This window comes from Buteo buteo, chromosome Z (genome assembly GCF_964188355.1).
Source record: "Buteo buteo chromosome Z, bButBut1.hap1.1, whole genome shotgun sequence".
In the NCBI taxonomy this organism is placed as follows: domain Eukaryota; kingdom Metazoa; phylum Chordata; class Aves; order Accipitriformes; family Accipitridae; genus Buteo; species Buteo buteo.
The window spans coordinates 54858890-55147247 of NC_134204.1; the positions used below are offsets into that span (position 1 = coordinate 54858890).

Genomic DNA, 288358 nt, shown 5'->3' on the forward strand with positions numbered 1-288358 from the left:
GTGGGCTCTGATCTATAGGAGAACCCATGCTTGTGGTGCCATTAAGACAGATGATGTCGATCTGTCCCCTTCCACTACCTTCCTCCACTAGATCTCCAGCCACACACATTGGCCAAAGTAAGTTGCTGGAGTCTGTGCCCAGCCCCTGCCAATTCTTGTAAAGTATCCCTTGGATCCTAGAGATCTGCTGGTTTTATTCAATTCAAATGTGGCTTTCTAAAGAGAAGAAAGAAAGGATCTTTGGCAGTCTCTTTTTGCCAGGTTACCTCAGTGCACAATGCTTCTTTCCATGTGTTTGAATGTTTTATATCCAGAAGAGACCCTTGGTGAGGTACCTGCAAATCCTCAGGCTGCATTAAGTGCAGCTGTATGGCTTGAGGCCCATAGCCTTGATACAAAGATTGCCTTTGCAATGTTCATGTTGCATTCCAAAAATGCATTCCCTGCAGGAAATGCAGGGAGGATGCAGGAAATGCAAAAAGGATTCCTGTCATGGCACCAGGTGATATGGTAGTTGTGTGTCATCATAAGCCTGCAGTATTTGTTTTCTTTGGAAATCAAAGCCATTATTTAAGCAAGTCCATCATTAAACCAGTTATTTTAGCACATTTCCATTATGGGAAGTTGAAGGGTTTTGCATTGTTCTCTTGGCTGTTGTTAACCTCCAGTGCAAATCCGTCTGCCTCCCATAGGTGTGTCTAAAGAACTGCTGCATGAGGTGTTCTTTGGAAAAGCTGAACCTTTATATTTTACCTACAGAAAACAGTGATCTTCTGTTGGTATCAAGGGATCTGCTAACATGTTGACAAATACTGACTTGCAAAAAGAGGCTAAAATCTCCCATCCAACTCAGATAATCCCCTCATATTAAAATTCAAAATGTGAGTCACTTTTATTAATCTGAGGTCACTGATTGAAAGGTGTTCCCCATTCAAGCAGGAGGGAGGAGGGACAAACCTGAGTGCCTGGGAATATCATTCTCTTCTTTTTCCACTCAGTTCCAACAACTCAAGCTCAGGCAGCCTGGGGAAATTCAGGCCCTCCTTGGGGGCTCAGTTCAGCAAAGCTTGCTCCTGAGATACCTGGGCTGACTGGCTATTTTGTGGCCACTTCGGGTATGGTAAATGCACTGGACATGACGCTTCAGCACTGTGCTTGACCAGCATCTAAAAATGTGAATGTGAATCTGAGATATTTGGGTCCCAGTTTTATAAAGCAGTTGTGTGCCTGCCTAATTTCATGTATGTGACTATCTTCAGTAAGACTGAACCATGTGTTTAGTAGGGACTGAGAGGCGCCAAGCTGAAAGACATCTGGTTTATTGCCATGCAAAGAGCAGCCTTTTCATATTGACTGTAACACTCACTTGCATCTGTGGTTTGATCATGTCATTTAACTTCTCTTCCTCGGTTGTTTCATCTGAGAAGTCAGATTGCTAGGGTTTGCCTTTTTGACAAGTGATGTAGGAGGATTAATTCATGAGTGTGCGCCCTGGACTTCAGAGAAGTCTGTCAGTATGAAAAACTATAATTAAGAATTGTTTGCGCTGCATTTGAAAACATTTGCACAACAGCCTCATCCTGAGCACAGCTGACTGTTTGCCACTACTGCTCAAAGCAGTAAAGGTTGAACATGCTCAGCAGGATCAGAATCAGACTAAAAATTTACTTTTAAGACAGCCATTGGAAATCCAAAGTTTGCAAAGAACTTAAAGCTTTTAGAACCAAGGGAGACTCCAAAGGCCAAAGCAGTCAGTGATAGCTTTCCACCGACTCCAGCAGGCTTTGAACCGAGCTTGTATCTCCCACAGCTGTCTCAGATAGTTATCACTTCATCACCTCTTCATCTTCTGCTTCTTTCAGAAAACAGGAATCCAGCAAGCTCTTCAAGCCTGGGGATGAGTCTTTCTGACATCAAGGAAAGGGTAGAAAACAGCATGTTGCTTCTGCACCAGCTATCAAAAATCTAGCATCCTAATTTAAAAATAAAAATGGAAAAGAATTGTCAAGAATCAGAACACATAATTGTGGGAGTGAGCAGCTTTTTCCCTTGGGCTGAATTTGGACTTGGATTTGATCTTGAGATAGCTATAGAGTTGTCAAACTGGTTTGATGGAGTTGTAAAAAGTCAGTATGATGTTGAAGGAAAAAAACCCACAAGCTTTTGGAAATAGAATAAAGAAGGATTTTTTGATTTGAGGGAGTCAGGAGCAGCACATCTGTTTCACCTGTAGACGCTGGATCCACATGGAGATGGTGGGTGATAGGGATTGGGAAATGACGGGCAATGCCCACCAATGCCCTCCGTTGTTCAGATAAAACCAGTTTTGCAGGTGATTGGATCACATGCTGTTGTCCATTTCCTGCCTTCTGCACTCCTGCTGAGGATTTCCTGGAAATAAGGGGAAGAAAAGAGATAGATACTGTACAGCCTGCTAGCCTGGCTTTTAGTACAGTTATCTAGGGTGCGGAGGAAGATGTATGGAAATGGTAAAAACTAATGCTGAGGGCTATAACACAGGAGCAGGGAGGAGCTGTTTTATCCAGTTGTTGATGGAAAAGTAAGGCTGAGGTAAAGGGTGGGGGGAGCAAAGGTGATACCAGCAATTCATTTGGGGGGAAAATGTAGAAAAAAAGCTCAAGTGGAAAATGATGCTTCTCGGCTAGAACATTCTGTCTGCAGAGGGTGGGCCTGGCTAGATGTGGCATTTGGCACAACTTCCCAATGGTGGACAGGAATGAGAGTGGGGGGGGTGGGAACTTCCTACTGCTTCAAGTGATGTTGAATGTTGAGTCTCTGTGCCCATCTCACTGACAAAGGGTTGATCCCTGGCCAGGGACAGGGTGGGAATGAACAATTAGCTGGGGAAGGAGCAATAATAGGAAGATAAAGGATTGCTGGGGAGGTAGGGAGCACAAGGCTGGGGACGTACGGCAGTGGGGCTGGGACCCTTCCCCGAGGGAGCAGCAGCGGTATATAGCAGGAGGGCAGGGGGATTGAGAGCTCCTGTGTTGGGGTCTGGGTTTGAGTGCTGTAGGAGGCCAGGGCTGTAAGGAGCAGGAGGTGGGGCTGGTTGTGAGGGAGAGGATGGAAATTTAGATGATGCATGCTGAGGTTGACATTTAGGGAGGGGGGAGAAAGAGAGGAAGAGTTTGAAAGGAGGTCTGGGGTCCTGCTTTGGAGAGGAGCAGGAAACTGTAGGAGATTTACACAAGAAGAGAAGACAGGAGTCTTTCCCTGGCACCCCGTTTTCTACCCACAGCTTCAGTGGGTAATGCCAATGTCATCTGATGCAAAGCTATGCCTTCCTTCTCACTCTGTCCTCCCAAGTACCTTGGGGCTCTTGCTCCCCTAGGACTTTCCATCTCTTCAGATAACTCTTCAATGCTGATGTTAGCCCAGGAGGCTGTGCAGCCACGTTGTGCAGCAGGCTGCCCGAGGAAACCAGCTACAGAAGGAAAAAAAGGCATGCACCCCCACACCTGGTGATAGAGCCCTCCACACTGCAAACTGTGGCTGTTTCCATGGTGCTGCACCATGAGACTGGCTGTCTCTGGTGTCACGCTCCAGCTGGACACATGATACCTCAGGCTTGAGTCTTTTTCAGCTTTGGCTCCCCTTCTCTGTTGTGGGAATGAACGGCGTCTTCCTTTGTTTAGAAAATCTGCTAAAAGACCTGCCAGCAGAGACCTTCCACTTCCGAGCAAAGTCATATTGATCCATTCACATTGGCTGGGCTTACTCTGTCCCAGTGAAGCATGCTTAATTATTGCCACTTAACCTTCCACCCATCATTTGTGAGCTGGGCAGGGATATGGATGCACCTGGCCACTTCCAGCTGTTTGTTGTCGACACCCATTACAGCTTTGTTTAAGCAGAGGAAGCAGATCTTGTTAGTACTTTTCTTGTCAGTGATGTTGATTCCCTTTTTGGCTGCAGCATTTCAGGCAGTGGCTGCTGTATGAATGTGCCAGAGTTGCAGGCCATAATGATCTTATTTTGGAGAGGACAGAGGGGTGATGTGGCTTATGTTTGCCTGACTCTGAAGGCTGCTTGTTTCATGTCAGTGCAGCCATAGTTGTAGCTGCAGCAGTCATCCTCTGACTTGAGTTTTCCAGATACTGGTAGTGCTGTAAAAAGCTGCTACCAAAAAAAAAAAAGGCCATTGAATAAATGTTCCCTTCCCCTCACCTCTCACTGGCTTGGTATCTGGTGTGCAGTCTCAGTCCAGTCTGAACCAACTGTAGCAGGAGAAAGAAGGCACACATGAAGAGGGGAAAACCATACAGGGGGACTTTACAGGAGGATGCCAGTGTCTAAGGAAGCCAAAATCACAAAGCCACAGTATCTTGGCTTGAACTGTATGCTTCCCTTGACCATAGTATACCATACAGTTGCAGTATTTGGCATCTCCTTTTGGAGGTCAAGACCAGAATGATTTTTGTGAGACTGGCTAAGGTTTCCCTAGAAAGGAATACCATTCTGTAGAGTCACATATGTTATTCAGGAGGGGAAAAGACCACCTGGAGCTTTTCTGTTCTGCTCAAATACAGTGTGCTCCCCTCACCTGTAACCATGCTTAGGCAAAGGTTTTGCAGACATTTTGAGATGGCCTTTGATTAATTAATCTGATTCAACAAAGCACTGTTGACTTGATGAACATATGGCTGCGTGCTTCAGTCTGAGAGAGGAAGGTCTCTCTTTCCTTACATTCTTCCTTTGCTTTTCTGCTAGGCACTGTATCCTCTGGGACAGAGCTGAGGAGCTGTGTGTGTCAGGTTGACTTGCAGAGCTGATGGTGCTAGTGTGATGCATGCTCTGTGCTAGAAGGCAGTGAAAAACCCTCATACCTTCCCAAAGGCCAGATCTCCCCTTGCCATATGGATGACACTGCAAATAAACTGACCTGTGACTCTCTTCTTTACCCTTTATGTGGCAAGGTGGGAAAGGCAAGAAGTCTTGGTGATTTGATCCCCAGAAACCTCCCTCGTTAGCACAGATCCAGCTGTAGAAACAACACTGAGCTCCTGGGAACTGGCTGAAATTTGCTTTTCCCTGCCTCCACTGTTGGCATTCCCATTGCTGGAGCATCCTGGGCTCCTAGACCTGGCTTCTTGCTTCTGTGTCACAAACAGGATGGAGGGCTTTCTCCCACCCAGAGGGATGGCCGGGTTGTACCCTTAGTGCTGGGGAGCAGCAGGAGCAGAACTCAGTAGGACTTGGCAGCCCAGGAGTAACCAACTATTTCTCTGTCACTTCTGGAGGTGCTTGGGAAGAACATGGCCAACCTCACCCTGGCTGGGACCCTTCCTTGGGTTCTTCACTCTGGAGAGCATTTAGTGTGGCCCTTAGGTGGCACAATGAATGCTGCATGGCATTGCCACTTTTGGAGGGAGTCAGCAAGGAAAAGATTTAATGACCTGTCCCTGCTGTGGGCTCATCAGTCCCGTACAAACTACCAGAAGCTGTGGCTGTTTGCTGGGGAGGAAATGGTGCCCTTGGCTGTCACTGGTGGCCTGCTCAGAAGGTACAGACCCACTGCAGATGGGCTGATTTCAGGACCCTGCAGCCCTTTGCTAAAGAGAAGGCCAAAAAGAGAAATTTGCTAGAGATGGGGCAAAGGTTAAGATTAAGAGAGGAGGTGAGAGCAGAGACCCAGGGGGTAGCCATAAACTTGCCAAAGCTGGGACATTCAGCAGGGTTTTCTGTGTCCTTCAGTTTGGCTTGGTCTAATAAGGAGATTTCTAAAGACTCACCCAGCAGGGGAGGTACATGTGCTGTGAAGTCCCTGTTTTTCAGAGATAAATGTCAAATTGGAAATCCCCAAAGCCTGATGGGTGGAATAACAAGCCTCTGAGATTTCCCATCAAATGCTCTAATTTTGGCCAGTTACAGGGCTCCCCAGGCAAGGAATGTCAGTCATTTCCTTTTGTCCCAAGGAACATGTCAGATGGAGGAGGGAGTGAAGTGAAATCTCTGGAGACAAGAGATGGAGGGTCTGGAAAAATTATGTTTCCTGGAGTCCTGGGCATGGCAAGACTCTAGAGAATTGTCAATGGGGGAAGGAGAAAGACAAGAGTCAGTTAACGCCTAAAAGGGAAGTTTCCGAGAGCTTTGGGTGCCAGCCTGACAACCTGCGAGGAAAGAGCCACGTGAAGAATGATGATACTGGCATGGCTTGCAGCATACGCTTCCTCACAGCCATGCCAGCTAACTAGCCCATGTATGCACTAACCCATTCCCTGACGTGGCTGTCACCCTGGGCATTACTATAAAGATTTATTAGTGCTATCTGGCTCTTCTTAAGAAATAATAGAAAGGTTACCCTCTTTACACATGCCCAGTTGTTTCCTAGTCTTCACCTTACCTCCAAATCAGCTGTTCTGCTTGTGCTGTTACAGCTACTTTTCCACCCTTAATTCAGAAAGAATGGGTTGTGATGGTGACTCTCTTTTTCTGAGTAAAACAAGGGGGGAAAAAAAGTTTTCCCAGCTCTGTTCCGAAAAATCCAGATACACAGAGGAAAATCCAATAAATTATTAACTCAGTCTTTCCATTTGCAGATCATGGTGTTTCTGGTTGGGTTTTTTTATTATTATAATTTTTTTTTTTTTTTTTTTTTACTGCTAGCTGCCTTCTCCCTCATGAAAAGAGAGAATCTCTATTTGATTTGAGATGCAATGTCCTGAGCCTTTTTCTGGCAAGTACCTGGATGATGGCTTACATGTGGTTTTGTGCCTTTTGAATGAGGAGAAATAAATTGGAAGTGAGCTTCCTGTACTCCTCTCATCTCCCTGTGAGAGAATAATGAGCAAGAGAGCACCTTTATAGGCAGAAGATTACAGAGTTTATGCACTGGTTATGCTTTACAGATGACTGATTGCGATACACTCTTTTTTTTTCTGAGTGGGTGGGGTGGTGAGACAAGGTATTTTCAGGTATGAATTTTTGATCCAGATGATTAATGTTTGTTTTAGGAAGTGGTGGGAAGAGGCTGGTGTGAGCTGCCTGAACAGGCACTGACACAGCAATGCCATGAAGCTCAATCCCTGCTTCCACCCAGATGCTGCCCTGCTCGTGAGGGAAAGCACCCTGTTGTCCCACATTGTGACCAGAGGCAGGTATGATCCATGTGATATGGTCAGAAAAATGGGTTTTGTTTGCTGCCCTGCTCGCACTCTGGTGATCAAGTGTGGGGCTGCTTGATGGAGACACCTCGGCAGCCCCTTGACACCGCATGACTGACCCATTTTCCTGTTTCTTGACCTCCTGTTTTCCATCCAAGACTCCTTGCAAACAGTTAAGCAATCCACCATAATTACTTTTTTGCCTTGCATCCCAATTTTGCTACATGGCATACCCAAACACAGTATTTTCAATACTGTTACCTAGACAATCTCAGCTGAAAGGACTACCAGAGCACCACTGGCCTTGCAAGGCTCCGACTCCCCAGAATAACCCCAGGAACTGCCTGTGCAGTTTGGCCACTTCTCACACAACTCCCCCTTAACCAAGCTGTGAGATCCAGCCATCCCTTGTGGTGCTTTCACCCTATCTGCTGTGGCCAGCAGTTTCTGATGTCGCCTCTGGTTTCTTGTGTCCCGTTCACCTAGCTGAAGCTGAGGCCAGCACCCAGGCCACAGCCTGCCTGGTGTTGGCTCCCTGCTCCCCATCACTGCCCTTGGCTGGAGGATTTGCAGCAGCTTAGCCACTGACCCAGGCTGGGCTCCCTGCGGAGTTGACTGACTGCCGTCTTCACAGAGGCTGACTGCTGGGTGCCTCCCTCCGTCTTTTTTTTTTTTAGTCTAGGTTGGGCTGTGTCAAAATACATGCTGTATACTTGAACTTAAATTCTTAGGCAATTCAGAGTGCTCTGTAGCTGTGACAAGCCCTCATAACTACTTAGCAAGCCACCAGTCTTTCTGTCAGCTTTTGCTGCAAACTTTTTTTGATATAACTAACTGGAAACTTAAATCAAGCCTTTGGACAAAAAATACAGATTTCCTTCAGAAATGCACTAAACCCACCCCATTTCTTTGCTGATTGCCTGTTCACAGAAATGTTTTGGGATTTAACGCAACCCTTGTGCGATGGTGTGAGAAATACCACCTTCCCTTGTGCAAATCTCAGGATGGGTGGTGCCAACCCCCACCACTCTCCTTTGGAGTGAAGCAAACCAACAGCTAGATGCCAGCGTGGCAGAGGCTTGCAGGATCATCCTCCCCTAGGCTAGAAAGTGCTCTCCTCTCCCAGTCCTGCAGCACAGAGCATATTCCCAGCAGCCTAAATGTCTGGGTGACTCAGGCCAGATGCCTGGATCAGAGAGAAAAGGTTAAATTCTTCTCAACTCAATGCACATAGGGGAAAAAAACCCAAATTGGAGTGCAGCGGCTGCAGCTGCCACCTGGGTGCCAAGGGCCGGGTGATGGGCAGCTGCATTGCAAGGCGCAGCACCAGCCCTCCCCTCAAACCCAGCTTTTGCTACCAGCTGCGTCCTGGCCCACAGCGGCATTACCTCAGCCCTGCTGGGGAGGAGGGAGGCAGAGCACATCACGTCCTCAGAGACCCAGGCGCTGGGTGGTTTCTTTTTCCGCTGCGTTAGCCAGCTGAGATGTGGCACAGATGGGGAATCTGCAGCCTGTGCCCCCGCACTGGCTCCCAGGACCTCGGAGGCGCCTGAAGCAGATGGGACAAAACCCTGCCGGGGCCCAAACATGCTTGGCATTGCGGCTGTGGCTGGGGGAGAGGGGCAAAGCCCTCCAGCACATCACCCTGCCCCGATGTGGCATTGCGCTCCATGGTGCATGTTGGCCACGGACGGATGGGCACAGGGCTGCATCACATGGACATGCTGCTCCTGTGGGTGCCAGGGTCAGCGCTGGCACACAGGGCAGGGGCAGACGAGGCGATGCCTGCAGGCCCCCGCAGGGACCTTTTCGGGACCCGTGCCAGCCATTTTGGGGAATGGAAACCCAGCTTTTCATCCAACTGTTCCCAGAGGACAGAAATGACTGGATTGGAGGGCTGCTGAGCAGGGCTAGGAGACAGATCCTGTGCTGCTCCTGAGATATGTGGTGAGCACAGCCTGTGGTGCTGCGGAGCTGAAGGGAGACATGGGATGGGGAAAGAGGAAGTTGCAGGGAAAGAGCAGGATGCCTTCTCAGATCCAGGGTACACCAGGCTTGAGGCACACAGATGATGGAGGCAGTGCAGTCTCCTGGAGGGTGGCATGGGTGGAAAGCAGGAGCCGCACTGCTCAGGTAAGTATGGAGCTGGAGGTGGTGAGAAAGAGGGGGTTTGGGTTAGGAGGAGCAGCGGGAGCTCTGTGTGCCGCAGCCCTATCAGGAGGAGCACGGGGAGATGCTGCTGGATGGAGCCTGCAGACGAGCAGCAAGAGCCCAGGGATGGTGCTGCCACCCCTGTCTTACTGCCAAACAGGGAAGGCTCCAGGCTAGGGTGCACCATGCTTTATGCCTGGACTTACATTTATCCTGCCAGAAATTGATTTTTTAAATTTTTTTATTTTTTTTTTATGCTGGAGAACTGAAAGGCTGAGGTTGCCGTGTGCTGGCAGGGACCGTGGCTCTGGCGGTGAGCCTAGAGGCCGATGGGGAGCAAGGCAGTGCTATGCTTTCTCCTCGGCTGCAGAGATGCTGCTGTGGCCGGGTGTGGTACACTTATGTCAGTGACTTCATGGTGATGCACTTCTACCACCAGCACAGTCCAAAGCCTTTCGTAACACCAAAGCATCTGAAAGAACCTTGCCTTCCACCTAACATGCAGCTTTGTTTTCCAGTGCAGGGGAAGAGGCACACATCAAGTGTTTAGCGAGTCCTGGCCCCTGCTCCAGGCTGCTCCAGAAAGCCTATCCTCAATATTGGTGTGTTAAAAAAAAATAAAAGCTTTCAGCTGCTACTGAACAAAATGCAAGTATGCTGAAACTACAGAAACTAACATCCTTCTTTCTCCAGTCTGTCAGCTGCTCGTGTAGCTAACTCCTGTAAGTGGGCCCATGACATTTGGGGCTATTTTCTGAAGCGCAGCTTCTGCTGGGGAAACCCCGCTTTTATTAAAAAGGACAACTTGCAGAGTTCCTGGTTAGAGAAATCCTAACAACGTGACTGCGTGCTCAGAAACCTGACGATGCAAGGGAACTTCCAGTGAACTGTGGGAAAGAAAAAAAAAGGAAAATCAGTTTTGGATGTTCAGCTGGGGATACTCCAAAGGCATCTGTGCTTTCTTGCTTTTTGAAGTCGGGCTGCGAAGGAAAGCCCCAGGGCTGGAAAAGGCTTTTGGGTTGGGTTTTGGGCTTTGTTTTTTTGTTTGTTTGTTTGTTTTTTTGGGTGTTTTTTCTTCCAGCAGCTGGGAGCCGCACTGAAGGGATTTAGGAGCGAGCAGAGCACGGCATATCCTGGCCCCCGCGGGCTTTGGACGTGTCCCTCCCCAGCGCCGTTGCTGTCGGCGCGCGGTCTGCGTTGTGTTTTTCACTCTGTTGCGTTGCTAATCCTGCAATAATACCTCTTTTTTTTTTTTTTTTTTTTTTTTTTTTTAATCTTTTTGAGGAGCACGTGGTGTACTCCGTTCCCCACCCCTCCACCGCGCCGCCAACCCTCCGGGGCGGCCCCCCCGCCCCCCCGGACCGAGCCCCGCCCCGCCGGGCCCGGCCCCGCCGCCCGGCCCGCGCCCGCGCCCGCGCCCGCTCCCGCGCCCGCGCCCGCCGCGCCCACCGTGCTGGGGCCGCCCGCCGCCGCGCTGCCCGGCTCCGCAGCCGGCGCTGCGGGCCGGCAGGGCGCCTCGGCCCGGCCCGGCCCGGCCCGGCTCGGCCCGGCCTCGCGGGAGGGCGGCTGCGATCCGCCGCGGCCGGCGATGGGAGATGGAAGGAGCCGGTGGTGCGGTAAGGGGCGGCGTGTGCCCGTGCGGGTGCGGGGGGTGCGCTCAGCCGGGGCACTTTTTCCCTTTCGTTTACTTTTTCCCTTTCGTTTACTTTTTCCCTTTCGTTTACTTTTTCCTTTTTTTTTTGTTCCTTTTTTCTTTTTCTTTTTTATCTTTTTCCTTTCCTTTTCCTTTCCTTTTCCTTTCCTTTTCCTTTCCTTTTCCTTTCCTTTTCCTTTCCTTTTCCTTTCCTTTTCCTTTCCTTTTCCTTTCCTTTTCCTTTCCTTTTCCTTTTCCTTTTCCTTTTCCTTTTTTCCCTTGTTCCTTATTTTCATTTCCTTTTTGCTTTTCCCTTTTCCTTTTTGCTTTTCCCTTTTCCTTTTTGCTTTTCCCCTTTCTTCCTTTATTTCTTCCTTTTTCTTTTTTCCTTTTTCCTTTTTGATTTGCTTTTCCTTTTCTTTTTTTTCTCCTCCCTTTTTTTCTTCTTCTTTTCACACTACCCTAAGGCAAAAAGCTCGGAGCCCACTTCTGCACTTATTACTGCTAGATCCCCAGAGTCACCAACCGCACCAGGGAGGCTGCACTGGGACCTCCACCCCAGAGCTGGGACCCCCAACCTGCATCCTGTACAGTTGGTTTTGCTTCTGTCTTAAGATAACTTGTCTGTGTAACCAATCAGCACTGTTGCTGCAGTGACAAGCTCTCTTAATTATATCACATTCTCGAATTGAATGAGATGTTGTGAGAAAGCCAGCATCTTTGGCTGAGTAGTGGCATTGTGGATTCTGGGGAGGAGTGGGGTTGAGATGAATTCACCAAAGATGTAAAGTTTTAGAACATTAAATGCACGCAGGGACACTCCTGTGCAATTGTGATGTTATCTTCATCCTCGCTACCGAGGACAGGAGCTACGCTTCTCAGTGGGAACATAAACATAGTTGTAATGAGCTTGAACTTCATGCAAACTCACTGAAGATGCTAACTTCCCGTATAGACACAGTATTTCCGTGCCATAAACAACAATTACCTGGCTCCCACAGGGTGCCAGTTAGTACATTGTCAGGCAGAGCAGTTCTTTGCGTTATTGAAGGAATTTGGGTGTGTAATACGCAACTGCAATTACTACTGCTTTTGCAGCTTCAGTCAGGCTTTAATTCTGTCTGTGCATGGGGCCATTAAAACAGAGAGAAAGTCAAATGCAATATTTCTAATGAAACTGGTGGTTGCACACCCAGTGTTTGAAGCAATTGTAATAGGCTGCTGAGAATCATCAAGCCTTTCTGGTTTAGCTAGTAGAAGGAAACCTCTTTCTACTCCAAATGCTTTTTCATCAGTCATATCCTTAGCTGATGTGTTTTCAGCAGATGTTACCAGTTTAATGCTAGCCATGAATCTGACCTAGCTCTGTTGATTTACACAGAGTGAGAGTTTGGCTACAGAGATGTTGGGTTTGGGGTGTGCCTTTGGTGGGAGAAGAGGTGAGGTTAAACCATGTGGGAGTCCCTGTGCAAATGCTCCCCTTCAATTACAGCCTTGGTTCACTGCAGAAAAGAGTATAAGAAAATCCTTTGTGGTAGTGGTGGTGTGAAAAACAATTCCAAGAAACTTAGGCGCTGCTCTCTTCAAAACTCAATGCAACAAAAAAATTAGGTCTTCTTGATACATAAAATTCTTGCACAGCTTACCTGTGTTAAAGGGGTCCTCTTGTGCTACTGGTGCTTGAGCAGATTATCTGATTTACTATTGCTATTTCTGTGCCATCAAATTGAGAAGGGAAAGAGCAGTGAAGATCCTAATGCATACACTAGTGGTGGTTTTTTTCAGCAATTCAGTGAATTTCTTCACTGTTGTCAAGCTGCATAGCTGAAAGACCTGGATGTCATTCAGAGTATTCCCCCTCCCCCACCCCAACCCCGACAGTCCTTTCTATTCTTGCCCATCTTACCAGGAAAGTTTGGCATTTGGTTTTGCAGCTTTGATTTAAAGAGATGGTTTGGGGTTTGATTCCTGTGGGATGAAGAGGCAGTCTGTCTGCGGGAGTACTGTGGACCAGTGCCACAGAGCATCTCTGCAGTTGAGTGGTTGTCTCCATGGGTGTGCTCTAAGGCAAGTGCTGGGACCTTCAGCGTCGGGGCTGGTGGTCGAGGCAGCAGAAGTGACACCCTGCACATGGCTGTCAGCGCAGAGGAAGGACGCTTTGGCCATGGCTGATAAACTGTCCTTGCGCATGCAGCAGAATTGCTTGCTTGAAACGATCCCTGCTCCATGGAGAGGTGGGCTGGCAGACCTGGTGATTTTTTCTGAGGCGTTGCATGTGTTTCTTTTTGGAGTTCCTCTGTTCAGTTGCAACGGTCCTGAGAGAGAGCAAGAACCTGGGGTACTGCTGGGTGCTGGTTTAAAGATAATTAGAGGTAGCACAATGTAGTGGCTTAGGGAAGAGAGCCCAAGGGAGGGGGTAGCATCTGGAGAGTAAGATTAGGTGGGTCCCCAGGGTACCAGAGAGCCATCTGCCAGGCTGCTGTGCTCCAGCTGAGGCTGGGCAAACCTGTGAACTGCTGCCAAGACTGAAAGGTTGGGGCAGTCAGCTACCAGCCAGAGTACCCCGCTCCACGTCAGCTCTGCGACGTGGGCAGTGGGGATCCCTGGGGTGCAGCAGCTGGTAGAGTTGGTTGGTGCAAGGTTCATGGGCTCGGCCAGAAGAGGTGGGAGTGATGTCCTTGGGCTCAGCGATGCGTGCCACCCATTCTCCTTGAAGGGATGTTTCCTCGCAGCTGGTTCCTGATGGAAAGCTGGCTTCTGGCAGAGCAGGAATTTCACAGTCTAGCTCTCCCACCCAGACCCGCTCCATGGCCTGGGGGGTTTGTCACATCCTGGTGGGTTGTAAGATTGTGTGTGGGTCCTTCCCTTTTGGAGTTTGGCTGAGAGGGGGTATGTGTGATAGAGAGCTCCTCTGGATCGTCACCATGTGGAGAAGTGGGGCCATCAATGGACAAATTTAGCTCTTGAGCAATTTGTGTCTTAAGCATCTGAATCTCTTTCTGAAGGGATTCGTCTCCTCTGGCACCCATTGTAACAGAGGCTGTTTCCACTCCTTTTTTTCTGTTTTCACAGAGATGAAGTTGGGGGGGTGTAGAAATTGGATGCTTCCATGGGATGAAAAAGCTACTTGAGACCAGCTCTAAGTGTCTGCCCGACACTTCAGTGCTGCTCTGAGCGTGCTGTTCCTCTCAGGAATGGCACTGTTTGAAGTACGCTTCTGCAGTATGTTTCCAAGTGCTTTTTCTGAGCCCAGCCACTCCTTGCTCTGAGATGCCTCTTGCTGTTGTGGCAGCGCCTGTTAGAGACCACAGGCTCCTGGGGTGGTAATGCATCCGAGCATTTATTCTCTGCGTTACAGAGATGAGTAAGGTGGGTTGTGGATGGGGCTTAAAAGCAGGGTGGGGTGAGGGCACCCGCAGCTCTGGGTGCGGGCTAGGTTGCTACCGGTTGAATCAGAGTCAGAGCAGTTCAGAATTGCTCCTGAATTGACTGTACTTCCTGGATGCTGGAAGCAAACAAACCTGCCGGGGCACCGTATCAAGCTGTCAGGGATCAAACTGTCCATCAGAGCGGGACCTCTGCACTTCCACCTCCACTGAGTGCCTTGGCCACCAGCTCTGGCTGCAGGAAGTGCGTGGCGTTTGCCATGTCTTGCTTTGCTAACTGTACGAAAAGACCTTCAGTGCCGTGACTGCTGGGGTAGCCTGAGGAGACCAGGCTGGAGCTGGCTTGTGAGGATGGGCTGCCAAGGCAGAAGCACACTGGTCACTGTCACGCTTGCCGAGGGCTTCATGTCACAGCCACGGCAATTTTTTTGACTCCTGGTGAAAGGACTGAATAAGAGGGCATCATCTTGAGTCTGTGATACAGTAGTTTGGGAGCAGTAAGAAGATGACCCAAATGGCACAGATTACACGGTGCAAGCCTCCCTTTCTGCAGAAGCGATGAATGGGGCTTGCTTCCTCTTCTTGGCGTGTGGCACAGTGGAAGAGGTGGCTTATCTCCAAAGTGTACTCATTAATTTTTACAACAGTTTTCAAACAGGAAGTGTCATTGGGGTAATAACTGCATCTCCCAGGCTGAACAAATGCCAAGTATGATGGCAAGATGCACTTAAGCCTGGCACATGGCTGCATTTCAGTGTTAATGGAAGAACCTTTACTGGGAAAGCCTTTTTCTCAAAAGAAAACAAATTCTAGTACCAGCAATTTCTAGTTTTCATCAGCTTTCTTGTCTGTGGACTCGCTGTGGCCTAATGAGGAAGAAAGAAGTATTAACTTTTTCACCAGTGGGACACTAGTGCCAGCTGGCCTACATTGTGCTGCCCTTGGGGGGATGTATCACCTTTGGTGTCTTCTGCCTTCATGCCATGGCTGAAGCTGCCTTGGTGGCTCCTGGCCATTCATGGGGCCACCGGTGCCTGAGCATGCTGGTGCTGGCACTTCTGAACTCGCACTTTCTTAGCAAGTGAACAGGCTGCTCTTGCAACAACATCTTTTCAGTCCCCCAGCACTTGCACAGCAGGAGGCTTACATAAAATTTGTTGGTGTGACTTCTTGCTTCTGCCTCAATTGTGCCAGGGAGAAGATGGCTCAGATCAAACTTCCATCAAATTTCTGATCCGAAAAACTTCTGTTAAATCTTGTTAAGATTCAGAGAGAACAATTTAGGTGAAGGCTGTAAAACTAATTTAAATATGTGATAGGAAATAATCATGCAGGGTCAATAAGCTACGTCTAAGTTAGAGGGACATATATACCCCTTTTTGCATGCGATGTTGCTGTGTTGTAGCTCTACAGTTTGCCCTTGCCACAGAGGAAATGCAGGTTTTTACACCTTTGCAAATGTAAATTCTTCCAGTTGCTCTTGTTTAGAGTGGTTTGGGGGTTGGGTGTGGGATTTTTTTCTTGTTTGTTTTACTGTTCACTGAAATTGGGGTGCAAAGAGTATTTTAATCACTTTGGGATACTATCTTAAACCATGTTTGTAATATTGCTTTGAAAAAGGAAGATAAGCTCTCCTGATATCCCGTCCTTCTTTACTTCCATCCGTAAAAACAGCCCTTATTTAGCTGGACATAGAGAATGTACAGAACATGGGAAAGGATGTGCCTTGCAAGTTCTCAAGGCTCAGCAGGTGTTGGCTTGGGTTTTGGAAACAATTTAGTTGCTTAAAGATACAGAGGTAATTTTTGCTAGGCTCATGAGGCACTTAGGAATATCCAAATTTTAGCTTCCATGGAGTTGAAATCCATGTGGGGCGGACCTGTAGCCTGCCTAAACATTGTTCCACTGTCTGAGATACCTAAAGATGATGGAAGTGTACTACCTGCTGAAAAGAAGCAGTCTGTCAGTTTGCTAAATATACTCGGAACAGACTGAAGAAAAAAGTAAATGCAAAATGTCTAGCACGTGCACCACTGAATTCTCTGAATAAAAGATGCTGTCTTTGTGCAATTTTTCTTAAATCAGGCCCCCATCCCAATGCTGTTTGTCACAACTGAGGAAAAATACTTGCACTTGGGCTTTATTAAAAGTTTTGGGTCTTTTTTGCTATCCTTAATGTTTTATATTTAAGACCGTGGTGGTTCATACAGTGAGCTGAAGCCTACCTCTCGATGGGCTTGCTTTGATTCTTGCACATACCTTAGAAATAATGCATAGATATCCAGAGGTCCATACAGCACACATCAGAAATCACTGACTTGGCAAATACAAAATGCTGAGTGACCTTTAATGGTAAAGTGTAATCATACAGACTTTGAATTAATATGCTGTTCACATTCACGCAGTTACAGCTCAGACAGTGTCAGCCTTTGCATAATAAAAAGCACTTAATTCAATATAACAGCTGACTGCTTCCTAACAACTTCAACCAAACAACGAAGCAAATGTTTCTTTAAGGGGAGAAAAACTCAAGTGCAGGTGTAAAACAAGATGACCAGACTGAAAACAAATTTTACCTGCAAGTACTTGATACTGCTGCTAAGGCATCCCTTTTTTGTCACCGTTCCCATGCCTTTTTCTAAGCAGCAACTCTTATGCTTCATTTCTGAATTGAGCCTCTCATCAGACACTGAACTTTTGTGAAGTCAGCCTTTGAGCGGGGAGAGCAGCTCCGATGGTATCTGTGCCCTTTCAGTTGTGCTCTCTCCAGCCTGACTGCTTCCTGGGAGGCTGCTCCCGGTGAACACATCCCACGGCGCTAGGAGCGGCGCTGGGAGCTGCACAGGAAACCTGCAGTGCCCCGGTGCCTTTTGGTGAATCCCTGGTGTGAAGGTGTGGGGTGCATTGTGGTGAGGACTGAAGATTGGAGCTGGCTGGACGGTACCGAGCCTGCGGTCTGGCCGGTCCAGGGCCATGCCAAAGCCCGGTGAGCAGGTAAGAGTGGCTGGCTGCACTGGTTTGGACCCAAGGTCACTTTAGCCCAGGAGTACATAGGTGGTTGTGGATGTCAGCAGATGCCTGGGAAGAGTTCAGCTTGGAGCTTCATGAGAAGGATGCGATTTCTATGTGTGTTGTGGATTTGTATCCCTGGAGCTTGTTCACCCTCCTTTTCAGCTCCCATAGGATTTTGGTTTCCATGACATTGCTTTGCAGGGAGGTCTGTGGCTTTGACTACAAACTGTGTGAGGAACCATCTCCTGTTTGGTGTGATGCTGACTCTTAATACCTTCTTTTGATGTCCTCTGGCTGCTGTGTTAAAAGAGGTGGTGAATCATGGATTGCTTTTTGCCTTTTTCAGACTCCTTATGACTGCATGCATCTCTGCCACGTGTCTCTCCGCTGCCTCTTTCCTTCAGCTGAGAAGTCCTAGCTGACTTGGGTTACCCCTTTCTATAATGCAAACTTCTCTGCTGGACAATGGCTATAGGCAATGCCCTCGTGCAAGCCCTTTCTTTCCTCCCCCACCTTCTGGCTCTCTACACATCTCCCTGCAACTCCTGATAGGAATTAGTTTAAAACCTGAGCTGAGATTTGTTCTCTTCCAAAACCTTTACTAGTGTTAACTTCTGGCAGCTCCAGCTGAGATTCAACCAGGCAATACTCCTGTTCTTTTGAGTCTTACTATATTTTACTAATGCTTTAATTTAAGAATTGCAAACACCTATATTAGCATGTGGGGGTGTGTGTGTGAGGAAAAGACAAAGGTGCTGTATGAGGTCACATGGAGGTAAAAACTACAAGCCTTGCTAGCAGTCTTTTTATGAGCACCAGCACTCTCTCTGCTCTCTCTTGTGCTGTCAGTGCACTAGCTTTCACCAGTTAGCAAGTTTAGCTCCTGCTTTCTGCATTTCATCCTGTTACTTAGGAAGGTGACTTAAGAAAGGCTCAACAGAAATAGTCTTTTCAGAACAATTAGTACAACCTGTTGAAAGCAGTGAGGCTTGCTAAGCTCACGCCCACACAGGAGTGACAACAGTGCTTGAAAATAAGGGCTGACCACTAGTTGTGCCAGGCTGTTGCGGGGGCTGTCCGTCTGTGATAGCAGAGGCAGAACTCTGAATTCGTGATTCTGTAAAAACTTGACCATGGCATTGACGCTTGATTCACATGGTCCTTTTGCTCTGCTGGGAACTTCCTGGACAAGGTTGTAAATCTGTGGAAAACTTATATCCATCATTCCTGCCTTTCTTTTATTATTTTTTTTTTAAGCTGGCTCCATTACCAGTTACTGTATTTCTGTCAGTCTTTGGAGAAACTCCTGGGGTGCGGAAGACAAGATGAAGATAGATGTTTAAACTCCTCCTGAGAGCATAAACTGACTGCATCAGGGTATATGATAGGCTGCTGCAAGGCATTTGGCATTTTTTGCTGCTAGAGATGTTGGTGAAGCAATGAGAATAGAACAAGCGCAGCCTGGGATTAGAAGTGGTCCAGGTGTGGCTGTGAAGTCCTCCATAGCTGGCTGTCCTTTTACAGGCATCCTGCAGAGGCTTTTTCCTGCTTCCTTGTGGTCATGCTGACGGCTCTGTTGCGGCCGCTGCGGCATCTCCCCAGTAGCCTCCGTGAAACCACCAGAAAACACTGTGCCACCAGTGCAGAGGCTGTCACCCGCTGTCAGGGAGCTGGCACCCATCCGCTGTGCGGCCAAGGGGGAAGGCAGTCAGCTCTGGGAAAAGGAGCTGTGCACGTGCAAGAGTGTGCAGAACTGGGGCTCTCCTGAGGCTGCCTCACGGTATGGCTTAGCTCTGGAGAGACCCCCACCCCAACTAGCCAGTTCCCTCCAGGTTTTCCAGTAAGCCTAGGAGAATTGGAGTAACATTTCTTTCTGCGGGTAGAGTGGCTGGGTTCTATTAAGATAGCTTCCAGGGGTCCCCCTGAGGATGCTTTGACCTCTCTGTCCTGGCTCACAGCCCTTCATGAAAGGTCCTTAAACCCCTTCCTGCTGATGTTTTCCTTTAGCATGACTGGTCTCCTGCTGTCCAGCATTTTGGCTGACTCTTGCTCCCTGAAGGCTCAAGCTTGGGCACCCATCCCATTCTGCTTTTTCCCAAGCACCATTTTCCCAGGTCTCGTGCGAGGAGTCAGTCTGTCTAACAGCATCTGTCCTCTCAGGGGGTCTGAGAAACTACAGACTGACATTTGCCAGTTAATTATCTGCTCTTTCGAACGCTTCCTCTGTATTAGACGTTTTCAAAGAAAACACGGGACCTCAAGTGTGAATGCCTCAGGAGGCATGGGTTCACACCGGCTGTTTGTGCTCAGACTGACCCAGTCCTTGTCTCAGCAGCTGTGGACAGTGTCATCTCCTTCCACTGAGACCCACAGGGAGGGAGCCCAGCTCTCCTGTTCGCTCAGCTGCAAATGGTGGTGAGAGAACAAGACTTTGATATTCCTCAATGAAGGAAACAGTATGTCCCAAAATAGGCTCCAACCAGAACCTCAGTTAAATTCAAAAGAGGATGCTTTGGTGCTTTCCTTCCATGGAGAAAGGAGAAGCGTTTTCTTCAGGCTTGGATGACTTACCATGCCTATCTAAAAATCACTGGGATTTTGGGAGGGCAGTTTGAGGGGACCTTATGACTGGAGTTGAAATCAAATTCATCCAGAGCGAGACACTGTGCTTCAGGAAAGGCTGCAGCCAACTCTCATCAGAGGCCTGCCTAAAGCCGCCTCTCAGGGCTGAAGTGTGGCAATGGTTTCTCCTTGCAGCTGCTGACTCTCTGCTCCAGTTTGCACATTCAGAGAGCAGAGCGGAGCAGAGGCAGTATGCATGCTTCATGCCGGGCTGACTTACCTGTCCTTAGCAGCTCCTGCTGGAGGAGCAGCATCCCTGAGGTCTTAGCATCCTACTGCTGTTCAGTTCAGTGCTGAGACAGGGATTCAGCAGCTTTGCTTCCCGTGCTAACTTGAAGCCACCAGGAGAGCTGTGGGCACATCCTAAACAATCTCTGCTCCCTCAGCAAGGGACAAAAGCCCAGTGATGTGGGACCTCTGTTGACCCATGCCAATGCCTTGTGCGAGCTCAACAGAAACTGGTCCAGTGTGTTGGCAGGAGCTCTGAGGGGTGAGGACTGCCATGTCCAAGCTAATGCAGTCTGATGAATGTTATACAAAATTCACCTGAGAGGCAAATGCAGCCTCCTCACCTCCTGACCAAGAACCATGACCCAGAGAAGTAGGCTTGATCAAACATGTTCAAACAGGCAGAAGGCACTGCAAGAGTGGTGAACGAGTGGGCAGGAACTCACTGCCACTCTGCCCAGAGTATAATTGGACTAAAGAACAGTGTGTGTGTGGCTCATGAGAAATGTATGTACAGCTGGCCTGATTTAAGGGGATTGATGCTCTGAGCAAGCGTCACTGTCTCCGGCAGTGACAAACACCAGATGCATCAAAGGTGGTAGCTAAAGCCCTCTGAGGGAAGCAATTATGAAATGAGCTGACCCGGATGCAGATTTCTTTGCCCTTGAGCTGAAGGAGAAGGCTTAAGCAGGAGTTTTATATCCTTTCCAATCTTGCTTGTATTTAATCTTTTGCTAATGCAGCTTGGAAAGCACCCTGAACATTTCTCCAGCCTTTCTCTGAGCTCTCGGGTTCAAGGCATGATGACTTCTGCAAGTTTTGGGTGAGTGGCAGATTGAAAGAAGAAAAGGAGAGCACATGTTCTCTCTCGATTTTCTGTTTTCTGGGATTTTTTTTCTGTTTTTTTTCTGTCTCTAAGGAAGGACAACAGTAAAGCAATAGTCTTAAAAGTCAGCTCTGACCTCATAGCATCCTCATTCTCTCCCCCTCTTTCTTTCTCTTTTTAATATCTCTTGTTTGGATGAAATATGATAAATTTATCCTTAAGCCTGGATCTGGAGGCTCTGAACTGCTTTACCTTTACACATCTTTATAGTGCTCTGACAACCTAAGTAGATGTTAGGTTCAGCTGTTCCCATGCACAAGCCAGCATCTGTAATTCTCATCAGCGATGCTGAGCACTTCTGAAAATCAAGTTATCCCTTTCAGATGCCAAGACAAAGGTCTTGCAGTCTCCACTTAGGCACCTAACTCTGATAAATGCTGCCCTGTATACTGAAAAACCATTAATTTAACAAATAATTTCTGCCTATTGTTGGATGATGCAGAGGGTGCTGTGAACCAGACTCTTCTTCATTGCTTTACGGTAATGTACAGGCAAATATAGACCCTTGGAAGATGGGTTTGCTGGCAGGGAAGCTCAGTGCAGCAGATGTTTGTGAAGCCTCAGAGAGCAGGGCTGAGGGATGGAGATGCTGTGTCCCAGAGGTGTGTAGATCAGAAATTCCTGACTGCTCAGGAACTGGACTGCTCTGTCCATTTTATTTTCCTTTTCATTCATGTGTGAGTGGGATTTGGCACCAGCTAGTTTAGCCGTCCCATCCCTTTGCATCCATCTGGGTAGGCTGAATTTTTGTTTGGCTCTGTAAGCTACTCCTGTCCAGGCTATTGCAGACTGAGAGCCTCCTCCTGTGTGCTCTGGGTCCAGCTGTTCCTTTTCTAGCCCTTCCTGCCCCCCCACCTTCCTGCAAATGAATGCAGCCCTGTAAAAGCAGGGGAGACATGGAGGCTTCTTCCAAGCTCATTTCATCATGCTTGTGATGATAGTCATCTTTGTGCTAGAAAGCCCTTCATCTGTTTTGTCACATTTTTCCCAAAGTATTTGGTAGGCTACTGTTAGCAGGTTCATTGAAGTACCTGATGAAGCCCTAGTGATGAATAGTTGGAGCAGTGAATGGTAAATAAATATATCCAAGACCCCTGCCTTAAGATCTACTGCGCACTTACATCAGAGGTGTGTTGGACTAAATCCTGCAGAACTGGTGCAATGCAGAAAGGTGGCACAAGATATGGGGGTAAAAGGCCAGGAAAACCTGGAGCAAAACAGTTCTAGGGCATGGGGCAAGATAGTTATTTGCCAATATGCTCTTGGAAGAAAATGTAATTGTTGGGAGAGCTGGCCTTGGAGGAATGTATGGATTTGTAATTCCATCCATCTCTGATTAAAGAGCCTTGACTGTGTGTTCCTGTGAATTATGTGTCTCCTGTACTTTGAATTTCTGTTTGTAGCTGACGCTTACCCTAAGGTATTTGGTGGAAGTGCATAAAAATTATTGTTGTCCTGGGGGGCAAAATGCTCCATCTGGCTTCTTTCTTTTAAAGAGCATTTTTGTAAGCTAAGGACTTTGCCAATATGAACCGTGCAAGGACTTGCTATGCCGTAACAATTGGCTGCCTCAAACATAGGATATGTATGTAAAGGTTACTGAAGAATTTGTAGAGTTAATGATTTATTTCATCTGTCACTTCAGACAGAAGAATTATAAGCTCCATCTTGCCCAGCTAGGAGGAAACTTAATGCCGACTGCAGACAGTTTTTGCACTAGTTTATTGCTGGTGTGTGCTTTATCTTGGAGATTTGATTTGTTCCCACCTGTTCTGAAAACTAATTTTAATCTTAGTCCTGCAGCCTTTCTCTTCTCTGAGAAACTGGACCTTCACTGTGTCTAGCTGCTTCTTATGAGTAGGAAGCAGTGGGAAGGTGCTGGTGGCACTAGGCCTGGGTGGCATTGGGATGCTTGATCCGTCCATCCATCCATCCACCCCCAGGTGCTCCCCTGCTAGCTGGGTAGACCACCCTGTGCCTCCTCCCCACCTCCTGGCCACAGAGGCAGGTTTGACATGTCGGTATTGTCATAAGAACAGGTTGGGCTATTGTCCTGATCTAGATGGAGGTCGTCAGGTGTGGGCTGCCCAACAGGGACCCTCAGATATCACTCACCACACGTTTGCATACCTTATTATCCTTTTTCCCATTTTTGAACATCCTTGTTGTAGCCCTTGCTCCTCCCTTTCTCCACCCCAGTCTTCTCCCAAAGAAATAGCCTGCCCCATTTATGGTTTTCCCATGGGTCCCAGTTCTGCAACATCCATACTCAAATTTGCTATTTCTGATACTATTCCCTAGGCATTTTTAACCCTAACTGGTGTTACTGAGATGGTTGCCCAGTGCTGCTGGCCTTGCAGTGAGCAAGCCAGCTAAAGATGTGAGGGGTTGGGTGCTCTGACATCACTGCTTAATACTGAAATGCTTGGGTTTGAAGACAGAGAGGTGAGCTCTTCAAAAGCACTCTTGAGTTGTCCCATGTCTGCTCTGGCTGATCTTGGTGGTGTTAAGAGTTAAATGAACACTTTGAAAATCCTACCTGACAGCCCACCTGAAGGGATTTCATGTACCTGCTGCTGTTTTTTCACCAAAAGGTAGATAAGCTTTGTTTATTTTGACTCTACAGGCAGAAGCACTTGTGTGGGATAATGATGTATCAGCTCATGCCCAGACTGTTGCCAAGGCCAAATATGAATTTTTATTTGGCTTGGAAGAAGAGAAGCGTTCAGAAATGGGTAAGTGCTATTTATTACTATTGGGATTACTATTGGCAGGGGGGGAGGGAATAATAATCTCTTAAGCCACTCAGGAAAGTTTTGCAGAAGCTGCTCCCTAATGACCCCACAAGGGCTCGCTCACTGTGCTACACTGCCCTTTGCCGGACCACAGTGCAAGTACCAGACCACACAAGCCTGCCGGTTTGGCCCCAGAAAATGACAGCAGTTCCCTCTCTTATGCCCCCCGCCCCCGCTTTCTCTTTGGCTCACCTGGGCCACCTCGATGTGACAGTGGGGACTCATGTGCTGGAGACATGTTGGCGGAGGGAATCCCAGCACTTCTCTGCAGCGGAGTTGTTCCAGCCACACATTCTGCAATTGCACATGCTGAAACACAGCCATCTCTGCCTGGAGGTTCTTCCAGGAATGCCCTTCGTGGTCTGCATGCTGCTCTTCCCACAGCTAGAGGTAGATAAGATTTTAATTTAGATACTTGAGGTGGTATCCTAACTGCTCCGTCCTCTGTAGTTAGTAATTCAAGAAATCCAGGTGCAGTATCTAATGCTATGCTAAGGATCAGCCTTGTTTCTGTTCTGTTCTTAGAATACAAAGCGTTTTCTACCTTTTCACAGCCCAAGCTTAGAAGAAAAGAAATGTCGTTACTATACCTATTTCTCTTGCCTCATTGTAATTATCAACAATCTCTGCCCTCTTTGCAAAAGTATTTCCTCAGGCTGTTCTCTTTGCACCTTGATCCTTTCTAATTGCAAACTTTCTGGAATGTCGCTTTTAATTAAAGAAGACTCCCTTCTTGCCAGAGAAGGGCAGCACTTCCGTACAGAAACAAGCTGTGTAGGCTCCTCCACTTCAGTGAGGAAAGGGGGGAAAAAAAAAAGGAAAAAAAAAAAAGCAGAACTGAAGTCTGGAAAGTGAGTAAACAGTTTCTCCTTGGATTTTCTAAAGTTTGGTCTTCCATTTGGGAAATCCTAATTGCAGAGTGGAGGGGGAAAAAAACCCAAACAACGAAAGTGTCCTCATTTAGGAATTTTAAAAACTTTCACAAATTACCACAAAGTGTGTATCAGATTATTACATGAATCATGATGACCTCATTTCTTGTTTGAAGAGACACAGTGTGAGAGCACTGTCAGCAGGCATTAGTACATTTCCGGAGATTGGCATTAAATAAAGTATGCTGCGTCTAATAAATCCAAGTGAATCTATTGTTATTACTAACCAAAACAATTATCAAATGTGATGGGTATTCTGAGCTGACTGAGTACTAAGCCCTCAAATAAAGGGTGGCAAAGAATAAGCCAGATACATTGGTTTATGTGTGTACTTTTCTGTATTTTTCCTGTGCTGCTTCTTGCCTTGTTTCTGAATCTGCTTCTGTTCCTTTATTAATCAGAAACTACCATTAGGGGCTAACAATTAGTGAAATGGGAGTGACTTCAAAGGAGCGTTTCCATATATTTAATGGTGGTTAACATATAACATTTGTGAATTGCACCTGAAAACTGGGTGACCTTGTGCCTACCCAGACTGGCTTCATGCTGCCCCAGACAAATGCATACTCTTCCTCCTCCTCCTCCAGGAAGATGTTTGACCGTGGATAGATGAGAGTGGTGCTGCCCCTTCTATTTTTTTTTCTTCAAGTGAACAGATTTTAACTGCTTATTAACTGGAGATGAATGAGGACAGGGTGACTGAGGGCACCGTAGTACAAACCCAGGGCTCTGTGCACCAAATCCTGGCTTCCTTTGATTTGACATATGTTGAGTATGTCGTGACATACATTTTGCAGGGAAGCAGCTATGCCTGAAAGTCTTTCTGTCATTCTGTGTGTTAGATGGGGAGGGAAAAAATGCCACCAAAAATCCAAACCAACCTGCTTCTTTCTAAAGTTGCCTTTAAAAGAAAGAAGACATGGCTTTCATGGGTCAAAGTATGAAAGATTTCAAGCAAACGACTGATGGGGGCAGGGCCAGGAGAAGTACTGGTTTTTAAACTTGATCAAGAGAACAGCTTGTCACTGTGGGCAGTAAAGCTGAACTTTAATTTATCTAACCCAAAGCAGTTCACCCGTGCCTTGGCTGGCCTCAGAAACTGAGAATGTAACACGTAAGCTGCTGAACGGCTTAATTACTTCTGCCTCCCAGTTTATCCTTTCCCTTTCAGCCACAATCATATTACTGAAGCCCTGCTGGATACTGTTGAGGGTATAAATTTTTTAATTGGGTATTAAAATACTTGCATTGGACAAGCCAATTCATGAAGAAGGAAGAATAATTGGGGCCGACTCTAGGAAACACTTCTGTTTGCCTAGATGGGAGATGGCTGAATTTGTTAATAAGCTGCTGTGCTGATTTTTACCTTCCAGGTTGAAGCTTTTGGTCATTTTTCACAGGTGAGAGGAGGGGGAAAAAAGGTTAGATGCCTGTAGAAGAGGTGTTTCATCGATGATATTCAAATGCTAATAAAGCTGCCACATTAAAAACAGTTCCTCCTCATTTCTCTCCTTTGCTGCCCTCAGTCTGGTTTTATCTGGGATATTTGTGATCCCTGATGTACTCATGTGCTCTCATCTTTACTGTGTAATGCCTTGTCTGGCTCCTCTCCTCTCCTCTCCTCTCCTCTCCTCTCCTCTCCTCTCCTCTCCTCTCCTCTCCTCTCCTCTCCTCTCCTCTCCTCTCCTCTCCTCTCCTCTCCTCTGTTCTCCTCTGTTCTCCTCTGTTCTCCTCTCCTCTGTTCTCCTCTGTTCTCCTCTCCTGTTCTCCTCTCTCCTCTCCATTGCCCATCCTCCCACCCTGGATGCATCACTCGGAGCAGAAGCAGGTCCAGGCCCCTGGGACCGTCATCACATCGCGGGAGGGCTCGGGGCTGTACATCTCCCTGCAGACTCCTGCTTGTGGGGCTGCTTCTTGCTGCCATGGGAGTGGGGAGGATGCACCACGCATGGCCACGTGTCCCTGTGCCTCCTGACCACCTTCCTCGGTGAAAACCCCAGCCTCCTGCCTTCCAGCAAAAGAAAATGTTTAAAAACTGAATTTGGCTGGGTTGCACAAGACGTCTTCTCAGCCTTGTTGACATAAAAGGTGCTTGTTTTATATGGAAACATACCCTCCTCTGGAACTGGCTGTGGAAACAGTGATCTCTATTGAGCAGCCTTATCTTGAGGCTTGGGCACTCTACAGAGTACTGATTTTTATGACTTTGCAGTTAATATGTTTAAATACCAAAAAGAAAGAAGAAGTCCTAACAACATGACTTAGTCCTAACAAGTGCTTCCTTGGGGAAAAAAGAGGGGGATCCTACAAAATAATTGCTTGAGTAAACATGAAAGTCAAGGACCCCATAATTCCTGTTATATGAGAATATAAATCCAAGACAGTTGTTAGGAGGAAAATAGCTTCTTAAGACTCATAAACAGTCTTTGATGCTTCTAGGAGAAAGCTTTCACACACACACACACCCCTGGTGTAACAGAGGGTTTAATCTTACCCTTCACAAAAAAGCCCTGTACCAAGAGTCCCCGTGTTGCTGTGCAAATCTGGTCTATCCCAACAGCTGCTGGAAGAAGCTTGTTTTTGAATTCTTGGTGAAACGAATAGCTTTTTGGAAAGCCTGTCACTTGCTGTTTTGTGTACAGTGAGGTGTCATGAGGCAACTGAGCTCCTCTAACAGCTTGCTTCTGCCAAAAGAGATGGTCCCAGCCACTCGCTGCAGCAGACTGTCTCATGCTAGTTCTTGTGCTCATCTGTTTTCTTAGCAAGCTCAAGCCAGCAAAACCAGTAACAAACCCAAAACAATGCCCAAAAAACAATTCTAAAAAAGGTTTACTTTCTCCTGGCAGTGTGCGCTGAATCACCTCTGCAAGGGGTCAAACAGTGCCAGAGCTGACACATGAAAGAAAATGAAATGCATACTTTAATCCATGCAACCTACTCATTACTGAACCTGAATCATGGAAATGATTGCTTTTGCTGTAGAATTGCTTTACCTTGTTTCAGGAGCAAAGGAAGCACACAATGGCTCCTTTTTTTGTAGAAGCAAAGCCTTTTCTGGTCCTATGATGCTGATTTAAACAGCGGTAAGAAAATTACTCCAGTAACTTTCTGTAAAATGGGTATCACTAACTTACTAGGCTGTCCTCTTCTGCCTCACTTGCTTCCTCTGTGTCACTTCAAGCCATCCGTGTCCAGCTCTGCTGCATCCTCCTTGCAGTGCATGGATGTGGCACCTTCCTGATCCTCACTCCAAAAACTGCCCTTAGACCACAGTCACTCACACATTGCATCACTCTCATGCTAGATCAGATCACTGACTGTAGTCTTGCCCAGTGCTTCAACTGCATCCCTTTCCATTTCGATGCACCACCCTTTGTCATGTTTTCATCTCTTGGTCTTCCCATCTCCAGGCAATCCTGAAAGTCTGGGCTCCCTGATCTGGTATCTTCCTCTGCAGCTCTGCTTTCCTGAAAAGGTACAATTCCCTGCATTTTCTGAGGGCTGAAGGATTGCCCGATTTTCACATTCATGTTGTGTAATTACAGGGGACAGAGCCTGTGAGGGTAGGTATGTCCGATGTGCATTTAAGAGTATGTATGTCCTGCAACATTTATCAGGGACACATGCAAGACTGGAATCTGGAAAGCTCAGACCTGTGGTGCCCCCACACACTTAATTAAAATTCCATCATCCTGTTGTGCATACTTGACTCTGTCAGGGTTTTTTTTTGTTGTTGTTGTTTCTAGTGTCCCACTGCATTTTCTGACACTGAAGACCTGCAGAAGTTTTTAAACAGTAGTGTGTAATCAATATAATAAATACGTTTTCTCATAGGTATCCCTGATGTTTGGAATTGCTGGTTGGCAATGATGCAAAGAGAAGGTTAACTTTTTAAATCTAAGTCTCCAGAGGTACTGTATTAAAAGGTACTTTTCCGGTTGAGTTTGTGCACTCTAAGAAGTGATTACCTCTCTGGCACCAGCACATTGGCAGGCTGTGCCGAGTGTGCCTCTTTCACTCCAATGCAGAGTAAACCAGGTGATTTTAAACTACTGCTTGGATGCTCTGAAGAGCAGCAATCTCCTACAGTGCTGTCAGAAGAGAACATCTGACTGTTCATCTGGACAAATTAATGCTGGTGAAGAAGGACAGGTTGCACTGTGCTCTGCATCTCAGCTGCATGATGTGGACCTGTCTTTGCTGTCTCTACCTTTGAATTTCTGAGTTCCGCTTCCCGGGGCTGGCAAAGGCTGGGGTGTGCTCTGGAGCTGTCAGGCGTGGCATGATGGATGTCTGGGTTTCCAGTCCAAGGGAAGGGAAAACTAAAGGGGTGTGAGGCACTATGCTAGGTCCCTTGCTCTGCAGGAGGAAACTGGATGTCTTGGGACCTGTACTTGGAAGCTGGATAGTTGAAGTTATCATCAGCTGCAGGGAGGAGATGACCACATCCTTGACTTGGTAAACAACAGAGCTGTTTGAAGGCCAGGGGTTTAGTACAAATAATCATTAAAACATGGGCTGTTTGTTTATTGTTTTTTAAAGGTGCAGAGTTAAGCACTCAGAAGTTAGGAAATGCCAGAGTTAAGGCAGTAATTACCTCCCTGTCTGTGGGCTGTCGGCCGAAGCTGAGAGCCATGCTGATGTGAGCGCACAAATATTTTGGGGGCCTGGTGGTGCTGGCAGCCCGTCGGTGGTGTCTGGCCGCTTCAGATGCTCTGAGCACACGTGGCACAGGCTGAGCTTGGCTGAAGCTGGCAGGGCTCAGAAACACTTCCCGGAGGCGGTCAGGCCCTTCTCTTCAGTCGGGCAGACGGAAAATGACGCATCCAGGTCAGTGGGCACAAGAGGAGAGGCTCAGTCAGCGGACTTGGCTGGCTGTAGGCAGGTACGGCTGGGCACAGCTGCACTTTTGCTTGTTGTCGCCATGGGTTGCTCTCCTTGGCTTCAGCCCCGTCACCTGGTGAGATAGGCAGCACACCAACACAAGCCCTCCATCGTGCTGTAGCCTTGATTCATCTCTGAAGCTTTGTGAAGGAAAAGATGCATGTTATCCTGCTGCTGGAGATGGCTTGATAATAAACATGGAGAAGGCGTTTAATTAAAATTATGTGGGTAGATGCAGTTCAGGCCTGGTATTGCACTGAAAAAGTGTAACAGGGTACAGCAAGTGTTTTTCCTCTTAGCAGTTCACCACTTTAATAAGTGCCTTCTGCTCTAGACCCCCGTGTTGTTTACTTAACTCTGTCCAGCTTCCTGAGGAAGGGAATCTCATTCACTGTGCGAGCTTGCTGAAAAGTTACTGTGCCATGTCCAGCTGCGCCTTTAGCAGCAAATACTGGGAGCCCAGGAGAGACACATGTCCCTCTGTGCCCTATTTCTATTTTAGCTGGGTGCGTAACTTGATATCCAGCTCCTGTGGTGCTTTGAGGACTGCTTAGCAAGCTTTCTCTTAGCCTGGCTAATTGGTCCCGAACCCTGAAATGCAGTAAAGGACATCCTTTCCTGCGGATCTGCCTAGTTTCTTCAGCGGCTGCTGGAAAAATCCAGAGTTTCTGAGATCTGTGAGTAGTAGCGTGGGTTTTCTTAAGCCATTGTTGCTTGCTAAAAATCTGGTGATATGTTTTTATCTGAAGAGATCTTTCTATTTGAAGGGCTTCTGGAGGGTTTTAGAAAGATTCTTTAAAAATACAGTATTTTAAATACGTAACATTAAGTACAAGCGGATTCAGAGAGGCTGTAAAGTCTTTGTAGACGCTGCAAGTGTCAAAGCAGCTGTGGGCTGTCACTGCTCCAGAAGTTTGCTCTTTCAGCTGAAGGCTCTTTGAGAGCTTTTAGAATAATTCTTGCTATCACTGTGTGTGATATCACTTCAAAAATCACCTGTTAGCCGCTTCCTTTCTAAGTCACAGCGGTGGAAAACTGGAAAATTTCAGATTCTTTTTGGATCTGTCTTTTGAATTTGGGGTTTAAGACTTTCCCAAATACAAGTCTTAAACCAAAACTTGAGATTTGCACAGCCATGTTATTCCAGGCAGTGGGGCTTTAAAGAAGAAAAAGTGCATTAAATATAGCAAGACTCACCCACGCTTTTACATCAGGATAAAGAGTCCAGCTACTCCCTTTGTATTCCCTTCTGTTCCTGCTCATGCTAGCAGCTGTTTCGCTCTACTCTTCTGCTTTCCAGGGTAATGACTCTTGGGACCGAGCTATCTCACTGACCATCTGTGGCCCATGCAGCAATTTGTAGTGGATAATCCCTCACACTAAACTCTCCCAGCACATGCTGCATGTTAATTTTGGACTTCGTCCTGTTCTGAGCTCACTGTAGGCCTGTGAGCTGCTGCGGCAAGGTGCCATCCTTCCCGCAGCCCAGGGAAAGGTGTGGGATTCCCTGGAGGACTCTTCATTCAGCGTGGTGGGGGTTACGCAAGTGCCCCCAAACCCTGTCTACCACTGGGAAATAGTTAAAATCTGTGGGGAAAAAAAATATGCAACCAAGTCACAGTATTGCTTACCTAAGGTTTTCCATCAAGAACAGGGTTAGAAGGTTTGTCATTGTAAAAAAAAAAAAAACCCACATGCTCTCAAACAGGCACACAGTGACCTGGGTATTTTGCATGCTCTTTTGGTCATTGCTTTCTTAACAGGCAGGATTTACATTCTTACCTGGCAGCTTTTCTCAGTCTCTGTTTTTCAAGCCGTGATATCTTGGGCATCACATCACCACCTGACTCCAGGTGCTGGGACTTGGCTAGCAGAGAGATTGTGATGAATTTACCTAGTGTGGGCATGGCTGTCCTGTGGCAGACTGAAGGTTCACTTAACACAGCCTCTGGCTGCCCCAGACCCCCAGAATTTAGGGAATTATGCAAGACCAGCAGTGAGCAGTACTTCTCTGATAACTTCTTCCACTGTGCAGCAAGCCGTGGGTGTGGGATTTCCTGAGCAACACACTGCCCCTGGGTACTTGCAGGGGGATTATTTTCTTCCCTGAATGGGTCAGTTTAACTTCTGGGTAACCCTGAGCCGCTGGCTGCCATACCACTGCCTGACTGTGCGTGCATTGTGAGTGCAAGGTGCATGCTGCCTGTGCACACTACTGGGTCTGTGTCAGACTTCCCACTGACAGCAGCAGGGGACCCCCACCGATCGCCTCTTTTTGGGACGAAGGATCTCAGCCAATGCGGTCACCACTTCTACGTAGGTGCTGCCATGTCTGTGGTGCCCTCCACCTTCCCTGCGTGTTTGCTAAGACAGCAGAGGCATTTAACCAGGGCTTATGTTCTAGGCAACTCACCCCTACCTCTTCCCTCTGCTCCCCCAGCCCCGTGCTCTGCCTTCACTCAGCTTCCCCGTTTCCACCAACCTGTTGTTCTTGAATAATGCCAGTGTAACTTTGCAGGGATGAAGGCCTGTCTCCGCTTCCCCCCGCAAGCAAATTGCCCAAAAGCCAGGAGTGGCTGCAAGCTGCAGAAAGCCTTGCGCCCAACCTGGTGTGGACATTTCAGTCCAGTTACAAAAGCATGGTGCTTGCATTATGCTAATCCCCTGGTTTTGGCTAACGAAGGACCTCCGCCGGCCAGGCAGGACCTATTATGGCATGGAGAATGACATCATTTGGAAAACACCGCTGCGCAAGGCTGCCAGTGATTGTGCAGCATCCCTCCCCTCTCACAGGGGGAGGCCGCTCCATCTCGGCATGCGCAGGCACTGCTTTATAAATCGGAATAGTTTTAGTACCACAGAAGTTGTAACTCAAGGGAGCGCAGGATGCTGAGACATGTGACCCACCTCTCTCTCTGGCAGGCTGCAATAACGATACAATGCCATAATCCTGCGATACGTTCATTAAGCTCTGTCACCTAGCGATTCATTTCCTCTTAACACATGCATTGTTTTTACTTGGCCTAATTTGCCATTTACAAATAATGGCAAGAAATGCCGGTACCAAGAAAGTGTAACTGGTGTCACGCTGCATGCAGGCTCACCCACGTGCTGCTTGTGATCGGCACAAGGAGCTGCAGAGACATATAATCCAAGTTGACTGGGCTGCTTTGTGAAACCTTCCAGCTCAGTAATGCCAAAAGCCCGTCAGGTGCCCCGCGCTCTGAAACCAGCACACGACTCTCAGCATCGCCATTCTTCCCATTTCTTCCCTTACAGACGCGGTTATAATAAACGGCAGCTAAGCACAGACGTCTCCCTGGCATACTGTCAGGCAGCCTTGCTGGAGGAAATTTTTTTTCTCCCCTGCAAGCTGCCAAGGTGGACTCCTTAGCTCCTACGATAGACTGAATGAGACTGCAGTTCCCCCATCAGTTTCATAATACTCAGAAAGCATCCATTTACATCATTGTGTGCAGTGCAGGGCAGCAGCTGCCAGGAAATTTGAAACTATTTTGATTCCAGTTGACTAGAACAGCAGCAATTGAATTAGCTGGTATCGCTATAGATAAACTGATGATCTGTGCATTTTATTTCTTTGACCAATGGGTAACTGCTGGAGCTACAGTAACCTCTGTGAGTAAGGAGACTGTTCAAGCAACTATATCTAATTTGTTGAGCTAGCTAATATATATATATATATATATACTGTATAGAGAGAGACACTCACACCATTCTTTTGTAAAATGTACCTGTAAACAAAATGTCTGTCTATGCTTGTAATTTGTGTTTTGCTTCCTAGAATTTCCTTTTATTATGCTGTAGACAAGCTTGCTTGACATGGAATGGTTATTTACCTATGCAATATCATATCTATGCCTGATTTAAGTCATGAATTCTTTCAACGTCTAGTCATCAGAAAGGCTGCCAACTGCTTTTAGGTTATATTTGCCCGGTCTCAGTTTTCTAGCCACTCACTCCCTTTCTATTTTAGCTTTTTCTCTCTCAGTTTAATTCTTTTTTTTCCCTTTTTTTTCTTTCTTTTGCTTTGTTGAAAGAAGCCACCTTCAATGCAAAGTAGAAATTGGTGTTACCTGTGAGTGTGTGTCCTTTCTTTGTTTGTTTGGTGACGGGTATTTTTTTTCTCTGCTCGTCTTCAGTGCGGTCCTTAAATTTTGTTGTTGCCTTTCTAGCCTTGTTTGTAATGCAGTCATATTGGGGGATGGGGTTGGACAGGATATGCCAGTAGCTGCAGCAAGACATGATGCTGTGGTGGTGGATGGGAATCAGGGAGGAGTTTCCCTTAAAGAGCTCAAGCTCCTGTAAGCTCTGGTACCTGAAATAGCTCTCTGAGCAAAGGGAAGGGCTTTGCACCTTTTAAGGGTGGGGGGCAATTGGTGGTGGTTGGCAGTCATGTGCATGGTAGTACCTAACATAATGGGGACAGACTGCTGCTTTGGTGCCATATGTGAATTTTTTGTAATTGGGCAGTGAATTAGGCAACGTTCCTGCAGGATGCTGTGAAGGTGAGAATCCCACTGACTTGTGCTCGCATACGGTAGCAGCAGCAGTCCTTCCAGAGCAGGGCTGCTGGCACCTCACTATAGAAAAGGCCTTAAATTCCCACCGTGAAAGTGCTCCTCTCTTGCCCAGGTGAAATACAGCTTGCAAGTATGGCAGAGAGGAGTACCTGTGTGCACACTCCCTCTGCCTGCATGTCTCTGTGCCCATATATGCATGCATGTGCTCTGTACGTGTACCTCTTCTGGAGTCTGCTGGGCCTGCCAGAGGGTAAAGTTTGCTTGGGATGAAGTTCAGGAGAAGTAAATCAGAAACTTGCTCAGGACTGCTTACTGCTGCCAGCAGCGGCCTTTGGTGGCAGATGGGGACGCGCAGCAGTGTATTTAGCATGCACCGCCAGAAATAAGGCCGCCTGTGTTTCCCTCGTGTTGGTTCAGAAGCTAAGATAGCAATTAGCACAGACGAGCCTGGCCCCTTGGCAGGGTCTGTGTGTGGTTCCTTGTCAGTGCTTGGCCTCCAGCGCATGTTGGCTGCATCCCAGACCCATGGGGGGCCGGGGGGGTGATGCTCCGGGCTTCCTTCCAACGAGGCGGGTTGCATGGGTGGGAGGGAAGCGTGGGGGGTCCCAGCTCCTGGGGCACTATGCATTGCCTTCCTTTGGGATGTGGCTGGAGCGTGCAGCCCAGGCAGCGGGGTGGCCAAGTGCTGCCCCATGGTGCTGGGGGCATGAGGCGATCCCAGCTGGGGCACCTGCCACTTGCAGGTCTGCCAGCTGAGAGTTGCTGTAGGTGGACCTCTGTCCATGGAGAAGGGTTCATGGCAGTTCTTCTCTCTTGAAAAATCCCATCTCTGGATGTGTGCTGAGAGACCAGCCACTGCATTAGAGCAGACCAGGGCTGAGGGGTGGAAAGCCGAGACCTTTTGCTGGCTTGGGCTGGTCCTGGTGCAGGTGTAGGGACATTGCAGCCACACAGCATTGTTCGCATCTGTGAGTCCATGCTGGTGAAAATGTGTCCTAATGGCAACCTGGCGCCTGTGCCATGAAGTGGGTGGGCTTGGGATGCACTCAAGGACTGCATGGCTGAACAGTGTGCAAAGGGGGCTGTTTGTCTGGGGCTTTGGGCACTTAGAAAAAGCACCATGCCTGGAAATGCTTACATGGAGAGAGGGACCTCGCTCTCTTCCTTACACTCTCCCAGTGCACCTGCACCTGTGTGTTGGAAACCCTGCCATGGCGGCAGACTGGTGATGCAGAAGTGGACAGGGCATCTATACTCCTCACAGCTCCCTGGGACCTTGCAGGAGTGAAAAGATCCCTGCTTTGTGCAGTCGCTGTCCTCAACCACATCATCCAGGTGAAGCCTGACCCACTGAAGTTTTATTATGGAGTAATTAAATCAATACCATGGAGGTATCTGGAGAACCTACAGGCAAAGAGACTGTGGTTTGGCATGGTCCGAGTCTGTCACTTTGATCCTGCACCATGCACAAGGTGCAGTGTTTAGCCTGCGGCTAGATATGCTGGATAGTGAGCTGGCAGGTGTCACAAATTCCTAGCAGATAGATAGCCATTAGTGGAGTGCTGAGCTCGCGTGAAATTATTTTCCCTTTCACCTTGAACTCAGCCTATCATTAACCACAGTTACATGGCTTCCTCCTCAGAAATGGCTTGTGGCCAGCCTGCTCGGAGCGGAGATGGGGATCGGTTTGCAGCACAGCACCTAGAGATGCAGCTCGAGCAGGGCAAAGCATCCAAATGCAAGTTGGTGTCTGGTTTCAGAGCTGTCACCCCTGACATTTTTCATAGTAGGTGTTTGGATTCGCCCCCCTTGTTTGTTTTAAAGCACTTTTATACTCCAGGCCAGTTTTTTCCAGAAGGGTGCAGCAAATGCAGCTGTTGCTGGTTTGTTTTTTGGTGTTTTTTGTTTTCGTTTTTTTTTTAAAAGCTCGGTTCCTCCTCGGGCCGTAGTATAAGGTGGCCAAGTATCTGCCATTGTGTCATCCATGAGGTCCCTCTGAGGACAGCTGGTTCTCTGTTACCCCACAACAATGGGAGCCACTGGGTGCTTGGCACTTGGAAAATGGGACCATCTGTTTTTGCTCTTGCTTTGTTTACATCAGTTGGAAAAGCAGCACCATGAGGGGAGGGGTAGCAAGCTTTCTGTGCAGCGGTGAATTTTCTGCAACAGAAAATGTGAACTGCTCGGTATATGTACATCACTGCAACACGACCTTCAGTTACCCTAGTTGTTAGAGGAAGAGGGTAGTGCTGGCAGAAAGTTGAATTGCTCATTAATTGCTTTGTAATTTACCTAATTGGTTTTGTCAAGGCTGTGGAATATACAGGGTGTGGCTGATTAACTTCCCAGTGTTTCATCTTTACAAGTGAAAATGACCTAAAAACATTTCTTTTAAATAAAACCAACATGTATGGTGCATGCTGTGGATGGATGTCAGACCTCTGAATATCTGTTTTCTTCAGCCTTTGCGTCTGGCCTGTGGCCTCAGACTGTTCATGGGCCACTGGGACCCTTTCTGAAGTGTAGTAGACTTTTCTGACATTCCTTCCTCAGTAGTGCATGCTCCCAAAGTAGGGCTGCCCAAAAACTTGTATGTAAAAGGACCGGCTCTGGATAACTGCAGTGTGAGACCGTGCAGAAGTGAGTTAAACCGAATGGTATTTTCCCTGCAGGGGAGAGAGGGCTGGAAAGGGAGGTCAGGCTTTTTGCTTATGCACGTGGTAGATAAACCCACACTCTCTTTTCTTCTGTGCAGGTAGTGGCCATGCAAGCAGCACTTTGGTCCCTCATACCATCATCAATGAATTTCCAGAGTATGGCACTGTAGAGCCAAGTGGAGATGCGCTGAGGGCTTCATCGCCATGCCAGGCAGAGCCTGTGACACACAGTCCAGAAAGACGGGACAGTCACCACCGGGTACCTGGCAGGTCTCTTCCTCAGTGTGCGGCTCCTGCAGACAATTTGAGACCTGATGCTGGGGCAGCACAGCTGCACGCCCGAGAAGAAGGTTTGCAACCTGCTGGTGACCTGCCAGAGATTATGAAAATCTCTCGACGGCTGGAAACAACAAAGGTGCAAGAGAGAGCAAATACTTCTCTTGACTCAGAGACTCAAATGGAAAAAAAGAGTGTTACTGGCAGCCAAAATGTGCAGGCAGCCAGAGAACCAGTTCCAGCAGGCCAAGAAAAACCCTCAGACATGCCTCTTCCATCTGAACGAACAGCTGAGGAAAAAATGCATTTGATCGTAGAGAAAGATCTGGCTGCAATATGGACTGGAGAAAAGCAGTCCGAGTCCTTGCAAGCCATCAGTAATAAAGCTGAGGAGGTCCATGCAGCACAGGAGACAAGCTGTCATAGACCATCTGTGACAAACCTGGAAGCAGCCAGCAGAGTGGAGGGGTGGGCGCATTTTGAGGAGTTTTCAGCGTACAGTCAAGGCAAAATGCAAATGGGTCCTGAGAGAAGGCTCTCTAAAGAGGCAGCTGTGAGCAAACACGTAGAATTTCAAGGGGTGGAGATTTTATGGCTGCAAAAAGCCGAGGAGCAGAGAAGAAAGAAGCACTCACTGCTGGAGACTGTGTCTGTAGAGAAGAAGGCATCCCCCAAAACGTCCAGCCACCCTGCACCACTGATGGTCTCCCCAGGCTTGGTCTCCTCGCAAGACAGCACTTGGAGTGAGGTCTGTGAGGACCTGAGGCTGGGACCCGCTGCCTCTGGAGCCACTCCTCTGGTGCTGCTTGATGAAAGCGGGGAGGATGAAGTTTTTGTGAAGGACAAGAAGAGCCACAGTGAGGAAGAGATGGCTGTGCTAGCGAGAGGCCAGGGCAGGTGAGATGGTGCTTGGCGGGGTGCAGGGGGCAGGCGGGGTTACTCTCATTCCAAGCACGTGGCTTGTGCCTACCCCTTAGGAGCTAATGACAAACAGTGAATGTTTGTCTGCTGCTTGTGGCATGGTGGCAGTCGTAGCGGTTCATGCCTGGTGGTGGCTAGTGTGTGAAGTTGGGACTGAACCCTGTCCACAGCACCTTGCTGAAGTTTGAAGTCCATCTCAGGTTTGGAAACATAAAGGTGTCTCTTGTTTGCAGAGTAATGGCTGTGTGACGAAGCATCTGTAGCAGGTGTAGTTGGGATCCAGGCATGGCATGTAATGAAATATAGGCAGCATGCAGGCCTGGCTGTGTGTGCCTGGCCAGATTTTCTGGTTTCGGGCAGAGTTCGTGGAAGAATGTTGCAAGCACCTCTGAGCGGTTTGATAATAAAGACTTCTTACCCAGGGCCCTGTAGGTTATATGAGGGTAAATGCTGTGATGTGCTTTCTGTATTATCTATCTATCTATCTGTCTATCTATCTGTGTTTATATAAGTTTAGCTATATATATTGCAAAAATTGTCTGCTGCTTTTTACAAGACCATCACGATTTGTTCACTTTTCTTTCCTGATGCACATCTGTAACAAAGCAAATGGTCCCACTGGTGCGCTCTGAGCAAACTGCTCTGACCTGGCAGGGTGTTCGCTGTTGACACAGCAGGATCTCAGCAAGGGAGGCACTACTGCCTCTGCACCTTGGGATCCATGGAGTTTTGCTTTGGCTAGCACGTGGGATTGCTTGGGCAGGCATCCCTGATGCCGAAGTCCCGCAGCATTTGGTGCAGCAGAGAAGAAAACTCTCCACAGGGGGATGCTACACATTCCCCTGTGCATCTGCAAGCAGGCTGAGTCTTCCCTCTCTGTACAGATCTGGTTCTCCCAGCTCCTGGTTTTTAATTGCATTTGCTTCTCTTTGCATTTTGGAGGCATTCCCTCCAGCCTTTCGCCAAAGACCCCAGCTCTGGGACTGCAGAGCCAGCAAACTGTCCTCCAGAGGCAGAGGGCCCATCTGGGTGCACATCTCAGACGTTTGCAGCCTCTGGCATGGCAGTGGTGCTAGCGGAGACCTTACGCATTTGTGAGTGCTCCTCTCCTTTGCACAGAAGCAGCTGATGCTAACTGTTAGGCAATATTAGGCTTTCCCCCCGCCCCCCTCTTTTATGCAGAAGATTGTTTCTTTTTATGTCCCCAGAGAGAGAGATGGTGCCAGTCATGAGCAGAAGTTGTGCATGGAGAAACTAACATTTTACCCACAGTGTCCTCTCCTGCACGAAGCCACGTTGACCTTTCTGTTCGCAAAGGTGGAAGGCAAGGAGGTTTACCCAGAGGTCTAAACCTTGCCCCCAAGCTGAAATGAGCTGTTTCTGATTAATTTCCAGGATGATGGAGGAGGGGGAAGCAGCCATGGGAGGATATGAAGATGTCCTTGGGCAGAGGCACTCTGACGTCTCCACTGATCTGTACAGCTCACAGTTTGAAAACATCCTAGACAATGCATCTTTATACTACAGCGCGGAGTCGCTGGAGACATTGTACTCGGAGCCCGATAGCTACTTCAGCTTTGAGATGCCACTCACTCCCATGATCCAGCAGCGCATGAAGGAGGGCAGCCAGTTTTTAGATCGGACATCGGCCTCGGGGCAGCCAGATGTCCTGCAGCTTCCCCCTGATGGGGCGATGAAGGGCTGCAGTGAAGGCATCGCCAATGGCTTAAGGGATGCAAGAGAAACACTCTTCAGAGGAGATGTCACGGAAGTCCCTTGTTTGGAAAGGTAAAAGCAGTGGGTGAGCTTTCTGTGTGCCTGTTGATTTTTTCCCTGATGTCTGTTTACTTCAGTGGACTGTCGCAGAGTGTAGTTTTGCCTCTTTCAACACTGCATGTTTTCTACATGGAATAATTTCCAGTGTAACAGAGTGAGCTGCAGGAGAGGAGAGAGCCGTCCAAACCCTCCGTTCATTAGAAAAGTGCAAATTTACTTTACAGAAGTTTTGTAGGTGATACTTGTGTTGATAAAAGGCTGGCCGGTATTGTCACATCTCTGGAACCTGTCCCTGGAGGGGTTAGTTACTGGTTACAGATGAGCCTTGTTCAGCTCCAGTTATACCTGAATTTGTTAGCAGCAATTTTAGGAACAATAACACCCTGTACACACGGATGAGTTGTCCAAATGCAGTTTGTGATTTGGATTTTAAAGGTGTGTCTTGGGGCATAGCTTTTCCTGTCTTGAGGTCAGCGGGAGTTTTGCTGGTTACTTCAGCTGGGACGAGGTTTTGCTCCCACCACATGCACAGGATGAGAGACTGTTAGCTGTTTCTTTCGTTTGTGCACTAGTTACTGATTGAGAGAGAAGGGAGCATGGCAAAAATGTTAATAATTTCCGTTTAGGTAAAGGGAGCGATAAGAAAACCTATTAAGAGAAGAGACATGTGAGAAGCAAAAACTAGGCCAAGTGGTCAGAAAATACTGTGTAATTGTGGAAACTCACTCTATGAGCAAACTTTCCTCATTGTGTGTTGTCAGAGAGGGTGGGGAGAGTGAAAGGCAGCGACGGTGAAGTGAGGGGCGGAGCCTAAAGCAGCAATCTGCAGAGGGGTGAGGGACCTTGTGAGCAACAAAGATGCATGGGTTCTTCATCCTCCAGGGACAGGACATTATCTAAGAGTCCTTAGACTATTGCCTTAGATGGGACTAGGCTAGTCTGGGAGTCAGTGGTGGGAGGTCTTTTATTGGTTTTACTTCTTTTGTGCCAGTGTGAAAGAAGTCCTTTGAGCAGAAGTAGTTTTGCTAACTTCATGGATTAAGCTACAGTTTGCCCTTAAAAGAACAGGCAGAAGGACTTAGCACTTTAGAATGTTTTTTCATCAATCCTACTGGAAAAAAAGGTTTTTAAATCTTGTAGGACCCTGAGCTGCTTGGTGCCAATAGGCAATAAGTGACTGCTAATCTGCTACAATCAGTACAGAGCCAGAAACTGAGGCTAGTCCTGACACTTGCAGCGCCTTACTTGTACTGAAACCAGAGATTGCTGTGAGACTGGACAGCGGAGGACAAGCAGCACACACAGACCCTGATTCTGTTACCCTGTAGTTGCAGCATCTGGTATCTAAAAAGGAAGGCCCACATCGGCTCATCAAGACAGAGGTTATCACAAAGACAAGGTGTTCTTAGTTAATGCTTAAGAGACACATTAGGTGCCCGCCTAGTGTGGATTTCATTAGGAATTAAGTTAATTTTAGTTTAAATTTGCAGCCATAGTGATAAACCAACAGAGGATTTTTAAATTCTTCTTTTTCCCCCCCTTAATAAAAAAAGAAGAAAGAAGTGTCCTCAACAGCAGGTTTGTTAGGAAGCTCTGCTGTTGTAGTCTGCAGGGCTCTGTTAGGGACGAGCCCAGAGGGCTCGCTCTCTTAAGGTAGGTGCTGATAAAGAGTGGAGCTGCAGCAGTACAGCCAGCCACAGATGTGCCCAACAGGGTAATCCTCCGGACAATAACCTTATTAAACAACCCCTCCACCCCCGGTATTCCAATGTCATGTTGGATTGCACCAGGGTACGGGTGACTGACAGATCGTGTGTCCTGTACTGTTGGAGCCAGCGACGAATCACGGTGTTACAGCATGTGGGTGAGGAGCACCGCGTGCATGCCGGGGGCTGCATGGGATTTATTGGGAGACGGGTCAAGACGGTGTGTCACTGTGATGCTCAGGTGAAGCAGAAAGAGCCGCCTGAGCCGTGGGTACTATTTCTAAGAGTTGTCAGGCGTGGCTGTGTAGCCTGAAGCAATCCCGGACTTGTTTTTTCAATCGAAAGGCCACATGTGGGACAATACGTGCGTGGCCGCCACCGCGGCACCTTTGTACCTTCTGTCCCGAGGCCTTTTTTCCAGCGGTGCCGCGACCCCGCAGTAGTTCCCACGCGTAGCGCCTGCCTGGCGCTGCAGAGCATCAAGGGGCACCCGCTGAAGCGGTCCGGCTCTCCGGAGGACGAGGTAGGGAAGGCAAGCCCACCCCGCCCCGCCAGGTCCGGGCAGCGCTCCGCGGCCCTGCGCGGCGCAGCCACCGGAGCGCCCGGAGCTGGCCGGCAGCGCAGCTTGCCTGCGGTATATCGCAGAGCCGCCGGAGGTCCCTCTGCCCTCTGCGGAGCTGCCGGCTCTCCCCGCAGGCAGGGGCTCCCGCCGCTGCCTCTGCCCACCCTGCGGCGGGCAGTCACCCGAGGGCGGCGGGGGCAGGCGGCAGGGAGGGCGGGCGGCTGCCTGGAGGACCCCATCCTGCAGGGATAGAGGCCGGGGGGGGGGGGGGGGGGTGCGTGTGTGTGTCTCAGCGTCCGAGTAGTGGCAACCGCAAAGCGAAGCGGGGCCGTTTGGGAGGCGGGGAGCTTGGGAGCAAAGCTCTGCAACGCTGTAGGGCGGCTCAACAAGAGCGTTAACCCCCCCCCCCCAAGCTCTTACCAGAAACCGCGCTGCCAACCCAAGCGAACAAAAACCGAAACCAAAACCGAAACCCCAGCGGCTCCCCGTGCCGTGGTGTTTCCGCGACATCAAAACGCGTGGGAAAGCGCGTGGGGTGAGAGCACGCTTCCGAGTACCAGCGCCAGTTTATGGGGGAACAGTGTGAAATCCTGGCCGTTCTTCAGGGTCCGGTGCAGAAGGGGAGGGTGGATGTGTGAGCAAAAAGTTAATGGTTTACACCTGGAAATTGAAAGCCGCGTGCCAATTAGGAAAGGAGGAGCAGGTGCTCGCCACGGCCATGCCCTCCTGATAGCAGGTGGCTGAGCACCACAGCACTTCTCGCAGCTCTCTGGAGGGATCCTGCGCATAACTGACACACGGACCCTAGATGGCGTGAGGTTTTAATGGATGATGGCAAGGAAACCTAGTCTGGTAATGAATAAGCGGGAGGGTAACATCCTTCTCCGCTGTTAGGAAATCGCTGGCTCTGGGAGGGGTCAGCTCTGGTATGTGAAGGCCAGTCACATGCCTTCAGAATTGAAAAAAAAAAGGGGGGGGGAGGAAAAAAAAATTATTAAAGGCTTGTGGGCTGCAAGTTCCTATGGGCTCCTGGGTGTCTGGATGTTTCGTCCCTGCTGTCCTCCCTACCAGCTGCTGGCCGTGGTCAAATGCAGTAAGTCCTGGCAAGAGCCATGCAGCGTGCCTGCTCTGACGGCCACCCGCCGTGCTTCCTTAGGGCAGGGGGGTGTCAGCTGGCCCCTGGGTTTTCCTGCAGGACAGGTTGGCTTGCTTTTGCAAATAGTCCTTTCCTAGCACAGCTTAGGTGCCCTTTGTGTCTGGCAAGTGGAGGAGGGATTCATGGGAGAGAAGGGTATGCAGTTTGCTTTCCTTTGGGAACGGTTGCAGCTCTTGGTGTCTTTAGGGTGGCTTAGTCTCTTTCCTAGGTATGTAATGATCATTCTTCTGGGGGAAAAACAAATTTCTGCAGCTGACGTAGCCTTAAGTTTCCCCAGGTGGGGGTGGGAGAACTGGGGGAGAAGGGGGAGTGTGTGAGGTTTCAGAGCTGAGGGACAGCCTCGCTGTGTATCAGGGCACCATGGGGTTCCTGTGAAACATGCTGAGCCACAGGTTGACAGTGTAAGGAAGCTTTGCAGTGGCAATAAAGATACTGCATTTGGGCTGTGTTTGGTGCACCCCAGCTACTGCACTCCTCTTTTATCGTGCCAGTTGGTTGTGTTCTGACAGAGCAAGGCTCAGCCTTGGTACATGGGAGTTTAGTCTTACTCGCAGAGGCAATAAGGAAGGCTGTTTGCAAGGTGCTAACCAGACATTGAGCCTGAGTTTGCATTACCTGAACTAGGTGTAATCATTTACACCATATCAGAGTGGGAGGAAGGGGACGTATTTCCAAAGCAGTAAGATTTCCCCCAGGTATAAGTGAGTTATCTTTGCTACATATACAGTGAGCGGCAGAGCATCAGTGCGTCTAAAAGTGAAGTACGAGTTCTCTTGGTAATGATCTCCATCGTTCTTTTCTACTTTCAGACTTTAAAGACAGAATTTCTTTTAATCTTTCTTTTTTCTGCATTCTTTATAGCAGACTTCACATTCCCTTTTCCCTTGTACGCTGCAGTCAGAACAAGAAATTAAAAAAAAAACCAAAAAACTTCTGGCATTTCGTTTCCAGAGTTGTCTCGGAAGGTGTGGTCTCTGTTGGTAGGACATCGCCCAAGATTTTTCTAAATCCAGACAGAAAGGAGAAAAATCTGTATTGCAGTTCCTAATCCTCAAAAATGCTGAATATTTGCCACCTGCCATCATCTTCAAAGAATTGCTGGTGCTCAGCAAATTCTGCAAGTCCTGTTATCTTTTTTTTTTTTTCCTCCTAGAGATACAAATGCAAATTTAGTCACAAATGTATTCTTTTGTAATTTGAGGGGGGAAGAAAACAAACTCCCTAAAGCAATCTAGTGCTTCTCAGAATAAATGTACAAGAACGTAGACTGCAGTTCCCAATGACTGCCAGGTTACTTTTAATGATTTGAGCCTCTCGTAGTAGTTCCCATAGTTGTTTTCTTTCTTCTGTGTATGGGTTATTTCCAGCAATTTCTTAGTTGGGACTCTGCTTATTCCTTCTTTGAGACAATAAACTTTGTTGGCAGATAAACCCAGTTTTGTTCCCTTCCTCCAGTTTGATTCAAGTCTCCTCTCAGTTTATCAGTATCTTGCATGCCAGTTATACTTCTGGTTTTCAGTTTGCACTTCGGTATTTTTGTCCAACGTAGCTTGTATTTGATTTTCAATGTGGATGTGAGAGTCAGTACTTACAGATCTAACACATAACTTTTATTCATTCATTTTATTAGTCTGTCTAACAGCAGTCTGGCAGAACTTTTTTCTGCTTTGATGACTCACCTTGCGACCTGGTTGAATTTTTTCATTGAGCCTGAAATTTGCCAAGATTCCTGTGTTCCTAAGTGGATGTTTTTTGGCCTTTGGACACACCTCAGCTTGTGACAAACTCTGGGACCTAGGAGAGCTAGGGCTGTCAGAAGATGGTACTTCGTATTTGCTGCTATCCATATGCCCAGGATAAGGAAAGTTACTCAGAGGAATGCCACTGGTTGTTGTCCTAGAACAGTGAATGCGTCAAATGCATCTGCAGCTGGTGAGCAAGCAAACACGTGCTGGAGCCCATTTGCCTGCACATGGGCTACTGCACCTGTCGGTTGTCGAGCCACTAGTAAGCACAATATGCTGACACAGGTATATTAAGCCCAGGTAAAGATGTAGCGGCACAATCCACAGGGGTAAATTTCTGAAACCGGTGGCATTTTGGCAGCTGAGGATTTGCACCTTTATAGCACAGCTTAGTAACTTCAAAAATATTAAGCCACACTGATTACCTTGGTATTCCCTGCAGGAAGGTGGCATCACTTTATCAAGGCTCTGGAAGTATAGCATGGGAGTGTGCCTTGGCACTGGCTAATGAGGTGCTTGCAACACCAGTTTAGCAGGAGTATGTAAAACTGCTTCTACTTCCTAAATAAACTGTTGTTTTAGGGAAAAAAGATCTGCTGACTTCTTGCCTCTTCAGTTCCCAGCCTCCTCTGAAAATAAACCAAACAAAAATCCAGGAGCTGACAGAGACAGAAAAGAAAATGAAAATAAAGAAAAAAAGAAAGTGGAGCAGCTGATCAGTTCACTGCACAAAGCACCTCAGTATAAAGCTGTCAGCAGCTCAGCTTCTAAGCTGGCATCTGTTGGCATATCTCCATTAAAGTCAAAGCCATTTAGGTCAGGAAGCCTTCATTCACTGAAACCGAAGCGTCTCTGCCAGCTCCCAGTTGGTCCCAAAGTGCAGCCTGCTGTCTCATCCATTAGCCATGACTGGCTGCCAGTCAAGCCCCTTTCCATGTTATTGCTGGTTAACGCTCTTCTTCCTCCGTCCGTCTGTCTGTTGGGATAGAGAGAGGCAGAGCCTGGTTGCTGTCAGGTCGGCGTAGAGGCATGTATAGCTTTGGATGTGATACGGGAGCACTGGTGGAGAAGAACAGGGCATGTAATGTACAGACTCCTTGCTAGCACAGCTGGGTGAGCTGTGGGTTGGTTAGTGCTTGTTTTCCCTTTATTGTGGAAGTCTGTCTTTTATTATTATTAACTGTTCTTTTTGAGGACAGGCGGTTCATTTTGCTGCATGGTTAAACGTAAAGCTCCTCTGCAGTACTACTGCCAGTGCTGAAACGCTCCATCTGCACATCTGCAGGGAAGCCTTAACCAAAAGGTGTAAACACCTGTGTTTTTATGGGTCTGTTCTGCTCCCTGCCAGAGAGGACCACCTGGACCAGTTGCCCCATTAGTACATGCTCCCTGGGCCAGTCTCCAAACAGTTAATCTGAGCCCAGGGAAGTACTCTGCTGGCTTCCCAGTTTTTCTCCTGTCCTGGACGACCCTGCAGGAGCCTCATGGGGAAACACCATGGTGCTGAGCACAGGGACGGCTCCTGGCACCCGCAGCACATGGGGGGTGGGTGGGCTCAGGGAAGAGAGCCCAAGGGCTCACGAAACACTTTGTCGCTGAGTGTTTTCTGAGCAAGGTCACAGGTGTGCATTGCATTCTTTGGGTCTGTTTTTTGCTCGTGTCTGGGGGCAGGTGTGCCAGATCCTGAGCGTGGGACTATCCTGATGTATCCAAGAGACTGGTCTACATGTCAGTGCATCTGTTAGAAATATCCATTGCAGCGGGAGCGCTTGGACACGCTCTGTGGTGAGGGCCAGGTTTCCACTTTCTAGGCATGGGAGCATTAATGTGGTGAGAGTCCCTTTGCAATCGCTAACCCCCACCACAGCGATGTAAGGAGCCTGAGGTCGAAAGGCAATCAGACCTGAAGTATTTTTAGCAAAACATTTGTACTTCAGGTGGCAACGGGCCAGTGTATCTGTGTAATGAGGGACACACTGTCTCTCGGAAGGGCTGCAGTCCTGTCCCTGTGTGTGGCGGCACTTCTTGTCCTAATGCTGTGATCCCGTAACGATAGCATTTGCGTTTGCTGTAATGCAAGCCTACCAGAAGTGGCATTTTCTGAGCACTTCAGCTGTTAGCTCCCTACTTACAATCAGTGGGAATTCTTTTAATAAAAGAAAAAAGGCAGATAATTACAGGGAGCAAGAGGTTATTTTTAAGCAGCAGCATGCATTTCACCCCCTGAAATTGACTTTGTATATGCATTTTATTGATAACCAATAGCAGATTACAGGGCTTGTTTGTTTATTTTTTACTTTGCTCCTCCCTGTGTGACGTGACAAGGCTGAGGTACTTTTCAATGGATCCTTGGTGGGCACTCTGTGTTGTAGAAACCATCCTCCCTTCATGTGTCCTGGTTGATGCTGAGCTCTTGAGACACCCACTGAATCGAGTTGCAGAAAGTGCAGCTGTGTCAGTCCTCAAAGAGGGATCTACTTCAAAGCGTATCTTTGAAGAGAATCCATACGTAGGACTTCAAAGCTGATTAAACCATTCGGAGTAAAATAGCACAGTGAGTCATCTGCTAGGAAAGGGCATTATTTTTATTATTTTTCTCCCCTTCCTACAGTTGTATCTTGGAAGAGCCCTTGAGCTGGAGGTAACTGGCAAGGTAAATTACTGCTTGACGTGATTTTGTGCTCACTTGCTCCCGGCCTGAAGAAGCCGGTTCAGAGCAAAGCTGCAGCAGAGCCGTTCCCAGCCCGTCTGTGTGGTCGGTCATTTGGAGCAGGAACTGACTCATCACGTCCCACTGCTGCTGGGATTTCTTCGCTTTCTCCAGTGGGGCTACTCCTTTCAGAGCCAGGCTGTTCAAGCATGGCTTTTCAGTTCCCTTGAAACAAAATTCAGCCTGTGCCACCGATCATTTCTGATCGGCTCTGAAATGTGGAAGGGTATCACTGGCTGAGCATCCACGTCTCTCCGAAGGGATTCGTTCCTGCAGGGCAAGACTTTTCCCAGAGGGAAGCCTGCTCCCCCTCTGCACTCCAGGCTGGTGTCAGGGGCATCCGAATGCTTCTGCCTTTCTCATGTCCCTGCCATGCTGCGAGGTGAGAGCTGCTACTGAGGGGCTGTTGGATTAGAAACAGAGCATGCTCTTCACAGCTAGAGCTGATGATTATGGTTGAGGGGATGGTGTCCTGCGTTTCGGAACCCAGAGGAGAAGGCTTGGAGTGAAGGCACTTAAAACAACAGGGCCGCCACAGTTCTGCAGTGTGATTCTCAGCCCCACCGTGGCTCCCTGGTGGATGCTGTACCCCTGCTGAAAACAACATTTGTTCTGGCCCTAGCTTCAGCATGCCAGAATGCCTCTCCACCCTTCCTTATTTTTAATCGTTGCTGCGTTTTGCTCTGGTAGAGTTTGCTGGCAAATGCTTGACTTAGCCTGCCTTGAAGTAAAGCTGATGTTAAAGGTGTGCAGATTTACTTGAGAGAAAAAGTTGGTATTCCTCCTGTTTCCTCCTCCTGTTTTTCCAAAAAGACCTGGGAAGGTCCCAGCCCTGTCTCATCCAAGCTTCCCCTGAAATCAGTGCATCCAGTGAACTCCCTTGGACGTGCATGCTGGATGGATTAGTGTTCCTCAGGGAAGGGCCCCATGTGCATCCAGGGGAGACTGTGTGCCACAGGGTGTATGCAATGCTTCGGTCTGGCAAGAGCTGCAGGCAGTGGCAAGCTGGGATCGCGGATGTGGCTGGGCTGAGTTGTCACACCCTGCTATTCAGTGTCAAATCCGAACATCTTCTCCTTGTTAGCAGCTGAGGCAGTTGTTCCGTGCTGGATCTGAGCTGTTCTCCTATAAAGCAAAATGCTAACATGCTTTTCTTCCATGGGACAAAACAGAGAATTTTTTTCCTTGTGGATTTGCTAAAAAATGAATAGCATCCCAAGGTTTAAGTCACCTGAAACTGCAGGTATTCATGCTGAGGTTTCCAGTTGCAGCCTAGTAGACTGGGAGAGTGGACCACTGAGATGTGAGGTGCCTGTATCCTTACCATTATGTTACTGGCCTTGCTCATTTTTTGTCTGGAAGTTGCAGCCACTCCCCAACTGTATGTTGCTATGGAGGGTTACAGTTTTGGTGAAACCCAGGATGGGTTGGGGAGGGGAATAAGTGAATCTAGAATATTCTTAAACAGGTCAGGTGTGCCAAGTGCTGAGCATGACACAATTGAGATAACTTGGCATTGGGAGCTAAATCACTGTAGACCTGGTTGATAATGGAATAAGTGAAGGAGATAGTATAAAATGTTTCAGACTCTGCCTAGCTGTTACGGTGTGTTATGGAAAACCAGCTTTACAGATGTTACAGTCTGCCCACGTTTCATCCATGAGCGTGGAGGGACGGCTGCTGCTGTTAAGTATTGAATTTACCATAGCAGCTGTTTTATCAAGTTGCTGTAATTTCTGCTGGATGTGGTGGTCACAGCCTCTGTGCATTTACTGTGAACTGGGGATGCTTTGGCAGAAGGAAGGAGAATGTGTCAGGAGTGCATTGCTGGGGACAGAAATAAGAAGGTCTAAGGACCTGGTTTCTGACCACAGCTCATACACTGTGAGACCAAAGGGGTCTAGCTTTTTGTAGCTTCTGTTTTCTGTGTTTTCTGATAGCAGAGATTAATGTAAGAGTCTCTGGATGAAAATCAGCAGCTGTTGCTGCACAGGCAATTACCAGTAGTATCATTACAGTCCCTTTTGGCCTTGAATCCAGGATTAGGGGGAATATAATCTACTACATTTTCAGCCCACTTCTGTCAGTGGAGGTTTCTCATTTTTATGTGATAAAGAGTAAAGCTGCATGAGAAGTCTATGTCCAGTCTTGCTCTGCATCACAAAGCCCTTTCTTGGCTTTGTTTAGCTGGTAATGCTGCTGTGGACTCTTTGTGTATAGAAACTGTAGATTGCAGAAGATAGACCTATTTGCAGCCTTGGTTGCTCCTAGCCCTTGATTAGAGTTCATTATAAGCACTTCACAGAGGGAGGCAAGCATTAGCATCTGTGTTCAGCAGCTGGGGAAACTGAGACATGAAAGGAAGATGATGCACCCAGAGAGACTTGGAGGTAAGAAGAAATGTCAGCCTTTCCCCTGAGTAACACTCCCCCTGTCCTGGACCCTGCTGAAATGACCTGTCCAGAAGGCAGCTTGCAGTAGTCCTGCACAGGGCATCTGCATTTCCTAAGCCTTCAGTGGCATGGGCACCAAGTCCTCTCACCACCTAAAAGACCCGAGAACTGAAGTCTCCCTTTAATGTTAACAATCTGGCATTTTCCCTGAACAAGAGGCTTATGTTACAGACAACCTATGTTGTTGAATTGATTGCCTCCTTGTACTTAATAAGTAATAAGCTAATCAACTGTCGGAATAAGTGAAGGAAGCATCCCTTATTCTTTGACTTGATACATGTATAGAGACCCGCCATCAGAATGAAGTTTTAAATCAGGGAGGTTTGAAGCTAAGGTTTCTTATGCAGCCCCGTTGGCTAGTTTTGGCAAGCAGGGGAAAGAGCATGCTTTCCTTCTTGCTGGGTGTTCCTCCTTCATATCCCAGGCACTGCTCCGAGAGGCAAAACAGAAGCTGGGAGCTGCCGTACTGTTTATTTCACAAAGTGGCAGATGCTGTCACTTCCTTTCTTTCTAAACTTACGGTGGTTTGCGGTAACGTTGACTCTCATAGTGCACTGGTTCCTAGCAGGGTGCAGATGTTTCTTGTCAGCTTTGGCCATCTTTCAGGGCTATAAATATTGCCTTTAATGAAGAGCAGTGGTGAAACAGGGTTGTGATTTATGAATGAGGCTCTGCAAGTTGGCATGGCTTTCGAAGCATTTGTACATGGAAGGCTCCATAGGTGTGTTAGCTCACCTGGTTATCCTTTGCTCTTGTAAATTGTTAGAGCTGGGAGTTTGAAACCAGTTGTGCCTAATTTGAGTGGACAAGGCGTTGCTTGGGGCGTGTCAGAGGACTCTGGAATTTGCTTTCTTCACAAGTTTGGAGTAGACCAAATTTAGAGAATTTCAGACACTGACTAGTGCTTTTGGAAAAGGCTGAGAAGGCAATTCCCACAAAAACAGTATCAGGAGGGGCTTTTTTTATTTTCTAGAGTAGCTGGTGGTCAGTGATGTTAACGCTGTTGAAATTGTATTGACAGTGTTAACTCCCTACTAGAGCACCTAGACTGAGCCCCTTTTGTTGTAGCACTTTATTATTTACACTGAAATAAATGCAAAATCAAATCCCCAGCACGTGTAGGAACAGGTTAGATGTCTGTTTTCCCCAGATACTTGATAAAAAAAGTTGTACCCACAGTGTGGATGTGTGATACTTTTGAGGTTCTTGCAGCACTAGGAGGATGGAAACAGAGTTGAAGCGGGCAAGTCTCCTTCCTGCAGGAGCACTGCGCACCTCCTTCTCTTAAACCATGCATGGGAAAAGAGGTAGGGCACAGGTGATGATTTGTGTGGAAGGAGGCATACAAAATAGCAAAGATTTTTATTTTAAGCGCACAGTATATGAAAATCTCATCTTTAAAGGGTTAATAAGTGGACATTTCAGTAAATGGCTAGATAATTGTCACTGGAGCACAGCAATGGGTTGTTCTAACTGTGGCTTGCCAAGCCTGAAAATTACAGTGGTGTATGAAGCTGTGGTATGTTGAAGTGTTGTGTTTAAAATCATCTTTAACTCATTCCACTCATATCTGCCCTGCGCATGACCCCTGCTGATCATTCATCAGCCCTGTGTAAACGAGGATTTAGTGGAAAGAATTTCTGTATAGGTTGGGTTTTTTTTTAATAGAAATGCTGTCACATACACACACAGACACAGAGCTGAGGTTTTGCAAGAATTTTCATGCTGGTGTCAGAGAAAAGCTTTTCCGAAGTTAAAAGCCTGCCTGTGTGCAGGGGTGTGTATGTGGGGGTGCGCTTTCTGGTATGGAGAGCTCTTGCCTCTTTGAGGGGAGAGGCAAAGCAGGCACACAGCTCAGCCCAAGCTTTCCTACTGTAGTAGATGTGGGAGGAATCTATAAATGCATGATTTATGTAAAGTGCCCTGGGATTGCCATGCTGAACATCCTGACTTTGAGCAGCCAGTGAGGGAAATTATTGCCACCACGAGGGAGCTGGAGGAAAGCAAGCAGTTTTCCAGGCTGGCCTGGGTGGCTTGTGTCTCTCTCCCGTTCCCCAAACTGGGTTCCTTGCTCTGAGTCCTGCTTTTTCTAGCGGTGCCTCCCAATGGATGCCTGCTGCTCATGGGTGGCACGGAAGCCGCTCAGACTTCTTGCCGATGTTATTTTAGATTTGGGGAGTCATATTGTTTCCAGGACAACTGGGGAAGAATGAGGAAGGGACTTGTGCTGACTCAGCTTGGAGCTACTGAACACCCTGGCTTGCTCGCTGCATTTTCCCCTGGAAGATGGCTAATGGCCTACTTTTACAGGGACCCCTTCAAGCTAAGCAAGTGATTTGATTAAAAAATAGAAGTGCAAGAAGCAAATGAGGAGCCCATGTTGTCATGTGCAGTTATAGGCTGATAACAGCAAACAGCTCTCTGTGAAGTGAGCACAAGTTGTGGACACTTGGCATGCTCAGAAAGTGAGTGCAGGGCAGAATGTGTTTCTGGGCTGGAAAGCCCATATTTGGGTCTCCATGTTTAACTCAGTTGTGCTTTAAGCCCGGCCAGCAACTCAGCACCACACATCTGCTCGGTCACTCCCCCACCTCCCAGTGGGAAGAGAAGAGAATAAAAAAAAAAAAAAAAAGTAAAACTTGTAGGTTGAGATAAGAACAATTTAATAACTAAAGTAAAATAAAATACAATAATAATAATAATAATTTTAATGAAAAGGAATATAATTTTAAAAAAACCAACAACAACCAACCAAAAAAAACCCAAGAAAAGACAAGTGATGCACAATGCAATTGCTTACCACCTGCTGACCGATGCTCGAGCAGCGATCTGCCTCTCCCAGCCAACTCACCCCAGTTTATATACTGAGGATGATGTTCTGTGGTATGGAATATCCCTTTGGCTAGTTCAGGTCAGCTGTCCTAGCCATGCTCCCTCCCAGCTTCTTGTACACCTGCTTGCTGGCAGAGCATGGCACACTGAAAAATCCTTAACTTAGGATAAGCACTACTTAGCAACACCTAAAACATCGGTATGTTATCAACATTATTCTCACACTAAATGCAAAACACACTGTACCAGCTACTAAGAAGAGAATTAACTCTGTCCCAACCAAAACCAGGAGAAACTCTCTTAACCTCTGATGACTCCTAAATAAATGTCCCTGTTCTACACAGCTCCTTCAATTAAGTAGAATTTGCTATATTGTGTAATCTTGCCTCTGTACCATTAATTGCCTTCTATTCTAAGAGGAATTAAATTCTTCTTGAAACTGTAATGTCATCTTATTTTTGTTCTTCCCATATTCTTTCTGTCTCATAGCAATGCTGAACTGCAGAATATGGTGTTAGACTCTGCTGCTGCCATGGGGAGCAATGAACTTCAGGAGAAAGATGTTGCTGGAGCCCTTGGCCACGATCTCAGCAACGGCAGCAGCAGCAATTTAGAAGCAGCCAGGCGCCTGGCTAAGCGCCTCTACCATCTGGACAGATTCAAACGCTCTGATGTGGCAAAGCATTTGGGTAAAAAGTACGTGCTGGTATGAGGCCTTTGGCCACGTTGTTCTTCTTGCTGGTTCTGGAGGGGTTCACTCTTGAATGATAATCTTTACTTATTTATTTGTTTGTTTAAAGCAACGAATTCAGCAAGCTTGTGGCCGAAGAATACCTTAAATTTTTTGACTTCACAGGCATGACGCTGGACTACTCGCTTAGGTACGTGGCTGTTTGCAGACCCTATGTTCTTGTTTTAGTAATGGTACTGTTTGCTGTGTTGTCCTGATTGAAGCGGTTGCTCTGTGGGGGCTTAAGAGGGTAAAGCAAGGGATGTGACTGGTTTTTGGGACAGAGCTTTTCTCTTCTGTTTGGCTTGGCGTGCTGCTGTACTCGAGAGTGCTACTGGAGCAGTGGCATTTCCTGGAGAGGGAAATCTTTGGGTGGACCTGCTTAGAGATGGTCCTTGATGCAGAGGAGATAAGAGAAAAATGACTGGTCACTTGGTAAACAAGAGACTTGTAGTCTGCCAGGTGCTGCTGGGGAGTGAAGGTGTTGCTCACAGCTGAGCCGTGGAGACTTTTTGTCTGATGCCTTTTGGAGCTTGCTCTGCCTGGCCGCAGTGCACAAAGCCAGGGCCAGGGTTTGATGTGGCTCGGCAGCCCTCCTCACCATGTCCCTCTGAGGCACCCAAAAATGTGCAGAACAGCAAAAGCTTCCATGTGGAAAATGCCATGGAGTTTGGTTGCTGCCAGCGTGGGTGTTTGAAAACCCAGCCCTTCAATTTTCCTTCCTTTTTACACTGGAATTAGGCCTCGGCAATGTTTGTTTTCAGCATATTTTTTTTTTTAGGAGGCAAAACACCAAGTTTGTGTAGCAGTGGACTGTTAGCACAATTGCTGGGGTTCTGGTATTTGAAGGGGTTTAAAGCAAGTTTAAATCATCTGGCTGAGGTTACTCAAGTGGGTTATTGTGTTTTTTTCTAACAATACAAACCCAGGAGGTCTGGCAGGCACTTGCCAGTCCCCTTGCAAATATATTTCCGGGGGGGTTGACTCCAGGAGACTGTGACAGACCCCAAAGAAAGCCCAGAGTCCTGCCTGCTGAAGGTGGTGAAAACAAAATGTGCCTGCGGGAGAGTGAACTGACTGCTCCTGCAGCAGTGGAAGCAGAGCTGAGCTGGAGCGCCCACCCGGCACAGGGCGGGAGCAGCCGGGGCGGTGGGAGGTCTGCTGCTCCTTCCGGGTTTTAGTAGCCCTGAAGCATGATGCTAAATATACCCCTCTTTTAAATTGTGAAATCCAACACCTAATTGCTTTGTGGCACATATTTAGGAGGTCTCTGCTCCCGGTAGATCTCCTGTTAATATTAATAGTTGTGACCTTCTCTAAAATATGCCCTGGCTCATGTGGGACTTAGACACGCCAGGGGTTTGCTGAGATTTCAGGAGAAGTTGCAGCGACTGCTGGCTGCATGCCCTGAGCAGGGGCCGGGGACAGAGCATCCTCCCGAAGCCTGGGGGAGCCAAGGTGTGCTGCCTCAGGCTCGCAGAGGGCGAGAGGTAACCACCCTGTTGCTGCTGGCTTGTTGACAAGCTGTGGTTTGTAACCATTTTGGAGCCCGTGGCGGCAGCCCGGACGCACGCTATCCCCAGGCTGTCGGGAGGCCGATGTGCAGTGCGTATCACCATCGGTTGTTCCTTCATTGTCCTGCTCTGCTTCCACACCCTGGCCCGTGCATCTCGCATCCTCTGCAGGATCGCAGGAGGGGAGGAGGTGGGACCGCTGCTCCAGCCCCTCTGAGAGTCCATCCTGGCCCTCCTGGTGGGCAGAAACTCACCTCTCCGAGGCAGCTTCCAGGGGGGGTAAAGGCACTGAAGAAGAGGAGAGGGTGTAGGCCAGTGGTGCCTGGCATGGGCAGGGGGTGTTACTGGAAAGAGCCCGAGCTGGAGGAGGAGGAAAGATGGCTAGTTGTCAAAACATCCAATGGGGGCATGAGGAAGGAAAGGAAGAGAAACCCTGCAAAGACTCAGTTGTATCTGCTTGTGAATTGGATTATTTGCAATATATTACCTATGAAATGAAGTTATTACCAGGCAGATCACACTCTGTATGCGTGCGAGATCGCTGCAAATACAGCCTGTCTCTGACCTTACATCAAAGAGAAAAAATTTACTTTTATTCGTCCAGACTAGATAGATGTGAATGTTCCAGCAACATATTCCATGCCTCTCAGACCTGGTGTTAGTTTCAGTCTCATGGGGTATTTAAAAATTGTCTATTAGGCACTCATTTTGCATGGCGTCTTGCTTCAGACCCAGAAGGTTTGTGTTTTCAGGCTTTTCTTAGAAGCATCCTGACAAATGAGCGTAGGCTGATACTGCTGAGGTCATCTTTTGGCTCCAGGATGTGGGGATTTTGGGAAGTGCAGAAGTTCTTTGGCTGTGAGGCGAGTTTTCCTAGCAGGAAGAATAGCGGCGTGGTTGAGAGACGGTGTGGTTAAGTGTCAGAGGAAGAGTGGAATATGCATGCGTGTCCCACCTCTTTGCACAGGCTCGCTATCTGTGTCTAGCGAGCATGCCCAGGTGTGCACCAGCCCTGTGCCTTTGAATGTCATGAGCAGGAACCCAGGAAGGCCAGGTTGCTCCTTCCGCTGTTGAAGCTTGGTGGGAGATGTTATGACTCTTCTGACTTCTTCCCCAGATGTGTTCTGCAGGTCAGGTAGTCACGCTGCCCTCTGCAAGGCAACCTTTGTGGTCCTGGGCTGTTCTGATGAGTGACCATCCAGAATGAGGACCACACATTTGGTGTGGGCTCTGAGTCTGCAGTGCATCTGCTTACTTCACTGCCTGGAGTAGCTTCTCTGATTTGGATGGGAGTACTAATGGGAATACTAAAAGTTAAAAGGTGCAGGGGTGGCAGACAATTAGAAAAGGACAGAGAACACTCTAGATGTCTGTCATGCATAAACAACACCTGCTCCAGTTCCTTTCCCAAAGAAAAGAAAAATATTAAAAATAAGAACAACTCTTTCAAATGGTGTAATTGCTTATTAGTTTGTATATTCCATGGCTGAGACCAGTGGTAAATTAACTCCTACTTCATTTACTATAATGTTGGGATTAACTGCACATGGGATAAAAACCCATTTTCCTGGAAAGGCCAAATATCTGGTGTGTGCTTATGTACTTCTTGCTGTGAATTGTGCTTTGCTCTGTGTGCTGTGTGAGGCAAAAAGAGATTTATGACTTTAATTTCACCTTTTTCACTCCTTTTAGGAGTTTCTTTAAAGCTTTTTCACTTATTGGAGAAACTCAGGAACGAGAGAGAGTTTTAATCCACTTCTCCAGCAGATACTACCAGTGCAACCCAAACACCATTTCTTCTCAAGGTAACTTTATTTCTGATATGAAGGTCTTTGGTTGTCTCCTTCATCCTTCATTCTCGCCTTCAATAGCACGTATGGTGCGTGCCTGGGGAAGGTGTGTAATTGCCGTGCCACGCTTGAGTGTGCCTGTGGTGAGCATTGAAACCCTCCACATTCTCCACATGTAATCATGGTAAGGCAGTGAAAAATCTGTATTCATCCCCTGTCAGGAAAGGTGCTTAGGCCTCCTCAGTGTAAATCCTCAGCTGTAGCATCTCCAGATTTGAATGTCCTCATTTGTGGTTTCTGGTCTCGCTGACTTCCACCATGTGTGGGTACCTGTATGCTAGCTACACGCATGTGGGTGAAGATAGGTCCCATCTTCAGTGGAAGAGAAGCTGTTAGCTTTCCATGCTCCATTCAGTGCTTGCGTCTCTGCATGCACTGGCAGCAGGCATGCCAGTTCTTGCCAGTTGTGGGGGTGAATTTTGGGTGCTGTATCCAGAACCTGGCATGGTTTCATTGCAACTAGCTGACATCAGCCAGAGTGCTGCCTCCTTGCCAATGTTTTCAGTCATTTTGGAAATGGATGGGGGAAACAAACAAGCACACAGATCAAACCTGAGAAAGTTGGCATTGGAGAAGAGGACGAAGTGTCCGCTGGTGTAGCTGCTGTGTTCAGCCAGCTATGCTGGTAGAGGCATGCGGCCCTGACTGCAGTGCGGGCTGATCACACGCTGAGAAAGGGAGGAGGGCGAGAAAGAAAATAAGCACGGGCTAAGCTGTGCTGTTAGTCTCAAGTGTAAGCGAGAAGGAGCTGCTACACTTGGAGGTACTGCCACACTTCCTTGCCCCTTGCTTTGTGACTGGTCCCCGTTGCAGTGAGGTGATGTTTGTCCACTTTGCATCGGTCAGCTTTACTGGCTGGCATGCCGGGGAGGGGAATAGCAGTAAGACAGGATCTGCTCTCATCCCATCTCTGTCCTTTGTAATGCCTTTCTTGTTTCGAGACACCACAGGCCGTCAGGCAGAGTAGGTGTGTCACATCCAGACTGAAATAATGACTTGCATATTGATGTGGCAGCCTTACTCTAGTCCAGGGTGCAGCAGGGACATTACCACTTCTGAGCCTGAGTAAGCATTTAGATTAAAGTGAATCCTGCAGTCTTTGCCCAGGATTCTACATAATTTTGATGCTGTATTTCTGCTGTCAGTAGTCAAGTGCTACACTGCAGAAATATGGTGGTTGTTCCTTTCGATGGAAATCCAGGATTGCATTTGCCTTTCTCTTTTCCTCTTTCCCTTTTCCATCATCTGGATGCATTTGCAGTTTGCAAATGAGAGGACAGGTTACTCTAAAGAAATGCGTAGACCTGAACTGGAGCGCCACAGCCCCAGATTCAAGCTGCTTCAGACTTACTACTGCTAGCGATAGTAGTTCTTCTCTCATGTCATGCTCAGCTACGGTTCGGCCACATTGCTTGGGTGCTAGGGCCTATATGAACATCGTAAGAAAGTGTGGTCCTTTCCTTGGGGAACATCTTTCTGTGATGGCTTCATCTCACACAGATTCAAGCCTGTGATAGTCATGCTGAGTGTGAGATATATGTATCCTCATCCCCATTCCTCTTCCTTCACAGCACAGAGGGACCTGTCCGTAGTCATTATCTGGTCTCAGCTACAATGGTTTTTATGTACATCTCCTTACAGTGTGTGCAAGTCTGATAAATGACTCCGTGTCTTTATGACACCCCTGTGAGAGAAGGGAAGGTAGCACCGTGTGTTTATGAACAAGAGAATGGAGAAGGTATTTTTCCTAATGTGTTCCTAATGTTTGGAAACTGGCTAGAGGCATTTGGATTTTCAGAGGTGATAAATGGCACCATGGGCACTGTCACCTTTGTCTGGATTTGTGCATAGCCAATACACTTTGGGTATTAAAAGAGGTGCCTGGAAAATGAGGACTATGAAATTGGTGTCCTCTTTTGCAAATGATAGTCTACCTTGACTTTCACAAGTCTGCCACAGTTACTCCAGGGATGGAGCTAGGGATATAATCTGTCTCTTCTGGTTCATTGTTGAGGGCCTTTGCTACAGGACTGTAGCGTTCGCTACATATCAAGGTGCCATGCTTAGATCACTGGTCGGCCCGGACCAGGGAAAGAGACAGATAACACACACAGTGTGAGCGCCAACTTCCGCCTTTTATTGCGCAGTTAATTCCTTTTATACTAACAAGGGGAGGTGGGGTTACAGGTACATCACAAGGCTGTGACTAACCCTCTAACTTTCCGTGACATCGCGAGATCTTCCGAACGTCGAACCCTACACAGGACCACCTTAGAAATTGCTGGAGCACTTTCTACCCAATATGGAGCCAAGGCAGCATAAATAGCTGACTGAAGTTCTCCAAAATTCAGTCTAATTGAGCCCTGAATGAGGAGGGGGCCAGAGGAGGGGGAAAATAGGATACCGTGTTGTATCCACTCTGCATGGAAGAATGGGTGTATTTTACTCTTGCCTTTCTGAAATAAATGAAGAAGAGGGAGCTGATTCAGGCTGTGGTATTGGTATTAGCAAGCAACGGGTGACAGCGTGGTTTCCTGTCTAGTTTGTCTCATCCATGGGTGCTGCAAGATAGTTCTGACAATCATTAAAAGATGAAAGAAAGGCTGTTCTGGCTTGGCAGCTGTAGGATGACCTCACTGTTCATTTATTTAATTATGTGTATTTCTTGATAAAACAGATTCTTATTAAGGAAGCAGACTCAATTCAGCTATGAGGCTCAGTTTCAGCTGTTCTTAAAGGTCCAGTCATGGGTCTGCATGTGACTCTGCTTATGTCTCCTTCTGCAGATGGAGTTCACTGTCTCACGTGTGCCATGATGCTGCTGAACACAGACCTGCATGGCCACGTGAGTATGCACAGCTTTGTGTAGACTGCTCCCATTGACTCTGTGCTTGGAGGGGGTGGTCTTCTGGTAGCACAGTCCCCTTGCTGGTGGCCTTCTCCTAAAGCAACCCTGCAGAGAGCAAACAGTGAGAAGGCTGCAATCCCAGGCTGTTGTCGTGGGCAGGGCTTTCTGGCATGCCCAGGTCAGTCATATGTAAGCTGGCATTGTGCCTGGCATTGCCATAATGTGTGAGGATGCTCCTTGTCCTCAGGGCCCTGTCTACCTGGTGTGCTTCCCATCCTTCACTGGTTACAGCAGGTGGCCCTGGCCAGGAAGCTGTGGTTGGGATTGGCTTCCCCTTTCCAGGACGTAAAACCATTTGGGAAGGCAAAAGAAAGAAGGGAGGTGAAGAGTTGCTGGGAAGGTCACAAGGGGAAGGTGATGTCTGCAGGCATCCAATTGCAGGGGGCAGATCTGATGGAACCAGAGTTCTGGTCAGCCAGGTTAATGACAGGTGTGCCCAGGGCCAAGAGAGCAGAGGGGGGATGTGGACATCCTGAGTGGGAGCCCTGTGTTCCCCCACTGCACACCTCTCCCTGCTGCCTGCCCGGTGGAAATAATATGCCAGTTTGAGTCCTCTTAGTCACACTGGTACAGGGTGCCAGCAGCCCTAGGACATGTATTTCAGCACCCATGGTGCAATGTGCCTGCTGTGCATGGTATTGCCATGCTAACGGAAGGCTTCCTCCATCCTGGAGTCAGGATGGAGAGGGGAAAACACAGGGAGCATGGCATGGTAGCATGCAGGAGCAGTGGCTTCAGCCAGGTGGCTTTAGGGCTTCTCTCTGGCTGAGACCCTGCACTGCCAAGGTGGTGGGTTGGGCAGCAGGAGATAGAGGCACCCTGGGTCTGTCTCCAAGGGCTGCTTGGCCCCTGTGGGTGCAGCTCTGCAGTGGGTGCAGGTAATGAAGCTGAGGCTTGTGTGTGCTTCCCCAGGGGTTTTGACGCCCACATCCCATTAACTGAATGCCTTTGTCTGAAAATTGTAGAAGTGGGGGGGAAGGGAGTTGCTAAGAATTTTTTTCCCTGAAGGCTGAGCCTTCCCTGACAGGGTGAGCCGAGGTACAGGAACGTGCCCCACTGTGCCTCTTGGCATACACCGCTTTTCTTGAGCACACCTGAGACTGCCTGCACAGGTATCCTGCTCCCCAGAGCGATGAGCAGCCCAGGGCACCTGCTCTCCAGCCTGCCTCGCATTGCAGTCCAGGGAGGAGATTAAATGGTTGTACATAAGCCTGACAGCATTTCCCAGGGCTCCCTGTGATGCTTTAGTGGGCCCTACTGCCTTCATTAGGTACTGGAATAAACGATCTGTCTCTGACCCATCATCGATGATGATGATTTGCAGCTGAAGCTAGGATGACTCTGGCTGTTGCAGTGTGTAACTTTGGAGGCTTATCCTGCTGGCAGTCATTAGTGTGGTGTTATGTGTACACAGCTGTAATGTTTGCCAGACTCCTGCATGTGTCTTTTCTCTGTCTATCCCTCTCTCCCTGATTTCCTGTAATTTTGGTCTTCCTCTTATCGCTTTACGTTTTTCCACGTAGGTGGTAAGTTGGGCATTTTTGACTTGGAATGCAGCCCCTTGCAGATATACACCACTTGCCTGTTTCCTAGCAAAGATAATGCTCTGACCCATCCTTACTATGGTTCTGCTAGAACAGGAAGCAAATGAGTCACAGGGCTTGTCTACACTGAGCTCCATTTGTTGCTGACATACTGATCATAAGTGTGGACACTTTTATTTCACAATAAGCTCAACTGCTTGTAGGGCTGTAGTGCAGCTGCTCTGCCTTCAGTTCACAGTTTCCCTTAACTCTTGTAGACAAACTCTGACTTATCCCTTTATTTATTGCAGTCTTGCCACATTTCATTCTCTTTTTAACTAAGTCATTTTTGCTAGCTGTGTCTTGGAGATGCATGCTTGCTTCTCTGCAGGGACATCATCACCCAGACTGTGATGCTAGAGACTTTTAAGGTATATGCAAGGCACATCTTATGGAACCTGCGTGGCACTGTGTGGAGATGTTAGCTTTGGTCCTGGAGCAAAACAGCCATTCCTCTGCAATGCCACTTACCTCAGTGGATGAAATGAGCCACACTGCTGTTGGTTTTGGTCAGCATGGGGAAGCTGCAAACTGCTGTGTGGAGGAAACAAACAGAAGCAGGCTGAAGTCTGTCTCGGGGAGGAAGGAAAGCATTTGCAGGTTTCCTAGAACATCTCCAGCCTGCACCCAAAGACTGCAGTTATGAGCTATGTTCTGGAAGCTTAGCAACCAGAGAGCCAGGGTTACAGCCAGACCGTGTTGTCAGGAGCCTTCCTGATGTGGGAAGCAGTGTGTTGTTCCAGTGTTCCTGCCTGCCTTCTTTCTGCTGGTCTGTGCTGGCCACAGGTTGCAGAATCTTCCTTTGTGGCTAGCTGAGGCTGACAGTCAAAGTCTGCAGGTTTTCCATCTCTCCCTGATCATACACTATGGAAGGGAAGTAGAGGATGTGCAGTCCAAGCTGTCATGTAACTGTAACATCGAATGACCTGTATTACCGACTGGTGTGCTTCTTTGGGCTCCACTCCTGTGTTAACTTGGGCTCTTGCTCCTAACCCAAGTCACTGTCTGCACATAAAGCTCTTCCACTGTATTTCTGCAGCCAAGGCATACCTTGACTGCGGAGAAGTCATCTTCACCCCCTTCTCCTGACTGGCAGCAATGGCATGCCCAAATGTACCGTGGTCATCACGGGGCCCTGTTTTCCCTCTACCTTTACCATGTTTCACAGCTCATCCCAGGCTGCTTCCCTTTCCTCAGAACTCTCTGGGTTCCTTTTTCACCAACTCAGTGTTGTCATTGCTGCCCACTCATAAGGCTTGCTGCATGCCAAGCGTGGGACTTCTAGCACTCGGGGCATGCAGGGGACTGAATACCTTCTCTGAGGGGTGATGGAGACGTGGAGACTGTGGATCCAAGACCAGTTCAGGGCAGCCTCAAGCCTTCAAATGGAGCAGTTAGGATCCTACATGAACATAGCCATTCCTTTCCTGTTTGTGGCTCAGTTGGGCAACTTTCAGTCTGAGAATTAGAGAGAAAGAGAGAAAAGAGAGCAATCCTATGGAAATGTCAAGACAGCCTCAGCCTGTGAATCAGAAAAGATAATGGCTGCTCCTGGGCATCTTACTCAAACTCAGGGCAGTTGCAAATGGAAGAGAACATTGGAAATCATAAGAGAAAGGTCTGGAAAGGGCCTCAGTCAGCTGTTTGCTTATGCCCCACATCCGGCTCAAGCAGAGCTTTTGCATCAGAGGCTGGTAGAGCCTCTGGAGACATGGGGGTGTAAGGCACCATGTGGATACCAGGGAGATTTATCATCATCATCTTCATTACCCACCAGTATTTAGCTGTTTTTCTTTTTGGATGGGTATGTGGGACTTGGGGTCCAAATGCACCTTCCCTTTTCTAACTATATTCACACAAGTATGCTTGTCTCTGAGTAATTTTGGGAATGCCTTCTTAGTGCTGCCTGCCTTTGGCTTAAATGAGAGTGGGGAGATGCAATTAATCGGGTGTTGCTTATTTATGTCATTTTCCAAAGCAGCATGAATATGAAGCTGTGTTTCTCTGCCATCCCTTCCAGAACATTGGGAAAAAGATGACCTGCCAAGAGTTCATTGCTAACCTCCAGGGGATGAACGATGGCAAAGACTTCCCGAAAGGGCTGTTGAAGGTAAGGAATGATCTGCAGAACATGGGTTTCATTTTTAGTGAGAGGTGGTTCAAAACAGAATGCACTGCTTGCATTTTCTGAATCTTAATTGTCAAATACAAGAAGTGATGGGCACCTTTCTCCTCCCAGAACATATATTATATATATGTGGTGTTTATTCTGTTGTTTTCCCTCTTGCCTTCACTTGATTGTGATTGAGACTCTGGGTAGCGTGGAGAGGTGAGATTGAACTCCAGCAGGACCAGCTCCAGAGCTGTGTGTCTTGTAAGTTCATACAGTCATGCTGTCCCAGAGTGCTGTCTGCTGATTAAAGCGGACAGAAGCAGCCAGTTGGTTCTGACTATTGAGTACCTAAGGGCTAATCTTGAGCTCTGTGTATCTGAAAGGTGTGTGTGTTTTTTCATCAAAGGTGCTTTGGGGTTTTCACATTAGAGCAGGAGATGTAATTTCAGATTAGAATGTGTTGTCTGGCACAGGCTGCTTTGCTTCAGGTTTTGTTCATTAAGTTTGTGCCAGGAGTTAAATGTGAAGAACAGGGAAAGAGGCTGAGCAGGACGAATCTTCTTTCATTGTCAATAATAATGAGACTGTTTCATTTCTCTTTTGTCTGATTGCTGGCATGAAACAGCCGTCTGTTTGAATGAAGAGAGGAGCACATATACTAGAGTTCATAATATTCTTTTTTGATAATGGAAATAAAAATGAGTGGTTGCTGCATCTGAGAGCTGACCCAAAGCCTACCGAAGTAAATCAAAAGAATTACCATCTCTTTGGTGGGTTTTGTGTCAGGCCTGTTGTGAGATGTGTATGTACCTGCATAGTTAACAAGTGGCAGACTTTGTTTTCTAGTATTGGTAGGTTCTTCAGTTTCTCCAGCCTCTTCGGAGAGCTTCTTGTTGGGTCCTCCTGCCTTGGTTCTTACTAAGGAGTTAGGAATATAAGCTCAAGCCCCATGTTTTTAGATTTAATGTCTTTATTTTTTAATACAGGGTATTAAATGGATAGCGAGTATTCATCTGTCAGGAGCAGTGCTTAATTTTTTTTTTTTTTCCCAAGGAATCTCATTTCTCAGTCTCCCATAGAGAGTTGTGTTGAGATTAATTTGAAGGCTAATTACAGCCCTTATTGAATAAATAGGTCTCCAGACTCTGTTTAAATAACCTTCTGAGTGTACTGACGAGAGACTTCCACTGGTGCTCACCTGCTGTTTATTTTTCTGCTGACAGAATTACGCGGTTGGGGCTGTATCTTGGTGTTTAGTGCTGACCTGCTAATGCTAAGGGTGCCTGGCTTTTCGCCAGCCCACCCAAAGCAAGGACGAGGACTCAGGATTTTTTGGATGTAGCAGGATGGAAGAAACCCAGTGCTGGTGTCCTGCCTTGTTTGAGGCTTTCCGCCCTTTTCTGCGTGCTGCCCTGACATCTTGGGGACAGAGGTGGCATGCAGCCTTGGTCTCTCATCTGGCTTGTCTGAAGATTTGCCGATGATCTGCCCCTTGTTGTTTTATCAGTGGAGGGGAGTGGAGCAACTGGCAGTAATTGTGCATTTCAGTAGCTACATCACTGTGTCTGCAGCAGCCACACTGCCACTATTTACGCGATTACAAAGACTTAGCAGAAATTAAATTTGCATTAGTCTCAATAAATTAAATTCAGAGCCCTGTTTCAGCACAGCACCGAAGTGCATATGGCTTGCTGGTGCATTAGCAGTGCTAGTTAAGGAGCATCGATTGGTGAGGCTGCAAGCCATCTCCCCGCGTCCTTCCCGATGAGCCAGGGAGAGGAAGGACCGTTTCCACGGGGTGGCAGTGTGTCCCCGTGGGATTGAGGTCCTGGGCACCCACCGGTGAGGGATGCAGAGCCATGGGGAAGCAGGTGGGCTTTTCTGCCTCTCCAGTCTTTCTTCGTTCCCCTTGTGGCTCTGCTGCAGCCCTGTGTGAAGCTCTGCCAAGCCCTGGAGCACAGCTGAGTGGTGCTGGAGGGGAAAGAAGAGGGGGGAGACCTTAGCAAGTGCTTATTTGCAGGTAGTGTTCACCCAGGGCTTGGGCAGCTCTCTGTAGCATTTACCATGGTCCCAGTTCACAGAGTCAGGGGTGCAAATACTGCCTGGGCTATCCAGGATGATCAGCTGACAGGCAGAAATCAAACCTCAGTCCCATCACCCTTAGTGCTACTGAGCGCAGAGTGCGGCCCTGAGTGTTTCTTTTGCCTGGATAGGAAGATAGCCCTTCAAGGGGCAGACATCAACATGTGAGGAGGGACATTTCTAGCTTCTGTGTGATCAGCCTCAGAAAATGTCCGACTGAGATCTGATTGCACCTTTCTCTCCAATCCCGTGAGGGAGCCATCTCTTTGTTAATTTTTTTTCCCAACAATAGGGACACTTTGGTAAACACCAGAAGGCCTTCAGGACATGGTTCTTGGTGTGTCACTGACAGTGCTTTCAGAACAGAGATTTTACTGTGGCTAGAGATGGAAATGAGAAATGCTAATATGAACTTGCTCACCTTGTATCTTTCTGTCCATTAATACTGAAAAAAGTTTTGCTTTTGTACACCCATCTGCACAAAGATTCATCTCTTTTTCTTCTTCCTCATTGCTTTTGTCAGATCTGAGGTTGCTTTTAAAGTTGGGACCCATAAAGGCAAATACACCAAACTGTGATTAAAAGCATAGTTCTCCCCATGGGATCTGCTTGCAGTATTCATATATTCAGTACTTTGCCAGGAAGGCAGATATATGTACCTTCCCTTTTATTCCATCTTAGCTCCAGTTCGACTGTCTGTCACACATCTCATTAATCTGCCATCACCTGCTAGTAAAGACTAGACATGGAGACAGTAGCCTGATTTCCAGTTATGTACTGTCAGTGCATGCTGACCTGAGAGTGCTAGTTTGTACTTACTGCAGAGTTCTGTATGCCTTCAAACTGGGGCAAATTCCTTGTAAATTAGAACCAGCATCCCAAGCTGTGTTTCTCTTCTCTGGTGTAAATCAGGAGCATCTATCTCTGTGGGTCTGGCTGGTGTAGAAGGTGAGTCAGGTCTGTTAAATCCAGGCGGTTTAAGGCTATTGAAAGCGAAAATCTTCAAAAGCAAGAAAACTTTTTGAAACTCCCGTCCTTTGACTCTGAGCTGTCACACTCCAAGCACACAAATAATTTTATATTGTATCAAGCTGTGATCAGGCAAGGTGATCCTGAATTTCAGCCTTGATCTTATACTTCCCTGTAGCAAAGGTCCCTTTTTCCTGGTGAGTTCAAGCCCTGGAAGGAGTGCTAAATACCAGGAGCTGTGACAGCCCATGTCCCAGTCAGTGCAGTGGTACTCTGCTATGGATGGGCTCAGTGCTCGCTCCTAAGGCTGATGGTGAATCACACATTTACCACCATTTACAGGTGGGGACAAGTGAGAGGTTTACTGAGAGAGACAAAGAGACCCAGCTGCAGTGCTCATCTCCTCAGAGCAGATGTACCTGACATCCTGGATTAGCTGCCACAGACGCTTCTGCGGACAATGAGGGAAGCTGGAGGAGAGGTGCAGTACTACCATGACTGAGAGCAAGCAGAACATCAGAAACGGTTAAAACAACTAAGTCCAACCTGTGGGTTGTTAGCCTAAGAGAATCACGACCAGACCATTGTTCATTTATTCCTGTAGAAAGGGAGGCCATGGCTAGGGTTCCCCTACTTGGAAGGGAAACAAAATCAGTCTGGGGCAATGTCAGGAACCTCATGACTACAGTGTAGGAGCAGTTTATCTGTAGGCTGGTTCCTTCCTCCTCTGCTCACACCAGCTTTAATCTGGTACAGTGATACCATCTTCACTGATGATACTCTGGGTTTACATTATGTGACCATAGCTTTCTTCAAAGCTGGGGTTCACAAGATTGTCTGCAATGAGAAGAGGAGGAGATTGGCTTGGGAAGAGCCTAATTTTGGCCATGCACACTTGCTTCATTTCCTACAGGTGGTGTGGTCCCCACAAATAAAGTGCTAATATAGTGCTGGCCACTGTGTCTTCCTCTTGTCACCTTGTGGCAAGGCATGTGCGACTCCGCTCCAGCAAGGTGGCAGTGATGAGACCTTTCTTATGCGAGGAGGCAAAATGCCTGCCCCAGCCCACAGAGAGCCTGCAAGGAGTCACCTCTGAGGAAATGGATCCCTGCTTTTGTTAGGCAGCATCCTGGGAAGTGTACTCTGTCGTTAGGCTGTATGCTAAGTACCACCTGCCTGTATTGTCCTGCATAAGTAAATGTCCTCTGCATCTGCAATGTCCAAGGTACTTCATTCCTGGAGTCAAGGGCATCACCCAACCTCTGGTGTGGGCTAACTCTGGTGGCTGTGCTACCCCATGACATGAACACTGGATGTGACAGGGTTGTACCTGGCTGTGTGTGTCTTCGGGTAGGAGGTGGTAGCTCTTTGCTGACCCGTGGTGCTGGCAGGGATCCTCTCTGTCATGCCGAGGGACCTGGGATGCTCTATGGCGTCTTTGCTAGAGCCATCCTGGCAGGGGCTGCTGGTGGAGATAAGATACCAGTCCTGTGTAAAAGGTCTGCTTTTTCTCAAAGGCTGTTTTTTGGCTAGGCCTTATCTCCTGGAGAAGCACTGTAATGAAGTGACCAAATTAAGTGGGAGTTGCTGGACTCTTCTGAAGAACCAGTCCTCCTTAATTTCCTAAATGATGTGAATTCTTGATCAGGATTGCTGGGATATGCAATTTCCTATAGAAGCTGCAAGGTAGGGTTTATCTTATTTTGCTGTCAGTTCCCTGCACTTTAATTAAGGATTTTTTTAAATTTTTTTTTTTTTTTGCCACTGTCTTTCTGCCTCCTCTCCCCTCCTCCCCCCCCGCCCCCCAAGCCCTCCAAAGCAAACACTCAATTTAAAGAGAATTACTGGCATCTTGCTTCATCCTTTCCAGTAATTTCAGGTGTTTAGTGGAGAGAAGGGAGTGAGCATCAGGTGGTTAACTCCTTCCCTACCCAGCCCCCCCCCCCATTTACGCAGAGGAAATCACACTAATCAGACTGCTGTGTACACCCTAATTGCTGTCATCCTGCAGTCTCCGCATTTCTTCCATTTCAAGGGCGAGGCTCTTCGGCAAGGAGTTCCCACTTTCCTGCTACTGCTGAATGGAGCCGGGAGCCTGATGAATTTGGGGAGCTGGGAGCATGTGGCAGCATGCCAGAAGGGCCCCAGGAGGACAACGGTGACTGCTGGAGCACCCTGCTGGAGCACCCTGCGGCTGTCAGTAGAGGAGTGGGGTGGAGGGGTCTCTGCTCCACTAAAGAAGTCAGAGCTCTGCTCAGTTAGAGAGCTTGCCTCCTTGTTTCTCCTCCAAAATGAAATTTTTCCTGTTAAAAATATTTCAGTTGGGATAATGTTTCTGGGCAGCCATTTTTTATCTGTTTGAAATGAAAGATCTGTTATTGAAGGCCCCTTTCAGCTGCTAGGAGACAACAGAGTCTAATCTGGCAGTATAAAAGTCAGGGAACGCAGGATAAAACCATTAATCCTTGTCTTAAACGGTTGTTTGCGAAAGCATACTTTCCTTTCGCTCTCTGAAGAGCCACAGAGCCATAGTGACTGAAGGGAACACCCGGCTTGTCTTCGCTCCCCTCCCTCCTCAGCAAGGACCTTCCTTCTGTGATAGCCTTTGTTTCCTTTGGCTTGTGATTTTTTTGGATGTTGTCATTTGTCCTGTGTAAGAGTAATAACCAGTTAAAGCATGCCTGTGCAGAACTGTGAATTAAACCAGGTTATGATGGTGCATGCGTTGCTTTGGGTCTCATGAATAATGGAGATCCTGACACCCCCCTGCCCCTTCCAAATGCAAATGTATTTTCTTTTTGCGCTCCAGGAGCTTGCTTCAATGCATATAAAGAGAAAAATCTGAAATCTATGCACTTCTCTCAAGTCAAATAAGCCCAGGTATTGTGTGAAGGAAAGCAACATAAGATAACAGCCAAAGCCTAATGCTCTCCACCAACTCTCTGTCCCTGAGCAGGGCAAGCAGAACTTTAGAAAGGCTTAAAACATAAAATTTTTTAATGGTGATCCAGGAATAAGGATTCCTCTGTGTGGTCTAGGGATGGTACTAGGGATTGCTTATCTTGCTAGGAAGCAGGCATTTCAGGATGGGCCTGTTTCTGCTTTCATGATCTGCATTTCTTTGAATTATTTTTGCTCCTCCAACCTTTCATCTCTGCTTTCCAATTGTTATTCAGAAGATCTCACCTAGCCCACCAGGCTTTTGTGTCGGCAAGGAGTGAAACCCAAGGAGAGTCAGCTAAGAATTTCCATTACTACTAGCTGCAATTACGTGGCTCAATACCAGGCTCCTAATGAATGTTTGGGGGGTTAATTTTCATCTGTGGGGGGTTAATTTTCATCTGTGGAGGCAAGATCTCTGTAGTGTCTTGTCCAGGTTGATCAGGCAAGTGAATCATTTGATGTTTAGCTCCTCCAGCCTGTTAGATAGCCAAGGCTGTCAGTTGTCCCCTGGTTTAACTGAAATGCTTAACAGCTCCCGAGGATGAATGTCACTGTTCAGAGCTTCCCATTTCTTGTGCTGTCACTGTGGAGGATACAGACGGGTAGTCTCCAGGAATGATGCGCTCTGCCACTTTAAAGGAGGGATTGGGGCTCTTTTTGAGCTGGGAAATCTCTAATACAATGTCACACATACATTTTTGTCCCTGTGACATATTACTCCCACCTCCATGTAGGTAGAAAACAAATTCTGGAAAACATTCTTTGATCTTCCACCCACTGATCTGCTTGAAATTTAAGTTCTGTACTGCAACTCAAGGGAAGGAGGAGTAGGAATATAATTTATACCATATTTTTAAAAAAACAAAAAACCAAAAAACAAAACCGAAACACAACAGAGAAGAGGAGAAAACATTACTTCCACCAGTTTTAATTATTGCTATATAAATCTTTGGTATTCCTTTCTTCTGTTTGTCACAACACTTTTCAAATGACATTGGACTATTCTCTCTGACCCAGTTACACTGTTTTCTTTCAAGCAAGAGCGCTACGTTGCTCCTTAAATTTTGATTTATTTTTTTTTTGTCCTCCTTTCTTGTGATATTAAATGGAACATTTTGTTTCCTTCCGAGGTCATGCTTCCTCGGGTGATGAAGTATTCGTAAGATCCTGGTACAAATAGGGGGCAAATCCAAGCCACCTATTTTTTGCCTTGCTGACAGATAGGTTCTGGCAGGAGTCATGAGGGTTAGGAAAGATTTTTTCTGCTTTTGGGGCAAGACAGCTGGACATCACTCCACAGGTACATGCATTTGTGGAGGAAAGGGATGTCAAAGGTTACGCATATTTTTGCCCCTGGAGCTGCTCCTTCCATGGTGCACTGCTTGCAAGTGCAGGCGGCACCCACGTGAAACCCATGTGGTTCTCAGAATGGCCTCAATTCCCTTTACCCCCCCTTTCTCTCTCCCCTTCACCCCCCCGTTTTCCCCTTTTCCCACCCTTTCCCCCCCTTTTTTCCCTCCTTTTCCCCCCCATTTTTCCCCCTTCTCCCCCTTTTCCCCCTTCAACCCATTCCCTTCCCCCCATTTCACTAACCTTTTTTTCACCCCTTTCCCCCACCCCCCTTCCCCCCTTTTGCCCTTTCTCATCCTCTTTTTCCTTTCCCCCCTTTTGCTTTTCCTCTTTTCCTTTTTGTTGTTATTGTGTTTGCTGTCTGAATCAGAGGGAAGCATTGAAGGGGTGGTTGGGTTTTTTATGCACATCTCTGGGGGAGTGCTGGGTGGTGAGGGGTTTATTTTGGTGTTGTTGACTCGAAGTGTGTTCACTGCAGGGACAGAGGCAGGAGTTGTTTGCAGGTGATCTGAGAGAGTTGGTACGTTATGCACCAGTGCTTGGTTCACCTCCCTGTGGGTTTCTGTCGCAGCTATGCAGAATTTTAGGGTTTTGGTGCTTTTATGGATTTGTTCAAGGTGCTGCTGTTTTCTGTAGCTACATTTGGCAGCTTTAACTTAAGGAACTTGGTGGTCTGTGTTAGTTGGTGCCTACTATATGGCTCACTTAATTTCTGTCAGCTCTGTTGACAATAGATGATAGTTCATAAAAGGAGGAATGCAAGAGGAGAAACTTTTTCCCGTGGAGACTATAGTGCTTTGCCAGGAAACACAACAGCTAGTCTGTAACCCAGAGCTGTTTTCAGATATGCTGCGAGGGAAATGGGGATGGGTAATGGCATCTTTTCACTTGCACTGCTCATCAGGATAAGGGGGCATGGTTTCTTTGCATCCATCAAAGAGCTTGTTTTCATTAAACCTGTGGTCTCCCACCATTCTCAGCAGGGCACTTAGGAGTGGTTTCTTTTGTCTCAGGATGCAGCGTGGATCCCAGAGAAGTACAGTGATACCAGGGTTGATTCAGTCTTCCACCAGCCAGTATGGTTCTGTCACTCTGTTCACTTTTAGAGGCTTACTGATGTAAACAGTCAGTAGTAATGACTTGTGTCTGTGACCACAAGCCAGCTGGACGTGCTTTTAGCCTGCTTCTCCTGTAAAGTAAAACATACAGACTTCAGTTGCCCTCATGGGATCATAGGAGCAATACTTTTGTTTTCCTGGTGCTATGAGTTGATGTGCTTTGCTTCATGGTTGAAGTGGCCTAAGAGCACGTGCCTATGCAGCTACAATAGCCTAGTTGACAGGGGATAGCTTTCTGGGCTGTAGTAATTTGACCGCTTCCCATTGTAAGGATTACTTTCCATATTGTAATAGAAATCGGAGTCATCCCCAGGGATTCCTTCAGAGCCTACAGCACAGATGTATGTACTACAATATAAACCATGAGAAAATGAAAGATTCTTTCTCAAGGACATCAACACATGTTTTTTGCTGGTAAATTCAGATTGGGATAAAACACAGCATCTCTGTAAATGTCTGGTAATAATGTACTCTAGTTGGTGGAGAGTAGGAGTCTCTCATGGGGAAAGCTAGGTTGATAATTTTGAAATTTTCTGTCAATATCCGTCATTCTCCCACCATAGCTGTTGTTGCCCTGTTAGGGTTCCTGTTGACCTGATTGCTTACGCATGAAGAAATGAAGTGGTTGCTCTCGTATTTCTGCTCTTTACAGGGATGGCAGTTGGAGACATTTAGATTTAATCTTGATTGTCAGCTCCCCCTGGTCAGCAAACCTCAGAAGTCATTATCTTAATATCACAAGAATGTCAGTTCAATAATGTTACTGTTGATCAGTTGTTGAGCTCTAGTTCTGTAGTCATCGTGTATGAGTAGCTTATCCAGAACAATTATCTTTCCCCTCCCTGTCTGTTTTGAGGAGAAGAAAAAAAGGATGAAGGAAGAAGGAAAGCAATCTTTTGAAAGATTTAATGTTGTTTATTTAACAAACAATATGTAATAGCAGCATTAAAGAGTGCCGCTTTTCGGTGCTACACAAATATGTTACTGGCTCTCGAGAGTATATTTTAGGTAATTCACATGTGTGCGTTTATGTATTTTGTTGGCTTTTGTTGTTGGTATTTTTGTCACTGGGATCAGGCCTAACTGATGCTAATGGATTCTTGTGGCTTTGTGTGAGGACACTGGAGTTCTTCAAACACGATAATGTGGTTCTTGGGTTTGGTCCCTAAAAGCCAGTATTGAATTTCGCTTTGAATTCCACAGCTTTTCTTCTTGTGTTGTTAATTTGCTGAATGACATTAGGAGGACCAAGCAAGGACTGAGTACGTTTGGCCTCCCAGGGAAGCTTGACCAGCGGGGGGAAGAGACAGGAGGGAGCTTATTGCACAGTAAGTTGGAAGAACTGCCTGTTTCCTCTATGGGTGATGTAGTCTGCCATAATGCCTGTGACAGGTGAAAAGCTTTTGGGTGGCTTTAAAAGGGTGAGATGGGAGCAATAGTAGAGACTCTGGTTTTCCCCTCCTGCATCTGTTTTGGCCTGAAGTTTCAAATTCTCCTGCTGGTTTATGGTTTGCTCTGTAGAGGTGCTGGTAGGGAAGGTCCATAAATAGGGTCACCATCCTTTTGGTCATCCCAGTGGTGTCACTGGGCTGTTAATACTAAATATTGAATGAGTATCTGCATTCTGCCCCTTTCCCACCATCTCTTTGCTGACCCCTGATCAAGGGGAAGATCATGGCTTCCTGACACACATGGAGGGTCCCCTGGGTGTGGACAGCTTTGATTTTTCTAGTATTGTACAGCCATTTCAGCCCTTCTTTAAAAAATACCTTCTATCCCTCTATTTATGTTAACAACCCATTTCTCCCTCAGAAATCCCTGTTGCTCAGTTACAGACAGAAATCAATCCTGTGTGCATGCTAATTTCTAAAATGATGGGAGTTCTCTAATGTTGAGGAGTGGTCTTTCCCTAGAAGACGATGGTTGCTGTGTACACAGGGCTACTGGCTCAGTCAGGAGTACAAGATTGTATTGTCACTTGCAGATGAAAATCATGGGCAACTGATGAAATCTGAGCTGAACCCCTGAGCTGGAGGCATTTAAGGCTTCAAAAGCATGATCTCAGGAGGTTCTCTCTTTTGGAGAGTATGAGCTGAGGAGTGTTTTCCATACTCTGCTGGAAAAATAAAGTAAAATTGAACAAGATGCAGCCTGTCACCCTTTCGGACTGCTGCTTGATTCCGGCTGAACCAGACCCGTTCCCTCGTGAATTAAGGCTCCTGTCCTGCCTGAGGATCTGCTAACCTCAGCTCAAATGATGCTAGGTGGAGAACTGCTGCACTTAGGCAGCAGCGGTTGTGCTGTGCTGTGGGCAACAGAAGAGAAACGTTGCTGTGATTCAGTCTAGCTTGTGTTTAATAATGAAATTGCTCTGTGTAGTTCACATTGGCCTAGGTCTGAGTGTGATATTTAGGGAATATAATTATTTCAGATGTGTTCAGGGTGGTTGGGGAGGTGGCCTTATAAATCCAAGAGCAAGTATAATCTAGGCAGGGGGCTGCTAGGATAGGGAGTGATTTGTGGCCATTTATGTAGCACCTGTTGGGACCTGCTGCTTAGCTCATCTGGAGCTGTTTGATTGCAGTGAAAATTTCCTCTAAGAAGAGATTTTCTTTGAAAAGCTTTTCCGCTAGCAGTGGATAATTTCAGGTGGGTTAAGTAACATAAAACCTTTTCTGGGAAGTGGCATAAGTAACTTAGAGCATGCAGTTGCTTGTTGCCAGAGAAAAAGTGTCCTCTGTTCCTTCAGGTGCCCCCTGGTAATGACAGGTTTGTGTAAAAAGGCTAGAGCACACCTGGGATTTGATCTTGAAGTGTGAGGTAGGGGTGGGCTTGCTAGACCTGACTGTTGTGGAAATGAAAATGCATTTTGCTTGTTTGCTGAGTGGGAAGTAGTCTGTACCTCAAGGCAGGGCAGAGGCAGAGGCGGGATCTGTGGGGAATCAAAAGTTTCTGACTCCAGGGATGGTTTTTAAATGGATATTTAGGTTCCTTGTTCCCTGTTCACTGACTGTTGTCCTTCATCACGGTCCGCAACTGCTGCAGTCTGTGGGAGGGATTTGCACCTGTAACATCCTTGCGGGTAACATGAGCGCAGGGTGACTGCTGACCAAAGGGCTGCTGCATACTGGGGAGGCAGGAGTGTCTTTTACGAGTGAAAACGCTCCTAGGACCGTAACGTGGCTGTCCGGCTGTTTGCCCACTAAAGACGTAAATCCCTGATTGCAAGAGGCTGGGAGGGTGTAACCAGGGGAAAAGCCCACTCAATTAATCTGCTTCGTATCTGCTCCTGGGTGCTGTCATGCAGGTTGACGTAGGGTGAGCAAACTCTTGCTCTGCCTTAGTGTGGCTCGGCTGACGCTGAACTCGGGTGTGAATGGGGGCTGGAGGCCCTTCACCCAGCTTTCAGCTGCCCAACGCATTTCAGCGCGGGACGTTCACATCGGCGGGCCAGGGCAGCGACCCCTCGTCCCTGGCCGCGTGCGCCGACCCTGTGCGTGGTGGTGGGAGGGGGTGGGACGAGGGGCTCTGGTGTCCTCCCAGACCGCAACCCAGCTGCTGCCAGCCTCGTCCTGCCCGGAGGGCTGGCGGCACGGGGCAGTCGTTGGAGCCGGTGTTGGCCTCGCGGCGGCGAGGTGCCTGTGCCGCGCAGCCTTCCAGCGACTCGCGCTCCCTCCGCTCACAAGCTCTCTGCCCCTTGTGAGTTCGGGACGATGTCCCCGTTGTCCTCTTCTGCCTGGGCGCTTGCACGAGCTGCTCCACCTGCCCCGGCGTGTGCCGGCAGCTGCCACAGCCCTCTGCCGAGCAGAGATCTCCCTCTCCCATCAGAGCAGGTTGCCATGGCAATGCACGAGTCTGCTGGGGAGCCAGAAATGATGGTGCTTTTGCAACATTGAGGTAAACATCTCTCTTTTTCCCTTATATAGCACATCCACCCCTATAAGAGCGCTGGCTGCCATTGGTGCTGGCCTCCCCTCGCCCCCCCTGCGTGGGGGAGAGCGGCTCCGGCCACCGGCAGTGTGCTTCGCCTCCGGCACGCGTGGGCCCGTGGCAGTGGCCCTCCCGTGGGCGGTGTGGGCTTCCCGCAGGGGAGGAACAGGGTGCCGCTCGCTGGGGAGCGGCATCACTCGTGGGGTCAGCTGCTGGAGCCTGCGGTTTGCTCGCAGCGGGGGGTACAGCTGCAGCTCTCCTGAATGCCGAGGGGGCTGATGGGTCCCCAGCTGCTTGCTCACAGTGCTGCCATGGGTTCGCACTGGTCCCCTTGGGAAAGTCATCTCTTTTCCCCTCAGCGCCTCTTAGAGCGTGAAAGTGGTCTTGCTCTCCCTTGCCCCCTGGGAAGGCCCCCCAAGGACTCTGGCTAACAAGTGCAAGCGCTTAAGAGTTGTGGAAATTCGCTGGGGCATCTCGCTGGGGCTTGCCAGAACTTTGTTATGGTGCGGTGGACTTTCACTTGTTTCTCCAGTGCTTTGCGTATCCATCGGTATTTCTTAAATCCAGAAGCCTGTAGCTGGCAAGCGACTGAAGACTTTTTACGGTGTCCTTTGTTACTGCAGGCAGTAATGAGCATGGCAGGCTGTTGCAGGCAGGGAAGTGTGGCCGTGTGAACTGAAGATGAATCTCTTGCTTGATCTGCTGGCATTTGTTCCAGCGTCTTTCTCTCCACCTCTCTCCCTGTCGCTGTTAGTGTGTGTATGAAGGGGGAGTTGATGCTGGAGAGGGGAGTGGAGCAGGGGAGGAGTTTCTATCAGCCTCTTCTTTTTCTCCCCCCCCCCCCCCCCCCCCCCCAGTGACGTGAGCAATGCCTGGAACAATCAGGCTGGCTCCAAACAGTTTGCCTGAAGATGCTGGAGAAAACAGCCTAGTGTGCTTTAAGCAAACACTGATTGCTTGAGCCTGGGCTCTCCAGACGTAACCTTTTCCAATTCCTCTGCCAGGGATTGGGAAGTGCCATTAACTTTCTTCTTCCCCATCCCTTACGCTCACTTTTGGAAATGATTGGAGTTAACAGTGTTCAGAGCACCAGCAAAGTCCGGGTGAGAGCCACAGGTTCAGTGAAATACTCCCGAGAAGAATCTCTCTGGCGGCAGTCCCATCGGTCAAAATCTATGAAAATCTCCAACTCCTCTGAGTTTTCTACTAAAGAAAGCAAGGTAAATAACTAAATATTCATAGTGTTTCTCTTGGCTAGAAGTGGAGGTCGTGGTGTTGAAAAGGTTACGCTTTGCAGAAATCAAGGGCTCTGGATGATCTGCAGTGATGACAGAATTGCTGTCAGGTCAGAAAAAAAATCTCTAGGTTTGAGGAGAAACTTGAAGGTGAAAAAGGTCTGGTGTGTGATAGTGATCAGGTCTTAGAGGAATGCCCTGTCACTGAGCTTGGTGCAATAGTAAACAGTGAAAACTTGCTAGTCAGAATGCTAATCGGAGCTCTGCTCTCAGCAAATATGCCGGAGTTGGCAAGTGATATCCTTGTGATTATCTGTTTAATGGGAATGGTTTTCTGTAGAAAAATAGTTTTTGCTCCTTCTCTACAGATCTGTGGTTTGGTAGGTGTGGGTGCTAGGTAAAAATATCATCTCACTTGCATGCATGATTAACTCTACTGCTGTCAAGTATTTATTAGGAAGGCATCACTTTTGTGTTTATAGGAATACATCAGTGTATTGTAGTGGTTGGTAGCACAGGCTATGCCCAGCTGCTACGGTGGCTGTGTGCAGCATCTCCTTGCCCAGCCCAGCCCAGTTGTTCGGTTCCTAGGCAAACAACCCCCACTCCATGCAGTATCTCTTATTTCCTCATTCCGTGCACCCACTCAATAACTGAGAGGCACCCGGGAACTGCTGGCAAGAGCTTTAATAGCCGTCTCCCTCCCAAAGGTGCTTCCTGTCTCCGAGGGTTGGATGAACTTTATGCAGTGACTGAATATGCTTCTAATTTCATTCCTGCTGCACATTGATTCTGCCTTGGGATTAGAAGATATAACCATTTGCAAAAGTGTGTTGAATGAGGGGGAGATATTTTAGAGCATCAGCCAAAGGCATTTAACGATGTCTTGTGTCCGTGTGCATGCTAACAAGCAGGCACATGCATGGATCTTCCTGTACTGTCCCTTCCCTAAATCTATTATCTCTCCTGAGAGAAACCTCCTCTGCTATGGTGAAAAGATCCCAGTGCTGCACAGTAGTACCTAGCAGATCACTCTCTGCCAGCTTACAGATTGTATGGTATTTCAGAGCCTCAGCTGCAGAGGTTTAATCACAGAGTAACACAAATAGAAATAAATGAAGTATTTTATTCAGTCCGATTTCAGAAGCATCCGTTTCGAGGGCCTTATTGACCATAACTAAGAAATAGTGTACTGCTAAGGTTGTGGCAGAGAAATAGCATGACCGTTGTTCTTGGGCTGTTGCTGGTGCGGTGTCTGCTACTCCAGCAAACACCAAAGTAAAGGCTGCATCTTGCAGGTGCTCTGGGCCCCTGCTCTTGTGATCACTTTCACCCTAGGTGTGGGAATAGTTGCGTGGTATTCAGTGCGAGGATGTATGTACGAAAAGTCTCTGCATATGGCAGAAACTCAGGTCTTGTGACATTGGGTGAATCAATCTCTGTACCTCTGTTCCCTCTCCCAGGCTTTGTGTCCATTGTGTGTGTATGCATGGTGTAATGTCCTCAGGGCAGGGACTTGCTCCCAGGAATGGTGTCTGACACAGTTAGTTAGCTACTGCAGTAAAGAATGCTCTGTGTTCATCCCTCTGTGGGATTCACATTTCTGCCTCCTGAGTGCTGTAGGTTGTTGTGTGATATATACCCACTTCTTCTGCCTAGCTTAGTAAGTTGGGAAGCATACTGCAGCTTTGTTTTTGTTTGTAGTGTTGTTTACTGTCTTCTTACAAAGGTATTTGTATCTGTGGAGCATCTGAGACACGTAAAAGCTGTGTTACAGGGGCCTGAGAAGATCCCTGCATGCCCATCAGTGATGCCTGCCCAGTTGACGAGATGACAAGCAGCTCTGCCACTGATTAGTCCTGTGGTTTTGGCCAGCCCTGTTCTTTCCATATGTCTGTTCCCCCTTCTCTTCTTTGTCTGCCTATCTATTTTGCTTAGAGGTCACTGATTTAGAGAACTGATTTATATTTGAGCTTTAGCTCTTCTGTACTATTGTGTTGGTGGAAGAGACCTGGAAGTTGTTGTCAATGTGTAGCGTGGCAAAGAAGGTCTTTTTATTGGTGTGAGCCTTTGTATGTGTGTATATCAACTCTCATGAAATGTCCTCAGTTCTAGGCTGGGCTTTCTGGACAGTGGTGCCATGCAGATCCCCTCAAGTCTTGATTTGTAGACTTGTTCTATTCCATGTTTCTGTGGCTGTGTTTCCCCCTTTGTGTCTGGACTGCCTTGTATTTTATCTGCTCCCCATACAAAGTAATTACAATGCTCAAGACCTGTTTCTGTGACTGCTTCAGCTGACTTCGGGCAGAAGACAGATTTAACCCATTTGTGCCTGAGAAACATACTCCTCTGATACTTGGCACTTAAGTGACTCAGCCTATTTTGCTGAGCTAGAGAGTATTATATATCCTCATGCTCTAGCCAGTATGAACAAAGCACCAACATGGTGCCTGCATATGAGATCTGCTGGTGTCAAAGAAGCTAGGTGCCCAAGGACATATCTCCTTGAAAAACATCAGGTAGTGCTTCTGTGCACACGTGTATACGCACATGCACCTGTACATATACAGGCTCCACTAGGTGATGCATGTCGTGTGTGTATTATAGGCAGGTGTCACAGCCTCAGGCCAGAAGGAGAACCTGCGAAAGGGATACTGTGAACTGTTGTACCATTGTTCTCTGGAGAGTGGGCTCAAACCCAGGCTGCATGCAAGGTGAGTGAGAGGACCTTAAGATTGTCTGTGACCCAGCATGATCAGCAGTCTCTCCTCCTGACAGACTCTGTTTTCTTGCAGCCATGGACTGAATTGCAGAGTGCCAGTGCCTGTCCTGCCTGCAAATGCACAGGGCCAGTATAACAATTTCTGAAATAGGCTGTGTAGGTGCTCCGCTATCAAGAAACACTTCTCTAGCCTTTTCTCTGTTCACCCATAATAATTCAGTATGCTACCTTTACCAGTAACACTGATGAAACACTCCAGCAAGTAAAGAACAAATCTTTTCTAGCAACCCCCATGTATCAATTTTACAGAGGATGTGATTCTTGTGTGGCATTAATTTCTTGGCTTTCAGGAGCACCAGCTAACCATCTTCTCTGTTTTATGATGATTTATCTGGCACAATCTTTCCTTCCTTTTTTCTTTCTTTCCCTCCCCCCCTTCTCCATACAAACCAGATTTTTAACAGAGGAGTTTCTCTTAGCAATGTTCTCCTCCAGTTGGTGACGCACTTGAAATTCCCTGGGTGAAATGATCTCCTTTCCTTTCCCCTAAAACATTCCTATGAACCCTATCTCCACCCACACCAAAACAACATTCATCGGTTCCATATGCTGCTGAACAGCTCTGTGCTGTTTTATGAATAATGTATGCCGGCTTGTTAGAAGAACGTTTGTTGTACAAACCAGTGGAATTTGAAATTGAGAGCGATATCAGCAGACGTGCCATGCTGTGCACTAACCGACAGGCTTCTTGGGGTAATGCTCTGGCATCGTTGCTGCATCCTTGTTAGAAGGGGGAAAATGCGTGAGACATAGGGGGCATGTGGTCTTTGACCCTGGCAAGGAGCTACAGGCACTCGGTGATGAGAGCCCTTATCCTCGTGTCACCAAGTGTTACAGATCTGTGCATCAGGACAGGAGAAAATGTCAAGATCTGGATTTAGGGTGAGAGTGACAAATACAAGATGGTGAAGTGGTGTAGATCTGTATGCAAGCAACAGTTTTGGGGGAAGGTCAACCTTCAGGTAATCATCTAAACAGCAAACTGGGAGTGGTATATAGCAATGTGTCACACCCTATCCAAACCTGGCAGAAGGTAATGACATAGAGACACACTATGGTCCAAAGGATGGGCACATTAACACCTATCAGGACTGCATGCAGACACCTGCAATGTCTGGTATCTGTTGCGTCTGTAACCTGTTTTACTTTTGTAGGGTTCTGCTACTTTTGCTGTTTTTTCTTCCTCCAATAAATCACATATGGTGGGAGCTGCAGCTGGTGCCTGGCTGGCTGCTGTGGTCCTGGGGGCAGAGCCAATGGATTGGTGCTGAGTGACTGGGGGAGATGCTGAACTTGTGACTGAGCACTTCTGACTGCAAAGTCTGAGCATGTCTTTGCCCAGAGGTCTGACTGGGGCTTCCTTGGCTGCCTGGGATCAACCATGCCACTATCAGCTGGAGGTGACGAAGAAACGTCCAGAGGCAGGGCTTCTTCTGACGGTGGCTGCAGGGGAGAGTGTCAGGGTCCTGGGTCAGAGACCACAACTGCATCCCTGTCCTGGGGGCTGCAAAAACAACTCAGGGTATCTCCTGTAATGGTCAGATGGTCATTCCCCCAATTACTCCAGAAGTCAGGGTTGTATTGGGTATGAGCAGAGAGCCTGGAAAACAAAAACTGGAGAAGACAGTCTGGGTCATCCCTGCTGGTGCTCTGAACTCAGTTTTGGTTTTGCCTTTTTACCTGCTCACAGCAGGCATTTCTGGCTCGTCTTTTGTGCACGGAGCAGGTATAAGAAATATTGGTGGTGTATTCCTTTACTTCTTGGCAGGCTTTTCTGGATGGGCTAGTGTGTAGAGAAAGTCAGTAGTCCGCTTCAAGAGCTAGCCCTATGTTGCCTTTCGAGGGAAGGGCTCGCAGATGCTCCAGGACCTCTTCAACACCTTGGCACCCTGCTGGCCGGGCTTAGGGGACTCTGTGCCTACTTGTTACATAGATGATTTACTGAGATGAGTATCTGGGTAATTGGTTACGTCTTTGTCCCTGTGTGCACACCTGGTTGTGCCTTTCTTTTGTTCACTGCTTCTGCATGCAGAGGCTGACTCACAGCACAGCCAGCAGCCGGCAGGTGCCGAGAACAGCCTGTTTAAATGGGTCCAATGGTTTGTGCATGTGACAAGGTTTTGAGGGAGGTGAGGATGGTGAGTGACATTTTTATCTTGGCAGCTTTGTAAAATAAACAGGAGTTTTCAGAAGCTTTCCCTGCATGCATAGTTTTGCTTCTCTTTCCAATTGGAATAAAAGTACCGACTGGTGAGAGCTTGTGAAAATCTGGATTTTTAGTTGACCTGCTTACCAAAGGGAAAATGGGGATGGAATTCAGCAGCTTCTTAAGAGTTACAGGCTTCCACTTGAAAAAGAAAGTGTAAGTTTCTTGCCTAGTTCTTGAACAAATACAAACAAATCCCACAAACACATAACAGATCCCATTGTCTTTTTTATGCTGCCGTCTGCTAAGGGTCAAATTGGAGTTGTAGGAAACAGCATTGGAGTTGAAACAAGGAAGGTGTCTAGGATGTTGCATGCTATTCTGTTTTATGCAGCAGTTAATTTCTTTTATTCTTCCTTCAAAACTGCATTTGTTTCTCCAGGGAGCTTAGAGCAGTGCTGGGTCTCAGGTGTGGTGGGCCCAGAGATCAGCAATTCTCAGAAGGGGGAAAGCTGTGAGGAGTAGGTTTTTGCTGTCTGGGTAATAGAGCTTACGAGTTGAAGCAGTGAAGTCAGACATTGCCAAGTAGTCAGTAGCTGGGGGTTTGGATGCTGCCTACAGTAGCCTTGGGTGCCAAAAGAGAGAGAAAGTCTCTCCCCTTTCCAAGTGGTATCGGTCCAGCTTGGAAGATAAGACCTGTGCAGTATTCGTTCTGGCATTCCCTGCTGTGGTCCAGCCTCCATCTTTCTGGCTTAGATAGCAAATTTGCCAAGCACTTCCCAGGCTAGCAGGTGAGAAGCTGTAGTTGTTGTCAAATTGTAAGAGTGCTTTAAATCAGAGCTCCCCCCCCCCCCCCCCCGAGAGAAAACGTGAGTTAATAAAACCTGTCCTTGCAACTAGTTAAATATGGTGAAAGTCATGTCCCCGCCATAATCTCTGATCAGCTTTGTTGCAATTTAGTGAACCATTTAACTGCTTGTCTCCAAGTTTGTTTGATTTAATCATGCTCTGGAGAAATGTGTGCTGAAAAGAGCTGCTGTTTGAATCAGGGCCTTGGGAAACAACCATGAAATAAATGATACAGCAGCAGCAGCTGTACACTGTACAGGGCTGTACACGTCTGCGACTGGCTGCAAAACATGGGAGGAGGAAATTTTTCTTCTCCAGATCATGTGAAAGCCTGGTAGACATCAGGAAAATGTTAAAGCATAAATTGCCTTGGAGAAGGAACGTAAAGCAGCTCTAAAAGGCTGGTGAGTCTGGCGGCGAGGGCGCAGCCTGGCAGCAGTCTCTGCCAAAGAGGTGGGTTGGAGGTCAGGCACGAGAACTCATGTACCTCCATTCTTTGGGAGGTCTACTCACTGAGGCCTCACTGAACATGCCCTGTACACAGCTGCCGGGGCTGTGGATACTCTCTAGGGTTTTCTTTCATTTTTGTAAATAGCAGAGACTTTCTGAGAGGCTATATTTGATGCTCTATGGGGGACACTGTGTCCTTCGTCAGATGTATGCCATGTGACTGGGTTGGTGTCTGTTATGGTGTCTGTTACTCCCTAAAGAAGGAAGATGGAGTCTGGCTCATTAGTAAAGGTCGGGAGGAACACATGTCATTTTCCACAAGGCAAAAGCCTGGGGCATTTGTTGTTCCAGCACCAATCTGGAGTGCTGCTTTTGTGTGTCCTCCTCTTTGGCTGTGGTGATCCCTAGAGACTTCCTTATCAGCAAAATCCCATAAAAAGCAGTACTGCCCAGGGCAGGTGTTAATTTTCAGAGGTCGTGACCCAGTCTTAGAGGCATTTGAGCCAGAGAGCAGCAAAAGGCGTTTCTGATACCCTAGGCCATGTTTTTGCAACGTTTCAAAAGCTCATCCAGCCAGCTGGGGAAAAAAAAGCTGTTTCTGAGAAAAATGGGGAGGCAACTGGGGAAAAAACACAGCTTCTTTGCCTTATATTTGGAAGTACCTTTCTGGCTCAAAATGTAAGACAATATTTTAACGATAGCAAGAAAAGGACAAGTCAAAGAATAAGAGGGGGGCTTTGGCCAAATCATTAGAAACATAGTGGCTTCTAATACAAAATATTGGGTGACCCCAAGGAATCAGTGTCAGCATCAGCTTGTGCAGAAAAAATGGAGGTGCATCTAATTCTGCTGGACTGCTGGCTGCATGGTAGGAGAAATGTTAGCTCTTTCTTTTGCTTTCTTCCTGCATGGTGGTCTTAAAATCTCTTCATAGCTCTCACCTGAAAATTAAGCAAAGTGCCTACAAACTGCCAGCAATGCTCTTTCCTTCACCTTTCGCCATTTGCCTTTGGATCAGAGCTCCTTCAATAAGTTTGGGAAAGATAGGATATATGGAAATACACAGTGAAAACTCCAGAGTTGGAAATATTTCATCATATTGCTGTGAGTAGCACAGTAAACGCCTGTTAGCAGTGGGGACCTCTCTCTGCTAGATTAGTATAAGTAGGACGTGGGACAATTTTCTCCTGGAGGTTGTATCTGTTATGTTGCTCTGAGAAACCTGCTTTTATGGTACACTGTGACTAAAAGTTGCTGCATGTATAGCATCAGTGTGAGGCGAGTTGTACCAGTATGTTTGACCTGCTTGTGTATGGTTCAGCTGAGCCAGATTTTCACAGAGCTGAATATTAAGGATCTTCAAATAGACCATGCAAGATTCAGAAAGGAGCCAGTGGATCACAGGATGAGCAGTGGGATATGCTCGTGTGATTCTCATTGCAAGTTCATCTGTGGCATATTCACAAGACTAGTTTCAACTCTAGTTTTCCAAATTATTTTTGTTTTGGGTCAGAGTTAAAGCTATTTAAATGCTAATGTTTCTGTTAGGTTTGTCATAGCTATTATAGTATGTGATTTTCAGGCTTGTTCATACTTGGATGTGCTACTTTTTGGTACTCATGTGCATCAACAGTTCTACACGTTAACATATTTTGAGGCTGTGTAGGAGTTATGTGCCAGAGGGAGTAAATCTAGCTATGTATATAAGGTAAATTACAAATGTGGATTATAAGTGCGAGAAGCAGGGACATTCCATACCAAAATACTTCACTTGAGTCAAGTGGCCTATTTGAAGAACTCCATTAGCTTGTAGTAATAGCAGGCATTTATCCATTGTATGCATCAGCTACTGGAGCGCTGAAATCAGACACAGTTACCCAAGTGATGCACCTAAAGAGTTCCATCCCAACTGTCTAATATCTACTCGGGGTTAAGTCAACCTCCAGACCCTTTTCTTTGCAGGCTGGTATCAACAACAGAATTGTGACCTTTGGTGTCAAACCTGGCATCTTTCCTATGAATTGAAAGAGTAACGATGTTAGCAGCAGGCAGCAGTCCAAGACGTTGATCTTCAAGCATGAAAGCTACGAAAGCTGCCTATCATTTATTTTCTGTTTTGCACTTAGAAACGGAACATGTTTATGTTTGGGTGTGTGACTGGAAAGCATTCAGGTGTCTGTGAGGCTCAGGGGCTTTGGACAGCTGTTCTGGCATAGTTTTACGGGTAAAGCCCGTATGGTACAATCTTGGCCCCATTAAAGTCAGTGACAAAAAAATCTCACTGACTATCAGGAATTAAATTGGACCTTGAATTTCAAGGCTGTAGTCTCATGGTTTCTGCAAAATTATCAGGGTTATTTTTAAAAATCCCAAACTATAAAACCCAAAAACCTGCTTGAGAAAATGACTGTAATCTGAAGCCCTGCATTCTGATATTTTTTCCTTAGATGAGATTTCTGCTCAAGACTTTTGTGTTACCATGAGCAGATACAGTACTTCCTTGATCAGAGACAGCTCGCTTGCTGATATTAGTTAGGTAATTTTCCTCATCATATTAATGTATGTGTAGCAGGGGTCAAACAATAATCCCATCTCATTTCTCTCCCTTTGCAGGCTCTCTACAATTCAATCAAGAATGAGAAGCTGGAATGGGCTGTGTAAGTATACTGCACAGAAATTAAGAGTTTAAAAATAGTACCTGTGTAGTAATCTGTTTATACGTCCTGTGTCACCATCTGAGTGGGCTCCAAAGCCTGCAGAAGGTAGCCAGTGTATGTAATGAGTTTGCTTTTTTATGAATGAACAACCTGGCAATACAGCCTCATCTGTTTCTCCAGCAAGGGGAGTTGTTAATGATGGGAGCCAACTGCATTTGTAAGGAAAGAGGACATTTCGTTTAGTAGGAAACTTCAGCCTGAAAAGAGAGAAATTAAATCCTCTGATGTTATATGACTGCATAAATAAAACAGAAGTTGACTTCTTCCTTTATCTTTCAGTACATTGTGTCAGAACCACTGAATAGAAACACACGTCTTGGATTGAGTTTCCTGCTGTTGGTTTATTGTCTTGGTTTGTCTCCTGATTAACTATGGATAACTTGACAACAACCTAATATGAAAGATGATAAATTGGACAAAGTCTGATATCCCCCCATCCTTAGCTGCTTTCGACAGGCTAACACTTGTTAACTACAGAGATACTGCAGACAAGAAAAAGCTTCAATTTCTGATCTTGTTAAATTGATATTTCTCTATGCTCTAGGTGTGCTCTAGGTATGCCAGCAAAAAGTAGAAGGGTCTGCTTTAGATTTTGCCACTTGCACAACAGTGGGGTTTGGTGTAAAATAAAAGAATTATGTCTTTTATCTATTTTGGCTGTACAAGATGTTTACCTGCTTGGATTTACATATCTGAAACCTCACCTTCTTGAGAACAATGTATGTCTGGGATGCATGCTCCTGTAACTTTTGTGCTAGAAGTCCTAACAACTGCATAGATCTTGCAGGTCCATTGGCTTCTGATCTTCCTTGGTTTAAGTTCATCATCTGCAAATGAATTTCTTGTCAGGGTCTGCAACCTCCCTTACAAGGGCTGCTGGTCCCAACTGGGATTGCAGCCCCTGTTCAGACGTGTGTTAGATAATGTCAGAGTAGTGAGGAAGGTATGCTGCTAAGGGGAATCACCAAGAAGTGCCATCTCTGATGAGCTTCATAAAAAGCGCAGTGGGAGATGTTTTCCCAGACTGTAGTTTGGACCTGGAATCTTACTTGTCACAACACCTGAGCTGTTTGGAAGATACTCTCTCACAGGTACTTTAGACCCAGCAGAGTCCTTTATGTGACTTTCTCGATGTCAGAATTTTCTTCTAGCTCTTGCCAAGAGACCATACTGTATCTAATATGCTTGGGCAGCCTCCAGGTGGGAACTGGCTTATGCCTGGCTCTGCTCCCATAAGCTTCAGTCGAGGTGATTTATGCGATAGCTTGCTCCTGTATAGGTAGTAACTGCTTTGGCATTTACATAGTCCAGTCCATGTCTCTTGCTAATTAATTATTTGGGGAAGAATTACAAGCAGGCTGGAGGAGGGAGAAATCAGAATCCTTCTTAAATAAGGCTTTGGGATGTGGGTGTAAAGCCACCTTCTCCGAGCAGAATGCTCACAGGTGCCAATTGTCCATTCCAATCTGAAACTCAGACAGGTAGCTGGGACTGATGTGGCAATTACTTTCCATGCTGAGAAACAAAGCTCATTCTGGGCATAGTCAAAGAGGTTGTGCCTTTACCTTTAGGGCTGACAGTGCTGGCTGGAAGACGGAGTGTGAACATGTCTCTCCTCACTTTCACAGAGATGTATGATTGGTGTAATCACCCCAAGGAGCCTCGGGACTGCCTGAGCTGGAGGGAGGAGACACATCACTCTGTTGCTCTGCTGTTGTGATCTGCAGAGAAGGATGGATAGGAAGGGAACGTGGTCAGTTTTGCTGTGATGGGACTGACAAAGATCCTCTCTCCTTTCTAAAGAGCGTGTCTTTGCTTCCCTGATGCATTTGGCAGGGGAAGAAGTGGGAGGTAAGGCAAAGGTGGAAATAGGGCTGCAAAACCCAGCATAAGCTCCCTCACGATGCTGGCATGTTGAAGGAATGCCTTTCCTCGAGCCATAATCCCTTTGAGGATCTAAGACTCTCTCTTATGAGCTAAGCAACAGTTTAAGAGCTGCTCTGGCAGTACATTATTTGGTGGATTAATGACTGGCAGGCAGTAAGTCCATAGGCAGGGGAGGGTAACAGCGATGCATAAGATGGGGGAAGACTGCTAGATGATTCTTATCTTACTAGTTCTGCGCTAGGTGTGTCATCATCCTAAATGGTTTGCTGTCCATTTCCAATAGAATTATAGTCTGATCCAAAGCCCACAGAATGAAGAGGCTACTATTCACTCCAATTTTGTAGTCAAGAGAAGTGGTACCTTAATCAGCAGATGTGCTCCAGAGACTTTTGGTAGGAGTACTCATTTATCCTTTATGAACAGGGAAGCATGAGTACGGCTCTGGAAGGGAGAATTGCATTACAGTTCTTTTTCTGCTTTAGTTCCAGGTTCAAGTTCTTCAAAAGGTTAAAAGTGAATCACATACTATGATCTGTAAAATAAACAGATCTGGCATGGAATTTACCCTGAACTGGTGAATGTGGGATCCTGAATGCGCACTCCTACTCCACGCTGCATCCCCCCCCCCCCCAATTTTTTTGTTACTTTTCATAATAGAACTGCCAGAAAACATTCTGCTGTTTACTTGGCTTGCCATTTACTGTGCTTGCCATTTCCACTTGCCTGTCTTTGTGTTCAGTGTCCTGGGAGAAAAGAGAAAAGCAGTACGGGAAACCTAACAATCAGAAATAAGATTATTCTGTCTTTTGTCCCATTCCATATTTCCTCTCTACTCCTTACAGTTCTAGATCTCTCCTGTCTCTTGGACTGTGGATCTTTTCTTTGAACAGCAAGCAAAGCACTAAGTAGTGATTGGACCTCACTGAAGTCATTGGCAGAAGTTGCTACTGACTGCAGTGAAGCCATGTACTGTTTCATCCAGTTAGTCCGATGCATTCCGTTTTCAGTGTGCTGAGGTCACTGGAACCACCCCAGGAGTACATGTAGCCCTGATAATTGTGTCATTATTTCTCATACTGCTTAAATTTTCCTGAGGGATTTGATATTTCGTGAGATTTTTTTCATACTTGAATGGTAAACTTGTTCTTTAATGCTGGCATCACCTGTGAGATGAAATGAATTCAAGATACTGTGAACATGAGCGGTGAGATTTGTTTAGTCAGGAAAGGGAGCACTGAGGAGAGGGACTCGAGTGTGGTTTTTTCAGTGTGTAAAGGCTGTCGCAGAGGAGAAGGGTGTGAATTATTCTTCACACCCATTGTGGATGGGCTTAAATTTGAAACAAGGGAAGTTTGGGTTCAACATTAAAAAAAGCTTTCTAGCAGTAAGCCTTTTAAACCAGGGCATAGGTTTGCCTGGACAAGCTATGAAAGTGCTTTCACTAGAGGTTTTTGTGAACTGGTTATTCTGTCCAGAATGGGTTAGGAAGAGTGGATCCAGCATTAGAGGTAAAGAGATGGATTAGCTGGCCTCTTAACATCCCTCCAGTCCCAGATTTTGTAGAAGTTTCTCATCCTTTGGCTTTTGCACTGATCATCGTGAGCTTTAAACTGAAAAAAAAATCAATTTGATTTCAAAGGCACCAGAGCTAAATGTGTTTTATTTGCATGATGTCTACATGGAAATGTGGTGGTGAACGTTATTGTTCTCCATTGTTTGTAATATTATATTTGCTTCCTATTGAAGGTGATAGAGATAATAAAATAATCATCTTAAAATAGAACGGTGATCTAGAATTAACACACGAAACCCCAAACCCCTGCCTACAAAATTGCAAAAACCGAACAGCTGCATTTGAGCCAGTCGTATCCTGAAAGCTTTCTCTCAGCAGGACAGTGTAGTTTGCAGGAGGATCATTTGTTTTTTGACTAGCTGATGATAAAATATTCTTTCCAAAGAAGTTTAGACATGGATGTAGTATATTCTTTTTTGTTTTTCTGGACTGCACTGAAAAATCATCTCTTTCCAGCAAAACTAAAATAGGTCTTTGAGGCAGTGGTGGTGGGAAAGGGTCGCTGCCAATTCCTTTCTGTGTTTCGTGCAGCAAACTGCGACACTGAGGCTGGGATGGTTATATAGATGTCTGTGCTGAAGCTCACCTTTTTCTGGGTCAAACCGAGAAATCTCTCCCTATTATAATTAACTCTTCATATCCCAAGTTCTAAGATATTTCGTGTTTGCAACTTCATGATTGGTTTTAGAGAGGGGTGAGGTGGTAATCGCCAGGCTCTCCTTTCTCCTCTCCTCCCTTTGGGAAAGATTTCTCTCCACTGGTTTCTCAGGTCAATTTCCTAATACAGATGCTACCAGTTCCACAGATTCATGTAATTATATGGTACAAATCTGAATATTTTTTTTAAAATGCCAATTTTTTAAATGGATAAACTCAGCCTTTTGCCATGTCATGTAAGTTTTCTATTTGAACAAATGCAGAGACAAAGCAGACTTTTAAAAATGAAGGGCTTGACCCTGTCTTTCCAGCTTAGTGAGTTCGAAGTTTTCCAAGGCAGAACCTCAAATCAGACCATAAAGCATACAGAAATGTTCTTGTTACTGAGAGAATTGAATGGTGGTTTTCTTCCAGAAGACAAAAATGGGACTTTCTTGGATAGGGTCTTTTTGGGGAGAGGCAAAAATGTATTTCTTGACCAAAATGGCAACATCTGCATGTTCTTTAAATCTGTGTGCTTAAGAATAAGAGGCAAACTCTTTCTGGTTGTCAGTGATCACGCACTTGGGAAGGAGAACATTGCTGTTTCAATGCTGTGTGTTCAAGTGATAGAGTGAGCAGATCCTGGCTTCGGCGTGCTGGTGTCATGGGCAGCCAGTACCCTGGTTACTGCTTTAGCTGCAGGTCCTTTTCCAAAGAGACAAGCTAAGGGAGGTGGAATTGAAGCTCCTTGTTTTGGGAAACCTTGCAAATATCATGTGCCGTAAGCAGAGTCTTGGAGAAACTCTACAGGTGATAGGCTTTTCCTGTCACCAGTACACTGCAGAGCAGAGATACTAGTAAGTCCCACATTCTGTGGATGGAAAGTGGGACCTACAAGAGGGTTCACAGCCATCAGCCCCTTTCAGTCATCAGAGAGGGGTCACCAGAGGAATTGCTTCCAGACCCAGCACCAGGAATGATGTCCCTCTGCTGATCAAAGACAGAAAATCTCTTAAGACTTCTGCAAAGCTAAGTGGACCCTCATGACGATGTTTTGCTCCTGAAAGTTGTGTTGGCACCAATGTGGGTTTTTTTCCCCAAGGGAACAAGAATTGTGCTATTTCCTGTACCAAATGGAAAGGAGAGGCACTGAGCCTGCCCCTGACAAGGATCTAAGCTCTGCCTGTGTGACCATAGATCCATACCTGCACAGAGACACCACCTGCTGACTCTTACCCCTACATCACTGGAGGCCCTTCACGCTCTAGATGTGACAGGACTTGAATCATCTGTGAGGGCCATCTGAGGATGAAGAAGTAGTTGCATCCCCCACAGGCTAGAGTTTCAAACAAAGATCGGTTTTCAAGTGTACGCATCCAGAGGCCAGCTGAATTTTCTGCAGCTCTTCCTTCTTGCAACTGTACCCCAAAGGCTGGTGAGGAGTAAGATCATATTGTTACATCCTTGATAAAGCCCATCCAGGACCTATCTATTCAGCCAACTTTGGAGGTACATAAGCAAAGGCTAATACCTAAACTGTTTTGCTACTTTGAAACTCCTCCTAATCGTCCTACTTTCTTCTTATGCTTGACCACTAAAGCAACGTGAAGTATTTGAAGAAGTGAGTCCCAGATCCCCTGGTTTTATTTCTACTGGTATTTCATATTCAAGATCAGAGGGAGATAGAGGCTCCTTTTAGTTCTATTTTCTCAGCTGTTCATCCATTTCTGGTTCTCTGTAATGAGTCCCCCTTGCTTCTCTGATTCCCTTCATTGCATCTTACAGACTGGCTTGTGCATCTTGACCTCGTGCGTATTGTCACAGCCCTCAGCTGTCACAAGTGCCTGAGGCTTCTGAGTCTTGAGGTTGTCCCATTTTCAATGACAGATTAAAGGTCCATTTAAAGGTTTGTTCAATGCTACCAGCAGTCATGACAGCAGATGCCATTTTGTCCTTGTGTGCCCTGTCAGCATTTGTCTTTTGAAGAATTCCTGTTTGATCGGTGCCCCAGGGATGCTGCGTTTGAGAGCACTGGCCCCAGCACTAGTAGTGCCCAGGATCCCCAGGATTACTTGTCACAAAACCTGTGGCTGCTTGGATAATGGCACTGGTACATTCCCACAGGACAGTTGATCAGTATAAGATAATTCGCTCTCATAGCTCCAAAGGAGGTAGCTTATTCCAAAAAAATGCTAAGCCATTTACTGCAGTAGGTCTCTGCTGACAAGGAGAAATCCGCTGTATCCTTGGCTGAGATCCCAGAATTCACAAGGCACTTCTATGTGACAAATCAGCCTCAGTGCTTGTGCCCTATGAGAGATTTTAGTCTGGATTAGGTACCAGTCTTGTGTTGAGAATTTGCTCTTGGAATGGACACATATCTAAGAAACACATGTCATACAATGGTCCAGACTTGCCAGCAGCTAGTCAGTGCATTAGACGCAGGAATGGTGGTGACAATCAAAATTGTTAGAAATTCCTACACTTTTTTCAATTGGGAGAGGGCTTCAACCAAAGCATGCATGAAGAAATCCTTATTGCTTTGACCAGCAAAAAGTTTTTTGCACATCTCTCCGTTATGGAGTGGGAAAACACATATCAATAGGCTGAAAAGTGCAAGTACTGCTCTCCCTTGCAGGAATCAGGTCTTCAGGTAAAAGTTTTGTTCCTCTTAATCAGGACACCTTGCAAGAGACCGTGAATCATAGAATCATTTAGGTTGGAAAAGACCTTCAAGATCATTGAGTCCAACCGTCAGCCATGCCCGCTAAACCATGTTCTGAAGTGCCTTGTCTATGTGCTTTTTGAATACCTCCAGGGATGGTGACTCAACCACTTCCCTGGGCAGCCTGTTCCAATGTCTGACAACCCTTTCAGTAAAGAAATTTTTTCTAATATCCCATCTAAACCTCCCTTGCCGCAACTTGAGGCCATTTCCTTTCGTCCTAAGGTATGGTGAAGGTATGGTGCACCGCCTTGGCTATATCTCTCCAACTAAATCAAATGTCTGGCACCTTTGTGTGACTCTCAGGCCTAATACCAATGTGTAGCATCTGTATCCATACTGTTCAAAAGTCTTAACCTCCAAAAGAAGATGGTTGCCTCTATACTGCCTGTTCAGGTGTACAAACTTGATTGTGCTGATTCCTAAATGGTGTCTGGAATTTTTTTTGGGGGTGTGCTGGGCTAAGACCACCAAGCACGAAGTAATATGAGGTGATCAAAGTCAAATGCCTGGGAACATTCCCTGGCACTGCTGAGTTTGCTAATACAGCCTCCCTGTCTCTGGATTTGGTTTCCTTGTTGTCAAACCACTCTATTATCCTTGTATCTCCTCAGACTAAGTTATTCCCCAGAAGACCATTTCAGCAGAGATCAGGATAACACGGACTGTCATTCTGGCCTCCAGTTCTTGGAGGACATTTCTTTGGATGGTCATTCCCATAATCAGACATGGTTGCAGCGTGCCTCAAAAGGAGCTTTTGGACTGACATATGCCTTGCTAGTCCTCATCTGATACAAGCCTTTGAACGTATGCATGTGATTGGAAGGTCTGCCTGATATTCTGGGTCCAGTGAGATGCAGCAGCTTGAAGCCTACCCCTCCTACTGGCCATCATTACACTTGCGATAATGATTTTTTTTTTTAATCAGTTGCTGGTCTTAGGAGAATCATTGCTACCATGGCTTTCCAATGACAGCCTTCATCCTCCCTGACACACCTTTCCCAGTCACCTGGAGGGGAATGTGTGGGGACTTCAAAGGACACAGGGCTGCTCTGTAGTCTGACACTAGCTGTGGTTCCTCCAGATACACCATCCACACAGAGTCAGTGGCCTGTTTTTCTCTGAAAATCATTGTCCTACTCTTGTGATGGACACATTTTGTTTTCTAGGTTGGCTGGTCCCTTTTGCCTTTGGCTGTGACAAGCAAAAAGGCATTTATTAGTCAGGCAGTGCTTGTGACTTGCTGAAATGGGTTGCATTGTTGTCCCCAAGAGCTGTGTTGAATACATTGCACTAATAAGTAACATTTTGAGGAGCATTTTGTTTCTAAAATACAGATAACATAATTCACCTAATGTAGTTTTTATTTTTAAATTACTACTTCTATGCTAGTCTGTGGAGGAAAATAAAGAAAAGGAGGTAGAGTCTGTGTTTCATATGCTAAGTTAAGGGGTAAGCCACAGTGATCTGTAGTAATCTAATTCTTTTCATATATACGTGAACTCATGAGGAAATTGGAAATTTTTCAGGGGAGCCCAGCAGGCAAATAGTTCCCATTGTAGCACTCAAATAAATGGAATTAAAAATAGGTGAAGTTGGAGGACACGGAACACTTGAAATTCTGCCTTTTGAAATTGTAAAAAGGAAACAGGCTTTCCGGCTCCTATGTCCTGTGCTGGTGAAGTAGGTGAACTGAAGCTTTGTTATAATCCAACTATGTTTTGGTATATGTCTAGGTTTCTCTCTAAATAGAGCCCCCTATAAAGATAGAGGTATGCTTTGACAAGGAGTGTGCAAGAGTTACTGAAATGAAACTTGCTGGTCAGTCCCTTGTTCATGCTTGGTTTTCACTACTTTTTAAGGGATGAAGAAGAGAAAAAAAAGTCTCACTCAGATGGTACAGATGAAAAGGATAATGGGAGCCAGACAAAGGCTGTCAGTCGAATTGGCAACTCAAATAACCCATTCCTGGACATCCCTCATGACCCTAATGCTGCTGTGTATAAAACTGGATTTCTGGCTCGGAAAATCCATGCGGATATGGATGGAAAGAAAAGTGAGTATCTTTCACTCTTAACATCTCATTTTCTTGTTACCTCTGCGTAATGCCACTTATGATGAGCCCATGTGCTTCTCAAGGCAAATAGTGCTGCTTCATTAGGGGAAATTGCAGCAATAACAAACAACGTAGCAATTGGATTAACACACTCTCACTGTTAGGCCAGGATTTACAACATTCAGTCCCATTTGCAGCAGCTCTAATGCATAAGCATAATGAGTAATGTGACACAGCAAAACCATGTGAATCTTTTGTGCTAAAAGAAAATGAATCTCATGGTTTACAGAAGAGAAAACAATTTCAAGTGAATTACAGTAGCTGTTCCATAGTAGTTTGGTAATTCTCCTTTTGCTTATGTGACACGAGATTGTTTCAAATCTCCCCTCCGCTCTGAGTCTGTCTTTAAAGAAAAGCTGTTCTTTATCTCTTCTTGTAAGATGCTGTAACTGTTCCCTTCCCTACTTTCCCAGCCTTGGGTCACATACCCAGTGAAGTTCAGCAGCTTTTGGTAACAGCCAGATTTATGACATGCAGTTCCTCCCTGCCCCCTTTTTTAAATAATCCTGCTGTGTCCCTTACTTAAATTATCCTCTTTCCTTCTTGTCCTACTTCCATTTGTGGTGCACTAATTATTGAAGGCCTCTGATTCGCATATGTATGTTTTGTTGTTTTGATATCTTCATTTGTTTGTTTTCTATTGATCTTGGAAACAGCAGAGGCTACTCAGAGCATCTGTATTTTCCCCAATCATTGTTGATAATCACCTACTCATGGTTCACAATGTTGGGCTGAATCCTGAAGGCAGTCTGACTTTGTGGTGGGTTTCCAGTAACTGCAACTCTCTCTTAGCTGGGCTAAGCATTTTGGTGTTTGCATGTTTTGCTAGTATATTTTAGAAGGTACAACTGGAGGTCAGTGTTTTCAAGCTGGAGACTGACAGCTGGACAACTAAATCCAAACAGAGGTGTCGAAATCAAACTGCCCTCATTCTTTGTGATGACTGGACTCTCTGAATAGGTTCCTCTTATTAAACTTCTGTTTATTTAACCTTAATAAGTAATTGTATCTAGTTGCTTTATTAAATTATTTTTCTAATTATAAGTAATCAGAATTGCTCATTATTCAGCACACTGGATGCTGGCATTTTGGGGATAATCCTTTTATGAGTAAGGTAATTAGGGCTGTGTTTTCCTAAGTTCCTGTACATCTTAGAGGTCTGTCTCTCATTGGCATGCAGCTGTTGAAAAAGTTACATTCTGACTTTCCAGGTTCGAATAAAATGAAACTCAATTTTTAAAGTTAGTTAGACCTTTTCATATTTCATTTCCTAATGGAGTTATTGCAGAGCATAGATCAGCTTGTGTGGGATTGCTAATGAAATTATGTGCTAGCATGCTATATGTATTTTCTCAGGAAAGGAGTGCTGCGGGCTAAAGCACTTAGGCAGTCTAGAGGAGAAGGATATAACAGGGGCCGATGCCTGGAAGCTGAACCGAACAAATGCCAATTAGAAATAAGGCCTGTCATGTGAGATGAGAATGATTAACCTCTGGAGCAAGGGACTAGTAACCTCTTCACCATCACTTGCTGTCTTCAGATCAGAATGGGATGCCTTTCTAAGGGTGGTGCTTTAGTCATGCACGGGTTATTAATTTCAGTGTAGAGGCAAGTGGATGCTGGTCAGTAGTGCCTGCTTGGTGGAGAGTGAGCTTAGATGCAGACTTCTTGTCTCTGGCACTGTGACCATACAGCCTGTGCCTTCTCTCCCTCTATTGCAGCTGAATTTCAAACTGCAGCCTTCATACTGAATCCCCCTTTTTTCTTTTTCTTTTTTTTTTTGTTTTTTTTTTTTTTTGTTTTTCCCCCACTTCTTGTTTATAGGAATTTGTGGGCTGGATACGTTGTCTCTGTTACATTCTCCAACCTCTAACTGACTTCAGGTTTCTTGAGGCGTGGTTTTGTTTTTTCTTTTACTTAGGACTTTGTTTGGCTACCCTCTCCTTTCTCTTCTTTGGCTTCCCCTGCAGCTGCAGGAAGAGAGGAAGGGACCAAGAAGCCATCTGACCACTCAGTGCCAACTCGGGTGTGCAGCAGCAGCAAGGGGGAAGGATGCTCTTGAGAGGCACTGATTTCTGAGCAGTGCCCTGTTGGTCCTGAGCAGTGCCTGCCAGCCTGCTATGGCATGGAGAAAGGGTGTTTCCTTCTGAAAACTGGCACACTGCAGAGCTCAGACCTAACTGTGTAGGGGCAGTGTCCACCTACCTGCAAGAGCACAAAGACTAGATCTTTCTGGCCTGCTTTCTGCATTGCTGCTGTTCCCTTCTGATCCAGTCCAGGGCTGTCATCAGGGTTGTTTTATTACTCTCTCACGCAGCAGGTATGTGCCGGCACTGTGCTGAGTTGCATTGTCCTTTGAAAAGGAGAGTACAAAGGAGTTTTAACACAGGACTAATGTAGCTCTCCTGTTGCCTAGATAAAGTGTAAAAATGGATCCAAGTTAAATGGGTTTTCATTTGTTTTCTTTGCAGCTCCCCGGGGAAAGCGAGGCTGGAAAACCTTTTATGCTGTGCTGAAGGGAACAGTCCTGTACTTACAGAAGGTATGGGAAATCACTGTCTTTTGGAAGCTAATTAATGAGGGATAAAGCAGCAGGCATCCTCTCTGCTCTCACAGCCCACCTTCAGGCTCTTTTCCCTCTGACACACAGTGCAGCTCCTCTCTCTGCCTCCCCACCCTGTTTACACACACACTCAGGCATGAATCCTTTCATTGACACCCTCCCCCTTTTTCACACTTTCAAGTCAGTTCCATTGTCCCCATCCACATGTGCACCCTATCAATTCCACTTTATACCATTGCTGTCACTCACAGCTGAAAAAATAGCCAGCTTCACTAGCGAGGGCAGCATCATCTCTGTTATCTTGCACGCATTCCTCTAGGCTGCTTTTAACATTGCATTTCGTACGTATGACTTCCCCTCCTGTAAGTGTGTCCTCCTTCCCCATCTTTTCATAGTATACTTTTCTGCAATGCCTGCAAGACCAGCTGCAAAACAGTTGAACAGCAGCTTGGCCTTGGTAGGAATCTGCAGCTTCTGCTCCACAGCAAAATTGAAGGATAAAAGGATACTTTTTTTTTTTTTTCCCCAAAGCAAGATGAGACGCTGGTTTCTAACAAACTTTGCTCTCTGACAGCAAGAAGTCTAAAAAAAAAAATGTCAGCTGAAACCCGTCAAGTCTTTTGGCGCAAGCTTAAATATATTATAGTACAGTTTTAACTATACTCTTGTTACATGGAATGCAGCATATGAATAAGAACTGTCAAAATCAAATAAATGGTAGCAGCTAAGTAGATTGTTATGGCTTTTTGTCCCCCAGCATAGGTGAAATATTCATGAAATAGGTGGTTTTTACCCAGACTGCCCTATATTCTAGAATTATATTCTTTGGAAAGCCTTTTCACATTTCCACTGTGTTTTGCAACTATCAGGAGTGCAAGTTCAAGTGCATACTGCTGTTTCCTCCTTCCCTGCTGTGGCCTTCCGAAGCTGTTGATTTCATTGGAGCCAGTCTGGATAGTCTCTGAGAAGAGAGAGAGTGAGTGGTTTGGATCAAATTCTTACAGCATGAGGTTTACAAGGTAGATGCTCTGGGTGCAGTACCTTTTTAAAAGGGCTGAAATCCTGGAACAGACAAAACAGTCTGCAGTCAGGATGGAAGATTTGGGCTGAACGTTGGATGTGATGTGCTCAAAGCCAGTGAAAGAGCCTAAAACCAAGTCTGCTGAATCTCAGCTGAGCCTTCCCTCTGGTCCTCTTGCTGGTGGCAGGTTCAGATTTTACTGAAGTGGCCTTCATGGCATGCTTGTACTTGCCCTTTCCTGGGTGAAATGGACTCACTTGCTTTGATTTCTGAAATAAGTCATCTTCAGTGCTCACCTGAAAAGACTGCATGGTTCCCTGAGAAGTAAGACGGCTCTGTGTCCATGACACATTAGTTAATTTCTTATTTGATGCTTGAGGGGGGATTAGTAAGCTTTCGAGGGGAAGAAATTGAGATGCTGTCTATTTTAGAGTCTTAATTAAATACTTTTGTGAGTATCACTGGCATACTAGTTTAAAATGCTTTCTGTTTGACAAAATGTGGAGATGCTGATATAGCATGCAAATTTTCTACAGAATGGTGCTCTCTCCACTCTCACTCTCCATCCTTTGGAGAGCAAGAGAGTAATTTCACATCTAGCTGACTGCATCTTTGCAGAATCAAGTGCATTGCTGGAGTTCTTGTTCTTACTTGTTTGTTATTTGTGTGTCTTGCACTTGTCACAGCACTTGAATTCAGTGATTACAGGGGGGTTACTCTGCAAAGCCGCACTTTCCCACTTGGTCCTGAAGACACTTGCACTGAAGCCATCTTACTGTAGCACAGTGACAAGCAAGGCTTTTACTTTATGCCGTAAAAGGTTGACAGAGAGGCCTGATGGGAGTTGACTCATTCTCAGAGTGATGGGGTGGCTGTGAGCCTCCCTGGGGTGCCTCTGGCCCCTGCTCAGCCACAGTGACTCATGCTGCTGCTGTGAAACATCCTCTGGTTTCTCTTCAGCTCCAGAAGGTCCATCAGGGCTTTGCTTCAGCCCTGAAATAAACTTTGCTCTGTTAGGGATGTGGTATCATAGAAGTTGAAGATGCCAGGGTTTTAAAATACACAACTAGACCAAGCTGTTATTGTAAAAGTTGCTGAGCTTTTGTTTCCTTTTACAATATACCAGGAGACTGAAATTATCCTAATTTCAGAAAGTTTAGGAGCATTTTAAAGCAGCTTGATTTCTTTGTAGAAATGCATAGCTCTGGCAGTAGTCATGGGCAAAGGATTTCCTTGCCTCTCTTTGCCTTCTCTCCTGATTATGGAGTGCTATCGAGCAGGGTGCATTCACGTATGCATACACACATTTTCCCTCTTTCTCTCATTATCTGTATATTATCTATATATCTGCACAGGTAATATCTGTGATGGTGGTTTCATTGCACTGAGTGCTATTTAAGCAGGGGAGAGAGAAATCCCAGTGTTCTAGGTGCTGTATACACACAAACACAGGTACAAACCCCGGCACTATTGCTTTCTATGTTTATCTGTAACTCAGCTGTTCCCTCAAGACACTACTGTAATATAAATATTAACTGTTTGTAGCAGCTGTGATTCCCCCAGTGGGCAGTGTGATCCCAATTCTGCTGTCATTCTGTTTGCATACCAGTCCAGTTCTCCTTGTTTTGCTGTCAAAGTGCACATATGAGAGTAGTTTGTAAATGGTGGTCACTTGAGATTTACTGGGAAGTTTATCGGGGCAGTCTTGTCTCTGTGCCCATGTTTTTTGGTGGGTTTTTTTTTTCCCATTGGAACTGTTCCAATGCTAATTCCTGTGCTGCATATTGCTTTATTTTTAAATGAGTGATTTAAGAGAGATAGTTTCTGAATTAGTGAGCACAGAGGCCACCGGAGGGGCTCAGTGAAAGTGTTCACAATGAGCCAACTACACATGCCAGCACAGTATTATATAAAATGAGAGGTTTGACATGTTTGGGATATTGGCCCTGTCTCTCAGCATCCTCAGGCCAAGGTTAATTTCCTGCCCTCTGTTCACAGCAAGAGGAAATTGCAAAGTAGGAGCTTGACAGAATGTCTGTTCACTAGACTGACGTGGGATGTGATGTGCGTACAGAAGAGAGGTTGATAAGGAGAGGACATAAGGCAGACCTTGCTTCCTTGCTAGAAATTGCTTCTGGGCAAGCAGTGCAGGACATGGACCTTTGTGTTTTGTTCTGACTCTTCTGTGGGGTTTGCAACACCTTTGCTCTTTGATGTGGCATTTTATTATCTTGCAGTCTTTCAGGTATTTTTATATAACTTTTCTCAAATGCCTTTCCTCTATTAAAATGTAAAAAAAAAAAAAAAGAGGGGCCAGAATGATATAAAGTGTTTTGTGATGAGACTTTCTGAAAGAGAATTTTGCAGCCATCACATGCAACTGAGTGGAGATACCCACCTACAGTACATTGACTGATAAAAAGCCAAATGCCATTCTCTGGACTATCAAAAATGGATTTAGAAACATGCTGACTCTGGGTCAGCAGGATGTGGGAAAGTCATTCTCCAGGAGTCTGAGAAAGATGAATTCAGCATGTTGTTGCGTTGTGTGCATCACTCACATCAGCCTTCAGTTGATAGAGAGGTCACAGTTCCTTTTTGGCTCCTCATATATTTCTTGTCACTGTCTTGGTCTAACTTTAGTGAGCTGCCTTCCATTTCAGCTCAATCTCCATGCTGACACCAGCATATCAGAGCACGTGCTGTCCTTGATGGCATGGGAGATACGGATGTTCCTGCTGCCCTAGCATTCCCTGCCAGCTGAAAAGAGTTGGAGGCCTTAGAGGAGGAATTTTGACAGCACATTCGTGTCCTTCCAGCCTTCTCTGCGGCTGGCCAACGACATGGAGACATTTCCGGTATGCTGATCAGTGCCTTTGGGGAAGCTGGCAGAGCCCCAGCTGTCAAGGTAGATTGCAGCCATCTGATCCAGTGGGATTAGCAGGGATTATCGTGAATGCTCTCTGTCAGTAAGGAGGGGTTCTCAGCCAGGACTGCTTCTGAGACTGCCCAAATGTGGAGTTTTTCTGGAACAGGTTTAGACACCAGAGTGGGTTGTGGACGTTGGATGCATCTCACAGAGGTAGCTAGGAGGCAACAGGCAAGGCGATAGCTGACACTATATCTAGGCGGTAACTTGAGGAAAGCCAGAATATCATGTTTCTGAGGTCACTCTAAATTCATTTCCTGGCCCTGAATTTTTCCCAGTCTTCCTGGACAGTGGAGCCTGTCATTTCCCCCAAACTACCATCAAATAAATCAGCTTTTGAACCTGTGAAGGAAGGGACTTGACCTGGGGGCTTGCTTCCTTCATCTTCAAGATGGGGCTGGGCCAGACGTTGGATAGCCTCCTCCAGTTTTTGTCCTTCGGCTAGGGACTTTCTTAGATCTTCTCTGAGGAAGGTTTAGTGAGCGCCCTTAGTCGGAGTAGCCAGAGTCTATCATGATATGGAGATCCCTCCAAAGCTTGCTGGGACTCAAGCTATGAGAGAGGAAGGACACAGCTTCACTCACTACCAGACTTTGAAAACTCCTTATGTCACAAATGTTTAGGTTGAAGACTACCCTGTGGTCACCTGTGCAGCAGTGCTCTGCCTTTCTGCTAGGCCTGCCAGATCTGTGGTGGATTATGCCCTTGTCTGGCCCCAAGTGGAGGTAGTGCTGTGACAGTATTGCTGGTTAGCTGCATCTTGAGCTGGTTAGCTGTGTCTTGAGTAGCAAGTTCTGGGCCTGCACTAGCTGGACGTCTGTGAGGAAGGATGAGGTGTGGCAGAGAAGCAGGACACTTTGTCCTCCGTGCTGGGAGGTGGTCACCACAGCTGGTGACTCCCCATCCCTTGAAACTAATTCTGGAGAGCGCCACCCAAACCCAGCCTGGCCGAGGGCACAGATGCCTTCGGCAGTAGTGTAGTTGCTTCTGGCTGCAACCCTGGCGTGTGTGCTGCCAGATAAGCCCTATAAACCAATTCATGCATGCTAACCAGCTCTTCTCCAGGGTGGGTGCCTCTCTAAGTGTTTAAGCTAGTGCTGTCCCTCCACATGCTCTGCATCCTGCACTCTGTTGCCTGCTAAACCCCATCTTGTGTTCAAGTGGAGGGATCAATAGTTATCATGCCTGCAGGGAATTATTCCTCTGTTTTGCAGCTGTCACACCCCTTCCCTCGGTGGGTGTTTCAGATGAGACTGATTTCTGTGATGTACGAAGGGGGAGAAATTGAGTCAATTGCAGACTCCTTTGGCCTCTCTTTCAGAAACACTTGCATTGCTGGCAAGTGACTTTTCTTTGAAAAAGCTCCTGGCTTTCCCAAGCTATTTATAGTCAGGTGGACTTTAAACTGAACTCGTGGCTACACCATGATTGTGTCCTCATCCAGCTTCTATCACTCAGGAGATCAAAGACTGCTCCTAGGCTGACACTTGCAACACAGAGGAGTTTGACTCCCTTCTTTTGTCGTTTGGTGTTAGGAGTGGTACTGTTGTTGTGTCAAAAACCTGGACGGTGCTGTGCTTGCCATTTGCAGATGCTGAGCAGAGAGATTTAAAGGAGGTTGCTATATTTGCTCTGTGGAGACTGATAAGAAGGCTTCTCTAATGTGTGAGGGCCTACCTAGGAGGACATAAAAAGGTAGTTGTTTGAGAAAAATAAAAATCGAGCAGTGGAGGCTGAGAACCCAAGCAGGAACCAGTGGAGGTAGGGAGCTAGCCATGAAGGATTCCTGAAATGAAGACAAATAGTCCACAGTTGTTGTGATAGTCAAATACTCCCTGTTTACTCTGTTTCCTGTCAAGCAGGTAGTGGAACTACTTCTCTCCCTTGCAAAGAGATCAGAAAAGAGAAAGAAAGAGAAAGGAAAAGATGTTAAAGGTGGTAGAAACCACATGTGCTCAAGTCAGGTTGTATGCAGTTCATCTACTTTAATGCTATCCATGACTATGGAACAAGGTTTTTCCCTAGGCTGATGTCGTGGTTTAACCCCAGCCAGCAACAAGCACCACACAGCTGCTGGCTCACTCCCCCCCCCCAACCCCAGTGGGATGGGGGAAAAAATCGGGAAGCATAGTAAAACTTGTGGGTTGAGATAAGAATGGTTTAATAGAACAGAAAAGAAGAAACGAATAGTGATAATGATAACACTAATAAAATGACAACAGTAGTAATAAAAGGATTGGAATGTACAAATGATGCGCAGTGCAATTGCTCACCACCCACTGATTGACACCCAGCTAGTCCCTGAGTGGCGATTCCCCGCCCCACTCCCCCCAGTTTATATACTAGATGTGACATCACATGGTATGGAATACCCTGTTGGCCAGTTTGGGTCAGCTGCCCTGGCTGTGTCCTGTGCCAACTTCTTGTTCCCCTCCAGCTTTCTCGCTGGCTGGGCTTGAGAAGCTGAAAAACCCTTGACTTTAGTCTAAACACTACTTAGCAACAACTGAAAACATCAGTGTGTTACCAACATTCTTCACATACTGAACTCAAAACATAGTACTGTACCAGCTACTAGGAAGACAATTAACTCTATCCCAGCTGAAACCGGGACAGTTGAGGAAGAAGGAGTAGCACATGGAGAAATTGGATGCCGTTTTTCTTGTTAACTCCTGCAGGATGAATACAAGCCAGAAAAGGCTTTGTCGGAGGAAGATCTGAAGAATGCCGTTAGTGTGCATCATGCGCTGGCATCCAAGGCAACAGACTATGAGAAGAAACCCAATGTCCTCAAGCTTAAAACAGCAGATTGGAGGGTCCTGCTTTTCCAAGCCCAGTAAGTGCTCTCTTCTGATTTGTGCCAATTGTGGAAAAAAAAGTAGTGCTGAAGGAGGGGTAAATTCATGCCTGGACAGGTTGAAGCAGAGGCTTAAGAGTTTCAATCTATTTATTTGATCAGAAATAAGATTAAGTAGTGATTTGATTAGAGTGCACAAAGTAGTTCATGAGAAAGAAACATCAGGTTTTAAGAGGCTTTTTAATCTAGCTGAGAAACGCATAACAAGATGCAGCAGCTGGAAGCTGAAGATGCAGGAAATTCAATTTGGAAACAAGGCACAAACTTTTAACAGTCAGGGTGATTAATCATTGAAACAAATGACCAAAGGCAGTCTTGGATTGTCTGTCTCCTGATGTCATCAGGTCCTAGGCGGATGTCTTTCTAGAAGATACGCTTTGGTCAGAAACAAAGTTACTACTTAATACAAGAATAATTTGATTAAGTTCTTTAGGCTGTGATATCCAGACAGAACAGATGACCTGCCTTTTGCTTCTGACATTAAAAACCTGTGCATCAGTCTTGTGCATGAGCCTTTTTCTACTGAGATCCATGTAGAAACCTCCTAGAGATCTGTGGTGTCCAGCACAGCTGAGACCTTAGGACATATGTCTGAATCAGAGCATTGGTTGGCTCTGTTGCCTGTCATTTGAATTGGATTAGGAAAAGATGCATGCTAGGGTGAGTTACAGACCTAATCATGAGCCAGCCTGTGACTGAGACACCTGACACTAATCACTTGCAAAGGTAGACCAGAAGACTGAGCAGACTCTTAAGACTTGTCCAGTTCTGGTTATTCTTGCTTTTAAAATGCCATTGAAGGGGTGGAAAAGAGGTAGAGGAGGCTGAGTCAGCAGGTGCTTAATATGTGTTTCTTCCCCAGGACCCAAGAAGAAATGCAGACTTGGATCAATAAGATTAACTGTGTGGCTGCTGTCTTCTCTGCACCGCCATTTCCAGCAGCAATTGGCTCTCAGAAGAAGTTCAGTCGCCCGCTCCTGCCAGCCACCACAACGAAGCTATCTCAGGTGAGCTGTTTTTATATAGAGGATAAATGATGGCGATTTCTCTGGCTGGCTGGAAAGTGGACAGTGGTCCTTCGCATTGTTTTGTGGCTGTCGCCACTAGCATTCCTAGGAGAAGGAGGCTTGCACAGTAAATCTCTGCTCATTTCCTGATGCAAGATTTGAAGTGGGGGGAGAGAAGGAGTGGACTTGAATATAATTGGTTTATATTTTTGAAGAAAAGAAATAATCACCAGTGTTCCTAGTACCAGATACAGAATTTTCATCCCATGGTTATGTCTCTGCAAAGGACACTTCAAATACTGATTGGTGTTTTTTTGAATTTGAGTGTTTATTGCCACTCATTTAAGACGAAATCGACATACTCCTGGTCTTTGGCTGATTGGGGTGCTAAAAGGCGAAGGCTGATACATCAATGATATTTCTCCCACAATACTTTTCCAGACTCCAACCCTTATGAGCTCAGGGATTTCCTGTTTAATGTATATTTATAAACTGTCTCTTAACATGAATGTCTTTGGTCTCCCCTTGTGATCACATAAGCTTTTCCACAACATCCTGTGGCAGGGACTTTCACAGCTCTATTACTTCTTGCACGAAAAGCCACATACTTCTGCTTGTTTCAGACTGGCTGTGTCTGATGCTTGTGCCCATAGCTCTGTTTACTCTGGGAGCTGTGATGCATGCCTGCAATTCCTCCTGCACTGGCAGGAACACAACATTGATTGCGTTGATCAGGTTGACAGAGTGGCAGAGGTGATAGATCCCAATGCTGGGTGTATACTTTGAGTAACCTCCTGTAGATTTTGAAGTCATCTGCCCATGCTGGATGGCTTCTTAAATGTATTTTTTGGCCATCTTCATAGCTTAGCAACACTCCTTAGAAACCAGTATCTCATAATCTGCATTTCTCTAAGGGGGGGTAGGGGGTGGTTTTATGTCACCCCTGTTACTTCGCTCTCCATGGCAGTAGCCTTTCTTCTTACAGTGTGGTGACTGACTTCCCATCTTCTATTCTAGGTTAAAGTTTAAAACATGTCTCATACAGAATAATATTAACTTGTCTCATCCTTGTGGTTTTACCTTTTACTCGTGCATACCTTTTTTAAAGTACTGTATGGGGCTTCAATAATTTACCCCCAGTCAACAAAAAAAGCTTTTTTACTCATTGTTGTTCTGTGTGATTGTTCCATTTAGCACGTTGTTTCCTGGCCTCACTGTTTCCTTTTAATCTGGAAAGGAAAAAAATAGAACACAGCCCTGTGGTTTGTGTCTGAAAGAAGGGGAGACACGAAAAGAGGGATAAGATAAGCTGTTTTAGCTAAAGGCAGAAGAATGTTAAGTGTTCAAAGCAGATAAATTCAAAGGCAAGCAGAAACATGTCTGCTTTTATCTGTCAGTGTGGAAAAGCTGCCAGCAGGCTGCTTCTCATTTGGCAGACAAAAAAATACGAATTGTCAAATCCCTGTGGTTGCTGTTTAGGATTTTGTGGGCTGAATCATGATGGACAGTACTTCTTCAAAGGGCCTGTTCCTGGTCAGGCAGAAGTCAGGATGCAGTGAGAACCTAACACGGGTGAGGGAAAGAGGTTGGACATGACAGGTTGTGCAAGATCATTGCACCAAGTTTGCTTTCAAAAGCAGATCAGTGTCTGATCTTGGTTAGTCCAACCAAAGAGGGATGTGACAAAGCTATATATAAGGGAACAACCAGTCTAGAAAAGATCTGCTAGGGCTTTTTTTTCTTTTTTTTCTGAGAATGTGCATGCACACACAAAAGCTCCAAAGGGCTGCTGCCCTGGAAATTACAAGTGCCAAATTAGTAGCTGCTCAAAGACCTGCTGGCATCAGGCTGTAGAACTCACTGCAACAGGATGTCACTGGGACCAGAGATTCAGCACTATGTAAAGAGTGATTGGGCACTAATAGAGAGAGCAGGCAGATCCAGCGTAGTTACTAACAGCAACAAGAATTTTTGGCAGCCAATAGCGAGTGGTTCAAGCCCTACCATGTATAGGCGGAGGCAAATTATCCCACGTTTCTTTCTTCGGTTCTCTTGCAAAAAAGTTGAAACGCAAGATGAGCTGGAGCTCAACTATGATCCTCTGTACAAGTTTTCCCCTTTCTGCTCTCTTCTGCAGCTCCAGCTCAGTGAGCTGGGAGGCTCGTCCCTGGTGTGAGTCACAGTGCAGTGCAGGCAAGTCCAAGCTAGGCTTGAAGCTGCAAGCTGCACAGCCACACCATTGGGGGACGACTACTGGCAGCTGTCCCCTCCTCTGAGGCTAGGTACATACACGGGAGCTGAGCTGGGTACTACCTGCTGTTACGACTCTGGCTAAGTCACTGAGATCTGCATGTTCATGCCTATATTTTGGACTTACCTAATTCAAACATATTTTCAGATCCAAGCCTAGAAATGGCCAGAAGGCCATGCTGCAGGAGCTGGAAACCTTCTGAGCTGAGGGAAGGGTAGCTGACAGATGGACTGGAGGAAGTGAGTGGGCCTGGGATTATGATAAAGGAAATTGCCTAGAAAGGGGGAGTAGCAGCTCCTCACTTTATCCAACTGCACAGTGGGATAAAAGCTGGTAGCAGCTTAGCAAAACGAGATACCTTTGGGGGATTGGACAGCCCTTCCTCTTCTGGATGCGTTGTATTGTTCTGAACAAATGGAAACCGCAGACCAGAGAGCGTTTGGTAGTGCAGAAATGGAAGGAAAAGCCCTGACTCCGTGTCCTTTCTGTCCTAGAAGGAACTACTTTCACATTGCGAAGACCTGAGGCAGGGTCTTCGCCTGTCTGATTCTGCCCTTGGTCTGACTACATACACAACAGCCTTAATTTATTTGCTAAAAAATGTATTAAAGCAGAAGTGTCATGTTGTCAGTAAAGCTCTGCAGCAAGCTGCTTCTGTTGCTCTCAGCAGGGCGAGGGATGACAGGTTTGCTATCCTTCCCGGTGGCATCTGCAAGCTGCTGAGTTTTTCTGCAAACTTAGCCACTTTTCTTGGGTGCCTTTGAGAGCACTGTTGGGGACAGAGCTCTGGGATAACAGACCTTATCAATCTAATTAAAATTAGAAAAGGAAAGAAGGAGAGAAAGAAAAAGAAACTACTTGGTGCTATTGTACAGACATCTCTCTATTTTCCTTTGCTTATCGAATATTTTAGATAAATAATTCAGTCACTTAAGTGCCTAATGTATTTCTGAAGGATGAACAGCTGAAGTCCCATGAAGCTAAGTTGAAGCAGATCTCCACTGAGCTTGCTGAGCATCGTTCCTATCCTCCTGACAAGAAGCTCAAAGGCAAGGAAGTAGATGATTACAAACTGAAGGACCACTATCTGGAGTTTGAGGTATGTATGGGAAACTTTATTACTTTTACTTTACTGCGAATGGAGAAGCTGGTCTTATACTTGGGGTACAGTCCTAAAGTTCTGCATTTTTCACCTTACTTAACCAAGGAGTATGTTCTTGTTAGACAGGTCTGTCACAGCAATCCCAGAAGCTGGGATGTGGCTCCTCTTTTTGATGAGGATTTCCTCTAACCTTAGCCATGAATTTAGCTCCTCATCTGTAAAATGGAGGGTAAAAATGTGACCCTCCATCCTTGCCTGATATATCTATTTGAAGAGATGGTAAGGCCTTCAAAGCAGGAGCTGTCTCGTATTGTAATACTATGTGTTGCCTAGTGTGTTGGCACCTCAATCTTTACGGAATGACTGCATTCTGCAGTAATGCAGATCATGATAATTGTCTTCCATTGTATGTTCTGAAGGAACTGCTCTTCTAAAATTGTTGTCATAGGCATGCCTCATCAGAGCCATCTGTGTTGTGTACCAGTGAGCTGGATGTCAGGACAAGCAGGAAAAGGGTAGAATTAAAGATCACAGGATTGAGTGATGCAACTTAGGCAGCTGTGTTAGGAGATTGTTCTGAGTATCTGACAGCGTGTTTTATCCATCATGGTGTCTGCCAGATTTGTAGGGCTGTGTGGGAGGGGATTGGCAACGCAGCAGGTGCCCGGTGTTTTTCATGGCTTCACCTTTGAGCTTTTTCCCCCAGAACTGTGAGTCAATGTTGCCTTGGCTCTGAAAGGATCCTACTCTAGATAGCCACTGCCTGGCAAGAAAATCCATAGTCTGTAGAAGAGAAAGAGCAGATAAGACAAAAGTCGGAGACACCACAAGAGGAGATGCTGTAGGCAATGCAAGCCTCCACAACTGTAAGCCCCCCGTCATGTGTTATATAAGTTTCTTTTGGAGGAGCTCTTTTTACTCCTGGGCTTGACTGGTTGTGTACTTTTGCTTCTGCAGAAGGTTGTAACTGCTGTGTTGGCTTTAACTTTGCTGTAGCTCTGGGCTGCATTGCATACGGTGAGCTTGAGATGCCTTGCATAGATGTTTTGATACTGTTTTGTACAGGCAACACAGTTGGCCAGTTTGTTCTTCCACATCCCTCACACCTGAAATGATCTGACCAACAATCAAACAAGGAAGTGGTGGACAGGGCTGGCAAGCAAAGAGTACACAATAACGTGGACAGGAGAGACTACATTATCAATAAAACAGGGCTAAAGTGAGGTAATGGGATAGCTTACATGACTGGAGTGCTGTCATGAGTGAATACAGACTTTTTAGAAAGGACAGACAGGGATGGCAAGGAGGGGGAGTCACCCTTTATGTGAGTGAGTAGCAGGCACATATGAAACTTTGTCTAAGGAAGGGTGATGAGCCAGCGGAGGGCTTGTGGGTCAGGATTAGCGGGCACACCAAGATGGGTATTGTTGTGGTGGCTGTCTGCTAGGCCTTTTTCAAAAAACTGGAAGAAACTTCGTGTTTGCAGGCTCTGGTCCTCATGGGGGAACTTCAGCCACCCCTATATCTGCTGGAGGGACAACACAGCAGGGCACAAGCAATCCAGCACATTCTGGAGTGCATTGACAACAACTTCCTAACACAGGTGACCGAGGAGCAGACAAGGAGAGGCACTTTTCCTGGACCTCTCACTTAGAAAGTAGGAAGAACTGGTTGGGGATATGAAGGTCAGGGTCAACCATGACAACAGAGATGATGAGATGTTGGACTTCATAATCCTGAAAGGCAGGGTCAAAGTAAAAAGTAGGATCATAACCCTAGACTTCAGGAGAGCTGACTTTTGCCTGTTCAGGGAACTGCTTGGAAGAATCCCATTAGATATGGCCTTGGGGGCAAGAGGGCTTTGGGAGAGCTGGTCACTTTTCAAGGATCACCTCCTTTAAGCTCAGAAATGGTTCACCCTGACAAGCAAGAAACCAAGCAAAGATGGCTGAAGGCCTTCATGGATGAACAAGTTGCTCCTGGCAAAACTCCACCATAAAAAGGAAGTGTGCAGGAGGTAGAAGCAGTGGCAGGTGACACAGGAGGAATAGAGATACTGTCCAAGCATGTAGGATTGCATTTAAGAAAGCCAAAGCCCATGTGGAGTTGAATCTGGCAAAAGGTGTGAAGCGCAAGAAGAAAGGTTTCTACAGGTATGTTAAGAACAGGACAGCTAGGGAGAATATGGGCCCTAGGTGGGGCCCATAATGGGGCAGGGGACCTGGTTACAAAGAACAGGGAAAGGCCAGGGTATGCAATGTCGTCTTTGTCTGGGTCTCTGCTGGTAAGACTAGCCTTCAGCAGCCACAAATACATAAACCCAGTGGGAAAATCTGGAGCAAGGAAAACTTACCCTTGGTGAAGGATGATAAAGTTAGGGAATACCTAAACTGGTCATACACAGGTCTGCAAGATCTGATGGGATGCACCCATGAGTGCTGAGGGAGCTGGATGATGTCAGTGCAAGGCCACTCTCGATTACCTTTTGAAAGGTCATGGTGGTCAGGGGAGGTCCCTGAGGACTGGTGGAAAGCAAACATCATTCCTATCTTCAAGAAAGGCAAGGAGGAAGGTCCAGAGAACTACAGGCTGGTCAGTTGCTTCTCTGTCCATGGGAAGGTGATGGACCAAATTCTCCTGGAAATCACTTCCAAACACTTTAAGACAAGGTGATTGTGAGTACTCAACATGGCTTTACGATGAGGAAATCATGCTTGACCAACATGAGCCTTTCACAATGAGACGTCTGGTGTGATGGATGAGGGGAGAGCAGTGGATGTTGTTTGTTCTTGACTTTAACAAGAATTTTGACATTGTCTCCTCTAACATCCTTGTAGACAAGCTGATAAAGTGTGATGGACTAGGAAATGGACAGTAAGGTGGTTTGGAAACTGGCTAAACAGTCAAGATTAGAGAGTTGTGATCGATGGCACACTGTCAGTTTTGAACACAGCACTCGCATGTACAGAGCAAGCCACACACTTTCATGCTGTAAGGGGAGTGTTGTGCAACTTGGAAGAGCAAAGAGTTTCTTGGCTTTGGGTCCTTGACACAAAGTTTATTTTCTATCACTTCTAGAAGTGTGGTGAGTGAGGATGAAATGTAGGCTGGAGTGTTAGATGATTTTAGAAAGATTGATGGAGAAGGAGATCATTGTGGGTTTTTTCTGTTTTCTGTCAATTTTATCATGGTGAGAAATATTCCTTAGCTACCTCAGTACAAACCAGAACCAGTACAGCCCAGGAAACAAAAGATGCCTTCTTCCCTAGTGAGAGCCTTGAACAGCAATCAAACCGTGCAGTTCAGGTATGTGATCAACACTGCAGGAATGCCTGTCTAGGCAGAAAAGCAGTGGCACCAACTTCAGTTGCGTGTGAAAGCTGGTGATTCAAGGTGCTGCTGTGCAATGCTGTGTTACCTTCACACTTATTTTGCAGGTCATGTTGAACTATCAATAGGCAGTAAAAAAAAAAAAAAAAGGTGAGCTATATGAAAATCCTGAATGGAAACTTTCCTCTGGTTTTGGAGTTTCCTCACCTTCCCTTCAGAACAAAGTCCGGTCAGGGTCAGGCAGGAGGTGGTGACAGACTTTGCTGCATGGGGTCAAAGCAAAAGGGCAAGAGGCAGGCAGGGCAGTCTTTTGAACTTGGCTCTTTCAGGCTGAGACTGCAGACCAGACCTTGCATCTGTGTACAAAGGGCCATACTGATACATCTCCAGAAGCACACCAAAAGGGCCTGCAAGTCCCAATGGAAGCAATGTAGTCCCATTAGGAGCAAAGAAGCCAGATTCCTTTTCTGTAGGCCCTTGCGATTCCTTTTTGTTCACCCACCGGCATTCCTTTCATTCTTGTTCCTGATGAAAGACAAGTGAGATGGTGTTTCCTGCTGAGGGGAGGTGAACCAGGAGATGCCTGGTACTTGTTCAAGGATGCAGCCAGGGGTGTTTCTTCTTGCTGGTATCTTTGCTTGTAGACACTAAGGAAGGAACATTTCTCTTTGCTTGCTGTCTGAGGAAGTACAGCTCCAGATGATGGTTGCTCCTTGCAGCAAATTTATGGTTTGAGAGAGATCTTTTGAGTGCTGTCAGGTGAGAAGTGAAGCCAGAAATTTGATGGGTGGCTACCTCATCTCCTCATTATGTGCAGTCAGTCTTCAGAGATAATGTTGCAGAAGCTTTTGAATGGTTTTAAGTTAGTGGTTTTACTTTCTTGACAGAATTTTCCAGATTAATTTCCTTTAAGGAAAAATTACCACCAGCTTTAATACCTACCTTTAAATGTCAGATCACTGAAAGAGCAAGTTTGTTGCAACTGAAATCAAAATAGAAACTTCCAACGGCATTGCTTAATTGCGATAGGAATCATGGGCCCACAAATCCAGGGCAAAATGGCCATTGGCAGACATGCAGCGCAGAAGCTGGTCCTGGATATCCATTCTGATTGCTGGGTCTTGTGACCCTGGTGGGGTTTACTGGACCAACAAAACACCAAAGTCTGTATGGCAATGAAGGCCCTCTCTCCCATCATGAATATTATGCTGATCCCAGGCTTAGAGCACTGGCTTGCCTCCTTTTTTGCAGAGGTGTCCCGTTCATTGTGTGATGAATCATTCATCTGTCTGGTGCATCATCAGGGTTCTGCTTGCTGTTTCTCCATTTCCTTTTTTTATTGAACGACACATCTTACCTGCTTCATGTGTTTGTCTCTCACGTTGTGGAGCTGGAGCTCCAGATATGGAATTGATAAGAATGCTTTTTTGTTTAATTTTTGGGTGCGTTCTTTTATGATCCTCCTCTATGAGGTTTTGTTTATTCAAAGGACTCTTTGGAAACCCAGTCACGTTCCCTCCTTTTTTTTTCCTTTATATTCCACACTTCAAAACAGTTACCCAACTTTTTGACTTCCTGGCCTTGAATTAAGTGTTGTTACCAGAACTTTATTATTTTATTATATATTGGAAGAACTTTTCTTAAACACCTTTTCCTCTGTCAGGAACATAATAGTTTGGCAGCTGTTTTGCCACTTGGAAATATAAATTAACGATCAGTGCAGATGTCTAAGTCCTCCTTCCCTGGCTCCCAGCTGACTGAGATCACTTTAATTACAAAGCTTGCACCATGTCTTTAGTGGATATGTCAGGGGCAGGTTATTAAACAAATCCCAGGAGGTGGGTTGCTCTGTTCTCAGGTTCTCCTGCCCCAGCTTCTGGTTTTGAGGGCCTGCAGGGATCTTCTGTTACCTGTACCCTCATTTTGCTGTTTGCTGAGATGTTCTGTGCAGAAAGACATACTTGTGGCACACAGAGTGAAATCTTCCTGTTGGAGAGGGAAAGCTCTGCTCCAGACAAGTAACAGAAAAAGCAGGCATGGGGCATAGTAAAGTGAACTTTTTCCAGTTGGAAAATACAAGTGTCTGGATAGAGAGCAACCTTCTTCATTCACCATGAGTGGCCCTGTCAGGGGAACATGCTGTGCTGCTGTCATAGTTCTCATCTGTTCCTTTTTGTTAAGGTCTGGCCTTGCAGAGCATCCTCTCACAGGCTCAGTGGTGGCCAAGCTGGTACAGTCTGAGCTTAGCAGGACCCTGCTTTGGTTTCTCCCTTGTGGGCTGAAGCAATGAAAGCAATACCTGCTGGCGGGAGTACAGGGTCACAGGGGAGAGCTGTAGCCAACCAGAGCAGGATTTTTGTTGTCCCTTAGTTTGCTGCACTTTATTTCCCTGCCTGTGTGGGGCACATATCTCAATATGTGTGAGCACAGAATATGACTCAGCGTGACAAAGGTCAGCAAGCTTTCACCTGGTGGTGTTACCTGGAAATCACCATGCGCTCCGACTAGCTGGGAGCTACTGTTCAGCAGAGCACCAGGATTTGTGTGTTGCAAACTGAGTGCCTCTAATTGCACAGCACCCCTGGGCTCAGCCTGCCTGAAATCCTTTTTATACAGTGTAATTTATGTTAGCCACCATTGTTCATGTCCACATCAGGCACCATTGTTCGCATCCATATGAGGTTCCTGGCTTTCAAGGCCAGCAGAAACGATTAAGTTACCCAGACTCAAGCGATTCTGCAGAATTTCTTCCAGACTGATTTGGGCCTTTCTTTTCATTTCTCAGAAAAATCGCTATGAGATTTACGTTGGCCTCCTGAAAGAGGGGGTGAAGGAGCTGCTGAGTGGAGGAGAGAATGATGCGCCAGGACTGAAGAAATCCCACTCGAGTCCCTCATTGAATCAGGAGTCTCCAGTTAGTGCCAAGGTGAAACGCAATGTCTCGGAGAGGAAAGACTACAGGCCAGAAACACCCAGCATTAAGCAGAAGGTCACTTAGGGTGGAAATGACAGCTGGGGGAGCAGCCGTGCAGCAAAGTACCGGTGGTCAAAATTTTTTCATTTAATAACCTGTCATTCACAAAAAATAAGTGCATCTGCCTGAATGGGGTGTTAGTGACATTTTCTATTGTATATTTTGCTGTTTCTGTGCAGATTGTGGGAGATGTCTTTGCTCCTGCTTTGCTTTGCTTTGTTAATTTATCATTTAGCAATTGAAGCATCGGGACTTTTTTGTGTTGTTCTGTTTCTAAAGGAGCTGGGGGAGGGGTAGAGCGCTGTGACATATTTACTGTCTCTTCCCCATTTATCTCCTCCCATCGGCACGTGGCTTTCATCTCTCAAGTCACTTGTCACTTTATTTATGTGGTGGGTGGGAAAAGTAACTGGACAAATGCTGCAGTGCTGAGAATGCAGGCTGTAGCTGTGAGAAAAGCTGTGCAAACAGGCAGCTGCAGAAGGCTGGTTAGAGCCTAAGGTGCTGGGAACACTGGTTTCCTGACAATGCAGAGCATGTTGGTACTGGTACTTAGCAGCAGGTGCTACAGTAAATAGTCACTGTTGCTTATTGTTATTGCATTGACTCTGGACCCATGAGTGCGAAGGAATGAAACCTGGAAACCGCTGGCAATGCTGGGATGACAGCATTGGAATAATTTGTTTGCTTCCTTCCAAGCAAAGAGTATTCTCCTGAGTTAGCAGGCTGGGGAGTATCCAAACCCGTGCTGTCTCTGCAGTCAGGGAGATTAGGCATTACCCAGTTGGAATGACTACCTAGGCTTTAAATTTATTTGCGGAGGAGGCTGCTGTAGATGTCAGCCTTTAGTATTGTAATTTAAAGACAAAGGGCCTCTGTGTAGTTTTTAACTATACGCTCTCACTTAGCTGCTATGTAGAGCCTTATGATGTATCGTGCCCTGATACTCCCCCTTCCAGGAGTTTCCTTGTTGGTGTTCACAGATGGGTGTTTGCAATTTCTCTGCTAGTGACAAAGCACTTTGCCTTTTCTCTTCAGGAAGAGATTCTTCTCAGCTCTCCATTTTCCTGCTTTAGCTCACATATAGGTGGAAGAGGCTGGTGCAGACTGGAGAAGGGGACAGACGTGTCCTCACTGTGCGCCAGGGTTTGGTGCTGTCCTGGCTACTCCATGTCTGGAGGCCAGCACAGGGCAGCCTCAGCTGTGGCAGATCTTACCCTCCACGCACAGGGAATCAGCCTGCCTTGCAGCTCCTGTGTACCCTGTGCCAGGCTTTCAGAGTGGAGCGCAAGACAGGGACAGACCACCACGAGTAGAGCTTTCCGTACCTGAAAGCCTCCTGTTTGTGCCACAGGCCCTCAGGGTGGCCAGCCGTCTTCAGGTACAGGGAGTAGAAAGATGATGTAGTAATCATTTTCTTGCTTCCTAGCCCCTCTTGCCGGGCAGCATCATGGCTCTGCAGAGAGTGCTGGCTCACCTGTTACTTAACACCCTGGGTTTTATCTCAGGTTTGATTCTGGCCTGCTGGGTGAGCTCCGACTGGTCTCTCCCATTTTGCCTCACCCTTCCTTCCTCTATGTGGAGGACACCCAAACTAGCCTTTCCTGCAGAGCACCTTGGGAGAGAATGTTGAAGGCCAGTTGAAAATTGTTTGTTGCTGTTATTTTTGTTGTGCCTGGCACAGGGCAGCCTTCCTGGTGGATGTGATTCTTAATGCATAAAGAAACATCAAGATCAATGCAAGGGCTGTTTAGAAATGCGCTGGTGTTTCTAGCCCAAGTAGTCCAAGGGCCACACATCAAAAAAATTACGACCTGAGTGGGTTTGTGCTCTGCCAGACTTCCCAAAGGGTCCAAGTCAATTAAGCTAACTTATTGAACTGCCAGTTTAGTGGGCAGGTCAGGGAGTGATCGAAGAGAGAAGGACGTTAACAGGCGCTGCATGACTTGCCTCCCCCACTGAGGACCACAATGCAACAGCTTTCCCGGTGGTGTGCTCACCATTGGCTGTAACAAAGATGTTGCGCTCTCAGATGCCGGGAGGTGTTGGAGCAAATTGATCCTTGCAGCTGCAGCCCAGCAGCAAAACCAGATGGGACTGTTTCTGTGTGTGATATTGGGACATGCACACATCTGGCATGTGTGACCACTCTGTGCTAGAAGCCAGGAGGTTGGCCCCCACCCCTGGCAATGTCAGTAAAAACTGCAGAGTCCTGAATAGAAACTGTCAGTGCTTCCCCAAGTGCTGGGGCTTTAGAAGTTGTGCATGCTTACTACAATGGAGCAAACGTTCAGTCCTCTTCCTGAAGAAGCACGATGCCTTCTTCTGCTGGAGCCAAAGTGATGTGGTGCAGCATAGTGGGTTAGGAGATTCAGTGTAGACAGGTGCACGATAGTGCTCATTGGGAGAGATTGTTTGAATTAAGCAAGTGTGGTACATCAACAGCTCATGGACGGGAAACAAAGCCAGGAGATACCTGCAGCTGTTCATCGTGCTCTGGTGGTTTAAAACAAACAAGCAGAAGAGAAAGTAGAAGAAATTCATTTGGGGAATGCTGAATGCACATCTGAGAAGAAAACTTGCCCTGTTTTAGATAATGGTGTTAGGAAGCATGCAGCAGAAACAAAAAAAATGTGCAGATTTGTAAGTGGGCCCTGCTTGACCATCAAGGCAGGGTTGTCTAAGTGAGCTTTTTGAAGGCAGGCTGGAACATGCCCAGCAAACCTCTTGTGATTGTGGAGTTCAGTGCTTTAAAAGGCAAAGAGGTGGCATTTAACTTTTTTTCCCTGGCTTTTAAAATATTCTGGTTGCTGTAGACTGCAGTTAAATTCCTGAGCTCAGAATGAAATTATTCCTGTAAAATGCATTTCCCAGCTTTGACACAGAAACTGGATAATTCCTCTTCAAAGTCATTGCAGAGGAGATGATTTGAAGCAATACGAAAAGTCAAAAAGTGAACTGCAAAAATGATAATTATTTTTTCATTATTTATTCTGTATTTCCATTTATACTTTTAAACAGTTTAGGGTATATTTTTTTAAGTCTCATCTGGGCTTAGCAAACTCAGTTTTTCACTACGTTTTTTAGTCATTAAACATTTGTTGAGCTTGGAGCACTCTTGGTCAGAGTCAGATTGCTGAGGCGTGCAGATTAGTTTACTGAGAATTTGTCAGGTTCTGCTCAAGTTTTAATTAACACAGTTTTGGTCCATTGCTTTATAAATTCTAGGCATCCCAGGCACCCATGTGAAAATACACATTTTGGAGGCCAAGAGAGAAAGGTGATCCTGTTGTGAATGACTAAGGCTCTTGGACTCTCTTGGGAATAGGATCATCTGCTGAGCAGTACTGTAATTTGCTTTTTTCTCCCCCCTGATGCTATTGTAAAGGGTGGGTGCAGATTCTCAGGAGGTCTCAGCGTGCATATTCTTGGGTGGCACCACTGAGAGTCTGGCCAGATAGCTTTGCATGGTACCCGGTACCCTGCCTTTCTTTGCTGAAATACTTGCCTTTCACAGAGATCAGTGCTTGACCTCTGTGACTCAGGAGCTCTTGTTGCAATATGTAAAGATATCCTGCTGGTTTCCAGCACTCCTCTGGGATCCACCATGCAGCTGAACTCTGTATCAGTGGAGGAGCCTGCAGCTTTCTGGGGGTGCTCAGTGTGAGCAGGAGTTACTGGCAAACCACTGTGAGCGTGTGTGCGTGCAAGCCAGCCTTTGCGTTGGCGATGCAGGGAGGTGTCATTCTTCCCTGCCATCCTCCCTGCTGCAGGCATGCAGCCATCGTTCAGGCAAAGCCTCTGCCTGCGTGTTGAGAGGGGGGGATGCAGGGAAGGGAGCAGGATGGGGACAAAAGGCTCCTTGTATCCCCCCCCCTCCAGATGCATAGAGAGGTCCTGGAGGGACCCATCCTGCTCTGAAGCATTGCTGGTTGCTAACCCTCCAGGGGCTGGACCATCTCTTCTCTCTGGCTGAGGGAGGAGAGGCAGGAGAGGACCTCGCTGGGTCTGCACCTGGCAGCAGAGAGGCGAGGGAGAAGGACAAAATTGCCTTCCCCTCTTCCCACTCAGCAACCAAAGCAGGTGAGATACTCTCCCAAAGCCAAAACTGCACTGTCCTCTGTGAGTCAGCAGGATGCAGGGGTCTGGTTGAGATGCTTGTCGTGCAGCAGTGGCTGTGAAAGAGAATCTCTGGGCTGGCTGTGTTTGTGTGCGTCTTGCAGATAAGTCACGCATGGACCAGTGAACATGACTACAGCTTTTAAATACAGTATTTATGTTGTGTCTTTAATTGACGTAGAGAGATAAGTCAGCCAGCTGAGTGATTAATGCAGCGGAGCTGTGGGGGAATGCCATTCAGCTGTGACGCCAACTCAGACAGTTTTTCATCTGTAGCCAGCCACTTGTAAATGGTTACCAGAAGCTTTCTAAGGGCTTGTAACAGCTCATCCCTTAAGCACTTTCCCTCTGATCCCACCTGCTCCCAGGGTGTGGTTTGTCCATGTTTGGGGGCTCGTGTGGAGAGCGGTGCTCAGCACAGCCCTGCTTTGAGCAGGAGTTTGGACTAGCAGACCTCCAGAGACTGGAATTGTTCAGTGACTTTTCACAGCTCCAGTGCCTTCTGGTAACAAGGCTGGCTGTTCTGACTTGAAACAGCCAATGTTTTTGCCTTTCCCCGGTGGGGGAGTGAGGTTCTTGCTTGATTAGAGCAGCCCCTTCAGTGAAGAGGTGGTTGTGGCAGTGGAGAAAGTCCAAGGTGGCAGGGTTATCACTGGGCATCTGGAGGCATTACATGGCAATGTTCTCCTTGAAAGCAGGGGAGGCTTTTCTCTGCACACGGTGTACCACTTACCGTGTCTGCATTCTCCATCCCTAAATCAATTTTGGCCTTCTTGCAGTTAGTCTGACAGCTCCTCCTCCTTTTCTGTCAAGCTGCTCCTGTCTGTCATCTTAGCACCTCAGCTGCTTCTGTATAACAGGTCTCTTTTCTTCCATGCTTGCAGAAATCCAGAAAATTTGACTGTCCCGTCTTGCCTTGAGAAAACCTGCTCTGAAGCAGTGCTGTGTTGAATGGATAACCCTGTGAACAGCTTTTTCATTCTGCTCGTTGGTAGCCTGTGTTTCCAGCCACAGTTATAGCTGGGAGGTGTGAAATGGAGTTTCAGACTGCTGTAACCCCTGGTGTTATGCTGCAGGGACGCAAGGACCCCCTAGTCTCCTTTCTGAAAGTCGCAGAGGTAGAGGCAAGCCATGCTGTGGGGAAACTGAAAGACTGTTTTGCAAGGAGTTGCATACTTCCCAAATCAGGCCATAAATTTTCCAACCTTTTGGGGAGCTGTGGGAAAAAAAAAAAAAAAAAAAGCCTTTTTTCAGTCGGTGTCCCCCAAGCACGGAGAGGTGGTATCCAGGTTCTTGGAAACACCGGCTGCTTTTGTAGAGGCATAGGCAGTGTACACACCTTATCTAAAGCAATCTTACAGCTTGCTGCTTGTTTAAACTTTCCCCAGTGTTGCTCTCCCCAGGCTCTGGGACATTAACGAAGTACACATTTTCCCCAGAGTGTGACCAGAGCTCCCCAGTGTGTGTTCCCAGCATCTGATATCTAGGCTGCCTAGAGGGGTGAGCCAAATAAGCTATCTCACAAATTTCTTTGAAAGAGCTGGTCTCCAGCTTGTGCTTTTTAGAGGATATTTTTAGTGCATATAGAAGCAGTATGCCTCCTCTCCTCTCCTCTCTCCCAGAGCTGTCCCAGCAGCATAGGTGTAGTATAGTGAGCTGCTTCACCATATGAGACCTGAACATTTGCTCCAGCAAGAATAGGCTTTGTCAGCATCCAGAGAAATGGTACCACCTAAGCTGAGCACCAGTGCACAGGCAACAATACTGTAGGAGGATAAGCAGAAAGCCAGTGCCACCTCCCCTGGCTGGTCACCTGCTGGGGACTGTGTGCTCGAGCACTGCCCTCAGTCAGTGGTGAGGGTAATTAGAAATGCTGGCTTCCTTTTTGTCGTGGTTTAACCCCAGCTAGCAACTAAGCACCACGCAGCTGCTCACTCACTCCCCCCCACCCAGTGGGATGGGGGAGAAAATCAGGAAAAGAAGTAAAACTCCTGGGTTGAGATAAGAATGGTTTAATAGAACAGAAAAGAAGAAACTAATAATGATAATGATAACACTAATAAAATGACAGCAGTAGTAATAAAAGGTTTGAAATGTACAAATGATGCGCAGGGCAATTGCTCACCACCCGCCGACCGACACCCAGCCAGTCCCCAAGCAGCGAATCCCTGCCCCCCCCTTCCCAGTTCCTAAACTAGATTGGACGTCCCATGGTATGGAATACACTGTTGGCCAGTTTGGGTCAGGTGCCCTGGCTGGGCATGAGAAGCTGAAAAATCCTTGACTATAGTCTAAATACTACTGAGCAACAACTGAAAACATCAGTGTGTTATCAACATTCTTCACATACTGAACACAAAACATAGCACTGTACCAGCTACTAGGAAGACAGTTAACTCTATCCCAGCTGAAACCAGGACACTTTTCCATCTACACTGTGCTTCTTGAGGAATTGTCCATACCACCTGCTGCTTTTCTCCCTTGTGATAGCAGCACCCTCATGCAGGGGTGCCACAGTCCTGTTGTTAGGAGGCCGGTTTAAATAAGAGTAAGGAGGGTGGGTCCTGGGAAATGTGTCCAGATCCTATCTGGGACTATTTGCTCTCCTGTTGGCACCATCCAGTTGAACAGTGAAAGGAGGCAGGCTCAGCCCTGCCTGAGAGAAGGTACCTTACTTGTTCATTTTATTAGCTGCATTGAAGCTGTATTTTAATTATTTATTAGAGCACTTCCCTTAGCAAATGCAAGCAACGGCTTTCCCCAAGGCCGCACTGATGACCTGACTTTGCTCCTGTGGTCAGGAGGAGCAAATTTAGCCCAGCCCAAAGCATTGTCTGTCCTCACTTTGAACAATGAAATACTCTGTAAAAATTATAAATGTTTAAACAATGAGGGAGCTCCCATGGCATCTGCTGTTAAATGTGTGCCAGGAATGAGTTGGGGTACAGACCAGAGGTTTATTTGGACTGAGAAAAAGTACATCACTTAGCAATGCAAGGATCAAAAGTGCTACAGACTAGGAGGGCAGGATTTTTCTCTGACATAAACCATTGTAATTAGGAGCCACTCTACAGCAGTGGTCTTGTATGTAACTCACCTGAATGAGACCAGCACAACAAGATACTTTTTATCTAAGCAGGCAAGGTTTCAGCTTTACCTTGGGCCAAGTGAATATCCTGGTGTAACCACAGAGCAGCTAGCCAAGCTGTCGTGGAGGCTTGTTTGACACAAAATTCTCTGACTCCCCTGAGCCTCTTGCTGGGAGAAGGAAGATTGATGATATCCAGTCTGTGTCACTGCACAGGGCAAACTCTGTTGGTAATATAAGTCTTAAATCACTTACACACTTATGAAAACCTCATGCTCAGCGCTGTCAAATAAAGACTGTAGGATGAGAACTGGGGTGGATTGTGTGGGTTTTTTTTAATTTGTACATATTCATGACAACTATGTCCTCTTACTCAAGGCTGAGATTATAACTTGGCTGAAAGAACAGAGTTTTTTGGCAGTTTGAAAACTTTAAAATCACTACTCTTTGCGTGAGGTACAATCTGAGGCTTACTTGGTGAACATGTTTAAGTGATGCCTATAGATGTGTGTATGTATTTCATAGGTATAGTATGGCTTCTGTGGCTCGGCACTCCAAAGCCTGGTGTTCTTTTCTGAGGCTTATTTTGGTCAAAGTACTTCAGCAGCTGCAAACTTTGTTAGGATGCTTGTTGTTCTAGTTGTTCTCAAATTAGGTTAAACAATCGTCAGAGCTTTCGCAGATTTAGGGTATCCCTTGAGCTGCCTTGATCTCCATGTGTTGTCCACCAGGGGCTGCCTGTTGCTCTGCATGTTGAAAGCAAAGGCGTATATTTGAGAGTCTAAGCAAGGATTACTGGGTGGCATTTTCTGCTAGCTTAACACTGGGCTAACTCTGTCCCTGTTGATGTCAGCCGATGCCTGCACCAGGAGCATCTGTGCTGACTTCTTCTGAAAATCACACTCTGGGGATCTAATACACAGCTTTACTTCTGAAAATGTTGACCTCACTCTGTGAAAATTCAGCAAGGGGACATCATGTCGAAAAGTGTCCAAGCAGGACAGGTGCCTGTGATGTCTCCTGCAGATACAGCTGTACAACAGTAGTGAGGGTTTCTTTCTGCAACTGTACAGATTTCCAGAAGAATGTCTGGCTCATCAGCAGGGAAAAGAGCAGCAGGGCTGAAATGTCTCTCTCGGGCATCTTGTAGACCTCCCAGAGGTTTCCCTTGTGAGGTTTAAACAACCTTTAAAAAAGTTGCTGGTTGAAGTAAAAATACATAAGGAAACCCAGTGGGTTTTCCTATTGTGCTCTAGTCAGGGCAACACTAGCATTATCTGCATTTTCCTTGGAAAGGGAGAACAAAGCCTAAGGGTGGGATTCTTACCTGGAGTCATAAAACTCTTATGCAGTTACCTTGAAGCACTTGAGCAACCTCAGTGAAGCCATGCTTTTGTACTTCACTGGACCATGGCCAGAATGATTGTGTCTTGCAGGACTAAGACGGGAGTGGACTGCAGCTCAGGATGGAATGAAGAGAGACAACCCCATCACCTTGCTTTGGGCGAGCTGTAATCCTGTAATCCTTTTTCAGGCACTGAGCTTCTCTCTTGGGTTGCCTGCCTCCCATAGTGATGTAGTGGGAAGATGAGGGTGAGCACTGTCGTGCTCAGAGTCGCAGTTAGGAGCGTCATTTGCCCTCCACCTGAGCTGTTGCAGTGTTGTTTTCCTTTAAGCTGAGAAAGGGGACTGAATTTTCAGTTATCGTTGTGTGGTACCCATATGGGAAGAGTAACTCGTGGTAGTGCAGAAAAACATTTTGCACATGTGTGTACACACACACCCTGTGCATCTCCTGTGTGCAGACCTAACCTTACAGGGCCTGACAGCAGTCCTTGCAAAACCTTGCCTCTGGGTGGCCTCCTATCCCTTTTGCCAAGTGTAGGAACCTTGCTTCTGATAACCTTGAACTCAGTTTACTCTCATAACTGAATTGCTGGAGTGTTTTTCATGCAACACACTAGAGACGCAGTCCCGGTCTCACTGCTTTGTGGTAACTTCTTGGTCTGCTGTGAAGCAGCATTGAGGTAATCACTAAATCTTTTCCAGCAGTGTGAAACTTGCTGCTCTGACTCTTGGGATGGTCATCGTCTCAGGTTTGAGGCTGTCCTACCAACGGGGCACCCCATTTTGTCCCTGGGAATGTGCATGGCCAGGAAAGCATACTCCCCAGTGGTCAGAGTCAGAGCTGTGCAGACTTAAGTCAAGCCCTGGTTCATGGGAGATGTTTCCACGTGCTGCTGATGTCCATAAGGACTCAAACATATACTTGCTTACACAGAGATGCGTTCCTGAAGCAGAGTTGTCACTCTTTTCTACAGGTACTACAGGATGCCCTCCCTATTCTGCTTCATGTAACTGGTACTAGAATGATCATTTCCTGATAAATGAAGGCACTTAATCAGTCCTCTTCCTCTTGGAAGAAGGACTTTTGGGGATATTGTTATATCATTTAAAATAATATTTTGGAATTTAAGTTTACATTGCTTTATTTTTCACTTGAGGTGACTGTATATAAATATTTTCCTCTATTTTATCATTGCTGATAAAGTAAGCCTATGGTATACAGACAAATAATTTGCCTTTGATGTATTGAAACTGTGAGATATAAAGTAGACTTCTCTCTTGTGTCCATGTTCCTGACTATAACTCTGTTCCTCTGTGTTTTTATAAGTTGGAATAAACGTTGCTTACGGGCAACAGAGAGCCTGCAAGCTTCCCAATAATTTTTATGTAATTGAAATCAAGCAACCCTAGTGAAGGATCTCACATATGTATAATGATATATGTATATGTACAAACTTTAGAAAGAAATAAACCAAATGTATTTCATCTTCTGCAGTTGAATGGTTTTTTTTATTGGAGTCCTTACTGCTGCTTCCTATGAGTAAGAACATGAAGGTGGCTTTACCAACTCATACAGCAGCCTCTGGCTGTCTTGCTTAGGAAGATACAGACCAATTAGCTGGTGCAGCCTTTTCCCAGGTGCACCCTTCTGAATTCTGGCAGTCAGCAGTTTCAAGGTTTCCTAAGCTGGAGACTGCATGTACTGCCTGCCTTAGAGAAACACAGTCTGGACCTGAATATCTCTGCCACTGCAGCCACACACAAATATATAGCAAACGCTTCTTACCGAAGGAAGCGTGAGGAGGCATGTTGTTGGGGTAACCAGTGGAGCTGGTACTGCATGCACACTAGCCCTGTGTGAGGGCAGCTGGAGGATGTCTCTCTTCCCTTTGCACCTCTGCAAGAGGTGGCTTCCCCTCTGGGCTGTTACAAGGTGTGTGGCCTGCAGAGTTACCACTGCTTAGCTGTGAAGAGACACCAGGAAGAGAGTTAGCTGATTAAAAATGGGTTTACTGCACATGGGTTGGAAGAGGGAAGCTGCAGCAAACAGCTCTTCGGAAATGGTTGGGAGTTGACCTCAAAATTTTTATGAGGTAGTTTGTTTGAGGGCACTGTCAAGGTTGGGAATTGCTGTTGGCCTGGTGGATAGGAAGCAAGGACCCATGAGAGGCAGAAAAGTTAGACACTAAAGAAAACAGGGGAGTCCAGAAAGACAGAGGTGGGAGTGAGTAAGAAATGATAGCTATCCAAAGTAAGAGGAAAGAGGCTGTACAACACACAGAAAGCAGATAGCCTTGTGCTTGCAGTTCTTGGATTGGACATGGCTTAATGTGGGAAGATAGGATACTGTGTGGAGAGTAACAGAGCAAATGAAGAGGATGTGTCCAATACCAGGTGGGGCATAGAGAAGCTTTACAACAGGGCTGGCAGCTTGTATTTGGAGACAATGGCAGGAAGACATGTTTTTTCTTACCAAGACCTCTGTGAGCGTTTGACCATCTTGAGATGATTGTTTCTTTGTATTTTTTCCTCCTAGAGACTCAGCATGTTGCTTTTAGATGCATGGCAAGACCTCCAGCATTTGGATAGTTATGCGTGCTTTTTTTTTCACACCACGATGCAGGATGTCAGATTTTTTCATTGCTGTTCCATCTTCATTATGTCAAAGCGCTCAGGGTTTTTGTTTCCAGTGCATGCTCCTGGATTAGGATGTCTTTTATGAAAAGACTAAACGAAGTGGTGGTGAGGATGGCTGGGAGTATTTTACGAAGATGTATTAAATGTCTCCTTGAAGCCCAAGTGAATGTTTTAACCATGTCTGAATGTTAATGGCAGTGCTGCTCACCACATTTTTTCCTATTTTGTCTTCCTAGCTGACAAAGTCAACGCTGAGTGTTTTCTAGTGATTTTCTGCCTGGAATCATTACTCGTGTCACGTTGCTCACAATGCATTAAACTAGAACAAAATCATGGAAGAGGTGCAAAGTGAAAGACAGATGCATTTATATTCTCTTCATTGTCCATTTTCAGTTCAAGTTTCCAGTACAGAATATAATTATCAAGGGAGCCTGAAAGAGCTAGCTTGTGTCCGCAGGTGAAACTTGCGCAGTCCACAGAAGCTACACATCTCTTTGGCTTTTTATGAATAATGTAGCACAAGAGAGTGGCTTAGCCCAAAAGTAGAGCACAACTTGGTCTGAAATTGTCATGGGTATGTCTAGATTAGAAATGGGAAAAAAGTTCTTACCCAGCAGAGCGCTGGTGTACTGCAGTGCCATCCTAAACAGCAAGGAAAGGGCAAAAATACCCAGTAACTTATAAGGTAGAGCTTGAAGGGGAATGACACGGTGATGACCCAGGTTTTCATCTGTCAGGCTATTGTTCCAGCTCTTTCTTTCCACTGCTTTGCTGTTAAATGGATGTTTCTCAAAAGAAATTATGCCAGCCACTATACTAGCCATTTTTCTCAGAAAAAGGACCATCCTAGAAAACATGAACTGCACAACAGCTAGCCACCATGCTGGGTTTGCTGTCATGGTCATGTGCATTTTAGGGCATCTCTTCCGGTCCCATTCCACAGCTAGTTTTTTGGTGGATCAGGTACATAGATAATGTGGCTCTTTGTTTTGCTGGTCTGCTCTTGACAACAGGACACAAAGACAAGGAGCTTAACTGGGATGAGGAGGAGGGATCAAGGCTGAGTAGACTGATTTGCCTCAGACAATGTGTAAGGTAATGTGTTGCTATTATGAACTAGAGATTTGTGGGGAGGTTTTGGGCCCCTGTGCCCAGGCAGGGTGTATCAGTAATACTGTATAAGGTTGAGATTGCCCCAGTAACAACTTTGGAAATGCTAGACTTTGGTACAGATGTTGCTGAATTGGACCAGTGAGGAAAAAGTAACAAGGGACATGTTGTGTCTTAGGGAGGAGCTTGGGCAGAGAAAGGGAAGTACAAGGGTGGCAAAAAGGTTGTTCCGGAAATGGAAATGATGAATAAGGTAGAAAATCAGGTAAAGAACAAAGGATGGGGCAATATTCTGAAAGAAGGAGTGCAGGTGCCTACAGACAACAGTGATGCTGACTTGCAAACCCCAGCTGGTGGGACTCACTTTTGGGCTTTCCATCAGGTCTATGTCTGAAAAACATGGTGTGAGAGGGTGAGCTGCAGAGGGATAGATTTCTACCCTGGTGATAGGTCATATAGGGACTGAAAGGTGGTGGATTTGTGGATTTGTAAGTGAATAGTGGATGTGTGTGATTCATAAGATTTAAGAATGTTAGGTTAACAGCTTTATAATTGTGTGTAATAGGGTGGAAAATAGTATAGTTGCAGATTAGCAGTAGTGGTGTGTTTATTTGATAATCAGTAGATTGATTACTTAATAGATTGATCAGTTTCTTAGTAATGTGTTGCTTAATCACTAAACACTAGTTTCCTAAATCAGTTACACCTTGATCTTGCAATCTAAATGGAGGGAGTTGCTTCTTGAAATAACAGTTACATGGGGAGAAAGGCTCCAGGACAGTTCTTGTCTAGTCTTAACTTGCTTCAGCCACAAGTTTAATGACTTAGATATCTAACTTCAAGGATGCTTGCAGGAATATTTGAAAATATTTTAATTATGCAGGAACTCTGCCAATGACCACAAGCCACAAGCTAAAAAGGTTGAGTCTCGAGAATGCAAAAATAACAGTAAAAAGGATGTGTTGGGAAAGCAAGGTCTGTGAATTAAAATCTCAGGGACAGACTTTTATAGTGCACAAGCATTGTGTTTTCTCAAAGAACAAACACTACTTGTCTACCTGTATAAAGGCACTGGTAGGCCTTTATCTGTGTGGTCTTGAAATAGAGAAACACCTAGAAGACTGCAGAAGAAAGCAGAACATAGTACCGGGGACTGAAAGCTCTGTGGAAAAGATGGCAAGGAGGGTTTGCCCAAGGGGAGAGCAACCAGGAACTGTTTGAAAGCCAGAGGCAAGAAGAAAACTGAACAAGACTGTAAAGAAAAAGCATGGGAGGCAACTGAACAGTACACAGATTCAGTTATCACTTGGAAAAGGCAATCCATTAATAAGAAAGGAGAAGCCACCTGTGAGGGTTGCCCAACGCCTCTCTTTGTCCAAGTGCTCTTTTGGTGAAAAGTTCTCATTGTTTGCAGAGACACTTTGAACACTGTCAGGGCTGCCATGGGGTCAGGAGAGCATGCTGTGTGCTGGCCTTCAGGGAAAATTGCTCAGAGTTAGCCAGGATAAATATTCCTTCCTGTGCTTTGTAACTTGGAAGACAGCAGCATCCCTGGGTCTGTGTGCTCTCTGCTGGATGGGGAGTGGCTTTGCTGGGAAGGGCAGAAAAAAAACCCCAAACCAAGCTGAAGCCTGTTTTCCTTTCACCACAATACAGAGATTGTTCAAAATATGTGGGTTTGGGCATGTGGGTGGTTGGTTGTTTTCTTCCCCCCAAGAAAATGTCTTTGTTAGCCAGAAATCATCTTTCTGATCTGCCTCAACTTTTGATGCTGAGCTCAGAAGTGTGCAATACAGATGCTCTGTCACCTCTTTGGGAAGGTGAATATTTTTAGTCAGCTTAAGCAACCTTCTCCTCTCTGCCCAGGTGTCCAGTGTAAAAAAGCACACTTTCTCTTTACAGGGTAATTCCAACCAGACTTGTTAACAAAGACAGACATGTGTTTCTGGACACTCGTTGTGGGTACAGTCTTCAGCACCGACACACGCCCTGTCATTTGAGAAGAAGTAGTTTTGATAGAGGTGATGACAGGGATGCTGCTGTGAGGGTCGGTGTGGAGAATGCTCCTGTCAAGCCAGAATTGTATGTGTGATACCCAGCTCTTGGTGCACACTGCTTCCCTTCCCATCCCATTCCATCCCACCCCATCTGGGGCTGAATTGTGCTGGGCGCCCCATAAATACTGAGACTGGGTTGGATGGAGCCAGGGCTATTGCCACCATAATTACTAGAGTAATAAAGACACCAATTACTGCACCCTTGGCTTCTCCCAAAGAGATGCTTACCGTGGCAGGAACTTGCAGTGGGCTGTGCCTGGGGCGGGAATACTCTCCATGTCTGGGCTAAAGCATCCTACTGGGACAGTGTTGTGGGGGCCTTGTAGCCAGCCAATGATAGCAAGTACAGTGTAAAACCTGAGTCCCTATTACCACAGCCATACCCACGCTGCGTTTCTCAGGCAACTGAGGTGTGGGCGGCAGTTAGAGGTTCTAATTGTTTTTTTGGGGAAAAAAAGCCCATACACGCACACACAACAAAAAAAAACCCAAAACCAAAAGCAGTGCTCTTTCTGTTTAGCTGCAATTTCTGACTGCACTTTAGACAAATTGTCAGAATCTGCATTCCTGTTGGCAGGGAGCCAGGCTCCCCTGCACGCTGATTAAACTGTGTGTGGGCAAAATGTAGGTACATGATGGGGACCTGGTACACTGAAACCTTGGAGAGCTTTGTTTTCCTTTGCTGCTGCTTTCTTTTTCTCTCCAAACTCCTTGCAGGCTAGTTTTCTGACCATCCCTCATTGGATCTGTTTTGGGGCCTGAACTTCCAACTTTGGTTGCTGAGAAGAACCGTGAAGCCACAGAGGCAGCTGCTCCTGGTACATAACCCCTAGCTGCTCGTTACCCCTCTGAGTTACCTGGAGAGACCTAAAATGTTGGGCTACAGCAATATAAAGGGAATTTTTGCAGATGTATGGGAAACCCTCTTCTGTAAAGGGACCAGCCAGCCAGCAAAGCACATGCTACTGGTCCGGCTTCAGCCTCCCCAGGAGCTCCATCTGTGACTGCTCCTCTGAGGAGCGTGGCTTTGCTTCAGTGAGCTACGCTGCCCTTCTCCAGCCTGGGGCCTTGGGTTCTCTCCAGGTGACACCACAGGCAGCTGCCCAGGAAGCACTGCAGCTGGGGAGTTTGAGACATTGGCTTTCTAGTCAATCTGCTGCTTAAATCTCACAGCCGTAGCATTTCCACTGCCTTGTGTGTGAAGACTGGGGACCATTCCATCGTACCCCGGATATGTGTCTGCCTGTCATGGTGGGCACACTTGGTTTATACTGTCTTGCTTGTTCACTAACTTTTCATTTGGTGTCTCATTATTTCTTTTAGAGCTTGTCAGCACACAGTCAGGAAGGTAAGATGAGTTGACCAACTTTTGGAGCCGCAGCACGCATTGGGTGGAGACACTTTTCAAGAACATTAAGGCTGAGTTCCACTGTGATTCAAGGTCTCTCCACTTCCATATGGGAGCTGATACCACCACAAAGGGCTTGACTGGATGGCTACACCTTAAGTGAGGTAACTCTGCTTTAAAATGCGTGAGCTGCACTGCACTGAACACCTGTGTGGGCATCCCAATTCAGAGACAAGGTGGCCTCCATGCAGCCTAACTTCTGGAGCGAGGCAAGCTGAATCCCTTTTTTAAATCTGAACATGCAAGCTGAACCCCTTTTTTGAATCCCACAGCATTCTGATTAACATCTTTAGCTAATTCCTCTTGAACTTTCTAAGAGATCTGGCACAAACCAGTCCCTAGAGGTATTTTGCAGCCCTCTGGGCTCTTGCTGCACTTGTGATTCATCAGATGTGTCTTGATGTTTAGCTTAGTGTGCAATCTGACTGATGGGGCCTCTTTGCCAAGCTTTAGGAGCTGCAGAAGTCTTGCAGGGCTTTGCATGTGCCAACCGTGCAGTCCGGGGCTCAGCCTCTCATGATTACAGAGAAGGGTCTGGTCCTTTAGGTAGGAGCTGCCTGGAGGCTGAGGTGCCAGCTCCAGCATACTCTGCCGTGATCTGCCTCTGTGCCCAGGAGCCAGGGAGGTTTCACCCTTAGCTTCCTCAGGAGAAAACTAAGGCTAGAGCTGTGGGTGTGCATGCCAGTTCTGCCTGTACTATTTAAACTGCAAACACTCCAGGGCAGGGGCTTCAGCCATGTACATTCAATGGTAATAAATATTAATCCTTGTGATTTGCAAACTGCTTGGCTTTCAAAGACTGGTGTGACTTCAATGCAAAACACAAAAGGCCTGGCACAGTGTTCTATGAGCCCTGGGGACAGTTTAACTTGTTCAAATGTGTACTTGGCTTTGAGTCACAGATGTGATCAATCAAAGGAGCAGTCTTTTCTGTCTGACTCACCAAGGCTGATTCCTTGAATTTGAGGGTTTTAAATATCCACTTGATTCAAGCATTAAGGAGTTTGACTTGAAAAATTCTGGATGCTGAAACTACAGTGTAGGCAACTGACTCCAGCTCCAGCAAGGTCAAGAAAAGATCACTTAGGTGCTAAAGGCAGAGGACGTCCACTGGCTTTCATCAGCTGAGAATTGAGCTTTGTGGGCAACGAACTGTAGTTTCATTGGAGTGCCAAGCCAAGAAAACTTCCCCTGTAAATTTGCTCTGATCCGTCTCTCATCTAAATGGCTTTTAAAAAATGAAGAAAACCAAATCTACCTCCATGAAATGGGATTTTCAGGTTTGTCATTCCAATCCTGGGGACCCTGATTTTGCCAAAGAACAATAAATGAGAAGGGGGAAAAAAACCTGTGCCCCTCCTTGTCCATTCAGGTACCTCCTGTTGAAGTACAATTTTTTTTCCACATTTCCTCAGCCAGTATGCCTTGACGCCTGGTGAGTCCTTGCACTGTCCCACCTCAAATGGTGAAATGCTACTGCAGTTATTGCTGTTCCTCTTTTGGCTGTGATGGGTGTGAGAAAACACCAAATTTGTTTGGCTGCTGGTATTACTTGTAGTATTTTCTCATTGGAATATGTCATCTCTTGCTTATCTGTGCCCCTCAGTGCTTTTATTGTTGTGCTAACTGACCACATCATATTGTATTCTCTCCCCCCATGATATTGTCCTCTAGGTGGAAAATGAAGCACAAAAAGCCCAAGTAACTCAGTCACCCAGGAGTTTGTGAGCACATATGGAAGGTGAATTCCCCTCTCCCAGAAAAGGCAGTGTATCACTTTGTGTCATGCTCCTTTTTTAGCTGCCTCAAGTACTTTGACAGCTTCACCTCCTTTATGAAGATCATCCCTTCTTGGTCTTATCCTTCATTCCTGCTCTCAGCTTGTTTAGTTCGGAATTACCATTAGAGAAAATTTCACAACTGGCTGAATCTCTGCAATTACTACTAACACCTCCAGCATATGTGCTGCTCTCCTAGCTCAGTGTGAAACCCCAGTTTCAGACCAAGCAGTAGAACTGGAGGGACAATAGTATTTCCATCTTGATCTGTGCGTGAGCATGTAAGTACAAATTAGTCCAAGTGATTAGAGGGGTCCAGTTGCTCATCTGTTACACTGGATGAAAAGGTCCTGCGTGCCACAGTGGCTGATTGTGGTATGTTGTCTCCAGCTGGGTACTTCAGTCACTTGTGTGACAGTTAAAACAATATAAGAGAATGGATTTCCAAGGGTTCCATGGTAATGATTTATAGGTCTGTAATCTCGTAGTCCCAGGATGCTTGTAACCTAAGAATACAAAACTCTGAATGTTCTGATAAAAATGCAGAGTGACATCTTGCTTACCCAAATGTTGTGTTTGTCAAGTACTTGGCATCTCAGAGAATCAGGGCTGAAGTAGCTGTGGGATTCAAAAGTTCTCACATACTTCTACATGTTTGGGTTTTTTCCCCCTTTTCTCATCCTTCTTAGTTCTAATGAGACACTCATTTCGTGGAGAGGGGAGGTGTTTTTATCAGATTCTTGTCTTTACCTGCAATATGCTATATGCTTTCCAGTGAAGTGGTTGAGTCACCATCCCTGGAGGTATTTAAAAGATGTTTAGACGTGGTGCTTAGGGACATGGTTTAGTGGTGGACTTGGCAGTCTTAGGTTTACGGTTGGCCTAGATGATCTTAAAGGTCTTTTCGAACCTAAATGATTCTATGATTCTGTGATTCTATTTGTGGTCACTTGTGCTACAGTCATCACCTGAGTTCAGAGTACTGCTATGCTAAGCAATGTGTAAGCCTCCCACACCTCCAGACTGTGGCCTTTGGGTATAAAACCAAAAGATTTATACCCAAGCTGAAATTTGGAGGTAAGAGGTTTATTGGACTTTTTGCCATTAAATGCTAATAGGGTCAGGACTTAATGGCTGCAGAGCATGAAGATTAGCAGACAAAATAGTTAGGAAAGACAGATAAAGACAAAGAAACAGGTACACTGTGGCCATTTGCTCATGGTCAGAACATTGTTACTGTTAACTGTTCTTAATACTGTTGTTATGCACAATAGACAAAAATAGGGGCTACTTGGATTGAGGGTGGAGGCTAGCCCTGCCCTGACAGTGGCTTCCATCTTGCCAGGTAAGAAAAGGAAAGCACAGCTTCAAACAAATCTAAGCACTAGCCCCTGTTTTCCTGCTTAAGCATAGCATAAATTATACAGCATTGGCCAAGTCTCCTTATTAATTTCACTCTGTAAGCAATCATGAAACATTTAGTTTTAATATGAAATATTCAAGTTCTTCTCTGATTGTTTTTGAATTCTTTATGTATAATTTAAAGAATTCGCTAACATAGAAATTATTAAACATGGATATGTCAGATTACAACAAAGCTAAAGTGGAGGGACAAGGATACTGAAAACCAAAGGTATTACCAAAACTATAACAAAACTATTTTGAGTGCAAGATTTTTCCTTGGGTAATGAAAACAAGAAATAGTCCCCGATTTTAAGGCTAGAAGTGACCTTGTTGATAATGTGCTAAAGCGAGTGCTGCTCAGTCTGGAAAGCACTGGATGGGGTTATTATTACTGGCATTAAGCTGTCGTCACACCAGATCAGTTGCCTGGCTTTGTGGTGCACTTTGGTGACGTGAGTCCCAGATTTTGCAAAGGGTGCGCCAGAAAATGTCACCCTATGGTTCCCACACATTTGAGCTAGGAAAAGCCCTGATGGAAAGATGTCAAGGGATCTACCTTGGGCCTAGGTAAACTGCTTTTCACTTGAAAAAAACTGTACCATGCTTGCTCTGATGTTGTGTCTCCAACATGTGCCATGTAGTCATAAGGTATTTGTACTGTTGTGAAAAGCAACACAAGAACTCCAGCAGGACGAAAGTGCATTGTTCTGGTCTCTCCCGGTGCTGTACACTTACTGGCTTTCTATGTGTGTCCCCAGAATGCCTCTCTTGAGGAGGATGGTGAGGTGGGGGTGCAGAGGGAGAGCTTTCAAGGTGAAAGCCCTCCTTGCTCCTTCATTGGACCTGAGCTATGTCTGAAACCCACCAACTTTTCCAGATCAGATTTCTTCTCTGACTCTTTCCAAAACACCACTGCCCCCAGATCTGTACATGCATACCACCAAGAACATCCAGGTCCTGCATGCTTCTGCTGACCCACAGCATGCCAGCACGTAGCACCCTGCACCAAAACACCGAGCTGCAACAGGGTGCAGTGCCTCTTTGCTGCCACACTCCTCACCATTTGCCTGCTGGCTGTCCTGGACTCTCTCTGCCGGCTGCAATGCTCTCTTGTCAAGATGTTGTCGGGTCTCATCTCAGCCCAGCTTATTGAGGTACCTCCTTGATTCTCCAGCTATCAGCCCCCAGATTGTTCCCTGTTAGCTCTCCCACTAGCGGCACCCTCCTGGCTGCCCTGAGCTGCACAGGGCTGTTGGGAAATCTCCCCCATACTCAGCTGGCAGGCAGGGAGGGGGTCCGTGACATGCACCATGCACTGAGCACAGCAAGCCCCCTCTGCCAGGCGCCTGCCTGTGCTGCTCTGCTGATGCTGCTGGAGGAGTCAGTGGGGTCACTGCGGCAGTGAGCAATGCTCCCCAGAGACAGAGGACCAGCGCACGTCCTGTCTGGGCGGCTGCACGGTCCCGTCTGGCACGGCAGGGATGAGGGATCAGTGGCTGCGGCCGTGGATGCCCTTGGGGAGGGAGGGGAAAAGGCGGGAGCCCCACAAACGTGCCAGAGCAGAGCTCAAAATGTGCTGCCAGCATGCAAAAACTCCTGTCACAGCCCAAGGGGTGGTGGTGCTCTGCGAGAGAGGCAAGGGAAATCTGCTGTGGGAGGGCTTGAAAGGCAGAATTGGCTGAAGGGCTGAAAAGTGGGGAGGAGCGGAAACTCAGTGCAGTGAAGAAGTCTGGCTCACAGGCACCTGGCAAATGCTCCCAGCTGTCAGAGGACAAGAGAGTGGGGCAGCAGCGGAGGCTCACAAAGAGTGCAGGGGTAAGGGCAACCAGGGAATGCATGGGAGAAACATCGGCATCTCTGTCCCTTGCCCCAAGCCTTGGCCTCAAGGTCTTTTGCTGGCATCAGTGTCAGCAAATCATGAATCTTTACTCAGAGCCCAGAAACAGATCCCACATTGCTTCAAGCTTCCCGCCTGATTGTCTGAATTGTGCCATAGGATGATGATGGGGTTGGCAAGATAAGAGAGGGGGCAGAACTTGCTAGATAGAGCTTGATGTTCCTTGTTGGCCAAAAAAAGTTGCTGCTATGATTATTCACCCTTTCCAAGGCTATTAGTGGGCTGTAGGCGTATAGGGTTTCAAGAAAAGTGCTATCCGTTTAAAAGCCAGTTAAAAAAATCACCAACCAACTATGTTTCTGAATAGAAATAAGAATTTCTGGAAAGCCAAACACCTATTTATTATTCTTGAGAAGCCAAGTACTTCTGAAAAAAATGGCTCTTTGTTGCTTCTTGTAGTTTCAAATCTAATGCAGTTGCAGGTGGGGACAGTTCAGCGGTAGGAGCTTTCACGTGGATTAGTAGCACAATAAGCACAGGAGCAGAGGGAACAGTTTGTGCATTGCATCACAGCAGCTAAGAAAGGCATATGTGAAATATCACCTCCCATCATCCAAGCAGGCATACATCTCAATTCTTTCTTCCCCAACTGGCTCCTGCTTCAGGGGGCAATGAGGAATGAAGCACTGTGTTGGGAATGCAATCACTGATTGCAGAGGAAAGGGCAGTCCTTGGTAAAGTGGTTATCATTCAAGCCTTGTGCCTGCTCCAGAAGAGCCAGGTCTTAACATTCTTCCTTAGCAAAGGGAAAGGAAGGATGAAGTGGGGCAAACCACTGTGCATTTTAAACAGCTTTGATTCTGAGTTGGAGTTTTATGTTAAATATCATGATTCATCTCTATTTATTTTGTTAAGCAGTGAGCAAGCAGAAAGTCTAGCAGCTGAAATGATGTGCCTGAAAGACTCCTGGCAGGCAATGCATCAAACAAGTATTGATTAGTACTGCCACAGGAGCCATTTTGCACAGTAAGACCTTTATTCTTTACTCTGACAAATGCTCACTTAGATGTAAATTAGTTGAAGGTGTCCTTCTCTCACACTGTAGGGCTGAACTGGTAATGAAGGTTTGCTCTCCTAAGAGCAGAAGTGTAGAAAGCATAGCAAGAGCCATGTGGAAAAAATATGGCTAAGATTCCAGGGCTCCAGGAGGTGTTTCTTCCTTTTAAAAAAAGAGGAGAGAAGAGGAAACCAAAAATTCCCCCGAGGGAGATAGCCCACTTTAGTGGGCTGAAATGGCCAAAGAGAGGCTTGCTGGGAACAGCCTAGCCTCACTCACCTCCTGTGGAGCATATTGTGAAGGAAATTAAAGGTGAGAAAGGTACAGTGGAGGTGCTGTTATACTGTTTTAGCCTTGCATTACAGGGGGAAACTTCCTTGCATTTCCCCAATAGTGTGCATGTCAGTACAATGGATGAGCCAAACTTTGCTCTCCCAGAAGGGATCAAGGGATCAGGGATGCTGCCCTTGCTACCTTCCACCAAATGGTTAATGCCTCCTTAATTTTAAAAATATTTCTAAGCTCAGTGTAAACATCTGACTTCAATTTCCAGCCACTGGTTCCCATTGTACCTTTCTCTGCTTGATTAAATAGCCTGTCAGGATCCAGAATTTTCTCTCCCACGGAGGTGCTTTTGCACTGCAATCATGGCCTATTTAGCTACTTCTTGAAGAGCTAAACAGATTGAGTTTTACACTTCTCTCAGTACTGGGCATCTGCTCTGATCCTAACCTCAAATGGCCATTCTAGTTTTCTCAATGTCCCTACTCATGGGCGTTTCAAGTACCATTACAGGACAGTGTGCGCCGAAACAGTATTACATCTTTGGTTTCCTTCACATGGGGTGCAGAAACACAATCACAATTCTTGTCCTGCCCCTTGCCTCTCTGAACAGACTTTGCAGAGGCACTGCTCATAATACCTGGTGCTGATAGCCAGAACAGAGCATTGTATTTTTAATGGGCTCCATGGTGGCCTCTGGATGAATTTGCTCAGGATAGATGAGCTGTTGGCCTTTAAGCAACCTGAGCTGCTTTTTGCCCTCAGCTATGAAAATAGATGGTGATGTTATGTCTGCTGGCGTGATGTTGAACTAATTGTTCACTGTTTTCCCCAAAGAACTGAGGTATGCAGATCTCAGTCTTGCATCATAATTGAAACCTTCTCCCAAATTCATGAAGAATACATGGTGGTGATACAATCAGTATGAGCCCATGCTTGGCTGTTTGTAAAGGCTGGATGAGAGGCACCTTGCTGGTTGTGCCTGAAGAGATCTATACATGCATGATTTTCAGTCTCTCTGTGGGCAAGATACCCTTGATAGCTTGCATCTAATGCCATCTCCCTCCTGGAATTAATCAGGTGTTGCTAGATCAACAGTGAGTTCCTGAACTAGGTAGGACTGCAGACGATGGCAATAGGTGCTTTGCTTAGTCTGTCAGCAGCTCAACACACCCATAAACATCAACCCAACAATGCGGTATATTGGAAACCTCACAAGTGAACAGAAGTTAGTAGGGTGTTGAGTACAACAGCTGGGCAGAGGTAATAGCTGGGCAATGTCCTGGGTTTTCATCCCATAATGAAGCAGACATTGCTTAAGTATCTGCAGCTTGTGGCCAAGTGCTGACAAGAGTCACTGCCTGCCCTGGGGATGGGTGTGTGGCAGGTGAATCGCCCCAGGGCCTGGATGGTGACTACGAGTGGAGGGCTCTGCTGCAGCTCAGGTGAGCGACAGCCCTGCTAGGTTGCCAAGTGGGCAGTGAAAAGGGGGGTCTTTCTGCTCCTCTTCCTCATGCATCCAGCGAGAGCTTTCAGCTCTTTCTCAGATACAGTGCTGTCTCCATTGCCCATGGAGGTCTTGGTCTGAGGCTCCTCCTATACTGTACTACCTTAGTTCTTATCCCGGCAATATGCAAACACTTTGCTAACCTGTGATCTCTGTATGATATGGATTTAGTTTAGGTTTAGGTGACTTAAGACTTTACTGTGGTCAGATGCCCAGTCCATCTCTTGGAAAAGTGTTCCTGGACCTGAAATGAAGCAGTACATCCATGTTTTATCTAAGCATGGTTCAGCTTGCACCACCAACGCACCTGCAGTTGCCTTAAAACAACAGTGCTGTGAGGTACACATCCTATTATGTCCTGGAGTATTAGATCATGCAGGAGATAATGGGGTAGAGAAGGAAAATGAACCAGTCTCTTCCAAACCACTGCCTAAATCCACTTTCTATCTTGGAGAAAGTATTTTATTACAATGCTTTGGCTGCACCGATTCTGAATGACTTCAACTCCTTTGGCTTCAATGCAATTTTAGCCCTGGCCAAAGCTAAAACTATATAGAGCCTGTGCCTAAATGCATTTTGAACTGAATCTGGTGTGAAATATAATAATTTTAGCATAGTTGTGTGACTTGTACTCTCTCAGATTTTATGGTTTTTGTTTGTTATTTTTTTTTCCCTTTGCAACTAATTATTTCAGGAACGGGTGGCAGGGGAGAGGGTGAATGTATCTATAGAGACATGTTCAATCTCAGCCATTTAAACATCAATTAGTTGTAATCTCTTCTAATTTATTAACTTGTGCAGGGTCTGGTTTCACAAAATACTAATAAGAGCTGGACAGGGAATTTAACAGCAACAAACTACCTATGCATTTAATTGAGAGTTCAGCTTATTAAATTGTAGTGATAGTACAATTTGAAGACAATCCGCTGTGTAAACTGATGTGACCTCACCTATTTTACTCTGTTTATAGTCACTGGGAACTCTCAATACTTCTCTGTTGTTCTTGGGAACCATTTTTACTTCACAGCTCAGGTATTAATTTCTCCTATTAGGGGCAGGCAGAAAAATCATGGAGAAGCACAGAGCAGGAGTCAATTGGTGCACTGGAATAGGAAGGCCTGTAACTATGGACCATCAGTGTCTAATTCCATCATTAATTTTGCAGGAGAGGGGTCAGAAGGGACACCTGCAGTCAGATGTACACACTGACTGCAAGGACTGACAGCAGCTGGTAGGGTCTCATGCACCACACGCTGCTCTGCTTTGCCTCCATGGTACTACCTCTTCACTGCTCAGTGCCATTCTTTGCTATGTACATTTCTGGGCTCCCTCCCTGCAACACCTCAGGTTTTTTTCCTGCCACATGTGGATGCCAGCAACCATTAGCAAGATGCTGTAGGGCTGGTTCTTCTACATGGCTGTCTAAAATGCAACAGGAGGATTTTTCAAGGACCTAGCAGCACCTTTTACTGATTTTTCTAACAGTACAATCAGCCAGCTCACAAAAATGGGGCAAGGAGGGGGCGGGGGAAGAGCCAACACAAAAGATGGAGCAGGTCTTATAGGTGTATGGTCTTATTTTTCACCAGCAGTGCCATTCAGGCTGTGAGCTCTCAGTGCTCACCATATGGAAACCTTTTAGGAAACCAGACCCCACACTTGGTGGTGGTAGTACATCATTGTTGGCTGCTGCCTTAGTCCAGCTGTTTTAGACATCTCTGACAATGTGGCCCTGTTGGTGGCAGCGACAGAAGGTGATGGGACCCGGAGGTGCTGGAAGGATGGTGGCCACCTGAAGGGTTCGTTGGGAGTAAGGAACTCCGGTGTGTTATAGCCAGTGCTGCTGAACCTCTGACTGAGAGGGGCAAGTGCAGGCCTGTCCTTCTGGGAGCTGGCAGGCACTGCTTTGCTCTGTGTTCACCTCTGCAACAGCCTAGTCATGGCCCCGGGGTCACTGCAGCCCCTTTCCCTGTCTGTCTCCAGCTGTTGCAGGTGTCTGCAAGCTGCATGGTGCTGCCTGCCTCTGTTTGAGCCTGGGGCAGAGACAGGGTATGGCCAGGCAGTACGAATATCCCATGTTTTAACCCACCCACTGAAAGCCCTGCTCTGTGGCAACACTCAATGAAGGAGACAGAGAGCAGCATCTCCCGGGAGATGGGAAATATTCAAGGAAGAAGCCCTCTTTCTCGACCTGACACTCCTTTTCTTGCATTAAAAACTGGCCAGACATCTGTGTGCTTTCACCCAGCCACATTGCCAGAAGCCAGAGGTAGGAATGGAGGAGTTGGCCAAGACCCACTGTAGACTGAGCCTTACATCTGACTCCAGCTGCGACGAGGAGCAAGTGCTGCAGAGGAAGATGTAAGAATCCTCCAGTGGTTTCTGGCTTGGTTGGAGATTCCTGGAGTCTGCAAAGCTGGCCCTTCGCTGTGCTACACTTCTGCTGCTACCATGCTCCTCTCCTGCAGCACTTGTCCATAGAAGCCCAGGAGCACAGTAGAGGCGGTAAACTTTGTCTCATTTAGCTTGTGCAGCAAGTGTGACTGCCAACACCTTCAGCAGGACCCATCCTGGCCCTATGCCCACATACTTTGTGTATGTCCCTGCTACAACTCGACTATCCCTGCCCTGGGGCACAAAGGAGGACAGGAAAGCAAACCTTGGCAAACTAAGGGGAAAGCCCTTCTTGGGTACAGCCAGGGACACAGGGCTGGCTCTGGGGTGGGTGTCTGGGGCAGTAACTGTGCTTGCAAGAACAGGGGCTGACAAAATGGCCACAGCTATCCTTTACAGGGTCAGGGAAAGGCACGCTGGTGGCTGCTGAAGGAAGAGCAGGGGGTGTGCCCTCCCGGGGCTTTTGGTGCAATGCCAGCTCTGGCATCCTCCTTCACCCTGCCAGGTGAAGAACAGCTTCTGACCTTCTCTGGCTTGGCTGCTGGCAGTGGTCACTCAGGGTTTTGAATCCCCTGCTCCTTGGGGGCCAGTGTACTCTTGGAATCAGGAGGAGGCTTTGCAGATGCATGCTGTAGCATCATACATCCCTCTCATGACTTCAGAGGGATCAGGGATGGGAAATAATCGGCACCCCAGAAATGCTCTCCACTGGTGCATTAACTCTTGTGTAAATGCTTACCTCAGTGCACTCAACCTCTAAAGATGGGGTGCGGGAGCCCACACAAACAGTGGTAGTCACCTCAAGACTAGCCTGTACTAGGGACTTGCTTAGTTTAGTTACAGGTTTTGTTATTTCTCTTCATGTGTTGTAAGCCTATTATTTGCACATGTTTCCACATCCATGTCTTATTATGAGAGTGCCCATCCACTAAGCCATTCGCTATTTGAGGCATAGCCTTAAATTTCCATCTATGACTTCTCCTTCTGAAATGAAGTCCTGATCCTTCAGTCCCTGAAGCTGTGTGAGATTCTTGCCTTCCTCAGAGGCTTTTCCTGTACCCAGTTTGCACTCACCCAAAAATACTGCTAGGCAAGGGTGTAATTTCACCTAACCACTGCATGTTCACCTTCTGGGGAAGTTCAGGGACTGCCCTGGCATGCAGTCTGCACAACACCAGGTCTAGTTGCTGCTTCCCTCACTATTCATTCTCAAATTGAGTCAGCTGCTAAATGTTTCCTACAGAGCTTAACCGAGTAACACTTGTGAGGAGAAAAGCTCCTGTTTGCCTCCACCTCGCTTTCAGCTGCAAAAGACCATCTGAAGAACAGTGACAGCCTTGTCCTTTATGATCTTTCCATCGCACCAACCCACTGGAGTAGTTACATCTTCCATTTTGGTGCCAGTAGGTGGCATTGCTTACTCTCTTAAATGGCTGAAAGCTAAGTAAAACATTCGGCCTTGCCTTTAGAGGTACCCTGTTGGAAAGTCTCACAGCCTTTCCCAACACTGCAACAGCATCCAAATTCAGTGTCTAAATTTAGACTGGAAATTAGTCTGGTTTCTAACCACCAGAGGAATGAAGTTGTGTGAGCACTTCCCTGCTGGAATTAGAGGGGCAGAAAAAGTAGGTATTTTTATGCTGTAACATAATAAATTTGTGAACAGGGTGGCATGGTGTGGTTACCTGTGATATTAAAGAACTGCAGTCCATGACCTTGTCATTTCTAGAGTGGTGTGCTAATGCAGTCTGCTCAATAGAGCTGGGACACTGGCAATTACAGCACCATCTTGCGCTGGGTTGCAACCATGGTTGCAATCGTGTTGTGGTGTCACTCCGTGGCACAAACTGCCAAAGATGTGGCTGTGCCATCTCTCTTCCCAATGGATAGCCATTTCCTGTCCTGGAAATAAGGCACATGGGACACCATCTCCCTATGATAAAAAGACTGGAGAGAGTTTTCCAAGTGAATGTTGAAAGTTCCTGGGTTTGGCACTGCAAATGCAACTTTGCTGAGAATCAGCATTCCAGGAAAGGCAACTTGGCAGGCTAGGGATGGCTACGGTGCCATCACAGGAGACAACTGTCTACAGGCTACTGGGAGAGGAGGGGCATATGAGGAGAAAGGCAAGCAGCACAAAGGCAATTGGAAGTCTAAGTGGTGAACCCCCCGCAATGTTGTCTGGCATCCAGGAAAAAATACAGACACATACATGACTCCAGGGAAAACCTTAGGGTCTCTTGACTCTTTGCGGGCAGGGAGTCTCCTGGAGGCCTTTCCCAGCACTCAGCACTACTGGATTAGACTTATGAGCAGAAGACGTATCCTTCATCCATTCATGAGGCAATTGTTGAAATGGACAGGATACATTAAGTGACATGCCCAAGATCACCCTGGACATCTGTCTCTGAAGCAAGGGGCTAACCATCATGCCGCTCATCCTTACTCAGGGAAGTGTAGGACCAAGCACAACTTTTTATCCAGCCTTCTCTGTGTCATCACAGCCCAGATCAATGGCACAAGGTGTCCCATTGCAATAGCTAATGTAGTATGCTTTGAGCATGATGATGAGAGACTGCGTGATTCACCTGCTTCCTCTGAGGGGATGCTCTGGGCAGAGGACACCCTGTACAAAAACATGGAGCAGCTCTCTGAAGGAGAACTAGATCCAAGTCAGCCCTGGACCACTGCTCAGCACAATCATGGAGCGTGGGGAAACATTTATGAGTCGGCCAAAGCCCATTGTTTTGCCCTCCGTCAGGTCAGTCTGCTTCTTGCTGTCAGGATGATAATACTGCACATGCCAGTGCTCTAGCTCCAGTACCCAGCATGACTCTGCCTTTCTTAGCACACCAGGTAGACCACTATTTTCTCAGCTATGCATGGCATCTGACACAAATATGGGATGCATGTGAGGCATCATGCAAGCTGCCCATGGCAAAGGCAAACAGACCGCTCTTGCCTCTACAGTGATCTTCTCCTACCATGTGCTGTCCCTATCTTTCAATTAGGAAAGGCTTGTCCACGTGCACGTCTGTTCTTTCAGGAGTTGAAATAGCCCTACGTGGTCTCTCCTGTGCAGCTGGGATCCTTGGTCTACACCACTAAGATGTCACCCTGGGCCTTGGTGGGGTAGGAGTGGGGCTCATCTGGCAGAGGAACCTGAGCCATATGGAAGACGCCCCATCAGCAAGACCTCAGGACACAGACAGTGACTTTAGGCCCTTTCCCTCTTCACCCATACCTGAAAGGTCCTATGTTCTACCTCATGCCTCAAACTGCTGACCAGAGCTGATGATTTTGGCCCCTGAACACCAGCTGTGCAGCAAGAACAAGGCCTGGAGAATACATTTCCTTATCAGATGACCATTATTAAATACCTTCCAGTTTGTATCATAATATTCCTTTGTCCCAGACTGAAGACTCCTGAATGAAGAATATAATTAGCATCAGATGATGTTCACTGTGAATTAAAAGACTTTCGATTCCATTGTATATTAATTCTATGGAGCCTACTTAGATTACACTTTCATGGTTTATTTTTAAATTGCAGCAAAGCACTAGAGTCTATTCTTCTTGTAAAGTGACGTATGACAAGCTGTGGGACGTTCTCCTGGGTGCAGTCAGATTGTCTTCTCACATAGTGACTTTACCATTTTTGGTTGCATACTCTTACAGAAAATTTGAGGGTGATTCAGGCTCCTAAACAGATGTACCCAGCATCATTTTAGACATTACTGGGGTGTCCAAACCCTCCACCCAGAATAGACAGATCTGGTATGGCACCTGTGGGCCCACAGGGTTCACAGAATAGTGACTGCAAGGTACAGCTTTGGTAGCTGGCCCCTTTGTTATGCAATATAGATTGTTTGTTGCATATTCATGTGTCAATGGCAAAATAGTGTTGTTCCCTAACACTGGAAGAGTTATGGGGGAATTAGCCTCTTGGACTAATAGATCATTACCTGCTTATTCTATGGCATGCCCAGAGCATCTCAGCCAGAACGGACTTGGATAAGAAGAGGATAAGGGAACAGAAAGGGCTTCTATGGTAGGAAATCATGGGTGATGTACGGCTTGTCCACTTTGACAATAAGAAATTACATACGCCTCTCTTTCACTTGTGCAATCAAGGAGCTGACAACCAAGTAGAAGGCAGTCTGTGCTTCAGCAGAGTGATTTTTTATTTTTATTTTTTGTAAAAGATGCCTCTGCTTTCTTTTGTTCTGCAGTTAGGAAATCCCACTCCTGCACCTGTGGCCATGATGGCCTTGGCTGCAAATTTCATGGGTCAGGCTGACCTGGATTGGCCTGTTCCTTCAAGTGAGAGAGCCGTCCAGAGGCAGCAGCAGCCCAAAACACATGGCGACTTCTCTTCAGACCTGGCTGGGGCCCTGCTCTGCTGTTGGCAGCCCTTCCTCAACTCTGCTTTTTGTCTTGCAGGGTATACCATCACTGCCATGATATCCACTCATTGGGTCCCAATTAGCCCTGAAGCAGCCTGCTTGGGTACATATTGTGGCACTACTGTGGTAGCCAAGAGCTGAGAGTGATTCAGCTGCCTGAGTGTGGGTGGCTGGTGAACGTGGAGGTCCTGGTCCTCACAGCGGGGCACTTGCTCCCAGGTGTGCTGCTTCTAGGAGTGTTCCAGGGTCTGTTACAAGAGCCACATTGGTTGTGTTGACTGTGGTATGGGAAGGAGGACAACAACAAAGGAAGAAAGTACAATTCCTCATTTGCTCACAGTGCACATACCTGTGTGTCTCAACTTCAGAGAAAAAGGATCCTTCCTGAATAATATAAAAATAACTTCTTAAAAGAAAATGACACTGTGTTGTCTTTCCTGCTACTCAGGACAAGCGAAGCGTAGGATTTAGTACCAAAACAGACGACCTGTCCAGAAGCTTTTGGCAGATTTTGTATGCTGTCACTGACATGGGTGCAGCATGCTACTCTCTGGGAAAGGAGGGCCACAGTGGAAGAAGGGGCAATGCAAAGCCTCTGAAGGATGACAGTGCTGGAGAGGCATGTTGGCACTTCCCTCTAGTGTGGGCATCCAGAGGGAATGAGAAAGCATATAAGCAAGTGTGGACTCATATTTAGCCAACGGTCACAAGAGCATTCCAGACACCTTTAGAAGGCCTTGAACAGAATAAACAAGAAGACAAAAAAAGATGCCAATTAGAAGAACACAGGTGCGCATTCCACGATAAAGGGAACGTGGCACAAAGAACCTCAATTCGGCAGTTTATTTTGGCCAATTAGACTGAGACAAGTTTCGCATGTTTTAGTTAGTATAACCAGTTATGTCTTATGTTTATGCGCGTGTACAGTGTTGATATAACCAATCTTTAAGTGTAACTAGGCACATGGACAGTGCGTGAATAATGTGTGTAACCAATAGTAAAATAGCTAAACGCATGTACGGATGTAACCAATGTATAAAAATGATGTCTGATGCTCTAAAGGGTCTTCAACTATGATCATATTGATCTGTCACTGAGTCCATAATTATGCTCCCGCAAGCACGTGTCAGGGTCTTTATTTGTTTCTAAGTGTCTGTAGGGCCTGCAAAGCCCCGTCAGGAGGGAAAGGATTTGCCCAGGATATATAGCTCTGTAGGACCTCTCTTGGGGCCTGAAAGCTAAACAAACCACCCAGGAGCACAAGAGGGCGTAAAATGACAAATTGTTCTAACATCACATGTGTCCTTGAAAGGCCACATGACTATTGGATTAGCAGCCAACGGATATCTCTTCATTAATGAGGAGACAGAGTAATAAGCTGGTCGGAACATGCCATAGACAGAGTGGCCTCATGTTTCCTTGCAGGTCTAGTCAATGAATCCCAGAGCTCTTTTCTTCTATTTATATCCCATTAGCAAGTACCAGCATTGACCTGAGGTGTGCCGGATGCTGCTAATTGTTCTAGGCTGGAACTTGGAGGCGCCGCCTGAGACGAGGGTCCTGCTTTCTAGGACTTTCACGTCCCAGGCATATAGTGAAAGAGTTTTTCAACCTTCATGAGGTCTGGTGTTACTTGAGCACAAAACCAGCTACCAGACACCCAGCTTCTTACCAAACTGCTCCATGAGCAGGTTTGAACAGGGTTTCAGGGTTTTTCTCCTCCAGTTCAAGAACGAGTCCTTCCAAGGCCATACCAGTTATTGGTAAGGAGTTGCCATTACTGTGTTTGGCAAGGAGCTGCGTGCTTTTGGAGCAGTGCAAGAGTGCACATTGAATATGCCTGTGATTGCTCTTCTCCTAGAAATACCAGTTGGCCAAGATCCTCAGCTGTGTAGCACTGTGAACCTCAATGTGTCTCCTGCAGAATTTTGCAGATGAAAGACCCAAGGGAGGAAACTGAAGCACAGCAAAGTGTTTAGGCTCTTTTGATGGTGTTTGTGGTCCATCCCAGAGTGGGAGAAACTGTTACAAGATCTTTTGTCCATGACACACATTAGCTGACCTCCATGTGCCAGGGTTTTGAGTGACCGATGTCTTTTGGATGAAGTTTGAAATTGGGATTTGCCTTATGCCTTCCTTTCTCTTTCCAGGGATCATGTCATATAGTCTTTTAGCACCTCTTTAGGACTGCATAGTTGTGTTTCAGACCTTGGAGGTCACAATTTCTTTAACAGCTCACCACAAAAAAGTATTGACTCATGGGCCACCTCTGTTGTGTCTGCAGACCTGAAATGCCCATGCCCGAGGCCTGCAGGGGATGCATCTGAGAAAAGATAGGAGACAAAATTACTCCAGATAGTTTTACAATCTCAATATTGAACATGATATCTGAAATGAAGGTAGGAATGGAGATCACTTGCTTTAGGACAGGGATTGCTTGCTTCACGTATCTATAAGACTTTAACTGTGTTTTACCTGCAGTGTAATAAGCTGTCTATGACCAATTTGCTGATGGCGAGAACTTAATGGCTGAAAGAGAGCTACAGGTTAAAGGTATTTATCATCCCCATTGGAATAATTTCTCCTGCAGCAAGTGACCTTTCCTGAGGCAAAAGCATATTAAGAAATATTTCTGAACTTCTTAGCTTGCATTTAATTTCAGTAAATAATGAAGAAAATCTAAAATAGCTCAAGACTAGCAATATGTTTCATAACTTGCATAATACTGTCTTTTTCTTAACTGTACACTAGGGATGAATGGTAGGAGTTTATGTCCTATTGCATAATTAACCAATTCATGCTGTTCTTTCCTGATTTTTCACAACAGTTTGGATACTTCTGTAACACAATGATGGTCTTCTGTCTGGAGATTTTTGTTCCTTCTTTTGCATTTCACTGCTTGTGATACAGGTTTATGGGAATATCCCTACAGCCCTTATCTTTAACTTTCTCTGTCTTGTCAGTAGCCCCCAAGAGGCTTCCTCTTTTATCTTTTGTATCTAATGAATTGTGCATTGGAGCTGCAAATTATTTTTCCCTTCTTCAGTAATTCCCCTGTCCTAACCTGATGTACCAGAAATACCATTGGGTTCCTTGCCGAGGGCACGGGAAACCAGTAATGGATCTTCCAGAACTGTGTGTATTTTTAACTCTCATGTCTGAAGACGTAGCCTGGAACATATAGGAACTTTCATAATTTTCCTGCAGACAGTTCCCTCTGTAATGGCTTGTTGTCTGCTTTTGATACTGTCTGCTAATGCTGAGTTGTTCCAGAGTAATTAATGGATTTGGGTGCCCAGTTTAGAAATAAATGGGTGTCAAGTGTTCCTCTAAGAAACTTTGAAATCTCTGGGCCACAGCATGAGATCTGTGCCTTGACATCCTTTTTCAGACAGCATGCAGGGAGAGCACTCTCTGAGTTGGATCAGGCCCTAAAGCTGTTTTATTTTCTTGTTCATCGAATCCTGTATGTCATCCAAGAAAAAGGACTGGAACTTTCCTCTGGCTGAATTAGCTGAACAGCTTTTGGAGCTTGTGTTTGACTTTCTGGGGGCTGAATTGTATTCTTGAGGGATAAGGAGCAAGGGAAGAATGTAGAAAGTGACTGCCAGAAGTTGCTGGTAGGGACTTGAGTAGGTGGAGGGATAGCAACGGCGTCATCTTTGTCCCAGAGAGTTGTTCCAGTTTACTCTCTTGGGGTTTACAGGGCTGAACATGTGAGTGGAAAGGGCTGCAATCCCAGCTCTTCGCCATGGCACTCCAGGGCTTGGAGGGGCTTAAAATGGTGACTGCTGCCCCTTTACCAGGGGAGAGGGGGCAAAACATGCAAGACATGATACTTAGATTTTTTCTGCTTATTTCTCAGCAGACCTCACTGTATGCTGACTCTTCAGTCAACCAGAGTCTTATAAACGTGATATGTTTCCAGTTAGGATGCATCTAAATGCTTCAGTGTGCTAACTCTGTGCTAGATCAGGGCATTTCTGTGTAAGGGCTTAATGCACCTTGAAGGCCCTGCTTGAAATCCATGACAAGGTTTCACAGGGAAGGTATCAGATAATCAAGTTAGTTTCTAGCATAACACCCTCTTTCTTTTGTATTTTCATGTGTGGAGACAGATACAAACACTTGATACAACCAAAATGCACAAACCCATGTAATGAATGAGAAGTCTCAGAAGGTGGTGAGGACAAGCCAGAGCTATGTTCAAGGAGTAGTTTTACAGTGGAGTGTTTTCAGTTCTCGGCCTTGTATCAAATACCTGTCCCCAAAGCTGCATCAGCCCCCAGATTCACCACAGAGAGATGGTGTTTGCAGGTTGTAGATAGGCATCTGCTGTGGATGTGGAGTTGCATTTAGCAATCACTTGGCTGGGCTGGTTGCAAGGCAAGCTCAGTTCATGCAATTTCAGCTGTGTACTCCCTTCAGAGCATTGTGTCAGACAGGAAAGGCCTCTTAACTTTTAAAAAGGTCATGGCTGGACTCCCAGGGGACTTAAATTGCCCTTCTCTATCCTTGGGGAAGAGGTCAATTTTCCAGTGGGTATGGGGGTAGAGAGAGAAAGGATGGTGTAAGGTCTTGGAACAAAACATCAGGCTGGGGTTTAAGCAAGTTTGAGGCTAGAGGGGAATAGGCCTGATGATTATCTTCTTGGGTTGTTAGGCAGTGATTTATTGAGATGGTTTACCCAAGTGCAAGGACCCTTCAGCTCAAGTTTGATTTCAGTAGGTTGAAAGAGAAAGCCATGTTCTCAACTGAGAAAAAGGCACAAAAGTGATCAATACAAGAAAAAGATTTAGAAAAGGGGTGTATTCATGCAATACAGACCTGTATGAGGACAGCTGAAAGAAGGGGCTTGTCATGTGAGACCTTATCAATAGAAGAGCACTAGCAGCATCTACTTTAGCTCTCCAGTTTGGCAATTTGTTTAGTACGTTGGGTAGCCATGTGAGAATGAATAGCCACCCAAAAGAAAGAGGACTGGTCAGAAAAAGAAATTAATAACTGAATTTACAATTTATGCACGTTTATTCTCAGCAAGATTTTTAATTTTAGCAAGAAATAAAGTTTTTTCATGAAAACACAGTCTCCTGGCTTGACCACATATCCTGAATGTTTGAAGAGGCCCGAAGTCTTTCCAGCTTGTGCAGTCATAATACACAAAATGAGTGAACTGATCCTACTTGAATACATGTTGGGTAGATGGGAGGCCTCCTTTGTGCTATCCAGAGGTTGCAAGAATCATTCAGCATAGAAAGTAGCAAACTTCTGCATGAATCTGCTGTATTTTTGCAGAGTTTGTGGGGCCCTGGAATTACTGGAACTTCAGAATCTCTTTTCATGACACTTTGCACAAGGGCTCGTGTATACACCTTGGTACTTTGAATTTTGAGTTGGATGTTACAGGAGTAGTACAAGTAACACAGACCGATGGATGGACCCAGCTACACGACTGTTTGGGCAGCCCAAAATTTTGCCTCGTGAACAGGTGCTTAGGGGAAAGCTGGCAGATACACCAGTCCACATGACTAACACTAGTTAGGTGGCTGACACAAAGGAATACGTGCATCCAGGCACTGCATACTGGTTTCATCAGCTATTAGACACTTCACATGTTCCTGGAGGCCATGCCTTCCTAGGGGTTTGTCCGTGTAAATTTCATGTGCAGTTTTGGGATACAAGAGTCCTCTTGCTCCAACTGTTTCCTTTCTCTAGTGCCTGGGGCGACCCCACCTGTAGAGGTTTTGGAAACTTAGCTTTTGCAATGCACGCTGTGATCATTGGATGACAGGTGGTAAGGTAATATAGCATTGCTGTAAGTTTCTCTCACTGCCTATGCCAGCATCCAACCATGGCAAAAAGTCTGGAAAAGGGAATTTTTCGCTGAGCATTAGAGGGCACGGCAGAAGGAGTAACTATGCAGAGGTACACACACTGACATATTTCAGCAGGTCCCTGGTAGGAAACTAATACTCCCCCCTGCTTAAGTCAATTAATGCTCCCAGCCCTGTGCTTCAATAGGACCAAAATCTACCAACAGGTTGGGCTGGGAGGAAAGAGACAGTTCCTTTGCAAATCCTATTGGGATAAGCACTAATTCTCCTCTTTGAGGCAGTGCCAGATTTTGTTTCCACATGTGTAAACCCTTCTATGCAGAAGGAGGGTCACCTGGCCAGGAAAAATGCCATCTAGTAAAAGGTCTTGTTTCACTATAAGGAAGCCCTAGACTTCACTGCCAGCTATTGCAAAGTTACTATTAGCTGATGAAAGCTGATTTACTGTATCCAGTGTGTTATTCCAGAAGAAAACACCTTTCCAGATAGAGCAAATCTGACAATTATACAGATGCCAAATTATGAAAAATCATTTATATTTTTCATGTGCTTGTATTTTCAGATTCAGTTTCCAGATTTTTGTATTTTTGCTGCTATTATGAAGCTCTGGAAATTACTTTGTGGGGATAGAAATGTTTCATTTTCAACAAAAAATATAATTTTAAAATGCTATTTTTTTTATTCAGAAAAATGAAAATTGGAAAGGGAAAGGAAATTGGAAGCTCAGAGGCAGAAATTTAAAATGCCTGGGTAAATTTAAGATTAAATATATCATATACATACAGACCTGCTCTTGCCTCAGTCTGTAGGAAAGTGGACAACTGACCACTTTTTTTTCTAATGCACTGCAAGGCAGACTAGAAGGGCTGGTCCTATAGCATTCATTCAGGGCATGAACTGCACACCTATATGCATAGATCTGTATGCAGAGACCTGCCAGTGTGGGCAAGTCCAAAAGCAACAGCCCTGATGTGTCCTGTCTGCAGCAAGTCCCAGATATCTGGGAATATGTCTGATTAATGATGCTTGTGATACTGAGTTACTCTGCACAAGCACAAGTGATCCCAAGAGATCTCAAAAACACAGACCAAGAAGTATGGCAGTGGGTTACCATTAAGAGTGGTATTTTTCTGCCAGTATCGGGGAAGCTGGCATGTTTGTAGTACACTTCTCTGGCTAGTACTGTTCCAGCAAAAGGAAAGGAGATACATGACTTGCCCTGCCAGCTGGACCGAGTTTATAGCCGCTTAGCACCTCTGAGACTGCCACTTGCACAGGGCACAGAGCAGCTGAACTTGTCTTTGTGGATTTATGTGGGATATTTGAATGGAAAGTAGTTGGATGCAGGAGGAAATTCAGCGAAACAAACAAACTTACAGCTGAAATACCTGTCTGAGGCCAAACACAAGTACACAACTACTTATTAAAATCATCCATGATCAACAACTGCTCATTAAATAAAAAAATGTTCAATATTCAAATTTGATTTCAAGAGCTAGGTGGTCATTTCCTTTTCTACTTTTTAAAAACAAATTTGAAAGGATGTTCTAAACCAGAAAGTTTTAAAAAGCAGTGTTCTGCTTTAAAAAATGTCAAAACAAAAGTTTGGGTGGCATTATTTTTTTATCTTGAGCAATTTAGTTAATTCATCACAAAACTGCAAAATACTGTGATTGAGTCATAATGTAAGTTTGCAAAGCCAAGAATTATTTATGTCGAAAATACTTTGCTGAGCTCTACTTCTGCCTCGAAAGAGAAGCCTGCAGCTGTTTCATCGTGAATTATCCATGGAGCACTGACTCCTTCCTTTACCATGCCTAATCAGCCCCAAATTTGCTATAACCCATTAGCTTTGTTTGCTCTGTTGTCTGTCTCTGCTTTATCTGGGAAGGAATAAAGGTGACAGCCCAGAACCAAACAGGGCAGCGACTGTCCTCTTCAATTGCTTGCAAAGCAACTCACAGGGTGGATGTCCCCTCTAATCGGTGTCCTGTAATGTCCCTAAAACACAAGGAAATAAATTTTTTAGACCTCCCTTGTGAAAGCAAAACTCTTACATAGGAACCGTTTTTCCAAATACACAGACCAAAACAACAACAACAAATCCCTGCTTGGCTGAGATGGCAAACCACAATATCAAGATAAGAACTGTTGCAGGAGTCAGACGGTGGCTTTCCTCTAGTTTGCTGGCAAACATAAATAAACGATAAAAGAATTATTCAGTAAATCTGATTGGAGATTAACAAGCAAGAGAAAACCAGGAGCAGCCTGTGAACTGTCCACTAATCCTAAAAGGAGTTGAAACTCTCAGGAACGAGGGCAGGTCTCATGGAAGCAGGTAGTTTATGTAAGACTCCTCTGCCAGTCCTGCAATTACTTACGACTCACAGCTTGCATTAGGGAAGAGTAAATGTTTAGCCTTCATGGCCACAGAGAAAAGTTTGATGACAAGAATGTTAAACCTTAAAGACCACAAGGCAAATAAAAAATACCCCAGCATTTGTCTTTTGAAACAAAACAAAGAAAGCCTAGCAGTTTTTAAGCTAGACTGAGTAGTGTTCGTTCTTTCTGCTGAGTGTATTTTCTACAGCTTCTTCTCAGGCCTGTTAGTTCAACCCTATACGTTAGCCACAACATTTGTAGAAAACCACAAGGTTAAAACCTATGTATGCAACTGGATGCACCCCTGCTTCTCCCTGTGGTGGAAGAGGTATGTATGGGCTCTGTTCATGCACCACCCACTTCACCTGTGGGGAAGGGTAGTGTCATCCCATTCCCAGCATCTCCTCACATTTTCTGCAGTGGCCCTTATGATGAGTTAAGGTGGCATTTCTAAGATCTGAATTCAAGAACATGTCTAGGTCAGGACAGCTGCCGAAGAGAGTCCTTCATTTTGGCCTCCAGGGTGCCTAAGCATCATGGAGCCAAGCATCTCCAGAAGTAGGCCATGACTGGTAAATGCAGATGTCCTCAGAAAAAGCCATCTCTGTTAGGAGCAGTCTGAGCACACAGAAGAGATAGAAACTGCCTTTAGCACAACAACCTCTCCTACAGCTGCTAGATGGGAAAGTGCTCTTTGGTTCTGGGCTGGAGGCAAGCTGAGGCATCCAGCAGGAGCTGAGTGGCAAGGCTGAGTGCCAAGAAGACTGCAGCCCTTTGGTGGTCTGCAGGAAATTTTGTGCAAAACAAAAATTTGTAAGGTTTACATCAAAATTGCCTCAGGAAAGCCTTGGTGCTTGGAGGAAAATGTAAAACAGCAGTGGAGAGTTAATAATTTCTTTTCACTGCAGAGGAAAAGCCTAGCTCCAGCAACGAAGGCCTTGGTGCAGCATGGACATGCTGTCAGAGGTGCCACCCAGCCAGCGGTGTTCTCCCCTGCCCAGCAAAAGCTCAGCCCATCCTGCAGTCCAGGGGGCTGGTGGGCTGCTGGGCCCTTCCCACTCATCACTTGGAGTTGTCACTGCATCCGCATCCCTACCTCGGCTGTGTGAGTCCACAGCACTGTATGCACTGGGAACTTCTCCGGCTGATTTTATTTTCCCAAGATTTTTAGGTCAAAAAACCTTTTTATGTTTGTCTTAGGTCAAAAAAGCTTTTTTATGTTCCTACATGCAAAGGCCTGGAAGCCTTAGTTCTTACTCCAATATAAAATAATACCTAAGGATGTGAATGACTTTAAACATCGTGACCCTAGAAAATTTGAGGAAGAAGTTCACTCAACAACAAAGGAACTAATATTCCTTAAAAAAAGCTGCATTCCCAGAGTTCTCATGGCATCGGACTGACTGGAAATCAAACTCACATGTCCCTAGTTATTTAACAGGAATTCTTAAAATTCCCACAGGATAAGTAATTTGAAACAACCCACAGAGCTACTTTGCCTGTTTCCTGGGGCAAATTTATGTCACAGTTTGGTTAGTTACAGTGTTATCAGCTGCCTCAGAAAAACAGGCTATGCTAATACGACCATTACCTACTTCATGTCTGGAGTCTGATTCTCGGAGATTTCTAAGCCTTTTAGTGATCCCTTGAATGGCCTCTTTATAACTTTAAACACAGGGACATTTACTGAGGTAGCTGCCATAGTAAGTAAACAGGAAGGTTTATAAGAATAGCCATTTTTGTTTGGCATCCTATAATTTACACAACTGCAGATTTCTGTATGGGCACATGACTACGTTTTCACCACGAGACGTGAAAACAAAAATTTCCCAATGGACTTCAAGAACCTGCTGGAAGATGTGAATTTGGGGGAGGTGAATGCACTGGTGGAGCCTGATATCATTGGCACCCAGAGGAGACAGAGGCAGCAAATACTCTTCCTGCTTTTCATTATTTATTCTGGTTTTGTAGCCCTTAGGAAGGCCAGCGGGTGGGGAGTCTGGCCTGCCAAAGGTGGTCGGGGCTCTGGGTCTCCCTGCTCCTGGCTTTGTACACAGCCTTGGGGCAGGCCATTTCAATCTTTGGTGCCTAAGCTTCCTACTCTCTCTGTAAAGTGCTTACACATAGCCTTAGGAGCTGCAGAGGAGAAGAGCTGTTGCCGGTGGTTCCCTCTTGAGCAGCAACTGGGTCTCACTGGTGTCTGCTATGGCCCCACGGAAGCACTGGGGCACAGCAGGAATAAGTCAGGAGGACCATGGTGTCAGAGACAATCAAACCAGCCAAATTTCCATCTGCTCTGTGTGCCCTCCGGCTGGTGGAGAGGACCTTGATGTAGACTAGATGTATTTTCTGCTTCCGAGGCCGCCCTTGATACCCAGAGCTGGTGCTCCTGGACTCCAGCAGGAGCTAGAACGTGCCTCTTCTCTGGTGCACTGCGTGGCAATGCCTCCAGTGACAGGCACATGCCTTTCACATTAGCGGTGCCAGATTGAGCACTTGGGGTCTTTGAAAACAGAAAAACGCTTCCCCAGATTTGTGGCTGCCAGGAGCAGACGGCATTGATGCCCTGAAGGACAAGTTGATGTACTTACCTCATAGGCTGTCTCTGAATGAAAGGTCCCCAAGGAAAACGTCATTTTCCAACTTGGAGAATGCTTCTATGGGATCTGAAGCCCTCCATGACCAAGGAATCAGGTCTGCCATTTTTCAGGTTCCTCCCATAGTTTGCATGGTGATTGGGGTCAACTGAAGAATGGTAGGATCTTGTTGCTGCAGCCCCTACACTCCCTCTCCCCTTCTCCTCTTGTTTATATCACTGTTGCCATGTCTTAATTTTGGCAGGAGTATATCTGGGACAGGGATCACAGGTATACATATTCCTAAAAGTGCCAGCATACTTGTCAAGATAGTGAAGTAATGCAACGAAAGAAGTGGGTGGAAATAAATACTATTTGTTGGTTGTTTACATGTGGCAAATAGAATAGACCAGACAAGGAAATTTTACTGTGCATATGCAAACTTGGCCTGTTTCCTGCTCACAGTTTGAAGGCAGATCAGTAACTGAGTTCAAGCTTTGCTCGAAATCATTTAAATCTCCGTGAGACCTAAAAATTGATGCACATAGAAGTTAGGAGCACAAAATTACTGCAGGATCTCTCTATAGTTCCTGGAGGCACTGCACGAGTGTGCTTTGACCGCAGGCAGGCTGAACTGTCCTTTGGGAGCACACCCCTCCCTCCATGAGCACTTGGGTTGGATGTCCACAGCAGGAGTGTTGGGGCCAGGAGGGAGTTTTTACTTACCAGTTGCGAAATCCCAGAGCAGCAATGCTAACTCAGCCTAAACTCTAAACGAAAATTAAAACAACCCCCCTTTGGGATGAGACTGAAATGTCAGCCCAAGGAGGAATATGTTCTCAGTAAGTTGCGAGCAACCAAAGGAGATACAAGTTGGAATCCAGCCTTGGCTGCACCACACACCATCTGTCAGCCTTGCAGAGAAAAATAAAGGAAAAGCAGAAAGCGTGCGATTATCGTCTCCCTTGCTGGAGAGCCCAGAGAAGTGGCTTCTCTTCCCTGATACATTTCTTGAGATGGAAATGACACATTCATTTTCCCACACTGGTGACGCTGTGCATTGCTCTCTCATCCTACTCGCTCTCCCCTCGGCAAGGAGGGATGCAGACTGTCAGGCTGGGACTTCAATTAGAAGACTCTGTTCCCATGGTTAGAGAGATGAGTTCAGCAAGTCGCAGGAGAAGAACAAGAGAGAGCAGGGGACGCTGAAGTCTCCCTACCAGGCACCCTGCTGGCAAGGTGCAGGGGCTTGCTGCTGCCCCTACGGGCACCCAAGCACCTCTGAGACTGAGCTCTTCTCTCTCCGTCTCCCCCCTGCCCTTGCACATTTTCGTAACCTTGCGAAAAGTTTCAGACAACGTCATCTTTAACCTACTGCAGCCAGGGCTTGGCAGCCATGTGAGGGACAGTGAGGGGGACCACACTTGATCAGCATACCAGTCCCATGGCCAATGAGTGGGGAGCTGGACTACACTCCCCTACCCGCCACCCCAAAAGGGGTGCAGGAATGCCTCTCCCTTGGCATTGCATTTTGAAAGATGTGTCTGGCGAGACAGCTAGCTGACTTTGGCAGGCACTACTGGCAGCGTGATAATTAATTAAAGCACAGTTGAGAAAATTGTAGTGCGGGTTTACTCCGCAGCCAGATCTGCAGCTTATTAGCAGAGCAGGGCATCATATTCTAGCCTGTATCTCTTTATTTGAAGGAGTAGGCAGCTTGCATTTTGCACTGAAAATAAGAGAGCGGGATGAAGAGGCATGAATCCTTGAGGTAATCAGTGAGAGAGGACCTTGTCTGCAAGATAAGGCAACCTGGGAGCAGAACAGCAAGTCATACATAACACAGGAATAGAAAGGATAAGCAAGGCAAGACAGCTAAAGGCTATTTTACACAAGAAGAATCCCCTCCTGTTGCCTGTGTGGCGCTGAAGACTGAAGGAGTCTCTCTGCAAAACAGAAAAGTGAGCAGGAGGAACAGGTGCCCTGTCTATTGCAGTCAGAGCTGCCACTGCTGCACAGCTTCCCATGTTTCTGTGCCTTCAGCCAAGCTCTTCCAGGTACCAACAACAGTGAAGTTGCACGGATTGTGTTCCCAAACAGACACCCAGGTCATTCCTGCTGTCACCTTTCCCACTGCTGCACATTTAGGGAGATTCAAGATAACCCTGACGTGCAGACTTTCCTGCAACCATAGCTCTCACCTGCCTGCATGCCTGCCTGTCACTAGGCTGCCCCTGCCCCTACTGACAGGTACCTGCACCCCATGCTCACTGCCAGTGTGGAAAGGCAGGCAATACTGTGCCACATAAAGGGCTTGTAGATCAGTGTTGGTGGGACAGGCTTGCCACAAGTCACTCTCAAGCCCCTGGATGGCTTGATGCTGTGTTGCTCCTTACTCAGAGTGTACCAAAGAGGCTCAGCCCAGGAAAAGAGGACCCCCACTGCATGTGAAGCTGCCGCTGTAGCCCAACTAGTCATTATGGACACAGGCAGGGAAGGGTAATTTTTTATCCCCAAACTGGGGTTTCATTAAAAATGCCCGGTTTTCACAAAAGAAAGATTTAAAAAAATACTTCATTGATATCTTTGAACAAACAAAGTAGGAGAAAAGGATTCCTTTTTTGTTTGTTTGTTTGAACTTACTAGCATAGAAATCACCTCAAAGCTCACTCTGACTTTTTGGATTTAATTTCACTTTTTCTCTTCGGGGGGGGGGGAGAAAATTTAAATATTTATAGGGAGGAAAAAGACTTCTTACTTGCATTTCCTGGTCAGAAGGAGAGCAGAACACGTTTTTTGCTTGTTTCTAAGCAGATGCTTTTGTTGGAAGACCTCTCAGACTGGAAGAACCTCTCATCCTCAGCTATCAAATCTTTCATATGAATAGAATTAAAGAAGCACAGGAATTTTCAAAGTTAGTCTGTGTCATCCCCTCCTCCCCTTTTGCCCTGTGTTTCAAGCTCTCTTTGGAGCATTGCTGTGGAAATGAAATTTTGGGGTTGATTCTCCTCTTGCTTTCTGTTGTGTGAAGCCAGTGAATTTGCTTGGGGTTTAGCACAGCTGCACCACACAAACCAACGCTGCCCACATTCTGTTGCAGACACTTGTGTGCTTGTTTTCACCTTCCACATGGTCTGTGGGTGCAAGTACCAGCCTAGTTACGCAACTCCTGTCTCCATTCCTCCAGACTTCCCCCCCTTCTTCTTGTTAGAAATAATGTATTTTAGCTCTCAATCTATTACCTTCCACCCGCTTTGGAATCCCCAAGTACTATAAATCAGGTTCTTTTTACAGATGGAGCTTTCCTTTCCCCTGTAGGATTATATATTTTACAGAGGAAGCAAAACTCAAATCCAGTTAGTGATTGCACTGAAGCCCACTGAGCTGATGCCATGAAGCTCCTTCTCCATCCGATCATGACTATCTGCAAGGGAAAGAAAGTTTGTAAATGTTGGAAAATGTGCTGTGTCAGGCTGGTGCAATTGCACATTGTTTAGCGTTCAGGGACACAGTGTGCCTTCATGAAGTCCCATCTATTTCATATTATTTTGCAGCTGGGTTTACAACAATCTTAGGCAACTTGTTCAAGATCTGAGAAAACAGAATTAATCCCCCTCCCCCCTCATCTTTCATCACTTGAAAGTCTCCTTTTACTGTTTTTTTTTTTTTAAATTTTCCTCCTTTGTTTTAGGTGCAGACTTTGCATAACTCTTTCAGATTATGTCTTAAAATGAGGCATGGGCATGAGAAGGAACAAAAAATTATGCAAATTAGCATTTTCAGTGTAACAAATTAGATTTTATTCTGACTAGTTTGTAAATCTGCTGGCTGCCCTTGCTATTGATGGGTTTCATGATCGGTATTGGGAATGAACTGAAAGTCTGATTACAGCCTGTGGATTAGCAGAGGTTAGTGGGGGTCTGCAGCCCACCCAGGGCTGGCCTACCAAGTGTTGCCACTGCTCTTGTCTACCTGCTTAATCTGATCCTGTCAGCAGTTAAAACTACACTAGTTGTCTTCCCACAGTCATATTGTAATGTAAGTTTTTGCTGCAGTAGCTGTGGATTCTTCATGCTCTCTTTTGCTCTGACTGGGTTGGTAGCATCACCTGTGATTAAGGTGGCCTGAGAGTCTCCATTACAGCAGCTTGCTTTAATTGTTTGCTTTTTCGGTTTGCCAATGTTGCCTGCAGGGACTGGAATTTTCTGGGAGGATGTCTGAACCTAGATAGAGTCAGGCTGATTTCTAGGGCAGAAATTACACTACAGAGTTTCAACTAAATTAGATCAAGAGAAAATGCATTGTTTGGTCCACACTTGGGAAAAAGAAAGACATGAGAAAATTCTTGCCATTGTTTTGATGAGAGGGTATCAAACACTGGTCAGAGGATACGCTCAATACTTAGCAAGCTGCAGTGCAAACCATATTTTTCTCTGCTCACACCACCACCATCCTCCAGTGAGGAAGGCTGGTCTCTCTCCTTACCCCCAGCCTCTTCGCTTCCTGTCCTGTGCCTTTGACTCCCACCTTTTCCCCCTGCCTCACCCACTGCTTTAGACCCCCTCCCTGACCCTGCTGCCCCAGTTGTCTCAGTTGGAAAGAAAGTCTTAGCATGATCAGTTTGCACCCTCATTGAATTCCTCTAATGCCTTTTGGATATAAATAGGAGCTGGTGGTGGAGGAACTTCCAGTTGTGTCCTGGGGGAGATGTATTCTCACTCACAGATCTTACCAGTCTTTTAACGGAATCTAATATTGCAAAGGTGACCCAGTTCTGCTAGACTCAAGCAACCTCTTATTGAATAGCCCTGCTAGTATGAACCAGGTATATTTTAGTCTCCTCAGGTGCCTGGTCTGAGAAGAATCAGTTACCCTCAAAGCGAATACCATTTGCTTCATGTTGCAAGACCCAGGGAGTCCTCATTCCCTGTAGTGTCATAAGCTTCTTTATGAAGCTGGGCCTCTGACAACATGCTGCACAGTGAAATGAAAACTGGTCTTGTTATTGATTTAGTATTTCTCTACTACATGTCCTTACATAACTGATCTTTCACCCAGCTGCTTGCAAACCATATTGCTGAGAGGAAGACAGAGAGAGTTGAAGAGCTCAAAGAGGCAACTTTGCATTTCTCCAGAGTACCGATGCAATCTCCGGCAAATTAATTTACGCTCCAAACTTGTATCCCCTCGAGTGCTGGCAAAACAAGGTTTCAGTAAAGGTTTTTCAAGGGAACAGCAGAAGGCTCCTTGCAGGCACTGAACTGAAAATGCAGTTAGCACTTGGCTCCTGGTGCAAAAGCATGGGTGAGAAGGAAGATCTTATCTGAGGCGCGGCGGAGCTCGGTCGCCAAAGGCAGGGAGGACCGAGGGGCGAGCGGCGGGGCCGCATCCCGGCTGTGCGGGCAGGGCCGGCGAGGCACAGGGCGGCGGGGAAGAGGGCTGCGCTGGGGCGGATGCGGGTGGGCAGAGGGAGCCAGGCCCGAGGACTCGGACCCGAGGGGTCTGTGCACACCGGAGCAGGCTGCCTGAGCTCCCCGGTCTCGGCCGCGCCGTGCCGTGCCAAGCCCGGGGCCGGACCGTCCCGGGGCAAAGGGGGGGCCGCACCGCCCCCCAGTAGCGGCTCTGCCCCCAACCCGCCCGCCCTCGGGCAGCGCCGGCCCCGCCCCGCGGCGCGCGCCCAATGGGTGTGGGGCTCATTTGCATATTTGCATACTGGCGGGCTCATAAGGGCCCGGGGCGGGAGTGGCGGTCGCAGAGGTTTGCTTGGCGCGCCGGGGTGTTTCGGTGCTGCTCACAGGGTGATTCATTGCCATCGCATTATTTTTGCGCTACGGTTGTATTGTTTTGTTTTGTGTTTTTTTTTTTCTTTACTAACCCCAAAACTTCACCTCCCCGAAACTTTTCTGCCGCGGCAGAGCGCAGGGAGAGAGGAGGCGAGATGGGGAGGAAGGCGTTCCTGGCCGCCGCCTGCCTCTGCTTGCGCTGGGTGGCTGCTCTCGGCGCGGCCCCAGCAGCCGCCGGCGGTAAGTCCCCGGCCCGGGGAGGGGGCGGTGCGGGGGGCGGGTAGCCCGGAGGGAGCACGGGGCTGGGGGTGCAGGGGAGGTGCCGGGCATGCCTGTTGGATTTGGGGAGGGGGGGGGGGGAGGGGGGGAAATGCTGCCGGCGTGGCGGGAAAGGGGAGTTTGCAAGTTAGATTTGCAAGGGCTCTCCGGGGTGCCGGGGATGCTGCGGGACCTGGGTGGGGTGGCCTCGGAAGGCGCTGGAGAGCGATGCCGGCCGGACCCACGTCCAGTTAGGACAGACCCGGAGCCAGCTCCCTGCCCGGAGCGTGGGCACAACCTGCCGGGCTGATGGCACGGCCTGTGAAGGTTTGGGATCTGTTTTTTCCCCAGGAGCAAGGTGGCTTCCAGGAGTCCCTTGCTGGAGCCGGATCGGCACAACGGTAGCACCACGGTTGGGTCTCTCGGCTCCAGAGGGCCAGAGCCCTCCGTTGTGCACGGGACTTGCCCATCCCATGGGAGCCCTGCATCCCAACTTCCTACGGTTCTTGGTCTGAATTGTCTAGGACAAGGCTGAGTTTCATCAGTGTCATGATAATGTGCTTGGTTTGTAGTTAATGTCTTTAGCGCAGCAGAATCCGTTAGGGAAAAAGTGAACAGAGGGATATACTCTCGTATATATTTATTTAAGTTGTACCTGCATTTGTGTGTAGGCACCCTCCAGGCTAGAGGAAGTGAAACATGGGCAAATGTAGAGTGCTGGATGTTCACTAATGCTCTCTTGGTTAATTGCAACATGATTGCAGTTTTAATGAGCAAAGAAACTAGCTTTAGGAGACCACTATTCCTCAAACTTAAGTTAGCAGTGCCCTGTCACAGTCTTAATTTCTTACATTAATCTTCCACATATAATGCCTACCTTGAAGAAGCCACAGCCTTAGAAGAAAATGTGGCTGTAGCTCTCAGAGCTACTGTGTGATACGGAAATGGAATATGGAAACAGCTGCTTTTTTCACCGAGGATGCCTTTGTTATTTCCTTTGTGCACAAGGAAGCTGAAGGGAAGTATTCAAAAGTAAGGGGATAGGGTGCTAGGGTACAGCCAAAGGAATGTATTCTCGCTTTGAATCCAATCTTGTGCCATCAGAGGCAACCAAAAGCAGTTTTCATCACAGTATCCAAGTTTCATACAGCAAAATAACTATCTTCCCAGAGCTAGCCTTCATCCCTGTAGGAATTGATTTGCCACAGACTTACTAATGATTACATTATTTCTCCTTAGGAACAGGTTATATGAAAACAGGTTGTGTGATCATCCTAAAGGTGTACAAGCCTTCAGTCCCACGCTATTTCTTGCACACCATGGTAAAAAGATGTTTTGAAACCATGGAAAATACATGATCCAGCCCTCCAGGAATCCAGAGTATTTAATAAGCAACCTAGAAAAAGATATTCGAGGTGAAGATAACATTGGTGTTCCAGGAAAAGATAAAACATTACTAGGAAGACATTCTGGCCTCTATTTTTACCAGTGTAAATCCAGAGTTGGGGGTTATAGCAGATTCATGCTGTTGTGTGATGCGAGCTGCTGGCTTTTGCTGTGGCTGTGTTTGGGATGGACCTGGCAGGGCAGCTGTGGCATGGCCTTTCCAGAAACAATGTATTTCTGAGAAGGCATAGTGGTGAGGCTGTCAGGCATCAAAAGAGCGCTGGAGAATAGCATGAGCGCTGGCATTCCTAAAAGTCTGCTGGAATCTCTTCTGTGCAGGAAGTACTTGCATGGTATGGCTTTCTCATGCATCCTTTCCTCCATATTACTGCAAAGTCTGACAGTGATTGCATTTTATTGTCTTGGGCTAACTCCAGATATCCCGGAGGGACTGATGGATGGCAAGAGCTCTGCTGGATTGAGTTACAAGCCTCCCAGCTGCAGCTGAGTAAGGATCTATTTGACAGGGAGTGCCTTGGAGAGGGGCGAGCATCCATGTGCACAGTGTGAGAACAGCAGTTTGCCCTTGTTTTGCCAGCTGCAGGACTTGAGCTGGGAGGTCCCTGCTCAGCATCTAGGTGTTGCTCTTTCCATTGACTCTGCATGGGAAGTAAAGGAGAAGGTACTCTCAGGGCTTTGCCGTTAAGGAAGACCTAAATAAACTTGAAGTTGTAATTTCTTTACAGCAAAGTTAAATAACCTGACTTGTGGGGTAGGTTTCATGGGATTGCAACACACAGTAGTCTGCTTTCAGTTTATAGTGTAGATCAAATTGAACAATAACAATTTCTGTGATACAGTCCCTTAATTACAGCTGACCATGAGTTTGCTTCAGAACTCATTTAGGAATTCAGTATGACTAATTGATGGATGATCCTAATACTGGTTATCAGCTGAGGGAGGAGTTACTCCAGTTAACTCCAGCTGGTTATGTAAATGTTTGATGTTATGTGCAGATGTTTGCTGCTGTGCGTGTGTGTATGTCTGTGTGGGCTTGAGTTTACACAGTCTAGCAATGTAATTTCTAATGATCTTTGCACCTAGCTAATAGTATTTCCATGTCTGTGTACATAACGCTAGGAAATTGTTGTTTATCAGATTCCCTTTTTAAAAGCATAGTTCAGGTGCAGTGATTCTGGCAAATGCATTGTTATATTTGGCATCCTGTGTCTGATGTGGGCAGCTTAACTTTTGATTAATATTCCAGATGGTGTTACTTCCTCAAAACTCACATTGTCCACCCAGCTGATCACTGATAAACTGTTTTCATCAAAATTGGTTGCCAGGTTGACTTGGGCTTCTCATGAAGGAAACTTGAAGCTCAATTCTCTTTATTAGTGTGTAAACTCTTACTTGGACTCTGTCAGAATGCTTAAAGTCAGTGGGATGCTTTCAAAATTGATAGGAGTCCCTAACTGAATGGAGTTTCACAAATCGCAAGTTGAAAGTGTCACAAGTTTTAAACAGGAAAATGAAGCTTCTGACTTTTTCCAGTTTCTCAGCTTTTTTTTTCCCCACTTTCTTCTGAGTTGTATGATATTCTCTATACCTTGACATACAGGACAGCTTTTTTAAAGAATGAAAACTGAGATTGTATAAGTGGAGGTATAAGAAAAGCATCAGAAAGTTTGCAGAGCATAAAATGATGGATTTTGGCAATGTAGCCTGTGGGCTATTAGAAAAGCAAATTTGGGTCTGAAATTGGTGGCTTAATTCTTAATTCCGCTCCCTTTTCCAGTTCCCTAAATAACCCCTTTGTAGGTCACCTTGTTAACTGTAAGCACATAGCAGTGGCCAGAAAACTTTATTTTGTAACAGGGGCTTGTATTTGCAACTGGGCCCCTGAAAGCTTTTGCAATACAGAGCACATGCCTTTATACTGCTGCTGAACTAAGCCTGGGAAAGTGTGAATTTTAGCAAAAGCATGGATTTGTTTTGTCTACACATTTTTACCTCCAGGCCTGCTTCTCTTCAAGGCCTTGTTTAGAAATGGACTTGCATTCTTGTCACTCAAACCTACTTCAGTGCCTCAGTATGGATGCACATAAATTTCTTTATATCTAATTTCTCTACCTATGTTATGTAAAACCTGATGCAAATACAAGTAAATTTCTATCCGCCTTTCAGAAACATGCTGAAGACTCCCCATTTCTGGGTTTTCCCTGGTTTAATTTGGGTTAAAACATATCATTAACTAACCAGTGGTGAGTGTGTACATTGACTGTCTCTGCATTTCTTTGGCTTTGTGTAAGGCTGTAAGAATGAGACCCAACTGTTTGACTAGCTCAGTTAGGACATGATTCAAGGAGACTTCTCACTTTAAATCATGAGGAAAAGGTCTGTGACAAAAGTCTCTGTATGACAAAGTTTGGTTCTGAATCATTTTTTAAATAGACCAAGATATGTCATGAGGTACAGAAGTAGAAGTGGGAAATGCTAGTTTTCTGAAGTGATATGCTTTATAGCTTTTCTGCTGCAGTTTTAGAGCATGGTACATACAGATGTCAGTATATGTGTCAGTACTATTATGTACCTTTGTACTGTATTTCTGAAATTTAATCTGCAGGAGGTGGGAGGTGAGGTGTTACTCCAGCAATATGTGTGGCACAACATGAGGTGCAGACGAGTTATCTTAATGCTCTGAGCCATACAGAATTTGCAAAGCCTAACTCAGGCAAATATTGAGAATAGCTTCTTAATGAGCACATCATTGAGAAGTCTGTAACAAACCCCACCACACATGCTTCCCTCATCCAGAGGTATCTTGCTGCTGGGAACTGAGCATATGTGGACATTAGACAATGTGACACCTTTTGTGAGTGTAAAAGATGCTGACAATTTCCTCTGACTTTCTAATTCCTCATACACCATAGCTAAATGAGCAGAGTGGCCTTCTGCCATTTCCCTAACTCATAGGCTGTTGCTTTGCAGCTGCTGCTTTCCTGGTGGTAACTGCACATGAGTGTTCCTGTGTCCCGAAATCCCACTCAGATTTTTTTAGGTGGAAGCACACAAATATTTGTGAAGCACTTTGCACATCTTCAGTGGTAGGTGCCACTGTACTGCAGTCCTAAGTTTGGGGCACCTTTAAGTATGGTGCACTTAGAAGTGTAAATTTAGTTTGTTACAAGCTTGTTTCCAAAAGAGATGCAGTTTGAACTTATATGCAGATTCTAGCATGTGTTTGTAATTGAAAACACTGCAAGACAGGATATCAATTTAATTTAATTTTGGATTTTTATCAGATAGATTTAATTCAGAAGGGAAATCGTATCTAAGTATGAAAGGAAGCACTATTAACTAGTGAGCTGGTGGACTGTTCTTGTTCGCCTTCCTGTGCTGGGCAGGAATATGCATAATTGAAAGTCCTTGCATTGTATGCCTTACAGTTGAAAGCTGTTCTTAATCCTTTCAAGGTTTTACTGATTCACTGCTGAGTGAAAAATTATGGTTGCTATTTAACCAATCAGCCTTTGGGTCTTTCCTTTTTCTGGTTAAAAAGTAAATAGTGTAAGTCTAAAGATTTCTTTCAGGAGGAGCTTTTGTATTCTCTCAGTTGGTGAGAAAAGTTTTGAATGTGCAAAAATACAAAAAAGGGGCAACTTCTGAGAAGGATCAGCATTTGGTTAGTTTGGTAAATTTTGCTTTCAGTAGGTAAAGTCTTATATTTACCATTATGTGAATACTTCTACTGGCTTGGAGAAAGGTGTTTTTCATAAACTTTATCCCTTCTTTAGGGGGAAAGAGGTAAGAAGGGGCCCTCAGTGTAATTATCCTGAATTAGCTAGCCAGCCTAGCACAGTCAAGGTCAAAACCTAAAGCTGAGCACTGCCTCTGTTCAGTGAACAGTTGTTACTTCCCTGCATGTGCTCTGCTTTCGGCAGGTGAGAAGTCCTGACGAACTCGGGCAATGTTAAGGCATTGATTGCGGATGATGGCAGTTTCTCTGAGGGCTGCACATGAGCATTTGTTGCTAGCCTGTGTGCTGGTTTTACACCTCATGCAAGAGGTTTTTGATTTCTGATTTCTGTGGCCCTCCAAGCACAGCAGGAACCTCCCAGACTTCATCCAGCTACCTGAGGGCTGAGTGAGGCTGGGCATGAGTCAGTGCCCTGCTGTGTATGGTAGCTTGAATGGGAAGACCAGAAAAACTAAGTTTAGGAAAAAAAAAAGAATCATTCATTATTCATCACCTCTGGATGATGCAGCACAACTTTATGGAGAAATACAAATCTACCAGGTATCATAGAAGACCTCTTCTGCAATGGGAAAAGGAAGGGGACTGGAAATCTGTTTTGCGTGTCCAGCTTGAGGTCCTCACTGTGTCCCTTTGCATTACCTGTGGTGGCTTGGAGCCATTCATAATGTGTGTTCAGGAGTCTGTGAAAGCTTGGTGGTCATGCTGCCGGGAAACACAACACTGAGCATGATAGAGTTGGCCTTGAGTTCAGCTTCACTTGGAAAACAGGCAATCAGTATTTGCTAAATGTGAGTTGCCAAAGTAGGGCCTGGTTTTCAAAAAGCATTGGAGTTTAAGTTCACGGTTAATTACAGGGTCTGCTGGATATAGAGGTACTTAACTGTTGAATCAGATGTAAAAAGAGGAGGCATTTAAGTTTCTTCCCAGACAAAGGAAGTAGTGAGCATGAAGCCTGAAGTCACTTCTCTGCTTTGTAGGAACAAAAGGAAAACTTATGTTTTGAAGCTGGAAGCTGGAGGGAGTTCTCTAGGAAGTGATCTTTTCAGGCCATCACATGCTTTGTTACCACCAGTACATGATCTTCACCCCCCTCCTCCCCCCCCCTTCAAAATAGCTTAAGGCAGAGGAAGGTTTTTTCCTGCGGCGTTGCCTACCAGATTATCTGAAAAAGTACTACCTTCAAAATACAGGCTTCTACTTTGCTAGTTCAGTTGCTTTAATGGGTGTCTGATCTTCTCACTACTTTTTCTTTGTTGGTAAAATGTTAAAACCAGCATTTTGTAAACCAGTGGTGACTCTGCAGCTTTTATTTTTAATGCACTGCAACTACTGGGTGCTATGAAGAGCCTTGATAGGCAGTGATTACTGATGGAGTGATGTGGAAGATGAACCACCAAAATATGTAATAGTATGGTAGGAGCTTGCTGTTTTCCTGCATGTACTGTCTATGACTGTCCTGTGTAGTTCTCTGCACTGCTGTGGTAATTCACAGGTTTCCTGTTAATAATGTAATGGGGAAAATACTGGCTCCTAAAGGGAATTCATACCTCTCTGACAGCTGGCCAGATCCTCAGTGTTTTAGCAGGACCTTGGAGGGGGAGCAATTTTCACCCTCTGATTTCCTCTTTACATGGCTGTTGTGGCGCAAAAGGAACATTGTAAGAAATGAAAAACACGTGTTCCATTTCTTGACTGTTCCTGATATCTCTCCAATATTGTACCTGTGACTTGTGAACTATTTGTCCTAATACTCCTAAAACACTACTGAATGTTTCCGGTGCTCTTGCATGGCAGAAGCTGAGACCAATTTTGAAGGAATTGAGAGCAAGTTTTCCTTACGGACGCCTGCAGAGCCCGATGAGGATGTCTGCTACCTGGTTCCTGGGCAGGTGGACAGCCTGGCACAGTGCAACTTCAACCATACCAGTAAAACCTTTGTGGTGATCCATGGGTGGACGGTAAGAAGAAAGGGGAGGAATCTCCCTTTTAACCATACTCCTGATAAACTGTGCTAGATACGTCAGCTGAGGTGTCTATACACCACAGATGATATTAAGATATCTCCTTTTTTTAATTAAAAAACCCCAACCCAACAGGTGACAGGAATGTATGAGAGTTGGGTCCCGAAGCTGGTGGATGCTCTGTACAAGAGGGAACCCGATTCAAATGTCATTGTGGTGGACTGGCTAATTCGAGCTCAGCAACACTACCCAGTGTCCGCTGCATACACTAAGCTGGTGGGAAAGGACGTTGCTATGTTTATTGACTGGATGGAGGTAAGACATGTAGTCACAAGTCTCACATTGCTGTTTTGTTTCCTAGGACATTATGTACAATTATGCAGCTGTGTTAATCATCTCCTGTTGGGTAGATGGAGTTAAGCTGTTGCAGACAGTACTTTTGCTGGACTGGTAGAATCCCAGCTTTAATGGTTATCCCTTACACAAGAAGGCCTTTTATAGTGCATTCCAGAAACTTCACCTTGTGGTCTGTGGAGCCATGTGAGTCCACAGTATTTCTGAAGGCTCTGTGAGATGTAGCTATGAAAGACAGGTTCCTATATATTATACAGCAGCCAGCCTTTGGGAAACAGAAGTCTGCCCTGCCTTTGGGGAATACTTAGGAGATCCAGAAACTGGTGGGGAGGAGGTAGGTGAAAACCTTTGATATAATACACAGCCCTGTGTTCTGTCCTTCATTCTGCATTCCTCTCTGCTTAGATTTTTGCCTTAAATTAGTTAACTCAAGCAACCTAGTATGGCACAAAATTATGTTAATTGTATTTAGTGTTCTTCTGTTATTCATGGCTCAAAGAAATCCCAGTGTTTACAAAACGTTTTCCCTTGTGTCTTCTGATGTTTTCCCATTTGAGTTCAAACTTTAAACAAATCGCTGTCTTCTGCAGGAGCAATTCAATTATCCTCTCAACAATGTCCACTTGCTGGGGTACAGTCTAGGTGCTCATGCTGCTGGAATTGCTGGGAGCCTGACCAAGAAGAAGGTGAACCGAATTACTGGTAAGAAAACCTGTGGTTGTAGAGTGGAGAGTCCTGTCTCTTCCATAGTGAATTATTATGTTCCTCTGGAAAATCACCAGAATAACTGTTGCTTGTTGGCAGTACTTAGGTTATGTGTTCATGCTTTATTGAATCAGCAGGGCTGATATTTCTGTAGTAGAACTGGAGAAGGTTCAGAAAAGAACAGCAAAGATGGTGGGTGAGAAGCCTTGATCTGCTTCTGCACAAGTGAGTGAGTAGGCAGGGAGTCATTGAACATGAAAAGAGATGAACTGGGGGGATGTGATCAAGACTGGCCAGGTCCATGGCTTGGAGAAGGTCACCGTATCTCTTGCAGCATGAGAACTTTAGCTGGTTGTCTTCATCCAGGTGGTCATCCGTTGCAGCTGCTGGGAGCTGTTCAAAAAGAATAGGAGATAGATTGTTCTGCAGTGGGTGTCCTGCAGAGCTCTTTGCCATGGGATGCTGTGGATGCAAGTTTATACAGGCTCAAAGGGAGACTGGACAGATAATCAGAAGAGATCTACCGTGGGTTACTAAAAAAATTAATTCTAATGGGCTCAAATAATATTCTAGGCTGAAAATAATACTGGGAGAGTTTTTGGAAGGGGAGGTGTTGTGGTTTAACCCCAGCCAGCAACTAAGCACCACGCAGCCGCTCACTCACTCCCCCCCATCCAGTGGGATGGGGGAGAAAATCGGGGAAAAAAAGTAAAACTCGTGGGTTGAGATAAGAATGGTTTAATAGAACAGAAGAAGAAACTAATAATGATAACACTAATAAAATGACAACAGTAGTAATAAAAGGATTGGAATGTACAATTGGTGCGCAGGGCAATTGCTCACCACCCACCAACCGACACCCAGCCAGTCCCCGAGCAGCGATCCCCCACTCCCACTTCCCAGTTCCTATATTAGATGGGATGTCAAATGGTATGGAATACCCTCTTGGCCAGTTTGGGTCAGCTGCCCTGGCTATGTCCCGTGCCAACTTCTTGTGCCCCTCCAGTCTTTTCGCTGGCTGGGCATGAGAAGCTGAAAAATCCTTGACTATAGTCTAAACACTACTGAGCAACAGCTGAAAACATCAGTGTTATCAACATTCTTTGCATACTGAACTCAAAACATAGCACTGTACCAGCTACTAGGAAGACAGTTAACTCTATCCCAGCTGAAACCAGGACAGGAGGGAAGTATACATATGTGTGCCCCGTTCCTGTGCGTGCCTAGATGTCTGCTTAGGGTGATTTTTGGAGGCTGAGAAGTGTGCTAGACAAGGCAGAGTGCACAGCTGTGGTGGGGCTGATTAACAGCCCAGCACCTGGAGAGCTGAGCCCCTACCACTGATCTTGGTGACAAAGGAAATGCCAACATGAGCAAATGAGGCTAAGAAAATCACTCATCTGTGGTGCCCTTGCTGCTGAGAGAGCTTGTGAGCGGCATTCAAATGGGAGCCTAGCTCCCTTCCTCCTGGCACCCTTTGCCCTTTCACCTAAGCCTGACTGTGGTCTCAGATCCACAGGCATGCTGGGGGTGGGCAGGCTAGGCAGCATTTCCATCAGGACAGGCTGACTCCTGAGACGTGGCAGATTAAAATGAGGAGGCCAAAGCACTAGTCCATCTATCCTTCCTTTCTCTGAGCTGCAGCTATGTTGCTTTCACTGAGGCTGCCAAATCAGTCAAATACCAGTTATGCCCCCATGGTTGCCCTCGGTGCCCAGGATGAACCTTTCCCTGGGAAAGCAGCATCACCTTTGAGCACAGGGAGCAATGGGATGTGGTCCCTGAAGTCCTCACAGCAGAGGGGGAGGCAGCTCAGACCAGGTGAGGCTAACCAGGGGTGGGCAGCCCAGGTACTTGTCCCCAGGTGTGGGCTGCAGAAAAGACATGTCCCTTGAGCTCTGCCTTCAAGCCATCTCTCAAGTAGTTGTCTGGATTCAAGAGATAGTACTTGTTCACTGGCAGAATAGTTCTGGGTGTTTTTGATGTCAGTGTTGCTGCAGCTTGAGAGTTCACCATTATAATCCCTCTTAGGCATGTAGACAGTGAAGCTTTCATTTATGTTTCCCACTTGTTCCCCTAGCAGGGAGTTAGGAGCAAGACATGTTCCACAGTTCAGATAGAAATTTTACAATTCTTGACAAGAGAGGAAGACATTGAGAAAACATTTACTAGCTTGTTTCTTCCATACACTGGAAATGCTACAGGCATGAGGAAGCTATCTGGGCTGCTTTACATATGTTTACATACACCTTATTTTTTTAAACAGTGACAGCATTTCAAGGTAGTGTACTTGATTCTCCTATATACATGAATGCTACTTAAATGATCCCAGTGTAATGTTTGCAGTGACACCAGCACCATATGCAATACTCCAGCCCAATGTGGTAGCTGAGTTTGGCATTTGTTATCACTGTCAGTGTCCTTGGCAGACAATAATCTCAGTTTTTCTTTGTGGTTTGCCCCATAAAGGGCTGGATCCAGCTGGTCCTACCTTTGAGTATGCCGATGCCCTCACCCGCCTCTCCCCGGATGATGCTGACTTTGTGGATGTCCTACACACCTACACTCGAGGCTCTCCAGACCGCAGCATTGGGATCCAGAAGCCCGTTGGACACATTGATATTTATCCTAATGGTGGAGGTTTCCAGCCAGGTTGCAACTTGGGAGAAGCACTCCGTCTGATTGCTGAAAAAGGCTTTGCAGGTGAGGCTGCTCTGGAACAAACAGTATCACATCCAAAGGGTGACCTTCAATAGCCTGCAGGTTTCCTGCAAGCAAAGATCTCTTTGAGAGGCACAGGAACTTGTTCTTTTAAGTGCTTTTAACAGTCACCCTGTAAAGCCCAGCTGTGGTGTAGGAGATGGTGCCTGTTGACAGCACTGCTTAGGGGTTTATATCATTATATGCATGTATGTATACATATTAAACATTTTTGTTCTTTCAAGATGTGGATCAGCTGGTAAAATGCTCCCATGAACGATCCATCCACCTCTTCATTGACTCCCTCCTCTATGAAGAAAAGCCCAGCATGGCCTACCGCTGCAACACAAAGGAGGCCTTTGAGAAGGGTCTCTGCCTGAGCTGCCGGAAGAACCGCTGCAACAATTTGGGTTACAAGGTCAACAGGGTGAGAACAAAGAGAAACACCAAAATGTACTTGAAGACCCGTGCTCAGATGCCCTATAAAGGTAGGTCCTGCCTGCTTACTGGTGAGCAAGACTGGTACTTTTGCTCAGCTGTGTGTCAGAGTGGGTGCGTGCTGCAGGTGACAATATTGCTGCTTTGGTGCCTGTGGTAAGCAGGGGTGAAGCTTGCCTGCAGTTTGCCATTAAACCTGAACTAAACTGCAGTGTCAGAAAAACAGTATCATCTTACTCAAGTTGTGGAGGTGGTGGGCAGAGAACAAAGGCATGTATTTTGTAACAAGTTTCTAAGTAGCAAAATTAAGATGACTTACTCTGTGGCTCAGTCACTTGGAACAACTGGGTCTTCCAAAATTTTTCAGTATTTTTCATCCAAATGAATTTTTCCTACTGCTGGGAAAATAATCAGCAGAGCTCAGCCTGATGCACAGCTTCTTTAAAGATGTGCAACCATCGGACTTGTGCCTTTCATAGTGCCTTTGCCAGAGGAGCACCAGCCCTTGTTAAAATATTGCAGCACTTTTTGATTCCCATTGTCACAGTGGTAGATCTGAGAAGGACACTGCCAGAAAGAACTGGAAGGCTTTCAGGTAGGGAAATAGCTTCTGAGTTGAGTTTTACTACTTTATTTTTTTCCCCTTTCTAGCTTTGACTGTACCACATGGTATGCTCATTGTGTGCATTTTGTGATGGACCAGCAATCAGAGGGCACATTCCTTTAGTGTTAGAACAGCTGTAAAACTGTTTTTCTTGTATTTGTTGCTTAATCTGCAATGTCAGTGGGTTTGAATTTTTTTTGCCGAGGCTCCTCTGTGAGGAGGGCACAACTTGTTTCAACTCAAGGACAGCAAGTCTTACAGATTTATAACAGGTTTGAAGGCAATACTGCAGACTCTGGGTTTTTTTTGTGGTGGCAGTCAACTTAAATGCAGAGTTTAGTTGCCAGAACTGCAAAGGTGTGTTTTCATCATTATTCCCTGGCATCCTAATCTTTACCTCCTCACAAAAATAGTTCCCTGGATACCTGCAGGGAACTAAACTCCTCGGTTTAGTGATAGTGGCATATTCCAGCCTAGGATTTGCATGGGGATTATTGGGTGGTTTTGTCACCAGCAGTCTCTTTGGAGGTTGAGTTTTTTCCTAATGGCCTTTCCTTTTGTGTTCTTCCAGTCTTCCATTACCAGGTCAAGATCCATTTCTTTGGAAAGACTAATATGACCAAGACAAACCAGCCATTCCTGATCTCTTTCTATGGCACTCTAGATGAGAGTGAGAACATTGCTTTCACACTGTGAGTAGCTACAGAAACAACTGCAATGTACTGTTGGGTCTACCTAAATCTGTTAAAGTCCCAGCTGAAAAAACTTGTTCTAGCTCCAGCTACAGGGTCCCAGAATCTGCTCTTCTCCTTGATCAAGGGGATGCATCCACTGCTGAAGCTAATGATCTAAGCTCTATAGGAGTTGTTCTTGATGAGAGATCTGAAATATGGAAATGTGAAGTCTGTGGCTCAGTCTAATAACAATTTTTCTGGTGTGGCAGTTTTTTTGTTTTCTTCTCTTTTCAGTATCTTGATGCCATGTTCCACCTGTGTTAAAACTCCTTAAAAGGAGACTGCAACCTGAAGTTAAGTGTTTGATGGGTCTGAGGGCCTCAGTGCAGAAGCTGAGGGAGACATGGGATTTGCTTCCACAGCTCTGCAAATAAGCAGAAGTCTGTGCTTACATCCCTGCACATGGGCTGGCAGGGTATGGGGCTGGAAAGCACCAAAGTCTGTTTACTGCTCCAAGGAACCTGAGCTGTTCCTGGCTGGTGCTTGTCTGGCTTCTCTGAGAGCCACCAGCACTGCAGAAGACACCCCTTGCCTGGCAGTCTGTCCCAGGATTTTACCAGCCTTGCTGCAGGTAGCTTTTTCTGGTGCCTTTAAAAAAGCTTAAGGTGTTTTTTCCTAATTCCATCCATCAGAACTATGGAAAAGGTTGCTTCCTTCTTCTCTGAAGTACATAAAGTCCTGGTTCTGTTTCCCCTTAATTTTCTTTATCTGTCCAACAGTTCTCTCTTTTTTTTTTTGTCCCTTATTCCCCTCCCCACAGGCCTGAGGTCTCCTCAAACAAGACCTTCTCCTTCCTGATTTACACAGAAGTGGATATTGGTGACCTGCTTATGCTGAAGCTGCAGTGGGAAAAAGACAGCTTCTTCAGCTGGTCAGACTGGTGGACTCCTTTTACATTTGACATCCAGAGAGTCAGAGTGAAGTCAGGAGAAACTCAGAAAAAGTAACTTGTTTTGATTGTTATAAGCTAAATTAGTTTTAATTGACAGTGTTTCCTGATCCCTGGTATCTCGCAGGGCAGGACAAAACATGGATAGAAGTTACAAATGGGTGCAGCACTGATAATCAGGGCTCGTGGCACCAAACTGGCTTTTATGTCAGCCAGGTTCAGTTGTTTGCTTCCACTGGGATCTGCAATCTGTAGTTTCACTCCTACATAATGCATTTGCATGCCACTGTCTTGTGTGCATCAGGTTAGTTATAACATCCAGGAGAGGATCTCCATGGACCAACATCTCTGACTGTATTTGCAGTTCCTCTCCTCCTTTCTCTTGCTGGACATTTGCCTAAGTTTTCTTGCAAAGAGCATGCTTAGACAGAGATTTTTAGAAACCCTTCCAAAAGTGCATTTGCACAAGAAATCATTGCTTTGTTAAGCTGGATTTTCTTAGGAGTTGAATACCTGAATGGTGGGTGGGTGAAAAATGAAATGTTGCAGGATGTTGCTAATGCCTGAATGTTAAAACAGCAAAGTCTGAACAGAACTGCTTTGACAATCTTTTAAAATACTTATATTCACTAGACATGAGATCTGTTAGCAGAAAATGGACCCAGAACATAGTACACATGTCCTATGTACAGTATTGTGTATATGTTCCTCCTTTGAATAAACAAGGCAGTCACTTGATCAAAGAACAGTCATCAGAGCTGAACAAATATAGGGGTGGGGAAAGTACTGATAAATAGAAAAGCAACTGCTCAGGTTTGCTGGAATTGGCAACCTACTTTGTTTGCAAGCATTTGAGGGAGTAAGGCTTTCTTCCAAGATAATTCACCTGACAAAAAGTCATACAAAGACTGGTGTAAATAAAGATCCAAGAGACTTTGAGATAGAGCTTGTGATCTCTTAGCCACCAGAAGACTTTATGTAAAGGACCAGCAAAAGTTATGGCTACAGTTTGAGCTCCATGCATAATGGAGTTGCCAGGGTTTTTTTGCACAGTGTTTCTTTTGTCACACAATTGTCTTTTAAAAATCACTTTCTCACAGGCTTGTAGAGTAGTAGTGCCCCACATGACAAAGTATAAAGACTGCTTCCAAGCACTAGTCCTGTTCCTATGATTAAAAAGAGGCATCTGGCTCAGTCATGTGATTGTCCAATATTTATTCCACAGGGTGGTGTTCTGTTCTCGAGATGGCACCTCACATCTAAGTAAGGGAGAAGAGGCAGCAATATTTGTGAAATGTGCAGACGAGCCCGTCAACAGGAAGAGAGGAGGGTATGAGTGATCACTATTGTTTCTGGGTTGGGGGAAACTTGAGTGGTAGCAGGAGGATCTAATAAAACTTCCGGATTTAGTTGGCTTGTGCACTAGGCTGCTCAAGGCATCAGAAGCATCACAACTCAGACTAACCTGAGGTTTGCTTATGGCAGCCTTGGCAGCTTCAAAACCCCTAATTTGGTTCTCTGCTAACCATCTCCTTGTGTGGTTGTTAGCATGTCTGAAAAGCAAGTACAACTCAGTGCCTCTCGTGTTCTCATGGTGGCCAAGTATAAATGACTGTTAGAGTTTACAGACAAGGCACTGACACAAAGAGGAAAGCATGCCTCTATCTAAAGATACCCTGCATTTACCCTTAATTGAAGAACATCCAAACATTCCTACTGAGTCAGCCCAGAGCCCTCCCTCCTCACTGGCCAGCAGCGGATTCAGAGGCTGGTACAGAAACTGAGCAGGCATCTGCAGGTGCTCTCCCTGGCACACTGCTTTCTGCTGGCAACTGTACCGTGAGTGACTTCCTGAGATTTGCATCTCTGATTTTGATCAGAGATTGAGTCTTTGTGTTTAATAGCCCTTGGTGCATTTTCATTTTTGATCAATAATTTTTCTGACCCAGAGTAAACTTTCAAATGTGGGGCCAGCTTTATTTGGACTTTATCCACTAAAGTTTGAGCTGGAAAAGTGGTTATATTTATTTTAGTGCAGTTGCTGTGTGTGAAAGGTTTCATGGGGACACTTCTATACTGAGATCTAGTTCTGCATAAAAAGGCATGTGTGCTGACCTTCACTCCAAGGCAATGACCTGGGGAGGCCTTGAGAGCTCTGTGTGTGTATCTGACATGTAAAATCAAGCAGCAGCCAGGAAAAGCCCAAGCATGTAACTTATTTTCCTGTTAAATAGTATTTTCTTAATCTTAAGTCTCAAGAATAAGACAAAAAGAACAAGTATCTTACCTTCTCCTCCTCACCTTATCTGTCTTCCCCCACCCTGCCACAGTGCCAAGAAAGCCTCTAAAGAAAATTCTGCTGATGAATCTGCATAAGTGACAAGAATGAAGATTTTCCACACTGGGGAGGAGGAGAGTCTGTTCATCCCTGCGGACTGGATGTTCAGAACCAAATATATAGAAATATTTATCCACTGCTGGCTTTTTGCCTGCTATTTCTAGCTATCTTGTGAGGAAGTGTCAGCATACAAAGTTACTAACCATAAAGATACATTACCCAAATAATTAGAAACAAAAAGAAACCCGCAAAACAACTTACCAAAGGCTTGAGTGCTGGGAAGGAATAAGTAATTTTGCTTAATCATGGTGCCTTGTGACAAGGTTTCTTGACATCAAATCCTCTATAGCAATTTTCTAGTATTTATTTAAAAGAAGCAAAGCCCTGTACCTGGCTTTTCTTCCTTTTTAGGAGTATTCTGAAGCTGGACAGGTTTTCTTCTGGCTTGGCTGAATTTTCAGACAGCTCAGTAACTAGAGTTCATTGTCTTCAAGTGTGTGTTTAGCAAATGAGTAGGTTTCTCACATGAAAGAACACCTTTGCTGTGTGTATTACTAAAAGGTGTCAGGGACTGACTTAATATGGGGATGAATTTTCTAGTTTGTGGTTATGAATGTGTTTTACTGGGGGTAGATGCCAGTGCTGCTTAGCAATAGGTATGATCTGTTAAGCTATATACTTCTATGCAGCTTACCCTGGAATAAATAGCAGTTGTAGGAGAAGACAGCAATACCAGTGTCCTGTGCAGACATTGAATTTTTCATGTGTGCTTTCATTCCTTGAAAATGAAACCATCTGGCCTCCAACACTGTGTGAATAAGGAACTGCAAAGGAATTGAGCTACCAGAAACTGCAGGAAACAGATTTGTGTGGGTTCCCCCCGCCCTGACTTGCTTGCATTCCATATGCCAAAACTCTGACAGTTTCTCTGCTCTTTGACACCAAATGTCAGTCATGCAGCTGAGTGGCTGCTGTATGCAGTCTTCAGTGCAAGTGAAGCTACTTTGACAGGTGACAAGCATGCTCATGCTTCCCTGTACTGGAATTATGACTGCCAGTGACCCACCTTGGTTTGTTGCTTGGCTGTGATACAGCCATAGATCCTAGTAGCTGCTTGGTTTTCTGACATGAGGTGGAATTTGGCAAGGAGCAGGAGCTGTGACAGTTAAAAAGAGCCTGTGTGATGAACAAGAATGAATACTCTGAAAAACACTTGAATTAGACATGCTGCAAGTTGCCAAAAATAAAGGCATTCTGCTTCCCCTTTTTTAAGTAACATGTAATTTTTCTAGTGCTCTGAAAGGTTCAGTTAGCCCTCTCTTAGCTTTCTAGAAGATAAACAAAATACTGGGGAGGCAGAAGGGCTTGAAGGTAGAGACTTGGAGAAGTGTAATGTGAGTTATTGATGCTGGTTTTTATAGTCCTCCTGCATATGCAAGACTGTGGAGGTGGTGATTTCGCCAATATCATCCCATCTTGAAAGCAAAACCAACATGTATGTGTTTATGTGCACAGTTTTTGTTTTGGGGTTTTTTTTCTCCAGCCATGGCTGCTAGTATATTTGGGGATAAAAGTCTTAAACAGTGCAATATGTTGGAATATTAATAACTCTGAAATTGCTCACATTTGATTTCCTAACCCTTAAACTACAGCAGAGATATGATGAGTCACTGAGGGTGAGTATTGAGCCACTGCATCTGAGACCTCTAAAAATAAATATAATGATTTATTCCCTGTAGACTTCACATTTTATTGCAATTTTCTCTTAAGGGTTAAGTTCTCTGGAGATAAACTGTCTGAACAGGTGTGCTCTTAATACAGGATCAAATACAAACACATACAGAACTTGGATACAAAATAGTGAAGGTTCTTGTACATGAGGACACATGATTTAGCTTTGGATGTTATTTATTAGCTGTAAATAAGATATTTATGTGTGTAGTTTGTATATATTGCTAAAATTGCTGACAGACTCTACATTAATACAGTTGTGTGGTATTAATCCTGTATATAGCTTTCAGAGAGATTTTTGTCAACAAACCACTTACACTGCATTATTTCCTATGTGGTTAATACTTTTTTTTAAAAAGAAAGCTCCTCAGTTTTGTACAGAATGGAAGCCTATGGTTTTAATAAAATTCTCAAACTCATGCAAAAGTCCCTAATTTCCTTTTGATGAAGCAATCTGCTGTATATCTGTTAAGTCAAGGCTGTAGCCTTTTATTTGGATTCTGGAAAAGATGGGGTAAGACTCCCCCTGCCCCCTGGCCTTTCTTTTTGAGAAATGCAAAAATCGCACATCAACACATCAGAGAATGACTATGTGCCAGCAAATATCCCTATCACAAGAGCAGTGGCTGGTCACCTGCAGTTTGTGGTTTTCAGGTTTCATGCCCTTTTAAAAACAGCCCTTACTTTGACATGCTCGTTTTGATTTATTTATTTATTTAATATTTTTTTTTGGCAAGTGTCAGAACTATGCTTCTGCCCCTTGCTATACCATGTGGTGGGTTAACCCTGGCTGGATGACAGGTGCTGTTCTATCTCAGCTGGACAGAGGAGAGAAAATATAACAAAGGGCTTGTGGGTCAAGATAAAGACAGGGAGAAATCACTCAACCAATTACCACCATCGGCAAAACAGACTCAACTTTGGGAAAAATAATTTATTGCCCATCACCCAGAGTACTGTAGTGAGAAATAAACCCAAATCTCAAAACACCTTCCCTCTACCCCTCCCTTCTTCCCAGGCACAACTTCACTCCTGGATTCTCTACCTACCCACCCCCAGTAGTGCAGGGGGACGGGGAGTGGGGTTTATGATCAGTTCATCACACGTTATTTCTGCTGCTTCATCCTCCTCAGGGGCAGGACTCATCACACTCTTCCCCTGCTCCAGCGTGGGGTTCCTCCTACAGTACACAGTCCTTCACGAACTTTTCCAACGTGGGTCCTTCCCATGGGCTGCAGTTCTTCACAAGCTGCTGCAGTGTGGGTCCCTTCCATGGCGTGCAGTCCTTCAGGAGCACACTGCTCTATTGTGGGTCCCCCACGGGGTCACAAGTCCTGCCAGAAAACCTGCTCCATGGGGTCCTCTCTCCACGGATCCACAGGTCCTGCCGGGAGCCTGCTCCAGTGCGGGCTTCTCACGGGGTCACAGTCCCCTTCGGGCACCCACCTGCTCTGGCGTGGGGTCCTCCATGGGTTACAGGTGGATATCTGCTCCACTGTGGACCTCCCTGGGCTGCAGGGGGACAGCCTGCCTCACCATGGTCTTCCCCACGGGCTGCAGGGGAATCTCTGCTCCGGTGCCTGGAGCATCTCCTCCCCCTCCTTCACTGACCTTGGGGCCTGCAGGGTTGTTTCTCTTACATGTTCTCACTCTCTCTGTGGCTGCCGTTCCTGTGTCCCAGCAACTTTTTTTCCTTCTTAAAAATGTTATCACAGAGGCACTACCACTATCACTGATGGGCTCGGCCTTGGCTGGCGGCGGGTCCGTCTTAGAGCCGGCTGGTATTGGCTTTGTCTGACACAGGGGGAGCTTCCAGCAGCTTCTTACAGAAGCCACCCCTGTAACCTCTCCCACTACCAAAACCTTGCCACACAAACCCAATACAACCAAAATAGAGGTATTCTGACCCTGTGGATACAAAAGGCAAGCACCAATCACTTACCACCACTACCACTTAAGGGATTAACAGTGGAAAGTCACTTTGACCCCCATGTTGTAAGCACAGCTGAGCTCAAGAGTGGTTGTCATCAGAACAGTTGCTCTGTGTAATACACAGCAAGGCTCTACCAAGGACCTTGGGAGTGCCAGAGTTAAGGAGAGCTGTAGTGACATGCACATGGGGGACAATATTAGGAGCATTTAGAGCAGCTCTGAGGTGGCGTGGGAGACTCTGCTTCCAACATTGTTCCTTGGTCAAAGAGGCTGCTCTTTGACAGGAGCAGAGCTTCACTCCTTGTGAAAGTGGAGGGGAGGTATGCAAATAGAAAATGGATGGGCACAAAAGTGAGGGATGAAAAAGGGAGGGGGAGGAACTGGAGGGAAAGGGAAGGAATGGGAAGTAGGGAGTACTCTGGGGGAATGAATGGGAGAGGGAAGACAGGGAAGGAACCAAATCTGTGGAGAAAGACTGCATGAAAATGCTGGCAGCAGGTGTTCTAAGGATGCTGCTGCTTTCCCTGTGTCAGCAGCTGGGTTGGGGGACTGGAAGGACTCCTAGAGTTGTACAAGACAAGTCTGTGACCGTATCTCCTAAAAGCACCATGATATTACTACTCTTTTAAAGCCACAGCAACCTCACTACACTAAACATATTATTAGGTAAAGCAGAGAAATAGTTTTTGGCGCAGGGACAAGAACCCAGGCCTCCTCTGTAAGCCTTCAGAGCCATCCCTGGCTATGTTACTCTTGCACCTTGCTCTGCAATACCCAGCCACGTCAGGAAATGTAATGATCCCTGCTCACCCTGCCAAGTGTCTCCAGAGAGGGCTGGGGGGACGGGGAGGAGGGAAGGCATAGACTCTCCCATGGCTAACCGATGGCTTGAACAGGCAGAAAGAACCATTCTTGGCTGGAAAGAAAGGGTGAAGAAAAGGATTTCAGCCAATGTGCCTGCAAGGCAAGGAAGTCCTGACTCAAGCTCCTAGTGCCTAGATTTTATTCCCACATATTTCATTCTAAGAAATTTTTGGAACCAGGAATGAATGTGCTGTCTGTAGGTGTCTCCATACTCAATTAGCAGTTTGGTACTTAGCTGATTTGACTCCCCTGCTGAGGCACTGTATTCTTCATAGGTGCCTGAAATGTGGCACCTGGTTTCACATCAGGGGACACATGCTTTAAACATTAGATTGCAGGGGGCAAGAATGATAGCTTATCATCTGAAGTCCAAGATTAGTTCTTCTATAAAAGCTGAGAAAGCACTCAATTGATTCAGCAGTGAGAAAACTATTCCTCTTTCCACGTCTGTAAAACGGGTGGTTCATTTCCACGAGCCTTGAAATCATGAAGGCCTATATAAATCCCACATCTTTGTATACCAATGTTTTTTTTTTCTTTCACAAACTGTGATGACTAGCTATGGAAAATGCTTTTCTCCCTTCAGATATAGTTACGTGTCTGCTTTTTTCTGTGTGTTGTGAACAAAATGTCAGAAACTTGCTGCTTTGGATGAGCAAGACATTGCAAATGTGTCATTTCTAAAGCTGGTCAAAAACACCGAAAACAAATTTTCAATAAAAAGGAAGAATTAAAGTAATGGTAGTATTTCCTTTTTGTTTACAGCTGTCAATGCAGGGCTGTCCATATTCTGCCTCTGTCAATACAAGCATAGGAATACTAAAATCCTCAGGTCCAAGGGGACAAATCCAACAGCCACCAAGTCATCATCCAGGAAAGAAATTTCCATCTTCCATTGCTGCCTCTTTCCAGAAAACTCATTTTTGTAGCAGGTCTGGAAAGTCACCAGTTTACACATGAACCTCTAAAGGGATTAGCATTCTCCAGTGACTGAAGGAGAACAAGGAAATGAGAAGAGGAAGGGAAGGGAACCATTTGGCAGAACATCCCATGTAGACCTTGTTTCAACAATGCCTTTATATCCGTGTGTGGTGCTATCTCTGCTCAGCAATGCTCAGGATGCTTCCCTAAATCATTTCAAGTTAGCTCAGCCAGAACAATGCATCCACATCAGAAAAGCAGATGCTAAAGAGGGATCACTCTGGGTGTAGCAGGTGTTCGTGTGTGGGTGCAGTATAAGTCCAATGATGTAATCTCCCAACCATTCATGTCAGATAAACACCTTGTTCTTCATTGTATGCCCTTCCTGTGGGAAGTAACCTGATATCGTTAGTCCTGCTTCTCCCCAATGACTCTGGAGAGTGTCTGTTACTGTTCATCACCCCACCATGTCGAACCACTCGGTGAGCAGTGACACAGCCTGGCTGGCCATGTGTCTGTCCTCAAAAGTGCCAGGAAATGAGGACACATCTTGTGTTGCTCCACCTACCAAAGCTTTTTTTTACCCACAATTAGCTGTAAACCTGGAATCTTCTAAGGAGTGAAACAAGGACACTCCCAGAGAGGACTGCCAGTGCCAGCTCACTTCTTTGTATGTACAGGTGCACCACAGAAATTAAGAGCAGTAGGAACAGATTTCCACACTAGAACAGGTTGAAAAGATGCTAAGAATAGACACGCTTTTTCAAAAGAAGCATTTAAAAAAATACTTCAGGTTTCCTTGCCAGGTCCTCAGGCTTTGGTGAGGCCCTTGCTTCTTTCCTGTGGCATGCTGCATTCAGAAGCTTTTGAGGTTTCCTCCCGCAGCCTGGGAGGTTGCTGCTGCACAAGGCTCCCTTAATCCTTGGGATTAAAAACCTCTTCCATGGCTGACTCTGGATGTGAGGAGAGGGCTAGCAGACTTGTGTTCCTGGTGAAAAGGCTAACTCTGCCCTCACAGTGTGAGGCCTAATCCAAACCCCACTGAGGCTGGCAAAAGTCTTTTTATTGACAATGTGGGCTCTTAAGTGCTTTCCTAACACCTGGCATGATACCCCAGTTTTGAAAGGACAGCACAGCTCAAGCTTTCTTGCCTTTGCTCCTCCTATGGATTGTTACCAAACTGAGTACCTACAATGTCAGGTCATGATCTGCTCAAGCACTAGGTCAAATACCAGCTCTGGATGAGTTCTCACAAATATTGCCATCATCCCTTGGCTAGTACAGACTTGCTTATCTATGGGATGCCAGAAAAAACAACATAACTGCAGTGATGTAAATACCACCCAATTAAAATTAAAACTAAAAAGAGAGAGAGAGAGAGAGATGGTACATAATACTTCATTTAACATCTAAGGGCTGCTGTAGGAGGGTATGAGACTAAGACAATCCTGAGCATAGCCCACTGTTTGCCTTTGCCTTCTTTCTGGCAGGCCAGATGTTCCCATGGGCAATGGGAGCTATCTCAGAGATGCTCTCGTGTAATTCCAGCTCACTGCTCTATGTGGCACCTACCCTCATGTCTCAAGTGGTGTGCCCCTTCCAGACCCTTGCTGTGTCTTGCTCTGAAGCCAGGTGTGGTCACACTGATTCTTAAACTCCTCACTGCTGCCAAGCTGCAAAACGGGAAATAGAGTAGTTAGAGCAGGTGGTTTCTTGATCTGTAGGAGGGAGGTTCAACAGCCAGGAGGCTTGACAGAAGTCTAGATTTTGGAGGATTATGTTACCTGTCAGCATCAATTTTGAGAGGAATCAAAACAAAAGCAAAACAAAAAGCAAAAAGAAAGAGCAGAAATGTCTAAGAGGCAAGAGGGAAGAGGGGGTCTTTGGTGTTGCAGCAGGTTGTACAGTACTGTGAGGTACTAGCCATACCAAGACTAGCACACTAAAGCTGTTAAGCATTCCCTTGATTTTAAATACACATTCTCCTGATATCAAGAAAATGAAGTGTGCACCTGAAGCTAGGTGTACACTTAAGTGTTTTACTGTTGGTATCTATTAAAAAATGTTTAGTCCATAACAAACCAATCCTAAAGAAAAGTGTGTAAAGACTCATTATAGAAAGATCACCCAGATTACAGAATGAAGACCAAGATATAAATAAACATTAAAAAGTAGAAGCACATATTCAGCAAGAAGAATAAATTAAGAGGAAGAGGAAAAGCAAGGAAGAAGAACTCTGCCTTAGCAAATTATTCTGCCCAGAACACCCACCCTCATATTCTTGAATGTAATTGAGCTATTATTTATATATGACTAATTTTTCTCCATTTTAAATGTATTTATAACCCAGACACAAAATTAAGCCAAATTTTTTTGTTTATCTTGGCAACATTTTGCCCTTTGCTTGCAAGGCTTTTCAGTACAAGGGTAAAAAGCAGATCTTAATCTCTCTGATTTTATTTCCCAGGCCTTAGACAGGAGGCACAGACCAGGCTCAGTGCAACAAAAAACCTACTTCCAATATCAGTCTTCTCTTAACGTCCTGAGCACAGAGCAGTGATGGAGTAAGCAAATGCCTACACAATGGCTGATTCAAGTAATGGAAGATGCTTGCTTTTTTTTTTTTTTTTATTTCTAGACCTTTGTTCATGTACCTTGCTGTAGTTCTTTGTTTTTCTTTTAACATCAGAGAATTTAAAGACCCTGGGGAGAAATTAGGGAAATGCTGGGGAACATTCTTTCAACAGTAACTTTACTCCCGTACTTAATGCATGTGGATTTAAATTTAGAGCATAAAAATAATGGCATTTTTGTGGCTATTTTTTAATTGAAGACTTAAGCAGCTAATCACATTCAAAATTGGGTGTCATTTTTCCCCCTCTGCATTTGAAAGCATCATTTTGAATTTGCATGGGAGGCATCGCAAGAGGGCAAACCTTCCATATAATGTTTATTTGGGGCTTCTTGTCAGTGCTCAAGCAACCCCCTTGGAGCCATTTCAGTTACTCAGTGGTAATTCTTCTGAATGACTGGTCCCTGACCATCACTTCATTTGGTTTTGGCCATTCTCTGACAGCTTGTTAGCCATCAGGGTAGTAGTCCCATTGCCTTCAAGACTTCCTTGGGCATCTTAGGGGTAGCGATAACTGCGGTTACATGGGAGTATTTTCTTGCAGACAAAGTGTAACCAAGTTGGCAAAGAGCTCGGAAAAGTAGCTTTTAAATAACCAGAGAGGAGAACTTGTATTTCTTTACCAAGCTTGGACCAGATGCTTGGACATCTTTGTGTAGGTATGACTAAGCCTCTATGACCTTCTCCCCAAACTTATACTAGCTTTCTGGTGAATCCTGTTTTCCATTTCTCCTTTCATTTCTCTTCTGACCAAGTTTGCAGAATTCAGCATCCTTCCCCCTACCAACGCCCCTGTGCATCATGTCCAATGGCCTTATAAGACCCTGTTGAATTTGTGTGTTACTCTTTGCAAGGCTATCCCCCCCTCCAGCCAGCTAGAAGATGACCCTGCATCAGCTGCTTCTCTAAGGACCTTGCAACAATTTTTGCCTTTCCTATTAGGTTCCCTTTAACCCCAGCTTTTGGTCTAAAGGCCATCACAGATGGGAAAAGAAAGGCACCATATTGAGATAACAAGATAGGAGTTTCCAAGTCCTCCATGAGTTGATCACCTAACATATTAGAATAAGAGGACCCACCTGTGAAACCATCTTCTGTTGATTGCACTGTATGTTCTTTTAAAGAAATATTAGTAATCCTTTATTTGGACTTTCCTCTGTGCAGTTTGATGGCATCTTGAGGACTCTGGTTCCATATCCTGTAAAGAATATCCTCTTCACTCCATGTCCTGTTTTCCATAGTATTCTTTGCTGATGTACATACAATGTTGTTAAGCAGGAACACATTTCTCCCTACAAGATCCTGTATGTGTGTTTCTGGGAGGATTAACTTTTACATGTTTGCCTAGTGTTAGTCAAAAGAACCCCAAAATATATACTTTATATAGCTGAATTTGAGTCCTATATTTAATGTTTCTAGAGATGAGACAAAGAATATTAAATCCTTGAAGAGAAACACTTTCATCATTGAATTAAGTAGTACACTCTGTATTGGACGGAAGGGAAGGCTGTCCATGGAATAAACATTGCACTAAGTTCAGGTTTCTCCTACCACTGTGCCAGACTAGACTTTCTTACATTACAAAAACTGATGGTGAGTGGAAATAAAATCAGCTGTATGTGGAAGAGATGCTTGAAGATTTGGAACAGGGACTTGATGAATCCCCATAACTATATTAAAACCAGTTTGATTGCAGGAGAAGAGGGTTAATTGTCTGCTCCCTACAGGTCAAGCTTGGTCAGTGGTGCATCTGAGTCTAGTAAAAATCGGTTTCCTGGACTTCTTTCCTATGATACAAGTCCTTTCTACACTGATAAATTTTAACTTTGAAAGAATCAATACAACCCAGTAGCAAAGGTTTGTCACATTAAAGCGGAGACAGTAAAAGACCCCTTACTCGTATCTCTTGATAAATGTATGTTGTGAGCAAGTGAAACATCTTGACCTGTGGGAACACCTAAATCACTGTTGTAGCACTCAAGATGTGGATTTCAAGTGCTCCTACTCTGGGGGAAGCATTGCACAGCTCTCTGCCTTAACAAAAGCCATCTGCAATGTGACCATAGCTATGCCAGAAAACAGATAGTGCATGCAAAGCTTAGAGAATAGCCTGGATCCAGGCTCAAGAGTAAACCACATCTTTTGGTTAAGGATTGACACAGGAGAACACATCACAAGGCAGCTTTTGTTAACAATATTTCTGTTACCTTTACGAAAGCACTTTCATGGATTTGGTAACTGACTCTATGCCACCTTCTCCTGTTAGAGAAAACCTGTCAATATTGCTGTCACCATGCACAGCCATGTGAAGTGCTGTAAAGAAGAGTAGCCAGGCACACAGCTCTTCAGTACAAGCAGGCTGACAAGAAACATGGCTGTGTTTCTCCTGCCTCTGCTGAATTAACAACAGAGTACAAACCCGAGAATAACTTTTCCAGAAAGAAAGGTCCAGTGTAACACCCTGAGCAGCTAGAAGCAGCAAGCACGGATGCAGAGGAGGAGAAGGTCAATATTTGGGCTTTAGCTATTGCTGGGTGAAAGAGCAATGATGTAATGTAAGAAAGGTCTTTGCTCTTTGACAATGCTGTGACAAATAAATTCACAAACAGGGGGGAACATGAGTGAGTAAATACTGTATCATTCACTTGCAGTATTTATCAGCACCTTTCACATTTTTTAAAGTTTAAAACCAGTGAGGGAAAGAGAGAGGGGGAAAAAAGCTTTCCTAGTAACTCAGTACTCTGAAGACTGAACGCTGAAGATAAGCTAGTCACTGCTGTGCAGTGCTGGGATACCATGCATGCTCACCCTCCCAGCCCTGTGAAGTTGTGGTAGTTAGCTAGCTGGGTCCTTCTTACTCACTCACAGCACAGCTAGGTCTGAACTCCTCAACTTCTTACCACATCCCTTACCAGACATGTTGTCTTAGATTGTTACTGACCCCAGTTCTTCCTCGTCTCCCCCAGGCATTGTGAGAACAATCCATTTTCCTTAAAGGCATAGATGACTTAACAGTAAACTCAGGAATCTCATCCTTTCCTCTCTTTTATGTTCAAAAGTACAATTGACAGGCAGCGTTTCTAGGCTCAGAGGCTTTTCTTCTTTGACTGAAAAATACCTCAGAATAAAGCTAGAGGTGAAAATGGCCTTTTACAGCACTACAAAGTACGTTCCCAGGAAGGCCAGTGGTCTGGCATTGTACCCTCCCTGTGGATGTTTGAGGTCCTGCTGATATGAGAAGAATAGATTGGCAGTCTCCTTTGCTATACTTGTCCATCACATCTCTGCTCAATGTACTACAATGTACTATACATTGTGTACACACATACACGCACATTTTTAAATTTCCTGCCAGCCCTGGCCAAAGAAAACTTCCAGCAGCCATGCACAAGCTCTTTACATTGCATGGAGCAGCTAGTGGGTTGCTTCAGCTATTCTGGGAGATCTACTGTGCTCTCTTGGTAAATGGCAGAATCAGGTGGACAAAGTTTAGGAGACTTTGCTTCTCTTGGAGAGACAAATCCTTTACTACTGCTCCCTAAAAGACTTCTCCTTTGTACATTTTCTACAGGAAGAAAAGAGGCCCTAAGCCTGGGGTATTTTCACAGAGCTGTAGGTAGGCTTCATGTCTCCCTCTGACCACATGCTGAAAATGGTTCTTTTACACATTATCAGTTCCTGGGAGACTTGTTTGTCTCCCCCAGAGGCCTCATGGTGAGAAGATAAGTCAGTGAGAGGAGGAGAGGGCTCAGTTAGAAGGGTGGGGAATCTTGAAGGAAGGACCTAGAGCTGTCTGAGAGCCATAAGAGGAACTAAAGTGCTAGCTGCTCTTTTTAACAGTGCTATGTAGTGATGAGCTAGACCCCAACACCATCTATGAAAACCACAGCCTCTGCAGATGTGTGCCCTTCCCCTTCTGGTGTGGGTAGGCATGGAGCAGGTAGCACCAGTAGGCAGAGAGGGGAACCACTTGCTTTGGAAGAGGAAGCAATCTGAAAACAATATAGACTAGGAAGAAATGGCATGCAAATGGCATGAGTGGGCAGTGAGAAGTTACTCACTGCAGACTTGTCACGTTACACGCCTTCCCAAATATATTTTGTCCCCCACTCCTAGCCTACAGATGAATGCTCAGGGGCACAGCTATTTCCAGTGCCTCCTTGACCTCTCTCTCCTTTGTGATCACAATCTGACCCTCTTACCTCTTCAAGCTGGCTGTTACTTTTCTGCAGAAGCTTTCCCAGACTGAAGCACGTGGGGGAAACCAGAGAGGAGTAAAGAGGAAGATACACAAATATATGTCAAAGAGCCCATGCCAGTTACTTCCACCATGGAAATGAAACCTTCCTGTGCTTCCAGGGGACTCTCAGAACTCTCTGAGATCAGCAGCCTCCAGTACCGCCCCTCTCTAAAGTCACTACATATATATGTTTATATTCATACATGGATTATATACATATTTGCATACTGACTCCTCTAAGCTCCTTTCCCTGCTTAGCTTTTCACTTGGACAGCTGCTGCCTGACAGCCACCATAAAGTAGCCCACCATGAGACTAACATGAGAAGGGAATTAAACAATGCCGCAGCTTCAGGGGAGAAAGGTTACTGTCGGACAAATTCCTGCTGAAGAGGCGAGACGGCTATTTGCATGTGACTGCTGCTTGTGCAGGGGTGAACACAAGGTTTGGTGCCAAGGGAAGATGCTAGACTGTTTCGAGCACTTGACTTTAGAAGTAACATGTCCGAAAGGATTGCTTTGGCTATGGACACAGGCAGTCTGAAGAACAATCTCATATGGAGATTAAAGACTGTTTTTTTTCCCAAGACACTGCTGGTGAGGATAGGTTTGAACTGGCATAGTATTTTCTCCCCGCCCCCCCCCCCCCCCCCGCCCTTTGTTATGTAGGCATTTGTGGGCCTACACTTTCCTACAGCTTGCCTACCCAACAATCATTAATGAGTTTTATTCTCATTAGAATCTATTTAAGAAAGTCAGAACAGAGATAGTGGGGTAGATTAAATGACTCACCTACAGAGATCATAGATGGTTCAGCAATTGAAAGCAGGTCTCCCAGTGCTCATAAAAATTCTTTCATCAGCTGCTTTCCTGCCAGGCACTTTGAACATAATTAAGAATAGAAGAGAATTTTCCAGTCACCTCAGATCCAAGTGTCTTAAAAGTTGGAATCACTGTAAAAAGGTACCATGGCAAAAAACAGTTCAAGATTACTTTCAAGAGCAAGTTGAGTCCTAGGAAAGAAAAGGGAACAAAGCAACATACTCATTGACCAACCCTTCTTTCCCATTTCTGATCTCTGATCACTCCACCATTTCAGGGAGCCATCAGCATGGCATCCCTTAGGTCTGAAACGCTGAACCCTGCTGTGCTGAGGAGCGCAGCAGAGCATTTCTATAGTGTCTCGAGGTAATTGCCACATGAAATTTAGACTTAGCCCTGGGGCTGGTGCTTTGGCTTTCTCACTGTTAGACAGTGGGTCTTCTTCCCTTTTCTTACCACTTCTTGCCCCACTGTTGCAGGCCAATAACCCTGCAGTGACACCTTGAACCTCAAGACTAGGTGGCCACAGGCATCCTTCAGGACAGGATGGACCCCATTTTCCCCAGACTGCCACAGAAGCACATGAGGGAGAGAAAGGGCTTTGCAAGTGTTTTATGTGTGCCTTTGCACAGACTGGCATTCTCAGCCATGCTGCTGCTATGTGAGCTGCTCGTCTTGCCTGGAAAACCTTTCAGGGGATTCTGAAGAAAGGGAGATTTATTATTCTGATCCTACTTGATGGCTAACAATACACAAAATCCATGCTATGTGGCCAGCAAATCTAGCAGGATCACCCAAGCAGCAGCCTGGGACATCTGGGACATACCCTGGTGTGCTGAGGAGACTTGTGGGAACTTTCATTCCTCATACCTCCAGTCTAGATGATGACAGCAATGTATGTATGATACACCCAAAATCTCAAGAAAAATTAAAGGATGTATTTCACAGAACATGTGGTTTAAAGGTGGGACACCTTGACACAAGAATTTTAGATGCCAAAAGATTATGTGGTTTAGGAGTGATCAGACAATGTTCATGGAAGAAAAGTCCATCTAGGGCTGTCATGCACAACAATATTGCATGTAGTACTGGAAATCCCTGGGCATCAGACGACTGGAGGCTGGGAAAGCATCTTGGAGAAACTTGGCTGCATTTGCTCTGTTCTGCAGGTATTTGCTGTTAGCCACTGTCAGAGAAGGATTCCCAGCTGGAAAAACTGTAACCTGGTCCAGCCATTCTCATATATTCTAGGTGATAGTCCTATTTACTGGTTATTCACCTTCCAAATTAGAGTAATTCTAGTACTCTTAAGCAAGGTTTATTTAAATGTCTTGGTTCTTAGGGTTACCTTAAAGAATTGGTTAAAAACAATTGTCAATGTGTAAGGTTCTCTCTGCTCATTGGTCTTAGAAAAGGGCTGGAGGTGGGCACTTTTCTTTTTTCTTTTCTTTGTCTGTGCAAAACCCTAAAATGTGAAACTTCCTAGATGGTAGATACACAAATAATATCTTTGATTTTCTATTCTAACAAGTTTAACACTTTTTGCCTTAACAGAAATTCAAAATATTCAGTTAGTGACAGTGAGGATTTACTGAAGTTTATGAAGTGAAGGCCTCTGGATAAACTGAGAAGTCTAGCACTGAAGTAGAATTTTTGTATCTAACTGTATACCAACTGTATGCAGGTGCACAGTATGTTAAATGATAACAACTATTGCTGAAGTGTTTATACTGAAGCCCAAGGTACACAGTCCTTGAATGTTCATTTGTTAACATGCTGAGTGAGTTAGACTTTAAGCTAAGGCTTTGCAATCAGTCTTTGCTGGTTTTGTCTGGTTTTGTCCCACACTGTGGTTCAGTGTACCTAGACCCCCTGTGAGACCCACTCTGTCTTGCAGTGTAGACACAGCCCAAGTGTCTCACTGGGTGAATGAGCATTAAAAGGATTCCAGATCCCAGGACAGTGAGGTGACAGACAGAGGCTAATTAACTGTTAGGAATGTCTTCACACTCAGTGGGTTTTGGTTTAATGGTTTCTCAGCTCATGAGAAAACATTTCTCATTTGTTCCATGCTGAGGGAAGATTGCTTCTGAAGCAAAGATAACTTATTTCTGGAAGCCCGAAATCAATAAGTTCCAAAAGCTGAACATATAGACTTGTCCCCAGTGCCAAGTAACAGATGCTATCATGGGAAAGATGTCTTCTTCCCTCTAGTCCCAGAAGGCAGAGGTGCTGGGCCCTGTGAAGGTGTAGGAAAAGTAAGAGATAATATTTAGGTACAGCAGCTGAGTAGCAGGCCACATGATAACCTGGGCTTCACAAGTCAGCATTTTCCTGTTTCCTTTTGTTTCCACAGATTATTCCATGTTTCAGGTTTCTTCCTCCCCTGTGCTAGAGAAGGAAGATGCTCTGATGATGGATGTGGTGTGCTGTCAGAGGAACAGAAGTTCTGAGAACATGAATTTTCCTCACACTGCGAGTTATGCTGTGAGGTTGCCCACACAGCAGAGTGATGGAACTTTCCACCCTTTGTTTCTCTCCTGAGTAGGCAAGGAGCACAGCCAGCCATGTTTATGATTAGCATCCCTCATTAAATGACTATGAAGAGAGATGGGCTGTGAACTTAAGGAGAGCACATCAGTGCAAGCACATGCAGGACTGGGAAGACTGCACCAAATCAGAAGTGGCATGTATGACTGCTGCGTACAATGCTGTAAAACCTGTATGTTACCATGCATCCTACTTCTACGAGGCTTTCCAGAGAAATTGCAGTTGCAAAAAGCAGACCCAGCTGCCCTGACATAGAAAAGTGAATGCATGCTACTGCCTGTTCTGCAGTGTGTATATTCAACTGCTCAGCTAGCTCAGTCCCCACTTCACTCCTGGACTCAAGCCCTCTTGTTGATAATGTTGCACACAAGTGATGTAGCTCCTGGGCTTCCCTCTGCAAAGGCAGCTGTTGTGAGCACAGTTTGGTCTAAGCTGTCTGTCTGGTCCGAGTTGTACTGTACTGCACATACATGAGAGTCCTTCAGCTTTGTCTCAGCAGGACTTGCATGCTCAAATCTCTCTTGCCCCCCTCAAGACACACATAATTCAATGTACATGCCTAGCAGCATAGCATTGTCATGGTGATCTGCAAAAAGGGTGTTCTGGCTAAAGAAAAGGAATGACTGCCCCAGAACAAATACAGTTAAAATAACAAAGCAATTACTTGTTAAGTCCTGGGGATACGGGACACAATATACAGTGTGGATGGAACAATTCCACATGAAAAAGTACTGAGTCTAGATAAGTTAAGGACTGGTTTTGGGTTCATGTCCTGTCCTCATTTGTAAAGGCAGTATGAACAGATCCAGTTTAAGGCAGAAAAAGGGAAGTAGTCAAAGCAGCTTCTTCCCTGGAACAGCAAGTTTCTAATGCATCTCTGCTCTGTTAATCCATTCTTGCTCCTTGAGAAGAGTGTACTCCTCTGGCATGTATCTGTCATGACTTCCCTCAGAGCAATGAAGAAGAGCAGAAAAGTCCTGGGTTCAGCTCTAAGAGAGATCTAAGCACCCTGTGGTACATACACAAATTCTTCAGGGGAGCCACATAGTAGTAACAAATGAGACAGAAGCTGGAAATCAGGCAGTGGAAGAATTGAGTTTTTAGGTATGGTATGAATGCCACTTAATACAGTCCATAGCCACTCCTTGATCACTCACTTTATCCTGCTGAAGGGTTCGTAGAATCAGATTAGTTCCTGTGATTCCTTTTGTTGTTACAATTGAATCTATCATGTACCTAGGCCCCTTGGCAGCACTAACACAAGGCAGTCCTTACATACAGCTGCCTACAAACAAGGAATGTGGGTAATTTCTCTTTGATCTGTCATATTTTCCTTGTCTAGTGACTATTTGTTTTGATGCCTTTCCCTCACAGAGCACAGCTGATAAATCAGAAATCCCTGCCTATCGCAAATCTTTGCTCATCTAAAAAAATTGAAAAGAACAAAAAGCTGTGGTTTTATTATTACTCTTCTTTCTGGTTACAGCACACACAGGCCTTCTTCACCAGCTGATCTATCCAGCTGAGTGGGAGGACTTCAGACTGCTCTTAACTTCAGTTATGAGCTGGAATACGCTTTGTTTCTTGGAGGATTTTGGAAGCAGCTCACACCAGAGGGCCAAGTTGGTGGACTGGAGAATTCTGCAAAATGTAGAGAAGGTATGCAACGCCAACGGATTTAGCTATTCACTTTTCTCCATCAGAAGAAATTATAATAAAATAATAATAATTATAATTTTATATGATTTATTATAATATCCCGCTTGTTCCTAATGAGGGTGCTGACTCAGCAAAGTTCACGGCTGTCCCTTTTCCCAATAGTAAGCTAGTCAAAGGTTGCACCACTGGGTTTGTATCTCCACTCTGTCATGGCTTGTTCCCTATAAAGACATCTGTGGAGTGTAGGATGGCTGGCATTGCACCAAAGCAATATGAACAGAAGTGATTTATTACTTTTCCATATAAGGGTAATCAGAGAAGCTGACAGACTGACACTGGTCTTCATGAAAGGCACAGAACTAGCGAGGGGAGTGGGAGGGCGCCTGCCCTATTACCCAGTCATTCCCCTGAGGTCCTGTGACAGAGTTGCACTCATCCATCATGACCAGCTTGGCCCAAAACAGAGACCCCATGATATCCACAAAAACTGCTTTCCGCACTCCTCTGAATGCAGAAGTTGTCCCTCTCACAGAGAAGTCCTCTTCTCTCTGTTTGCCGCCCATGGACCCTGAAACCTACTCAGACCTGAAAGTGACACTACTGAGTTAAGTGATGGTTCCTGTCACAGTGGGCTTATGGGAACTAGTGGAGTATCCTTAGGAAAAAAGGGCCTCAGTCTTTGCCGCTAACAAGGTAGCTTCACAGAGGGATGGTGTGGGTTAGAAATGTTTCCAGTACAGTTGCTGTTCTCTGCACTTGTCCTCAATCCTCCCCCCAGCCCCCAGGCAATCTCTTGCATTAAACCCTCAGAACAAAGTTTTCTGTTGTCTGATGCCAATACACAAACAGGAGGATTCAAGCTCCATCCATCAGTTTGGAGACGTGACTGTAGCACACACAGCAACAGGACTGGAGATCTAAATCCAGCTAAATCTGGGGGATACTTACCACTGTGTCCTGCATGTTTCTTAGGGATGGAAACGCCAGGCTAGGTTAAGAAAGGAGCTCTGGCAAATTGGAAGTCATCGTGACCTGAAGACAACTACTGCTGCTTTCCAGTGAGTGGGATTCTGCCAGGTTTCATTCAGGCAAAAGAGGTTGTAGCTCTTCCCTCACCTTGGCCAGCCTGCAGCATTTACGGAGAAATGCATAGAGAGATTTAAAACACAGTAAGAGTTCCCTCTAGAGGAGTGAAGCAATAATGTACATATCCTTCCATGCTCTGCTAGAGCCAGGGCTCCATCTTCTTTACAGGTATAGGCTGACAGTGGGATAAGCCCACTTATGAATTCCACTGCCTATGCACAAGCAATAAAACCAAAACAGTGTCAGCTACACGGCAAAAAGCCAGCAGGGCCTTCCAAGGACTACCAATGGCAAAAGAGAAAAAACACGGAGCTTCTAGCTTAACCTAAATGGTTTAACACAATTCTGTCACTGGAAAGGAAGAAATCACTATTATTGCAAAAACTGTGAGAAACCCTCACAAAGATCATGACCCCATTATGCTAGATGTTGTGTATCCCTCCCCTGCAGGGCTCAGCAGCTAAATAGGAGAGATAAAAAGAAATCAAGGCACAGCAAAGGGATTAGGCTGTGGTCAAGGTCACAAAAGGGCACCCGCATGAACAGAACTTATTTGTATGGAGTCACTGTGTCCCTAAGTCTTGTTGCTCACTATTTTTTCATTAATATTGCTCTAGAGCAACTCAGTTTTAGAAATGCTTTTGTTCCATATTTTCTGAATATTGTTAAGATCTTTCCTTTTTTAAGAAGCATGCAGCGTTATAGAAAGGCTGCACGACTGTATAAATAGGATTTAACTTCATTTGCTCCTTTTACTTGGGAGTCTAATCACAGTAGGAACACTGTGAAGACACATAGCCTAGTGTACCAGCTGTGAAGACTTAACATTTTTGTCTTAGCAATAACTGTCTAGATATCTCAATGGGAAAAGCCATGGAATCAAGTTGTCTAATTTCCAAACCAAACACATATGAAGGCAGAAGGGACCAGCTCACTTGCACTGGGAAAGAAGACAGAAAATTCCTAGCTGGGAAAAGAAAAGATATTCTTAGAAGGACTTTGTATTACAACAGTCTGATTTACACAGAACTCTTAGGATGGGCTCTTCAAAAGGTACCAGAGGAGACAAGCATACAGCTCCCACTTACAGTCATCTGAAACTTTCAGCTGCAATAAAAGCATGTTATGCTTTGGCCTTATCCATAGATGGATTTAAGCATAATGCCTTGCATTTACCTGATGTTTTTCATCCCAAGACAATGAGATTTCCTCAAAAACATGTGTGAAGAATTGTTGATGTCATTTTACACAAGAGGACAGAGACACAAACAGAGCAAATGCCTGCACTAGTAAGGGCAAACAGCTCTCTGTATTCAGGCTAAATCCCACGGAAGTGTAGCACAGAGACACCCACAGCTAGAGATTGTGGGCAAACCTTGGCTCAGATGCAACCTAAGTACATAAACCTACTTAGGGTAAAGGTCCAAAGTAAAAGAACTTGACTGCAGCAGGATACAGATCATATTCTGCTTATTTGTAACACATGCTCAGAAAGTGATGAAAAAGTGAAAAATTTACTTTAAAAGAAAACTGATAAATTTTGGGGGGTATATTTTATAATACTGAATTATGGTATATCTGTCAGATATGCATATACACACACATAGATATATATATATATATATATAAAGTACCTTCCACCAGTATTTTTTATATATGCAATGATTCATGGAGGAAGGTGGCCTGAGGAAGTTAAAGACAGCTAGTGAACAGAAGATGCAGAGGTTCGTATGATCTAAATGACCTTTCCAAGTATTTGTGAAAGAACATTTAGATACTATTTCAAGGCAAGTAAAACGATAATAAATATGAAAGCCACAACAGCCTGTCTGCATGCTAGCTGCTTTGTTAAACACGAAGGCTTCAAAAGGTCAGTGTAGACCTGATGCCCCTTATTTGTTGTGGCTTTGAGAGTTAAATTGTGATAAATAATCTGCAAGTTAAGACAAGATGTTAGAGTAGTGCCAGATCCTGCCCCATCTAGACTGGTTTTGTGACACAGTTTCATGAAACGATTAACCGCAAGAAAGTGGAATATGAGGCAAGAGATGAAAAGAGGGTTCAGAAAGCAGCCTAAGGACGAGCCCAACGTTTCAGGAGACTTAGCATCAGTTTCCTAGACTGTCTCTGTGACCTTGGACAAATAATTTGCATAGTCTGTGCCTTTACATCTTCAGCTATGAGACAAGGTTTTTAATACTCATACCACCAGACTGCTTTGTGTGCCTCTCACATACAAAGTTGAGGGGCTATGTAGATTCAAAACACAGAAAAAAACCCCAGAAATTATAAATTTTATGAAAAGTGCATTATAGATGATAACACGGAGCAGGCTCCTACAATTGATGTAGTTCCATGCAGTGGCACATTTTTGTTTGTATTACTCAAGAAACAGCATTATCATGATTTTTATCTGCTGCTTCATACAACACTGTTACTCCTGTACAAGATGTTTGGAACCTGGTGTCTTGGTTTGAGTCAGGACAGACTAAGTTCACATGTTAATTACTACACTGTAACTGGATCCATGAGAAGGACTTTGGGTGTTTATTACCTCTGTGAAACAGTAACTAATATTGCAAAGAACACTACTAAGTCAGATAAAAGCAGTTATCTCTACTTCACCTTTCTGCGTAGACAGGAGCTCAGCTCTCAGCAGTTGGGAGGAGCAGGGTGCTGACTGCAGTGCTCGTCCCAGGCATCCCTGGAGGTCCTCCATGGCCAGGTATCCTCCAAGGCAGAGTCATGCCATCCTCCCTCTCGGGTGGAGGTGGGATGAGATTGATGATGAGGAGAGCACCTTCCAGGCAGTTGGATCTTTCCTGGCCCGTGGTCCTCTCTCAGCTATATTACTCAATGATGAGTGTAGTCAGTCATGGAGCAAATATTCTTGTACCAGTTTAGTTGTGTTATTTTTGCCAATACCCCCTTTTGTTCATAACATCTGCCTAGTTGTGCCTTATCTAAGCATTGTTACATCTCTAACAACTACATAGCAACATGCTGAAGATCAAATGATGGGCCTCTGATACTTGTCTAAACACTCGAGTGATGCCAGCTCTATAGGCTGGGACACTAAACAACCCCTTGCTCTACACCTCCATAACACTCACTTGTCTAATGATACACAGTGGGAAGCTACTTGCATCACAAATAATACCCTCTGCAACCATCTCAAGGTCTTTGTATGCAGGACTATAGCAGTAACAGTTATGATTTTAAGTGCCCCTAATAATATGACAATGGGGTAAGCAAGCAGGTGTAATAAGGTATTAGCGTTTGGGCTCCAACTAGAGAATATATCTTGCCAATGGACTTCCAGTGCAGTGGCTACATTGCAAGGAGTCTAAGGTATAATCCCATGCTGATTTAACATTTTGATTTCTACCTCTGTGGGAATTTAGGCTTTCTAATAATTTTGCAATTTTTGTCTCTAATTCTGCTTGATTTTGGGTACTACTTTTTAGGTACGTTCCTTTCTCATAGCTGGGTACTGTCCATTGCATACTATCTTTAGAAAGTTTTTTAACAACTGCCAGTGTGATCACTGGTGTATGATATGTGTGACTACCAATTACAGCCTCAGTAGCACTGGATTTAAATTTTTGCACAGGTGGGAGTGAACATGTTCCATCTTCCCACTCTACTGGTGGGTCTGCAGATGTTACACAAATACTCTTGTTTCAGATAGTGATTAGAAATTATTTTTCTCTAAAAGATATAAGAATACAGGTATCTTGAATTCTGCTGCTTGTATTAGAGTTGATTGAAATGTTTCCATTTATCTACCTATTGGTTATTAGTTAAGTATGAGTATCTTATAACACTTATTTATGTTATCTTCTTTCAAAGTTATTTTATTTTGGGTTGATCATATTATCTTACTATCCACTATCACTTTTCAAGCTTTCATGTACACTTTTAAACCCACAATTTTTTCAGCTTTTGACTGCTTAAGTATAGGTAGCACTTAGCCTGCTTTCCCTTTGTTTCAAACTTTATATCTTCTAGATACTTTCTTCTGGATTCTTTCTGTTATTTACACATCTGTTTAAAAGAACATTACTGAAACTAACTTTTATCACTATGTCTGATTGCTTCTTTTCAAGTTGTTCTTCAAAGGATCAAAACAAAAAGAACTTTCAAGGCTATTAAGTTATTACGGTGGGGCTTAAATTGTGACTGTTGAAACTGTTTTTGTTACTATTACTCAAGGTTGCATCCATTTATTTCTTAAGTTGGAACTGCTTATTTACATTGTGTTTTTCTTTATGCTGAGAGCTTTTTTTACATCTTAGTACATTTTGTAGTCCTTTCTCATTTCATATAAAATTGTTGATAATTAAAGATATTGCTTTAGTTTCCTTGAGACGTGGGGGTAAGAGAGAATTTGGTACATCCACTTAAGTCCATGTTTTACTTGTTCATAACTTTACTGTTTTGTTTCTGAAATGAGAACTACTGTTAGAGTCAGTTCTTTGACATGTCCTATGTCTGCACATTTTTTTTTTAGACTTACCATTGTACTTCTAGTAGTGACATAGGCTACTGGATTCTATGATAAGCTTCCAGTTAGCCTGTAGTCACTTTTACTATGGTTAGGACACAGTGATGTCCCCTAACAGTACTGCACAGAAGTCCAAAGTGTTATGTTTGCTACATAACTCCAAATCATGAATTCAAATATCATCTTTTGTGCTTCAGTTTCTTTCCTTGTTTAGCTTTTTTTTTCATATATGCACTGTCCTTTGTTCCTTGTATAATGGCATCTGTTCGAGTCCACCCCTCTATATCTGTCCAGAGATAGGGAACATCTTGCCCTAAATGTCCCTAAGCTTCATGGGCCCATAGAGCTATAAGAAATTGCCCTTTCTCTTGTCAGTCCAGATTTCTGTTGACTGTGGAGATTTGAACAACTTGGACCCCTTGATGAGTATTGATATGTTCTTTGGTGGCACTTTCCTTGGGAATATTGGATGTATATGTGTCACACCAGGACATTGCGTTTTTCCAGTTCCCATGCTGTGTTTTTTTTTAAAAACACAATTTAGCCAACAGACAGGCTTTCTTTGTCTTTGCTAACTCCTCTACTTCCACAGTGTGAGCTATCCCAGTGGCCAGAATGCAAGTATAATATAGGCCATTTCCTCTGTAATGTTACATAAATAGCTAGTCTTGTGGCTTGCACTTCTTCAAACTGACTCAATTGTCCTTCAGCTTCATCCATCTTTATCACATGCTGGAAGGGACTCTAAAAGGCAGCTTTTCATCTTCTCCAACTGTCAACAATTTGTAAAGAACCATGTATGAACAGGGCATCTGACAAGCTATCTTGTGTGGACAACTTGTCATAATTTGGGGCTTTTTGAGTGCATAGTCACATCTTGGATGAGGGCCCAAAATTTCTGGGTGATCCGTTCTTCTACCAGGCCCAGATATCCCCATTTCCTTATTTGAGCCTGGTGGGTAATCAGGACTGTCCCTTTACTCTAGATAGCTCTTGTTACACTGTAAGTCAAGGGCATTTCTCCTTTCAGGATCCAATGGCAGTGGAAGAGGTAACAGCAGTTGTGACTCTAAGCCCACTGCTTCAAATCCTGTCCTGATCCCCTCACAGGTGACTAATATTTCCTCTCCTGTTGGGATGCTGTCTCTTTCCACAGATCTGTGGTAGCCTCAGATCTGGTTTTCCTGGAGATCCACCTCTGGTGTCTCCTAGTGCTTTCCTCCATAAACTCCACTGGACCTCTGTTTATGTGTATGGTACATTTCAGACATTTGGACTGGTTATGGTGGGGTCCAGTCAGCTGCACATGCTAATTCCTTTCTTACTTGATCAAAGGCTTGTTATTTCTCAGGTGTCTATGCTTACGAGGTTTTTTTCCTGATGACTCGGTACACTGGGATCATGAGCTGGCAAATATTCTTGTACCAGTTTAGTTGTGTTATTTTTGCCAATACCCCCTTTTGTTCATAGCACCTGCATAGTTGTGCCTTATCTAAGGACTGTTACATCCCTAACAACTACATAGCAACATGCTGAAGATCAAATGATAGGCCTCTGATATTGGTCTAAACACTCTGTGGGCTCTGTAGGCCAAGACACTAGGCCAAGGTAATGTAAAATTAGAGCTAGCTTGTAAAAGGGTATTTGGTAAAAAAACCAAAAGCTCTTTCTTACACATTTTTCTAATGCTGAGTATATCATACTGTCACTGTACATATCAAAGAAATCACTCTACTCTGATAATGAAAAAATGTTTTGTATTTACAACATCAGGATGTTGCTAAGAAACCCTCTGCTGGTGCAGCACTGTCCTGACAGTGTTAAGAAAAATCTGTTTAATTATGGGAAATAAACAATACCAATGAGGCCAGAAAATAACTGATGCTTGATTAGTAAGGCAAATGTGGAAAAATACAGAATATTTATCATTTATCTCTATTGCAAAGAACAGTTTAGTTTCTTTCATGCAACTCCTCACTTGTTTGTAAACAACTTCCAAAAATTATTAATAAATTTTTATCTTTGATCTTTTAAATACAGCATTTGCGTAGCCACCAGTATTTTCTGCAACTGAACCTCTGTCTCTTTTTTGTCCATCTTTTGTATTCTTGCTAATAAAATCTTGACTGTTCTATATCTGCAGCAGGGACTGTGATTTCACTTGTACCATTCCACTTTATTACTTGCATCCTCAAGGTATAACTTTCTATATTAAAATTAGCAAAGGCAAAGCAGGAGGTCTCCCCTTGACTGCAGATTTGTTCACATGTTAAAAAAATGAGTTTCACTCTCTGTGCTATTTTAAGCATTTCCATTCTTCACTGGTAATTATCACAGTTCTTCTACTTTTTGATATCAAAGAATGCCTGTGCAAGAACTTCAGAAGTCTTAATAATCAGGAGTGAAAACTCAGTCATGCTTCTGGAGAAAAGTCAGAACCTGCAATTAAAAAATAAAGCCACAATAGTTCAAAGGAGCTTTTCAGAAGACAGCAGAGTCAGTATGTTTTAGCCTGCACAAAAGAAAGACTCACTAGATTGCTTTCTGTGGGCAATCCTTACTATAGATTTAAGACAGTGTCTGACTCAGCAGAGCAGGCAGGGCACACCACGCTCTGAATGCACACAGCAAACAAAATCAGTTACACAAAAAAAGGCAAAATACTACAATTCAACGCACAGACTGAAACAATTCTGAACACATATTAACTAGCTCCAACTTTTCCCAACACTTCAGAGGGCTTGATTCCTTTCCACAGGCTGCCAAAAAAAGATGTTAGGTTGTTGAGTGTTTTGTCCAAATTAGAAAAATCTCTTCAGTGTGTCTCAGTTTCTTCCCAAATAACATTTAAATTATCCCAATGTGCCACATGCATTTGATTTAGACTCTTCCTTGCCCTTTTGCCTCCAGCAGTAGAAAGGACAGTTAAAAGGATGTTTTAAAAAAATCCAGTGGGGTCTGGGTTGAAAGCTTGGGTGAAGTCTGCCATCTGACTCCCCAAAACAGGGAGGCATGGCCACCATGAGGGGCTTGGTTTCCCTCCACAGACCCCTCATCCATGTTACCACGCTCTTCCAGCTCACAGATCTGACATTCTTATTCCTGGTCACACGAACTTTCCACAGGGTGCCTGGTCTTGGACTTTTGTGCTACTTGCCTACAGCACTCCCTGACTTGCTGGTCATGCTCCAGCCATTTCTGAAGCTATGGGAAGCTTTAAGGGATGGTTTGTCCCTTGGTGGCTATTACTTTGGTTCCCAGAGCTAGCGTACCCACAGCAAAATGGTTCTTCTGTATTACTGTGAATCCTTGACCAGAGCTGTGCCCATGCTCATCACAGAACTTTAAAAACAATGGAAAACCATAGCCTGCAGAATATTCTCCTCTCTGGCCCATTTGTGCTGCACAGGAATGGACCACAGGACACTTCTTTACCTGCTGCCATGTCTCTCCTTGCAAACAGCTGGACATGTGCTCTGTTGTAGGATGAGGTAGGAGAAAGCAGGGCGTGCTGCCCCTGGTGAGCTGTGCCTGCTGACCTCACTTTGGGTGAAAGCAGATGTGTGCTCTGGCAGCATCTGGGCCTAGCAGTTGAGAGCACTAGCCAAGCTCAGAGGAGAGAATGGGAGAAGGGGAGAGCTGGATTAGAAACATGCTGGATTATGGAAGGCTGAGACAGGAAACAGATCCACTGCACATTTAGGGTTTTTAGCTAGCTCCCTTTAGCATGTCATCAATATATAGATGGATGTGTGTGTGTGCATTTTTGATACTCCTTTATACACATTTCCAGATCCCATCTGATACAAAGGTTCTCAGGATTGAAGAAAATCAGACATACCACCAACCACATTTGAAATTAAAAGTTGTTATTATAAAGTTGCCTGATGTTGTGTTTAAGAACCTTGCCCATGTTGCTGCTGTGTGGTTTTCTATGGGCAGTCCAAAATAAAGCATAAAGGCTGTGTCCCTCTCCAGAGCACATCCAGTTTGAGTGTTAGGCACAAAAAGACAGAGGGACAGGGCTGGAAGACTTCACACAACAAGGAGACAACATTGATTATCATGGCAGATATTGTTGTGTTATCCCTGCAGCTTAGCTTGGGAGGCATCTCAGCAAAAGGAGTGCTTGGGAGGGCTGAGAAGAACAATGTGGTAGTTATACAGATGTTAATCATTGCAGACAGGACAAGTGTTCTCATCTGACTAGCCTCAGTCTTAACAATCCTTAGAAATCCTGCTGCAGTGAAGTTTGCAGGGGTCCTGAGAAGCTGCTATGGCTCCCAAGGTACAACATGAGGTGAATGCTAGGGCACGAGCAGGCTCTGAGACGTCTTTAAAAGGGAAGCCAGGCAACTTATATTTAAATTTATAAAGATATGGGAATCCACAGACGAAGGTGAAGAGAAGGGTGGACTATTCTCAGTGAAAGTAATGTGTATATTCTTTCAAGAAGGCTAGCAAAAGAGCTCTCTTTTCCACAAGCTTCTGTGGTGTCCATGATCAGGTTTCCCACAGCACTTGCCAAAAAGACCATTGCAGCAGAATACCCTCAGTCTTTTCCAGTATCAGCAGCAAAGCAAGATAATGTGAAGACAGTCATTATAAAAGGCACCTCTTTTATGTGCTGGCCTGTTACCCTAGGAGGGACACTTTTTAGGTGAGAAAAACAGGCACCAAAAGGTTAGAGAGAGAAACTCCTCTGATGTTGAACTGGGACAATCCATCTGTCCATGGCTACCTTAAACTTATGTGGTAAGTTCATGTTCCAGTTTCCTCATGTCATGCCCAAGGCCCTCACAAACAATTTTTGTCCAAGTGGACTGTTTCATTAAGATTCAGATGCAGGCTTATATTTGGCATTTTTCTTGGTTCCTTAATTTATAGACTGTATTTTCTGGGGATGAACCTCCCAGCTCTATCTCCTTCTCTGATTCAAATCGTGTTTATACTTTGGCTGTAAACTACACTTCCAGTAAGGAATTTGAAGAATGCCTTTTCATCTGGGAAATGGATTTATTTTGCCAGTTCACGTCTATGTAATCCTAAATTTCAAGACTTTCAGAAATGGGAGAAATTATTCCTCTTTTAATTATATAGATAGCAATTCTACCTCAGGAGTTTCTTCAGTATTCAGGTTTGACATTCTTGGCTCCTAAGGGAGTCTAAGGGAATTGGATGCTCCAACTCCCACCTTCTTACCATACCACAGATTCCCCCGGAGTGAAAGAAATGTTATATGGTTGCAGACCTAATTTAGATAGTGTCTGACCCACTGTGTCTCACTTCAGAGATGAGGAAACACAATCACAGATTTACTTGCTTAATATCTTCTTGACTCTTTTCTAGGACTGCACACCAATCATATTTATTGCTTAAAAACTGAGGAATTTCTTTATCTCTCCATATGGTTTATTTCAAAGCCTAATAAATTATTGCAATCATAACCACACCTTCTCAAATTGTATCAGAGTTGCAAGATGTGCTATGGCTTTAAGCGATTGTTTGGCAAGGTGTTTGAGACAAGTCACGAGGTGGAGCAGACTGAGTTACCATGATGCTGCCTGTCCTGCCACTGTCTCCTGTTAGATTGCTTTAACTACCCTCCTTGGCTGATGACATTTTCTCTTTCTCCCAGCAAAGATCTGTTAACTGCATTGGTTGTCAGCTAGCCCAGAGTCCTTCTTGGAAATGTTGTCTCTTGATTAGTGCAATGCAGCTCTGTCTTGCTTTGATTTTAATGAAATTCACTTTAATGCTAGTCAGAAGTCTTTGCTTTCCTTTAGTACTTTTTAATTAAGTTATAACTCTGTGGATTTTGAATCAACACATCTTCCTTGTAATTAATTACATTTCATCAGATTGGGTCTCCTTTTTTTTTCTGTGAGGAAAAACATTAAAATAAAAAATCAAGGAAGTTGGACAAATACAATTTTGATTCCCCATCTTTCATGCAATACAATTGGATGTTAAAAGAGGTAATTCTTTGGTAACTGTGATACTGGCTGCTTTTAAATACCCTCATCTACTTTTACATTACATTCTCAGTTCTTTATGTGCAGATGTGCTTGGATTTTCAGCTGCTTTACTACTGAAAAAAGCACCACTCAGTTTGAAGACAGGTACTGTTTAGCCTAGTTCAGGAGATAGGAAAACCTTGGCTGTACTTATGAGTGTAGATTGTCAAGAAATAGTCCATTTGGTGAAAAAGGGTGTTATTGTCTGGCAGGAAAAAACAGTTTCAATGTCAGATGAGTGTGGAATATATTCCTATATTATATGAATTCATTATCAGTAGTCTGATGAGACTAGAGAGTGTGAAAATGTTCCCCATCATAATGGAATGAAAATTCATACTGTGAATTTCCTGCAGGTGGTTCAGGGAAAGAAGTTTGGTGCACTCTATCTCCTCTGTACCTGTCACTTCCAGGGGAAGCACCATGATTCAGAATACTGACATTAGATGCCTAAGCAAAATGACAGACATAGCACACTTAGTAAGAGATAATTTCTACTTCCAAAGTGCTCCAAAACCAGTGGGACAGGAAGTGACTAAGGGGAAAAAACCAGCAACCCAGAATTGAAGTGTTTGGGCCAGGCCAAACAAGAGGTGGTGAGAGTGGCAGAGATACAAAGTTGGTACCCACCAGACAAATAAGGGTTTTATTCAAGCACCACAGCAAACATTTGGTAAGTGATCTCTGAGTCCTGACCACATGCAGTTCACCCTAAATTACCTTTCAGTTGTCCTGGTAGGATTACACTGTTAACTACCATTATGTTTTTTTGCAGACAAATCCAGATGTATCCTGCTACCATCTGTGCTTTACAGATTCTTCTCAGGAAGAACAATTGTATTTGAATAGGTTGTCCAGACCCAGTTTAATGAGGACCTCCACCCAAGAAAAATTACACTAATTTGAGAAGTGTGCATAGAGAGTTTAGAAAAGTTTATTTCAAAGTGAGGACGATGTCAGGTCAAAGTCCAGTGTTGTATGACAGGCCAGCATTTGTGTGACTTCTGTAGCCAAATTTGTGGTTATTATCAGGAGCTTACAGTGTTTTCTGCAGAAGTGAGTGATATTGACTCTGGAGGTCTTGCCGTTTGCTTTGTACATCTGCACAAATTAGGCATTTTCTGGTGTTTCCTATCTACACTGAAGTCATTGCAGCACCAAATCAGAGTTCAAGGGAAGAGGAAATGTACACTCCTGTAATATTAATGCTAGCATAAAAAAAGACCTTGTGTGTTCACTCAGTAGCTCCTGTATCACATCTGCATCTTCTAATGAAATGAAAAAAATACATTAGAAACATCATATGCTGTCATATCATGTGTCATCCCTGTTCCAGTGGCTAACTCCTCCTTTAAGAACTTGTAACTTATATCTAACATGATTTTTTTCAGTTTACAGAGTATGGAGCAGGCTGGGTGCAACAGATTAAGAAGTCTTCACATAGCAGAAATCCTGAAGATGCTAACAAACTTTAATTGAAACACTTCTTCACTTCTCCTTTTTGATCTTAATAATTTGAGCTATTTCCAGTGTTGCTCTTATACAAAGAAGATTTTGTATGAGTGGGTAAAAGATTTTCTTTTCTTCCAGTCAATAGGGCTTATTCTCAGAAGGTAAAGATCTAACTGGAAAATGAAGGTAAAAAACCCATAGCGCACAGAAATCCTTGTTGACTTCATAGCAAGCCTAGTCATATTCAAAGCATGCTAGTTTCTCACACTGAAATTGCACTCCAATTAGTGGTCAAGAGAGGAGGCTATTTGCAGCCTCCACTTCAAAAAGACAGAGGATAGTGTGTTCACACAGACAGAAGCCCCAAATTTTTAGCTGTGAACATCTTAGAGCCATCATCTAATACCAAGATTTAAAGTGACAGGTAGTAAGAATAATGATGACATTATTCTCTGCCTGTAGGGCCAATTATCGCCTCTAATTCATGATGTTCTACTTACAGGTGAGGCAGCTTTTCCATTACAAGCTGCTTCTGTGTGTCTATGTCACTCGAGGCTGACATTTCTCATAGTAGCTGTCAGTCCAGTCATAAGAGGATTTTATGATTAATGAGATTCACTTTTTGCTGTTTCTGGAGTGCTTCAAATCTCACATAGTTTACCAGAGGGAAAAGTGGGACAATTAGGGCTTCTGATAGCAAGTTCTACTGATGCTCAGCTGTACACAGGTGATTTTTTGACACAATGACCACAGTTTTTGATAAAGCAGCAAAACATCAGTGTCGTCTCTGATGTGCAGCCCTGCTCACATATTTGTCTGAAAATGGTTGAAATGCAAAGGGAAACTGCTGTGATTTTTGCCTTGCACTGAAGAGAAAGTTATAGAAGTGGATACTCTGATAGCTTTTGTTCTCTTCGGTTACTTTTTTAATAATTTTTGAACAATGTTAGTTTTGGTTTTGCAGTTTTCTTATCTGTTATTATTTGTACTACAGTAGCTTTCAGGGTCTCCAACTGGTACCAGGGCGTTGTGGTGCTTTGTATATACATAATGCAGGGATTTTGAAGGTGTGGAGCAAAGCAGAATGCTCAAGCAGACCAGGATGCTCTAGGCTGGCAAAGGGTTGACTGATGGGAATAGGAAGAGGAATGGAGAAAGTAAGCAAGGAAGTTACTGTTTCTCATAGTAAAAGAAATAGGGGACTCCAAGTGAGACCAAAAAGTAGCATGTTCAACACAAAGGAAAGGACATAAGAGTGACTATTCTTACATGCTTTATATTACAGTCTTTGAATTGTTTTGTTCAAGAGACATGAGCACTGGCGAGGAAACCTGTGTGGAAGTAGTTGTTGCTCTCAACATAAGTCTGGCAGCATTCAGAGTGTGTCAGCTTCTCATAGCAGAATTACAGAATACCTAAACAACTTTTGACAATTAAAGGTGGAGGAAAAGTCATTCTTTCCTCACATGTGTACACAAGGGCAGACCAGGAATAACTCAACTGCATGGATCCAGAAACACCTGGAAATGAGAAGAGCAATCTTTGGACATGTTTGTTTCATAATGGTAAAAAAATCCCTTGGTGAATCTCAGCTTCATCTGAATTGCTGAGCCAGTCTCCAGGCTGATTCAAGAAAACTCTGTGGACTTATTGATATGTATATTGTGATGGCTAAGGCTGTCATTGTTGTGCAGATTTCTGTGTCAGCAGCAATTTAGATGGCCAAGCCTTAATTCAAGGATGTTACTGAGTCTGATGAACCCTCGCTGTCTGCTGACATGATTTGGAAATACTTTGAGGTGGATGAAAACCTGATATTCTCCATTAGCGCTGAAGAGTCCAGAGCTTGTGCATTAAATACAATGGTTACACCGTGAAGTCCAGGAAATAATCCACACAAAACCTGCAAAGCCCAGTGTCCTTATAGCCATGTGGTAAAGTGTAGCCCTGTAGGTTTTATACAGAATGTGTGCTGGCAGTGAAAAGGGAAGAAAGATCCATAGATGCATTGGCAGATATTCTCTATATTCAGAAGCTAATGCTTTTGCCATTTGTAGTGTTTCCTGACTGTATCAGATACTTCTATTAAAAAATTGAGTGTAACACTATATTGGTAAGTGGATTGGGAGCTGTTTGTCTCTGAGCAGTCAGGGATCTGCACAGGACTGCTCTGGGATTCACTGATAGATAAAGCTTTCTGGAAAGACTAAACTAGACTGGTACTCTAGCAAAGGGTTAAGCTGAGCTTTAGGGGAAATTTATGAATGACAGACACAAGTGTGTGTGAGATCGTTTTCTCCTGCACCCAAAAACTGGATGTGACCCAGAGGGAAAGCTGGGAGAGAAAACGTATTTCAAAGAAGGATTTTGCTAAACGCAGAGACTCTCTTATCTGTACTTACCTTTGGAGTCTCAGTCCATTAATCCATCCCTATTCAAAAAAGCACTTAATGAGCTCTTCGCTGAGAACATATGCAAGCTCCATTGCCAGCAACAGCTGCTCACACATTCTGTTGAATAAGGAAACTTGGAATCATATATTCAAATTTTTGCTTAAGATTTTGGGAGAATCAGCTTGCAAAGTCATGTTAACATGTTACAGAAAAGAGCCAGAGTCTGCAATTAGCCAAGGGAGAAAGAAAGATTTCCAGTAAAATTTATTCCCCTTAGGCAGGCAAATCCCAGCTTCTTTATCCTGGCAATCTTTGACAGACAGAAGTGCAGAATGATTGCCTATTTATATAAACATATTTTCAAGAGGGGTAGGAGTAAGTTTTCTGAATTATGCTAACTCCTGAAAATCTCTTCCACTAAGCTTTCTCTCATAACAGCTCTCCCTTGCTGCATTTTTACCTCTTTGCTGTACATCAGTGTTTATCTTTAAAGTCCCCAGAAATTTGGCATCCAGATGCTTAAGCCTCAAACAAGGATCACAGTCCTAGAGGCCATAAAGCTCTAATTTGTATTATTCAATTTTATGTTGTAATGTCACCTAACTATCAAGGACTCAACTTTTGTTTTGCTTTGTTGTGTTACTAAGCTTACTAGATGGAAGAGAAAGAGAAAGAAAAGGAAAGTGGCTTTATGAAGAACAGGGAAGTGGTTTTCTGAAGAATTTAGCTTACATTTAGGAACCTCAGGGGCATGGTCTGATTTTCAAGGTTAGGTATTAACAAGATGTTTTCTTTTCTAGGTATTGCTTTCGATAAAAAACCCTGTGGTTTTCTGGTCACTCTAGACTTTTGTAAGCCTACATTGGTGGTCAAAGTGAAGGTCCCACCCTAGCATTCCAGTTCCCACTCCTCTGCTTGTACTGGCATAAACATTCGTGCAACTGAACAGTCAGCCAGGTCTAAGAACAGACAGCTGAAAAATATCCTTAAAAAAATACTTTTAAACCGTCAGACTTGAGCTGTTGTAAAATTGCATGTATTCTTCAGCTAGCACAAGGAAAGCATAACTGAATTGCAATGGGCTGCAACATGAGATGGGTCTACCCATGGATTTCCATGGGGTTAAAGTGACTGCGTAACAACCTTTTGGGCAGGGTTTACTATGAAGAAGCAGCACAAATTTTATTTAACAAGTTAAAAAAACTGCTTGAGATGCTCTTTTCCTGCTCCGTGCTTCAGCACATGCAAGATTTTTCAGGGCAGTAGAAACCCTTGCCAGGTCTGATTTCAGCTATGAGTCTTGTTCCTTTTGCAGACACTGCAAGTACCAATTGAGGTCATACACTTCATCCCTGCAACAGCAGAGAGCAGCTATGTCTTCATCCTGCATTTGCAGGGTGAGTCTTCTCTCAGTGATAGTACCTTTTCCTAGTGCTTCCAAGGGAATAGTATATCTGGTGAATTAAAAGTGTTCTGCCTCTCCTTATCTTGCCCCAGAGAGATCTGTAGTTGTCAGGAGAGCCTGCGCCATTAAAGGGGAGTCTAGCAGTTTGCTCTTGGGCTATTATGTTGTAACCACAGCATTCAGACCTTCAGATTATTGCAGGGAATTAGCATAACTGCGCAAGAGATTTGCTGTCTTGCGCTTGTTATTCCTGGAGCAAAGCATTCATGCACAGACTGATGTTGAAACTGGGCCAAACTCTGTTCTTGTTCCCATAGTTATTCCCATGGGACTTGACTGGTTCCTTGGCAATACACAAGCTGCACAAAGATGCTTACATCAGGGCCTTCTTTCATACTTTCAGAGCTGAGGTGGCACAAAAGGAGAAGGTTGCATTCTTAAACCATGTTCTCTGGCTCCAGACAGCTCCTGGCACACAAGGAGGAGAAGAGGAGTGTAAGAAGGAGTATCCTACTCTTCATGCCAGTGCATGCAGGCTCAAAGAGCAGGAAAGACATGACTGACAAAACCAGTGAACTTAGAAGTTGTAATGCTTTTTATTTTCTAGATAATGAAATGGACCTATTTTGTATTCCCCGCCAAGTTTTAAATCTCTTTTGGCAATCACCAGAAAGATTTTTCCCTTAGCGCTATTAACAGTGATGGGTTTTACTAACAGGCGAACAGGTGGGATTCTTTTCGTGACTGTTCACCAAAAGACACATTACTGCCCTGCAAAAACAGGTGCAGTGCCCAGCACTGTCCACAAGGAGGGGAACAAATCCTAGCTCCTAGCATGAACTGGTATTTGCAGAGAGAGGGTGGTTCATCCACACCAGCACAAAGCAAAAAGGGATCTGATTACATTTTGCCAAACGGATCAAATGTCCTGGCCAAGACTGCGGGGTGAATTTACATTTTGTCTAGAGGCAATTGTAACAATCAGTCTGAACCTGAAGAAAAGAAAGACATCTCCTACAAGAGTATTGAGGGTAAAAGCATGGTCACTTAACCTGTTCTGGTACTTCTTGTCATAAAAGGTGATCTCTTGGCAAAAACATACTTCCTGAGCACACCCAAGTGTCTACACTATGTTTCTCCATCATGCAGTTTCTTCATGATGGACAAACATAGTGCAGACGTGCTAACTCACAACTGCCTGAATTCTCCAAACAGCAGAACCATGTGAGTACGAGACAATGCTGAAACTGGCATGGCTAGACCTCTGCCTGGAATACCTTTGTACTGTGCTCCATTCATGGGCTAAAAATCCCCAGCATAGGCCTACCCCTGCTTTAAGGGATTGGAGCAAAAGCACAAAAGAAAGTTGGCCTTGTAATCATGTTACTTAGCAAGGAAGTCCAGTTCAAGGGCAGTGAACCTGCATGTTCATTCTCAGCCATGGCATTGAGTCTGTTTACAGCAGATTTTTATAAAGACTGGTATAATCACATCTCCTGGCCGCTTTTTTTCATTGTCCAAAACCTGATAATCTTTTTAGACTGTTTTAAGTTCAGATCTGTCTGTCTTTCAAAATAGCAACGCTTCCACACTTGTCATTAAAGCATGTAGCACAAACATAGCACAAAAATAATAGTAATGTAAGTAGGAAGTAGGCTGATGAGAAATGACTCACTCTCTTGTATCTCATCCTTGTTGCCACAAGGGCAGGCAAGACACTGTACCTTTGTAGGGTGTTTGTGTGCTCCTGCTGTCTTCCTTGGTCCTGTGTACTTACGGGCTCTCATGTACAGCTTCATGCCAGCCCGCCTCTCCTCCTGCTTAGACATGCCTCGATAGTGGTTGTTTTATTTGAAAGCACGTTTAGTGTGTGAGAGATTGCCTTCTGGCCCAGACCAAAACTATGAATACAACAGGTCACAGCTCCATGGCTTGGTGGCTTTAGCAGGGTTTGGAAGAGGCTTTTGATTTGTGCTGAGGGCAGGTAAGCTAAGGTCACTGCTTCTCACAGTGAAGGCTCTGTCTTGCCTCTGAGGCCAGTCAGAGATACATTGGAGCACACAGGAATGCTCAGTCTCACCTATGCAGCACTGAAACAAGGCAAAGGCATCACAAATCAGCTCTAGCCTGGAAGTAAAGGAGAGGTTGATCTGTACCTGGGGAATCAGGTGAAGCTGGTGGTTTTGTGGCTTTACAACTCAATGCCATGTGAGTTGTATTTTTTCCTTACCCTTTGGCTCAGAAGATGAGATCATTTATCATGTGTAAGGCATGGCTTGTGCAGAAGGGAGTCTGATTTCTTTACTTGCTGGATGTGACACCATTATGGAGACTATTGTTTTGTGAGTCAGTACAAACTAATGTAGTGAAGTCTGTTTTGCTGATGCTGTGTTTTTCTCTTCAAACCTCTGGATGTAGTTGTGCTGCAGACATCAAATTACAGCTTTGCAGCCAGTTACTTCAATCTAGAATTAGATGGACTCTTTCATTCTTTGAAATTATTTCATCCTTTTTTGAAGATGTACTGTTGATTGCCATTAAAAGAGAAAATATGGAGCTCCAAGGTTTTCTGACACTGCTTGATGCTGGCTGAGATCAGTGTTGTCTAGCACAAAGTCAAATAGCTTCATATTTTAATTTTGAATTAAGATTGGAAAGGGGATTTGCTGATCAAATTACACACCACTAAAATCTATGGCTGTAGTTATCTCCAGGTGGCAAATCACTCTGTTCTCAGAGAAATGTGATGAATACCTCCCTTGCACTCATATCCTGCCACCTTGTCTCATATGATGAGTTCAGAGAGAGCCTTCACTCTTAGTTTACTCTAGATGCCTAATTTTTAGATGTTTAAAATTAGGTAATGAATCCCAGCCACAGCACTCAGGATGTTGGCCAATCTGACTTCAGTCTAGTGTAAAGAAACTTCTCCAAAGAATGTTACTGGATGAACAATGGCAGTGGAGGAATCTAATTTAGAGCATGTAAACTGATTATACTGACATTTGAAGCTTTAACGTCATTCTCACTATAGCACTGCAAAATTCCATGAGAAGGCCTAGTTCAAGAATGATAAAGGCCATATTCTAAGTTAAAAAAAAAAGACGCTGCACTGATGCTAGTTAGAAGTATTAAAAAACATCAGTAGAATTCAAAACAAAAGTGGGAAAAATCTTCTGATGTTGATGGCCACTGTAGCAAAATACTGAAACTTTTCTCTGAAGACTCTTTTTATATCCTGAGTGGGAAGTGTCAGCTGAAAACATTTGTCCTGGTTTCAGCTGGGATAGAGTTAACTGTCTTCCTAGTAGCTGGTACAGTGCTATGTTTTGTGTTCAGTATGTGAAGAATGTTGATAACACACTGATGTTTTCAGTTGTTGCTCAGTAGTGTTTAGACTATAGTCAAGGATTTTTCAGCTTCTCATGCCCAGCCAGGGCACCTGACCCAAACTGGCCAACAGTGTATTCCATACCATGTGACATCCCATCTAGTTTAGGAACTGGGAAGGGGGGACAGGGAATCACCGCTCGGGGACTGGCTGGGTGTCGGTCGGCGGGTGGTGAGCAATTGCCCTGCGCATCATTTGTACATTTCAATCCTTTTATTACTACTGCTGTCATTTTATTAGTGTTATCATTATCATTATTAGTTTCTTCTTTTCTGTTCTATTAAACCGTTCTTATCTCAACCCAGGAGTTTTACTTCTTTTCCTGATTTTCTCCCCCATCCCACTGGATGGGGGGGGAGTGAGTGAGCGGCTGCGTGGTGCTTAGTTGCTGGCTGGGGTTAAACCACGACAACATTATCTGCAAAATCAACCTGTTTTGTTGAGGTGAAATGGATCCCTAGCATATGCTGTGAAACCATGGTCGGAGTTTTCCTAGATCATGTTTTGCTCAGCTTTCACAAGAAAGTATGACATACCCTTTCTTCATGGTGTTCCCCTAATACATACAGAGTGATACTTGGTCAGATTTGTTTAGGTCATGCTTGTTTTCCTGAGTTTCTCTTAGAGGAGTTTTGGTTTTGAGCAGGAGACACTTTTGAGACATAATGATAATGCAACTGATTAACCATTGGGCGGTGGGCAAAACCTGAATGACTTCCAGCTGGTCCGTTGTGCAGAGTTTAAATTCGGGAGGGCACTCATGACACTGTAAACACCTGGATCTCTTTGTAAGTAAACATGTTTGTTTCAGGCACAACCTGGTACTGCCTGAGATGAGAGTGGAGAAGTCACTTGCTGCAGGGGTAGACAGAGTTGAAAGTAATAACAGGTTATGCTTTCCTGAAAGCATACAGAAGGGAAAGAATAATACTGGGTTTTTTTTCATGCAGGTAGCAATTCTGAGAATGAAGACTGTAATTCTGCTTCTTTGCAACCTCAGAACCTTTTCTCTGCCATTAAATATGTTCAGTCCTACTTCTTGTTTGGCAGGGTTTATATGCTAACTTAGCTGAACTATCAAAGAAAAACTTGAAATTAACTGTATTTTCATTTCTGCTTTTTAAATGTCCCCAAGACTCAGCTGCAACAAATCTTGGAGTATTGTCCCAGAGGCAGTGATTGGATCCCCAGTAGTGTGCAGATTTAAAAATGGTACCTGAGTGATCTAGATCTAGGCACAGGTCTCCTTCTTTGGGTAGAAAGTGATTTTGTGATTTTATAACATGTAGGAGAGTTACTAAGTAGGGAATGGTGTGCTGAAATGAACATAGCTGGGGGCTGTGCTGTAGATATGTATTCTTCACTCTCTCGTTAGTAAAAGGCATGGCTAAGGCAGCTGTACTGCCGAGTGTTCCTTGCTGTCTTGTGAGTAAAACTCATTTACTACAATTTCATTGATTGGTGGTGCAAGGCAAAACTCCAGGCTTCATCTAGGTGCTGTCTCAGCAAGACAGACCTCTGTAAGATTGTACTTTTGAGGGTGATGTTGAATGCATGACCATAGAGCTGTACTTGTTCTTGTTCTTGTTCTTGAATGACAGCAAATACTTAGCTAATCTGCTTTTTGGAAGACATAATTGCTCAGCCACAGGTTAGGAGAGTTAAATCAAGCCATATTCTGTTACACAGAGATTTGTTTCTATCCATGGCTAAGGCACACTGGAGGAGTCCTTTCTGTAAGGAACAGCAAAACTTTAGCCAGGTGATATAAAAGACATTTTCTTCTCAAACAAAGGCTACAATTTAGTTTATCAGAAAGTTTTCTGTCATATTCTTTCTGTAAGTTGTGTTACAGTGAGGTGCAATCAATCAGTGTTAGTTTTCATTTCAAGGATAAAAATCTTGTATGATGTTATCTGTACTCTTGAGAATATTTGAAAAGTAACTTGTAAAGATTCCAGTTTGGCTAATTGCCTAGGGCAGCTCATTTAATTAAAAAAAAGGTGGGGAGGGGGAGGAGTGAAGAAGTGCAACTTAGAAAAGTGTCTAAGATGTCTCATAGGTTTCCCTGAACTAGATTTCAAAATAGTCCGGTGTTGCTACAGCTTCTGTGGGTAAATAAATAATAATAATAAAAAAAAGTAGTGGACAAAAACTTAAATGAATTGATACTCCACTTTTTCCCTCAAACACTGCAAACCCAAAGATAATTTCTGAGTGAGAATCAGAAAGTTTACAATATTTATTTGTTGCACCATGATGCTCAAGAACTCACATAAAATACCTGCACTTGCTGAAGGTAAATCTCCATGTTCCAGTCCTGCAAATGCTTATGCATAGCTTAGATTTACATTTGTGTTATGTTTTATGGGCTTCAGTGCTAAAGAGAGATGTAAATGCTTGCACGGCCTTTGACAGGACTGCGAGGAAACATGGCTGTTTCCAGTCTGGCTACTGTGTTTTTGTCTCTAGCAGAACTGTGAAATATTACAGCAGTCTTCATTTAAATACTTTGATTCATTGCTCTGCTGTGTGGAGAAAAATGCCCGTAACTCAGAAGCTGAAATTACACTCGGAAAGGAGCTGTCTTTGGGTTTTAACAGAAATGTCATAAAAAAGCTGCTGTAATGGTACACAGGAGTAGAATTCAAATTGAACCTTGAAAGGAAAACTTGATTGTCTAAAAATTTTAAGCTGTTTAAAATGGTTTGTGTTGTTGTTTCTTTTCCATATATGAGGAACATATAAAGCAATGAGGTTTGAAAATGCCTGCTTTCACATTCCAGATTGTGCAGTTGCTGCAGATGTATGACACTTTGCATAACATTGCCCAGCAGACACAGGTACCATGCACAGGCTTTTTTACTCTGGGATGTAATTGGGGATTGTGGGAACCCTCAGTCAACTGTAGTTTGGGAACAGGAACCAACAGCTCACCATGCACAAGAGAAGAGGTTTTGGTTACCCTCATGAAAGCAGACTGCATATTCCTCCCACACGTGTAGCACATCCTTCTAACCCTGTAAACTCCAGTTCAATTTCTCACCAGCCAAGAAGTTTCCACCTTGCAAATGGTGGCTTATCGTGCTAAGGTCTAGAATCAACACTTACAATCCAGGATTAGGTGTGGGTTCAGATCTCCCTTCCATGCAAATCCAAAGTGAACCAACTTGGTAAGTAGCTGTTGGTAGCAATTATTGTTAGTTATTAATTATAATTTTAAGAACTATATAATATAATACTAATATGTTAATATAGGTTTCCCAAAGGTAGGTACTGTGGCACCATCTGAATGTCATCTATAGGAAAGAGATCTATTTCACAACAGTGAATGGCAAAAGCAGGACATAGTTCCTGACCTGAATGTCTGTACAGAGCAAGGCATGAGAAATCCTTTGATAAGCCCACTTTACAGTAAGAAGCAGGATAGAGCTGGCCGGGAATAGAAATCTGTAATACAAAAAAGGTAATCAACTCCAGATATTTCTCATGAGTTTTTTCTAATTTGGTTTCAAAACAAGAAAAAAATGTCTCTGAATGAAGGCTGGGTCAAAACTAAGTATGTTTGCATGGACTGGGGAGAAATGAAGAGGGTGGACATAAAGAAAATTTGTGAACGGAAGGAAAACTGGTCAAATCTAAAGCTGAAGACTAGAAAGATTTTGTGATCCAATAAAAAAAAATCACACATGGAATTTACACAAGATCCAAGAAACTCCATTTAGTTCTTTTGTGTCTCAATTTATAGCCCTAGCCCTGGATCAACTTGCCTCTTTTTGAGTGAAAAACTAGATTTTTTAAAATTTAAATTATCGATGACTTCAAACCAGTGGAAGGCTACTTAGTTTCTATGTTTATTTATTACAAGGTAACAAAGCATAGAGGGCACCAGGTGTATTCTAGGAAGAAAGTGTACAACTTAAAAATCAAAAGCCTTCAGTTTCCCCCAGAGAATTATAGAAAATAGAGAACAAAGATGAAGCACATTTTTTCATCAATGTGATGTTTTTGTTGTCACAGCAGCAGGTAAGCTATGACTGTTGCTTGCCTCTTGCCTGGCTGCTTCCAGACCAGACAACATTGCCGGTGCAGCAGCAACATCAGCAGATGAATCAAGTGGGGGCAGAGACAATATCCAAACGAGTATATTATTTAAGATCTGATTGCAGTGTCTCTTGAAGGGTGGTGTGGAACAGGTTGTTTCCCAGGGCTTCTCACCTTCATTTAATATGCACTCAAAAGCTGAAATTACGAGAGAAGAATCATAAGCTACTCATTTGCGATATGATTTAGTTGCCTACATGTAGGTGGCAGGAAGCATTTTAGTCTATTCCTTCAGCTGCCACTCCAGATGTCCACGTCTCCCGCAGGTCTGTGTTTCCTCTTCAATCCTAGTTGAATATCTTGAATAGGCTATCCTATCAGTTTATCAGCTCTGTATCTGGACAACAGTTTTAGTGACGAAGACACAGTGCTGAATCATTTTAAGTCACAAATTTTCAATACAGCTGCTCAAATTTGAGTGTTTGAAAAGCTCCAGGTAGCTTTATTTCCTTATTTATTACTTTGTTCTGTGCCCTGAATCTCTGAGGATAACTGACTTGCTTCATCCAGCAAAGAGTCCTGCTGATACATTATGATAGTGATGCTGTCCCTTGTTATGAAGTGAAGCCTCTTAATTTCAGCTGTGTCCTGAGCTGACCCTCATGTTTTGTCTAATACAGAGTGCTCCCAAAGGAAGAGTAACTTGTGTAAAGGGAACTGTCTTGGTGTTACTATGTCTCTACCAATCTCTCCATGTTCTTCTAACTTCCAACTTTTTCACATTCATGCAAGTGTTCCATTGCAGCCAGATGTAAACATCCCAAGTTTCTTCCTCCTCCTTTTTAATTTTTACTTTTTCCTTTTTCCTTGGTGTTCTTTCACTTTTTTTTTAACAAAGTATTCAGTTAATAAAGGAGAAATGGGTTGTGTTCATGGGTATGATTAGCATGAAGTGAATTAAGATTGTGTTGTGCAAAGAAACGGTGGTAGCTAGTTTGTTATCTTTTAAGCAGTGGACCTCTGCAGCCTGGCCTGGGAAGGGGTGCTAACATTGCTTTTTCATCCTCAGCGGTGGCAAAAAGACAGTACAAAACTGTTGGCTTTCCCATATGAATCTTTACTGCTGCGTGAAAGGTAGCTCAAATATAGCACATATTATTCACACCCATGCAAATTGCCTTCTAAATAGTAGAAACTTTCTTTTCTCCCTTCACCCAGCTTAGTGCTACTGCAGCAGAAGGGCCAGAGGCACTGATGCTGCCAGCAGCAGGGAGTGAGTTTAACACACACCAACTGCTGCAGCAACTGCAGGTGAGCTGGAGCAGAGCAGGGAAGGGGAGGCATTTCACCTAAAGGGCACCAGAGGATCTCAGGGCTGTTTCCGAGACCTCTAGGTGGGACTGGGCCAGCAGGTCTACCTCACCTGGTTTTGTTCAAAGAATCCTAAGAAAGATGAGGCAGGGAAAACAAAAAGGCTGTTTTGAGCTGTTTTTCAAGTCTTCCTTTCCGGACAGAGAGAAATAGGACACAATTCTTCTGACCGATTTAGCTATTCTGCAACATGAGATCCAAGGCTAGCAGGAGACTATGTTTCCTAGGGCACTCCCTGTTACTTTCTGTAATTCTCTTGCAATTGGGCTGAAATGAAAGGCATCCTCCCACACATCTGTTCCGCTTTCCAGAATAAGAAGGAAATCTGGACAATTTGTTCTGGGACAGGAATTTACGTAGTGGATACCTAAACTTAAGTCTACCTGAAGTGTCATTGGTCTGTTTGAATTCCATGTTGTAGAATTACTGACTGAATTTACCAACTGTCTCAGTGTGTCACATTTTCTTTTTTCCCTCTACTTTTTTTTTTTTGGTAGGGCAAATACTTCCCATTTGAGTTGCCCAAATGGGGCTATGGGTAAGAATGCTTATCCCTAACAGTTTGTACAGCAATACAGCCCTATGCTGATCTAGTGGAATTAGCACAAGCAGGGTCCTGGTTTACAGCAAGCTGGATATGAGCCAGCTGTTTGCCCTTGGAGCAAGGAGAGCAAAGTGTGCTCCAGGCTGCCTGAGCAAGAGAATAGCTAGTAGATTAAAGGGATGCTACTTTTCCATGATCATGTAATTCTAAGGAAGAAAACATTCATAGCTATCTTATCCTTGAGATGCTTGTCAAGGTATCATAGGAAAACTTTATTCACCTGTTAGAAACAGCTATGGAAAAGTGAAAAAGAGCAGCTCTGAAATCTGAAACCCGAAACCCTGAAGTGATGTTTTGGCTAAACCATGTGCTTTTTACTTTGTGGTTGAAATGGCTTATGACTGCAGTATAAACTGACATATTACTTCAAACTGCAAGAGGCAAAGAACACATATGTTGTGGCTGACTCAATTCAGCTGAGAAGATTCCACTCTGCAGTTGTTAATATCAGTAGATAACCCAAAGTGGTTTACAGTTGGGTTTATAATCATGTTGATTAACCTTGTTTATTTAGTGAACTAAGTTCAGCTCATTGAATGCCACTGCAAGCACATTAGGAGCTGGTACTGATTGAGCAAGATCAAATTTACTCAGTTAAACGACTTCAACTTTTCATGTAGACACTGAGCCTAAGATCCTTATTTGAACATTTCATAAGTGTTTTGACCTTTTAAAGAAACATTAGGATCCCATCCTCTTCCCTTCTTCCACCAAACTTTAGGTAACTGTAAATTAAAAAAACAGCCCCAAAAATGAGCCTGCCCTAATGCTGACTTGAGCTAACTTTGTTCTCTTAGGGAAGCATGCTTAGGTCTGAGGAATAGTGAGTAGTATTTTTACTTTTTAAAATTTTCATCTGGAAAGATTAACTCAGTGAAACAGATGAAGATCACCTTCCATCCCTTGAATTGCTGGCATTAATATTATCTCTAGCCTAAAGTCTCATCTCTGACTGTGACTAGATCTGTTTATCCAGGTGAATTTGCAAGGAACCTCACAGTAAACAATGACCAAATTTGAGAAGAAATTTCTGTCTCTTTGGATGTCAGTTGGTATGCCAAGGCAGAAGTGCTTTTATGCTCTCCATAAATAATCTCTGTCCTCTCGCATGTAATTATGTATTTTTTTTTCCATTAGATGTATAAATATTTCAGATTCTTTATAGTCTTTAATCTGTCTTGCTGGTCAGCCTTGGGGGTATGTTTCAACATCCAATTCCACAGGTTAATGAAGTGCAGTATGGGGAGACATTTCTTTCCCATCACTTTTAGATTAATTGCCTTTCTTTCTTGTAGAAAGCATTCCAGTTCCCTTTTGTAGAAAGAGGGTAAACAACATCATAAGTTGCCTTCTTGCAGCTGGAAATCTACTGCTTACTGCTAGCCTGTCCCTTCTCTTGTCAGTTTTTGCTTGCAATTAGCCCTTTGACTCAAGAGTAGCTCCTTCTATACTGACAGCATATGAATTAGTATGTGACAGACTGCTTCAGTGCCAAGATATGACTGCATTTCCCAGCAGTTTTGTTGTTGTTTTCAATTGAAGGATTACAAGCATTGAAATCCACAATATTAATTTTGGTCTTGACTCCAGTAGTTTTCATTCCTTTACCTGTGCAAGAGCTTTCCCTTGTGTGGTTTGGCTGGCTTGGCTTTGTTTTGCTGGTTGCCTGAAGTCCAGAGGGTTTTTTACAAATATATTTCCTGCTGTCAGGGGCACGGATTCCAGAAGCTTCCCTGCTTCTCCCAGGTTATCTACTGCTATCCTGTACCAGGGGAGGTACTGTCCACCCAGAAGAAGTGGCAGGAGCCCTTCCCAAAAGCTCACAGGCAAATCCTTCTGAAGGCAGCTGTGTTCCTAAGATCTCAACAGTGGTGCACCTGTAGATAACAGCAGTGCAACAAGCACTAGGCCATGGCTAGTGAAGGTGTAAGCATGTCCTCTTCACCTGCTACAAACATGCTGCCATTTGGCTTATTTTATCCCCCTTTTGTGCACACCATGAATACACACAGTTCCTTTTCGACAGCTCAGGTAACATATAACTTGCTGAACACAGCACTACAGCTTTGCCTGAACTCCAGGCCCTCCACTTAGCAATTGTGTCTCTGTTTCTACCAACTGTCTTCACAGATCCTTGCTGGAGCATTTATACCTGAATTGCAAGGAATGTTGTTCTTGCATGGTCAGGCTGGGGCCCTCCTGGATCATTAGAAGGGCATACTACCAGCAGGCTGGCTACTGAACTCTGATGGCACTATTGGTGAATCTGGTCCAACCCTTCCTGCCAGCATGCAGAAGGGTTGACAGAATGAGGATGGTGTCACTGAAGCTGTCAGTGGAGCAGTCCTGGCTCCTTCTGTTCACCTTTCCACAGACCGTGTTTTTGCTGAACCTCCCCTTTTCAGGCATCTGTGTTCAAATGATAATCGTGCACCATTAGCTTCTCTTCCAGCTGGGAAGGAATGGTGAACTCTTTCAGGTCCCCATGGAATGGAGCTCAGACTCACACTGTGCTCCCCTTGAGAGAGGTCAGTACTTTCTCACTATCAGAAATGGTTGTCCAGTCTCTTGGCGAGAATAAGGAAAGGCCCTATTATCACATCTGCCTCATCCAAAGGGTTGATGGTTATGCGATTCCTGGGGCTTTTTGAGATGCTTAAGACATGGGCTAATGGTGCTAGGCTGCTGCCAGAAAACTGCTGTAGTTAGATCTTCCTCCTATACATAACAGGGAAGCAGACTGCCACTTTCAGGGACTGTGCAAATGACGTCCAACCAGTCCCATGATTCAAATGAATGTTCTTTGGTTTACAGGAATTGAATGGAGCATGAAGTTTGTCAAAGAAAAAAGAATTCACTGTAATTAATTGTGAAATTGACACAACAGGCCCTGTAAGCCCCTGAACATGATTCACAGAAGTGCAGCCATCTTGCTGACAACTGAACACTTGAAACAACACAGTATGATTGAGACTGGTATTCAAGGTCCAGATGTTCAAGGTAATTTAAATATGTAGTTCCCATTCAGATTAATGAGATTTAGGCAGATCGAAGACCTCTTGGATCCTGTGCCAAACAGTATAGTCCTTACGTGCTTTATTATTGAACATTATCAGACCTTGACAACATAACCATATGCTGTGGTTATTGGATTGAGGTCTGACTCCACTAAGGCACCTTGCCTGAAAAAGCAGGTGCTTTCAAGAGAACTGGGAATTCGTATTTATTTACACTGACTGCTGCCAGCTGCTGAGTTACATAATCAGAAACTGTGCCCCAATCTCTTATCCTAACACAAATATCCTTAGGCCCTGTTTATATTTTTGAATTCTTTCCACTGGAAAGGCAAATACACACATACATGCACACACAGCCCTATGCAGAGAAACACAGAATAGCAGAGAGAAAAAGGAGACCAATCTCCACTTAAGGTTCTTTATATGACAGCTATAACATGTACAGTTTCCTTTTCAATGATACTGGGGTGAAAGTCTGGACACAATTTCATTGTAATTGGAGACATGTTGCTGACCTTCCATTCTTGCCTTTGGATAAAGGCCACAATTTCTGTCAGCAAGTAGACCATCATTTCCTTGAAGGTGTTCAAGTCAGTGTCAAAAGCTGCAAATAAAATTAGCTGCTGTCTCTAATTAAAAAAAGAGATTTTGTAGTTTTCATCGCATAATGAAGGGACTTGTGTAAAACACTGATAGGAGAGGTTAACCAAGCACTAACATTCAGAACTGGACTCTAAATTACTTTTTCCATGATGAAAAGTTGTCCAATGGCTTGGATTTGCTTGTTGGAAAGGTGGAATATTTCAAAAGAGGAGGAGAGTCCTTTGCATAAAACATGTTTGGGGTTGTTTGGCTGGTTTTATTTCTATTTCTATTCTGTTGTATCCTCTGTCCTTGCCACCTGAAATTGTAGCTCCAGCATGGAAAGCTTAAGATGATGGTAGGACTTTACCACTGAGCTATGGCACCTTCAACAAGGATTCACTCTGAGGTTGGAGCATCACAGCAACAATGACTTATGTTAAGCCATGTTTGGATGAAGCTCCTCCAGAGGAGCATGAGCACAGGGAATTAGTAACAATTTTGCAAGTTGTGCCCAAATGCCTATTTGGTGGGCTCATACCAATGCTTTATCTCTTAGTACTGTAGCTGGGCTCCAGAGATTGAGATTCAAGATCTCATTGTTTGAGCTTACACAGTAATAAGAGAAGCAACATTTCTTTATCAAAAGCAGATTCAGGAAATTGCTGTTTCTTCCCTATCTTCCTAAACTGAATCCACATTTCCAAGCTTCAGAAGTCCTTCATTTAACTTTTTTCTTGCAGCTCTACCTCAGTCTAGCAGTTAGGGATAAACTTTTTGTTAACTGAAGCGACACGTGTTTTTCACCTACAGCAGCAAGAAAAGACTGCTGAATACTCTGCACATCCTGGTACCTTCAGGTCTCTTCCCCCAGGGTTCTAATATTTGGTTTAAAAAGCCTTATACATATGGAAACATCAGCTACAGTCACAGAACTATATTGCTGCAATCTGAAGCAGCCCTCTTCCAGTTCTTAAGCTTGGAAAGTGAGTTTCCTGTCGTCCAGCTTAGTAGCTCCTGGAGACAGAGAAAACACAGTCAATTAAGATTAGAGTGCAATTCATCTCACCAAATGCAGAAGACAACTGTGGATGAGAAGTGTTGTGTCATTGAAAGAAGTCACAGGAAATAAGCTTCCAAATCTATTCTTGCTTTGAAGACACCGAGACTATCATGCACATCCCACTTTGGATTCAGTTCGTGCATTCTATCATCAGAAGGTAAGTGCCTATATCACAGGTGTTTTGGCTACATTGGGGTACCTCTGCAAGTACACAGACCATACTAATGGAAAAACCAACACTGGTGCAGAAACTCATTTGTACAGAAATGGGCTAGGAAGTGGTGAGGCACATCAAGCAGTACAAGCCATCTAACTGCAGTTATACAATTGCAGTTCAACTCATCCCAGCAGCTTCTATGTGTTGTACAAAACAGCTATCACAGAGCTTGATTTCCTCCTTCAGAAACCTATTTTTGTGCAGGAGTAATGAGAGAAGCAGCTGCATTTGGCCAACATACCACATAATATTGCTACAGTTCATGAAAATTGTAGCAAGTCTGAGCACAGCTACAGGCTCCTGACTTGTCAGTGAAGTGGAGGGAGAAAGATTCATGGACATAGTGAGAGGTTCAAAGAGACTTTCATCTGGGAGCAACCAAAACATCTCCATTTCATTTCTAGGTTTGCTCCAACAAGGAGCACTTGACTACTCAGACATAAAAAGATGTGTTCAGATGGTGGAAGCAGATGCAGGTGACCAAGGAGGAATATGGAAATACTATCCAATTGTGCAGGAATGGGTTAGGAAAGTCAAAGGCAACCCAGAGTTGAATCTGGCAAAGGAGGTGAAGGTCAGTTAGAAAGCATTCCATGTGTACATCAGGAGCAAAAGGAAGACCAGAAAAAATGTGGGCCCACTGCTAAATGGGGCAGGGGTCTTGGTGACATAGGACGTGAAAAAGGCCAGTGTACTCAATGCCTTCTTTACCTTGGTCTTTACTGGTGAGACTGGCCTTCAGCAATCCTAGACCCCTAAGAAAAGAGGGAAAGTCTGGAGCAAGAAAGACTCACCCCTGGTGGAGGAGGAGCAGGTTAGAGAACATATAGACAGACCAGACATACACAAGAGCATGGGAATGATGGGATGGACCAATGAGTGCTGAGGAAGTGGGATGTTGTCTTTTCAAGGCCACTCATGGTTGTTTTTGAAAGGCCACAGAGGGGGTTTCTGAAAACTGGAAGAGAGCAAAAGCCACCTCCACCTTCAGGAAGCGTGAGAAGGAAGATCCAGGGAGCTACAGGCCAGTCAGCCTCACCTTGATCCCTGGGAAAATGATGGAGCAGATAATCCTGGACACAATTTCCAAACACATAAAGGAAAACAAGGTGAACAGAAGTCAGCATGGATTTACAAAGGAGAAATCATGCTTAACCAACCTAATATCTTTGTACAATGAGATCACTGGCTGGGTGAGTAAGGGGAGAGCAGTGGATGTTTTCTACCTCAACTTAGTATGGCTTTTGACATTGTGTCCTGTAATATCTGCATAGACAAGCTGACAAAGTAATTGTTAGATAAGTTAACAGTGAGGTGGATGGAAAACTGGCTGAACAGTAGTGGCAAAAGCTTTGTGATCCGTGGCACAAAGTCCATCTGGAAGCCAGGTACTAGTGGTGTACCACAGGGGTGGGTACTGGGTCCAATACTATTTAACATCTTCATTAATGACCTGGATGATGGGGCAGAGAATATCCTGAGCAGGTCTGCCGATCATACCAAACTGCGAAGAGAGACTAATGCACCTGTTGGCTGTGCTGCCATCCAGAGGGACCTTGACAGGTCAGAAATGGGCAGAGAGGAGTGTCATGAAGTTCAACAAGGGGAAGTGCAAAGTTCTGCACGTTGGGAGGAATAAGTCCATGCACCAGTACATTCTGGGGCTCAACCAGCTGGAAAGCAGCTTGGCAGAGAAGGACCTGGTGGTCCTGGTGAACACCAACTTGACACCAAGTTGACCTTGAGCCAGCGACATGCCATTGTGGTAAAGAAGGCTAATAGTATCCTGGCTTGCATTAGGAAAAGCATTGCCAGCACATTGAGGGAAGTTATCTTTCCCTTTTACTCTAATGGTTTTGGAGCCTGCCTCTGTTTTAGAGCTGAATGTGACAAAGTGAAGGCCCTAGTGAGTGGTTTGAGGCAATGGCACCATGGAGAATTGTGGGATCTGGACCTTGTATAAAGGCATACGTCAAATCATCAGGGCCAGGATTTAACTGCATGCTCACACAGTTAAATTTGGGCTTGCAATTCCATTCCAGGTGATGAGATCACTGCCATTTCAAGACATACATTTTCTCCTCTTTGTTCCCCACACAGCCCTTCTGTCACCTGGGATCTGCACAGAGAGGAGAAAAACACCTCCAATGCTGCTAACTGCAGATAGCACAAACTGCTTGTATTTTCTCTGCTTACTGCCTGGGGTCTACCTGGGCAGCTGTATTTCAGACACAGACATTTCTTATTCTAAGCAGAAATCAGGCTCATTTGTTTCAGCAAGAAGTTTGCCATCAATTACAAGCAGTTTCCCACTGCTCTTTGTTTGTTTCTATCCCAACTGTAGCTTTTTTTTTTTTGCAAGGGAGCAGGATGATATGGAATACCAAGTCCTCCTATGCTTCTATGTTGAGTGTTGCTGAAATTCAATCAAGGCACAGTGCCTTTCTGGATGTTATATTCTGGGGAAAACAAACAAGTATTGATGCTGTCTTTTTGCTGCATTTGTAGTGTTTGCAAGCTAAAGCAGTTACAGTATATTACTTGAGTTGGAACCCATACATAAGCTTTATTTTTCCTTTAATTAAGTCTTAATTTTAAAAGATCAACTTCCCCCCCCTCTTTTTGGGGGGGAATAGAGCAAATGTTCTTTTTTCCAGACTAAAGAGATACCCCACGAAATTATCGAGATATTCTAAGGTCCCTCTGGGTTTTCTAACTCATCTTTCATGTAACATATATTTTTCTCTTGTAAGAGTGGAGAAAACAATTACTGCTGGATGAACAGAATCTGATGAGATATGAAGTAGCTCAGGGCTAGGTTTTTCCTGAATGAAAGGTTGCCTTAGATTTGTAAGTGATTGTTTGGCTGGTATCCATTTATTCATTCGAAATTCATGAATCTTTCAATCCCTTCTTTAGCTTGGGCAGAAACAGAAATAATGAAAAGGCCTTCATTCCCAGACATGTCGCTCTTATATTTCACATCTCTCTAAACCCAAGAAGAACTGAGAGACTGTTTTCAACCGGTTCAGCTTCCAAACAGATGATAACAATAGGCATGGGCTTATTTTTTCCATCCTCTGATGAGACTAGAGACATTAGAGAGTTCCTCCTGTGGCTGGAGAACATTCTTTCCCTCTTTTAGAAATTACTGCCTTGGAAAATGCATAAAAATATCTAGTGATTAGGATATCTATTGAGTCTGAAAGAAAATTAATTTCTCAGGGTAACTTTAGGACCAATTTTGATAGCCAGCTTTGTTATGCAGAACAGACTTCCTCCTTCCGAGGACTTTCAGACTGCAAAATTTCACAGCAATGCACAATCCTAGCAGGCACTCTTGCCCTACCCATTTATTACAATAGCTACATCATCTGGTGAGCTAAGCATAAGTTAGACTCAGAATGAGTAATCCTAGTGCTGCCTGGTTATCATGGACTTTCACTCATGTATGTCAATGGGCATTATTATCACCACAACCTATTTACAGTTAAGAAAAGCTGCAGTCTGCAGATGGGAAATACATCATGCCTGATACTGAATTGTCCAAGAGGCGCCACGGGGAAGAAGTATTTAAGACATGAAACTACAGGGTGAACCAGTGATATCCTGGGCACTGAGTAATAAGGCATCCTCACCTGAAATGGATACTCATTTCACAGGAAACAATGAGCTTCTCCACTGGAGAAAGGCCACAAAGCAGTGCTGGGATCAGTCTCAAATGGTCATGCAGAGACACTTAAGTTGCTATGAAGGAGAGGAAGAGGCACAGGCATAGGCTGACATTTCCCACAAGCACCTGTATCTCAGCTGATCAGTTAATGTCCCTTAGGATGGTCAGGGGCCTCTGAGCACAAAAAAAGCTTGGAACGACAGCCCTTGTCCTTGGCACGTTCTCCTGCATCTCTCACTAGCCTGTGCTGAGCTCCTTCAGCCAGGCTGCAGACACTCCTGCCCTCATCTTGTGGAGTGAGGATCTCCTGCAAGACTGGTCAGCTGTCCTTGACATGGGGCAGAAGCTGGAGGAATACTCCAGGATGGCTTTGTGATCAGCAGAGCTGAATATTATTGCAGAATGGGGAATAAGCTTTTGCATTGCATCTTGCGGCAGGTCTTTTCACCAATCCAGGAAAAAGAGGGAAGAACCTTTTGCCTCTCAGCAGGGCCCCAAACTGACCACCCAGCAGGGCAGCAATTATCTGTGTGTGCCGAGGTCGAGCTGTCTGCAATGTTCTCCTGTCCTGCACCATTAGAAAATCATCATGCAGATCCATGTGCTTAGAGATATTGCAAACATGGCTCTTCATCCTGGTGCTGCTAAAAGGTCTAGCAAGCAGTAATTTCTTGTACTTACCAGCTCCTAGTGGTTTGAACAACTTCAGCATTTGTGTCATGGTTTTGGCACTAATGACACTTTCTGGTTCTTCATCCATTTCAATAACATACAGAGACTATCAGGAGGCAGAGAAAGAATCTGTGTTCTCTTCTTGTCTGGAAGTAGAGTTCCAAACTCCCTGCTGCTCCCTTCCTTGCAGAAATGGTAAAGCATTGCCCACATAAAGAAGAAGAGACCTCAGAATATTTTCAGTTGGAAGGGACCTACAATGACCATCTAGTCCAACTGCCTGACCAATTCAGCACTGACCAGAAGTTAAAGCTATTATTAAGGGCATTGTCCAAATGCCTCTTAAACACTGACAGTCTTGGGGCATCAACCACCTCTCTAGGAAGCCTGTTCCAGTGTTTGACTACCCTCTCAGTAAAGACATGCTTCCTAATGTCCAGTCTAAACCTCCCCTGGTGCAGCTTTGAACCATTCCCACGTGTCTTATCACTGGAAACAAGGGAGAAGAGATCAGCACCTCTGTCTCCACCTCCCCTCCTTAAGAAGCTGTAGAGAGCAATGTGGTCACCCCTCAGCTGCCTCCTTTCCAAACTAGACAAACACAGAGTCCTCAGGTGTTCCTCATAGGACATGCCTTCCAGCCCTTTCACCAGCTTTGTTGACTTCCTCTGGATGCATTCAGGGACCTTAACATCCTTTTTAAACTGTGGGGCCCAGAACTGCACACAGTATTCAAGGTGAGGCAGCACCAATGCTGAATACAGCAGGATAATCACTTCTTTTGACCAGCTGGTTGTACTGTGTCTGATGCGCCCCAGGATGTGGTTTGCCCTCCTGGCTGCCAGGGCACACTCTGACTCATATTGAGCTTTGTGTCAACTAGCACCCCCAGATCCCTTTCTGCAGGGCTGCTCTCCAGCCACTCTTCTCCCAATTTATACTTGTGTCTGGTGTTCTTCTGACCCAGGTGCATAATTCAGCATTTGGACTTGTTAAATTTCATCCCATTAATCATTGCCCAATGCTCCAATCTATCTAGATCCCTCTGCAAGGCCTCTCATCCCTCAAGAGTCAACAGCATCTCCCAGTTTGGTAACAACAAACTTGCTAATGGTGCATTCAACTCCTGTATCCAGATTTGTGATAAATATATTGAACAGAACTGGCCCTACAATTGAACCCTGAGGAACACCACTGGTGACTGGTTGCCAGCCAGATGTAACCCCATTCAATACAACTCCTTGAGCTCTGGCCTTCACCCCGTTCTTCACCCATCTCACCATGAACCTGCTCATCCCACAGCTGGACAACTTGTCCAGAAGAATGCTGTGAGGAACAGTATTAAAAGCCTTACTAAAATCCAGAAAAACTACATCTACTGCCTTCCCTTCATCCACGAGGCAGGTGACCTTATCATAGAAGGATATCAAATTAGCTAAACAGAATTTTCCCTTTGTAACCCCATGTTGACTGTGCCTGATGATGGCATTATTCTGTAAATGCCTTTCAATAGTACACAGTACAATCTTCTCCATGAGTTATCCAGGAACTGAGGTTAGACTAACAGGTCTGTAGTTCCCTGGGTATTCCCTCACACCCTCTTTGTAGACTGGAATAACACTGGCTAGCTTCCAGTCAGCGGGGACCTCCCCTGACTCCCAAGACCTTTGGTAGACAGTCGAGAGGGGTCCTGCCATAACATCTGTTAGGTCTTTCAGTATGCTGGGATGAATCCCATCAGGCCCCACGGACATGTGAACATTCAGCTGATAGAGCTGGTCCCTTACAATTTAAGTGTCCACAAATGGAAAGTCACTGTTCCCACACTTGCAGTCCCCCTACTCAGGGGACCGGGCAGCTCCAGGGCTATCAGTATTATTAAAGACTGAGGCAAAACCCACATTTAATTCCTCCACTTTTTCTTCATCCCTGTTAGTCAGATGACCATCTTCAACAAGTATCCATCCAATGTTTTCTTTAGACCTCCTCTTGCTATAAACATACTTAAAAAATACCTTGCTATCTGACACAACACTGGTCAGTTTCAACTCTAACTGAGCTTTGGCCTTTTGTGTCTTGTCCCTGCATGTACAAACCACAGCTCTGTAATCTTCCTGCGAAGTCTGACCTTGCTTCCAGGGATCATACAATTTCTTTTTCCTCTTGAGCTCCATGAGGAGTTCCCTGTTTAGCCATGTTGGTTTTCTGCCTTGCTTGCTTGACTTACGACACCATGGAATTACCTGGTCCCGTGCTTCTAAAAGGTGGCTTTTAAAAACTGACCAGCCCATGTGGACTCCTAAGCCATCGAAAGCAGATTCCCAGCATACTCTGTAAATAGGTCCCTGAATAGCTTAAAGTTTGCTCTCCTGAAGTCTGGGGTAGCAACTCTGCTGACTTTTTTTCTCATTACACTTAAAATTTTAAACTCAAGCATTTCATGATCACTGTAGCCAAGACAACAACCTGCCATCACATCCCCCACAAGTCCTCCTCTATTCACAAAGAGCAAGTCTAGGAGGGCATCTTTTCTAGTTGGCTCACTGAGTACCTGTGACAAAAAGTTATCATCTCCTACAAACTTCAAGAATTTCCAAGACCTGCTCATCACAGCAATATGATATTTTCAGTTGATGTCTGGGAAGCTGAAATCTCCCATAAGGACAAGGGCTGCTGATCCAGAAATTTCTCCTAACTGCCTATAGAATAACTCATCAGTGCTTACATCCCGGCTGGGTGATCGGTAGTAGACACCCACTACGATATCTCCTTTGTTTTCCATCTCCCTAATCCTCACCCAGAGGCTCTCAACCACATTATCACTAACTGTAAGGGCTGTACAATCAAACCTCTGCTTTACGTACAGTGCAACGCCTCCAGCTTGTCTGCCTTGCCTATTCCTCCTGAAGAGCCTGTAGCCCTCCATCCCAGCACTCCAGTCATGGGACTCATTCCACCAAGTCTCACTACTACCAATGATACCATAGCTCTGGGAATTGACCAACGCTTCCAGGACATCCTGTCTATTTCTCATACTGTGTGCATATTAGAAAATACACATTTTGAAAAGTTGGTACTCTGCCTCTTTGTGATTAAAAATACACAGGATTATCAAAAGAGACCTGCTGTTAATACTAGTATAGTTATCATAGATTTGCTAAAGCTGACACTAATCTCAGACTTCTCACAACAGTTTTATTCTGGAAAGCTTTTGGGAATATGAGCAACTGTATGCTGATTTTATGTCTCTTTGGCACAAGTGTTTCTTTGCCTGTAAATTGTACACCTGTATATCACAGTCTAAGTTGCTTGCTTACTTAAGGTACGTGACAATCTACCCAGCTGCTTGGATTTTGTGTGTTTTTCTGCAGCCTGAACTGAACTGTCAGGATAATCTTTGCCAGTATACCTATTTTCCCTTCCCAGCTTACTGATGCTGAAGAAGAAAAGTTGTCTCTGTATCTGCCAGGTTAGCCAATCTGAGCTCAGCTAATGGTCTGAGAAAGAAAAATTCCAAATTTCAGGATTATTTCCAGTGAAAAGTACGCAATCCTCATATATTAAAATGAAAAAGACAGCTGAAGAGTGCTGGTGCAAAAATCAGCAAAAGCCTTCAAGACAGCCAACGGTTTCCTAGGATGGAAGCAAATATACTGCTGTCTTGAGCAAGAGTGTTAATCAGTCATGCCTAGCAGTAGGTATTGACTTTGCACCAAGGCTAGACCAGTTATATTTCAGTTTCTATAGGGAGAGGGGCTTTACCCATAGCTGAAAAGCAAGGCTTTGTACTTCAGCCAAGCTCATAATGAGCTGTTGCCCAAAAAGGTGCTAATAATTACTCCACCTCAGCTCCTTGACCTGCTCCCTTCTGTCAAACCAAGTGATAGTGTGCCTGCAGAGCTAGTGAATGAAGTAGAAATCTTCCTTTCTTTTAAAACATGGACTTGATTTACCACAAATTGGCTACCAGAACTGACTCCCAAATAGGTGTACAGCCCTAACTGTGGTGTCTTTTCAAAGGTGATGCTACCAAGGGAGACAGATACTTTTAGAAATCTGTACACCAGGGATGGTTTGTGCCATGACAGCATCAGGACCCCTTTCACAACCTCAGGGTCTTATCAAGGAAATGTAGAGGACAGGAGAATAAATTAGTGTTCTTGACAGTATATTGAAGTTAGTAGTATATCAGTTCATACGATAACCCTAGGCTGTACCACATACTGGGCTTTCCCAACCCTCTTTTGTCCCTGTGTCTATTGGTATCATCCCCTGCTTAGGAGCACTCTCATATCTTTCTGTCTGGTTGCAGATGTACCCTCAACATGCCAGACCCCAGGGAATGGCAAGTATAAGCCTTGAGGTATGTATCCTCCCATTCCAGTTATGCATGATCACCTCTTGCGTAATAAGGTGACAGCTGTAAATGAAAAAAAGATAAGTATTGTAGGAGATAATATTCCCTCTACTGTGACTTGCCACCTCTCTCTTATCATGTGTCTAGATGATGTGGTCTTGAAAATGCAGAGCAAAACCTCAGAAGTGGGACTGATCAGAATCTTGACAACTATTCAAACATTTCAAAACTTCTTTAACTGTCAGAAAAATGGGTGGAGAATAGCAGGGCAACACTTTCAACAAACTGTGTAACAGTCTGAAATGCAATTCATTTGGGAGAAAAGAATTTCTGGTTTAAAGTGTAACTTTGAAATCTGAAGAAAGTTAAATTTGCATTTCCCCTGTGGAAAGTTTTGTTTCTGTCTTTTGCTGTTTTTGTATTACCTCCATTCACATTAGTCCCTCATGTCAGAACAGCCCACTTGCTTCTGGCTGAATTGCCTGGCAATCCTTCAGATAAAATCTAATGCCTGTAGCTCAAGAAAATAGAATTAGTCCTTGCCTGCCAGGCCTTACTGTGGTCTGTATACTTCATCAAGGTAATATTAACAGCATGACACAGTGACATAAACCTTCATCCAATACATTGAGCCAAGTCATGGCATGGAAGAGTATAAGAAGGAAAAAAAGGTCACCAGAACCAAACCTGGTATTTAAAGTTTTCAATAAGGTGAAATAGAAAGAAATTGTTCTTGAGGTGTAGCTCAGTCTTGCCATCTTAAGTTCCCCACTTGCTCAGTTAAAGTGCAAGTAGCTAATGATAGCCACAGTGATATGGAGAGAGGTTGCCAATAATGCTCTGTTTTGAAGATGTCCCACTCTTAACAGATGGTAGTTGTGTAAAGTGGGGTGCTAGATTTATCCTTAAATTCCTTGCAGTGGTTCTTTTGGCTGCAACTTTTGTATCAATGTCAGCTCCAACGTTCATTAGTGGAAGCATATGTGCTGTAGAGCTGTCATGGTGTATTGCTAAATGAATGCAAGTTTCTAGTAGCATTCCCACTCACTTCAGTGGGAGCTCAGCAGGGTCAGCCACGGCGCTCAAAACAGCAACCATGCAAGAAGGGAACTCCTGATTGCAACAAAAAGCAATATAGATGAAAAGTACGCACTCTGGCTGACTCTAATGTCACATACCTAAGAGAACAGATCTAGCTGTTGCAAAAGTCTCAGGGTATCTTAAATTGATTTATTCAGAAGAAAAACACTGTGAATAACTGACAAGCATATTTGTTTAGGCCATGATCCATTAATTGCCCAAACAAAAGCAGTGAAAATATTGATGAAAGATGGTGGAAAGATAAGGACATGCCAAACTTCTTTGCTTTATTTTTTACTGAGCAAGAACACATGTGTACAAATCTCAAGCTTCATTAAGAAACCTTTCAAGCAAAGCCTTTCCTAAACAATGCCTCCATTTGTCTCCCTCCATCAAGATAAATATTTTCACCTTGTTCTTAAGGCAAATATTCCCTCTTATGAGAGTCTTGCCATGTGACAAGCCTGCATAATCCACTGTATGAGAAGATCTCCAATATTATTTGCATGATGTTGAGCAGCATAAGATGACAACTGAGGCAGAGGTATTTGAAAAATCCCAGAGAGTAGATTTTCTTGTTTTTCAAGCAAAGTAGGCTTGCAATGAGCCAAAACCAGATGAGAGCATTAGCATTTAGATGAATAGTAAAGGTGCAACAGTAATGGAATGAGGGTAAGGTATGAAAGGAGTGAGCAATTTATAATATTTTGTGTTCATTTCTCAGAAGATGAGGCAATATGGAAGGCAGAATACAAACATGCTTCCACAGGTAATTACTCCTCTATTTTCAAACAACACATTATTTGCTGTATGTGCATTTTTATAAAAACCAGAAGCCTAGAGATTCAAAGTATTATTTCAAGTTCTATTTTCTTATGTGTTTGAAAGAACACATAAATTAAAAAAAACCACCTTTCTCTGTTGATGTGCTAGCTTTTCATTCTAATAATGCTTAGCAAAATAGGTAGCAACAATTAGTTGCTGCTGTAGCTGGTGATAGACATTACTGGAAACAGACCATCATGTAAAATAGCATCTTACATCTTGATAGAGTCATGTACATAATGTCTTTAGGTATTCAGAAAAAAAAAACCAAACAAAACCCAAAGCAGTTCAATGTTTTACATAGCAGACCTTAAGAAGGCAAGCCCTTTAATAAAAATCTACCCATGTGTTTAAGGACCTGAACCATGATTCAGATGGTTGAAACTCCTACTTGACCTCAAGCTTGGTCTGCCAACTTGACCAGGATGCTTAGTGTCACTTCAGTTTCCTTTGAAAAAGCAGATCATCTCTGTCTTCATATTTGGGTGTTACAAGGGATAATTTTCCAAACTTTTTCCATGGCGTGTTCTGATACTGTCATGTTGATAACATTGAAAGATGCAGAGTACTAGTTGGAAATGAATGTTCCCCATTCTCTATTCTCACAGCATGGCCCCTATGACTATGGGTAACCATTTAACTCCATCTGACTGCGCTGCATTCTCACCCATGGCTCAGGCAAAGACCACAGGAGCATGAGACCCAACAGGTAAGCTGCTTCTGTGCTTCCTCTCATTCAAACAATGCCTCATGAGTCACCCATGGTTCACAAAAGAGAAGGTTGTTCTGGGACAACCTCTTCTTTCTTTGGGAGTCAGAGGTTAGTCAGCAATGGAGGCAGGGTTGCTGACACAAGAAGCAAACCCTATTGTCCTGATTTCAGGTGTGGAGAAACTGCCAGATATAATAGTCAAGAAACTGTCCCAAGAATTCCAGTGATTTGAGGATAAGTTCTGTCGCCCACCTGTATGGACCTATATCTCAGCTATTAGGAACAGGCATCCTCCTTCTGCTCAAGAGAGAGGCGATAGAAGGTACACACCATGGGGTAGCCTGTGGTCTTACCTGCGTGAACACAGAGAGGACATGAGGAAGTGGGATGGAAAACCCACCTTGGCCCTAGATGCACAGGTATGCGAATTGCAAGGAAAAACAATCACAAGTGAGGGTCCTTCGAGGAAAATTGCTGCTCCAGTCTCCAATGGGTAGTGTGAGCAGTGTGCCAGATGAAGTAGAAGGGTTGATCTTACTCCTGATCCTATGAGAAGGAATTCTAATCCATTTTTACAAAAAGTGAGTGGAGAATCCTATGACCAAGACTAGAGGGGTCCTGCCTCCCAGCAGGTGGAGGAGAGGGACAACTGAGTTTACTGGACTGTGTGGATTCAATGGCCTGGCACATCAGACCCACAGGATTATAAGGCTCTAGTAGACACCGGTGCACAGTGTATCCTAATGCCATCAAGTTATAAGGGGTTAGAACCTATTTGTATTGACAGGGGGGATCCCAACAGCTAACTGTATTGGAGGCTGAAATAGGCCTAACTGGGAATGAATGGCAGAAACATGCCATTGGGACTGGCCCAGAGGTTTTGTACATCCTTGGCATAGAGTGTGTCAGGAGAGGGTATGTCAAGGACCCAAAAGGGTACCAGTGGGCCCTTGGTATAGCTGCAGTGGAGACGGAGGAAATTGAACAGCTGTCCACCTTGCCTGGTCTCTTGGAGAACCCTTTGATTGTGAGGTTGCTGAGGGCTGAAGAACAACAGGTCCTAACTTCTCCACAACATGAAGTCACGCTGCCGCTGAGTGCTGCCATACCAGATATGCTAGAACTTCAATATGAACTGGAGTCAAAGGCAGCCAAGTGATGCACCACAATTGATATGCTAATGTGTTTTTCTCAATCCCTCTGGCAGCAGAGCGCTGGCCACAATTTGCTTTTACTTGGAGCAGTGTCCAGTACACCTGGAATTGACTGACGCAGAAGTGGTAACACAGTCTCACCATTTGCCATGGACTGATCTAGACTGTACTGGAACACAGCAACACTCTGGAACACCTGTAATACATTGACATCATTGTATGGGTCAACACAGCAGAAGAAGTTTTTGAGAAAGGGAGGAAAATAATACAAATTCTTCTGAAAGCTGGTTTTGCCATAAAACAAAGTAAGGTCAAGGGACCTGCACAGGAGATCCAGTTAATAGGAATAAAATGGTGAGGTGGGTGTTGCCACATCCCAATGAATGTGATCAGCAAAATAGCAGCTATGTCTCCACTGACTAGTAAAAAGGAAACAAGCTTTCTCAGGCATTGGGGGTTTTTGGAGAATGCATATTCCAAATTACAGTCTGATTGTAAGCCCTCTCTGTCAAGTGACTTGGAAGAAGAATGATTTTAAATGGGGACCTGAGCAGCAACAAGCCTTCAGACAAATTAAATGGGAGATTATTCATGCAGTAACTCTTGGGCCAGTCCAGGCAGGACAAGATCTTAAAAATGTGCTCTCTACCATGGCAGGCCCTACCTGGAATCTCCGGCAGAAAGCACGTGGGGAGACCCAAGGCTGACTCCTAGAATTTTGGAGTCAGGGATGTCGACGATTCAAGGCTCACTATACTCTAGCTGAAAAGGAGATGGATATTAGCAGCATATGAAGGCATTGGGGTTGACTCGGAAGTGGTTGGTATTGAAACACAGCTCCTTTTAGCACTCCAACTGCCAGTTCTGGGCTGAATGTTCAAAGGGAAGGTTTCTTCTACAGATCATGCAACTGATGCTACATGGAGTGAGTTGCACTGATCACACAATGGGCTCAAATAGGAAACCCCAGTCACCCAGGAATTCTAGAAGTGATCATGGACTGGCCAGAAGGCAAAGATTTTGGAATGTCACCAGAGGAGGAAGTGAGGGGTGCTGAAGAGGCCCCCACTGCCAGGAAATGAAAAGAAATATGCCCCATTTACTGATGGATGCTGTCACATTGTAGGAAGGTATTGGAGGTGGAAGGCTGCTGTATGGAGTCCCCTACAACAAGTTACAGAAACTGTGGAAAGAAGAGGTGAATCAAGTCAGTTTGCAGAAGTGAAAGTCATTCAGCTGGCTTTACACATTGCTGAATGGGAAGAATGGCTAGTGCTCTATCTCTATACTGACTCATGGATGGTGGCAAATTCTCTGTGGGGGTGGTTGCAGCAATGGAAGCAGCGTAACTGGCAATGCAGAGGTAAACCCATTTGGGCTGCCGCATTGTGGCAAGATATTGCTGCCCAGCTAGAGAACCTGGTTGTGAAAGTATGTTATGTAGATGCTCATGTATCCAAGAGTCGGGCCACTGAAGAACATCTAAATAACAAACACATAGACAAGGCTGCTAAGAGTGGAGTGGCTCAGAGAGATCTGAATTGGCAACATAAAGGTGAATTACTTATGGCTTGGTGGGGCCATGACACCTCAGGCCGTCAGGGACGAGATGCAACATATAGATGGGCTCGTGATCGAGGGGTCGACCTGACCATGGACACTCTCATGCAGGTTACCCATGAATGTGAAACATGCTGTAATCAAGCAAGCCAAGTGGTTAAATCCTCTGTGGTATGGAGGATGATGGCTGAAATATAAATATGGGAAGGCCTGGCAGATTGAGTATATCACACTCCCGCAAACCCGCCAAGGCAAGTGCCATGTGCTTACAATGGTGGAAACAACCACTGGATGGCTGGAAACATATCCTGTACCCCAAGCCACCATCTAGAACACTATCCTGGGCCTTGAAAAGTAAGTCTTACGGCAACATGGTACCCCAGAAAGAACTGAGTCAGCCAATGGGACTCATTTCTGAAACAACCTCATAGACAGCTGGGCCAAAGAGCATGGCCTTCAGTGGGTATATCACATCCCCTACCATGCACCAGCCTTGGGGAAAATGGAGCGATACAATGGACTGTTAAGGACTACACTGAGAGCAATGGGGGTTAAAACCTTCAAACATTAGGATACACATTTAGCAAAAGCCACCTGGTTAGTCAGCACTAGAGGATGCAAGCTGTCCCTGCCCAGTCAGAAATTTTATGTGCTGTAGAAGGCCATAAAGGTCCTGTAGTGTACATAAAATATATGCTAGGGAAGACAGTCTGGGTTACTCCTGCCTCAGGCAGAGGAAAACCCATTCGTGGGATTGCTTTTGCTAAAGGACCTGGATGCACTTGGTAGGTTATGGGGAAGGATGGGTAAGTCTGATATATGTCTCAAGGGGATTTGATTTTAGGTGAGAATAGCCAATAGATTAAATCATATAAGGTTGATTGCTATATAACTCTGCCACTGTATGTCATCATTATTATAATTGTTATATGCTATATCAATGGTATTACAGTAAGAATCACTTAGACTAATGAAGAATGAATTTTCATAAAACCAAGTGAAGCGCAGTAGTGATGGAACCAGGACTGACTTCAGCATGCAACAATCCAATGCTACTCACTATCCTCCTGCTTCGCCCAATGTCACCCACCCACTGCACCACACCAAAGCGCGATCCTATTCTGCTGACTGAGTGGACTTCACACTATCCCTCCTGCCCAGACAGAATGTTATGACAGACGGAGCCCAAAGTCATGGTCTGAATGAACTCAACAGATGTTTGATAGAGATGGCCATAGACTGTGGGAATGGTATCTGTATGTATATATTAAAAGTCAGGAAAAGTGATAGTGATTAATTGGAAATGTATCAGAAAGTGTGGGATCTGGGCATGACATAAATGTATAGAATAAGAGGTGGATATTGTCCTGGTTTTGGCTGGGACAGAGTTAATTTTCTTCTTAGTAGCTAATACAGTGTGTTTTGGATTTAGTGTAAGAATAATGTTGGTAACACACTGATGTTTTAGTTACTGCTAAGCAGTGCTTATCCTAAGTTAAGGAATTTTCAGTTGCCCATGCTCTGCCAGCAAGCAGGTGTACAAGGAGCTGGGAGAGAGCATGGCCAGGGCAGCTGACCTGAACTAGCCAAAGGGATATTCCATACCATAGAATGTCATGCTCAATATAAAAAGGGGGGGCTGTTGGCTGGGAGGGGCAGATCGCTGCTTGGGCACTGGTCAGTGGGTAGTGAGCAATTGCCTTGTGCATCACTTGTCTTTTCTTGGGTTTTATTTCTCTTTCTCTCTCTCTTTTTAAAAATATTCCTTTTCATTACTATTATTATTGTTATTATTATTATTATATTTTATTATTGTTATTGTTATCATTATATTTTATTTACTCTAGTTATTAACCATTCTTATCTCAACCCATGAGTGTTACTTCTTGTTTTCAATTCTCCTCCCCATCCACTGGGAGGGGGGAGGAATGAGCGAGAGCTGCATGGTGCTTAGTTGCTGGCTGGACTTAAACCAGAACTACCGTGTTCTCATATGGAAAGGCCCGTATGAATGGGACTTCCAGTGAATGCCACCAAGTCATCTAACATCTTATTCCTAGGGTACAGCTGAATAATGAAAGTGTTTAAAGAAAGTCTGATGGAGTCTGTTGACAAAATACACTGAAGTGGGCAGCAATCTTACTTAAGCATTGCTGAAAACTGATATTGGGAAGGTGGGTGGCCCAGGCATGGAGGTCTACATTGAGGAAAGAGTGCCTGCTCTGCCACAGAGATCTAGCATTGCCTTTGCAAATCATTTAGCCATCCTAAAACAAACTGACACCATTAGTAGGTAAGTGTCCAGACATGGAGCCCAGGCTCTCTCTACAGAAGAGTGGTTGTCAGAGCACCTTAGCTTGTCTCTTGTCCATCATCATGCTGGAGGGATGTCTCTGTCACATAGACAGTGCTGAGGCTGTGACCATCCTGCTTTGCTTATCTGACATGTGGCAGCAGCATCCCAGCGACTCTGGAAAGCACGCAGCAGGACTAGATTTGATTGTAAAGATTATGGATGGAACAGACAAACATTTGGGTGACATCTGGGCACTGTGAGAAATGCAGGTGCTGGTATTAGCATCATCTCAGGCAGGACAGGGTAGATTACTTTCCTTATCTATAATTTTTCACTCTGGGACAGTATTGCTATCATCTTAGCAACAGAAAGATAATCTCTTTTTTACACATTTTAATAACAGTATTGTCTCTTTTCCTTGCAGTATGAATACACATTTCCTGTCTATCCTTTGCCACTGCCATCCCAGCAGACACTACTTAAAGGCCAGCAACCTAGGTTACAAGCACAAAACCCATTGCTGCAGCCTCACTGCAGCCTGCCAAGCAAGCCCCAGCCCAGCAAAATGAAGTGCAGCCACTAGTCCTACAGGGGCAGCAGCTGTTTCACCAAGGAGAACTTTCAGGGGTCCAGCAACAGCTGCCAGCTGCCAGAAGTCAACAGCCAGTAGATTTCATGTATGTAGGCCCACTGAAATTGGTCGTTTCTTTTGGCTTGACAAGTCTCTGGACAGGCTCTGTACTACAGGTAGCTTGCCAGACTTGTTCCTGCACTTTGATTCATGGAAGTAGGAGAGCATTTATTTCCATTGGGAGTGGTAGTGGCCAGATTCTTACCACAGCTGGAAATGGTAGGGTGATGTCAGTACTTATCTTTGCATCTCTACCCTTTATGGTGCCAATTCAATCTGGAGAAAGTGTAATGATCATCAATGAAAATAAGGGAATACTTTAGCTGGTGATGATCATCATGCGAGTCAGGACAGACTATATCCTCTGAGATCTTTAACTGGAGTAGCTTATGGTCATTTGACTCAGAAAACTGTCTGCAAGATGAATATGGATAGACTCTCAGGCTGCCTTATTTAAGAGAAACCCACTGACAACTTTGAGGTCTATGTAGGTTTGGTTCCTGCCCAGTGCAAGACCAGACCTATATTCTACAGACAAAGGCTGACCTGCAATACCCCTTCCCCTGTGAAGTCTGAGATTTTTGTCTGCAGAGGATGGTACTTCAGACACAATGTCATAGCTTAATGTTATCTGCCTTTGTGCTATCGGCCTTGAAATAAACCCTATTACCACATGGCTTTATTTCAGGAAATAAAATAATGCAAGTGCTAAAGAAGACCTAGTGTGCTTGAAAGCTTGTGTATTTTTCCAGCTTTATCAGTTGCTCTAGTAACAGATATTACCTCCCCGCCCCCCAAATCATGCCTTGTTTTTTTCCTTACTTTCATTGGTATTGAAAATGTACGAAGAACAGCAGGAGGTGGTTGGAAGACCAGGTAGCAAAAGTGCTCTCTTCATATAGATACGTCCTTTAACCAGGCAAAATACATTCCACAGATGCAGTATGTAAGTTAAAATTTCTTCTCTTTTGCTGTCTGTTAGCTGATTCTCTCTATTCAGCAAGTCTTAGTCTTTTCCAAGTATGTACACTGACTGCTTTTTTATAAAGTAATGCAGTTACCAGCACCAAAATATTCAGGGCATTTGAATCCCAAGGTGAGTATAGATTTTAATGTGTAGCCTTCTTAGGTACTGTAACACAGTTACGTTTATACCAAAGTTTTGTGGCAACTCTTGGTTGGATTAAGTTGTCATTTCCTCAGTCAGAACTGAGAATCAGCTGAGGAGATATCATTTTTTTCGGAAGCAGTTAAGTCAGAAAAATGTCCCTCTGTGTAAAAAATCTATTTGTAAAGGCAAGCCCTAAATTCTCTTCAAGTGCCTCAATGCTGTTTTCAGCTGCACCTACATGAACAGTGTAGGCAGACACACCTTTGCTATGTCTGCCCTTGCTGATGGAGAGACACAAACCAGCTCTCTCCGAGGAGCTGAATAGTCACATTCAGCATACATGCAGCTCTGAGCTAATGCATTTAAATGGCTCTGGCCTGCAGCCAACAGGGCACACAAATGAAGCAGACAGGACGTGATGATCTATACTTGTCTGTGCCCCCAAAAGCAGAGTCCTGGTCATTCTTTCCAGCATCCATGGCACTGGACACTTGATAACACCAACAAATTATTCTTTTCTTTTTGCTCTTGTTGCACCCAACTGCATATCAATTAGTCCAGCAAGGGGAAGCACAACAGCCGCAACAACACCCATTTATTTAATTCCCATGTCTTGCTCTCCAATTCTTTCTGCTTTTACTCAGCTGCATCAGCTTAATTCACTGATTATTCTTTCTTGTTTTATCTAGCTTTACCCTCAGCTGTTTCTTCTGTCCTATGCAGCAAGCCAAGGGGTAAGGTTATTTCAATTTTTCTCACCATCAGACAACTATTCTTTCAGTGGACATTGCTTCATGTAAAATTCAGCCTGAATTGAAAGGCTGATGTATTCAAAGCCATGGCACAGACCTTTATGTACACCCCTTGTTCAATAGTGGCCACTAGGCTTCTGTGTCTAGCAAAATTTGTTTTAAAGTTGGTTTCAAAATTTCTTACAGAATGCATTTTTCATTCAGTTTCCCCTTAAAACCATAATTTTGTTCAGTGGTGTAACACTTGCTTTGCCCGACTCATGTTCTACTGTTTTTTTAACAGGGTGTCCCTGCAAGACTTGACATAGGGAGGTCTGAAGAAATGCAGGTGAGTCATATCTGGGTCTATGCCATTAGAAGGGACATCTGGCTCTAAGAGATCCTAAGGCAAGACAGCCTGGATTTTTTGAATGTAAATATCAGTGAAACTGTTCTGTGTACTCACAGTCTTCTTTCAATCACAACCAAGGGCTTCACAATCTTTGCAACACATAGGTTACTGTAAGCTTGATGTACATCAAGTTAGGTGACAAATGTTGTTCTCATTGTAAGACTTCCTTACACTGTGGAAGCAGGAGGCAGAGAACAAATGTAAATAAGAATTAAAGTCCTACAATCTGGTCATGGAAGAAGCAGGTCAATAACCCAAAACCTTCATATCTTTCCAAGTGGATACTTATTGTCTTGGAAAAGGACCAGAAAGAATTAATAATCATGACTTTAAAAGCCACACTCAGATGGTAATTTTCTCCCTCAAGCCTGAAGTCCATAGTTAAGGGCCGTTTCCCATTTCAAGAACAAGGTGTTCACTGATAACAGGAGATGGCAGGCACTGGTGGTACATCTGGCATAACCACAGGATGATGACTCTCTGGCTGGTTTGTGTAGCACCTGTTTCTGAAGGGTTGTCACTCCAATACCAGCTTCCATATCACAAATGGCTGTGGAGGACATCTAGCCTTCTGCCTCGGCTTGCCAATAGCAGCTGACTGCACACATTGGTGGAAAGCTGAGGTAATAACATAATTCTCTGAACTCGCTTTTTCTTCAGGGATGCAGAGTGGGTGCACCAGTCTCTGGTGCCATGTTTCCCATTTTTAATGGCACATACAGTGGATTAGGATGGGGGGCCCAAAACCCAGCCCTCCAGGGAGATGTCAAAACTGATGATTACTCATCAGCCCCAGGACAAAAGCCGCTGTTGCATGGAGGTGTCAATCAGATGCAGGGACGTTCTTAATCTCCTGGGGCTTTCCCATTGGACTGGGGGAGTGATGTCCATCTTCCAGATGGGATGCTGGTGGGCCACAGTCAGCATGTGGCATGTGCTGAAAGCAATTTGCCAAGTGACTCTATGCATCCAGCAGGCCGGAGCAGAGGGATTCTTGAGGAAACATGCACCACTGCCAGGACAGAAGGAACTCAGTTTCCCCCTGGCAGCCGTGCACCCTTCATTTTTATAGCCCAGTCCTTCTGGAGATCCAGAAAGAAGTATGTTTCCTACCTTGTACTCTAATGTCCTGCATACACCCCAAGCAGGAGATGAAGCCCAGCAGTTACTGATCATGTGGGGTGTAAAGCTCTTCCAAGCACTGTGAAGTGCCCTGCTTCTGTACCATACATGTGTTTTCTCTGCATGAGGCAGTGGCGAAGGAGATCTAATAACCTATTTTTCTTGGGCTTGCAATAAAACATTAGTTACACTAACCAACATATACAGCTGTGGAAACTCTAGCACAAAGGTTTTACTTTCTGTATTATTTGAGAGGGGAAAAAAGATGATTAACAGTGAATTTTGTTAATGCAGTGAATTACTGTAAATTTCCTCTTCATGCTGCTGTATATGTACATGTAGGTGGTATGTAGTCAACTTTTCCTGTTAAATGTCTCCTTGAGCAAGAAGAAATGCATCTTAAGCAACAAATGCTTTTGTGACATCTTTTTGTACTGTGAGACTCTGGTGCTCCATGGGTGATGTAGGGTATTATCTGAGAATGAGGTAGTGCTTAAGTAATAAAGGTTTATTCCACCATGCATTTTGCTGCTGCTTTTTGAAAAAAAAAAACCCAAACCACAAACAAACAAACAAACAAAAAACCCCAAACCAAAACCACTTCAACTCCTGAATGTGAGAACAGTAGATGGAAGATATGAGATGCTGGTCCAGACATCCAAGAAACACTGCCTTTACTTTCGAAAATACACAGCCAGATATTCAACATAGCCTTCAGTCAAATAGATCTATACCAGAATCTTGACCTTCAATTTTTCAGAGGTCTGTCCAGCCTGAGAGGGGAGCTGTGCAGGCACAGCATCTGGCGCAGCTTGCTGTGTGTACGTGCTGCATGTCAGCATGGCAGGGCAAGGTTTCTGCCACAGCTGTGTTCAAGCCCAGAGAGAGACAGCAACTTGAGTGGTATTGCCAGTGTGAACTTCAGTCCATTACATCCATCACATCTCTTCAGAGCAGTTTGCATCAAAACTGAAATGAGGTGGAGAGTCAAAACATTTCTGACACAGAAATGCCAGATTAGGAAGGGGAACTAGCAACATGTATTTACATCTGGAGAGAATAGCTTCAAGTCCCAGGGACAGACATTTCTCCTATGACTGACAGCTGCTGTCTCTGTCACATTACTGGAGGTGACTAGCAGAGATGTTATGGGTCCTAGAGACTTCTGTGGGACAATAAACAGTCTATCTTGAGGCTTTGTTCCTCATGGCTCTGCAGGCTCTCTTGTGTCATATGTGTCAAGGTAATTCAGCCCACAGTCACCTGGGGCATATAGGGGCACATGACTCAGTTATGGGATAAGGGTGACATGCAGTGCTCAAGTGCTAATATGAAATGTTGTATATCTTGTGTTGCTTGTGTCGCACAATGGCTTACTGTGAATTTCTGCCCAGCAGAGGTAGGAGAAACACATGGGTGAGACTTGGAAAGGCTGAGGACTGAGACTTCCAGAGATACTGAGGAGGAGAAGGTTGAAGGTCGAAGGGGGAAGACGAGTGTAACCACAGAAGCAAAAGGAAGGTCCAAGGTGAGGAATTTGCTAGTAAGTAAAGCAAAGGGGGAGAAAGAGAGCAGGGATGGGGAGAGGGCACCAGGAAATAATGTAGGCCCATTTTTTCCACCTTAATCAAACCTTTCTCACCTGCAGGCAAGGTTGGAGAAGTTCACCTCAGCCTGGCTGAAAGTGGCAGAACAAGGCTCAGCTGCATCTGCCCCTGGATAGTGTGAGAAAATGTAACCGTAGATATGTTGAATGTAAACCACACTAGCAGCTCTGTATCTGTTACTGGGAGCTACTGGGTTGTTTCATAGGTCTAGATCATAGCAAGTAGTGGTCTTAGCAAGCTCCATGATTACACAAGGACTTGGCACTTCTGCAGCTTTTCATAACCTACTTGAACTTCATTCAAACATTTCTAAACCAAGTGCATTGGATCAATTGAAAAATATGTAACAGTTGTGTAATACAAGCTTCTCTCTTGGGTATGTCTTCTCATCTAACATTTTTCAGAGCACTTGGGCAGTGTTACAGTAGTCTGTCTGGTTATTGTACTTATTCATGATAAGGGAGCTCTTTTATCCTCGCATTATGGGTGTACAAATCAAAATTCAAAGGGACTTGCTCAAGTGCTTTCAGGTAAGTGATATGAAACAAGGAAGGTAAAAAGAAACAAGGGTGTGAACTCCAGGCTTTAGCCTACAGCTGATGTCCTAACTACCTTTTGTCATGTTCTGGAAAGGAGGAATATATTTCCAATATGTAATTATCTTTTGCTACCCATTTCCAGAGAGAGGAAGAGTCACTAGGGGAAATTGTAGAGGGAATATGGAGATTTATCAAGCTTCTATTACCCAGGAGCTCAATCCTGCAAGGTTATCAGTGTACACTGCTTTTGGAAGTTAAGATTTATTGAAAGCACTTGCTTTGTTAGAGCTCTTCCATGATTAGGAATGTCCAACAAATTTGGGGAAGGACATGAGGAGTCTGGGATTTGTTTTGGATCATTTATTGCACTGAAGTCTTCCCAGAGAGGTGCTAAGTGAAAGCAAGGCCCAGCAAAGCAGTTCCTTATGGAGAGAGCAGAAAGGATCAAATTTGACAGAGGAGGAGAACAGCCAACAGTAATAGGCTTTTCAGAAGGAACAGAGTAGCAGAGGAGGTACACAGAGCTTAAAAAGCATTCAAGAGGGGTTGTAGAAATGAACGCATAATGCAGTTAGTACTCCTGCCAAAGTATGGTATAAAACAAGACAGCTTATTACAGCAGCTCTAAAGACACACACAATACCACTCTGCACAAGTCAGTGCACTAATTTGCTCCTTACTGCCTTCTATCAGGTATGCTCTCTGTGATCTACATCATTGTTGCTCCTTGACTGTATTAAGCATTTCCTTACATTTTCCTTGCCACTTGTTGCCTTGGATTTGCATGGCAGAAGAGCTCTTAAAGCATCTGCTGGAACATACCACTGTCTCTGGTAATGCTGCAGCTTGCTGTAATCTCAGCTGCTGGATTTGCACAGCAATCTGCTGGATCTGTATATTTGTCTTGTTATGGCACACCTCCCCCCCCGCCCCCCCCCAGACGGTTTCACATTCATGGAACAGATTTTCTCCCTTCTCCTCTCCCAGATATGGGACCTTGCTCCCCATCAGCTGCACTGTACCTTTAGGCTGGGCAGTAGGTCAAACACAGGCTTTCCCAGAGCCTGTGAGGACTTGAGCTTTATGAGGCCACGCTTCAGGGAACCACAATAGCTGTAAGCAATTGGACCTGCTCTGCTTGTAAAGATCTCCCAGCAGAGTCACTCAACTCAGTTGTAGGCAAAGTTAAAACACCACCACAGCCACATGTATTTCCCTATCCCGGTTTTCTCAGTGCTCCTGACCTTTCTCTGTCCAGGACTTCTCTTTCAGTATGTCAACTACCAGATCATGAACAAAAAAATGGAGGCACTCACTCATCCTTTATCCTCTTCTCATCCAACTTACAGGGAACTGGCTGGAAAACCCCATCCTTTCACAGATGCCAGATACCTTTATCAGGTGATTCCCTGACAGGTTTCAGCAAATTCTGCCTGGGTAGCAGGTGTCTGGATACCAGAAGTGCTTCTCCTGAAAGAATCTATTCATTGCCTTGCTCATGCATGACAGCTATGTAAGTCTGTGAATCAAGTTCAGCTTTGTGATACACATACTTACAGATTACCTGTTTCTTACACCCAGCAAATGCCTTTGGGAAGACGTTAAACCCTTGAGGTAGGGTGAGATGCAGTTTGAGATTAAACAGGTAAACTGATTAAACAGGTAAACTAACCGTTTCATGAAAGCAGCCACAATTTTTTTGCCTGAACCCAAAAGATTTTCCATAGAGAACAAAGTAATGACCTGGGAGGTGTCTTTTGCCAGTGGTACATGGATTTCTTTTAAGGGTGACCGCTGTGGATACCTAAGGACTTTGGATATTGACTGTCCATTGATTTAGTGGGCTTCAAGTACTGAAACACATTGGAAGCCAAAGGCCTCACAAGACTCTGGCAGTCAGTTAGGCCATAACAGTTACATGGAATAAATCCTGGCTATCAGCAAGTTCCAGGGGAACTACTTTTTTTGGAAGTGAATGAAGATAAGTCGATGTAAGTTTTTGTGAGAATCTCTGTGCAAATAATTAGTTCAGCGTGATTAATATGTGTATACATTGCTTTTAGACCTTCAAATTGATTTTTCTGAGAAGACAAATCTGAAATTTTGTTCATCGGCAATGATGAACGTGAATGAATCATGAGAACAGATAGTGAGGACACTGCTGGCAGGAGATGGGCTGCTGCACTAACCTGGCTGTTTCGCCTTCTCTAGGTAAAAGAGCACTAGAAGAGAGCATCAACATTTCACAGGGACTGTCACAATGCTAACACAGAGAAACAGCCTGTTTGGAGCACATCTCAGATCTGCTCCTGGATTTCAGATGGTTGTGATCAAAGTGTTGTCAAAAATAAGGTTAGAAAGCACTCACAAGGTCATCTCATCTATCTTCTGCTCTATCTTCTGCACTTCAGTTGTACCTATACCACTTCCCACAGATGCTGTCTAGCCTATTCTTAATGACTTCCTCCAATGGAGGCATCACGAAGTCCTCCTTTTAATGTCTAATTTAACATTGCTGCAAGTTAAAATAATTGCTTGTTCCCTTTGTCTCAGGTGACCATCACAGTCACTTTGTTCATGCAGGAAAGTCTATCTAGATGAAGTTTATTTCTGTGCATCGCCTGTAAGAAAAGCAGCCCTGCTCCTTTCACTCTTGGTTTTTACACCATGTGTCCTTGACTTCTGAAGAGCCACATTGTCCTCCTCAAAGAGGTGTCGCCCAAGGAAACATGCAGTACCTGAGACAAATGCTACTATTATGTCTGTGTGGCATAACATGGAGCTAACATGCTCCTGCAGAAATGCCCCAGCCAGCTCAGCAGTCCTGGTCCCAGCCACAGCCTAGGCTTTCAAGAGTCATCCCATCCTTCCCATTGTGCAAGACCAGCAGCGCACACCTAGCTCACTGGCCCTGGGACCATACTATAACTTTGATTCACCAATTAGAGATATAGCTCTTTTTCAAAGTTTCTCTTAGTACTGTACCTGGCACCTGGAAGGGCAACAGGGAAACCCAGAAACAATGTTATTTCTTTTGTAAAAACACCACAAAACAAAACAAAATCCAGAGCTGGCATCATGAAGATTGGTGTCAGTGCACAGGAAGGAGTCCTTCTGCTGTCTCCCCTCCGTGAATATGCAAGGTTAATCCAACTGCTTCCAGTGGGGTAGAAAAGAGATTTCTTCCAGAACAAAATGCCAGAGACTTCTGTTGGTTTTTTTTACTGCCTTCCAGCAAGGATCATCTGTTGGGACCATCTGGACATCATGAGTTCAATTTCCTCTGTTAAAGGTAAACTTGGCTGTCAGAAGAGTGACAAGTCCCTTTTCTATTTGTAGCTGACATTGCTTGCATATTCCTGTTGACCATAATCTGTGATAGAAACTTGGTTTGGCTTCACCTCTCCTCCTCCATTCTCCCTTCTTTTAGGGAGATTTTAAACAGCATCATTTGCAAAAGTATTTTGGAAAGGTGAGCACAAGAAAAGCCTTCAGTTTCCACCACTCATTTGTATTATGGAGAATCCCCATCCCCAAAGACATGGAATAAAGAAATTATAATGTAGCTTTTCTTTAATAACTGGAACCCTCCTTTCAAGGGGACTTCCTCTCTGTGGCACTCTATTGCTTGACTTCATGGCATCTGAGCAGCCCACAACTCTCATTGCCCTACAATATTCCTAAGGAATTGGGAAGGGCATGGAGGAATGTCTGGAGGCTGTTCTCAGTGAAAGGTTTGGATGCATCCTTTGTTATCTATGTTGCAGAGGGTTCCCAGGGTTTTAGTGATGCTTGAAGCAGTCACTGGAGAAAAGCTTGGGCCATATTCAAAACACCCACAATCAGTGTCCCATTTACACATCATGTTCACCTTTCTCCTATGATAATGCAGGAAGCTGGGATTTGGCAGCCATCAAGAGCAGAAGATCTGGATCATTCTGTGTTGGTTTGGATACAAGCAGTATGGATGGCATTGGAGACTGTTATAAGCTCCACCATCTAATTGGGCTCAGTGGGACCCTGTAGACTCCTGCTACTCTCAGGGGATGGGATATGTGACTGAGCGAGCTGAACTAGCCGAAACATAACTGCAGCTATTTCAGAGTGTCAATTTTAGATTAAGTACAAAAAGCCAGTGCAGTTGGCCCTTATACTGATGCAATATATTCATGTTCATGCAGCAGTAAGCACTTCTACATACAGCCTAAATGACCTAACTTACAGTTTTCCGCACAGGATTCTGTGGCATACCGGGGAATTAAAGAGGGCCAGCACACCCACTGCTTGTCTCCAAAGATTTAACAGGTGTCTGCTGTAGGAAGTGAAGGCACCTGGAAGATGTTCAGCAGCCAGGACTGAGTCCTTGCCTGCCTGCACAACTCTGAGACAGAACCAATTACTGCTTGAAGCTAACTGCATGGGAACTGTGACATGAGTCATGCACACCTAATACATTGACTGTAGGAGTGGGAATCCCAGTATTTACTCCATCAGAAAAGCCTTTGCAAAATATCATTGTACAGGTTTTAACATAGACGACACAACTTTAGTATAAGGTGTTTTTCTGGCTTTTAGAAATTGTTGAGATTGTCAGATTTGCCTCCCCAGACCACAGGTGATTCTTGTGCACTGAGGAGAGAGGTTTGCAGATCCATGCAGACAAATTGCCCTGAGTCACCAGTTCAAACAGCTAAGCAGAGGGGGAGGGTAGGCAAATTTTCTTACCTGTAAACACAGAATGTGGAAGCAGCAAAAAAAGACAATAAATGCATAAATCAGACTTACAATGCTGGAAACAAAGCCTCACAGTTCAAAGGGAAGAGTGGTGACAAAACAAGATGGTTAAACACATTCTGCTGATCTCTCCACATCTACTCTTTCATTTTCAATTAGCCTTCAGCAGCATTCTGACCTAATGCCTGTTAGACAGGCATTTAACTTCCAGCTAAGAAACACGATGGAGGGAGCACACCACAGGAAAGCAGTTTTGTTTCTATGCCTTTTTTCCAGCCTTACTTTCAAGCCCTGGCTTTGGTGTTCTGTAATTATGTGTTGTCATAAGAACTGCAGTCTGCCTTAGTCACTCCAGTATGCTCCCGGTTGTTCTTTTAGCTAGATAACAGTGTGCTGCATCTTATGTTGGTTTGGAAGACTGGGGAGGTAAACTGTTCTGGGATGCTGTATAATTAAATAGTAGGCTATTGCATACAATGCAACACTGCTATCTAAAATGCTAACCTTTCTGTTATGTGTGCTAGATAGATACAGGTTTACTATTGGGAAAGGTGAAGAAGGGCTCTCTTCTTTCCCCCTACAGCGTCTGTATTCTGTCCTTTTATGCTGGGAGCAGAAGTGCTGAGGAGACACCTCTTGCCCTAGCACAGTCCCATACCACTTTTTGGCCCTGTTACACACCCCACATGTGATTGTGTGGGATATGTAAGATCTGTTATGTATGACATATGAGGAAGCCATGCAACTGCATTGTTATCCCATTCACATTGGGGCTGTGTCTGCCCCTGGGTGTTTGACAAGCTGCAAGGGAGGTGTGCATCTGTGAGGGCCTTGGGTGAAGGAAACCCTCCTTCTCCAATTCCAGGCAGGCAGGCTGAGGCGTTCATTCCTGTCAAGACTGAGGAACCTGCAGACATGTGTGTAGATGTAGCATGGCCAGTTTTAGAGTTTAAAAAATAAAATCATTCAGCAGCCATTAAAGTATAAACTTTGGTAAGAAGCTTTCTGAAATATGAGTTGGAAAACCTCGAATGCCCCTCTCCATGTAGGTTTAAGCCAGAGTGTATCTCCTCCATGTTGGAATGCAGCTCTATGGGCCAAAGGTTTGGTCTGGAGCATATAAGGAGCATTTTATATATGGAGTCTGTGGCGCTGTATGAGGCCTCTTGGTCTACACAAGTGCCTGAGGATTGGAGAGGCTGGGGAGATCTGTCTGCAACTCACATCAGCCATCTCAGTCTGGCTCTAAATAGCTAGCTTGGACATTGCTAACTCTGTAGTTGCAGCAGCAGCCTGGAGCTGGTACATGCAGGCTGCACCTAGCTTGGTTATTCCTAAAACTTGTCATTGCCTGCAGGATAGGGCACTTCTAGTGCTGTAGATGCTCAGGCACCTTGGCAGACAAACTAGGTAGTTTCAGTTAGCTGGCACCTGACAGCACACAGACCTACAGGCACCCAAGGTCTGTGGTGGCTACCACAGCACACTGGCCTTGTGGGGACTTTACCCCAAAGCAAGACGGTGAGGCAGAATAACACTTTATCCCCCTGGAACAGCACAGGGGGAATGGAGTTGTGCCTTCAGGCTTAAGCCTCACCTGTGACATAAAGTTGTTGGTGCCCCAGGGGGCCTGTCTTTTCCGTAAGGAGATGACAGGGTTGGGAGCAGGCTTGACCCAACGAGGTCCTGTGAGCCTCTACTTTCTTCCATGTTGCTGGTTCCAGCCCAGACATGGTTCAAGTGCAAAGCATCCAGAGCAGGCTAATGCAAAAACATTGTGGACAACTTTATAATAATCCCAGCCTTTTCCAAAGGGGGAAAACCAAAGACTTTCTTTTTAGGGCAGACCTGGCAGTGCACAATGTGATGGGTGGAAAAGTGTCTCCTGGAGAATGGGCTCAGACCCACACTTCACTGACACAGTGTAGATATACTAGGACATCACCAGCATGTGGTACAATGGGCATTTGCACATCTGGAACAAGGCAGAAATCCTGCTGTTTAACTAGGTCTCCTGGCCAGTTTAGGAAAGAGCTGAGCAGGCTGCAGAAAAGAAATATTTATTTCATAAAAGAATGATTGCAGTCTTTTAATTTGGCTTCTGACACAATATGGGTCAGACAGCACTATGCAGCAATTTCTGCATTAGCAGGAGCTTCCTTCACTGATTTGAGAGGGCTTCAGAGAAGACTCAGCTCTCTGGGCAAATGTCAACTATTGCAGGCAGCCTTTGCTGGAAGGATTGTTTTACATTTCCTACAATTTCTCTAGATAAGTTTTGTGAACAAGAACAGACCCAGTGTTTGTTCATCTAGAAGCAGGAGATGGGACTGGTTGGATCAAAGAGATACTCCGTTAGCAACTTTTTATGAGCCAGGTATTTGCAGATAACTCAGAGCAGGCTAGGGTAGCCAGCGGGTGATAATGAATCCATTTTGCCCTCTTCACAGGTGTGCCGGTGAGGGCTGATGAGGCACTGCCTGTCCCGTGCCTCCTTGAGATGTCCTGGGCAGTGCCAGTGAGCGTCAGCATCTCTACTTAGCATGCTCATGTCTTTCTTAAACATGGATACCATTGGGAAGTTTTGATTGCTATTTGTTATTTAGTGTTGATTTGCTGTTTACTACTGCCTTACCAATAGTAAGACAAAGTGAAAAACCTCCCAAATCTATTATAAAATCTTTATCTCCTAACCCGTTATAAAATGTTCATCACAATAGCTCTATTTCTCCAAATATTTTTCTTTTCTAAGAAAACTCTCATCCCAGAGAGTTCATTGCTAAAAACAAATGCTGGCCCTTCTTTCATTTTGTTATATTTAGTTTCCATCTTCCTTAAGTTTTCCTTCATTTGGAAAGAAGCCGATGAAAAGCTGGTGAATGTGACTTTATTCCATGGAAACAAAGCAAGAAGAACCATTTTTTCTGACAAGAAAGTATTAAAAAAACATATATTTCACAGTGGAACAAAAACAGATATTGATCTGGATTTTCTGATGATACAGCAGTTGCAATTATTGCTTTATCAAATGTGAATTGTCCTTTTTATTAGAGTCACTTTTTTCTTAGCTATGCCAGCTCCAAAAAGCTGGATTTGGAAGAAAAAGTGAGGAGGTAAAGAAATTTTCTCCTTTATTTTTTCATAATTTTTAGACAGTTTTTAGGCTGTATTTATGATACTCTTTCCACAGACATCACCAACCTTTGAATCAGATGCACAGAGACAAAAGCAGTCAGACACAAACAAATACGGCATATACATTGTCATATCTTTTGATATAAATGCTGCCTTAGTGTGATATAGTGAACAATAACCACTGCCAAAGGATATCCTATGTCTTATATGTCAAATTAGAAAGCAAAACAAAACAAGGAAAGTACTTTTTCATATTCTGCACACCTTTCTGAGTTTTAATTGGATTTGCCATGGTCAAATAGGATCATATTTAATTCCCTCAGCATAGCTTCATTTGACTTGGGTTGGTAGGCAGTCATAAAAATGGACGTCGAAGTTTGCACACCTTTAAGAGGAATAGGGTAGTTCTCACTGAAATCAGCTGTGTTTTCAGGCTGCCAGCAGACAGAGGCAGACATCTTGACACTACCAACAGTGTCATACATATATGTAATCTGGAGAAAGGAATTGCATTCATAGCACGACGTTTAACCACGCCATCAAACACTACAATGTAACAGCATGATTTGTGGAATATAAACTGGACTTGGCTGATATTTAGTATACGGAAACCTCAGCTACCCATGGAACAATGGGCGTCAATTTCTCCACAGATGATGCTGTTTGGTCAACGCTCTTTTCTGAACTCACCATTATTAAGAATTTTGTCTTTTCCTTGTTTCTGTTCTTCCTTTTTCACAATGACCAAGCCTTGACACTTCTACTGCCTGTGCAGTCTACCTCTTGCTCAAACTCACTGCAAACTTTTCTTCTTGCCATAACTCCCATCATTTCTGACTGAGTATTTGCACTAGTAGCAGAGCAACATCAGCTACTAAATCAGCATGGGATGTGACGCAATAGCTGATCCTGCACTTTCTAGCTAGAAATGGTGCTTGTCAAGACAGACCACAACTATTTGCCCATGCTTAAGGCCACCATGGGTCCTTTGGGTCTTTGGCAGAGGAGCTCTGTGGGTTATTCTTCCTTTGTGTGAGAGCAAACTGCTCGCAACTAGGTAGTCTTAGGTTCCAGAGACACATCTTGCTCTGTATCTAAGGTTACTAGATTGGAGTAACAGACTTGTTGAAAAAAAAGGCCTGAGATGAACACCTGGAAAAAGTTAACATAGGCTGCATGTTTTTTCTGACCTGCAGTGCGAATCCCAAAGTAGGTTACTTTTAAGAAATTCTCTGTGATGTTTGTCTTTAAGGATATAATCTGGGTCATTATTTGTAATTCTCTGTGATGTTTGTCTTTAAGGATATAATCTGGGTCATTATTTGTAAAAGGATATGCCTCTTGTTACCTGACCTACTAGCTTGGAGGCAGTATGACGCATGAGCGGGGCTGGCCAAGAATTTCAAATTACAAAAGTAGCATATTTTTCCTAGAATTTCTTCCTGACAAGTTTGCTGTTGTTCACCAAGAACTTCTACTGGAAATATGTCTTAGTCTTGAGGTGGAATTCCTGGCCCAAGGGCAAAGTAAGTATCTGAGATGTTGAAACACTAAATTTCGGAGGGTGGGTTTCAGATCTCTGCTTATTCTAATGTAATCCAATTTCCCTTGTACTGAACAGGGCTGGGGTGTGGAAATTTCTTTATTGTTCCCAGATTGGGTAGAGTGAGTTTCTATTGTTCTCAAGTGTGAGGTGAGGAACTTCGGCTGCTGTCTGGTCAAAACACAGCTGGGTCCATTCAGTATGCTCTCAATGAGTTGGTGTGCCTATGGGGCACAAGCTGGTAGCCTACCAAGATTTCCTCTGGGGCCTCAAAAGCAGCCTGGCTGCACTAGTAGAGGCTCTGGCTGTACAGGCTGTAGCTTTGACATTGCTTCCTGCTCCCAGCTCAGGAGCTGGCTTATTTGGCACACAACGTTCTGTGGACATGCATCCTGACTATTTTGTTTCCTAGCACTAGGCTTCCTGGCACCAGCATACCTGCAACTCCCTGCAGTACTTGCTCTGTGTGCTCACAGCAGCGTTCTGATTTGTCCACTGCTATGACAACAGATGCCAGGTTCACGAGCCCTTTCCCAAGGGTCACGGCTATGTAGAACCTCTGCCCAGTAAAGTCACAGTGTCATGGTTTAACCCCAGCCAGCAACTAAGCACCACGCAACTGCTCACTCACTCCCCACCAACCCCAGTGGGATGGGGGAGAAAATCGGGAAAAGAAATAAAACTCGTGGGTTGAGATAAGAACAATTTAATATGTTATGATATTGATAACACTATGATAATGATAATGATAACACTAATGAAGTGACAGCAGTAATGATGAAAGGATTGGAATACACAAATGATGCACAGTGCAATTGCTCACCACTCGCTGATTGACGCACAGTTAATACTCGAGCAGCGATCTCCCCACCCCCACTCCCCCCAGTTTATATACTAGATGTGACATCGCATGGTATGGAATACCCCATTGGCCACTGTGGGACAGCTGCCCTGGCTGTGTCCCGTGTCAACTTCTTGTGCACCTCCAGCTGGCTGGGCATGAGAAGCTGAAAAATCCTTGACTTTAGACTAAACATTACTTAGCAACAACTAAAAACATCAGTGTTATCAACATTCTTCTCATACTGAACTCAAAATATAGCACTGTACCAGCTACTAGGAAGACAATTAACTCTGTCCCAGCTGAAACCAGGACACACAATCATCCGTAGCTAAAACATGTCTGAAACATGAATGCAAAAGGAGCACTGGGAAAAGGTGTTACAACTTGTGGTGACTGATTGCAAATGCCTCGTTGTCCTTTCCTTTCCCCCAGCAGAACCTGTATTTTGGTTATGCCTTTCAAAGGTCCCTATATCATTCTGAGGAAGTGTTTGAAAATGAATATGACCCACTCAAGCCTGGGAAAGACTCCAGGAGCAGAAACTGCAGCAGCAGATGCCGCTATAAATGCCTCCAACCCTACCACTACCTTAAGCACAGCCAATGTCCCCATTGCTGAGAGGCACCTAGAAGGGACCACCACGCAGCCTGAGGTTGATCCTCAGAGCATGACCAAGCTGCCTGGTAAGAACACAGTGGCTCCATCTCATACAGCAAATGTCTCCACGCAAGGACAGCCTGACAAGGTTGCAGCACCACCTAGTGATGCTGTTCTCTGGAGCAGTAGTCCCAATCTTGAAGCTGCCTGCAGCTTTCCTGTAGTCAGAGAAACCTTCAGGCATTATGTGCCTGGCTACAGAGAGTACTCCTGTGGCTACAGAAGCCAGCCCCATCAAGAAGGCACAAGGGAAAGGACCTCTCAATAACCTGTTAAGGCACCCACAAAGGTCAGCATACCATAAAACTGGAGGATCTAGAAAAAGTTCCCTCCTTCCATCCAGACCAGGAAGAAGCCTCCAGAATGGAAGCAGCAACCCCCTGTCCCCAGGGAGCAGCTACAGCCTGCCTGGGCAGGAAGGGAGATTTCAGCAGTCAGAGGAGAAACCCCCAGGCCAGAAGGACGAACTATTTTCCTGATGGCCATTGGGAAAGCACGCTGTCCTACAGAGACAATAACTTTGTTCACAAGCAAAGCAGCTTCCCTCCCCAAAACAATTCACCAGGCCCTCATTTGAAACCCAGAGAACAAAAGGAAATTGTACACCTCCCAAGGGAAAATGTTGGTAGATCTCCCAGTTCCAGGATGCAGGCAACCTGCCTGCCAAGCTGCAAAGGGCCATTGCTGAATACCAGGAGCCGTCCATCTGAGGCAGAAACTCATCTGTATGACTGTGAGAGCCCAGACACTAGCCCTTTATACTCTGAAAGGCAACACCTTTCTTATCCAGGGTGCACAGCATGGGGCAACCAGCAGAACAGCACATGTTTCATAGCGGGGTAGACACCATGATAGGAGACCCTACTGCATTCATTGATCCCCTCACTTAGTCACCATCCAGAGGGAGATCCTCTGCATTCAGAGGGAAAATGCACTTTATCTAAGAAGCAATTCACAGGACAGTGTTCCTCTTCTGAGCCCAAGAGGTCAGTGCAGAAGACCCTCCTATCCTCCTAACTTGAGTCAGAGGCATGGAAACCTCTTTTGTGAAAATGACCCAGTCAGTTCAATTGGGCCTGACTCCTTCTCTGGGCAAACAGTGTGGATGTCTAGGCAGTTCTCATAAGATCCTGAGCTCAGCCCAGCCAGACAGTATGAAAATCCCAAATATGTCCCTAATAATCCACCTAGGCAGGAGATATATTTCCAATGCACAACAGACAACCCATCAAACCAAAGGAAGAACGTTCTCTATGATAAGGTTATTGCATGAGCCCTAGAGGATCATTTTCCATTCTATGGCATGCCCATTCCTAAGCCTTTGGGAAATAATCCATATTATTCTAATGGGCAGAGCATCACCCCACTGGGAGAATCTTGGGATCAGGAAACAGATTCTCTCAAAAGTGCAATTTCTCCTCAGCAAAGCAAATGGCAATATTCTGTGGGATCGTCCCAGGAGTAGGGCAGCAGTTTTTCCACTGTGACAAAAAATATCCCCCAGCCCAGAGGATGCCCAATGGGGTTCGGAGGAAAGCCAGGGTACCAGGAACATCTGAACTGCCCATGCAGAGCTGTCCCATTTTCAGGTCTCAGTTCATCCAACCACTATTCCCCCAGGCTTGTGTGCTGTGCAGTGAATGACAATGATGGAGACTGCCTGATTTCCCAAGTTCAAACCCTCCACATGGAAACAAATACATCCTGAAGGCAATCACTCCAAGCATACCAAACATGTTGTCTACCCAATTGGTCTTCAGTCTAGCTGGAGGTCCTTGAACAAAGTTGCAGGCCAGGACAAGGCTTTGGTATCATTGGTGAAGAAGTAACTAATCATGACAGGAGCATGCCATGCTCAAAAAAGAGATCTGGTGAGCAAAGGACGCCTGAAGCATGGCCAGATCCAACTAGAAATGCCCATTGTGGGAGCAATACAAGAAGTGACAGCCACACCACCCACCATTCTGGACAAATCCTATGACCTAACCAATTCAATATGAAAACTGCTCCTAAGAAGCAGGCTGAGGGCTCACTCACCCTTGCCAAAGAAGGGCCTGAGCCAGAGACAATCAGAAGTGGAAATCAGATTAATGAAATTGATCTGGTAGCAGAACAGGCAGCCCAACACTTCAGAGAACGGGGTGCTTCAGCAGATGACTGAGGCAGCACTTGTTCAACGCTTGAGCACCATCTGGTGACAAGAAGCAAGAACAGGTTTCTCCAGACCTGGTATGGTCTGCTAAGAAAACATGTTTTCTCTGTGACTGAGATACTGCTCAAGTGTCCAAGCACTGGTACATCCAACAGAGAACATCCATCCTCTTTTGGCTCTCTAGCAGGTGATGTGAGAAACAATCCAGAGGAAAGCAGCCCAGACTGCGTACTGCTGCAAAACTAATGTGTGACTTTAAACAGCAGGCAAAGGGAAGATAGCCCAAGGAGATAAGTTAACATACATGTAAGTTATTCTGCAATTCTTAATATCATTAGGAACGGACAAACAAAGACAGTAGGCACAAGAAAGAGCATCTGCCCAAATGGTACGTAGGTCCCACAGCTGTACTAGTCTGATAGTTTTTGACATGAGTAAATCCTCCTTTGTATAACATTTCCCTCCACTTCTAAATGCAGCAGCGCTGCTAGTCTGGTGAAACATTGATACCAGCTTTGTGTAAAGGACATGCTTACCTGGAATCACAAGGTATGAGGCAGTGGTCTGCTCTTTCATGCTAGGATGTGCTCAGGCCTTTCTTGTTTTAGTTTCACCAAAAGAAAAAAATACGTAAAAGGGAAGCATATCATTCAGGTGGATGACAAACAGATTTGTTAAGCTATTCAAAGGGCTTCTTCTCATTCCTTTGCCTTCCATTTAGCTTGGGAACCTCACGCCTTGTAAGAGGCCATTTGAACACAGCATTTCTGTACTCATGAGCTGGTCAGATGGGAGTCCATGGGAGGTCAGTATCTGGCTGCCTGAGGGTGATTTGCACAGGTCACTGTTAGAGAAGCGCGATGGGAAGAAGACTGGTAGCTAGAAGTTGTGTCTCTTCCCTTAACTGAGGTCTAGACCATTTGTCCCAGCCTCAGGGGTGAGGCAAAGCTCACCTCTGCTCGCAGCTGTCCCACTGTCCCTGATGTCCCACAAAGAAAGATTTGATACATGGTTATTTTTTGATGCTGTGAGTTAACTGATCAAATCAGTGTGAGCAGTTAAAAAGCGACTTACCCTCCACAAAGGCAGATCAAAAGTCTGAGCTGGATTCAAGGGCCATTCCCCAAACAGCAAGAGTCAACTGTACTTGGAAGTGGATGAAACAGAGGTACAACCCAAGGGACTGAACACCAGTCCCTTCTGTTGCTAACACCTCTTTCAGACAGGATACCACATGGCCACTGTCAGTGGCTAAAAGTTTGAGGCACACCTCCCTGACCTCATGCTATCAGAGAAAGAGGTCATCACTGCAAAGAGAGGGCACATATGATCTACTGGCTTGTTTCTGTGACCAAACCTCGAAGTTGGATTCATACATGGATGGGAAGTTGGCTGTCCAAGTACTGGGGTGCAAACATAACTACTTAGAGAGCAGCATGGCATACAATAACCCATATCACCAAACCCTGAGCAAAACCATAGCAGGCAGCATTGGAGAAAAGCACCTGTATTCTTTTTATAGAGATATTTTTTTTGTTAGATGTCAGGTTGACTCTGTGAGCTTGGCATTGCAAGGCACCTCTTGCCTAACCTTTGACCCCAGTTTAGGTTTCTTGGCTGAAAGAGCAAAACAAAACCTCTGAACATCTGCTGCATTAGGAATCGAAGCTCTTCCTTGGAAATGAGTGCTTCTTGTATTCAGTTTTACAGCTTGGCATACTAGCATCACTTGTGTATTCTGCATAGCTGCAAACAATGCTGTTCATCATGCATGGATATATTAGTGATTTGTCTGGTTTGTACCATAACTACCAACACCAACAATCCAAAACACAAACAGCTTAAATTTCTCTGGTATTTCCCCCTGATGCCACTTCTGTTAATATTTTTCTAGTGCAAAACCTCTTTATTCAGATGTGTTTCTTAAATCAGTGTTGCAGTCAGAAAGCATTTCTGCAAAACAGTGATATCTTTCCCATTAACTAGTGTATACCTTTGCTTTCATTAAGTGATGCACTGATACAGTTCTTCTCCTGGACAGGAGGGCCAGGACCACATTAGACAGTCCTGCTGAAGCACAGACAAACAGAGGCCGATGGATCCCATCCTACATTTGAAGGAGTTTCCTCATTACAGCCAAAAGTGTCTTTTCTTGCCACATGTCCCTGTGGATTTGGACGTAGAGGGTGGCATGATACAGGATGGAGAATAGTCCCCCCACAGAGCATCAGTGACGTGTAGGTCAGCGAGTGCTTGACTTCTGATTTGCTGTCTTACTTTGTATGTTACAAGCTTCAGCGTAAGCACACAGCAGGAGGAGCACGCTCCAAGTCTGCCCGAACTGATAAGAAGAGCTGTCACTGTTGAATGCTACACCCCCACATGCCACATGCAATTTAACACAACACTGGAGGCTTCAGGATGCTGATCAGCAGTTTGTTCCAGAGATGGACAACCAAACTCTGCCTTGCCCTGCAACTCCTACTGGAAATTTCTCATGTTTATGCCCCATTTGGATCCTGCTTAGTCCTTCTGCAGAATCTTAGTGAAGGACTTGGTGTGACCCTCAGTCCCCCTGTAGAGAGATGGGAACAGAAGCATTGAGTGGTTAATTGAGTAGAAAGGAGGAAGACCCTCAAAATTAGGAGTGTTCTATATCAATAGGAGGAAGCAATGCTTTATACTGTGATGAGCTGCAGCTCTGTAAGCTGTTTCTCTGCAGAAAGGAACAGATTGGGCTGTGAGTCACTCTGAAAGTAGCATGATCCTTTTATATTCTCAGAGCAACAGGTCTTCCACATATGAGTTATGACGTTACTGAAAGTATGTGATACAGAAAGTGCTTTGTTTCCCTTCTGCCATTCACCCACTCCCCTGGAAACCAGATAGCACAATAAAATAACACAGCAGATAAAAGCAACTTGGTTTCTATTCAGAGGTGAAATGGCACTCATATTCCAAAGCTCTCTGGCAAAGTACAGGAAAGGAAACAAACCCAAATTCCTTTTTTACGTCCCTGTTGGCAATTGCCTGCTGTTATGGCTCCCTTTCCCCCAGCCATATCACTCAATGAGGTGGAACGATGGCTGAATATACAGAGCAGGGATCCCCACAGTCTCTTTACTGGACACTGAAACTGTGCTGATAAATATCATACCATTCTGTTCTACATCAAAAAGCATTAATGCTGGGGAGGTTTTTAGCATGCACCAGACAAAACTCTGAAGTTCTTATGCCCATTCCTTTCCTCACAGATTTGATACATGGTTATTTTTTGATGCTGTGAGTTAACTGATCAAATTAGTGTGAGCAGTTAAAAAGCGACTTACCCTCCACAAAGGCAGATCAAAAATCTGAGCTGGATTCAAGGGCCATTCCCCAAACAGCAAGAGTCAACTGTACTTGGAAGTGGATGAAACAGAGGTACAACCCAAACCTGCGAAATCTATAGGATGTGTACACTTGCAAGGATCCTTCTGTGGGAGAGTGAAATATCAGCTGAGAAGGCAAGAGTTGGGAACAGCCACCTTGTAGTTTTCAGACCTGTTTTCCTCTGAATTGTTTTTTGTTCTGGGTAAAATGACAGTTAGCTCTAAGGAAGCCGGTTAGTGAGGGAAGGAGAAACACAGATACCACCAGTCCTCTGGAAGCGCTCCAGCCCAGGGCCTGATCTGAGAGTTGGAGAATAGCATGGCTTCATTGCCAGAGGGAGGAGACACCTTGGGCTGGAGCAGAGCAAGAAGAGCACTTAGCCAGTTGGGTAACTAGGCATATGTTTTCCTTTGCCCCCTTTCAATTTCCCAGCTCTCCCTTGTCCTCAGACCCAGGCTCAGCCAGGTATTCCACACAGGAAGATATAAAATGCTTGTGATGGAAGCGCTGACTGTCTTTCCAGCTCTGGAAGTCCTTGTGTTTCAGAGCACAGCAGGGAAAGCTATTCATGCACTTTGAAGGTAAAATCTTTTGAAAGAAGCTGAAGAACCTAAATATACCCTAAAAAAAAAAAAAAAAAAAAAAAAAGAATGAAGGTAACTCTGCTTTTATATCCACTATTTCTGGTCTCAGAACTACAAAGAAGCTCATCAGAAACTCATCCTTTCCCTCTCTCTGAAACTGAAAAAACCAGACATTGCAGTGGGTAGAGTTCAGAGATCTATGAGTCTCCCTTACTTTGGGCAGGAGGCAATGCCTGTCAACAGATGGAAATTCACACCTATCCTAAAGAACGCATGCACTTTTTTCTAAGCTGCCTTATTGGGAGAATGCCATTAAATTTTACAAACAGCAAATAGACATTTATAAGTCATCTGAAGTTTCGAAAGCTGCAGCCAACTCCCGCCCACCCACACCAATCCAAACATGTATTTTGTGCAATTTTTCACCATTTTGCCTTTCCAAAGACCAAGAGGAAGCAAGCTGTGCTTTATGGTTAGATATCTGGATGTCAGAAATTCAGGCTAAACACTTTGTGGCAAATATCTGTATGTCAAAAGAGGAAGGGAAGATTTCCAACATTCACTTTTCCAAATCCACAGCATGGCCAAGACCTGTATGAAAAGGGAAATGCAACATTTATAGCACCATATTCTTCCAGAGACAGGAGCAAGCCTTGTTGTTAATCATGAGTGATCACCCATTTATCTCCCATGTGGTTTTGACCAACTCAGCAGAACACACCAAATATTCCTTTATCACAAATACAGACTCAAACCAGGACTTGCTGCAAGGTGCATGGTGGAGACCACAGTATTTTAGCAACATTGCTCAGTGTAATATGTACCCTTGTGACAGAAGAACAGTTTTCCTTCAGTCTCCCCTCCTGGCCCATCTGCTGTTTGAAGGTTAAGATAGGCCTTTGTGATCAATCAATCTGCCTTCCCAGGGAAGGTAGGCTATAGGACTTCCCTACTCTTTCTTCATGAGCTGGTGTATTTTAGTGTGCCTGAAGTTGAAGAATGGCAAAGTGGTTAAGCATTTGTCATAACTGTTAGTGAATACTTCAGTGATTAATTATCGTCATAAATGAAAATGTGCACATCATTTAAAGTTTGAATTTGCCCTGCTCCACTTCCAATATTAGGACATCCTTTTACCTCTATCTACTATATGCAAGAGCCACATGCTGTCTGATATTTTTCTAGAGGTAGTTGTGTTCTTTCAGGTCATTGGGAATATACTTAACAGCATTGGGAGTAGTTCTTGTCCCAGTGGAGGCCAAGTTCCTTTTTACAGTTGCATTTTGAGAGCTGTCAACTAGATCTTCATCCAGTTAGTGGCTAACACACCAGGTTAATTCTAGCTTTGATGGAGAACATCATCCAGTGCCATGTCACACCAGACATCTACAGCATAGATGTCCATTAACCTGCAGATCCCCTGCTCCCTTTAAAAAATCTTTTATGTGCTAAACCAACATTAAAATCAATGAAAATAAAATAAACCTCTTTAAGGTCTGGCCTGAAGTTACAGCCAGAATAAGTTGTTTTAAGATGTTATGTCTTCAGTATTCTGGTGGGTGGAATGGTAAGGAAAATGAAAGTGCAGCATTTCTTGACACAGAGCATACTCTCCCCATAATGTGATCGGGGAGAGCTTGGCAAGGGGAAGGGGGATGCTATTTAGAGCAATACTAAATAATGTTGGCAGCAGAATCCTTGGCTGGGATATGTTCACTCTCATGATAAGCATGACACAGGCATTTGAGAAAAAGAGCTGCCAGAGCAAAGCCAGAAAGAGCTGATAGCAGAGCAATCTAAAATCAATCCTTGCTTTTACCTGGCTCTTCCCATCTCTCTCCTTTGCTGACAGCTCTGTTGCTCTGTGAGAAAGCTGCTCAGCATTCAGTCTTAAGCTACCCCTAGAGCAATCAGCTCTCTAGGAAAACACAGTACAAAAGAGAGAACAACTGCTCATTAAACCATGGTCGTTTGTTATAAGGATAACAAACATACTATAGCACATGCATGACTTCATGCAGAAATCCACTGCCAAAGACATAAAGAGTTTGGAACAGTTCCTTACCTCTTGGAATTACAAATACTCCAGGATTTGGTCTTTTGAGACTGGACAGAAGTAGAAATACTTGCTTAAAAAAAGGGCACCTGAGATACAAGCCTCACATTTGCCGAGGCCAAGTAGGGTTTAGTACACAAGCCCCTCAAAAGGCCACAAAGAGGCAGACAGATGAAAAAAGTGAGCAGAGTACAGAGTAACTGGGGCTGAGCACTGCCTGATCAGCTCAGGCAGAGTACCTCAAGGATTTCAGTCACTGAAGTGCTGGCAGGCAGGAGGGAATCTGCAAGACCTTCCATGTCTCACCCTAAAATTAATTTAACTTTACCCCCACAGGTTTGGGACAACTTCTGAACATTAGCTCTCACCAAAGATAAAGCAGGAGGTAGGAGGGAAGTCTGCAGCAGTCTTTAGTCTGGAAGGAGAATGCCACAGAGGAATGCCTGCATTTCACATACAGACTGCTATTTGGATGACCCCTACAAAGATGGGGCTTTTGACGAGAGAAGGATGGGTAAGGAGTGTCTTGGGAACAGAGTCATTAAATAACAAATGAGGTGGAAAAGCCTGTTTTCATTAACAATGTTAATAACAATACGAATTTCTTCCTTCCTGAAAATGCCTTTGATGTTGTACACAACTGTTATCAAGTGATCAGTGACTGACTAGAGTACAGTAGTTTTTGTGCCTGCCACATGTGCAGGGAGGAATTCCTGCACTCTGGTACATCAGTCTTTACATTGCAACATTATCACTCTTCATCTGCTTCTGTGTCTCTTTCTCTGGAGCTAAAAACCAAAACTGATGTTGATGCTTCTAATAAAAAAATATTTTAGAGCCTTTTTGCTTCCTTCTTGGCTACTTTCATTTATTTTTAGGTCTGGAAGACTTTTCAAATCTACTCATATCAGAAAACATAGCTTTGGTGCCTCATTAAGTCTGATGTCAAATGGTATTACTGGGATATGCGATTAGCTCAGGAGAGTCTGAAGCCATACAACAAAATGCTTTTCCTCAATGGTTGGACACCGGCGTAATCTAAACCAGGCTGCGAACCGCTGGGTGGCACTAAGGTTACTGTCCTGCTCACACACATTCACATACACATTCTAAGAAGCCTCACACTTCAATTTTAGGACTACCAAAAAATTGTCTGGGGCACTGAATTTGGGTTCTTTGTTTGCACAAGTGTGAAGTTGGTTGCCTCAGCTCTTGTAGTTCAAACAGTGGTTCTTCACCCACCTCATTGCACCCCCCACTTTGGGACTGCTTACAGCTAACAGTAAATGCTCACTGGAAATCTTTGCACAGGTGTGTATGGACCCTCAAACTTGCTGAGAGTGCATGCCATCCCATCACACCAGCGGGTAAAGAAGATGCTTAAACAGTCTTGGTTCTTGTATTAACCCCGAAAGCTTGCCACTAGTAACTGGCTACAGAGTAATTTCAAAGGATCTGCAAAAGCACTGGTAGAATACAGTTGCCTTCAAGTGCCTGGCAGCATATAGGGCACTGTTCACTGATTATCCAGTCATCTTAAAGCCCTTGACTTCTGAAGGTTTCCCATGCAGAAAGCATACAAGAGACAAAACTATAGCACAGCACTTCCAGAAACTGAAACACCCAACATCTCAAGGTATTTGTAGATCTTTTGGAACAGGCTGCCCAGAGAAATGTTGGTGTCACCATCCCTGGAGGTGTTCAAAAAGTGCGTAGACAAGGCATTTCAGGACATGGTTTAGTGGGCATGGTGGTGTTGGGTTGGTGGTTGGACTGGATGATCTTAAAAGTCTTTTCCAACCTAAACGGTTCTATGATTCTATGATCTCTGACCTCAAGGCACCTCATCTGCCTCTGAAGATGAGCTCTGGTGAGGCATTCAGATTTGTTTGTAGTGCAATTGCTGCCAATCCCTTTTTATCATGTTGGCTAAAGGCTTGAGCTCCAAAAAGAAAATTAGCAGGTTATATGTGTTCTTGATCCACTTGATGTAGACCACATAGTAGTATACTTGGAACAGGGAATGGCAGGGAATCTTAATAGCTGAAGCAGAAATAAATATTTACAGGTTCTCTCTCAAAATATGTAGTGCTGAGCCACCAGGATTTTGGGTGCATTTGTCCTCCTGGCCCCTCTTTAACTGCTAGCTTCCTTGAAAAAGTTAAAACCCCCTTGCTTAAGCTCTAGCTTGTGTTTGATTTTGTAATCCAAGCAGGGAGATTTCCAGGGAGATTGTTCTTCAAGCTGCTAATGCCAGACAGTTTGATCTGCTTCTGAGGGGCAAGTCAGAGCTGGCAGGTAGTCCAACAACTGTGTACTCCTAGTGCGAGGAAAGCTCCAGTCACAAAAAGGGAGTGGGGCCTGAGACTTGGACCCAGAAGGAAGCACAAGGGAGAGTGGTGAGTGAATCCCCTCTCTCATGCTTGCCATACTGGCAGGGTGGTCATCTAGGTGGATCTGCACAGCACCTGGCCGTAATGCTGGCATGCCTCTGACAACAGCTAGCCAAGAGAGTGGCCTGCGGGTGATGGTGCCTTGCTACTTAGCCCTGCAGCTACACTGAGTGAAAGACAAAGTTGGGATATTCAGAGTCTGAAATAACCAGGAACTGAAACATGACTGTGATTCAGTTAACTAGATGCCATGTGCTTGATATTTTTTAATTCTCTTCAGAATTCTGGATTAAGATGATTACTCTTCTCCACTCTATTTCCTCAGACTCAGCAGATTAAAGGCAGAAGGACAGAGTCACTTTGCAAAAGCCTTGTCAGAAATACACTGGCTTTCAGAAAGGAGTTCCAGCCTGTATATGCAAATAATATAGTCTGAAGAATTAGGGCATCATTTTTTGGTGTCTGTTTAGATGCTTGTTCCTACACAGCATATACACATCTATGCACTAGGCCACCTGAAAGTTCTCAGCTTCTCCTTTGCTGCCAGTTAGCTATGTCCAAAATCAGAGATTAAGGAACTCAGTAAACCTTAAGATGTGCACTTTTAGTTTGTTGACATCACAGAGGATATATGCTGTTTGTTCTTAGTAAAAACTGTGCATTGCTTTATTACAGACAGGGAATTTGAGAGGAGAGGCTAATTTATTGATCTTTTTGAAAGGAGAGACTTGGTATTTGCATGTAAAACCAAACAAAATATTGGGAGGTTTAATAGCCGGATGTGGCAAAAACCTCATGAAGCATTGATATAGTTTTAGAACTGTATTGGGTTTGTGTGGTGGGTTTTGGTAGTGGGAGAAGGGCTGCAGGGGTGGCTCCTGTGAGAAGCTGCTAGAAGCTTCCCCAGCTCCAAGACGGACCCACCTCTGGCCAAGGCCAAGCCCATCAGCAACAGTGGTAGCACCTTAGGGAGAACAGATTGAAGAAGGGGAGCCTGCAGCAGAGAGGGGAGTGGGAGGTGAGAGAAACCCCTCTGCAGACAGCAAGGTCAGTGAAGAAGGAGGGGGAGGAGGTGCTCTGGAGGAGGGGATGCCCCTGCAGCCCATGGTGAGACAGCAGGCTGTCCCCCCCCAGCCCATGGAGGGGAGCGGGGAAGCAGATGCCCACCTGCAGCCTGGGGAGGGGCCCCACGCCAGAGCAGGTGGATGCCCCCAAATATGGCTATGACTCCATGGGAAAGCCCATGCTGGAGTAGTCTGTGCTTGAAGGACTGCAGCCTGCAGAAAGGACTCATGCCGGAGAAGTTTGTGAAGGACTGTCTCCCATGGGAGGGACCCCACGGTGGAGCAGGGGACGAGTGAGGAGTCCTACCCCTGAGGAGGAAGGAGCAGCAGAGACAACGTGTGATGAACTGACCACAATGCCCATTCCCCCCGCTGCTGAGGGGAGGAGTTAGAGAAAATCGGGAGTGGAGCTGAGCCAGGAAGAAAGGAGGGGTGGGGGGAAGGTGTTTTAAGATTTGGTTTTACTTCTTGCTACGCTGTTTCGATTTGATTGGTAACAAATTACATTGTTTGTGTTTTTTCCCCAAGTTGAGTCTTTTGCCCATGAGCATAAGCGGTGAGTGATCCCTCCCTGTCCTTGTGTCAACCCACGAGCTTTTTGTTATGTTTTCTCCTGCCCATCCCGCCAGGGAGGGAGGAGTGAGCGAGCTGCCCTTTGGTGCTTTGTTGCTGGCTGCACTTAGACCATGACAAGAACAATAGATGGTAGTGGGATATTAATCTGTTTAAAGTGACTGTTCTTCTGAGAATACCATAACCTCGTTTTAAATAGATGTAAACTCTGCAGCTGTTCTTGATTTTGCAAGGACTTCAGCATTCTGCAATCAATCTGAATTCAAGTTTGCTGGGTACCAGATGCCTTTGAGAACATTGTGCTCAGTGTGACTTTCAAAGTACCTGAACAATGTCTGTACAGTAGCTACTGAAGCTATGTTTGATGTGGTATATAGCTAAGCAGCACACTTGCCACAGAGATTTGGGTGCCCAGAGCAATCTTAACATCATGCTGTTTGAGCCAGTAAGTCTTCCCACTTGACTTGCTCTCGGTTATTTGATCATGTCCTCTCACTAACAACAGACATTTCCAAGCCAAGCAGCTCTGTATTGTCCTCGTATTTACATACTCTTGACTCCTAAGGAACTGCAGTGGCTCTTTGACAAGTTAATGAAAACAAAGATTGTACTTGCAAGGATCCTTTGGTCAGGAGAGGGAACAGGGCAATTTTACTGAGCTTTTGACTCAGATGTGGCTGTTTGGCTTTTTTGACAAAGCCAGCTATATACAAATGGGGAGGCATTTGATGAAACGAGTGTTACTTAGCTACAGTGTGGTCCTCTTTAATGCTTCATTTGAAAGATCTGTTGTACCATCAGAAATCTACTGTGCATGGAAAAGAATCCTTTCAGTTTCTATTCCTAAAAATTTGAAGAATGTTAAATTGACTGTTTCTGGCTTGTGTGGATGTGTTTTAAGGCTCTCATGTCTGCAGAAGTTTTAAAGCAAGTCTAGAACAAAACTACACATGGTCTAAATTGCTCTAAGGAATAAACATTCTGCTTCCAATCAGCAGCAACTGCACAAGGTATGAGTGACGGTGTTTGTGTTTCTGTGGGTGGTGGTAGTGCATTGACGCTGTTGTGACCTGCAGTAGATACTGATTAAATTCTGTCTGCACAGCATTGTGTAAACTGAAGCACCTATTGTCTGCATGGGAAAAGTTGGTCCTTCATTCTGAGCAGCTCATATTCTCACATCTTCTTGGTTCCTCCTTGCTTGTTCAGCTGTTCTGTATCTAGGGTATGCACACTGAGACTCTCTATGCTCTGACCTTGCAAACTGGTACTTTTAAAAATAGACTTTTGGAGGTGTAGGTGGAAGAATGCTTAAAGCACTCTTGTAAGCAAAATTCAGGATGGAGCCAAACTTTCCCAAACTCTTCTGCACTGGGGCAGCACCTGAAACAATAAGCCAAGTCATCTGAACTGGCCGAACTGGGAAGGGACAGATGAGATCTCCATGCTGCCCTCTAGGCAGCAGCCATCTATGCACAGCAGCAGGGATGCCAGAACCGAAAGAATGCACTGCAAAGTTCCAATAAAAGGGCCTGGAGCGTATATGTCAGCAGTGCCATACTGCTATACTCAGGTGAGTGGTATGACCTGGTCGCTGTGTACTGTCACCTTGCACAAGCAGAGATGGTACTGTGCAGCAAAGAGAGCCCAGGCTCCTGAGGCATGCAGCATGTTGGAGAATGTGCAAAAATGTCACAGAACTTAAGTAGCATGAATGCTACTCAAATTTAATCTCAATCCTAAAATAAAAAAAGATAATGAAGCTTTTCTCCTATCACTAAAAAGCACCATGTAGGCACTAAAAGCTTAGATCCAACCTGGAAGTGTTGATAGAGAAAAATGTGTGGGCAGCATGTATGTCACTTGAGTGGAGTTGTACAATAAAAGCTGTATTCAGAAACTTTTTGCTAATGAAGCCTGCTGTGAAAATGTCAAAACACTAGTGCAAGGTAGGATATTTCTCAGGTGAAAGTAATTGGAAGCTTGTTCAAATTCCTAAGTAGTGGACATCCCTGAGTTTCAGCCCATTGAAATGAACTGGGTCACACCTACACACCTCTGCAAATTCATGTGCATCTTCAGATTTTTGCAGTGCCCTCAAGCCCAAAACTAGAAACAGCAGCAGAGATACCAGCCTGGAGCTGGCTAACACATGCTTTCTGGGGGAGAAAAGGGAATGCAGAACTAGTGCCTGGCATATGCAGAGGAGACATTCAATATATTCAGAGCAAACAGGGAGTAACAGATCAAAGAAGAAAGGGCAAGAACTGAATGCATGTTAGCAAATCATACCAAGATCCCAAGGAGATCCTAATGTGACCAAGTAGAAACCACCACCTTAATGTCCCACCCTTTAACATTGTTAGTAAAACTGAGGATTTTTTTCTGTACTCTTCAATTCTTTCTTTTCTTGTACTGTCTAAGAATTAGACCTAGACTGCTACTGAGACCCTACTGGTTTCCTTGCTGTCTGTGAACTGTTCAGATTTTCCCCTGCCAGGTCAGAACAAGCCCCCCAGCACATCCTTTTTGGCTGCAGGCATTGGTTTTCAAAAGCAAAGGCAAGAAGAAACTGCAGATTTCTTCCCAGGAAAGCCCACCCACACTCTTGGAAAGACTCTGCAGAGATGAGAAGACAGAGCGGCCGGATGGCTTGGCAATTTCTATGGGTTGACATGCATTAAAAAACCCTTGCTTTGTCCCTGACCCACAATGCTCTCTCTGTGCACTGCAGAAGACATCCACGCCAGATAGACCACCATGAAGCACTTGTAACACCCCGGATCACACTGGGGTGGGGGTGTTTCCAAAGAACAACAGCTCTGCTTAAACTGGAGCACCCCTGAGGAAATGGCTGGTGCAAGGCATTGCCACCTTTCATGAGGGAAACCAAAGCAGAGGGGCTTGTGCCTCAGCTTGTCGATTGACCTGAGCCTCGTCCAGTCTCCTGTCCCCGTTCCTCTGCCCCACGGTGTAACAGGATCCACAGCGGGTGCACCCCATCTCTTGAGTCCCATGGCCCAGGAACACGGCACTTCCATTGCTAGTACCAGACTGCAGGCTCTGTACTGAGTTTGCAAGGCTTCTGGGTGGAGGAGGTAGTTGGGCCCAGCAGACATGTGAGGAAACGGTGGGCATAGAACCAGAGGAAGGGGGAGAAAGCACCATGGGTGGGAATAGCAATGCCACTGAGATGATTGATAGTAATAGTGAGACTTTTTCTGCAGTTTTCATGCCTTTATTTTCTTTTATAGCATAATAACTGGTACTGTTCAATATCTTAATTAAGGACATTGGCAGTGGGATTGAGGGCACCCTAAGCAAGTTTGCAGATGACACCAAGCTGACTGGTGTAGTCAATATGCTTGAGGGAAGGGATGCCATCCAGAGGGACCTTGACAGGTTTGAGAAGTGGGCCAAAGTGAACGTCATGAAGTTCAACAAGGCCAAGTGCAAGGTTTTGCACCTGACTGGGGGCAATCCAATCCCCAATAGCAGTACAGACTTGGGGTCTGTATATAAACTAAGAGAGGGTAGATTTAGATGAGCTATAAGGAAGAAATTCTTTACTATGAGGGTGTTGAGATACTAGAACAGGTTGCCCAGAGTAGTTGTGGATGCCCCATCCCTGGAAGTGTTCAACATCAGGTTAGACAGGGCTTTGAGCCACCTGATCTAATGAAAGAAGTCCCTGTCCATGGCAGGTGGGTGGGACTGCATCATCTTTAAAAGGCCCTTCCAACCCAAACCCATTCTATGGTTCTGTGATTCTATGATGTTGTGATTCTATGAATGCTGCACAAGAATCCACCCAAGGCTCTTGGAGTGACCTTGGACATAAGAGAAGAGAAGGGAAGGGAAGGGATTTCACTGGGAGCAGTGTCTTGCTGTCATCCAAGCACTAGGGTCCTGGAGCAAGTCTTCCCATGGTGATGGGTCTCATCAAAAACTTCACAACTGGAATATGGCTGACAGGAATGACTTTTGGCAGGCTCTATAAGTCATTGCCAGACATTGCAGGCCAGACTGAAAGTAGGTGGAACCTGGCAGGTAGCACAGTTGACGTAAAGATCTTGCTGGCCTTAACACGAAGCTAAGGTACCACACAGTAGAACAAAGCACAGCAGGAGAAAGCACAGCTGACATAAAGATTTTGTTGGCCTTAGCAGCAAGCTAAGGTACTACGGGAGGACAACATGCTTAAGAAGTATTTGGTATTGAAGATCCCTTGGAGTACTGCCAGAGTGAGATAGGATTTGGCATGAATGAAAATTTGGCTTGCTGGGCTGCCAAGTGTGAAGGAAATCATAGAATCATTTAGGTTGAAAAAGACCTTCAGGATCATTGAATCCAACCATCAACCATGCCCACTAAACCATATCCTGAAGTGATTGTGTATTTGCTTTGTGTGGCAAAGTTTTGGTAGCAGGGGGAGGGGTTACAGGGGTGGCTTCTGTAAGAAGCTGCTGGAAGCTTCCCCTGTGTCCGACAGAGCCAATACCAGCTGGCTTTAAGACAGACCTGCCGCTGGCCAAGGCCGAGCCAATCAACAATAGTGGTAACGCCTCTGTGATAACATTTTTAAGAAGGAAAAAAAGTTGGGACAGATGGAAATGGCAACCGGAGAGAGGAGTGAGAACATGTAAGAGAAACAACCCTGCAGACACTAAGGTTAGTGCAGAAGGAGGAGGAGGAGCTGCTCCAGGTGCCAGAGCAGAGATTCCCCTGCAGCCCGTGGTGAAGACCATGGTGAGGCAGGCTGTCCCCCTGCAGCCCATGGAGGTCCATGGTGGAGCAGATATCCACCTGCAGCCCGTGGAGGACCCCATGCCAGAGCAGGCGGGTGCCTGAAGGAGGCTGTGACCCTGTGGGAAACCCACACTGGAGCAGGCTCTTGGCAAGACCTGTGGATCTGTGGAGAGAGGAGCCCACAGAGCAGGTTTGCTGGCAGGACTTGTGACCCCGCAGGGAACCCACACTGGAACAGTGTGCTCCTGAAGGATTGAACGCCATGGAAGGGACCCATGCTGGAGCAGTTCATGAAGAACTGCAGCCCATGGGAAGGACCCATGTTGGAGAATTTTGTTGAGGACTGTCTCCCATGGGAGGGACCCCACGCTGGAGCAGGGGAAGAGTGTGATGAGTCCTGCCGCTGAGGAAGATGAAGCGGCAGAAAATAACATGTGATGAACTGACCATAAACCCCATTCCCCGTCCCCCTATGCCGCTCGGGGGGGTTGGTAGAGAATCCGGGAGTGAAGTTGTGCCCAGGAAGAAGGGAGGGGTAGAGGGAAGGTGTTCTGAGATTTCATTTTATTTCTTGTTACCTTACTCTTGTTGATTTGTAATAAATTGAGTTAATTTTCCCCAAGCTGAGTCTGTTTTGCCTGTGACGGTAATTGGTGAGTGATCTCTCCTGTCCTTATCTCGACCCACAAGCTCTTTGTTATATTTTCTCTCCCCTGTCCAGCTGAGGAGGGGGAGTGATAGAACAGCTTTGGTGGGCACCTGGCATCCAGCCAGGGTTAACCCACCACATCTTGTCTACACTCTTTTTGAATACCTCCAGGGATGGTGACTCAACCACTTCCCTGGGCAGCCTGTTCTGATACCTGACAACCCTTTCAGTAAAGAAATTTTTCCCAATATCCAATCTAACCTCCCCTGCTGCAACTTGAGGCCATTTCCTCTCGTCCTATCACCAGCCACCTGGCAGAAGAGACCAGTACCCACCTCACTACAAACTCCCTTCAGGTAGTTGTAGAGAGCAATAGGGTGTCCCCTCAGCCTCCTTTTCTCCAGACTAAGCAACCCCAGCTCCTCAGCCGCTCCTCATAAGACTTGTGCTCCAGGCCCCTCACCAGCTTGGTTGCCCTTCTCTGGACACGCTCCAGCACCTCAATGTCTTTCCTGTAGTGAGGGGCCCAAAACTGAACACAGGACTCGAGGTGCGGCCTCGCCAGTGCCCAGTACAGGGGAACAACCACCTCCCTGCTCCTGCTGGCCACACTATTTCTGATACAGGCCAGGATGCCATTGGCCTTCTTGGCCACCTGGGCACACTGCTGGCTTATATTCAGCTGGCTGTCAACCAGCACACCCAGGTCTTTCTCTGCCAGACAGCTTTCCAGCCACTCTTCCCCAAGCCTGTAGTGCTGCAAGGGGTTGTTGTGACCGAAGTGCATGACCCAGCACTTGGCCTTGTTGAACCTCGTACAATTGGCCTTGGCCCATCAACCCAGCCTGTCCAGATCCCTCTGTAGAGCCTTCCTACCCTCATGCAGATCAACCCTCCCTCCCAACTTGGTGTCATCTGCAAACTTGCTGAGGGTGCACTTGATCCCCTCATACAGATCATAAACAGAACTGGCCCCAATACCGAGCCCTGGGGAACACCACTTGTGACCTGCTGCCAACTGGATTTAACTCCATTCACCACAACCCTCTGGGCTTGTCCATCCAGCCAGTTTTTTACCCAGTGAAGAGTACACTTGTCTAAGCCATGAGCTGCCAGCTTCTTAAGGAGTACGCCATGAGGCCTAGTGACAAAGGCCTTACTGAAGTCCAGGTAGACAACATCCCACAGCCTTTCCTTCATCCACTAGGCAGGTTACCTGGTCATAGAAGGAGATCAGGTTGGTCAAGCAGGACCTGCCTTTCATGAACCCATGCTGGCTGGGCCTGATCCCCTGGTTGTCTTGCACATGTCATGTGAGGGCACTCAAGATTTTCATCATTTCTTCATAGACCAGTATGAAGAAAATGGACCACTTAGGCTGGCTTTAAGGGGTAAGACATCTGCTATCTTGCAGCTGGGTAAGATGAAATGAAATCTAATGGGACACTCCTGAAGATCACTTCTTTAGAGTTTTCTTTTTTGAAGTGTTACCAAATTTTTCCTTCTTCCAGTAAGAAATAAAGCTGATAGAAATACTGCATATGAGCTTTTACTGTATAGACCTGTAAGAAATTAATGTTAAATAGATGGTTCCTGGAGGACTACTCGGCTGTCATAGGAGTAGTGCTGTTTGCTGTATGGTCCTTGGGCCACCTTTTGTGTTTGACGGGCACAGTGAAGTGAGAGAAGCTTTGTAAGGGGACTTGAGTTTTATCTGGCAGTGATAAAAAAGCCCCACAGCCACAGAACATTTTGGAGGATAGAGCCTTGAAATGGATATCAAGGCACTCTGAACTAAATGATGTCAATCTCAAGTGTTGGCCATAGCTTTACATATGGCTTTACACGGTTTTTGTCTGCGTGTGAAAGATTTGCTCCAGCAGCTAGAGGGAAGAGGCAGCAGATGCAGCCGGGATCCCCTTAAATAATCTGTGCTCTTCTGCATCTAATACACCCTTTCATCTAATGCAGAAGTCCATTAGCCTTGACTACAACCACCTCCAGGAGAGTGTCTTCTGATCTTGGATACTTGCCACTACAGCACTGTCCTGAGGACTAGGCTCTAGACTCCTTGGCCACTAAAGTCAGGGCCCCAAGTCCACCAGCAGCCTCTAATTGCTATGCTCAGCCTACAGCCACCTTGTTCTGCAATCCTCCCATCTTTTACAGGGAAGATGACTCCGTCCTTTCGGTCGCTGTCAGTGCAAGCTGGCAGGTAGCAACTGGGAAAAATCAGTGCTATTCCTGAACTTGATGCCCCCTGTCTTGCATAAATGAACCTGCCTGTAATGTGTCCAGGGCAGGGGCATTTGTTGAAATATCTCTGAAGACAGACTAAGCAATCAGTCTGTTTGGAGCGAGAAGAAAAGCCAGAGGTTTCGAGGAAAGCTGAAGCCTTGCTGTGGTAATTAAGAAGCAACAGGTTTAAATTGCGGTGAAGAAGAGCTGTGTTGCACTGGGAAAAACTTGAGCAGGCTCTAGGGGTACTGTTCACAGCAGCAGCCTGTAAACTTGTTTTCATGCCTTGGGAAGAGCAGATCCTGGCCAGCTTTGGGGCAAACTGGTAAGCACTGGGAAGGGACAGACAATGTGCTGGTACCATCCCTCCTTTCCACCTGCAGCTGCTGTGCTCGGGGCCTGGCCAGGCATTTCCTTGGGGGCTCTCAGGGCCAACACAAACCCCACAATGGCTGCCACTACGTGGCATGGCTCCAAGATGGTATCCCCACCCGGAAGCATCAATTGCACCCAGATATTTTGTGTCCCTTGAGTCCCTGCTGGGCACACCTGTCCAGGACCCAGTGGGGGTAGTGTCCTGAGAGGGACTCACCTGCTCCCCCCTGAGGTCATGTCCTGCTCTCTCCTGAGCACGATGTGGGCCAGTGGGATGTCATGGGGATGTGGCCGTGTCATCCTCCTGAATGCTTCTTTGGTGCACTTTGGGAGAGCACTTGATCAAAGGCAGGGGCTTGGCATCCTCACGGCCCGTGCCAGGTGCCACTTGAGCCACAGGAGGCCATGGGCCTCCAACAATGGACAGTATCGGCAGGTCCTTATCTCTCTTCTCTTTGCTAGCCCTTATTCCTGCTCTGCGCTGCTCTGCTCAGAGCTGGTCTGTGATGGAGGTCTTTTCCTGGGAGAGTGAGGGAAAGCAGGCAGCCGCGGATGGCCTGGCTCTGTCACCTCTGTCCTGCTTATAGCAGCAGCCTGTATACTAATTTTCATGCCTTGGGAAGAGTAGATCCTCCCCAGCTTTGGGGAAATTGGTAAGCTAATGGTTTTTGAGACCAAAGTCATGTTTAGAAGATATCATCAGTATCTCTTACTGACTAATCACTACACATGGGCTGGAAAAACATGAATATCCTCCTATTAAGTCTTCCCTGATTCAACTATATAGTGTCATGACAGGACTTCTGCCTCTAGATAACTCTGCAGTAGAAATAGTAGCTCATCTCTGGTTATTGTTCCCCCAGAGACCGCTTTTCTTCTGTGCCTTTGACCATTCGATCTTATCCAGATATAATTACTGCCTGTCACTGATCCTTTTATCAAGTGACACTACTGTGAAGAGTTGGACTGAATTTCCAGAACCATTTCTGCAAACCATGACTTTCAGAAGAGGTCTAGCTGTAAGGAGTACGTACAAGAGCAAACACTAATAAAGCTCTTAAAATGAAAGGTATTTTCAAAGCCGAAGTTGTGGTGTAAGCCAGCTTAATCTTAGCCGTTCACAGGACCAAGTTCGATTCCCTCCACTAAAAATATTTCTGATACTTCTTCCTTATTAGATTAACTTCAGGTCATAATCATTGCCTCTCAACCGTATTTGACTGCATGTAGCTCTACATCCACAGGAGGGGGCACTTGAATAAAATTTTAAGCAGTTTGCTGCATAGCTCTATTTTCATACTTTATTTTGTGCACAGTTCTATGTGCTGGAGAGAGTGAAGAGCTTAAAGATGAGGAATGTGCATGGAAACAAATTGAGGAGCCCATCAGTTCATTAAATAGTTTGCAGAGCTGGATCTTGCACTGTTTCAGTCAAGCTTTGCTTAATGCAATGCACACAAAAAGTAATCCATTAAAATAAATAATGAATTATTAATAAAATAAATAAATATCTAGTGATTGAGTCATTTTGTTCCTTAGGCTGAAAATTTTGTTCTCTGCTTCAGAGGGCAATATGGCATTTTACAAGGAAGCCTTTGTTTCATGATTAACATTCACACATATGCATCTAAAAATAAGAAATCTGACTTTCTGAAGGGTTGAACTAGACTAAAGTGCAAACTGCTAGCAGTTCAACAGCCTGAAAGATCTAGAGTTCCTAGTCTAGTGCAGAGAAACTGTATTGCAGTTTCACATCAGCTTTGTTTACAAAGAGATTTGTTTCCAGTATCTGCCTGGAGAACAACAATTCTTCCTCAGGGAAGAAGTAAGTGAGGGAAAATGTACTTCCACATGCATTGCCAGTAGGCTGCACTTCAGCTATGCTGATGTGTCAGACCTTCCTGAGGGACCAGGGCTTAACTGAGCATTAGAAAAGTAGATGTCTAGTCCTGCTAGACCATGTTTCTTGTTCTTTGCTCCTCTCTAGGGCCTCTCCTGTCTTTTATGACTGACCAAGGTGTGACACCTTGGCAGAACTGATTTCTAGCACCTATGGACTCAAAGATTTTCAAAGCTAAAGCTATGAAAGAAGCTGGCACAACCTGAAATGCCAGCAGGACTGAGACTTACCTCCACCAGTAGACTCAGTGGTAGGTTCTTGTATGCGTTTCCCTTTAAAAGATTTATTACTCCTCCTTCCACCCTTGCTTTTGTTCAGTTTAAATCCTAAACTCTGTATATGGAGAGTACAGCAGGGCTCTGTCTTCACTGGAGCATCCAAGAACCTATTTCTATTTCCTCAGGCTCATGGGTGGACGCTGCAGTGAAGATATCTCGGTGGAGATCCACTACTGCCACGGCATGAGTCCTGCTCATAGATCCAAAGTTTCTCCTGAGCCAGGTCAGATTCCTCTAACCTGGGCAGGGACAGGGAATAGGTGACTGCTGATCTCAATCATCAGATCATAACACTGAGGAGAGGGAAGAATTAGAGAGGAGGTCTGATTTAACTAACAAAACTTCTTGCTTTTCCCTTTCCTATTGGCAAGCGGTAGCAGATGTGACTCTCACTGTCTTCCAGGGGCCCTATAACAGTCAGAAACTGTAGCTTGAGAACAGGTCTTCTAATAAGAGTGCTTATGTATGGCAGGGACTCAAAACAGGAAAAAGAAGAGAGGAAGTGGTGAGGTCCATTATTAAATTTATCATATTAATCCTATTCCTGCTGGTGACACATGCATAATCAATTAAGTTAATTATTTTGCTGCTGTCAATGTTATGAACTCCATGTAGGAGAATAGACATATGGCTGGATTGCTTGCTTGCCTTTTTTTTTCTTTCTGTTTCATCTTTTCTTAATGACAGCATAGGTTGCATTTCCAAACCCTCCCAGTGCTGCCCTAACTGTGCTCTCTGACAGCTGCAATCAAATTCCTATTTGTCTAACTGCTAACACTTCTACCAGTGAAATGCTGACTGACTAGAGTGAGAGCAGAATTGAGGCAGTTCAGGCTCCCCTAAAAATACCACTGTAAAAGATTACTGTAGGAAAATAGCCATGATTCTTGGTCTGTAAGAGTGGTGACTTATTAGGGTCAATGTGAACAGATGAGGAACCTGAGGCAGGGAAGGAAACACCTTTTTTGGTTATGTGGCAACTATGGGGGAGCAACTAGGACCTAATTTTCCTGAGCCCAGGCAGGTTGGTTGAACCTAAGCCTCATTGTTTAAAGTCACGCCAAATGCCATTCTGTTGATGTCTTTGATTTCTCACAAGACATTTCATCCTGCTTCAAAGCCCTTGACTATTTGAGAAATATTCAAGGTCAGCTACAAGAACACCATCCCACTTCATATTGCTGCTTCTCAGAGAAGGCATCTGCAGAACTGTGGCTGCTTGTTATTTTTGTGACAAAGCTAGGACCATTTTCTTTGATTCTTTTTCTTTCTTGAGAGAGACAGCTGCTTGGCTCCACTGGCAGTAATGCAATTTTAAATTCCTGAGACTCCAATTAAAAACTAGATCTGTTTCCAAAAGACTATTAAGGACACACCAGGGGATAAGGATTTGAATTTATTGTCATGAATATAAAGCTTGTCTCCTTACTTGTGGCAGAACAGTGAGGAGAGAGTGTGCCACAGACAAGCCTTTCCGTCTAGCAGGGTAGAAGAGTGTCCCCCCAACAAAATGGAGACTGCAATTAGTGCTTTTCCCCTTGTGATATGTCTAGACTACAGAAGCTGGCACTGGTGCAACAGGCATGCCATTAGGAGTGGTGATCTAATAAAACAGCTGGCAAACTTTCTGTGTTGACTCTGCCTTGTGTCCAGTTCACTTGTTTTCTGTGAGACACTTAGGACTTGATGTTCCCAAGTGTGTGGCATCTCTCTCCATATCAGACAGTCAAATATGCAAAATTCCTACTTGCTATTTTTTTTCAGTATTACCTGAGAAGTGGACCTGGTAGTGCTTTTTGTCTTATGACTACCCACTACTGGGATCTGCCCAAAAAAGAAGATGATGTGGTGAGCTGTAGCAATTTGGGAATAGGCTCTTCCTCAGCTCTGCCTAAGCCTGCTCTGCCAAAGCCTTCAGCATTGTCTCAACTCCTTTTCTCTTGATGGTGATTGCAGTGGGCTCCGTGTGTGCTCAGAATAATTAAGCTAAATCTTCAGCTGTCTGGTGGCATCCATCCTATCCCTCCTTTTTCTGAGTTGTGTGTGGGCAGACATGAACACAGTCTTCACAGAGGGACTGGAAAATGGCTGTCTCTATGGGTACCAGCAAAATGTAGCTCTATAACTGCAGCTGATATACCACTTGTTGCCAAAAGCAGATTTGTAGCAATTGTGGGGGTCAAAACTACTGAGATGTTTGCAGATCTTGGTGCACAGCTGGGCTCAAAGAGGACAAAACATATTTTCAATGTTGAATTCAAAGGAAGGCACTTATATAAGAGAGCAATAGGCCTCTGTGTGTTCAGCATGGTGCATGGTGCACAATGAAATCAGAGCCAGACTCCGGCCATCAGGAAGTGTACTTTGATCGAGTTATAATCACTGGCACAGGGTACTTTGAATCTACTTAAAACCTAATCTTTAAGAACTGCTGGACATATTCTGGGATGAAAAGTCCAAGGACCATCAGTAGAGGAATCCACTTTCTCTGTGTTTTGGGTTTGTGTGGTGGGGTTTTGGTAGTGGGAGAGGGGCTGCAGGGGTGGCTCCTGTGAGAAGCTGCTAGAAGCTTCCCCAGCTCCAAGACGGACCCACCTCTGGCCAAGGCCAAGCCCATCAGCAACAGTGGTAGCACCTTAGGGAGAACAGATTGAAGAAGGGGAGCCTGCAGCAGAGAGGGGAGTGGGAGGTGAGAGAAACCCCTCTGCAGACAGCAAGGTCAGTGAAGAAGGAGGGGGAGGAGGTGCTCTGGAGGAGGGGATGCCCCTGCAGCCCATGGTGAGACAGCAGGCTGTCCCCCCTCAGCCCATGGAGGGGAGTGGGGAAGCAGATGCCCACCTGCAGCCTGGTGTCCTGGTTTCAGCTGGGATAGAGTTAACTGTCTTCCCAGTAGCTGGTACAGTGCTATGTTTTGAGTTCAGTATGCGAAGAATGTTGATAACACACTGATGTTTTCAGTTGTTGCTCAGTAGTGTTTAGACTATAGTCAAGGATTTTTCAGCTTCTCATGTCCAGCCAGGGCACAAGAAGTTGGCACAGGACACAACCAGGGCACCTGACCTAAACTGGCCAACGGTGTATTCCATACCGTGTGACGTCCCATCTAGTATAGGAACTGCGAAGTGAGGGGGGTATCTCCGCTTGGGGACTAGCTGGGTGTCAGTCGGTGGGTGGTGAGCAATTGCCCTGCGCATCATTTGTACATTTCAATCCTTTTATTACTATTGTTGTCATTTTATTAGTGTTATCATCACCATTATTAGTTTCTTCTTTTCTGTTGTATTAAACCGTTCTTATCTCAACCCACGAGTTTTACTTCTTTTCCCGATTTTCTCCCCCATCCCACTGGATGGGGGGGGAGTGAGTGAGCGGCTGCGTGGTGCTTAGTTGCTGGCTGGGGTTAAACCACGACACCTGGGGAGGACCCCACGCCAGAGCAGGTGGGTGCCCCCAAAGATGTCTGTGACTCCATGGGAAAGCCCACGCTGGAGTAGTCTGTGCTTGAAGGACTGCAGCCTGCAGAAAGGACTCATGCCAGAGAAGTTTGTGAAGGACTGTCTCCCATGGGAGGGACCCCACGGTGGAGCAGGGGACGAGTGAGGAGTCCTCCCCCTGAGGAGGAAGGAGCAGCAGAGACAATGTGTGATGAACTGACCCCAACCCCCATTCCCCATTCCCCGTCCCCCTGTGCTGTTGAGGGAAGGAGTTGGAGAAAACCGGGAGTGGAGTTGAGCCGGGAAGAAAGGAGGGGTGGGGGGAAGGCATTTTAAGGTTTGGTTTTACTTCCTATTATCCTTGTTTTGATTTGATTGGTAGTAAATTAAATTCATTTTTTTTCTTGACTCTGTTTTTTGCCTGTGACCATAAATGGTGAGTGATCCCTCCCTGTCCTTGTCCCGACCCACGAACTTTTCTTTATATTTTCTCCTCCCCATCCCACCAGGGCCAGGGCAGGGAGCAGTGAATGAGGAACTTCGTGGTACTTTGTTGCCGACTGTGCTTAAACCACGACAGTCTGGTTGAGGAGGTCTAAGCCCATGATATCCAGAAGCTGAGACTCAATGGGAGAAAGGCTGCCAACTTCTTGCTGTGTTCATCTGGTCTTTCCCTACATGCTACTATCAGACAGGACACTGGCTTACATGGGGCTTTGGTCTTGGTAGTACAGCTGCCAGTTTTTCCTTCAGTCTGTGCAGGCGCTTCTGAGCAGTCCTTAGGCAACTAAGGCCAAGGTCTCAGGCACACTTACTCTCCTTGGTTCTTGCAGCTTTGTGCCAAAAGACAGGAGAATTGATTTAGTTTTCATCTTCTTCTTGGGAGCAACAGCAATGGTATACAGAGAAGCTGAGTCTGAAACTCGTTTTCCTTCCAAGGAGATTGCAGCATCTCCACAGTTCTGAGACTGCCACATTCCAAAATGCAAAGAACAGAGGGGTTTCAACCCCAGCAACAAAACACTTCAGCAGCTTTCTCTATTCTCCACACCCTCCAATCTCCCCAAGTTTATTGGATTCTTCCTTAAACCCAGAAGTTATGGCATTGAAAACAGTAAGGAAGACCATGGAGAGAAATTGAATGCCTTATAATGGATAAAGGAAAGCAGAATCCAGCATTTCTGTAATGAAAATTGAGCAGACTAATGTGAGGAGACTCTTGAATTCTTCATTTTGCTCCTTACCACAGATTGTGTGTTCATTCCCCAGAAGAAAAGAGCAATCAATACTTAACAGTGTAGAAAACCCCACTCTTCCACTTGGTTCCTCCAGAGCTGCAAGGCATTCAGACCCAGATCTCCCATTGCCCTTTTTCTGGGAGACAGCCCACTGCAAGCGCTAACAAGATTCAAAAAACAAGAGTGATTTTTTCCATTGCAACAATATCAGAGCTGTCTGAAGAAATCAAAAAGGAGAATTTAAAAGGAAATTCAACACCCCCAGTGCTCCTACCACTTGGTTATATTGTCAAGGCCAGAAAAAACTGTAACTTGGTTGCAACAGGTAAATGATTTGTTCAAACTTGACTTTAAAGGAGAGGTTCTAAGTTATTGAAGCTTTACTTGTCATTTGCTTGACAGGATTCTGGTACAAGCAAACCAAAAATAAAGAGAAGTCTCCAGAGGAAAACTGTATCAAACAGACTTGGAAGACAGATTTTGTCTCCTTTCAGGAGTATACTTGCAAGTTTTACTGCTCATTTCTTCCCATCTGAAGTGTTGGATCAGGAATGCTGATACCACCAATACCCAGAACAGAATTTCTAGTTGCTGTATATAAAATGGCATGAAACCATAGGAAGCAGGGAACAGCTGCTGCAATCACATGATGGACAGCTGCATTTTCAAATAGTTTGGTACTTCAGACCACAGAAGGTAGAGAAAAATCTGTTGTAGCATTATCAGTGACTAAATTTACACTGGTCATTGGGATATTTCAGATAGGCATGTTCACGAATGCATTCATCAGATCACTACGGTCCTGCAGGCTCCCCAGGAAGTGCCAGCCTGGCATCAGTGCACATGCACCCTGATTTGCACTACTCTTGAGTGATGCATGTTAAATGCTAAGATGTAAAACTACTGACTTAATCCACTAGGACAGATGGGAACTGTGAGGTGCCCTGACGCCTTCTCTGCTCCACGCTGAGCCAGCCCCAGCCCCACAGACCCTCCTTGCCTCCCCTGAGCCCCCTCCAGGTTGCCGGCCTCCCTCCTGCCCA

The 288358-nt window shown here is 45.1% G+C and overlaps 2 protein-coding genes across 6 annotated transcripts; both read left to right on the forward strand.

The window, feature by feature from the left end:
* Nucleotides 1–10809: 10809 nt before the first annotated feature.
* On the forward strand, nucleotides 10810–125274 carry PSD3 (pleckstrin and Sec7 domain containing 3). Of its 4 annotated transcripts, XM_075020993.1 has the most exons (17): nucleotides 10810–10894; nucleotides 23672–23780; nucleotides 36953–38027; nucleotides 39447–39839; nucleotides 53481–53687; nucleotides 53792–53872; nucleotides 56928–57040; nucleotides 59872–59930; nucleotides 63597–63686; nucleotides 86157–86200; nucleotides 88064–88111; nucleotides 94947–95140; nucleotides 97672–97742; nucleotides 104392–104549; nucleotides 105433–105577; nucleotides 108784–108927; nucleotides 115046–125274. In XM_075020993.1, the coding sequence occupies exons 1-17, from the start codon at nucleotides 10874–10876 to the stop codon at nucleotides 115256–115258; spliced, it is 3165 nt and encodes a 1054-aa protein (XP_074877094.1). In that variant the 5' UTR covers nucleotides 10810–10873; the 3' UTR covers nucleotides 115259–125274. The 4 variants fall into 4 exon arrangements, with proteins under 4 accessions (XP_074877094.1, XP_074877095.1, XP_074877098.1 ...); XM_075020994.1 differs by lacking the exon at nucleotides 88064–88111; XM_075020997.1 differs by lacking the exons at nucleotides 10810–10894; nucleotides 88064–88111 and adding an exon at nucleotides 20954–21647.
* A 36893-nt stretch (nucleotides 125275–162167) lies between these two features.
* LPL (lipoprotein lipase) lies at nucleotides 162168–180517 on the forward strand. Of its 2 annotated transcripts, none has more exons than XM_075021728.1 (10): nucleotides 162168–162480; nucleotides 169442–169602; nucleotides 169741–169920; nucleotides 170550–170661; nucleotides 173134–173367; nucleotides 173610–173852; nucleotides 174978–175098; nucleotides 175901–176083; nucleotides 177255–177359; nucleotides 178360–180517. In XM_075021728.1, exons 1-10 carry the CDS (start codon nucleotides 162396–162398, stop codon nucleotides 178403–178405), a joined length of 1470 nt encoding a protein of 489 aa, XP_074877829.1. In that variant the 5' UTR covers nucleotides 162168–162395; the 3' UTR covers nucleotides 178406–180517. The 2 variants fall into 2 exon arrangements, with proteins under 2 accessions (XP_074877829.1, XP_074877828.1); XM_075021727.1 differs by having other exon boundaries at nucleotides 162170–162480; nucleotides 169439–169602.
* Nucleotides 180518–288358: the final 107841 nt, after the last annotated feature.

Excerpts from the sequence above, each read along its gene's own strand:
- LPL (XM_075021727.1), top strand. The coding sequence starts at position 162,396 with ATGGGGAGGAAGGCGTTCCTGGCCGCCGCCTGCCTCTGCTTGCGCTGG. Across the intron at positions 169,603-169,740 it reads TGGTGATCCATGGGTGGACG|GTGACAGGAATGTATGAGAG; the intron begins GTAAGAAGAAAG and ends CCAACCCAACAG. Across the intron at positions 176,084-177,254 it reads TCAGGAGAAACTCAGAAAAA|GGTGGTGTTCTGTTCTCGAG; the intron begins GTAACTTGTTTT and ends TTTATTCCACAG.
- PSD3 (XM_075020997.1), top strand. The coding sequence starts at position 21,558 with ATGGGTTTGCTGGCAGGGAAGCTCAGTGCAGCAGATGTTTGTGAAGCC. Across the intron at positions 21,648-23,671 it reads GGAGATGCTGTGTCCCAGAG|GCAGAAGCACTTGTGTGGGA; the intron begins GTGTGTAGATCA and ends TTGACTCTACAG. Across the intron at positions 57,041-59,871 it reads AAACACCATTTCTTCTCAAG|ATGGAGTTCACTGTCTCACG; the intron begins GTAACTTTATTT and ends CTCCTTCTGCAG.